Source organism: Bufo bufo, chromosome 2, assembly GCF_905171765.1.
Source record: "Bufo bufo chromosome 2, aBufBuf1.1, whole genome shotgun sequence".
NCBI classification, from domain to species: domain Eukaryota; kingdom Metazoa; phylum Chordata; class Amphibia; order Anura; family Bufonidae; genus Bufo; species Bufo bufo.
In genome coordinates, this window is record NC_053390.1 from 201921179 (window position 1) to 202209536 (window position 288358).

The 288358-nt window shown below is 43.2% G+C and overlaps 2 protein-coding genes across 3 annotated transcripts; both read left to right on the top strand.

Annotated features, from left to right (window-relative positions):
* Positions 1-28058: 28058 nt before the first annotated feature.
* Positions 28059-155689, top strand: NOS1 (nitric oxide synthase 1). Of its 2 annotated transcripts, XM_040420223.1 has the most exons (28): positions 28059-28753; positions 44941-45046; positions 61885-62022; positions 63545-63690; positions 65405-65567; positions 69092-69183; positions 70718-70859; positions 71458-71597; positions 82778-82952; positions 85258-85359; positions 86834-87028; positions 89107-89192; positions 89283-89427; positions 97593-97697; positions 97915-97973; positions 100943-101059; positions 101311-101485; positions 113017-113155; positions 114428-114506; positions 120700-120893; positions 121831-122000; positions 126136-126346; positions 127329-127416; positions 128860-128981; positions 144153-144301; positions 148054-148248; positions 153861-153995; positions 155213-155689. In XM_040420223.1, exons 1-27 carry the CDS (start codon positions 28059-28061, stop codon positions 153981-153983), a joined length of 4251 nt encoding a protein of 1416 aa, XP_040276157.1. In that variant the 3' UTR covers positions 153984-153995; positions 155213-155689. The 2 variants fall into 2 exon arrangements, with proteins under 2 accessions (XP_040276157.1, XP_040276156.1); XM_040420222.1 differs by lacking the exons at positions 28059-28753; positions 44941-45046; positions 61885-62022 and having other exon boundaries at positions 63563-63690; positions 153861-153979.
* Positions 155690-178275: 22586 nt separating this feature from the next.
* FBXO21 (F-box protein 21) lies at positions 178276-210599 on the top strand. The gene is made up of 12 exons (XM_040416035.1): positions 178276-178563; positions 185347-185482; positions 188674-188771; positions 189926-190047; positions 195662-195808; positions 197284-197420; positions 197807-197943; positions 200032-200208; positions 203265-203397; positions 204292-204476; positions 208951-209108; positions 210206-210599. The coding sequence occupies exons 1-12, from the start codon at positions 178295-178297 to the stop codon at positions 210391-210393; spliced, it is 1887 nt and encodes a 628-aa protein (XP_040271969.1). The 5' UTR covers positions 178276-178294; the 3' UTR covers positions 210394-210599.
* Positions 210600-288358: the final 77759 nt, after the last annotated feature.

Genomic DNA, 288358 nt, shown 5'->3' on the forward strand with positions numbered 1-288358 from the left:
ACTGTGTTAGAAAAACCTCATAGTATTTTCTGATTTAGTGAGTATTTCTATTCAGCAGAAGACTTATTTTATATTTCTCTGCAGGTTAACATGTAGCTGTATAGGGTAGTGGTTAATGTCCTTGCTTCTAATGTACAAGCTTGTGAGTTTGAATCTTGGTGGAAACATCTCAGAAATTTTATTTATATATTTTATATTTTTTTTTGTAATTGTAAGAAATGTATGGCACAAAATAAATGTGTAATTACAAAAAAAAAAATATATATATATATATTTAGATAAAATCATACTTCTGATATATATGAATGCATAATATGTTCGAAACTACTACTGATGTTTTAAGCCATAATATATTTACATATATTATAATATAGTATATATTTTAACTATATAATAATATATGTAAATATAAACGCATATATATAAAAATAATTCTGAAATGTTTCTGCCGGGATTTGAACTCCCAACCTTGTACATTAGAGGCAAGGATGTTAAAAAAACAACACTATACAGCTACATGTTAACCTGCTCAGAAATAAAATAAGTCTTCTGCTGAATAGGAATACTCACTAAATCAGAAACTACTATGAGTTTTTTCTGACCCAGTCTAGCATTCAGCTTTATAGCTGAGTGGATAAGGTCCTTTCCTCTAATGTACAATATTGGGAGTACAAATCCTGGCATAAACTTTTCAGAAATTGATGTTAAATTACATTTAAATACACTGACTCGAGCATCACGCTCGAGCACATGTGGTGTTCGGCCGAGCATAGCAATGCTCGAGCCGACCATTGTTCGGCCGAGCATGCTCGCTCAACACTACTAGTTACTGCTCTTCATCTTCAGCCATTATAAAAACAACAGGCATGTTCAGGCAAGCTAAATGTATGAGGCAAATTCAGACATAGTCATTTTTATTCCAGATTTGACAATTTAACTGGTCAAAAATTTCCAAATGTTTATACTCATTGGGCTACTAACTAAGCCATGTTCTGATAAGTGGAAGTGTGCAATATCACTTAAACGAGATAGATCATAGATTGAAAAATCATTCTACAGAATAGGAAAGAAACCATTTACAACAGCCAAGAGGCTGAAATGGCAAGTTTCTAAGAAAGGGCAGATGTATGGTTAAAAAAATTGGTCATCTATGACCAGCTTTATGTAACTAATGTAACTAAGTGCGTAACTCAAAAGACAGAGAATAAGTGGAGCTTGGAGGCAATATACAGTATCTACAACTCTAGGCTCTACACTACAATATATCCAGTGGTGTACCTTCAATGAAGTCAGACCACACAACTACTATAGGGCCCATGGGGAGAGTGACGCTGAACTCCTTCTTCTTTTCCCGACAAGAAAACACTGCATTTCCATGCAGCCGTCACTAGGGGGGAGCTCAATGCAAAAATAATATTTCAGTTTCCATTCCAGTAAATGGTAACTGTTGTGGTGGTGGTGCTTCCAGAGTGGTACAAATGTTGTTTCTCACCCAAGGAAAGTTGAGCGAGAAAGAAAAGTGTGGGAAAGTTGGGTCTTTACATCTGTTTATTGAACACTGGGCTGTTACCCAGACTTAATTAACAGACAGCTGTACAGCTCAGGTAAATGTGGGCTGAGCTCCTTCAACTGGCCTCCTAGCCCGGGGAACACACAGGCAGTGCTGAGGCCTATGAGAATCAGAACCTCTGATTAAGTGTATGATATGAATTGTGACTTGTGTTTTGAGAAACTGGGTGGTAGACCCAGGTCCTGTTAGTGAAGGATAAACTACTGTGTAGTTAGTGGCTAGGCAGTTTAGGATTTGTTTTGTATCCTGTGTTTGAAATGTACACTAATTGCTATGAAGCATGCACTGATGTGACAACCCAATTGCTGTGGATGAAGAATACTTAATCTATTTGCAGACAGTTTGCGCCCAAATCCATGGTGTTTGAGTAGCCTATTGAGGTGTGCCAACTGTCTTAGACAGAAGATGGTGATCCCAGAAAGCTACGTGACCCCTGAGTTGTCACACTGTATAAATTCCTATGAGCTCCCCCTAATGGAGGCTGAAATTAGCCAGCTTTGTAATAGATAGGAAGCAGGAGATTTACGTATCATTGTATTTATACCAGTTTTCTGGTGTAAATACATTGAGAAATATAGTGTCTAGGCTGAGCGTCATATTTATGAAGCATCTATTCCACTTTTTCTGACATTGAAGTTGGATAAATTGGGAGAGGTGAACTGTGAATTTTTATTACAATTTTTTGCTTTATACAAAAACATACAATCCTCAGAAATCTGCAGTGTAACATCCATTCCTCAGAAAGCTGCGGCGTTACATACATTCCTCAAAAATCTATGGTGTTGAGCTTTACATTGCCTGGCAGTGATTTTTTTATGTGTACAGGGTAAATGTGTGGGGCAGCAGGGCTCATACTAAGCTTTGATATGGGGCCCTATGAAATCTGTGTATACTCCTGAGTATATTTATTGTTCTATTCTAAAACAGACTATATATATATATATACACTGCTCAAAAAAATAAAGGGAACACAAAAATAACACATCTTAGATCCTGTTCTTTACATAGTTGAATGTGCTGACAACAAAATCACACAAAAGTTAAAAAATGGAAATCAAATTTTTTAGCCCATGGAGGTCTGGATTTGGAGTCACACTCAAAATTAAAGTGGAAAAACACACTACAGGCTGATCCAACTTTAAAGTAATGTCCTTAAAACAAGTCAAAATGAGGCTCAGTAGTGTGTGTGGCCTCCACGTGCCTGTATGACCTCCCTACAACGCCTGTGCATGCTCCTGATGAGGTGGCGGACGATCTCCTGAGGGATCTCCTCACAGACCTGGACTAAAGCATCTGCCAACTCCTGGACAGTCTGTGGTGCAACGTGACGTTGGTGGATAGAGCGAGACATGATGTCCCAGATGTGCTCAATTGGATTCAGGTCTGGGGAACGGGCGGGCCAGTCCATAGCATCAATGCCTTCGTCTTGCAGGAACTGCTGACACACTCCAGCCACATAAGGTCTAGCATTGTCTTGCATTAGGAGGAACCCAGGGCCAACCGCACCAGCATATGGTCTCACAAGGGGTCTGAGGATCTCATCTCGGTACCTAATGGCAGTCAGGCTACCTCTGGCGAGCACATGGAGGGCTGTGCGGCCCTCCAAAGAAATGCCACCCCACACCATTACTGACCCAATGCCAAACCGGTCATGCTGGAGGATGTTGCAGGCAGCAGAACGTTCTCCACGGCGTCTCCAGACTCTGTCACATCTGTCACATGTGTTCAGTGTGAACCTGCTTTCATCTGTGAAGAGCACAGGGCGCCAGTGGCGAATTTGCCAATCTTGGTGTTCTCTGGCAAATGCCAAACGTCCTGCACGGTGTTGGGCTGTAAGCACAACCCCCACCTGTGGACGTCGGGCCCTCATATCACCCTCATGGAGTCTGTTTCTGACCGTTTGAGCAGACACATGCACATTTGTGGCCTGTTGGAGGTCATTTTGCAGGGCTCTGGCAGTGCTCCTCCTGTTCCTCCTTGCACAAAGGCGGAGGTAGCGGTCCTGCTGCTGGGTTGTTGCCCTCCTACGGCCTCCTCCACGTCTCCTGATGTACTGGCCTGTCTCCTGGTAGCGCCTGCATGCTCTGGACACTACACTGACAGACACAGTAAACCTTCTTGCCACAGCTCGCATTGATGTGCCATCCTGGATAAGCTGCCCTACCTGAGCCACTTGTGTGGGTTGTAGACTCCGTCTCATGCTACCACTAGAGTGAAAGTACTGCCAGCATTCAAAAGTGACCAAAACATCAGCCAGGAAGCATAGGAACTGAGAAGTGGTCTGTCGTTACCACCTGCAGAACCACTCCTTTATTGGGGGTGTCTTGCTAATTTCCTATAATTTCCACCTGTTGTCTATCCCATTTGCACAACAGCATGTGAAATTGATTGTCACTCAGTGTTGCTTCCTAAGTGGACAGTTTTGTGCTCCATACTTAAGGAGAGGATTGTGGACCATCTAAAATCCCATGGATTGAAAGATGAAAAACAGCATGGGTTTACTTCAGGGAGATCATGTCAAACTAATCTTATTGATTTTTTTGATTGGGTGACTAAAATAATAGATGGAGGAGGTGCAGTAGACATCGCTTATCTAGACTTTAGTAAGGCTTTTGATACTGTCCCACATAGAAGGCTTATCAATAAAGTGCAGTCATTGGGCTTGGACTCCCATATTGTTGAATGGATTAGGCAGTGGCTGAGGGACAGGCAACAGAGGGTTGTAGTCAATGGAGTATATTCAGACCAAGGTCTTGTTACCAGTGGGGTACCTCAGGGATCTGTTCTGGGACCCATATTGTTTAATATCTTTATCAGCGAAATTGCAGAAGGCCTCAATGGTAAGGTGTGTCTTTTTGCTGATGACACAAAGATTTGTAACAGGGTTGACGTTCCTGGAGGAATACACCAAATGGAAAAGGATTTAGGAAAACTAGAGGAATGGTCAAAAACTGGCAACTAAAATGTAATGTTGATAAGTGCAAGATAATGCACCTGGGGCGTAAAAACCCAAGAGCAGAATATAAAATCAGTGATACAGTCCTAACCTTAGTATCTGAGGAAAGGGATTTAGGGGGCATTATTTCAGAAGACTTAAAGGTAGGCAGACAATGTCATAGAGCAGCAGGAAATGCTAGCAGAATGCTTGGGTGTATAGGGAGAGGCATTACCAGTAGAAAGAGGGAGGTGCTCATGCCGCTCTACCGAGCACTAGTGAGACCTCATTTGGAGTATTGTGCTCAGTACTGGAGACCATATCTCCAGAAGGATATTGATACTTTGGAGAGAGTTCAGAGAAGAGCTACTAAGCTGGTACATGGATTGCAGGATAAAACTTACCAGGAAAGATTAAAGGACCTTAACATGTATAGCTTGGAAGAAAGACGAGACAGAGGGGATATGATAGAAACCTTTAAATACATAAAGGGAATCAACAAGGTAAAAGAGGAAAGAATATTTAAAAGAAGAAAAACTGCTACAAGAGGACATAGTTTTAAATTAGAGGGGCAAAGGTTTAAAAGTAATATCAGGACGTATTACTTTACTGAGAGAGTAGTGGATGCATGGAATAGCCTTCCTGCAGAAGTGGCAGCTGCAAATACAGTGGAGGAGTTTAAGCATGCATGGGATAGGCATAAGGCCATCCTTCATATAAGATAGGGCCAGGGGCTATCCATAGTATTTAGTATATTGGGCAGACTAGATGGGCCAAATGGTTCTTATCTGCCGACACATTCTATGTTTCTATGTTTGATTTCACAGAAGTGTGATTGACTTGGAGTTACATTGTGTTGTTTAAGTGTTCCCTTTATTTTTTTGAGCAGTGTATATATATACATATATATATATATATATATAACTGAAAACTTACTATGCATACAGCACCTCCATTGTTCAAAAACCCTTTTCCAAAAAAGGAAAATGTACAGAAGACATCAACACCCCCCTTCAGATCTTTATTTTACTGTGCAAGGTTCAGCATACAAAAAGTGAGCAAAGTTTTGACGCGTATAACAGCGGGGTCTTTGTCAAGTTCTAACAGCCTCAGCATACTAATATGTGCATTGTCCAATCAAATATTTAAAACAATGAGCCAACTCTGGCTCAGTAAATTATAATAATGCCATGCTATTGCCTTTTGTACTTTTCTGGATTCTATGGTGGGACATCAGGACTTCCCCAGGTTTGGCATACTGGCATCCACTAGGACTTTGCATGTCTACTGCTGTCCCACCAGTATATCTGAGGAATGCCCCACATTATAAACTCCTACCTACCTACATAAGTTGTATATAGTTCTAAACATCAACGGTTCTAAACTCAAACACGACATACATATAGTTCACATAGTACACTGCTCTAGTTATATAAGATGCAACTGCAGTGGTAAAACCAGACAGAGAAAAATCCCAAATTCAGACAGACAAGACACGTACATAGCTCTAACGAACAAGACCATCAGGATTCATTGAATCTTAACTATGGTTAGTTTTTAATTGGATTTTCTTCATGCCCACTGCCCAAGATGGAAAAAACAACATTTGCATAAACTTTTTTAAATGGATTTCAACATATCTTCACTACTTTAATTGGTCATGTGCTCTATGAATCCAGGCATACGTGATCTGATATGGCAGTAACATGTCAAAGATCTTCTTCCTGTTCCCAGATATCACAGAGATTTTAATACCCCTTTTCAAGACCATCAGGAACATTAAGCACAAATATATTTGAGTTAGTCATTGGATCAGGCAGACAGATTGTCCTATGTTCGGTAAAGTATATAAGGGCACAATTATCATTTATTATGGCTGAATCTTCCACTAGGAGCGGTTTTAATTGATCTGAACTAACGCAGAGATCAACACTTACTGACTTATGAAAGTTTTTAATGCAATCACAAAGATTTCTCCCATTTTTAGGCAAGGACATATTTATTTATAAAGCTTTCAGTCATTTGCGTTCATGCAATGCATTTTCTATGTAATCATTAACATCAGCGAGCTGCTGTCAGATCGGTAAATTATGTCACATATGAAACACAATAGTTATTTCGGATCAGACGTTCCAGTGTTTCCTTTGAATTGCCTCTGTTTAATCACTGCACTTTGTAAAATAGAATAATCAGAGCATAAGACACACTTTTTAATACCTTCATTGCTAGGGAAAATCTGGAACATTCATAGACAACTCAAAAAAAAGTCTCTTTCGCAAGTAAACACATGCGTTCAAAAATAAATACTTGAGAAACATAAAAGGCTTTGAAGAAAAAAAACTAACAAGCAGAATAAAAATAACGTTTGCTTTGCTGCTTGAAAGAAGATATACAAAAAAACACCATTCTCCTTCATATAAATAGAAGATATAGAAAGTGGCATATGCAGCTGAAAATATCAAAGATGTGCAAATATTAACCTGTTGACTGCCACAAGTGACTACATTTCCTGCCCTCACCAGTTCAGATGAAGTGCTAAAGTTTTCTGTTCTTATTAGTCCAATGATTCAAGTTAAGACTGTGGTCTGCCAGTTAAGATGACTCACTGGCACTATACAAGTGGCCGATACTTGGGAGCCTCATTTATGAGAAGAGGCAAGCATATACCATACATTTGGAAAGCCTGCAGACCCCTTCACTTTTTGCACATTATATGTTGCGGCCTTGTGCTAAAATTAAAAAAAAAATTATGTTTTTCTCCATCATTCTGCATTCAATACCACATAATAAGAAAATGAAAACAGAATGTTCAAAATCTTTACTAATTTATTAGAAAGGAAAAACTAAAATATTGCATTGAAATAAGTATTCAGACCCTTTACTCAGTACTTAGTTGAAGCACCTTTGGCACTGATTACAGCCTCCAGACTTCTCGGGTATGATGCCACAAGGTTTGTACACCTGGATTTGGGGATTTTTTGCAATTCTTCTCTGCAGATCCTCTCAAGCTCTGTCAGGTTGGATGGGGACTATCACTGGACAGCCATTTTCATGTCTCTCCAGAGATGCTCAATTGGATTCAAGGCAGGGGTCTGGCTGTGCCACTCAAGGGCATTCACATAGTTGTCCCTAAGCCACTCCTTTGTAGACTTGGCTGTGTACTCAGGGTCATTGTCTTGTTGGAAGGTGAACCTCTGACTCAGTCTGAGATCTAGAGCACTCTGGATAGAGAAAGAATTTCAGCTTTCCCTCAATGCTGACCAGTCTCCATGTCCCAGCCGCTGAAAAACACCCCCATGGGATGATGCTGCCACTACCATGCTTCACTGTAGGCATGGTATTGGGCAGTGCCCTGTTTCCTCCAAACATAATGCTTAGAATTGAGGCTGGAAAATTCAATCTTGGTTTCATCAGGCCAAAGAATCTTGTTTCTCATAGTCTAAGCTTCCTTTGGGTGCTTTGTCGCGAACTTTAGATAGGCATTTATGTGTCTTACTGAGGAGAGGTTTCTTTCTGGACACTCTTCCAGATAGCCAAGGTTGGTAGGGTGGTGTAGAGATGGTTGATCTTCTGGAAGTTTCTCCATTTGCACACAGGATCTTTGAAGCTCAGCCAGAGTGACATTTGGATTCTTTGTAACTTCTCTTATCAAGGCCCTTCAACCTTGATTACTTAATTTGGTGGGGTAGGCAGCTCTAGGAAGAGTTCTGATTGTTTCAAACATCTTTTTGTTTAAGAATTATGAAGCCTACTATGCTCTTGGGAACTGTCAGTAGAGCAGTAATGTTTTATACCCTTCTCCAGATTTGTGCATCCAAACAATCCTCTCTCTGTGCTCTACAGGCAGTTCTTTCCTCCTCATGGCTTAGTTTCTGCTCTGATATGCACCGCCAGCTATGAAACATTATATAGATAGGGGTGTGTCTTTGCAATGTCCAATTAAATGAATAAATCCCAAGTGGACTGCAGTCAAGGTGTAGAAACTTCTCAAAGAAGATCAAGTGAAATGGGAGCACTCCAGAGAGTCATAGCAAAGGGTCTGTATACTTATGTCCATGCAAAAAATCTAGTTTTTCCTTTTTAATAAATTAGAAAAAATGTCTAAAATTTTGTTTTCACTTTCTCGTTATACGTTATACGAGTGCAGATTGGAGGAAAGCTTGACTTTTTTTTATTACAAACTATTTTTCAACATTTTGTAACATTGATAACAAATAAAAAATCTATGTTTTACATAATAATGAGGGTCGATGCAAAAGGAAAATAAGAAAAGCCTGACACACCAGGCACATAAAGGAAACAAATTTTGCACAGAGGTGTCAACAATATATAGTGGTATTATTCACTACACCATCTCATAAACAGGGCCTCCACAGCCAACAAGGAAAATGTTAGGCAGGATAAACACAGATAACAGACAGAACAAACAAGGGACACAGACCGGTGACAAACTGTGGTAAGATGAAAGGGAGGCTGGGGGGAGACTCTCACAGGACGGAAGACACAACAAATAAGATTTATATGGGCACAAGTTCAGTATATTAAAATGTGGCTGTCAACTAAGAAAATTAGAGAGGCAAGCACAGGGAGTAATACAGAGAATAGCAAGCAGGAAAGCCCAGACTGGTATCCATGAGTCTTATATAGCGAGAAGGGATCTGTAGGAACGATCCCTGAAAGAATGGTCTGACCAAAGAGTCCAAATCTCAAAGAACCAGTCATGACGATCTTGGATATGAGTTTACAACCTCATTCACTCTGTGACCGGATACCATATTAAGAAAGACCCTTGGGAAGCATTACTTAACCCCTTAGTGACCACCCATATGTGTTTTTACGGCTGTCACTAAGGGGCCTTAGGCTGGACCGTCGTAAAAAGTCTAAGTGCTGCGCGGGTCCCCCATGCAGCGGGGAGCAGGGGCCTGGCACTCACATGAGGAGTGCCAATCCGGGCTGTTTAACACTTTATATGCCACGGGCAATGGCACCCGCCGCAGACTCCCTCTGTCTCCCATCGCCACCCCGCAAATGCGATCGCGGGGTGCCAATGTGTGTGAAGGCTGGCTGGGGTCTCGTGTAGGCCCCAGACTAGTCTTGAGCAGTTTCCAGCAGGCTGCGCCAGAGAAGTCAGAATGTCAGAATAGCATTACCATTAAAATGCAATGCACTATAGGATTAGTGCATTGCATTTAAAAAGCAATCAAAATACTGTCTGTTATAGTCCCCTTGTGGGACTATTAAGTGGTAAAAAAAGAAAAAAAAACACATTCATTAAATTAAAAAAATACACTTTTCAATAAAAAAAATAGCAAAAAAAAAAATCTCCCCTATATGTTTGGTATTGCTGCATCTGTAACAACCCAGACTACATAAATATCATGAATAATAAGCAGGTGGCTCACTCAGGTTTATCACGATAGGTGCACAGGTTCAGAGAAACACCCCTGGTTCTGGTTAAATTGTATGAATAGGAAGTAGAACCGGCACTCAAACCATGAGGAATACACGTGGAGCCGAAATGTGAAGTTTAAGAATTTATTAAACAATATACCCTGTGTGCACTGGGTTAAAAATGCTTTTTAAAATATATATAAAAAATAATCAATAAAACATATATGTTTTATTGATTATTTTTTATATATATTTTAAAAAGCATTTTTAACCCAGTGCACACAGGGTATATTGTTTAATAAATTCTTAAACTTCACATTTCGGCTCCACGTGTATTCCTCATGGTTTGAGTGCCGGTTCTACTTCCTATTCATACATAAATATCATGTAAATTATCCCCTCCGGTGAACTCCGTAAAAAAAAAAAGACAGAATTGCTAATTTATTCTTAGTTGCCACCAAGAAAACTTAATAACAAGCGATCAAAAAGTGTAATTTGCTCCAAAATGATACCAATGAAAAATACAAGTCGTCCCGCAAAAATAAAGCCCTCACACAACTCCATAGAAAGAAAAATAAAAAAGTTATGGGTCTTGGGAAGCAGCGATGCAAAAAGATTTTTTTTCCTTTTAATACAGGGGGGTTTATTGCAAAAAAGTAGTAAAACATAAAAAAAAATACATGTATTTGGCATCATTGGATTCGTACTGACCCAGAGAATAAAGATATTATGTTATTTATACAGGTAAATGAAAAAATGTATAACATAAAAAGCAGTGGCAGTATTGCTGTTTCTCCAATCTCCCTCCCAGAAAGAGTGAATAAAAGTTAATCAGAAAGTTATGTGTACCCCAAAATGGCGCCATTAACAACTACAACTTTTCCCACAAAAAAACAAGCCCTCATACAGCTATATAGATCGAAAAATAAAAAAAGTTATAGCTCTTGGAACACGATGATGAAAAAAGGAAGAAAAACGCTTGGTCAATAAGACCAAAAACAGGCTGGTCACTAAGGGGTTAATAAATGGATCCTGGGAATTCCCCCACACTCATGTCGATTGATAAGCTTTTTCTTCCTGGTCAGCTTGGAAAAATACATCCCTAGTGCAGACTGTACTTCCAAATTATTAATGAGAAACTTCCATTATTACTTTTTTATTATTATTTAACACAACGCTGCACAATAACATAATGTGAAAAAAGTGAAAGGGTCTAAACAATGCAAATGCACTATATACGTGTTTGAAGGGGTTATCTAATTTAAAAACATTTTAAAGGGGTTGTCCAGCTCTGAAACAATTCTTGGCCAGTGGAGGGCAGCTTATTTATCTGCTCCCTGTCACTCAGTTCCATGTCCTTCAGTTACCTGTTTAGCAACTTCTAGAATGAATGGGGGTCCTGTATGCTGCTGCAGTCAATGACTGGCTGTAGCAATGACGTAACCCCCAAGTGACCCAGTGACGCGTGGCTTGGGGGCAAATCACCACTGTGGCCAATCAATGATTGCAGTGGCACATGTTACCCCTGTCCAATCCAGAAATTGTCAAGCAGGGAATCAGAGCGCAGAGAACCGAAGCAGCTGGAACCGAGTGACGGGGGGCAGGTAAGTGTGCTTCCCTGCACAGGTCTGATAGGGAGGGGGGGGCTGCCAAAAATTATTTTAAAGCTGGAGAACCCCTTTAAATACCCTCTTAGAGAATTATATGTTAAATAGGTTGTCTTGGACTTTGACAGCTAGCCCTTAGTATAGACAATCAATATCAGCTTGGTAGAGGTTGGTAGGTGTCTGACTCTCAGAGCCCCTCCCATCAGTTGGCATCCAACAAGCATTGTTTACCAGGCACAGCACCATACACTGTGCACAGGCTTTGGCTGGTATTGCAGTTCAGACCCATTTACGTAAATACCATAGTCTAAGAAGAAGCAACGGCAAAACGTGTATTGGGCACGCGATGGCCACTCTGGTCTGTATGCACTTGATTTCTATGCATTAAAATTCCCTGCAAACTGTGGCACTGTAATCTGTCTCTTACCTCTAAGATATAACACTATGTGTGACCTCTGTCCTATTTGACTTTGGATAAACTTCTTAGACAATAGGCTGGACTAGATGGATATGTCTTTTTTTAACCTTATAAACTATGTTACTCTGTTTGTAGCCCATATGGCTATTGCTATGAGGTGGATGGGACCGCAACCCCTATCTTTAACACTTTCACACCCAGCACCGTACATGTACGGCGCTGGGCGGGTGTTTAAAGAAGGCGCCCGCTCCTGCCCACTGCAGGGCGCCATCGCCGCGGATGGCCGTCTGCTTCTTTTAGCAGACACCCGCGGCTCATGTCTGCAACCGGCAGTGATGCAGATCGTGGACATTTAACCCCTCAATCCTGACCACGGCATCTGAGAGCGCTGAAACCAAAAGTGCGCCCTTTCGGTTGTGCTCTGACTCCCCCATGTGGCGATCGGAGGATCCGGAGCATGTATGCAGCAGCACATGCCTTTATGAATGACACAAGGCTGCTGCATAGTATTTCCTATATAGCCCTTGCCTGTAATAGGGCTCCATAGGAAAGTAGTGAAATCATCATAGACTTCAATGCACCCATAGCATAAAAATATAAAAATATATTCCCCATACGGCAAACAGCGAAACGGAAAAAAGCATCCAAATGTCCGATTTGCTGTTTTTGGTCGCTTCCTTTCTACAAATATTTTTATAAAAAGTGAGCAAAAAGTCATACACACCCCAGAATGGTATCAATAAAAAGTTCAGATTGCCCCGCAAAAAATGAGCCCCCATACAGCTCCGTACACATAATTAAATAAAAGTTATAGGGGTCAAAATATGGCGACAAAAAAAAAAAACTTTTTCCCACATTTTATTTTTTTTATCACTATCAAAACGCAAAAAAATTATATACATTACCAAAAAGCCTGGCACTTTTTCATATAGTGTACAAGCACGACCACCCTGCAATCTAATAGTGGTGGTCGTGCTTGTACACTATATGAAAAAGCACCAGGCTTTTTGGTGGCCAGGAGCGAGAGCACACAGACTAGTGCTGTTTCCTATAGTGTGCAAGCACGACCGCTACTGACGGATTGCAGGGTGGTCGTAACCAAGGAAATTAGCAGTGTATAATGTGATGGAAAAATGAATGAAGCCAGCAAGGGAGGCATTAGGAAGTGCCTTGCCATTAGGAAGTGCCTTGTATTAACTTCCTCTACATGATAAATGCCATTTGCTGAAGTGAGACAACCCCTTTAAGAGGTAGCAGATGGAATCAGACAATGTTTGTTAGGGACACTCCACTATACGCATAGGTCTGTATAGGAGCTGAGGACACAAAACGGTAGAATGTCTTTAATCAAGACTTTTTACTAAGTTGTATCATTTGTTATTTTAAATGCTTTAAAGTAATACAAAAAAATTGTTTGTGGAGCTCTATAATCAGGGCAGTCAATCAGTAATTAAAAAATTAGAATGATCTAAAACAGAAATGATTCCACTGGGAGATAATCATGAACAAATATGTTATACTGTAATGTCTATCATTACTTCTACGTCCAGCTTGAGAAGTTCCAGCAGTTTTGTGTTATAACAAGATTATGAAGTTTGAAATGAAGGTAAAGCTGCAAAGAAACGCAAAGATAATTCATCTGATAGCAAATGTGTGTTCATACATTCATAGTTATAATAAAATTGTTTCCCCCCTATGGAAATCTATGTATTTAGTCATTTAGATTAAATTATTTAAATAGGTAGGTAGTCAAGACTTAATACATGGAGATCCCCTGATTAGGGTCATCTTCTATTAGAGTTTGCAAAGATGTATTGCCCAAGAAATAGAAACATCTCGCCAACACCACATATTGGAAGTGGCTCCCTATGACTCAAAATCTGACTTTACAGCAAACCTTGAGATTTGACAAGGAAATATAGCCAGACCAGATATCCATCCGTACATAGCTGTTTCAGGGTGCTTACCCCTCATCAGTACAGAGTAGGATTCTGGCTGGGTGCAATGCCTTGGAAGCAGCTTAGGCAGGGTGCTGAATCATTTGAAGAGACCAGTCCTGTATAGAACCTTACTGGAAGTAGTCCATGGTATGGAGACTTATTGGCAATGCTCCATGGGAAAAGAATATGCAAAGAGGTATCTCACAAGAAAGAGAACCATCTCACTAGTGCCACCTACTGGAAGTGGCTCCCTATGAGTCAAGAAAGTAATTACAAGTGTATATACCAAGAACCCTCAAAATATTCACTGGACCAGAACTCTTTTTCTCTAACACAGTCTCAGTTCATTCATTTTTATTGTATGAATCCTTTATTACGGGCCCAGATAGAAAATGTTAATTATGGTCTCAGATACTCGTCCTATTCTATCTGGTAAGAGTAGAGAAGTTGCTATAAGCAGTAAGCCAGTAATGGGACACACTCGCTCATTCATATTGACAAGATGCTACGGTATCTCTTTGCTTTTGTGAGGAAACTCATCTCCAGCTAGAACAAAACTCATTCTGATGTGCCGCTCAAACCCATTTCCACTTCAGATTGGAACTCGGACCAAAATACGTTCAGTGTGCCCTGTAATGTCTGGCATGTATTTGCCCAATTTGCAAGCAATGAATATTCTGAGTAGCTGTTGTACAAGGAGATAGAGAAGTGTGTTCGAAGGAGAAGAAGAAATCAGAAGCACTGGTTCCCAACAATGTATTGTTTTATTCAGGATGAGACACATAGGGGGTTAAGACGGTGTGTTAGACGCTGGTCTGAATACCCCTTTAGCTGGTGGTGGATGTGCCAAATTTATGTAGAGGTGCCGGACTCTACATTACTTTGGCGTATCCACCACCTGGCTAAATCTATGCCAGCTCCCTTGCTGGCATAGATTGAGACCATTTTCTACGCAGAAAATGATAAATGATAAATGAGATGGTCCTGCGGGCTGTCCCCCCTTCCCCACTTACACCACGCCCCTTTTTGAGACCTGTCGTGAGTGTGGAAAAGTCGCAGATTGTGGCGCAAATGTGCAAGGCCTTGTGCTACCATGCCATTCTGTCAGCTCTGTCTTAAGTCTTTAGTCCCAAAATAACATTAGTCCTCAAGACAATAAATAAGAGGAGCAGTGTGACAACTTTCCCCAATGGTCATTAACAGTCTAAAGCCTTTGTGAATTTTTTGAATTGTAATTAGCAAGTGATAAATAACTGCATGTGTTTAGGGAAGTACAGAAGACTTTGTGCAGATTTTAGATCCCTTGAGTTTTGAAGGATGATTTTTCTGTGCATCACATGCAGAATTTTGATCTAATGGCTGCTATTTATGTCAGACTCTTTCCAAACAGATGTTTTTTCTACTGTTGCTACCACTTAGAGAAATCGGGGCAGATTTATTAATCCTGTCTAATACTAAGATGGCCTAAAAATGCGCTAGATTTGCCACAGTGACTTATGCTGTATGATAAATTTATTCATACCACCTATTAGTTGATTTCATTTGAGCCTGAATTTTGCGTCACAGTGGTAGTGCACATAGTTGTTCTTTAAAGGGGTTGATCCATCTGGGACATTGATAGTATATCTATAGGATGTACTATCAATGCCAGATAGGTGCGGGTACCTCCTCTGAGAATGGGTCCTATCTCCAGAACTGGGCCCCCCAAATTAGAGGAGAAAACATTATGCATGCATCGCGTTTTTTCCATTCATTTGTATGGGAGTTTCAAAAACACCCAAGCAAACACGCTCAGCTATTTTTGGGAGTCCCATAGCGATGAATGGAGAGCCCACTGCCCAGGTGCGCCCACGTCTTCATTCACCACTATAGGACTGCTAGAAATAGCAACGCAACGCTCAAATATTTTTTGAACTTCCATAGCAATGAATAGAGGGTGGCCATGTCTACGTGGCTGTTGTCTGTTCACTTCAGGGGTCCTGTTCTGGTGATAGGCGACAGTCCTACAGGTGGGATGCACACCTGTCTGGCATTGATGGCATATCCTAGCAATATGCCTCAATGTCCCTGATGGGTGAACCCCTTTAACCCATGCCCACGTTCTGTGAAGTCCAAACCTCTTTCTTGCTAAGTCACACCTCCATCAGACAACAAAAAAGGTGTCTAAAGTGTCTAAACACTTAAAAGGGTTATTCAGGAAATGATAATGTTGAACTATCCTGAGAATAGAATCATTACCGATGTGGTGGGGGTCCAAGTCCCAGCACCCCTGCCTCTAGTGAGTGCCGCAGCCTCCCGACATCTTTCCAAGCACAGCACCTTACAATATATAGCGGCTGTGCTTGATATTGCAGCTCATCCCCATTGTCACGAATACAGGGGAGGGACAGAACTAGGCCTCAAGGCTAGGGAGAGGGAAAAGGTCACCTCCTAGGAAGCCCCTAAACCTGGCCCTGACTCCTGTCAGTATGTATAGATCCTGAAGGTTGGAAAATACATAAGCCGTAACCTAGACCCTAGGAGCCCTGAAATGCCTTAGGTTCCTTTCCAGGTGAACGAACCAGCGTCTCTCTGAGGCCTAGTAACAACAAGCACAGGGGAACAACCAAATACAAAGAGAAGTACAACTTATCTTATAGAAAATGGATGAGCAGGAACACAGGTAAGGTCCACACACCAACTCTTCCAAATCAAAGCAGAGAATATCAACCGCATGGTATGAAGTGTGAGACCAAACTAAGTAGAGAATGCAGTAATGACCACAGGCTGCACCTGACAAGAGGTGTGGTCATTACCAAACCCCAACACTGAGAATCAAGAGACTGTCAGTTAACCTCACAAGCAGTCAGTCTCTCCGATCTTCTAACCTCTGTCACAGAAGGTACCGTGACACCCATTGACTTAAATAAAAGTATCCTACTGTATAAGCATACAGTGAGATAAGTCCCCCACATAATCCCTCTCTATAGCACTGTGGTGTATTCACTACTTTCTCCTTCCACTTAATTATTTTGCAGAATTTAACCCCTTCCGCCATAAGCAGCACAGCCTCCAGCTGTGCTGCTTATGGTAGAAGGGGTTAAACTGTCATAGAAGCTCTCTGAGGCATCAGTTTAAGGGAGGCTAGTAAGGGATGCCATACAGAGGCATCTATCACCCATAGGCTAATATAGCTTACGTTAAAGGGATCCTTTGTTTACAGGACACTGCAGGATGGAATAGTGCCGTCTACTACGCTGTTCCACGCTGTTTTCTTGCAGAATATTGATGTATACCAGACATACAAAGGTCAAAACGATACTATTTTACCTTCATCTGACTAATGGAGCCCTACACAAACATTTACCGTGTACCTCTGGAGGTTTCCTGACGTACACTCTAAACGTAGGAGAAAAATGTGATGTGAACCAAGCCTTAAATGAGATCATTTATCACAATTTCACCTATTAGAGGAGTTTTCCTTTACTTTGATATTGATAACCTATCCTCAGACCAATAATAGCTCTGGGATTTGTAATATTCTTAACCAGACCACCAAAATGGTGTGTTAATATTAAGTTACCTAGATATAGATTTCTTGGGTGGAGATTAAACGTTTTTGATTTGATATGTACATACTTCCTTATCGGGCCTCATGCTCTGGGAATTTATCATGAGGGTAATATATAAAGTCACCTTTGTTTGAGTCTGCATTGCTGTACTGTGTGCCAAATGTATCAAATGTTGCATGTTGTTTGTTAATTTTGGTGCATCTTCAAACCTAACACTTCTGTCTAGAAATGCTACTCCAATTTTATAGGCCACCCTCCTACTGGAGTGAGTTTGTAAAATGTTTGTGTCTTGTTAAAAAAGTTGCAGTGATAAATCTGGAGAAAAACTCATTTACATAGCTAACCATGCCCACTTCCCAACACAGTTCTCAAAACTGGAATAATCTGTGTAAAAATAGCTGCAAATTGGAAAATTTGCTAATTGTTGTGCAAATGAGTCCAAAAAGTTCCAAAAGCCTTATTTTGTGGCCTTTTAAAACCAGAATTCTGGAGTGCAGGGTGTCATAAATTCCCTCCGTTGTCTTTTTGATACTAATAACAAGTAATGGAAACCAGCGGCTCAACCTATAGACCGAATGGAAATGGGTGCTCACCTCTCGGTCCACCCAGACCGCACGGTAGCCAAAAATTGGTAATAGAAAAATGAGGGGCACTCCTTATAAGGGAACAGGAAACGGTAGTAAAGATAAAATATTTGTCCAAGTTAAAATTTAATGTAAATAGCATGCATCACATCCAATTGTCATATATAAAAACATTAAATCAATAACAATAAAAATAAAAATAAAAAACAAAGGTAGGGTCCTGAAGAAACCTGTTGAAAATAAAAGTTCAAGGGTTCATGGGACACTGCCCACAATGAGAATCAGTCCCAGCAGGTCTACATGCACCTGGATACGATTCCAAGCGCGTGTGGTTAGATTGTATCAAATGAAGGTATAATTGCCACACAATGTCCAGCTTCAAACCTCCAGGGCAGGAGGATAGATAATTATATCAAGTCCTGGAAATAATCGCTTTTCAGATGTAATAGCGAAATAATAGCAGCAGATGCTTCTTACCATATGCCTTCAATAAGCTCGCTGTGGTGAAGCGAAGTAGCAGCCGAACACAGCTAACGCGGCGTCCCACGTGGTATGGAGTCAGAGCGTGACGTCTCACGTGACTCATCAGCTGGAGCTGTGGTAGCGTATCTTGTTAAGCTTACAAACACTGTGCGAGACTGGCTCTGCAGATCACCCCGACCGACGTAGTCACTGCTCGGTCACTTGTGGTACTTGGGGGAAAAAGGCTCACTGTCCCGACTTGCCCATCTTTTTGATACTGTTCACACATAAAGCTCGGTGTCTTCACCACTGTCTGTAGGAAAAGTCTGAAGAGGCATTGGGGCAGATTACAGACCGTTACAGCATTGCATTTCAAGGCAGACCAGAACCCATAACTATTCACTAAGAATGAACGCTTGTTACATGGCTTGGCAGCCATACTTTCTAGGGAAGCAGACTGTGGCTAATGCAGAATCTACGCTGGCTGAGTTGCTGCATTCATCTTCTAAAGATTATGAAGTTTTTCACATATAAGTTATATCACAGCATTGATGTCACTTTCATGGGAGAAAAGAAAAGTTTACAACTGCATTTGTGTTCCAAACTCATCCCAGCAGGTTGTGCCTGCTCAAACCAGATGTCCTTAGATGTGAGATGTTATCTCTGCAGCCAATGATTCCATCTGCTATTTATATTACCTTCCTTATCTTAGATTGTTCTGAGTGGTTTCATTGTCTCTGCATGCATCCCTCATCCTGAAGACCTCCAGAGCAGGTCATTTTGAAGTCACCCGAGCTGCTATACATTATAACATAGGTGTGATACTATAAAACACAAGGTCTCTCTTATGTAAATTTGCAAGACGTATGTACAGGGGCAGACTGGGAACTTAAAGTGGCCCTGGGGGAAAATAAAAATAAAGAAAGTGGCCCCATGTAGTAGGATGGCCCATATTGATAGAAGGCAAGCAACACATGTAGGCAGACCTCCCAAGTGTCCTTCTTTTTGAGGGACAGTCCCTATTTTAGACCCAAGTCCCTCTGTCCTTCTTTTCTCCTTAAATGTCCCTCTTTTTGATCTGCAGTATAGATTTGCATTGATACATTTACAATATTGATCAAGAAAGTGTTTGTCTGGTTCCTATCTCACCTTCTATATTATTTCATTATTTGATGCAATTCGAATTTTTGAAATTTCTATATTCAGATCATTTTTGTGCTACTTTACACTGAGAAAACTAATAAAGAGTATAAATATACAGAAAAAATTGACTTTTACACAATGAACCATAAGTATCCCTCTTTGACCGTCCAAAAAGTTGGGAGGTTTGCATGTAGGTGAGGCCAACACATGCAGGTACAAGAGAAATAGGTGGGGTGAGTGATACCATAGTGCACCACAAAATACCGCTCCAGCAGAACCAAATTCCACAGGGCAGCACAAAATACTGCCTTAGCAGAACCAAATACAGTAGAGCTTCAAGTAGAGCTTCAACATGAAACAAGAAGAAATGAGAGTGAGACAAAACATTTTTTGAGCATTCAATTAATTGAAAATAACAATTAAACTGAAACAGGCTTCCAAATTTTAGGACCACATGCCTTTAAAAGGCCAAATCTGTGCAAAGATGTGGATTCATTGTCATTTTCTGTCAGGTAATCACACGTTGTGATGGCAAAGGCAAAAAAACTCTCCCTTTTTGAACGTGGTCGGGTTGTTAAACTGCATAAGCAGGGTCTCTCACAGCGCGCCATCGCTGCTGAGGTGGGACGCAGTAAGACAGTCATTTGGAATTTCTTAAATGATCCTGAGGGTTATGGAACAAAAAAGTCAAGTGGAAGACCCAACAAAATTTCATCAGCACTGAGCCGGTGGATCCAATTGGCTGTCCGTCAAGACACTGGACGATCCTCGACCTAAATTAAGGCCCTTACTGGTGCTGACTGCAGCCCCATAACCATCAGACGGCATCTGAGACTGAAGGGCTTCAAAAAAAAAACGTCTTCAAAGACCTTGTCTCCTTGAACGCCACAGAACTGCTCATTTGGATTTTGCAAGAGAGCACCAAACATGGGACATTCAAAGGTGGAAGAAAGTTTTATTCTCTGATGAGAAAAAATTTAACCTTGATGGTGCTGATGGTTTCCAACGTTACTGGCATGGAAAGCAGATCCCACCTGAGATGTTTTCTACGCGCCACAGTGGAGGGGGCGCCATAATGGTCTGGGGTGCTTTTTCCTTCAGTGGAACAATGGAGCTTCAGGAAGTGCAGGGGCGTCAAACGGCCGCTGGCTATGTCCAGATGTTGCAGAGCGCATTCCTCCTGACTGAGGGCCCTCGTCTGTGTGGTAACAACTGGGTTTTTCAACAGGACAACGCTACAGTACACAATGCCCGCAGGACAAGGGACTTCTTCTAGGAGAATAACATCACTCTTTTGGCCCATCCTGCATGCTCCCCTGATCTAAATCCAATTGAGAACCTTTGGGGATGGTCGGCAAGGGAAGTTTACAAAAATGGACAACAGTTCCAGACAGTAGATGGCCTTTGTGCGGCCGTCTTCACCACTTGGAGAAATGTTCCCACTTACCTCATGGAAACGCTTGCATCAAGCATGCCAAAACGAATTTTTGAAGTGATAAACAATAATGGCGGAGCTACTCATTACTGAGTTCATGTTTGGAAGTTGGATTTCTGTTTTGGGGGGTTTAGTTTTTTTTGGAGGTGTGGTCCTAAACTTTTGATCAGCTGAAAAACAGCCTGTTTCAGTTTATTCGTTGTTTTCATTAAATTGAATGCTCAAAAAATGTTTTGTCTCACTCTCATTTCTTCTTGTTGCATGTTGAAGCTCTTCTTGGAACCTTGTTAAGATCCAGCCATGCTAAATATGATTTTTTGCCATTTTTCAAGTGGTCTTAAACTTTTGATCAGGACTGTATCAGAATGTAGAGCAAAATAGTACCGCCCCAGCTGCAGTATTCAACTGGGAGGACGGCAATACAGCAGCCGCCAGCTAGGTGCATAAGTACCTGATTTTCTCAGCATTAATTAATGCTGAGTGCATCTGATCATTATGTACCTGGATGGTGGCCAGGAGAAGGGCTGGGGTGGCCCGCTGGGCATCAGCCTACCGGGAAATTTCCCTGTAGTGTCTATAGCCAGTCTGCCCCTACGTATGGAATTTGGTGGTTCAGAACATGTTTTGGAGGAGTCATTTAATCTATATGAAAAGAGTATTCAATGTTCTTATGATTTGAGTCTGCAGGGCTTATTCAACTTATATTTTTATGACCACTGTCCACAGGTTTCCTATACCTGACCGCTTTACTTTATGCTGTCTATACTGGATCAAAATGTCCCGGCAATCTCACATGAAAGCATGTCATATAAAGAGTGTCTCTTGACTTGTGGGTCTTTGAGATTTCTCCCTATGCTTCTGATTGTTCTGAGCAATGGTATTGTCACGGAAGGTGACGGAAGGGAAGCAAACCAAACACAACAAAATAACACAAAACAGCAGGCTAGGGCCCACAGCTAGGGAACAGGGAAAGGTCACCACCTGATAGTCCCTGAGCCTTTCCCTGACTGCTACCAACATGAACAAATCTTGATGGTTGAAGTGTTCATGCACTCGAACCTAAGCCCTGCTGCAACTGATACAAACCCTCAGCTAGGGAGCAGGCAAAAGACAACCAGTTCCTTGCACAAGATGAAGGAACCCGTGTCTACCTAAGGCCTAGCCCGTACAAACAACAGAAGGGAAGGAAGGAGGACTTAACTGAAGACGAACTGGGAGCAGGAGATTCACAACACACCAGCAGAGAACTCCTGGAAAAACTCCAGGAAAAACTATAAACCGCAAGGGCTATAGTGAGAGGCAGGAATAAATAGCATCACTAACAAACTAATGAGCAGAACCTGTGAGGGGGTGGGATAGTGCCCAAAGCCACAACAAAGCAATCTGTCAGATAGAATCACGTGCAGCAAGTCTGACAGATCTTCTCAGATCACTCACAGGGCAGGGCATGACAGGTATAGCCATTCTGGCTCGTATGGTTTTGCAGTTATGGATCCATTGTCTATTAATGATAGGTCATCCTGTCTTATTAAAATGCTATGAATTCATCAAAGCATTTAATTTTAGTTTTTCTTTACATTATCCTGTGTAGTGCAGAACATCCCTACTTGAAAAGGACCTATAGCAATGCTCACTATGAGATATTCAAGGAGTTGTCCAATTTATTTCAAAATCTCCCTAAAGCCCTTAAATGTGTTAAAACAATAGAAGATCATACTGTCACCTTTTTCTTAAAAAGAAACATGCACATCCAGGGTACTTCCAAAAGTCATTTTGACTTATATGCGTGATTGAACCTCTCCTCAACCTCAGGAGTTATGGCCATCTTAAGAAATGTCATACCTGTACAGAGAGTATAAATATTTCACAAGACAATCCCAAGCAGATATGAAATGTTTTGAAGGCAGTTGTATTGAGGGAAGCTGTTTCCCCACGAGGATATTGCTTGAGCTCCAGGGAAAGCACACAACAACTAGGTTATAATAAGATGACAGTGTTACAAACTCAGTGCACTATGAAATACCCTAAGGGTTGAAGAAACCTTCTCAGATCTTGATACAAATCTAGAATTTTTTTTTTACAAATCAAATGCTTATTTTTTATTAGGAAGAAAACCCCATTGAGATAAATAAGGGGAAAGTGAAAAAGCCTGACACAGCATTGTATTGAGGACATTCAAAGACATTTATCCAAACTGGGGCACAGAAAAACAGCGGTGATACCCAATGTAAATCTATCTGATCGGTTTCAGTGGGCAACTCTACTTTTCACTATATGCTACATATTTAATTTGTTTTCTGAACGTCTTCCTATGTGTGGACACAAAGGTGGTCATTTATTAAGACCGGCGATTTAGACAACAGTCTTAACCACCTTCAGCTGGCAGCGGATGCGCCAAAGTTTTGTAAAGGCGGGGGCCTCTACATAACTCTGGCGCTTGGTGTCGCCGGGCATGTCACATGGTTTAAACTATGCCAGCCCCCTTGCTGGTGTAGTTTAATACCATTTTCTACTCTTCCCTGCCCACGACATGCCCCCTTTTTCTACCACTTTGGAAACGTTGTACGAGCGAGGAAAAGTTGCAGATTTTGGCACAAAACCCCATTCAGACAAAATCAGCGATAAAAAAAAAATAATAATAATAAATGACCCTCAAAGTATTTTGTTGACTGATCTATCTAAGATGCTTATCCCGAAGAAACTAAACAAATTGAACAAAACAACCCTGATGTATTTAACCTTTTTATGGTATATCCTTATGAGGATCCTTAATCAGATCTGAGGAGGGTCTTATGCCCCCCACCCTTGTTAGCTTGTTGTTTGTATGGCCTGCAATTGATCTGATCTGGAAAAATGTATAATGCCTATGGACATCATTACTGATTGATTAAACATTGTTATTAGAACTACTAAATATAGACTCAAAAACAGAACTGATTCTATAATGACCTAAAGACAAATGGGGCATATTTATAGCTGCTATTAAAATATGCCACCTATTGGTCTGGAAAACCACCAACCCAGGGCCAACGAGACTTATTGGGGGAGATTTATTAAGACTTATGCATAACTGGCTTAGTTGCCCATAAAAAAACTGATTCCCCCTTTTCTTTTTCAGAACTCCTCTGGAAAATCAAAGGATCAATCTGATCGTTGCTATAGGCAACAAAGTCCTTTTTCCTTTGCACCAGTTTTGATAAATATCCCTCATTAAATGATGAGAGATCAAGAGCCACTCACAGTCTACTGTCATTCATTTTAACATACTGTATTGTACCCAGATTTGCACATCTGTATTCCAGATAAAACACCCAGACATTCTTCCTATTCTACTAAACACTTCGCTAATAAAGCCGTCTTAATAAAGCCCCTGCTCTGGCGGTGGTTCGCCAAAGTTATGTAGAGGCGCTGGCCATTGCTGTCTTACATTTAGACCTTTTTCTACATCTAAACCAGGCCCATCCCCTTCCCTGCCCACACCACATCCACTTTTTTAGACCTGGCGTGAGCAGGGGAAATTTGCAAATTGCGGCGCTACTAGCCGTTGCGCTCCAATCTGCGCCTGAAATACAACTAATATAAGCATATTTCTGGTTAGTAAATGACCCCCTATATTTTTGGGAGTTTAAGACTTTTTATTTTTCATTTTGGCAGTACTATAACAAATACATGGTGGCTAACGATAAAGTAGCAAGTGGATGTTTTTTGTTTTTTTTATTACCCACAAGTCACAAAAGTTGCTGAAAGTGGTCCCCATTCATGTCTGGCTGATGTTGGCTGATACTGCTTGCAGCTCCTCAACAGTGATGCCGCAGAAGAAAAAATGTTCTGCTTTTTCCAACAAGATGGGTAAACATGCCGCACCTCCCGGAACTCACTGGCATGGGTTCATGAACTTTTTACGGAGGAGCGAACTGTGAGCAAAGGGTTCTGGCCACCACGCTCCCCAGACTTGTCCACATGCGATTTTTATCTGTGGGGAAATTTACAACAGAAAGTATACACTAACTATCCACATCCAGGCTCAGACTGGCCCACAGGGGTACAGGTGAATCCCCGGGTGGGCCCCTGAGCAAGGTGGGCCCCTAGTCTCCAACCCCATGCACAAGTGGCACATGACACAGTATAGTTACTACACTAGATATAGATAGATAGGCATTGTACAGCACCACAACCAGCCTATGTTCATATAAGATATATATCTATACACTGCGTGCAGAATTATTAGGCAAATGAGTATTTTGACCACATCATCCTCTTTATGCATGTTGTCTTACTCCAAGCTGTAAAGGCTCGAAAGCCTACTACCAATTAAGCATATTAGGTGATGTGCATCTCTGTAATGAGAAGGGGTGTGGTCTAATGACATCAACACCCTATATTAGGTGTGCATAATTATTAGGCAACTTCCTTTCCTTTGGCAAAATGGGTCAAAAGAAGGACCTGACAGGCTCAGAAAAGTCAAAAATAGTGAGATATCTTGCAGAGGGATGCAGCACTCTAAAAAATTGCAAAGCTTCTGAAGCGTGATCATCGAACAATCAAGCGTTTCATTCAAAATAGTCAACAGGGTCGCAAGAAGCGTGTGGAAAAACCAAGGCGCAAAATAACTGCCCATAAACTGAGTAAAGTCAAGCGTGCAGCTGCCAAGATGCCACTTGCCACCAGTTTGGCCATATTTCAGAGCTGCAACATCACTGGAGTGCCCAAAAGCACAAGGTGTGCAATACTCAGAGACATGGCCAAGGTAAGAAAGGCTGAAAGACGACCACCACTGAACAAGACACACAAGCTGAAACGTCAAGACTGGGCCAAGAAATATCTCAAGACTGATTTTTCTAAGATTTTATGGACTGATGAAATGAGAGTGAGTCTTGATGGGCCAGATGGATGGGCCCGTGGCTGGATTGGTAAAGGGCAGAGAGCTCCAGTCCGACTCATACGCCAGCAAGGTGGAGGTGGAGTTCTGGTTTGGGCTGGTATCATCAAAGATGAGCTTGTGGGGCCTTTTCGGGTTGAGGATGGAGTCAAGCTCAACTCCCAGTCCTACTGCCAGTTTCTGGAAGACACCTTCTTCAAGCAGTGGTACAGGAAGAAGTCTGCATCCTTCAAGAAAAACATGATTTTCATGCAGGACAATGCTCCATCACACGCATCCAAGTACTCCACAGCGTGGCTGGCAAGAAAGGGTATAAAAGAAGAAAATCTAATGACATGGCCTCCTTGTTCACCTGATCTGAACCCCATTGAGAACCTGTGGTCCATCATCAAATGTGAGATTTACAAGGAGGGAAAACAGTACACCTCTCTGAACAGTGTCTGGGAGGCTGTGGTTGCTGCTGCACGCAATGTTGATGGTGAACAGATCAAAACACTGACAGAATCCATGGATGGCAGGCTTTTGAGTGTCCTTGCAAAGAAAGGTGGCTATATTGGTCACTGATTTGTTTTTGTTTTGTTTTTGAATGTCAGAAATGTATATTTGTGAATGTTGAGATGTTATATTGGTTTCACTGGTAAAAATAAATAATTGAAATGGGTATATATTTGTTTTTTGTTAAGTTGCCTAATAATTATGCACAGTAATAGTCACCTGCACACACAGATATCCCCCTAAAATAGCTAAAACTAAAAACAAACTAAAAACTACTTCCAAAAATATTCAGCTTTGATATTAATGAGTTTTTTGGGTTCATTGTGAACATGGTTGTTGTTCAATAATAAAATTAATCCTCAAAAATACAACTTGCCTAATAATTCTGCACTCCCTATATATGTTCATACATAGCTAATTTAAGAAACTACCCATTTTATTATTATTGACCCGATCAGGTAGCTGAGATGACTTCTATGTACAGAGGCCACCAGCTAGTATCCTCTTTTGCCAGGGACCCACCTTCTCAAATTCACTGTGGGGACCCCGATAATCAATTATCTTGTAGCATCTTGCTGCTGTCTACTGCTGTGTGAGCAAGAAATCTTTGAATGTATCCATATGGTGGGTCCTCAAAATAAATTTTACTGGTGGGCCCTAGGCACCCCAGTCCAACACTGTCCACATCCCCTGGATGAACTCCAGGAAAACATCACAAACACTATATGCAGCATCACAAGCAGTATCAGCCAACGTAATCCGACGTGCCCAAAGATGCATCCACGTGAACGGGGACCACTTTCACCATCTTTTGTGATGTGTGGGTAATTAAAAAAAAAATCCACTTGCTCGTTAATCTTGTCATACTATCGCTGTAAGCGGGCTACTTATTCCTTTTTCATGGGTCACCCTGTACAGTCAAATACAAAATATTGTCTGTCTGTCTTTGTATGTCTATATTCTCTGTCTGTATTGTACTGTATGTGATGATAAATGTGATTGTAGTGTCCTTTTAAAGCATCATATGCTTCAAGTTTTTGCTATGTATAGAACACATTACATACTGAAACGCACTATGGTGTAATATTAAATGCATTAGCCATGTCTATGGATGATGAACATTACAGCAACATACACCAGCAACATTTTACTGTTGGACCATCAGGCTATTGTAACTGTTAGTGATCCACAGTACACTATGACATAAATCATAAAAAAAGATGCAAAAATGTGATTAATAAAAATGTATTTTTATTTCTGCAGCTGCAAAAAATACACATGGAGACTGGACACATTATTTCAAGAATGCCTGAGAATTAAGAAAATGTTAAGCTACCTATAAATGAACTGTTAATAAAAGCCTACCAGACTTCCTGTGACAGATCCAAGGTTTGTTTGGATTTAGTGTTACCTGGGAATCCTCAGAATTGTAGGCTTCTTGCATAGCAAATTTCCTGAAAAAGGACCAGAAGCATGAGATAGGTGAAATAAAGCTATGTTCATCTGAGATCCAGGGTTCATTAAACTTCTAAGGAATCTGCCACATTCAGAAACACTCTCACATCGCCCTCGTTACTTTAAGATAAGGAAACTGACATAACCTTCTGACAAATTCACTGATTCCCAACAGACTTTGAAAAGCTTTGTCATGGAGGAATATGAATTTAGTGTTAAGCAGCTGCAACCGAATGTCATATCGGTACGCCTCTACAAGAGAAAAGTGGGTGGTCTGGGGTTCCTGGTCAAGCAAAGAAGGAGCAAACCCCCAGTGATCATTTCTGACATAATTCGAGGTGGGGCAGCAGAGCAAAGTGGTCTTGTGCAGGTAGGTGACATTATATTAGCAGTGAATGACAGACCACTTGTAGATGCTAGTTATGAAACAGCCCTGGAAATACTACGCAGTATTGCCTCAGAGACATTTGTGGTGCTCATTCTTAGAGGCCCAGAAGGCTTCACAACTCATTTGGAGACCACCTTTACAGGAGATGGAACACCTAAGACAATTAGAGTTACCAGACCTCTTTGCCCAAAGTCAAAGTCAAGTGACTTTTCAAGTCAGAGCCTGTATAGTAAAGACCAACAAAATATGGTGGACAGTGCCACAAGTTCAGCTGGATCTTCTTGGCAGGAAGTGCACCAGCTTCTTCACTTAAATGGACTTGATGGAGTCAAAGGAGATGACATCAGTATAAGTCCTTGCCTTAATGGGGGAGCAGAAAACAATGACATCATGAAAGAGATTGAACCTGTAGTGAACCTGTTACAGAATGCATGTAAAGAGTTAAATGGAGATGGTCATCGCCTATCCGAAAGGAAGGATGCCGAAGTTCAAGTTGAAAGGTAAGACATCCCAACAAAAAGTAAGCTTGACCTCGTCCCTATGCTCTAGCATTGCATGTATGTAAGCTATCATCATGAGTCAGCCCTATTGGATGTAATCATATTCATATACCAAAAGGAACTGAATAGTCAAGCATACAACCTGTGAAATGTGATAAGTCCTGCTCCATTCTAGTTGTAATTGTAATCATTATTCACTAAGTGAAACTGTCAATTTCCTTTAGAGGATAGAGATAGCATGTTGTGTTCACACTTACAGATGAGAATACTTATCTTGTTCTGTGGAGAAAGAGAATGTTTGCCGTTTTGAACCCTCAAAACTGATGATAGCACTATAGAGGTAATGGGGGAGTAGTGTAAGCATAATTGGGTCAATGGTCACGACGGTTACAGTGATTGGCACCATGATCACAAATGCCATGGAGGTGGACCCTTCATGTTAGTGTCCTATGAACAGAACACGTACACAGTTGCTCCTCTCTGCTGTGAGTTAACAGCTCTGGCTGTCTCCTGATTGGACACTACATCCATCACTCAGGGCTTTGTGAAAATGTTCACGGCAGGAAGCAGGTGGCATTGAACACTATAGAACTTCCTAACGTGCAGCTGTAGTGCCAGGAGGAGGAAAAGTTGGATTTCTTGGTCAAGCAACTTGTTCGACCATTGCCTCAAGTATGCTCACCCATCGCCTATATAGCATTATCAGCAGCTTTGCGGGTAAAACTTCTGACAAACTCCCTTGAACAGAAGTACACAAAAGTGACAATAACTTTATGCAGTGTCAAATGTTCTACAGGGTGGGCCATTTTTAATGGATACACCTTAATAAAATGGGAATGGTTGGTGATATTAACTTCCTGTTTGTGGCACATTAGTATATGTGAGGGGGGAAACTTTTCAAGATGGGTGGTGACCATAGCGGCCATTTTGAAGTTGGCCATTTTGAATCCAACTTTTGTGTTTTCAATAGGAAGAGGGTCATGTGACACATCAAACTTATTGGGAATTTCACAAGAAAAACAATGGTGTGCTTGGTTTCAACGTAACTTTATTCTTTCATGAGTTATTTACAAGTTTCTGACCACTTATAAAATGTGTTCAATGTGCTGCCCATTGTGTTGGATTGTCAATGCAACCCTCTTCTCCCACTCTTCACACACTGATAGCAACACCGCAGGAGAAATTCTAGCACAGGCTTCCAGTATCCGTAGTTTCAGGTGCTGCACATCTCGTATCTTCACAGCATAGACGATTGCCTTCAGATGATACGAGACGTGCAGCACCTGAAACTACGGATACTGGAAGCCTGTGCTAGCATTTCTCCTGCGGTGTTGCTATCAGTGTGTGAAGAGTGGGAGAAAAGGGTTGCATTGACAATCCAACACAATGGGCAGCACATTGAACACATTTTGTAAGTGGTCAGAAACTTGTAAATAACTCATGAAAGAATAAAGTTACGTTATAACCAAGCACACCATTGTTTTTCTTGTGAAATTCCCAATAAGTTTGATGTGTCAAATGACCCTCTTCCTATTGAAAAAACAAAAGTTGGATTCAAAATGGCCGACTTCAAAATGACCGCCATGGTCACCACCCATCTTGAAAAGTTTCCCCCCTCACATATACTAATGTGCCACAAACAGGAAGTTAATAGCACCAACCATTCCCATTTTATTAAGGTGTATCCATATAAATGGCCCACCCTGTACATTCACCTTTTACCTCCTTTTTCAAGACATTTACTTTCAGTATTTTGAACAAACCTTCAGAGATATCTTTCACAATTATTGTGACTACCATTGAAACAGATCTTCAGGGATTCCTTTCACAATTATTGTGACTACACTCACAATCTTAATGTCCCGTTACATGGATCGATTATCGGGGCAATTATCGGGAAGGAGCTATTAATTCTAGGAATGCTTGTTCCTGATAATTGCCCAGTGTAAGGGTGCAAATGCTCATTCATTGGGTAAGAGCATGGTTGTTGTGGACACCAAGATCATTGTTTCTGGGCAGCAGATTAACCCTGTCTAAACAGGCATCTTCTGCCCAACCAGAAATGTATATTGCATAAACGCAGACAGGCAGGCTACATATCCACCAGATTTATCACAGTGCTTCAGGCTGCATGATAAATCTGGTGCATGGACAGACACTTTTGCCTAACTTCATACTAACTATTGGTTGTCTCTCACCATCTCTGATGAGCAAGCAATTATTGGGAAAGAACAGTTAGTTCAGGATAATTGCCTGCTCGATTGGCCTGTGTAAAGGATCCTTTAAAAGTTTGATGCTTTCAGTGATGTAAAAGTCTAAACTCTGGAGTGGAAAATACATTGCGCAGTATTTGATTATTAAGTGCATCTTATCTTCAGAGTAGTCTTCTTGCTGTTGTTGCCTTAGGGTCCTATTAGACAGGAAGATATCTTTTCATTACACTGCAGCGATCAACGATTTAGAAAGTCATTTGTGTTCAAAAGATGTTCAATTACGCAAAGCAATATTTATAAATAACATATTATATAATAATCAATACCATTAAATATTTTAAATTTTATATATGATAAAATAGAATATAAATATAATTAGATATAATATTTACAAAAATGTAAATATTTAGGGGGCACATTTATTAAGACCAGCGTTTTATGAGCCGGTCTTAATAAGGGCCTGCGCTGATGAATGGCAGGAAAATTCTAAGGCATATTGGTACACCATAGACTTTTTCCAGGGTGTGGGTGCCTACAGAGAGGGCTCTGAGTCTAATCTTTCAAATCAAGCAGATTTGTCCAATCCATGGAGAGCCAATCATTTATTGCAAGTCGTTTGATCGCTGCAGGCTATTACAGGTGAAAATGATTTCTCAAATTCAAATGAGAATGCAACCAATAATCACTCCATCTAATAGGCCCCTTACTTGCATTATAATTTATTGATAATCTGTCATATGTCCCATACATTGATCAGTGGTACCCAGAGGTTGGGTTTATATCATTCATGGTAAAACCCATTTAACCCCTTCCTGACGATTTTCCGTTTTTGCATTTTCATTTTTTACTCCCTGCCTTCCCAGAGCCATACGTTTTTTTACTTTTTCATTCACATAGCCATATCAGGGCTTTTTTTGCAGGACAAGTTGTACTTTCTAATGGCACCATTTAATATTACATAGAATGTAGTGGGAAGCTGGAAAAAATATTCCAAATAGGATGGAATTGGGAAAAAAATGCAATTCTGCCACAGTTTTATGGGTTTTGTTTTCACAGCGCTCCATATGCGATAATACTAAACTAAAATATAAACTAAAATTATTGGTAACAAGTCTTCCTAGGAATGTTCCTTCCTGATAATTGGCTCAATAATTGGCTTGTGTGTGGATAATCGTTATCGCTTTGGGTGGTCGGGGCACAACTGGGGGTCTAGCGGGGCATGTTCCCTCAAGCCATTCTGCTTTGACCAGATACTAGGACAGATATTTGAATCTGTTTCCTTGGTGAAGAAAGATCTATCTACAGCTATACTGTGGTGTACTTTTTCATTCATATAGCCATATCAGGGCTTTTTTTTGCAGGACAAGTTGTACTTTCGAATGGCAACACTTAATATTACATAGAAAGTAGTGGGAAGCTGGAAAAAAAATCCAAATAGGATGGAATTGCAAAAAAAATTCAATTCTGCCACAGTTTTATGGGTTTTGTTTTCACAGCGTTCCATATGCGATAGTACTAAACTAAAATATATCCTCTATATTTATAGCTACCAGTACCATCAGGTCTGTGTCCATGCTGTGTCCTCAGTGGTGTTGAATGTGATGCCCATTGTATTAACGAGGACAGTGTTCCCCTGCCCCTTGTGTATGCATATACTATATACATGGCAGCCTGTCAATCAATGTGAGGATGGCTGAGGGAAGCAGGGAGATGGCTAGCTTCATGAATACAGCTTACTCATATGTAGACCTATTAGACAAATTGTAGAGGAGTGTGGACATATAGCTGTGATTTAACAAGTTTTCCCTATCCACTGGATCAGGATAACTGTTAGATCATGAGAGTGAGGATGTGTGCCCCCATTTGAATGAAGTGAAGGTTGAGCATGTGTGTCACTGCTACATTCAGAGTTCTGTACTCAGCTGTCTCTGGCAGTTCCATAGAGCTGAATGGAGGGACAACCCATGAATAACCACCACTCCATTCAATCCAGGGGGTCTTGTACCTCAGTCTTGTGATAAGTGGGTGTCCCAGTGGTAGGACCTCCACTAATCAGATACTTAGCCCCTAATCCTGTGGACATCATGAGGTGACTGAGCAATGACATAGAGGAGCAGTCTACTTGGCATGTCCTGTCAATGATTGTAGGTAAGACAACACAGTGAATACAGAGGAACTTGTGAAAGAGATGTAAGTGGTGGAAAAGCGAAGGAGCAACAACGTAAGAAGAAGCATAATGGTGAATGCTCCACCACTGCAAACATTTTATGCTGGTGAATGCAACAAGTGATGTTCTAAGAGTAATAACCAACATAAAGCCAAAGTTATATCAGTTTCTTCTTGTCTCCAACACCTGAGATAACAGTCGGCTAAATGATCGTTTGGCCAACAATTATCTATCCTGATCCCACCATAAATATGCATGGTCAGCTAGAACGAGCTTGCATATGTAGTGAATGGGAAAAGGGAGGAAAACCACTGCCAGACCCCTCTGGCAACTGCTTATGTCCCCAAGAACAAAAGGATAGGGCAGTTGAAATTCAGCCTGCCTGATCCTTATCAACCCAGACGTTTGCCGTCGGTGGACAGTCGGGAGGCCTCATACATATTAGATGGTCGACTGAACCTGCCGAAATTGGTGGGTTCAGCTGACATAGATCTTATGTGTATGGACAGCTAATTTTCTGTCTGCCTAGCGTTGCCTCGCAAATGATGCCGCGAGAAGTCTCATTTGTAAATATAGAAAAGTAAAGTATTTCACAGTAAGTAGTACTCAGTAATGACATCTATCTGGCTACATTATTGCAGGTACATTTTTATTTCATTCTTTTCACCTTTATTTGCTGGAACAATTAGGTGGTTTGCAATGATTTTTAAGGAGGATTAAGTTCCCTGTAGCTCAGAAATGTGTGTCCCAGTTTATTTCTATACAATGGTCTCAATTATACTTTTCATTGTGAGATCCGAGGATGAAGATAGGACAGTAAACTGGTTTACAAAAATAAACTGTCCTCCTCATCAGGTAATGAATCATTACAGACCAAGGAGCTAAAGTTATCAGCTAACCATACTAAGGCCGAATTCAGATGGCCATTCTGTCCGCAAAGCACGTGTCTGGACATCAGTATGGCGTCCACGTATGTTTGGTTTTTCCAGACCCATTTAGTTGAATGAAAAAAAAAAATCTCAGACAGAAAATGGACAAGAATGCTGTTAGTTAGTCCATGCTGAAAATCGGAAGTGTGCCGTGTGCTACGTGGGTACAGTCCAGATATTATTTTATTTTACACATTTATTTAGCGCTGCTATATTCCACAGCACTTTACACACATTAGCATCGAGATGTCCCCAATGAGGCTCAGGTATGTCTTGGGTGGAAAGTGTTGAAGTCCGAAAGAAGTTTTATGCTGATTTGTAGTGTTGAGCGAATTGAAGTAAAATGAATTGACTTTGATCCGAATTTCAGGGAAAATTCGATTCATCACGATGCCGAATTTCCTTGTGCATTGTTGTAACAAATAAATTTTTCCTGAAATGGCAGTAGAAAACAAAATAATACATACTTACCTCATTTAGTTGCTGGCGGAGAGGCCGTCGCGGCCAGCTTGAGGAAAACGAACAAAATCTCGCGTAATGACATCACCGAATCTGCCCAGGGTGATGATGTGGTGATGTCATCACGTCGGCGAGTGTAAGATTTTGTGCGCTTTCTTCAATCAAGATGGATGTGACGGCCTCTCCGAGAGTGAATGGATGAGGTGAATATGTTTTTTTTTCAACCCCTGATTAACCTCTGAAAGTCTTTAGTGGACGTCAGATGCCACGATCAGGGTTGAACGTGGCATTTGAGGGGTTTAATCGGCGCGATCGCTGTTCCTCGTCATTGCGCCCACTACATAAAATGGAATGCGATTCGTGATGAAGTAATTCGTCACAAATGGAATTTCTTTGTGAACTTGTGAAATTTTTTCAAGCTTCGTTCATCTCTACTGATTAATCCTGAATAACTGTGCAGATGCCTCACAGATCACAGCTGATTGTTGGGGTTCCCAGTGGTGGCACACCATGTCATAAGCTTATTTTATGGAGATTATTTAACAAAAAGGAATTGTCCAACGCCATTACAGCAGTTGCACCATTACAAGAACTTATCCTCTATCCTCACAGGATAAGAGTCTGGGGATCCCACTGCTGGGACCTTCACAGATTATGAACACAGGGGCGCGTGTTCCCCCGTTTGACTGTATGGGACTGCTGGAGATAGCCAAGTACAGTTTATCTCTGACAGTACCACATAGATGAATGGAGAGGTGGACATATCTACCTCTCCAGTCAAATGTGAGAACTTGTGATCAGACACTTATCCTCTCTCTTGTGATAGGACACCCCCATTGAGTCCAGTGAAGTAATAGTAGGTAGTAGATCTACTGAAAGCTATTATTTCTTCCTTCTTTATTTAACTTACTCCTAGATGCATATCTTCTTGGAGCATAGCTGATATTTGCCATAGTATCATGGTCACAAATGGAGCCTGTAGGTAAAGGAAATTGCCTCAGTATGTCACAGCATTTGGAAGGATCTAAGAAATGTAATTCAGTTCAGTGCAGAGGACAGTGGCTACATCCATCTTCATCACCAGGGAGAATTGTCTGGACACATTCACCTCTTGTTACTCTGGCTTTTGTGACAACAATGTGTGAAGACCTTTCTGCGTTAACTATTAGTTCCAATTAAGTAATTCTGTATCCCCCGGAGGAGCCACCGTGATGTCTCACAACATTTAACCACAGCTGGGAAGAAAAGACACTGCTATTCACACGCTGCCTGAGAAATTATAACTGTAGGTATGTGCTGACACTGCGGTTCCCAAAATGTACAGAAAATAAAGTCCATTGCGGATTTACTGTGGAATTTGCGGCAAAAATCTGCTGCTCATTTCTCATGTTTTACATGTGCTGTGGATTTCACTCTTTGTATTGCAACGGGTAACATCTACATAAATCGACATATTTCAAATCCACACTGCACGTCGCTTTCCATACGACTATACACGGATTGTCTATTACTTTGTTGGGACGCTATGAAGCTGGAGATTCCCCACAAAAAATCTGCAATGTATCCACCCTGTGTGAACACAGGATAATGGCGGACGAGTTAATTGCTTAAAGGGGTATTCTAGTGGTCATGGGAGAGAAGGCTGGAGTATAATTACACACAGAGTAATAATACAACATTAGTACTACATCTCATCATAACTATGAGGCACATTTATTAAGACCGGCTTTCTAGACGCCAATCTTAATAAGGCCCTGCATTGGATCCGGAGTTATGAAGAGGCGCCGGCCTCTACATAACTTAGTCAGATCCAACGCCACTTCTAAATGAAAGACAGCTTCCAAGCTGTCTCACATTTAGACCATTTTCTGTGCCTAAAACAGGCGTAGAAAATGGTAAATGAGACGGGCCTACAGGCCAGTCCCCTATCTCTCCCAGGCCACACCCACTTTATAGACCTGGCGTGAGCGGGGAAAAGTCGCAGATTGCAGCACAAAGGCGTATTTCTGTTTAATAAATGACCCCCTATGTCTTTTGTTACACATTTGCTCCCTATGTGCTTCTCCTCGGAGCAGTAAGAGTAGGCTTATGTTCAGCAGCAGACACTAGTGTTCCCATCTTGCTGACATCTATTTGGGGCTGTTCTCCTGTATTCCCCTGGCTGAGGAGCAAGTCTCTACCATCTTATGCATTTCATATTGTGTTCTCTCACAGCTGAGCCTCTGACATTACTTCCCAGTTCTAGCTTCCTATAAGTCCTAGTGCTGGAACTGAGCATGCTCGACCACTTAACTGGAACCAAACTTCAGGACGTAACCCTAGGCAGTAGGCTATAAGCATTACATTTTTGGAGAGTAAAGTAGTGACTGATTATGTAGGAAAGTACTGAAAAGATTTAATGGCTTTATATAATGGATTTTTTGAGGATTTAGTTCATGATTTATTACTATCTGCTACCTGTATGTTTGTATATTTTTGTTGAAATGGGTAAATTATATATAAAAAAATATATAGATATCCATGAAAATGTAGATCTTCTGTATAGTATACAGTATATTAGCTGTTTTGCATATTTCATTCATTTCAATGCATGAACAGCCACTTCTGATACAAAAAATCTTGGTACCAGGGCATGTTATCAGTTGAACCCCCATCAGTATCAATTAAATCTGCCATTAAAGGGCTTCTGTCACCCCACTAAACATTTTTTTTGTTTGTTTACTTTTAATCCCTATGCTGCGATTTATGCATACATACTGTAATTAATCATTTTGGTTCAGCAGATTATTTTAAAAACGTACTTTTCAAATATGCAAATTACCTTGCTACCAGCAAGTAGGGCGGCTACTTGCTGGTAGCAGCCGCATCCTCCTATCCTAAAGACGCCCCCTCCGCATGTTGATTGACAGGGCCAGCGGATGGGATCTCTCTCTGCTGGCCCTGTTTGCATTCAAAAGCTGGCGCTTGCCCCATACCTGTCTTCAGTCGGCGCAGGCGCACTGAGAGGCGGACGCTCGCTCGGCCGCTCCATCCTCAATGCGCCTGCGACAGTGACGTCACATCTACACCCGGCGCAGGCGCATTGAGAAGGGGGACGCTCGCTCGGCGCTCCTTCCTCAATGCGCCGGGTGTAGATGTGACGTCATCGGCGCAGGCGCATTGAGGATGGAGCAGCTGAGCGAGCGTCCGCCTCTCAGTGCGCCTGCGCCGACTGAAGACAGGTACGGCGCAGGCGCCAGCTTTTGAATGCAAACAGGGCCAGCAGAGAGAGATCCCGTCCGCTGGCCCTGTCAATCAACATGCGGAGGGGGCGTCTTTAGGATAGGAGGATGCGGCTGCTACCAGCAAGTAGCCGCCCTACTTGCTGGTAGCAAGGTAATTTGCATATTTTAAAAGTACGTTTTTAACATAATCTGCTGAACCAAAATGATTCATTACAGTATGTATGCATAAATTGCAGTATAGAGATTAAAAGTAACCAAAAAAAAAATATAATGTTTAGTGGGGTGACAGAACTGTAAGGACACTGGTAGAACAGAATTTCTGGTTTACTAGTTATTTTGGAGTAGGAGTTTTTATCTGTCTATTTGTTATCAGATATACAAGCCAGAACCAAACGTATCTCATTTCTGCTTTCAGTGCTACATTAATTGCTTCTTTAGGAAAGAAGCCAATTCATCAGTCCATTGAGGGCACTGGAGTTTGAGTCTTCATGTTTCCCCTGACTGTCAGTGCCTGAAATCTGGATTTAGACAGAAAGATGCCTCAGATCTGTCTGACAAAGCTGTGTGAACGTGTCTCAAAGAAATCAGTAGAGATGAGCGAATTTCGTAAAAGTTCGATTCGGCTTATTCGCCGAATTTCACAAAAAAAATTGCAGCATTTTTCTGTAAGTAGCGGGTTCAATGACATGGAGCTGCAATAGCGCCGTACCCGTCATTGTACCCCTCAGATGCCGCGTTCATGCATGATCGCGGCATCTGAGTGTAAAATGTACAATAATTTTTTTTTTTTTATCAGACTTACCGCCTCCATTTGCTCGCGACGGCCCGGCCGCCGCCATCTTGCTTGAAGATCTCGGACGAAATTCTGTGCGGCGCGAGATTACGTCATCACACCGGCTGGCGTGGTGATGTATGACGTCATCACGCCGGCGTGATGATGTAATCTCGCGACGCACGGGATTCTGGCCAAGATCTTCAAGCAAGATGGCGGGGGCCGGGCCGTCGTGAACAAATGGAGGAGGTAAGTTTGATTTTTTTTGTTTTTTATACTATTTCAGGTTAAATAGATTCGCTGCCACGAAGCACGAGGAAATTCGGCTTCTAGGCAAATCGAATTTATCCTGAAATTCGGATTGAATTCCGCTTCGTGGGATTTGATTCGCTCATCTCTAGAAATCAGGATGAACTGTTAATATCAGATAGTTTTCTATTTGATGTTTGCTATATTTTAATAGGAAGAAAACCAAAGGTTGACATGGTTATGAAAAGACCACCCTTGTGTGTGTTCTATTGCTGAAGAATTTAAAGGGGTTGTCACATGAAAAATATTGTACATTTTTTAAATCAGCAGCTGGATCTAAATACTTTTGTAAATGGATATAATTAAAAATGTAGTATAACCACAGAGTTATTCAATAAAATCTATCTGTATAGCACCACCTGCTGTTGGTTGTTTTCCTGGTTGCTCTGTCCACCTCAGTAGCATCCCGTATCTTCCGTTAGAAGTTGTGACCGTTACAGCGAAAGATCCGCAGCAGAAAGCGCATGCCCAATGAGAAAGGACATGACCCCCCTGAGTACACATCCCCTGAGCTGCAAACCTGAGGAGAATCTCGCAGAGCAATTGTTGTAATGAATGGGAGAAGTTCATGTGAGGTACAGGGCTGGTTCTAGCTTTGTTAGAAAGAGATTGTAATGTACTATATGATGTCTGATATTCATTTCTGACATTAGTTATGGGGTTATCCCTTTAAGCACTGGATAATCCCTTTAATGGAGTCAGAGAAAATTCATTCAAATATATACATTCCTTTGGCTACTTTTTATCATCGGCTTCTATTTACCTTGGCCTGATATATTCTGCAGAACTTCATGTATTTGAGGAGAATTGAGCTGGTTCTTTAAAATAGTCTTTTTGGGGGTCCTGGGAATAATTTTCAGTTTGATATATCGTGATATACAGTACAGACCAAAAGTTTGGACACACTCAAAGAGTTTTCTTTATTTTCATGACTATGAAGGCATCAAAACTATGAATTAACACATGTGGAATTATATACATAACAAACAAGTGTGAAACAACTGAAAATATGTCATATTCTAGGTTCTTCAAAGTAGCCACCTTTTGCTTTGATTACTGCTTTGCACACTCTTGGCATTCTCTTGATAAGCTTCAAGAGGTAGTCCCCTGAAATGGTTTTCACTTCACAGGTGTGCCCTGTCAGGTTTAATAAGTGGGATTTCTTGCCTTATAAATGGGGTTGGGACCATCAGTTGCGTTGAGGAGAAGTCAGGTGGATACACAGCTGATAGTCCTACTGAATAGACTGTTAGAATTTGTATTATGGCAAGAAAAAAGCAGCTAAGTAAAGAAAAATGAGTGCCCATCATTACTTTAAGAAATGAAGGTCAGTCAGTCAGCCGAAAAAGTGGGAAAACTTTGAAAGTAAGGGTTATTTGACCATGAAGGAGAGTGATGGGGTGCTGCGCCAGAAGACCTGGCCTCCACAGTCACCGGACCTGAACCCAATCGAGATGGTTTGGGGTGAGCTGGACCGCAGAGTGAAGGCAAAAGGGCCAACAAGTGCTAAGCATCTCTGGGAACTCCTTCAAGACTGTTGGAAGACCATTTCAGGGGACTACCTCTTGAAGCTCATCAAGAGAATGCCAAGAGTGTGCAAAGCAGTAATCAAAGCAAAAGGTGGCTACTTTGAAGAACCTAGAATATGACATATTTTCAGTTGTTTCACACTTGTTTGTTATGTATATAATTCCACATGTGTTAATTCATAGTTTTGATGCCTTCATAGTCATGAAAATGAAGAAAACTCTTTGAATGAGAAGGTGTGTCCAAACTTTTGGTCTGTACTGTATGTTTAGGGGAAATAAGGCATATACATTGGATTAAAGTCTAGAACACATTCTTATGCAATTCATTGTAGTACTAGTATAATGATGTTCTGGAAGAAAAACACTACGTAGCTTGTATTAAAGGCTGAGTTAAAGGGAACCTGTCACCGGGATTTTGTGTATAGAGAGGAGGACATGGGTTGCTAGATGGCCGCTAGCACATCCACAATACCCAGTCCCCATAGCTCTGTGTGCTTTTATTGTGTAAAACAAACGATTTGATACATATGCAAATTAACCTGAGATGAGTCCTGTACGTGACTCATCTCTGGGACAGGACTCATCTCAGGTTAATTTGCATATGAATCAAATAGGTTTTTTTTACACAATAAAAGCACACACAGCTATGGGGACTGGCTATTGCGGATGTGTTAGCGGCCATCTAGTAACCCATGTCCTCAGCTCTATACCCAAAATCCCGGTGACAGGTTCCCTTTAAATAAACTGATGTTGTTTATGTTAAAAGGCATCTCTAACTTTACCTTCTTCAGGTGAAACTGGAAACATACTTCAAGGTGGTTTACCATGTTTTAATATGGTTGGCCTTTATTGTATGATGCTGGGGTTGTAACCCTTGGAACTACTATTGATCAGCAAAATAAAGATGTCTCCTTAGTGCAGGGATCAGCAACCTTCAGCGCTCAAGCTGTTCTGAAACTACAACTCCCAGAATCCTCTTTTCACTTCTATGGAAGTTACAAAACAAGATGAGTAAGTGTGCATGTTGGGAGTTGTAGTTTCACAGCAGCTGGAGTGCCAAAGGTTGCTGACCCCTGCCTTAGTGTATTGTACTACTCAACCCAGCACTATCCATGGTACTGAAGCGTGTCATTGGGCCAGTACAGAGCAATACTGGGTCTGTACTGCAGCACAAGTCCTCCGATTGAAAATCTGTAGAAGCCTGAGTTCAGTCAACACAAGAATGTTGTACAGTATTCAGAATGCAGAATTGTTCGGCACTCTGCTACATCGCCATGGTGCTCATGGATAGGCAAATCCAATAGTATTGAGGAAAGATTTCCGGAATTGCCATTCCTCACTACTGTTGGACAGTATTTTAGCTCTGTAATATGTAAGCTCGCTACCGCTTACACAACTGACACACACCCGCAGTAGCTGGGATCGCAGAGAAAGCCGATCCTCCTTTTTTAAACTCTTTTACTCGCTTCTCTGGAGTCCTTCCTTCTTTTCTGCTGGGGTGCAGCAGCTCATCAAGCACCTGCATCTCCCAGGAAGCATTGCAATTAACTCGTGGTAACCCCTTTTTACCCTGCATAGAAAATAGTCCCTTACATATAGTCCCAGAGGTACATATGGCATGTAATGCCGACATAATTTTGTTCTCTACTGTCTATGAAATAGGGATGAATGAATAAAATATGGTATGTAATGCTGACATAATTTTGTTCTCTACTGTCTATAGAGAGATATAGCTGTATATTTCTATGAAATAGGGATGAATGAATACAAAGTGTCCAGGTCGATTCCCCTGATTCTCTATGGGATCACTATGCAGACACCGAGAAGCGAAATAGAGTAGGAAAGCTACTGAGCATGTTAGTCCACCTCTGAGTGCAAGGAGAAACAGCAGGGGGCGCTAACAGAGAAAGAAATGTAATGTACTGTGCATTAAACACCTTACAATATTTTTATCGCATGTATTTTGAAATGATACTTCATTGGAAATGCTCTATACATTGTAAGTAATATATTTCATAGGATGACCCCTTTAAGGTCCAATTCACATCACCATTTAGCTTTCCGTTCTTCTGATCCATCAGAAGAAGAGAGAAAAAAACAGGATCCTATAAAATTTATTAATATTAATAGAGCAAATTCTCTGGCAGCTGTCGTCTCAGAAGCGCAGGTTCTCTGTACTTGGGCCCTTGCTCATGTAGGTCTTCTTCATTGCTCTGCTAGACTCACACTCACTAACCAGGGGGTGGACCAAGCTCATCACCCTGGTAACCTAAGCATTCTGCCAAAGTTAACCCTTTGTTTCCCATACATTGCTATGAGTGTATACAGTGTATAGAAAGACAAATATCACAATGATAAATCAGAACATTCAACTTGGGAAACATTGTTACACTAGATAATCCTTTACAGTGCCCCACTGGGGTACTGCACATGCACAGTCCTCAAAGTATATATCATAGCAGCCTAAGTGTGTGTATAAACTCTTCCCTACCTTCACAAGAAGTATAGAATTTAAAAGAAGAGGTATCGATTACAGTATCTATTACAGTATATACTCCAGATGTAATACCTGGACTCCTATGTGCTGTCAGTTCATCTGGAGTATGGATAATAAAACATCTAAATGCCGGGCGCATTGTAGAGAAGCAGAGACCGGATACAGAGAATGGTGGTGGAGGACGGTGGCTGGCTGTGAAGTCCTGTTTATAGATGGTAAATGGTTGATAAAACAGATGATTGTCATACATTAAAATTGTGATCGGAAAATGATGGACATCATGACAGTCAAGAATACAAAGATAATCTAGCGATCACATTAGAAGTGACTAATGTCTACTATGAATCACACCTGTCACTTCTGAATGTTAAAGAAGACCTGCCAGCTCTCCTGACGTTTTTATTTTAGCAAACACTTGTCATGCAATAACAATGCTGGAGTATTTTCCTTAGAACTCTGCATTGTGTTGTTCCTCTGTTATTCTTCCTAGAAATTAAAGAAAAAATTGACAGCCAGCACAGTCTGAAATTGTCCAGTCAGTACTGACAGTAGCATTGACAGGTGAAATGGCATATACACTTTTGTCAATAAAATTCCTCAACAGAGGAACGGCGCAATGTACAGCCAAGGGGGTGCCTATTATGGAGGCAGATCACGCAACTGCTGTGTGGCCCAGGGGAGGGGGCAGGCACTGAACTCCTTTTCTTGACATAAATCCACAGCTTTTTCCTGCAGCCACCACTAGAGGTAGCCATTAAATTCAATGCTCTGAGCTCCCTCTAGTGGTGGCTGCAGAAAGTCAGTTTATTCATATCCTGAAGAGAAGCAGGAAACACGGTCAGTATTTTGGATCAGTATTTGATCAGTAAAGCAGGAGTGGGTTCAAAACACAGATGATGTCCAAATCCTTCCATTACATTTTATTTCTGTTTTGGACCTACTCCTGTTTTTGCCTTACAAATACTGATGCAAAATACTGACCAAATACTGACTGTGTGAAAGAGGCCATATAGAGAGAGATTTATGAATGTATTTATGTCAGTTGACTGGTGTAAATACATGGATAAATATGGTGTTTTGTGTGAATACCATATAAATGAAACGTCTGCACCACTTTTTCAGACACAAAAAATGGTTAAAGTGGGTAACACGGTGCACAGCTTTTTTTTTTATTAAATATTTTCTCCACTTATTAAAAAAACAATTGTAAATTTGACAGAAAACTCACTGGGAGGGGCTCATACAAATTTTAGCCTTGGGGCCCTATGTAAGTCCCTGGATTCAAGGATTCAGGGTCAGACTGACCCACCAGAAGCTCTGACACAATAATGGGCCCTTTATAATGCAGGCCCCCCTGAGGTCTGAGGTCTATCAAAAGATCTGGAACTATCCTTGAAACCAATAACCACCAGATATCCTATTAAACCGTATAGATCATAAATCCCAAATATGGAATGGTAACAAAAGTTGCTTAAAAGGGAATGGTTATATGAGGGTGGGCCCTCAGAATCATCTCCTCTGGTGAGTCTGAGAAACTTCAGTCCAATGTATCAAGGATTTACTAAAACAAACATGTCAGGTCCTCTTTAGTCAATTAAACAAACATGTCAGAGTCAATTAATTTTTATCTGATAACCAGTTTATACATTTAATTGTATGACAATATAGCTTTTCTTGTACAAAAGTTACAGATACAGAGGGAGAGTCCCTATACATCCCTCTGTCCCCTCTTAGCTTCTTCTAGGACTAACCAATAAACTTGTACTTTTACATTTCCTTATTTCTCCAGAAACGGCCTGTCTGGTTCCTAACTACAAGTTATTTTCTTATGATCTAATCGGTTTATATAACCTCGTATCTTCACCTACGTATTTCTTAGGTAATTTGTAAATGACTACTAGGGAACATCATCAAACACAAAAAGACGAAGCTTTGCATAATAAAGTATGAGTGTTCCCCTTTAGGGATCCAACATGCTCGACAATATGTATAGATAATGTTCATAATGTTAATATTACAGCATATGAATGGCCTCCATGGGAATTGATGTACATTGAATAGACTAAATATTGTGTTCTTTACTTTAAGCAAACCCCAGAAGGGAGGCGACAGTGATGCAGCCTTAAATGATTTATGGAGAAGCAACAAGAATACGTCCGTCGTATTAAACAACCCTTACCTAGAGTGTGAGCAGGTATGTCAGCTCTCAGTCTATTACATTTTACTGCTGTCTCTATGTCACCAAGATTTATCAGATCCTTCACTTGTCATATTTGTTCTGCATGTCAAATAATGTCTTCCAATCTCATCTGAGCTCCAGCATTTACTGAGCACTGTCATCCTAAGGACAAATTGATGTTCAGTATTGACTTGGAATCAAGGTTGTCAGTTATTTCTTAGCGTCTCCTGATAGTGCTGACATATATAATATTATATTGCACAACCAGGATGCTATAGATAATATTTGTATGCAAATTTTTCTAATTAAGATTTTCTGCTGATGACAGGGAATAAAGTATAACTGTCGATTTTTAGGTAATTTTAAAGAATAATTAGCCATATGTGTGTATATTAGGAATAACACTATTTTATGGCCATTACTTATAACTGGTATTTTTAGCAATTTTTCCCTCTGCAATCTACGTATTTTTCCCTCTGCGTAGGTGCAGACTATTTTGGATCATGTCTGCCCATACACGGGACATGGATAAAAAGGATATTTTGCTGATTAACACTCTGTAGGACAACCTCAAAAGCAGCAGCAGTAATGGAGGACATTATACAGCATGACTAAGCAGTTTTAATGTGAATCCTGCAGTTAAATAAGACAGTAAATCACTTACAAACCAGCAGTCAAACCAACAGCAGCAGTCTACATCTCTTTGCCTTTCTTCAGAAGCCCTCCCTTATGCTCCTCCCTCTTCTCTCTCCATAGACTTCAAAGTAATCTGATCCTTCAGTGAGTAGGCAGCCCATCTTCTGGACAGTGAATTGAGAGTTAGTGAGGAGGAGGGGGGGAGTAGGAGAGGAGCCTGAAAAGAGGACAAGGAAGCATCTTTCGCTAACACATATTGGCTTGTACTATTCACTTAAGAAAAAATTATTTAAGCAACAGTTACTATAAGAATACCCAGTTACAGCAGCTATTTCATAATGTTTCCTATCTTGCTCACAGTTGATTTGGTATTTTCTAATATTTATAACTTTGGTGCTTCCTCCAGTAGTGCAGAGGGACTTAAAGGCTATGTGCACCTTCAGGAACAATTTTCTTTATGATTCCATTTTACTCATTTTGGGCTAAAAATAATTTTTCCAGTTAGTCTTTATTAACCACCTCCCATCCGCACGTTGACTATAAAACATCCGGGAGGTGGTTCTCTAACTCTGAATGGACATTTCTGAACGTCCATTCAGAGATCGCAGCTGCACGCTAATCGTGCAGCTGCAGATCGGGTTGCCCGCCGTCAGTGACAGCAGGGCAACCCTTAGAGAAGGCAGGGACAGTTCCCAGGTGTCCCTGCCTTCTAGATCGCTGTATACACAGCGCTCACCGAGCGATGTGTATACAGAGCAGGAAGCACTATGCGCTTCCTGTTCCGGCCCAGCGGTCGTGTGACCGCCGGGGCCGGGAGAGTACAGGAGCTGTCGGGTCTTTCACAGACCTCGATCAGCCTTGCACTGAGGCTGTACAGTGCAGTATATCGCTGTACAGCCTCTCTGGGGGGTCTATTTCCCCTGTAACTGGGGCTACTATGTCAGCCCCAGTTACAGGAGAAATCAATAGAGAAAAAAAAAAAAGTGAAGTTAAATGTCTTGTATGACCTTATGGGGGACGAAAAGTGTAAAATTAAAAATAAAGTGTTAAAATTAAAAATTCAAAAAAGGTTTCACATGTAAAAAAAAAAAAAATCCCCAAAATGTTAAAACAAAAATAAAATAAAATAAATAGACATATTTGTCGCGTCCGTCACATGATCCACCCAGTCCAATAAACACCATAAAAAAATAAAAATAAAAACTGTGTCAAAAAAGCAATTTTTGTTACCTTACATCACAAAAAGTGCAACACCAAGTGATCAAAAAGGCGTATGTCCCACAAAATGGTACCAATAAAACCGTCACCTCATTCCGCAAAAGATGAGCCCCTATATAAGAAAATCTCTCAAAAAACAAACAAAAAATTATAACTCTCAGAACATGGACACATTAAAACATCATTCTTTTGTTTCAAAAATGCTATTATTGTGTTAAAGTGAAATAAATAAAAAAAAGTATACATATTAGGTATCGCCGCGTCCGTAACAACCAGCTCTATAAAAATATCACATGACCTAACCCCTCGGATGAACACAGTAAAAAAATTAAAACTGTGTCAAAAAAAGCCATTTTTGTCACCTTACATCACAAAAAGTGCAACACTAAGTGATCAAAAAGGCATATGTCCCACAAAATGGTACCAATAAAACCATCACCTCATCCCGCAAAAAATGAGCCCCTACATAAGAAAATCATTTAAAAAATAAAAAAAACTATAGCTCTCAGAACATGGACACATTAAAACATTGTGTAAAACTTAAATAAATAAGAAAAAGTATACATATTAGGTATCGCCAAGTCTGTAACCATCTGCTCTATAAAAATGTCACATGACCTAACCCCTCAGGTTAACGCTGTAAAAATAAAAACTGTGCTAAAACAACCAATTTTTTGGTCACCTTGGCCCATAAAGTGTTATAATGAATGATCAAAAAATCATATGTACCCAAAAATAGTACCAATAAAACTGGCACCTTATCCCCTAGTTTCCAAAATGGGGTCACTTTTTGGGAGTTTCTACTGTAAGGGTGCATCAGGGGGGCTTCAAATGGGACATGGCATCTAAAAACCAGTTTAGCAAAATCTGCCTTCCAAAAACCATGTGGCGCTCCTTTTCTTCTGCGCCCTGCCGTGTGCCCATACAGCAGTTTATGACCACATGTGGGGTGTTTCTGTTTTGCGGCTCGGATGAAGACCCATTCACTTCAATGGGGCTGCAAAAGATGTGGACAGCACTCCGTGTCCTGTCCGCATCCGTTGCTCCGTTCCGAGGCCCCGCAAAAAAAATATAGCATGCCCTATTCTTGTCCACAAGAATAGGCATGTCTACAATGGGCCGCCCGTTCCGTTCTGCAAATTGCGGAAGGCACGCGGACGGCTTCTGTTTTTTGCGGATCCGCGGTTTGCGGCAAGGTCGTGTGCATGAGGCCTTAACCGCAGAATCTGGGTAATAAATATAAAATTTTGTTTGGCTGTTAACCCTCGATGTGTTAAAGAAAAAATTGGATTAATCTGCCAAAAAAGTGAAATTTAAAAATTTTATCTCCTTTTTCCTTTAATTCTTGTGGAACGCCTAAAGGGTTAACAAAGTTTGTAAATTCAGTTTTAAGTAACTTGAGTGGTGTAGTTTCTACAATGGGGTCATTTATGGGGGTATCCACTATGTAAGCCCCACAAAGTGACTTCAGACCTGAACTGGTCCTTAAAAAGTGGGTTTTGGCAATTTTCTTAAAAATTTTAAGAATTGCTTCTAAACTTCTAAGCCTTCTAACGTCCTAAAAAAAAAAAAATGACATTTCCAAAATGATGCCAACATAAAGTAGACATATGGGGAATGTTAAGTAGTAAATATTTTATGAGGTATCACTTTCTGTTTTAAGAGCAGAGAAATCGAAATTTAGAAAATTGGTAATTTTTCAAAATTTTGGGTAAATTTGGGATTTTTTCATAAATAAAGGTGAAATATATTGACTCAAATTTATGACTATCATGAAGTACAATATGTCACAAGAAAACAATCTCTGAATGACTTGGATAAGTAAAAGCGTTCCAAAGTTATTATCACATAAAGTGAGATATGTCAGATTTACCACTTCACATCAGGAAGGGGGAAATGGCCCGGATGTGAAGTGGTAAAGAATATTGAGCCGTTCTGTCACAAAGGATTAACTGTTTTTCTAGCTGTGTGAATGGTACTTTCACTTTGTGCTGGTCGTCTAATAAACCTTATCTCTAAATTACTAAGAGGTCATAAACACTTATTTAAGCCACATTCTTCAGCAAGATAAGAATTGAGCTTTAATGAGCTTATAAGGTCAGAGTTCAGAGATAAGGAGCCCATCAGTTACCTGTCTGATGGAACAGAAAGAAAATACAGATCCTGCTAGTAGATAAACTCAAAGCTGTGCAGGGAAAATGACTAGGGATGAGCAAATCGACTTCGGATGAAACATCCAAAGTCGATTCGCATAAAACTTTGTTACAATACTGTACGGAGCAGGAGCTCCATACAGTATTAGAATGTATTGGCTCCGATGAGCCAAAGTTATTGCTTCGGACTTCGCAAAGCAATAACTTCGGCTCATCGGAGCCAATACATTCTAATACTCCTGCTCCGTACAGTATTGTAACAAAGTTTTATGCAAATCGACTTTGGATGTTTCATCCTGTGCTGTGTAAAGGTGCCATCGATCACCCTATTAACGAGTAAACGTTCGTCCATTATGTAAAATCATTGCTGTTGTAGTCAGCTAAATCACCATTTTTGAGAAGCAGATCTTGCTGTGTAAACAGCAATCTGCTGCCCAGAAACAATGACTTGCTTGTCGCCGGACAGTGGACGTGATTGCTACATGTAAATGCAGCTTCCAACTCCTGTAACAAGCAGGCAATTATTGGGAATGTTACTGATATTTGACAGTTGGGTTGGACAATTCCTAAAGTAGGTATAATAGAAAAATGATAAATCTTGCTATGGGGACAGTTTTCTAAAGTAAAAAGAAAATGTTGGCAGTACTAGAATGGCGAGACCTTTCATTACACCATTGAATTTCCAATAGGAACTGTATTTGTATGCTGCTGTTTCAGTAATTTATACCTCAGTGTTTACTGAAAGTAGGAAACGTGGTTAAATAACAAAATAACTTAAACGGGGGGGGGGGGGGGGGGTAAAAGTTATCCCTTATCCATAGGGGATAACTATCAGATCAGTGGGGGTCCTGCCGCTGGGCCCCCCACAGATCACGAGAACGGGGCCTAGCTATCTCCGGAACTCCCATAGAAATGAATGGAGTGGCTGCGTGCCTGTGCGACCAGCCGCTCTGGTCATGTTAAGGGAGCTGTAAGGGGCCTGCAGGGGCTATGGGGCCCCCATTGTCACGATCATTGGGGGTCCCAGCGGTAGGACCACCCTTGATCTGATAGTTATCCCCTATCCTGTGGATAAGGGATAACTTTTACCAGAATAGCCATTTAAGCTCCTATTGGACCCCACAATAATCAGGTCAATTTACAGGGACGAGCATTCCTAGAAATGCTTGTTCCCAATAATTGTCTCGTATAATCAAGCAGTCAATTAGCCAATGAATGAGAAAATGCTTGTTCGTCGGCTGATGGGCATCTTTCATCAGGAATGCGCTGCTGAAAATTAATAGAACAGAATGAGAGAGTAATGAATTGTTCCTTCAGCATTCTGTATCCACTGGTTTAATTAATGTAAACGAGCACCGACGGATGCTTCCATCCACCGGCACTCACATTGCTTGTACATCTGGCAGTGTAATACCACCCCTTTATTCATCTGGTAAACCCCCCGCTGCTCTCGTTTGTCCAAACCAGCCTCAGTTTACCTCCCTGTAGTGGGGATGATGTGCTGTACATGGATAAACCCCTTAAATGCCAGTTTAAAGCTAGTGTTTTCCTTTAAATGTGTTGATTAGATGCAATGTACAGTGCAAAAGACACTGCATTCAATAGCAAAAGGAATGATCAATCATTACTTTTAGGAAGGCATCAGATATATTTAGAACTTATATAATTATATGGGAAAATTCATATTCATTTATCTTCATGTTGAAGGCACAGAGGTTACCCAGAGTGTCTGGGATTTCCTTTAAGTGTTCCCTGCACATGCAGATTATGGGATTCCCCTGCCATATTTAGAGTCTTTCTCTCTGTAAAGCTTCATACTAATCCCTGTTGCTGTACGTCGTACTGTTACCCATACTGCATAATCTGCTTTTAACTTAGATGTCTGACATAAATGCAGGATTTCCCTATCAGCCTAGTACTGATATACCTAACCCCTTGTGAGCAGACGCCGGAGCCTAAAACCATGTTATTCCATCTATTCAGTAATATTGGGGATTTAGAGTCCCAGAGAACATATCTGCTAAAGTGTCAATGATACACAACCCCTTTCTCTATCACTTCTCACTCTTAAAATTCACCTGAAACAAATCACCAAAAATGTGGATTTAGATACAAGTTGAATTTAAAAAAAATTCTGGATTGAATTCAATTAGTTTACAATTGATCCGCTCATCTCTACTTTTAAACATAGAGCTCTGTGCCCTCCAATGCAATGGCCAGGGAACAATGAGAAACAGACTAGCTCCACTGGGTATAAACATCTACTACTATCTCAGAGAATGTGTTTCAGCAGCTCCTAGAGTTCAGTGGTGGTGTCCTTAGGACCAGTTCAGCTGAGCTTTGGCCTTGTGCATCTCCAGGTTGTGTGATGCTGGTTGAACCCCTGTCATTAACATTGGATGAAGTATGGAATGGGTTTTAAACTTCACTTTTATTAAAACACTTAAAATATAAGGTGTACTCCTGGTGGCCCTTTTCCGATGGATATCTCAACACTCACCTGCATAGTTTTCAGCAGGACCATCCAACAGTCTAACATGTATAGTGATCTCATGACTCTTCCCCAACAGATCAAGTTGTGGAAGAGAAGGATCAGGCTCTTTGTAACTTGTTCTCCTGGGAGATAAGCCACCACAATGGAGAAGCTTTCTCCTCTCTCTCCATTGAAAACACACACATGCTCAGCCGAACCAAGCATATAAGTGTGTGTGGGGTGGCCAGGAGAGATAGCTGTCTGCTGAATGAGTGTTCAGCCGAAAGCTATGGAAGGCGTACAAGCACCTTTAAAGGGGTTATCTGGGAAACATGTATTTTTCACAAGTGCCATCTAAACCTGCCTTTCTAAACAGAAGATTCATACTTACCTGCTTCACTCGGCTCTGGTTCTCTGCTCTGCTTCCAGTGTCTCAATGTTCCGGTCCCTGCAGTGTTGACATCCGGCACAGCATGGGCATAGTCTAGTCACATGCTCCGTTGTAACCAATTACTGGCTTCAGCAGTGATATGGCCACAAGCAGCATGCCACCACTGAAGCCAGTCATTGGCTCCAGTGGAGCATGTGACCATACCAATGCTGCTTTGGATGTAAACAATGAAGGGATTGGAACATGGAGACACCAGAGGCAGCTTGGTGACGAGCAGACTCATTATTTCCAAAGAAACCCTTTAAAAGGGTTGTCCAACTTAAAATATTTTTGTGGCAGACTGCTGCTGTCCTCTCAGCCGGGCTACAGCCGTGATGTAATGTCTTGGACACAGAGGTGATGTCTGATATGCCATTTGTGATTGCTGTAGCCATTCACTGGCCTCAGTGGTTTCTTGCTGTACGGTACACTGCTGAAGCCAGTGGCTGGCTCCAGCGATAACATCCTGTATACCTGCACTTCACTGCTGCTGTCTACAAACAGACAGCGGGAGAAGGACTGGACCGGTGACACAGCATTTGGAGGTATTAGCAGAATTTTCAATTATCTCAAACAACTTCTTTCATTACCTGTACATTGTACACCATGGTATTGTCATTCTCTTGAAAAAGCTCAAAAAAGTTGGAAATAAAAACAAGGTGTATGCAAATTTGTACACCACAGACAGAGAAGAAGAGATGAAAGGCTGATAGAGAAGACATTAGCGGAGAGATAATGCACTTTCCCTGAAATCTCTAATAACTTGCCTGTGATCAACATATTCTCCTATTTTTCTCTATGATAGAGTAATAAAAGTAGTACTTTATCATAGAGGTAGGATGGTAGAATTTGTCGAAGGATAGTAGAATATTTTGATAATAATTTTGCTATCATAGAGAACAGATAGGGGAATATGCAGATCACAGGCTAGTCATTAGAGATTTTAAGGGGAAGTACATTAACATCTCTCCTAGTCTATATCAGCCTTTCAGCTCTCAGCGCAGGACAGAATTGTAGCAAATTAGTACTTTAGCCCTAAATACTATGTTGACTAAGGATGGATTTGGATATGCCTAATATTTTAAGTGCTTTAATAAAAGTGAAGTTTTAAAGATGTTCCTACTCCATGCATGTCAGCGATCATTTATGTTGGTTAACTATGAAGACTCAATCAATGAAAGTCTCAAAGATGCTTGATTTAATGAATCTGTTAGCGGTGGACATGGCTAAAATAGTCAAGCCTAATCACTACATGGGTGTTGTAGGCCTCCTTCACATGTCAGTGTTTTGGTCAGTGAGCTCCATCAGTGCCAGCACCTCAACATAACTAAGGGTACTTTCACACTTGGGGCAGAGGATTCCGGCAGGAACTGCCTGCCGGATCCGTCAAAACGTATGCAAACTGATGGCATTTGTCAGACGGATCAGGATACTGATCCGTATGACAAATGCATTGAAATGCCGGATCCCTCTCTCCGGTGTCATCCGGAAAAACGGATCCGGCGTTTATTTTCTTTCAAATTTTTGGCGGTCTGACCGCAATGCCGGATCTGTTTTGCCGGAACACTCGGGGCCGGATCCGGCATTAATGTATTTTGTTCCGGAATTTTGGACGGAGATAAAACCACAGCATGCTGCGGTTTTATTTCCGTCCTGAAAAGTCAAAACGGCTGAACTGAAGACATCCTGATGCATCCTGAACGGATTGCTCATTCAGAATGCATTAGGATAAAACTGATCAGTTCTTTTCCGGTATTGAACCCCTAGGACCGAACTCAATGCCGGAAAAGAATAACGCTAATGTGAAAGTACCCCTAAGCCCACTGAGCGCCAGCACAGGGCTATTAAGACCGGCGTCTAAAACACCTGTCTTAAATTACCCTATAAGGGTACATAGACAAAGTAGTGGAGTTTATGCAAATTTTCCTCACAGATTTGTATGTGTTTTTTGCTGCTCTGCATCAAATCTGCACCAAAATCCACACGTGTTACATTGCAAAGAATGAAATCTGCTGTGAAAATCTGCACAAACAGTTGACATGCTGCAGACTTCAGAATCCATACCACAGGTCAATATCTGCATTATGGATACAATAAAACTAAATGGGCAAGCACTCAAAACATCACTGATATTAAAATGACGTCGGTAAAATGGACAACAATAATAAAATAAGCAGCAATGATAAAAACAAATAATACAACAATAAAATAAAATCGGAATGAATAGGTATTCCAAATTATGTCCTTATTAGCGCATCTGATGTTACTGCTAAATTGGTAGCAGCCTATATGTCGTGCACGCTTTGGTCTAGCGTTGTATCAGCAAACTATGAGGTTTCTATGACCGCAGTATGGTGACCCCACCTGATGGTATAAGATCTTTACACTGGCTGGTATGCGCTCAGGTGTGCGCCTTTGGAGTGGATCGATACCTGTGGCAGGGTCTGACTTTCATGCAGTTGTTCAGACTGCTTCTGTGTCTTGCTCCGTGTGTAGTTCTCGCGAGAGTTTGGGTGCGGGGTCAGGTCTCTTCTTGCATTATATTCTAGTATTGCTGAAGGATCGTCTCACAGGTCACTGAATTCATTCGTAGAGTTTTAAAATCGCATGGCCATGCTTAGATTAGTTGTGGAATTTTTCAGAGCATCAATATACGGCACCAGACGCGTTTCGAGGTCTTGCTGACCTCTTCCTCAGTGGTTATACTCCATATGCTTAGACTCCGCTATTTATACTCTACTCAGTGATAAGTAAACCCTGGAGAAACGAATCTCAAGGTGGACCAGATGGTAATATATAAGTCCCAGAGCAGCAGATTTCAAAAGGACAAATTGGATCTAATGCGATTGTGATGCGTTATTTTTGGTGATGCGATTTTTTCAGCAGATGGGTTTTTGTGACCAAAGCTGCTGAATTGGAATTATAATTTATTTCAATGTACCGAAAGTAAAAAAATTCATTCTTATTCCTTAAAAATACCCAAAGTTAATAAACAATGGAATATACATATAGATAATATTAAAAGTTCTTAAATGGTTAAAATATATAAAAAAAATATATATAAAAAAGTGTACATAAAAGTGGGGATATAGAAACTTTATTTAAGTGACTTAATAAACAATCGATTTGTGGGATATCTTGCAAGTATATTGGAATGGGGGCCCGCCTCCAAGGGGACCGCAATGCCAATAAAATACCAACACTGCGATCTTCCGTCAGAGGCAGGCGCCCACCCCCACTCACAAGAAGCCAAAGATCTCTAATTCGGCATTGAGACCTGCTGGAAGTAAACTCCCGAATTCGTAGATTCATCTAGATTCAATCCTAGACATTCGGTGAATATGATCACCACCCCTCCAGTGTCGATCCACCTTCTCCAGTGCCGCAAATATCAGTTTAGTAGGGTCTTTATTATGAAATTCCCTAAAATGTCTCGACAAAGAATGTTTGTCGAACCTATTTTTGATCTTGGTCATATGTTCAGATATTCTTGTTTTTAATGGTCGTTTTGTACGTCCAATATATTGTTTCTGACATGGGCACTGGATGATGTAGATGACACTGGAGGATACATCATAGACTATCCCTACTTTTCCAGGAAAACAAATTCTGTGTGGATGACACTTCTAGTGTTCTTTTAGGGAATATTGTGTTTTTACAGGCAGTGCACCTCCCACACCTAAAGAAGCCGTTCATATTTGTCCAATTTTGGAACATAGAGATTTTCTTTCTCTTTTGTTGTTTAATAGAGGGCGCTATTTTAAGGCCTAAATTAGGCACTTTCGTTAAAGATTCGTGAAAGATATCAAAGGTACCTTTGGTAATAGATGTCCTATTGTTTTATCGTCCAATATATAGTGCCAATGTTGTTTCAAAATATATTGGACTTTCTTGTAATGTGCATTAAATGGTAGGATGACTCTCAATTCCGTTTCTTTTTGTGTTATATTTTTATTTTTATTCTCATTTTTATCCGAACCATCAGAGAAGAAAGTCTGTCTTTCTAATCTCTTAACCCGATCCAATGCACTATTAACAATTTCCTCAGGATATTCCTTGTTAATAAATTGGTCTTTCATTCTTATGGCTTCCTCTTCAAACTTACTGTCTTCCGTACAGTTCCTTTTAACCCCTTAAGGACTCGGCCCTATTTCACCTTCTGGAATTTTTAGCAAATCTGACCAGTGTCACTTTAAGTGCTGATAACTTTAAAACGCTTTGACTTATCCAGGCCATTCTGAGATAGTTTTTTCGCCACATATTGTACTTCATGACACTGGTAAAATGAAGTAAAAAAAAATCATTTCTATTTATAAAAAAATACCAAATTTACCAAATATTTGTAAAAAATTGCAAATTTCCAAGTTTCAATTTCTCTACTTCTATAATACATAGTAATACCTCCAAAAATAGTTATTACTTTACATTCCCCATATGTCTACTTCATGTTTGGATCCTTTTGGGAATGATATTTAATCTTTAAATTTTTCAGAAATTTTCAAAAACCCAATTTTTAGGGACCAGTTCAGGTCTGAAGTCACTTTGCGGGAGGCTTACATAATAGAAACCACCCAAAAATGACCCTATTCTATAAACTACACCACTCAAGGTATTCAAAACTGATTTTACTAACTTTGTTAACCCTTTAGGTGTTCCACAAGATTTAATGGAAAATAGAGATACAATTTCAAAATTTCACTTTTTTGACAGATTTTCCATTTTAATAATTTTCTTCCAGTTACAAAGCAAGGGTTAACAGCCAAACCAAACTCAATATTTATGGCCCTGATTCTGTAGTTTACAGAAACACCCCATATGTGGTCGTAAACTACTGTACGGGCACACGGCAGGGCGCAGAAGGAAAGGAATGCCATACGGTTTTTGGAAGGCAGATTTTGCTGGACTGTTTTTTTTGACACCATGTCCCATTTGAAGCCCCCCTGATGCACCCCTAGAGTAGAAACTCCATAAAAGTGACCCCATCTAAGAAACTACACCCCTCAAGGTATTCAAAACAGATTTTACAAACGTTGTTAACCCTTTATGTGTGCCACAAGAGTTATCGGCAAATGGAGATGAAATTTCAGAATTTCAATTTTTGGGCAAATTTTCCATTTTAATCCATTTTTCCCAGTAACAAAGCAAGGGTTAATAGCCAAACAAAACTCAATATTTATGGCCCTAATTCTGTAGTTTACAGAAACACCCCATATGTGGTCATAAACAGCTGTACGGGCACACGGCAGGGTGCAGAAGGAAAGGAATGCCATACGGTTTTTGGAAGGCAGATTTTGCTGGACTGGTTTTTTTAACACCATGTCCCATTTGAAGCCCCCCTGATGCACCCCTAGAGTTGAAACTCCAAAAATGTGGCCCCATTTTAGAAACTACGGGATAGAGTGGCAGTATTGTTGGTACTAGTTTAGGGTACATATGATTTTTGGTTGCTCTATATTACACTTTTTGTGAGTCAAGATAACAAGAAATAGCTGTTTTGGCATCGTTTTTATTTTTTGCTATTTACAACATTCATCTGACAGGTTAGTTCATGTGATATTTTTATAGAGCAAGTTATTACGGACGCTGCGATACCTAATATGTATACTTTTTATTTATTTATGGAAGCATTTATTGGCACTATTTTGGGGTGCGTGTGACTTTTTGATCGCTTGCTATTACACTTTTTGTGATGTAAGGTGACAAAAAATGGCTTTTCTTACACCGTTTTTATTTTTATTTTTTTACGGTATTCACCTGAAGGGTTAGGTCATGTGATATTTTTATAGAATAAGTTAGTACGGACGCTGCAATACCTAATATGTATACTTTTTTTTATTTATGTAAGTTTTACACAATAATATCATTTTTGAAACAAAAAAAAATCATGTTTTAGTGTCTCCATATTCTGAGAGCCATAGTTTTTTCAGTTTTTGGGCGATTGTCTTAGGTAGGGTCTCATTTTTTGTGGGATGAGATGATGGTTTGATTGGCACTATTTTGGGGTGCATATGACTTTTTGATCGCTTGTTATTACACTTTTTGTGATGTAAGGTGACAAAAAATTGTTTATTTAGCACAGGTTTTTTTTTTTTTTTACGGTGTTTATCTGAGGGGTTAGGTCATGTGATATTTTTATAGAGCCGGTCGATACGAATGCGGCAATATCAAATATGTGTACTTTTTTTTATTTATGTAAGTTTTACACAATAACAGCTTTTTTAAAACAAAAAAAATGATGTTTTAGTGTCTCCATATTCTGAGCCATAGTTATTTTTTTTTTGGGCGATTGTCTCAGGTAGGGGCTCATTTTTTGCGTGATGAGGTGACGGTTAGAATGGTACTATTTTGGTGGGCAAACGCCTTTTTGATCGCTTGCTGTTGTACTTTTTGTGAAGTAAAGTGACCAAAAAATGGTTTATTTAGCACGTTTTTTTTTTTTTACGGTGTTCATCTGAGGAGTTAGGTCATGTGATATGTTTATATAGCCGGTTGATACGGACGCGGCGATACCTAATATGTATACTTTTTTTTCCCCCCCTATTATTTACCAATTTTTTTTAACTTTATTAGGGGAATATGACGTTTTTGTTTATTTTTACTTTAAACTTTTTTTGGGGGGGAAACTTTATTTTTACAAACTGAAAAGAATGGCGTGGTATTAAACAAGCAGGAAGTGCTCAAACCCACATGCAGTTGTGCATATATATACAGGGGAGCAAATCCTGCACTTGTGGCCCGTTGCTAATGATGATCCCCAGCAAAAATGCATACAGTGGAGGATGACCGCAGCGAACAACAAGTACCACAATAGACATCCTACACAAGATAGAAATTACGTGGATGTGATAATCAATATAATAATACAACAAAATAATAGCAGACAGAGTGCACCTGTCTGCTATTATTTTGTTATATTGAAAACGTTATTTTTTCAACTTTTTTTTCACTATATTTTTTGTCCCACTTTGGGACTTGAACTTTTGGGGGTCTAATCCTTTACAATGCATTCCAATACTTCTGTATTGGAATGCATTGGCTGTATGAGTAATACAGTGTGTATTACTCATAAAGCTTCCGGCCTGTGAGATTCAGGGGGCAGGATCTCACAGGCTCGTCACCGGAAGGCAGCGCAGATGCCTCAGGAAGCCATCTCGCTGCCTTCCATGCCATCGGGTCCTGCCTACAGCCCCCTGGGGACCCGATGGCACCACCACCGCCGCACCAGGTAAAAGCCGCAAACCGCATTTAGCCAAGGTGCCTGCTCAATGATTTGAGCAGGCACCTTGTTCCGATCACCACCCGCCGGGCGGCGGTGATCGGAACAACACATGACGTACCGGTACATCATGGGTCCTTAAGGACTCGGGAACCATGCCGTACTGATACGTCATGGGTCCCTAAGGGGTTAATCCGGCGGAATTGCCCAACTGGAATATTTATTAGCCAACTCGGCAGGTGGCAACTAGAAAAGAGAATATATTTTCTGTCCTGTCTGGAAATTTGTAAATCCAAGAATTCTGTATGCATCTTATTAACATTCGATGTAAAAGTCAGATTCCTTGTGTTATTATTTCTTTCTTTCAAAAACTCCCCCAGTGTATCTTCTGTGCCTTTCCAGATGAATATTACATCATCTATATAGCGCCGCCATAGGGCCAGGTCAGCCCCCAGCCTAGGCCCAATAGTGGCCTGCTCACAGTCAGCCAGGACCAAGTTGGCGTAGCTGGGGGCAAATCTGGTCCCCATGGCAGTGGCCCGTTTCTGGAGGAAATATTCCCCCTCAAAGAAAAAATAATTGTGATTTAAAATATAACCTATACCTTCCACTATAAAATCGATTTGAGATAGATCCAATGAACCATCTAGTATCAGCTGAGATTTAATCGCCTCCATCCCTTGTTGGTGATCTATGACTGTATATAGGGACTGGATATCCAGTGTCCCCATAATCCAGTCAGTTTGAAATTCCAACTTTACGAGGTCTGTATTATATGCGTTGTATCCTTGATATAGGAACTCATCTTTTCAACTACAGGTTGTAACAGAGTGTCAATGTATTTTGAAAAGTTAGATGCTAACGATCCTATACGATATTATAGGGCGGCCAGGGGGTTCCTTCAAGTTTTTGTGGATCTTGGGCAGGCAGTAGAAGACAGGGAGTCTTCGCTGCGTGCCCAAGATAAAATAATGTTCTTGTTTTGATAATATCTTTACATCCAAACCTCACCCTAATACTGTATTTTAAAATATCTGCATTATGAACAAGAAATTTTGAAAATCTCATCTACTTAGCTGGTACTGTATTACGCTGTGGATTTACTTCATCAAAATCCACATGGAAAATCCACGTGTAATACGCACCATGTGCACATACCCTTTGGACGCAGAAAATTCTGCTACTGAAAATTAGCTCCATTTATCTGAATGGGGCTTGAAGAATCCGTGTGCTTCCTGCCAGAACAACCCCATTCAAATGAATGGATCTGATTTTTAGTAGAGATGTCAACCTCCTGGCACTCAGGAAGTTTTCGCTTTGAGTCGGGTTCCCACCCGTATAAATAGTGGATCTGATTTTTAGTAACTTTCTGCCACAAAACTTGCCAAATGTGTAGGCTGCCTAACACACATACATACAGCAGCCCCAGCAGTATTGGGCTACATGCACACAACTGGATGTATTTTGCAGTCTGCTAAACAAGGATCTGCAAAAAATACGGATGACGTCCGTGTCACATCCGTGTTGCATCCGTTTTTTGGGGGGGATCCTTTGTAACAATGCCTATCCTTGTCCGCAAAACGGACAAGAATAGGACATGCTCTATATTTTTTGCAGAGCTACGGAACGGAAATACGGATGCGGACAGTACACAGTGTGCTGTCTGCATTTTTTGATGACCCATTGAAATGATTGTGTCCACATCCGCAAAAAAACACGAAATGGACAAGGAAACAAAATACGTTTGTGTGCCTAACAGTCAATGAACTAGAATAGTTCTAATATTCAAAAACTTCAGTTTAGATTTTTTGTCAATAGGTATTATACTATAAGAGCTCCTGCACACGGCCGTAAAACACAAATACCAGGCGACTGCATGCCATCATTTTTTTTCTCCTTTCTCCTGCAGAAATATCCTATCCTTGTCTGCAAAACAGACAAGAATAGGACATGGGGCCTCGGAACGGACTTGCCGATGTGGACAGCACGCGGGTGTGCTGTTCGCATCTTTTGCAGCCCCATTTAGATTAATGGATCCACATCCAATCTGAAAAAACGTGGATTGGACACTACCGTATGGCTTTTTCAGTATTTTGCGGTCCACAAAAAACGGATCCACAAAAAATACAGATGACATCCGTGTGCATTCCTTTTTTTGCGGAACGGAACAGATGGCCCCTGATAGAACAGTACTATCCTTGTCCGTTATGCGGACAATAATAGGACATGTTCTATCTTTGAACGGAACGGAAAAAGGGAAATACGAAAACGGAAGGCATACGGAGTACCTTCCGTTTTTTTGGCGGATCCATTGAAATGCATGGTTCCATATACGGTCCGTATACGGAATGCAATAAATGGAACGGAAACTGAAAAAAAGCGTTTGTGTGCAAGAGGCCTAACTCATTTTCTGCCGTGATACCTGCCCAAGATGTTTTGTACAGTATTTAGTTGAAGAATATTTGGACTGCAGCCTATGCTGTAGTTTGAGCCATGTAAAAATGTGAAAGTGTTTCAGATACAATGATGTCTGCGTAACTGCTGGTGCCAACCAAATCAGTTAATTATGAAATGATGCTGGGGTTTTTATGAAGATTTATTTCTGCCTTGGCTTTACGGCTCAGCTTCATTGGGCTGCCAACCAGACATATACAACTTACAACCTCTCCCTCTTCCCTTCTCTCCTTCCCTGTGGGCTCTGGCATTGTTTCCCTTTTCTAATTCCAGGTTTTAGCCTCGGGTAGACAGTCCCCTGCAAAGAGCCAGGTGAACGGAAGTCCTTCCAAATGTCCTCGTTATCTGAGAGTGAAGAATTGGGACACAAATGCTGTACTACATGACACGCTACACTTCAAGGCTTCAATGGTAAGTTACACATATTCTAGTACTAGGGAAATGAGGCCAATAGCTGAACAAGCAAATCATTATAAATCCCTCAATATCTACATACATTTAAAGAGGACCTCACCTGACCTGACATGTCGGTTTTAGCAACTACATGCATCTCCCTTGTAATAACAATCCTCCGGGATTATCTATTATTATGACTCTATGGTGTGCCATACTGTCATTCCTTTATTATTCCTGCTAGAAATTATGAATGAACTACTAGCCCTTTGCAATGAAGATCCAGATGGGTGTTACCAGTTAGGGGTGTGTCCATGCACAGGCTGACATTGGGAGCACTGATTATAGAGTGTGGACTGTGCAGAGACACCCCACAAGTGGTAAGACCCATATGGACTTTCTGTGCAAACGGTTGGCAGTTCATTCATAACTTCTAGCAGGAATAATACAGGAATGGCACATCATAGAGTCATAAGAATAGATGCTCCAGAACTTGTTTCATTACATGGGGAATGCAAGTCGTTACTACAACAGACATGTCCGGAGAGGGGACAGGTCCTCTTTAACCCAAGATGTCCAGTGTAGTATAGAGGGGTGTACATTCATTTTAAAGGGAATCTGTCACCATGATTCTGGACTATTAGGCTACTTTCACACTTGCGGCAGTTTGATCCGGTGGGCAGTTTCGTCGTCGGAACTGCCCGCCGGATCCGCCGATCTGGATGTGACTGAAAGCATTTGTGAGACGCATCCGGATGCGGATCCGTCTCACAAATGCATTGCAAGAATGGATCCGTCTCTCCGCTTGTCATGCGGACAGACGGAGCCGTCTTGTATCTTTTTTCACATTTTTACCGGTCCGCGCATGCGTATGCGCAGACCGGAAGATCCGGCCCTAATACATTCCTATGGGGAAAAATGCCAGATCTGGCGTTCAGGCAAGTCTTCAGTTTTTTTTCGCCGGAGATAAAACCGTAGCATGCTACGGTTTTCTCTTTTGCCTGATCAGTCAAAATGACTGAACTGAAGACAACCTCGGAACTCTAAGCCGGAAAAGAAAAACGCTAGTGTGAAAGTAGCCTTATCTGCAATAATACATGAGTAGTCCTGCTGATAGGGAGTTCAGATTGCATTTTTTTTTGTTTTCCAACAGCCCCCTGTTCCTCCCGCTGTTAGTTCTCAGAGCTGCACTAAAATATATTGTCAGCACTGCCATGCATGCACACAGGAGTCATGTCCATTATGTCAGTATAGCACAACAGTCCAGGCTGTGTTTTTTATTGCATCTTCAGGCACTGACCGTGGAATAACGGGGGAAGGTAGGGAAAAAATTGTAATCTGAACTCCTTACATGAGTAGTACTGCAGATAATACCGTAGTTCAAGATCCTGGTGACTGATACCCTTTAAATGCCACATGTAGGATGTTGTAGGGTACCCCAGAGCGGCCCTTACCACTGGTAGGACAGAAATGACGCACATAATTATGATGAACTTCAGTGATCTTGGATTTTGTACAATAAAGTCTTTTTGTCTTTTAGCCTACATCTTGCACACAGCAGATATGTATGGGAGCTGTCATGACACCTCCACAGTATGTCCGTAAGTCTGAAGATATCCGCACTAAAGAGCAGCTTCTTCCTCTTGCCAAGGAATTCATTGACCAATATTACAGTTCAATTAAAAGGTAATGCATTTTATAGTATATTGGTTTCTAGTTAATATAACTCACTGATGTATTCATTGTTTCCAAATTATTCTTCTATCCCATCGATCGCTCATTGTCAGGAGATACGACCACCCTGCAATCCAGCAGCAGTGGACGTGCTTGCACATGTAGGAGATCGCTCCAGCCTCTCTGGTGGCTGGGATCACGGGAGAGCACATAAGCACACATGAGCAGCAGCTCTTGTACTGGCCATCTCATATCTGCGCCGGTAGATTGTGTAGAACAGCTGCAGGGCATACACAGCTATGGCAGCTCCTACCAGTGCACAGCCCTTTAGCGCCAAAGCTGCTAATGAAAATACTTCACTAGCAGCCTCGGGAGCATGCACAGACAAGTGGCAGGATAACCACAATCTAGCACTGTTTGTCTGTATCATCAATAAAACTTTTAGTCACCACCCCCCCACAAGTAGCAGGAAGTTCAAGCCTAGCAAACAGTGGCAGCATTATGGCTGCACTTCGTTGATCTATACTTTCATGTATTTTACTTGATATTTCTTGAATTTGGCTCTTAACCCCGCAACAACTGTGGGGATGACATTTGTGTCTTCCTCCCCCTAGTTTTTTGGGTAAAGTCTTTATGGGGTTCATTGCACAGTAAAAACAACATGTTAACTTTATTCTGGGAGTCAGCACCATTACGGCAATACCAAACATATATAGGTTTTGCTTTGTCTTTTCTACTTTTACAAAATCAAAAACTTTTTTTAAAAATAAAAAGTTGTTTCATGTTGTTTCATGTTCCATATTCAACTTTTGTGTTAGTTGATGGAACTCTTGTTCGGCTTGTTTTTTGCAGGGTGAGCTGTACTTTTTATTGGTACTATTTTGTACATATGCCTCCTTGATCATTTTTATTGCATTTTTTGGGAACAAGGTGGCATTAGGATTTTTTACACTGTTTACCGTGGGAGATAACATAATATTTTAAGTGGGAAAGGTATTTTTTTGTCGTTTTTTAAATATTTCTAAAAAGTTTAGCTGTTGTTAACTTTTTTTTTTATTCCCCATACTGGACTTGAACCAGTGATTGTTTCTTTGCTTGTACTATACTACAATACTTCGGTATAGTAAATTTCCAGCATCATATTACAGAGGCAGTGCATAATAGGAGCGATAACATGGCAGGCCTAGTGGCCTTCAGTAGGCTGCATCGGATGCCATGAAAACAAATCGACACCCAGTGATTGCATGAAGGAACACAATTGGGGACAGAATAAGCCCCCTCTCTCTGTCTAACCGTTCTTATGCAGTGGTCTCTAGTGACTAGCATCTAAGGGGTTAAATAACCAGAATCTGTGTTATCTCCAATCTCGGCGTCTACAGGCGTCACCCGCTGTGTAATGATTGACCTAATAAAAGACCACTCATACGGATGGCTGTGGTTGTATATTTAGTGATATCTATAGTCTATCCATCTTTAAAACCATTGCCAAACATGTATGACTGCACAATCTGTATTATCATAGATCAGTAAATATCAGAGAAACCAGCGCCAGTGACACAGGGGTAATGAGTTTTAGATAGTTAATGCTATTATAATCCTATAATGATCTATAAGCAAATAATGAGACTTTAATGTGTAACATCACATTGTCATCTCTCATGCTGTCACTAGTGACATTACATGTTATTTCATGGATGAATAAAAAAATTGACCTTTATTATTGAAGATTTGGCTCTAAGGCTCACTTAGAGAGACTGGAAGAAGTAAGAAAGGAGATTGAAGAAACTGATACCTACCAGCTTCGTGATACTGAGCTGATATATGGAGCTAAACATGCATGGCGCAACGCAGCTCGCTGTGTGGGAAGAATTCAGTGGTCCAAACTGCAGGTGAGATGGTCCTCTTTGGGTCTTATGGTCCATGCACATGGCTAAATTAAAGATCTGTAATATGGCATTCATCGGTTCTTATAGGGCCATGATTTACCATTGTGACAGAAGGCAGGGATAGTACAAGTAGGCGGGCCAGCAATACCATAATGAGGCACAGAATACCGCCCCAGGAGAGCCAAATACCTCAGTGCAACACAATAACCTGCTCCAGCAGCATCAAAAACCACAATGCAGCATAACATAATGCCCTAGGAGAACACAATACCTCCTCAGAAGTTGCCCCTCTGTGGTGGCCAGCTCCAGCTGCCACATTCTGTCCTCCTACTCTAGTTGCCTCAGGATGGCAATACAGTTGAATTCAGGAATCAGGAGGGCACCTGTGGTCACCGGCCAGGTACATAACTACTTGACGACTCCAATGTTAATTAACTCTAGGAGCGACAGATCATTAATTACCATAGCTGAGGAGGGCTCAGGCAGCCACCTGGGCAACAGCCCACCAGGAAATTTTCCTGTAGAGTCTATGGCCAATCCAGTGGCGTAGCATGTGACCTGAAGTCTGGGGCCAGGATGTGGCAGGTTGGGCCAAATTCTATGTCCACCCTCCAACCCTACCGTGAAACAAATATGTGTTTGGACATTACATACTTATATATACATATACAAAGGCCCCCCAGTATAATTATTATATATAATGGCCCCCCTGTATAATTATTATTATATATAATGGCCCCCTCTGTATAATATATAATGGCCCCTCTGTAATATTAGGATATATAATGGGCCATTATATATCCTATTAATACAGAGGGGGCAATTATATATTATAATAATACAAGGGGGGTCATTATATATAGTAATTATATAGAGGCTTCATTATATATCCTAATATTACAGAGGGGTCGTTATATATAATAATTATACAGAGGGGCCATTATATATATAATAATAATAATAATACACAGGGGGCCATAATATATCCTAATATTACAGAGGGGTCACTATATATAATATACAGGGGGCCATTATATATTATAGTTATACAGAGGGGCCATAATATATAATCATTATACAAGGGGGCCATTATATATTATACAGGGGACCATTATATATTATAGTTATACAGAGGGGCCATAATAAATAATAATTATACAAAGGGGCCATTATATATTATACAGAGGGGCCATTATATATAATAATTATACAAGGGGCCATTATATATTATAATTATACAGAGAGGCTATTAATAATGGGCCCTATGTATAATTCTAATATATAATGGCCCCCCTGTATAATTATTATATATAATGGCCCCCCTGTATAATTATTATTATATATAATGGCCCCCTTGTATAATTATTATATATTATGGCCACACTGTATAACTATAAATTATAGTTATACAGTGGGGCCATAATATATAATAATTATACAGGGGGGCCATTATATATTAGAATTATACAGAGGGCCCATTATTAATAGCCTCTCTGTATAATTATAATATACACTCACCTAAAGAATTATTAGGAACACCTGTTCTATTTCTCATTAATGCAATTATCTAGTCAACCAATCACATGGCAGTTGCTTCAATGCATTTAGGGGGGTGGTCCTGGTCAAGACAATCTCCTGAACTCCAAACTGAATGTCAGAATGGGAAAGAAAGGTCATTTAAGCAATTTTGAGCGTGGCATGGTTGTTGGTGCCAGACGGACCGGTCTGAGTATTTCACAATCTGCTCAGTTACTGGGATTTTCACGCACAACCATTTCTAGGGTTTACAAAGAATGGTGTGAAAAGGGAAAAACATCCAGTATGCGGCAGTCCTATGGGCAAAAATACCTTGTGGATGCTAGAGGTCAGAGGAGAATGGGCCGACTGATTCAAGCTGATAGAAGAGCAACGTTGACTGAAATAACCACTCGTTACAACCGAGGTATGCAGCAAAGCATTTGTGAAGCCACAACACGCACAACCTTGAGGCGGATGGGCTACAACAGCAGAAGACCCCACCGGGTACCACTTATATCCACTACAAATAGGAAAAAGAGGCTACAATTTGCACAAGCTCACCAAAATTGGACTGTTGAAGACTGGAAAAATGTTGCCTGGTCTGATGAGTCTCGATTTCTGTTGAGACATTCAAATGGTAGAGTCCGAATTTGGCGTAAACAGAATGAGAACATGTATCCATCCTCTGATGGCTACTTCCAGCAGGATAATGCACCATGTCACAAAGCTCCAATCATTTCAGATTGGTTTCTTGAACATGACAATGAGTTCACTGTACTAAAATGGCCCCCACAGTCACCAGATCTCAACCCAATAGAGCAGGGATGCTCAACCTGCGGCCCTCCAGCTGTTGTAAAACTACAACTCCCACGACGCCCTTCTGTAGGATGATAGCTGTAGGCTGTCAGGGAATGATGGGAGTTGTAGTTTTTCAACAGCTGGAGGGCCGCAGGTTGAGCATGCCTGCAATAGAGCATCAATAGAGCATATTTGGGATGTGGTGGAACGGGAGCTTCGTGCCCTGGATGTGCATCCCTCAAATCTCCATCAACTGCAAGATGCTATCCTATCAATATGGGCCAACATTTCTAAAGAATGCTATCAGCACCATGTTGATTCAATGCCACGTAGAATTAAGGCAGTTCTGAAGGCAAAAGGGGGTCCAACATCGTATTAGTATGGAGTTCCTAATAATTCTTTAGGTGAGTGTATAATGGCCCCTATGTATAATATATAATGGCCCCCTTGTATAATTATTATATATTATGGCCCCCCTGTATAACTATAATATATAATGGCCCCCCTGTATAATATATCATGGCCCCTCTGTATAATATAAAACGGTGCCCATTCTTTCTAAATATACCGGCCTCCTTTGTATCTCTTCTGCCCACCTCCATAGTGCCCTCAGTATGGCCCCCAGTACTTACATAAAAAAATACTCACCTCTCTTCATCACCTGTTGTAGTCTTTGCTTGGGCATTCCGGCGCAGGCAGTCAGGAACACATCACTGTGCCCTCCTGCGCCGCGTCATCACGTCATCTCGCGAGACCCGGCGCAGGAGGTCTTTGTGATATAAATTGCAATCTCCTGCGCCATTCTACTGCTTCTTAAAGCTTCAGGCCTGGCCTGAAGATTATGAGGCAGAACGGAGGGGATGGGAGCCATAGGCATCCATCACCCTCATTATACTGCCTTCTGCCTGGCGCCCCCTACAATTTTTTGCGCCCGGGAAAAACACCCCCCCCCTATGCTACACCCCTGGGCCAATCCACCCCTGCCTACTGGCCATGAATACAAATCACCAGAGACTCTGTGCTGTGTGCAAGGTCCGTACATATGGCTTTGCTGTGTGTATGAGCCCCTAAAGCATTCCTAACACTGTACCAGAGGTTTATACCATAATAAGAAAATATAGTAGTCAATTAAATGCTATGAAACTCGTTCTATGGGAATCGGAAATATAGTATCTTAGAGACGGCACTAATATTTCTTTATACTGTCACAGGTCTTTGATGCTCGAGACTGTACCACTGCACATGGCATGTATAATTACATCTGCAACCACATCAAGTATGCCACCAACAAAGGCAACCTCAGGTGAGACTATGGACCTCTCGGCCAGAGGGTGGTTAGTTCATTGAACAAGTTCAAGAGGAGATTGGTATTGGTTGGTATTGACCGCTCCAGGGTCCAGGGATCGCTTAAAAAATACAGAAATAGTGCTACTGTCCCTATTAAAATATCAGTGGGTCAGCATAAAGGTTGAAATACAAAAAGTGTTAAGACAAGGACTGATGCATCTTCACATGTTATTTAGCCATCCAAAATCACACTAGGTCCCTCTACTACTTACTTGTTTGAATAAGGTTTTGGAGCCCATGGAGACCAATAGTACGCTGGTAGCTGCTCATACTGTGCATGAGTACGGACAAGTGAATCCAGTCCACCAATATGTTAACAAGATACGGGTACTAGGTTTCTGGAGATGTGATATTGATGTGGGTAACTAGTGAGTATTACATAGGGGTTTATGCTTTCCTCTGGATCAGGGTTTCTCAACTCCGGTCCTTGGGATCCACCTACCAGTCATGTTTTCAGGATTTCCTTAGTATTAAGCAGGTGATATAATTAGTGTCCATGCATCAGGACTTACCACAGGTATTCATTCTGTGGGATATTCTCAAATCCTGACTGGTAGGTGGGTCCCGAGGAACAGAGTTGTGAAACCCTGCTCTGGATCAACACAGTAGGATTATAGGTTAGGCAAGTTTCACACTAGCGTTTGGGAGATCCGGCAGGCTGTTTAGGCAGGGAACAGCCTTCCGGATCCCTCTGGATCTGATATTGCCAGAAACTACAGGAATGCCACAGAGGAATTCGTCCAGTCGATTCTCAGCATATTTGGTTGTGGACGGGTCTCTACCGGTCCCTATCATAGTTAATAGGGCTGGATGGCATTCATATCTCTTTCGGCTATGCCCGACCAAGGGAGACCCGACAGGCTGTTCCCGCCGGATCTTCCGAATGCTAGTGTGAAAATAGCCTTAAATGCTGAATCTTTTTCTAACCTTACCAAGTATGTAACATGTTGTGCCACAGTTGCTGTTAAAAACTGTAATAAAAGCCTTGACCTCATCCAAAAGTACTATATCTATAATGACATTTACAATACCTGTAATTTTCTTGTAGAACAATATGGGTACTATATGTCATCTAAATTAGTAAAACTTTTCTTGCTTGAATAATTTATTAAACTATGTACTATTGCAAGGACAGTTTGTGTTATAGCCAAAGGCTGGCATCTTACCTTGTAGAAGGTCTGCAGAGAAGAAGGGGCATAGCTGCTTCAAATTTGTCCCCTTTTAATTTTATAAAGGAAGAGAAACTTACAATGAGGTTGTGTTTTATCTTTCTTTACAACTCAGCCCCAACCTGTAGAAGTGAGCTCCAAAATTTACTATAGGTTCTTATATTTACTAGTTAGCTTAGGTACTGGTACCTACATGGGTTGCTCTACTAAAAATAATGTGGACCAATACAAGCTTAGTTACCGATAATACCATGTAGACATTTATAATACACAGTATACAAAGCAACCTTTAATTGAAGCCTGCCTGATGTCCCTTCACAGATCAGCAATCACCATTTTCCCCCAAAGGACTGATGGGAAACGTGACTTTAGGATCTGGAATGCACAGCTTATCCGTTACGCAGGATACAAGCAGCCCGATGGCTCGGTGCTCGGGGACCCAGCTAATGTAGAGCTAACTGAGGTAATCGCATTATTAAGCTAATCACATATCTACTAATGATCTGAGGGCTGACTGGTCATGAAGGGATGCTTAAGATGGCCATACACATTGGAAAAAGTTAGTTGAAGCTTGAACAGCAGTTGAACAAACAAACATCTCATGAACGATTGTTCTTCAGACACAGCCATACACAATTTAGTCCATATTGTCCAGCACAGTTGGCCATGCATGATCAATGAAACCAGGTGATGGACGAAAGATCTTTCTGGGAACATTTTTTCAAAGATCTTTTGTCCACAAACTATCTTTCTTTGAGTGAAAGATCTTTCAGTCGACAATCGGACGAATATTTCAACACGGGTCTGTCATGGGTTGCTACAATGATCGTTTGCTGTCAGATTTCACCCAACAATGGTTTTGGTTGAAATCATGCGTTTTGATCAACATTAAACGAATGTCTATGGCCAACTTTTGATCTGGCCATCGCTGCTAAGCATTGCTAATAATTATATAAGAATACCATGATACCTGTAAATCACATGTTGCCTTATGTATACTTGATGGTATTTCAATAAAAACTAATGTTTCAAAATATATATATATATATATCTGTGGGCAGATTTGCATTCAGCAAGGCTGGAAAGCTCCACGAGGCCGTTTTGATGTCCTCCCTCTCGTTCTTCAAGCAGATGGCAATGATCCTGAACTGTTTGAGATCCCGCCAGAAATGATTATGGAGGTCCAAATCCGGCATCCTAAGTATGATAACCTAATCCAGGGACTTGTATTGATTGCAGTGTATTTCAGTTATTAATGTGATTGTGTGGTTGTAGCAGTATACATACACATCATAAACTTAAGGGAGTAGATTTAACAAACTGGTGTAAAGGAAAACTGTTTTAGTTGCCCATAGCAACCAATCAGCTTCCATCTTTCATTTTCCAAATGACCTCTGCAAAATGAAAGGTGGAATCTGATTGGTTGCTATGGGCAACTAAGCCAGTTTTCATGTACACCAGTTTTGATAAATCTCGCCCAAGCAGTTTTAGTCACGGGTATACCAGTATTAACTCAATGATAAAAAAAATCAAGATGATGACACTTCGCTGTCAATAAAGGTTTCATTTGTCCAGTAGAAACTAATATGTTGAATAGTTAATTTCTTCTGAATTTGTTGCATCTCTGTTTAAAATACCATGTTTCTAAACCTACCGTAGTTCTGATATATATGCTTACCGACCAATATATATAGAGGGAAGCACTACTATTTCCACAGAAAAGTAGCAGCTGCCCCTACTTAGGCCGGGTTCACATCACAGTTTTGTTTTCGGTTCTTCTGATCCGTCAGAAGTTTAGTCCTCATTAGTGTTGGTCGAGCACCAAAGTGCTTGGGTGCTCGAGTAGAACACCTCGGGATGCTCGGGTGCTCTACCGAGCACCTGAGCACAATGAAAGTCAATGGGAGAACCCGAGCATTAAACCAGGCACCCCCTGCCCTGAAGAGGGGAGGGTGTCTAGTTCATAGGAAAAGGTCAGAAATTGATGGAAACACCACTGAACTGGTTCGGGAACAGCATGGGGAGAATGTCTGGATGTATCTTGGACTCCCAGGTCGCTGCTGGGAACGATCTTGTCCGAGTAGTACGCCCCTTTTACAGACTGACAATAATACACACCAAACCGAAGATAAAATCGATTTTAGAGGAAAAATTGTTAGGAAACATTCTTTCCTGTATATTTACTTGTATATAAAGTGCAAGTGCTGCCATAAATTACAAAGAAGAGGCACTCCGATACAACCTGTATATCACATAAAGGAGTGCCTCATTCACATTGTGGTACAATTGTTCAGGTAGTGGGACTCCTACACTCATAAAGCCTATGCACTAAGAGAAAGGGCTGCCAAAAATTACAGGGATCGGCACTTAAATACACCCTTTATTACACATAAAGGAGGGCATTATACACACCCTTGAAAAATGATGATTGATGGCTTGCTGGTGACCCTCAAACACATTAGGAGCAAGGGCCTGCTGGTGACCCTCTAAAACATTAGGGGCGAGGGCCTGCTGCTGATCTGACCCTCTAAAACATTAGGGGTGAGGGTCTGCTGCTGAGCTGACCATCTAAAACATTAGGGGTGATGGCCTGCTGCCAAGCTGACCATCTAAAACATTTTGTGAGCGAGGGCCTGCTGCCGAGCTGACCATCTAAAAAATTTTGTGGGCGAGGGCCTGCTGCCGAGCTGACCATCTAAAACATTATGGGCGAGAGCCTGCTGCCAAGCTGACCATCTAAAAAAAATTGTGGGCGATGGCCTGCTGCCGAGGTGACCATCTAAAAAATGTTGTGGGTGAGGGCCTGCTGCCAAGCTGACCATCTAAAACATTTTGTGGGCGAGGGCCTGCTGCCGAGCTGACCATCTAAAACATTATGGGCGAGGGCCTTCTGCTGAGCTGACCATCTAAAAAATGTTGTGGGTGAGGGCCTGCTGCCAAGCTGAACATCTAAAACATTTTGTGGTCGAGGGCCTGCTGCCGAGCTGACCATCTAAAACATTATGGGCAAGGGCCTGCTGCCGAGGAGACCATCTAAAATAAATTTGTGGGCGAGGTCCTGCTGCCGAGCTGACCATCTAAAAAATGTTGTGGGCGAGGGCCTGCTGCCAAGCTGACCATCTAAAACATTTTGTGGGCGAGGGCCTGCTGCCGAGCTGACCATCTAAAACATTATGGACGAGGGCCTGCTGCCGAGCTGACCATCTAAAACATTTTGTGGGCGAGGGCCTGCTGCCAAACTGACCATCTAAAAAATTTTGTGGGCGAGGGCCTGCTGCCAAGCTGACCATCTAAAACATTTTGTGGGCGAGGGCCTGCTGCCGAGCTGACCATCTAAAACATTTTGTGGGCGGGGGCCTGCTGCCGAGCTGACCATGTAACAAATTTTGTGGGCGAGGGCCTGCTGCCGAGCTGACCATCTAAAAAATGTTTTGGGTGAGGGCCTGCTGCCGAGCTGACCATCTAAAACATTATGGGCGAGGGCCTGCTGCCGAGCTGACCATCTAAAACATTTTGTGGGCGAGGGCCTGCTGCCAAACTGACCATCTAAAAAATGTTGTGGGCGAGGGCCTGCTGCCAAGCTGACCATCTAAAACATTTTGTGGTCGAGGGCCTGCTGCCGAGTTGACCATCTAAAAAAAATTGTGGGCGAAGGTCTTCTGCCGAGCTGACCATCTAAAAAATTTTGTGGGCGAGGGCCTGCTGCCGAGCTGACCATCTAAAACATTATGGGCGAGAGCCTGCTGCCAAGCTGACCATCTAAAAAAAATTGTGGGCGATGGCCTGCTGCCGAGGTGACCATCTAAAAAATGTTGTGGGTGAGGGCCTGCTGCCAAGCTGACCATCTAAAACATTTTGTGGGCGAGGGCCTGCTGCCGAGCTGACCATCTAAAACATTATGGGCGAGGGCCTTCTGCTGAGCTGACCATCTAAAAAATGTTGTGGGCGAGGGCCTGCTGCCAAGCTGAACATCTAAAACATTTTGTGGGCGAGGGCCTGCTGCCGAGCTGACCATCTAAAACATTATGGGCAAGGGCCTGCTGCCGAGCTGACCATCTAAAATAAATTTGTGGGCGAGGTCCTGCTGCCGAGCTGACCATCTAAAAAATGTTGTGGGCGAGGGCCTGCTGCCAAGCTGACCATCTAAAACATTTTGTGGGCGAGGGCCTGCTGCCGAGCTGACCATCTAAAACATTATGGACGAGGGCCTGCTGCCGAGCTGACCATCTAAAACATTTTGTGGGCGAGGGCCTGCTGCCAAACTGACCATCTAAAAAATTTTGTGGGCGAGGGCCTGCTGCCAAGCTGACCATCTAAAACATTTTGTGGGCGAGGGCCTGCTGCCGAGCTGACCATCTAAAACATTTTGTGGGCGGGGGCCTGCTGCCGAGCTGACCATGTAACAAATTTTGTGGGCGAGGGCCTGCTGCCGAGCTGACCATCTAAAAAATGTTTTGGGTGAGGGCCTGCTGCCGAGCTGACCATCTAAAACATTATGGGCGAGGGCCTGCTGCCGAGCTGACCATCTAAAACATTTTGTGGGCGAGGGCCTGCTGCCAAACTGACCATCTAAAAAATGTTGTGGGCGAGGGCCTGCTGCCAAGCTGACCATCTAAAACATTTTGTGGGCGAGGGCCTGCTGCCAAGTTGACCATCTAAAAAAAATTGTGGGCGAAGGTCTTCTGCCGAGCTGACCATCTAAAAAATTTTGAGGGCAAGGGCCTGCTGCCGAGCTGACCATCTATAAATTTAGGGGGGATGGTCTGCTGTTGAGCTGACCCTCTAAAACATTATGTTTGAAGGCCTGCTGGTGACCCTCAAAAACATTATGGGTGAGGGACTGCTGGTGACCCTCTAAAACATTATGGGTGAGAACCCACTGCTGAGCTGACCCTCTAAAACATTAGGAGCGAGGGCAGCCTAATAAGCATATTGATATAATGGAGGAGAAGGAAGAGGATGAGAAAAGGGAGATTGATCCATATAACCTTTTTAGTGGTGGAAGGGGTGCATGGGAATACAGTGTATTCAATACACCATAAAAGCCACATTTAGAGTGTCTTTATGTTCAGCCGCTTTCCTCTGGTGGAGTAGAGAACTCAGGGGCAGTCCAGGCCTTGCTCATTTTTATAAGAGTCAACCGGTCAGCATTTTCAGTTAACAGGTGGATGTGCTTATTAGTTATTATGCCCCCAGCAGCACTAAATACCGCTCTGACAAAACGCCAGGGTCCCAACAGACAAGACTTCGCTGTCCTCATCAGGAGGATGACTCTCAATCTCCTCATCCTCTTCCTGTACCCATCGAGGCTGAACAGATGGAATAAAACTTTCATGGGTACTACCCTCTGTAGCGGAGGCAACTGTCTCCTGCTCCTCCTCCTGCTCATCAACCAATTTGCGCTGAGAAGACGAACTGAGGGTGGTCTGGCTATCACCCTGTGTACTTTCTTCCCCCATTTCCACCTCTTCCACATGCAAAGCGTCCGCCTTAATTGTGAGCAGCGAGCGTTTGAGTAGACACAGAAGTGGGATGGTTACACTGATAATAGCGTTATCGCCACTCACCATCTGTGTTGATTCCTCAAAGTTGCGTAAAACCTCACAGAGGTCAGACATCAATGCCCACTCGTCGCTTGTGAAGAGTGGAAGCTGACTGGAAAGGCGACAACCATGTTGCAGCTGGTATTCCACTACTGCCCTCTGCTGCTCACAAAGCCTGGTCAACATGTGGAACGTGGAGTTCCAGCATGTGCTCACGTCGCACAACAGTTGGTGAGCTGGCAATTGCAAGCGCTGCTGCAGCGTTGCCATACCGGTGGAAGCTGTCGATGACTTGCGGAAATGGGCACACACACGCCGCACCTTCACCAGTAGCTCAGGCAAATTGGGGTAGGTTTTGAGAAACCGCTGAACCACTAGGTTGAACACGTGTGCTAGGCACGGTATGTGCGAGCTTGCCGAGCTCCAAAGCTGCCACCAAGTTACGGCCATTATCAGACACAACCATGCCAAAGCAAAAAAAGGAGGAGACCAATGTGGTACTCAGCAGAAGTGGCCCAAATCATTAAAAATAAAAAGCTAGCATTTTGTAATTATAAAAAAACCCAGAGCAATGAAGATAAGGAAATCTACAAGATTAGGCAGAGAGAGGCCAAGCAAGTTATAAGAACTTCTAAAGCGCAGGCAGAAGAAAAACTAGCTCAGTCTATGAAAAAAGGGGATAAGACATTCTTCAGATATATAAATGAAAAAAGGAAATTAAAACAAGGAATAACTAAATTAAAAACAAAGGACGGAAGGTATGTAGAAGAGAATAAAGGGCTAGCCGACTGCCTTAATGAATACTTCTGTTCAGTTTTTACAAAAGAAAAAGGAGAAGGACCTCCACTAGAAAGAATGACTATTAAATCGTTTGATGCATGTATCTTTACAGAGGAAGATGTTCTAAGTTTGCTGTCTAAGGTGAAGACAGATAAGTCACAGGGGCCTGATGAGATACACCCAAAATTATTAAAAGAGCTTAGTGGTGAGCTGGCAAAACCGTTAACAGATTTATTTAACCAATCATTAGTAACAGGAGTCGTCCCGGAAGATTGGAAATTGGCAAATGTCGTGCCCATTCACAAGAAAGGTAGTAGGGAGGAATCGAGCAACTATAGACCAGTGAGTCTGACATCAATAGTAGGCAAATAAATGGAAACCCTATTAAAGGATAGGATTGTGGAACATCTAAAATCCCATGCATTGCAAGATGAAAAACAACATGGGTTTACTTCAGGGAGATCATGTCAAACAAATCTTATAGATTTTTTTGACTGGGTGAATAAAATAATAGACGGTGGAGGTGCAGTAGACATCGCATATCTAGATTTTAGTAAGGCTTTTGACACTGTCCCACATAGAAGACTTATCAATAAACTGCAGTCATTGAGCATGGACTCCCATATTGTTGAGTGGATTAGGCAGTGGCTGAGTGACAGACAACAGAGGGTTGTAGTCAATGGAGAACATTCAAAACAAGGTAATGTTACCAGTGGGGTTCCACAGGGATCTGTACTGGGACCGATTTTGTTTAATATCTTCATAAGTGATATTGCAAAAGGCCTCGCTGGTAAGGTTTGTCTTTTTGCTGATGACACAAAGATATGTAACAGGGTTGATGTTCCTGGAGGGAAACGCCAAATGGAAAAGGATTTAGGAAAACTAGAAGAATGGTCAGAACTCTGGAAACTGAAATTTAATGTGGATAAGTGCAAGATAATGCACCTGGGGCGTAAAAACCCAAGGGCAGAATATAGAATATTTGACACAGTCCTGACCTCAGTATCTGAGGAAAGGGATTTAGGAGTAATTATTTCAGAAGACTTAAAGGTGGGAAGACAATGTAATAGAGCAGCACGAAATGCCAGCAGAATGCTTGGATGTATAGGGAGAGGTATAAGCAGTAGAAAGAGTGAAGTGCTTATGCCGCTGTACAGAACACTGGTGAGACCTCACTTGGAGTATTGTGCGCAGTACTGGAGGCCATATCTCCAGAATGATATAGATACTCTAGAGAGAGTTCAGAGAAGAGCTACTAAACTAGTACATGGATTGCAGGATAAAACTTACCAGGAAAGGTTAAAGGACCTTAATATGTATAGCTTGGAAGAAAGAAGAGACAGAGGGGATATGATAGAAACTTTTAAATACATAAAGGGAATCAACTCGGTAAAGGAAGAGAGCATATTTAAAAGAAGAAAAACTACCACAAGAGGACACAGTTTTAAATTAGAGGGGCAAAGGTTTAAAAGTAATATAAGGAAGTATTACTTTACTGAGAGAGTAGTGGATGCATGGAATAGCCTTCCTGCAGAAGTGGTAGCTGCAAATACAGTGAAGGGGTTTAAGCATGCATGGGATAGGCATAAGGCCATCCTTCATATAAGATAGGGCCGGGGGCTATCCATAGTATTCAGTATATTGGGCAGACTAGATGGGCCAAATGGTTCTTATCTGCCGACACATTCTATGTTTCTATGTTTCTATGCCTGGTTCTAGGTTGAGTGGCGAAAGCCACAGCTCAGTCTGGTCCCTTATCCCCTGCCACAGCTCTGCGGCGGTGTGCTGTTTGTCACCTAAGCAGATCAGTTTAAGCACGGCCTGGTGCCGCTTCCCCACTGCAGTGCTACACTGCTTTCAGCTACTGACTGATGTCTGACTGGTGCTGCAAGATGATAATTCAGAGGTGAAAGTGGAGGAGGAGGCGGAGAAGGGGGGGTTGCAGCCACTAATGTAGGTGGTGGCGGAAAACCTGATGGAAGTAGAGCCCGCAATCCTTGGCGTCAGTAGCACCTGTGCCATCCCAGAGTACGACTAGCTCCCGGCCTCCACAACGTTCACCCAGTGTGCCGTCAGGGAAATGTAGCGTCCCTGGCCAAAAGCACTTGTCCATGTGTCAGTCGTTAAGTGGACCTTCCCAATAACTGCGTTGGTCAGGGCACCGGTGATGTTACAGGACACATGCTGGTGTAAGGCTGGGACTGCACACTGTTAAAAATATTGGCGGCTGGGGACAGAGTACTGAGGGACAGCCGCCGCCATCAGGCAGCAGAAAGCCTCAGTGTCCACAAGCCTAAATGGCAACATTTCCATGGCCAGCAATTTGGAAAGATGTGCATTTAGTGCTATGGTCTGTGAGTGGGTGGCTGGGTATTTGCACTTTCGTTCAAAGGCCTGGGGTATAGACATCTGTACGCTGCGCTGGGACACAGAAGTGGATGTGCTAGCTTATGGTGCTTGCGAAGGTCCAGGTGCATGGAGGGAGGCATCCTGGCCTGCGTCTTGGACAGGGGATTGGCCAGCACGTAACACAGGGGAAGAGGAGGCAGTGGTGTGACCCGCAGACATTGGTTGTGGACCCAGGCGTTCGGACCACCTATTAGGTTGCTTTGATGCCATGTGGCGGATCATGCTGGTGGTGGTGAGGTTGCTAGTGTTCACGCCCCTGCTCATTTTGGTACGGCACAGGTTGCAAATGACAATTCTTTTATCGTCCGCACTTTCCTCAAAAAAGCGCCAGAATGCGGAACACCTACCCCTTGGCAAGGGAGATTGCCGCAAGGGGGTGCTCCGGGGAACAATGTAAGGCCTGTTTGGTGTGGCCCGCCTTCTCCCTTTTGCCACCCCACTGCCTTTTCAAGCCTGTTGCGGTGCTGTGGATCCCTCCCCCCCGTATTGCTGTCCTCGCTCGGCTTGCCACCTTCCCAGGTTGGGTCAGTGACTTCATCGTCCAGCACCTCCTCTTCCACTTCCTCACTCTGGTCATCCTCCTGACTTGTTGACCTAACAACAACCTCAGTTATTGACAGCTGTGTCTTATCCTCATCACGAATCTAGACACTAATTGCGGTTGACTTATTGGCAACTGTGTCTCATCATTATCATCAACCTCGTGAAACACTAATTGCAGTTCCCAAATTAAGGAATGGCGATGAAAAGAGCTCCTCGGAATATCTGATTGTGGGATCACTTGTTTCCCAAGACTCTCCATGGTGGGTGGAAGGAGTATCAGGGTGAGGATTCTGTTGACCAGACTCTTGGCTACTGAGACTGAACTTTGTGGAAGACAGGGTGGTGCTTAACCGACTGGAAGCATTATCTACTGCAATCCAACCGACCACCTGGTCGCACTGGTCTGACTTCGAGAGTGGTGTCCTGTGCCGCCCTGAAAACTGGGACATGAAGCTAGGTATTGTGGATGAGTTTGTTTCTTGTGCTCTGGCAGCAGGCAGTTTCACCGCGCCCAGGGCCACGGCCTCTGTTTGCACCATAAGCAGCACGGCCACTTCCCCGTCCCTTACTGCTTGCCTTGCGCATATTAAATAGTATACGTACAGTAGCGCAGGTTTTGTAAGCGTATATGCAAATAAAGTACACAGAATGTCACAGATATTTTTAGGATGCGCACACGTTAAACAGGAGGTATAGCGCAAGTAATGTCGCTGTCACCACCGCCTAATAAAGAATTACACTGATTTAATGTCACTGATATTTTGGATGCGCTAATCTTATACTGGAGATGTAGCACAGGTAATGTCGCTGCCACCAGCAGCAAAAAACTTATACTGAATGTCACTGATATTTCGGAGATGCAAACGTAATACAGGAGTTGTAGCGCAGGTAATGTAACTGTCCGCAGCGGACCACGTCTACGGAAAAAGTACACTTGATGTCACAAATATTTTTAGGCTGAGCACACTTGACACAGGAGATGTAGCGCAGACAATGTCGCTGTCATCAGCTGTGAAAAAAATTACACTGAATGTCACTGATATTTCGGATGTGCTAACGTTATACTGGAGATGTAGCGCAGGTAATGTCGCTGCCACCAGAAGCAAAAAATTTGACTGAATGTCACTGATATTTCAGTTATGTAAACGTTATACAGGAGATGTAGCACCGGTAATGTAAATGTCCGCAGCAGACACCGTCTACGGAAAAAGTACACTGGATGTCACGGATATTTTTAGGCTGCGCACACGTTACACAGGAGAGCGCAGATAATGTCGCTGTCTGCAGTGGCCAAACAATTGCAAGCTATTTAGTGCAGGTTGTGCTAAAAATATATATTGCTGCCAGATACAACTAAAGACCTTAAAAGGACTTTTGGGTCTCTAACAAGTTTTAGCAATTTAGCTCAGGTTGTGCTTAAAATATATTTTGCTGCCACACACAATAGTCCTTAAAAGGACTTTTGTGTCTATAACAAGTCTAAAAACTAAAATATTGCAATTTCAATCCCTACACTATCTCTCCCTTCTGCTCTCCAGCTCTCCCTGACTAATACTAAGTCGAACATGTGTCATCGGGTGCTATATAGCACCCGATGAGTCGTTCCTGCCAGCCAATCGCTGTAATGCCAGCAGCATTACAGTGAAAGGCAGTACTGACCTGCAAGTTTATTGGCTGCGTAGCAGCCAACAAACGTGCGGGGAGGAGACTTGAGCATCGCGCTCGAGCACACGCGATATTCGGCTGAACATCGCGATGCTCGCCCAACACTAGTCCTCATGCATTCTGAATAGAAAGAGATCCGTTCAGGATGCATCAGGATGTCTTCCGTTCTGTCAGCATTCCGGTTTTGTGTCCGGTCATAAAAAAACAAAAGAAACAGATCTGGCACTAAAAACAATATAAGTCAATGGTGACGGGTCCGTTTTTTTAGGAGCCTAATAAAACGGATCCATCACCCATTGACTTTCAATGTATTTAGTGACAGATCCGTTTTTTTCCGTTTTGATTTCACACAACCTCATCCTAACGGAACGGATGCATCCTGATGTGCAAAATCACCACATCCGTTTAATTCTGGTAATGAGATCCTCTGCCAGATTTCAATACCGGAATTAACAACGCAAGTGGGAAAGTAGCCAAAGTTCTTGCATGCCTTCTCCCGTCTACAATAATGGATCCCTGACAGAACTGACAAAAACGGATGCAAAATTAGCGCAATGGATGCTCAACATAAACAATCAATTTTCTTGTTTGTTTTTCTGACGGATCAGTAGAACGGAAAACAAAACAGTGATGTGAACCCGGCCAAAGCCTGACATATATGCAAGGAAACCTCCTGGTGTATACGGTAACTTTTCTATAGGCCCCGGTTCACCAGACAGAGACCATAACTAGAGATGAGCGAATTTCCTGTTATGAAATTCGTTCACGCTTCGTTTGGGGGTAAAAGCAGATTTGCGTTATGGATTCCGTTACCATGGACCATAACGCAATTCTATGATGGAATGCATGACGGAATACCTTCAGAGGCATTCCGTTATTCATTCCGTCATAATAGAAGTCTATGGCCTGCTTAACGGATCCGTCCCGTTTCCGTTATGCCAGAGAGGGCTCCCCTGCATAACGGAAATGGGACAAATCCGTTTTGCAGCCCATAGACTTCTATTATGATGAAATGAATAACGGAATGCTTCTAAAGGCATTCCGTTATGCATTCCATCATAGAATTGCGTTATGGTCCGTGGTAACAGAATCCATAACCACCAAACGAAGAGTGAATGAATTTTAAAATATGAAATTCGCTCATCTCTAGCCATAACAGTGTCCTTTTAAAGTCCGTCCAGCTACTATCCATCTGCAACCTTTTTTTTCAACTGCATGGTATATGTTTTTTTTATAATGGATCCCAGTGGGTGACAGATCACACTGTATGATGTCCATGATGAGCCTCTTTTGGGTATATACTCTACGTCTGACAATAAGGTCAAATGCTTTGTATACAGAGCCTAAAAGAAGGAATTGCAACACATTTTCTACACGAGCCCCTGTGTGTATATATCATTTAGCACCATGATGCAATGTCCTCTCTAATTCTGGTCTTCAGGTTTGAATGGTTCAAAGATCTGAGTCTGAAGTGGTATGGACTACCAGCTGTGTCCAGTTTGCTCCTAGAGATCGGAGGCCTGGAGTTTACTGCTTGTCCTTTCAGTGGATGGTACATGGGCACGGAAATTGGAGTTCGAGATTACTGCGATAACTCCCGCTATAACATAATGGAGGTACTGTGGCCTGGTAAAGAGCTCCCCCTTTTGGTAGCATCAGATAATGAAAGAGAATTGGTTATATTTATACTGTGTACCAGATTTTCTAAGAAATAGATAGCGTTAGGATAGCTGGACAGTATGGGCAAGAAAAAATATTACACTTTGCATACATTTTCTTTACTTAACGGAAGCATCTTGGACAAGGTACACAATATTCCCCACTGGTAAATATAGTATAAACATATTGTTAGTACATCCTAGGGAGGTAATGAAGGAAGAATTCTTAGTTCGATGCACAGATATCTACATATTCCGTAAAAATGTATATTTTAAAAAAGTCTTTTAGAAAGCCTGTAAAATTGTGTAACTGAAAAATAAAATAACATTCTAAAAAGCATTTGCAATTATATTAGAGTGACCCTCCGATTCATGAGAGAAAATTCTCATCGTTTTAGCTGCAGATCAATCAATTCCCAGAGTCCTCTTCTGCCATCCAAGATGGCCGCACCACTTCTGAGACTGCCGTGGCATACTGTGAGTTTGGTAGCCCAAGGCACTTTCTGCTGCCCTTGGATTGGCGAATACAGCTCATGTGAGCAGTGCTGACTAATCCAAGAGCAGGGCTGGACAAGCGGGAGGTGTCTTGGACTTCAGGTAGTCTGAGTTACATTGGAGCCATCTTGGATGACAGAAGAGGAGCCTGGAAATTGACGGACCTGCAGCTGAAAAGGAGGTCACCAGGCAAATGTTCTCTTTGTTTCCCTGATAGTGGGATTTTTATTTTCTTGAACTAGAGGGATGCTTTAAAGGGGTTTTCTGGGACTCAAATATTAATGACCTATCCTGAGGCTAGGTTATCAATACCAGATCAGTGGGGGTCCAACTCCTGGCATCCTTGTCAATCAGCGGTTTGAAGGCACCACAGCACCCAGACAAGTGCGGCTGTCTCTTCGTAGTATACCTACATTGTATAGTGGCTGTACTCGGTATTGCAATTGGATTGAGCTGCACAAAGACAATATGATTAATGGACATGACCTCGCAGGTTGAGGAAGAGGCCAGAGAGTTCACCAGAGCGCCACAGTCATTTTGAACAGCTATCTGGGAGTGAGACATGACTGATCTGATATCAATGACCTATCTTGGGGGGTAAAGGGGTTGTCTCACTTCAGCAAGTGGCATTTATTATGTAGAGAAATTGAATACAAGGCGCTTACTAATGTACTGTGATTGTCCATATTGCCTTTGCTGGCTGCATTCATTTTCCATCGCATAGTCATTTTTCTCATATCCAGTGGTTACGACCACCCTAAAATCCAGCATTGATGGCCATGCTTGCACACTATAGAAAAAAAGCACCACCCTATGTGTGCGCCAGCGGTTCTGGTCACTAGAGAGGTCGGCGACTTTTCGTGGAAAACCCCTTTAATTGTATAGAAAATAGAAAAACAATAGAAAAATGAATTCAAATTTTTTTCCACATCATTTTAGAAAAAAAAATTATATTGTTACTATATTCTTCGACAGCTACCTAGTTCTGCTTTTGACTTCCATTATATAAAACAGTATACCTTAAAATACATGATTTTTATGCGATGTGCTGTCCTACTGGAAAATGTAGGCAACCACTGTATGCTTTTCAGTAAAGATGTAGTATAAACCAGCCAAATACAGTATGTCTCTGGGCCATGGAAGTGGATGAAGTCCTATGCCTAGATGCAGGGGTGCACCTAGCCTTTCTGCTGCCTGAGGCAAAAACTGAAATGGCGCCCCACCCTCCCCAGTGCCAATTTCTTAACCTAACCCCTTCCTTTCAGCCCATGGCCCTTCGGCTGCCCCCCTCTTGCCCCTACCTGGTGCCTCACCTGGCCTCATTGGTGGTGCACCCCTGCCTGGATGCCTTCCAGATGTATATGAAACATGGTGTGAACAGAGCCTTTCTCTATGTCAGAGGTCAACAAGCTCCAGCACTCTAGCTGTTGTACAATTACAACTCCCAGCATGCACACTTCCTTTGCTATTCTCTAAACTCCAGTAGAAGTAAATGGAGCATGCTGGGAGTTGTAGTTTTGCAACAGCTGATCTTTGTGCACATACAGAATATTTTCATTATTTGTTGATGGCAGAGAGCTGTAAATCCCACAACGAATATCAGCCTTTAAGAGAAAACTGCACTTTATCTGGAATGAAGACCCCTCAGACTGAAGAGATGGAGTAATGTTATTATTCACGTATGCTAAAGTAATCCTGGCGCCTTGTGCTGAATATCGTATAGTTTATCATTCGGGCAGATCTTATTTAGTACAACTGTTTCCTGCAGGAAGTCGCCAAAAGAATGAACTTGGACACAAGAAAAATGTCTTCACTATGGAAAGACCAAGCTTTGGTGGAAATTAATATTGCAGTTCTATACAGTTACCAGGTAATGTCATAATTACGTAAATTCCAGACATGATGTAAGGAAATTCACAATCACCACTATATCAGTTTGGGTCTACATATGACGAGCTGAATATACTCCAATTATGTTAAAGAGCACCTGTCAGCAGGATCAACACTATTGGGAATGCTGCAACTGATTTTCACAAGAAAGGCATTATTTTAATCAGCAGGATCCATTCTACCAAGCAGCATGCTAGTGTAATAGGGTTGATCCTGCCGCTAGGTGCTCTTTAACTAATGTTGCATAAACAGCGTCACTCCTTTCCACTCACTTAAATAAGTTTAACCCCTTCCTGACCTCAGGAGTCGGGTCTTTAAATATGGCGCCCGCCCAGAAGCGGAACAGGTGCCATAGCTTTTAAACAGCAGATACCCGGAGCTAATGTCTATGATCAGCAATAATGCCAATCACAGACATTTAACCTCTCAAATGACGTGCTCAGTCATGACCATGGCATTTGAGTCGGCTTTGACCGGGAGTGTTACGCTTTCAGGGCCTGAACAATACTCCTATGCTGTTCATTCCCTGTGGTAGCCTAGAGCCATCTGAAGGATCAGAGGCTACCACAGTGATAGTTCCTATGAATCCCTGCCTGTGGCAAAGCTCCATATGAACATAATTAATCTCCCATAGGCTACAAAAGTAATTAATTGCAGTCTATGGGAGAAATGATCTAATGATCACATGTTTAAGTCCCCTAGGGGGACTTAAAATAAGTGTAAAAATATAAAAAATAAATATAACAATTCATATCGCCCCCTTTTCATCATATTTAAATAAAATAAAAAATGATAAAATAATAAACATCACTTGCACTGCTGCGTCCCAAAATGTATTTATCAAGTACGGTGAACGTTGTAACAGAAAAAAAACAAACATCTAAATCGCAGATTTAAAAAAATTAAATAAAAAGTTATCAAAAATTCATATAAACTCCAAAATTGTATTAATAAAACTACACAAAAAATGAATCATGACTTAGCTCCGTAGGTGTAACTTTATAAAAGTTATGGGGGTCAGATAATGGTGCTGTTTTTTTTAAATATTAAAACCCAAGAGAATCTATAAAAATTTGGTATTGCTGTAATCGTATTGACCCAAAGAATAAAGGTAACAGGTCATTTTACCACATAGGGAATGCCATAAAAATAAAATAAAATTATGGCGGAATTGCATTTTTTTTTTTCAATTCCACCCAATGTAAAAATTGTTTGCAGCTTCCCACTGCATTGTATGCAATATTAAATGGTGCTATTAGAAAGTACAACTTGTCCCTCAAAAAACATCCCTTATATGGCTATGTGAGCAGAAAAATAAACATAGGGACGAATCGTAAAAACGAAAAATCTGAGTCTTGAAAGGGTTAAGGTACAATACCAAATGTGGCACTATTTCTATAATCATGCAGAGGAGGATATTCTTCTATCATGATCAGTTGTTCTTCTTTCCTCAGAGTGATAAAGTAACCATTGTAGATCATCACTCTGCCACAGAGTCATTTATTAAGCATATGGAAAACGAATACCGGTGTCGTGGAGGTTGTCCTGCTGATTGGGTGTGGATAGTACCCCCAATGTCTGGGAGCATTACTCCAGTATTTCACCAAGAGATGCTCAACTACCGTCTGACACCTTCCTTTGAATATCAGGTAACATGATTTTGCTTAGTACAGGGATGCCCAACCTGTGGACCTCCATCTATTGCAAAACTACAACTCCCAACATGCCTTGATAGCTGTAGACTCTCTGGACATGCTGGGAGTTGTAGTTCTGAAACAGATGGAGGACCACAGTTTGAGCATCCCTGGCTTAGTACATATGTACTGTGATCAGGATCCTAGTACTTTGTCCTGCATTAAATCATCTGGGTTATAACTACAGCATTATGACAAAAAACATGACGCACTTGTAAGTGTTACAAAATCTGAATAAAGCCTGCTGGTCCCATGCACCAGAAAAATAAATCTACATCCGCAAGGGAGCTAACGTAGATTTCTGATGTAACATGCGTCCGTTTTTTTTATGCACATGATGTTAAATGAGTTGGGCTGAAGAGCTCCTGAATATGGCCGCCTCCTTGCGCCCATGACACACCCAATATTGTAAAAGTAGTAAGGGTGGTGGAGGAAGCTGAAAAGTTCCAAATTTTGGCCCAAAACAAAACTTGTTTTCCTGCTGTTTTCTGCTAAAGTTTACAAGATTTGTATTCCAGAATACTGACATACAAGATTTATATATATTATATATAAGTTCTGAGAGGACAGGGGAGAAAGACGCTAGTAGACTCTTCTGGGCAGTCTGGCATGTTGAAATCCTACTAAGGTACCACTTGGAACTGAACCCGAGTTTGGGAAATGTTTTTTTACAGTAGAAATTGATTTTTGAAGTTATTATGCGAAGTCTCGCGAGTAATAACTTCGGCTCATAGGAGCCAACACATTCTAATATTGTACGGAGCGCTCGCGCCGTACAGTATTCAAACAAAGTATTATGCGAATCGGCTTTGGATGTTTCATCCGAAGTCGATTCGCTCATCCCTAGTCACCATATACATTACACAGTCTACAGATCCAGCTGAAATAGGAAGGGTTTGGCTCACATCAATATGTAAGGCTAGCTTTAGGAAGATCTGTCTCTTCTCCTGACATGTCTGTTCAAGTAACTAATTGCACTCCCTGTATAATAACAATTCTGAAGCATCTATTCTTATGACTCTATGTTGTGCCATTCCTTTATTATTCCTGCTAGCAGTTTATGAATGAACTGCCAGCAGTCTGCAATAAAGGCCCAGATGGGTAGAGCTGTGTCCCTGCACCGTCTATCCATCCAGTGCTGCCAGTGTCAAACTGTGCGGGGACACACCCTCAGCTGGTAACACCCATCTGGACCTTTATGACAGGCTGCTGGCAATTCATTAATACACTTCTATCAGGAATAATGAAAGAATGGCACATTGTGGAGTCTTAAAAATAGATGCACCAGAATTATTACAAGGGGGGTGCAAGTATTTACTAAAGCAGACATGTCAGGAGTGGTTACAGGTCCTCCAGGTTTAAGGGCTCTTTCACACGAGTGGATCCTGTGCGTGGAATCCACTGCGTGAAAGAGAGCCAAGCCCCGTTCCGGACAGCAGAGACACGGAGCAGTAACATGATTGATAATTCTCTTTGCCTCTCTGTGACCACTTTATCTCACTGTAATTTTGTAGTAAAAAGGTCACAGAGAGGCGCGGAGCATTATCAGTCATGTTACTGCTCCGTGTCTCTGCTGTCCGGAACGGGGCTTGGCTCTCTTTCACGCAGTGGATTACCTGCACGGGATCCGCTCATGTAAAAGAGCCCTAAGTATTATTTCCCTTAGTATATGTATGTAAGTAATTTGATAATCGCTGGTGGTTTCATTGCTGTATACCGCCACACTGTCCGGTGCAGTAGATTGTAATTGCATTGGCGTACAGTTGCACACGATTGGCCATACGCATCAAACTGTCCTGCCGAATGTAGACATTGAATGCAGGGTGAATTTCATTTTAGACTAGCATGCCGTTCATTGGGAGTCGATAATCATAGCAGTACCCTTATGGAACAGTGCTGAAGGCAGTAAACAGTGAAGAAAATAGCAGAAAAGTATCACTCGTGAGGTGGTGGCTTATATATATTCCTGTACAGTGTAATAAATGATATTGCATGAAAAATGACAATATACATCTATATTTTGTCGCGTGCAGCCTGACCCCTGGAACACTCATGTTTGGAAAGGAGTGAATGGGACTCCAACTAAGAAACGAGCCATTGGATTCAAAAAGTTGGCCAAGTGAGTAGTTATTTCAGTCTAGTGTCTGGGAATGGCCGCTGCGTCCTGTGCCTGTAATGTATTTCAGCATCTGCTATGTTCCTATTACAGGGCAGTTAAATTTTCTGCCAAATTAATGGGGCAAGCAATGGCAAAAAGAGTTAAAGCTACAATCCTATATGCGACTGAAACCGGCAAATCTGAAGTCTATGCAAAAACATTATGTGAAATATTCAAGCATGCCTTTGATGCCAAGGTAATACCTGTTGTATTTCTTGTATTAATGAACCTGTAGAGATATCCAATGATTTAAATGATTCAGTGTGTCAAGTGAAATATCTGTGGACTGATGGGAAAGCACTGTTTGCTTTGTATAAGATTACCTAACACCTAGAAAAAACACCCACCCCAGTATAGTATTAAAAATATGATATTTTATTAAGTCATATTAAAATCAGGCAAACCAAAAAAACTGTAATTGGTGGCAGTCATTTACAAAAAGGAACTGTCTGGTGTGGAAATCGCATGCATACAAAGCTTGCTAAGAGTTCATTTAAATCCCTCCTTTAGAAAAAGTATACATGGCCCTATTAAAAGTAGCAGAGATAAAATACGTAAAGTACAAGAGTACTAACAATGCGCGAGAAATCCCAAATGCTAAAAAAAGACATAAAATATACAGCAGAATAAAAAGGTAAATACAGACCATGAGGCAGCTCCAACCCCAATGTACGTTTCGCCTAAAGCTTTCTCCAGTGTTTATAACTCTACTGTCTGTACTGCACTTTTCTGTATACAGCCCGGCCAATCAAAACTGCCCTGCACACTAGATAGAATGAACATACATAATGATAACCCACAAGAAAAGATGGTGAGCATGTCTGAAGCATCGTAGGAATGCAGTGCGCTCTACTATGCATTCTTCCAGCTGCTACCAGGAAATGACGTCACTTACGTGGCAGTAGTAGTGTGGGGCGACTGCATTAGCAAAACATGATGGAGCGGATGCATAAACAACATGCGTTCCGCCATACGTGTCAGCGAAAGGAAGTGAGGAATATAAGAGTGTATAAGATTAGCATGATAACGCTTCTGGAAAGCTGACCAGATAAGGGTAAGTGCAAGAAAATTGGAAGGGGGGGGCATTACATTACATATTTATTAGTGGAATCGCTAGGGCTTTGAGAGACTATTTTCTATGCAGCGGAGGAAGACAGTAGAACAGACCTTAGGATACTGAGAGGCAATGTTCCCTCTATGGAACAGTTAGGCAGCTGGGCAATACATCGTAAAAAGGTGGGCAATCTGTTACTTACCGTATGTTTCTGTCCGCATCCATTCCACAGTTTTACGGATTGGATGTGTAGACCTATTCATTTCAATGGGGCCACAAAAGATTCGCCCTTACGTTCCACTGCCTCGCAAAAAAGATAGAACATGTCCTATTCTTGTCCATTTTTGAAGACAAGAATAGGCATTTCTATCATAGAGAAGGACACTCCGATCCGCAAAATGCGGAATGCACACATCCGGTTTCTGTGTTTCATGAATCCGCAATTTGTGGTCAGCAAAAATTAGTACGGTCGTGTGAATGAGCCCTAAGGATACATTCCCATGTAGCAACCATGGGGTAAACCTGCAATTCCATGCAACCATTATTTAAAGGGGCAGAGTTAGGATCCATTCACACATCCGAAGTGTATTGCGGATCCGCAATACACCGGGCCGGCACCCTTATAGAAATGGCGAACAAGAATAGGACATGTTCTATTTTTTTTTTGGGAGCCGCGGACCGGAAGTACGGAGCCGCGGACCGTAAATGCGAATGCGGACAGCACAATGTGTGCTGTCCGCATCCTTTCCGTCCCCATTGAGAATGAATGGGTCCGCACCCGTTCCTCAGAATTGCGGAACGGATGCGGAACCATTCTACGGACGTGCGAATGGACCCTTAGCAACAGCTGGCTGCAATCTACTGCTGGGAGATGGAGGTGACTGTCACATAAACTGATGCCCGCCCACAAACACTGAAGAAACTAGATGTGAAGAAGCTAAGAAATGTGAACATTACACCGGAGAGCAGCTTTTTTTTTTGCATTCATATAGTTGAAATAATGGTGTGCATTACCACCAATATTTATTAATTTGTGGGATAATCTATTAAGATCATCTATGCGCATGTAGTAGAAACATAGATTTATAGGTTTTATGAAACAAACCTGCCATTTGAGAAGATACCTAAGGCATCGGCAAAATTTTTATTTTTTTCTAAATAAGGCCAATCACGGTCCTCTGTAAGCGAATGGTAGGAATAGTAAATAGCCATTACAGATTTGAAGGAAAGCTCTGGGCAGGAAGGTAACTGCTAATCCAGTACTTTATGCTCCTGTATGGTGTAGCTGTAGCAGATTCAGGTAAGAGGAGCACCATCTCCAGGGGGTAGCCGGACTGATGGCAGCAAACCCAGAGCTTCAGTCTGCAGCAGAAAATTTTCACTCAGCTTTATTTAGCAACAGGATCTGCCACTGGCACTGACTGCTACACATCATAGTTTTCCTAGCTATCAGGGTGAAGGCCTACCAATAATCATGGCTCCAACAAGCCAACTTCACCAGTCCTTCCCCAGGCTGGCAGCCTTGTTTGATTTGTAACACCCGTCTTAGCCTTATAAGCTGGCACCTAAAGAGCCTCTTTAGACAGGCCAAACCCTGAAATGTCCTAGTGGGGCCTTCTCTTCTATCTCCACTCCAGTATCCACAAATCAAAGATAGGGGAAGGACACTTTCTCTACAAAAAAAAAAATCCTGTTTGCCTGACATATCACACTCTGTAATGTAAGCCTGCCTTTTAGTAGCTCTACTGCTTCAAGGGGTAAAAAAAAAGCATAATGACAGTCTATGGTGCATCAAACAAGCTCTATGGCAGTAAAGTACAGTATGTGAGAAGGGTTTCTCAAAAGTGACTTTAGATAAAAAAAAACTATGCCTATGTCTAACCTTGGATAGTAATACAGTATCTTAGACCACTGTTCCTCAACTTCTGACATCAACGGGATTTTATTAATATTTCATAGGGTATATAATTATTGTCCGGAACCCTAACATCTTGGAATACTTGGGGACTTGAGCTAAGAAACACTACAACAGACCATTTACATGAAGAAACATACTATATTTTTTAAAACAAGGATAACTGGGCACACTCAGGATATCTGGACCATTTGAATTTATTAGCATATATATTGACAATGAATAACCGTATAATCTGACGGTAATAATAAAAACGTATCTGCTAAAACTATAACATAAAACACGACATGCAGTAATACCATATAAAACAAATGGAAAATGGTAATCTAAAATGCACTAAAATTCGAGGAATAAAATGGAATATTCGATAATAAATCATATGAATATTCTGGCGAATATTCGTATAGGAAAGTCTCGTAATAAAAAGGTAGCGCTAAAACAATGTCCTCTAACAACGTCCCATTCGATATTTTGACAGGGGTATCCGAAAGTTGTCAAGGTCCCAATGCACAATCAGTGAATGAACTCAAGCGGCGTCCCGCTAATGGCATCCACCAGCAGCGTCCCACTGGAATATTAATATAAAAGTTTTAAATAGCTGGATAAAATCGCTGGATAAAATCGAACGGTCTTACCGTCTCCCTTGATAAATCGACAAAGGTAATATTGTGGTCCTCTGTATATGCAGACCAATAGTTTGTCATAAATTCGCACACTGGCAATTGTTTGACACGTGTAGTCAGGCCTTCACCATGGAATCAGGCCTTACAGATTGTTTTTAAAAAGTACCATTCGTGTGACAGACGATTCCTTCTTTGAGATAATCCAGTAAATTCTCCAGCTTCCCAAGTGGTCCAAAATTTGGGGTCCTGTCTAGGCTAGACGCGTTTCGGGGTATCGCATTACCCCTTCCTCAGTAGCTGTCAGTTCCCCAAAAATTCCTTTCTTATATAGTGGAAAAGCTATTCCAAAAACCTGGATCAGATGTTCCAGAAACCCAGAGTGGATCCACTTTTTGATCCACTCTACCTCATTACGTATATTCTCATTTATTAAAATCCTCACAATACCATATATAATATTGTTACCAATATACCTTTAATATATATACATATATGCTAAACTATCCTTAAAACATAAACATTCACAATATAACAATGACATTCACAATATAAAAACAGAATCATGCTCTAATTTATCTTTGCAGCTGAATATGCAAAAACCCCTTCATCCCTATATGGATATGAGCCTGGTGTTTCTAATAAGCCAAAAAACGCATCTGACACCATGCGGTTTCCATGCGGTTCCGATGCGGGTTTTTTTCCGTCAATCTTCTTGGACACCTTTGTAGAGACCTTCTGCATTCATTATAGTGTCCAGAAACAAAATCTAAGAGAAATATATTCTAAAAATTGCATATTTGAGAGAGAAAACTGTCTTACTTGAAAATCTTCGGAAAGTATGTTCAACAGTGGTATTGAGGTTATTCAAGATAATGTGGTAATTGAGTGGAAGCCCACTGCTAAGGGCAAACCCCCCTATTATTAAATACTAGGTGGGGCTAAACCATCAGCAGTGGGCATCCACCCACTCTATAAAAAGCCGAATAATTCAAATTCGGCATTGAGCCCCCCTGGAAGCAAAGTATTTAATTCAAAAATACGTTGTGTTTCCAGTCTCGACATTTTACTGATGTGGTTACCCCCCCTCCAATCTTTGTGAACCTTATCAATGGCTGCAAACTTAAGGCCGATTGGGTTTTGACTATGTGCTACCTTAAAGTGGTTGGACAAAGAATGCGTTTCCAAACCTTTTCTAATATTAGCCATGTGTTCGGAAATCCGTTTTGGTCCTCCCTATGTATTGTATACCAGACGGACACTCAATCACGTAGATAACTTCTGTTGAATTACATGACAAAAATTCCCCAATTTTGTGTTTATACTTATTTGTAGCGGAGATAATTTCATTAGTTCTACGTGGGAAATCTGTGATCTTACAGTTTCCGCATTGTCCACACCTAAAGAAGCCATTAATATTTGCCCAACTTTGAACTGAACAAGTTTGTTTGCTTCCTTTCTTAATGGTTGGGGCCACTTTAATATTTAAACATGAGACTTTAGTGAATGTGATAAGGGGGTTAGATGGAGTAATGGGGCCCAATATTTTGTCCTTTTTTATTAGATACCAATGTTTGTGTATTATCTTTCTGATTCTCCTAAACTCACTGTTGAAAGGTAAAATCATACGGAGGTCAACTTCCTTCTGTTCTTTCTTCACTACCTCCTTTTCTTTAAAAAAAATTCTCTTTTCATATCCCTTATTTTATTAAGTGCACCATCTAAAAGCTCCACGGGGAATTCTTTTTCTAAAAATGCTTTTTTCAGATTAAAAATATTAAAATGAATCTCCTTTAAAAAAATCTTCCAACTTTTCCCTTCCAGATTTCCATATAAAAAATACATCGTCGATGTATCTTTGCCAGAGCACCAGGTCCGTCCCCAGTCGGGGGGCGATGCATTGTCCCTCCCAATTGGCCATAAATACATTTGCATAACTGGGTGCGAACCTGGTGCCCATGGCTATACCCCGAGTCTGTAAATAAAAATCCCCATTAAAATTAAAATAATTATGGGATAGAATAAAATCAATGCTATTGATTAAAAATTCCACTTGTTTTTGAGCTAAACTTCCCTCTTCCTGCAGTTGAGATCTCACTGCTTCTTTACCTTGTGCATGATCAATTACTGTGTACAATGATTGTACATCCAGCGTGCCCATCAACCAAGTCTCTTCAAATGCCATATTTTCTATTGATTTAATTATTTGCGTGGTGTCCTTCGTATACGACGGAGTTTTCTTCACCCTCGGTTGTAGTAATATATCTATATATTGAGATAAGTTACAAGTCAGGGAATCAATCCCCGACACAATGGGGCGTCCCGGAGGATTGACCATGTCCTTGTGTATTTTAGGTATTGTATAAAAGACTGGTGTCCGTGGGTATTTATTAATAATAAAATCAAATTCTTCTTGTTTGAAAATCCCGCCTTTAATCCCTCCTTCACACAAATCTACCAATTCTTTATAAAATATTTGTGTCGGGTCTCCTGTCAATTTTCTATAAGTGTCCATATATTTGACAGTTGTCTAAGGCATTCAGCATTATACTGTTCCACATCTTGCACTACTATTGATCCGCCCTTATCAGCAGGGTGGATAATAATACCATTCTCTTTCTGCAAATTCTTCAATGCTATAATTTCTTCCTTAGTGAGGTTTTGGCGTGCGTATCTAGTTTTCTCCTTTACTCGACGTAGGTCATTTTCTACGCATTTTTTAAAAGTGGCCATCTCCTCACACATCTCGTTCCTAGGATATTTTTTCGATGGATTTTTTTAATTAGTGTGGGTATATTGTTCTAATTGTACCCTAGAGTTGGAATCTCCAACGATAGGATTCTTTAGAAAGTAGTCATGTAATTCAACAGAAGTTATCTACGTGATTGAGTGTCCGTGTGGTAAACAATACGTAGGGAGGACCAAAAGGACTCTGAAAAAACGGATTTCCGAACACATGGCTAACAGTAGAAAAGGTTTGGAAACGCATTCTTTGTCCAACCACTTTAAGGTAGCACATAATCAAAACCCAATCGGCCTTAAGTTTGCAGCCATTGATAAGGTTCACAAAGATTGGAGGGGGGGGGGGGTAACCACATCAGTAAAATGTCGAGACTGGAAACACAACGTATTTTTGAATTAAATACTTTGCTTCCAGGGGGGCTCAATGCCGAATTTGAATTATTCGGCTTTTTATAGAGTGGGTGGACGCCCACTGCTGATGGTTTAACCCCACCTAGTATTTAATAATAGGGTGGTTTGCCCTTAGCAGTGGGCTTCCACTCAATACCACATTATCTTGAATAACCTCAATTCCACTGTTGAACATACTTTATGAATATTTTCAAGTAAGACAGTTTTCTCTCTCAAATATGCAATTTTTAGAATATATTTCTCTTAGATTTTGTTTCTGGACACTATAATGAATGCAGAAGGTCTATACAAAGGTGTCCAAGAAGATTGATGAAAAAAACGCATCGGAACCGCATGGAAACCGCATGGTGTCAGATGCGTTTTTTGGCTTATTGGAAACACCAGGCTCATATCCATATAGGGATGAAGGGGTTTTTGCATATTCAGCTGCAAAGATAAATTAGAGCATGATTCTGTTTTTATATTGTGAATGTCATTGTTATATTGTGAATGTTTATGTTTTAAGGATAGTTTAGCATATATGTATATATATTAAAGGTATATTGGTAACAATATTATATATGGTATTGCGAGGATTTTAATAAATGAGAATATACGTAATGAGGTAGAGTGGATCAAAAAGTGGATCCACTCTGGGTTTTTGGAACATCTGATCCAGGTTTTTGGAATAGCTTTTCCACTATATAAGAAAGGAATTTTTGGGGGACTGACAGCTACTGAGGAAGGGGTAATGCGATACCCCGAAACACGTCTAGCCTAGACAGGACCCCAAATTTTGGACCACTTGGGAAGCTGGAGAATTTACTGGATTATCTCAAAGAAGGAATCGTCTGTCACACGAATGGTAGTTTTTAAAAACAATCTGTAAGGCCTGATTCCATGGTGAAGGCCTGACTACACGTGTCAAACAATTGCCAGTGTGCGAATTTATGACGAGCTATTGGTCTGCATATACAGAGGACCACAATATTACCTTTGTCGATTTATCAAGGGAGACGGTAAGACCGTTCGATTTTATCCAGCTATTTAAAACTTTTAGATCAATATTCCAGTGGGACGCCGCTGGTGGATGCCATTAGCGGGACGTCGCTTGAGTTCATTCACTGATTGTGCATTGGGACCTTGACAACTTTTGGATACCCCTGTCAAAATACGTTGTAAGAGGACATTGTTTTAGCGCTACCTTTTTATTACGAAACTTTCCTATGCGAATATTCGCCAGACTATTCATACGATTTATTATCGAATATTCCATTTTATTCCTCGAATTTTAGTGCATTTTAGATTACCATTTTCCATTTGTTTTATATGGTATTACTGCATGTCGTGTTTTATGTTATAGTTTTAGCAGATACGTTTTAATTATTACCGTCAGATTATACGGTTATTCATTGTCAATATATATGCTAATAAATTCAAATGGTCCAGATATCCTGAGTGTGCCCAGTTATCCTTCTTTTATTCTATTGCTTTTTGGAGTGGACTGGGTGAGTCCACTCGACTGAGTGCACCTCTTGGGTCAGTAGTTACTCTTATGCGTCACATTCACTTATTTTTTCCATACTATTTTTTTTTGTTCACCGTTGACTCATGGATGCTTTCATTTAATTTCTCTTCAGACCACGCCCATGGAAGAGTATGACATTGTACATTTAGAACATGAAACTCTTGTCCTAGTGGTGACCAGCACTTTTGGAAATGGTGACCCGCCAGAAAATGGAGAGGTATGAAGCATATGTATGAAGTACTTATTGTGAGGGATGATGTGATACAGGGCAGAGTTCTTGTATTACATGTAATACAATAATATACGTTGTCATCTATGTATACATCAACCAATGAATGCCTATCTGAGGTATATCATATTTGGGGACTGTTTGGGTTATGTATTACCACATAATTTATAATTCATATAAAATAGTTTTTCTTCCTCTCCTATAGAAATTTGGCTGTGCCCTGATGGAGATGAGGCATCCTAATTCTAACATGGAGGAGAGAACGTGAGTTAACGTTAAGCTCAAGAGGCAAATGCCGGGGCCCCAGGGCGTTGATTGATCAAAACTCATACCTGCCAAAAGTCTAAATTTATACTGACTGTCCCACCAGGAAAATTACATAAGGGGCAGGGTTTACCTTGAATCCAAGTCCCATTACATTGTGGTCATATTGGGGACCTTTACAGGAGGACCGTGGTGGGTTTAAAATTTCTCATAGTTTGGGATTCCACTGTTAGCGAGAATTAACTCTTTCTAAACATAAAAACGGTCCATGTTTCCCCCAGAAACCAAACTGCTACAGAAAACCAAAGCTGCACTGACAGTGGTGGATGTGGACAAAGAGCCCAATTTGCAATTTTTTTACTAAATTAGGCTTTCTTAGAAGATTTTTTTGAAAGTAGGCTTATCTCACATAACATTTTAGTGAAAATTGACAGTTTTTTTGTGGTGTTTTTCACGTCATTTTTACCAGCTTTGAACATGTGTGTGTGAAGGAGGACTTGCAAAGTAAATGGGTTCCAACAAATAATAGCAAAATGCCAAGGTCACTGAAAGTAAGGTGGAACAGCGTAAGTTTAAAGAGGACCTGTAACCTCTCCTGACATGTCTATTTTAGTAACTATTTGCATACCCCATGTAATAATTCTGGAGCATCTTTTTGTATGACTCTGTGATGTGCCATTAATTTATTATTCCAGCTAGAAGTTTTAAATGAATTACTAGCAGTTTTCAATGAAGGTCCAGATGGATGTTACCAGTTGTGGGTGTGTCTCTGCACAGTCTGACATTATCCAATCAGTGCTGCCCTTGTTAGGCTGTGCAGGGGTGTAACACCCACCTGGACCTTCATTGCTGATTGCTGGATATACATTCATATGGGGTCATTTATCAAACTGATGTAAAGTAGAACTGGCTTGCCTATAGCAACCAATCAAATTCCACCTTTCATGTTTCACAGCTCTTTTGGAAAATGAAAGGTGGAATCTGATCGGTTGCTATAGGCAACTAAGCCAGATCAACTTTACACCAGTTTGATTAATTACCTCAATAAGGTCTACACCAAATAATAGAGGAACGGTGCAGTGAGCCCCTGAGGAGCCCGAGTAGAGGTTGGGAGTGGTAGTGGCCCTGATGATGATGTGTCACGGTGTACTCCCTCAGGCCATTGCTCCCTGGGGTTGGTGCCATGAAGGAGGGCACCACATATTCCCTCCCCGTAGCTGGGGCTCCTGCCTCATGGTAGTTTTGGGTGCTCTTGATATCAAATGTCCATGTGGGTGCAAGGCAGAGCTTGTGATGGAAATGCATTGGCTAGTGTGTGGTTTTAGAAGAGTCAGTAAGCAGGCCTGATTGAACTTAACGAAAGTCACTCTTTACTGTACACCAAATGGGAGTTATAGTACATCCAGCAATTATCTGTAGCCAGTGGAAATTCCACACAGAAGCATGAGCTAGGCAATTATTTGGAAACAATGGCCCTCTGATTAATCTTTCTCTTGCTACAGTGTCTAGTGCCCGGACTTGAGTAGCAACCGTAATGTGTCACAATGTCCGCAATTCGCAGGGCGGCATGCAGTTCCAATAATACAACTGGCCAAATCATACCTAAATTGTGCAGGGTGTCTTAACTCATTATCCCTGCACTGCATCATGGCCTAGGAAAGCTCTACACTGATTGCCTTGCTGACTATCAGGCTGTAGCCATGAAACTTCTCCAATTCTTCTCTCTGTCTCTCTCGCTCTCTGATAGCAGTGGAGGACACACAAGGATCTGTTCGGTTTCTGAATCATTGAAGCTGAATGCCTGAGAAGAGGAGCACATACTGGTTGTTCCCTGTCTTCTCCAGACCTTCCCTACCACTTCCTTCTCCTAGTACAACTAGAATCTTCTCCTGGAAATAGGGGGAAGAGCCAGCCTACACCCTAAGCTCCAGAGAGGCCTGGGCCAGGATAGTTAACTCTGGCCATGCCTGACTCATGCTTCAGCATACTGGGTGTGTCACATTACATAGCAGTGTATAACATAACATTTCAGTAGAGTACATTACCAAACAATTGCAGATAACCCTTTCCACTGGGGTACTGCAATGGCACAACATAGAATCATGAGAACAGATGCTCCAGAATTATTACATGGGGAATCCAAGTGGTTGCTAAAAACTAACATGTCAGGAGAGTTTAAAGGTCCTCTTTAATGCACTTCCAGTAGGTAGAGCACTTGTATCAGAATGCCATTACACATTACAATATTTGTACCTGAAGAGCTTTCATCTCATCATATGTTTAATATACAGAATGTGTAACTTATACATAATGACAGTCACTGCATTTCCCCTTGGGTAGTATAGGAAGAGCTGTCAAATTGTGATGTGCGGTGAAGAGACAGTTTCTTGATATATGTATCACAAATCATGTTAATTAGGTTTCATAGATAATTTAGCCAGCCTAGCTAATCTGAATATGACTAGGCTGTGACCAAGAATTGTGTCAATAAGAATGGTGCAAAGCAATAGATCAGTGATGGCGAACCTATGGCACAGGTGCCAGAGGCGGCACTCAGAGCCCTCTCTGTGGGCACCCGCACTGTGAAAAAAGTCTATAGTGTACCAATATGCCTTAGACTTTTCCTGCCATTCATCAGCGCAGGGTGCACTATCAACAGCACAGGCAGCGCACTGAATGTAGGCAGGCTATTATAGCTAAATGATAAAGTACATGGAATATATACTATATTGAACTATAGTATTCAGGTTAAATTGCTGTTTTGGCACTTTACGATAAATAAGTGGGTTTTGGGTTGAATTGGGCACTCGGCCTCTAAAAGGTTCGACATCACTGCAATAGATCAATATAGTAAAACTATAGGGCACTATTACGCTTCTTTTCTTGCATGGCAGTGTCAGTTTAGCACATACATATGAGACAGTATTCAACATTGACTTCAAACTATTAAGAATATATCTTGTCTTTAGGAGTTACAAGGTACGATTTAACAGTGTGTCTTCCTATGCTGATGATCGAAAGTCATCTGGAGATGAAACAGGTCCTAGAGATAATTTTGGAAGTGCAGGTCCCTTAGCCAATGTTAGGTAAGGTTTAGATTTGTTGCTACATCTATCTATCTATCTATCTATCTATCTATCTATCTATCTATCTATCCATCTATCACCTATCTGTCTATCTATGTATCTCACCAAATATATAACTACCTATGCTATGTAACTACCTACAGAAACCTACTCCATATGAGCCAATTCTACTTACTGTATTTGAGTACTTTTACAGCACTACAGTTTGTGTTCTTGTGTTTTGTTTTTTTGTTTTTTTACTGTTACTGTAGATTCTCAGTCTTTGGACTTGGTTCAAGAGCTTACCCTCATTTCTGTGCCTTTGCCCGAGCTGTGGATACTCTGCTGGAAGAGATGGGGGGAGAGCGAATCTTAAAAATGGGGGAAGGGGACGAACTCTGTGGACAAGAGGAATCATTCAGAACATGGGCTAAAAAAGTATTCAAGGTAATGTAATGTTTGCTGTATGTATTATTAGATTATTATTGTCTAAAACTTTTACAGCTTAGAAGTAGACTATGTGCATCAAATTTATCCCAGTGGTTCATGCTAAATAAAATTAGAGCATCTTTAGGGCTGCCATCAGAAATTTCAGGGTGCCATACCGGCAAACTGTTACATTTAGTGATGGATGTAAATCAGCCAGGACGTTTTCTCGAACGCGCGTTCGCGATCAAATGTTCGCGAACCATGCGTTCGTGGCGGGCCCCATTCACTTTAATGGCAGGCGAACCTAAAAAACCTTCAGGTCATATTTGCAGCCACCAAATACTTACTAGAAGTGCACAAATAGTCCCACAACATGGACCGTGACATACTAGAGGGGGATCAATGGCAAAAATTCCCACAAAAAATATGTATTTAATCAGGGGCCATTTTTATGTGTTTTAAAGGGAAACTCTCAAAAATGTGCCCTGCTGGAGCATAGAAAATGTTTATTTTAGGCCACGGGAGTACGGGCCCCAAAATTAGGCATTCACCTGACAGAAAATAACTTGTGATTATGTGGCTGGAGGTACATTAGGCGGTCACTGTATTAAAATTTTACTGTAGGTCACTGGAGTAGAGGCCCCAAACAATAAGCATTTACCTGACAGAAAAGAACTTGTGATTATGTGGCTGGAGGTACCAGGGCTGGGACAAGGCCATTTGGTGCCCAGGGCGAAGATGGCAAACTGCGCCCCCCCCCCCCCCCCCGTTTTTAAGAAAGAATCAATGTTGTTTCAAAACAAGAATATACTTAAAGCAATAGAACAAAGGACTGTGGGACTTTGAAAGTATTCATTTTAAAACACGTGTGTAAACACGAATATGAACTTTGCCACACGATAGCTCTTTTGTAGAACCCCCATAAAAACTTACAGTTACTTGACTTGGCCCTTGGGGATCTCGGACGCCACTTCAACACTTGGCCGGGGGCTCGGCGGAGCTGATGTTGTGCTTTATCCTAATGAGAAAGATTTCATAATAAGGATTTGGAGAAGGGGCAGAGGAATAGCAGAGCAGGGAGAGGCTGGTGCTGCTACTAGGGGGTCATACCATGGGGGAGTAATAAAACCCACCATAATGCCCCCCCCAGTAGTAATAATTCTCCTTATAATATGCAAAACATACCCCTTTGTAATGCCCCCAGTTGAGCTAATGTTCCCATAATGTGCCAACATAAAATACCCCCCTTCTCAGTGCCCCCGTAGATGACCCCCATAGTGCTCCCCCCTTCCCCATAGTACCCACCATAATGTGTCCCAGTATAAAATGCCCCTATACAGAGCCCCCCATATAAAATATCTTCTTTTTAGCCTCAGTAGATGCCCCTAAATAATCTGCAGTAAGATGTGCCCCCATAGATGCCCCCATATCATGTGCCAGTAGCCAGAGCCCCCCCCATATCATGTGCCAGTAGCCAGAGTGCCCCCATATCATGTGCCAGTAGCCAGAGTGCCCCCATATCATGTGCCAGTAGCCAGAGCCCCCCCCATATCATGTGCCAGTAGCCAGAGTGCCCCCATATCATGTGCCAGTAGCCAGAGTGCCCCCATATCATGTGCCAGTAGCCAGAGCCCCCCCCCCCATATCATGTGCCAGTAGCCAGAGTGCCCCCATATCATGTGCCAGTAGCCAGAGCCCCCCCCCCCCATATCATGTGCCAGTAGCCAGAGTGCCCCCATATCATGTGCCAGTAGCCAGAGTGCCCCCATATCATGTGCCAGTAGCCCCCCATATCATGTGCCAGTAGCCCCCCTTATTGCCAATAGCCCCCTTATGGGCCAGTAGCCCCCCTTATGTGCCAATAGCCCCCCTTATGTGCCAGTAGCCCCCTTATGGGCCAGTAGCCCCCCTTATCATGTGCCAGTAGCCCCCCTTATCATGTGCCAGTAACCCCCCTTATCATGTGTCAGTAGCCCCCCTTATCATGTGCCAGTAGCCCCCCTTATCATGTGCCAGCCCAGTAGTCCCCCCTTATCATGTGCCAGCCCAGTAGCCCCCCTTATGTGCCAGCCCAGCCCAGTAGTCCCCCCTTATCATGTGCCAGCCCAGTAGCCCCCCTTATCATGTGCCAGCCCAGCCCAGTAGTCCCCCCTTATCATGTGCCAGCCCAGTAGTCCCCCCTTATGTGCCAGCCCAGCCCAGTATTGTACCTATATAAATAAAAAAAATAATAAAAAAAACTTATACTTACCTCCAGCAATGTGATGCGATGCAGGCCGCCTCTTCCGTCTGTGTCCCTCGCTATACGGCAGTCAGGCGACGCGATGACGTCATCGCGCCGCCTGCACCGGCCTCTGATAGGCTGCCAGCACTAGGCCGGCAGCCTATCAGAGGAACAGGAGGGGACACACCTCTCCCTCCTCTGCCGCAGCGCAGGCATCTGTATTGCCGTCCTGAGGACGGCAATACAGATGACTATGGAGATGAGCGCTTCCGCAATGGAAGCGCTCATCTCCTGCTCTGCCCTGCCGCCGGCCGCGGCCGCCCCCACTTGTCACCAGGGCCGCGGCCTTGCGGCACTCAGGCTTGCCGGCCCACCGGGAAATTTCCCGGTATCCCGGCAGGCCAGTCCGGCCCTGCTGCGCCCCCCTCCTTGTAGCGCCCAGGGCACCCGCTCCTTCGGCCCCTGCCTTGTACCGGCCCTGGGAGGTACATTAGGCGGTCACTGGATAAAAATGTTACTGTACGCTACTGGAGTACAGGCCCCAAACATTATGCATTCACCTGATAGAAAAGAACTTGTGATTATGTGGCTGGAGGTACATTAGGCGGTCACTGGAAAAAGATTTTACAGTAGGCCACTGGAGTAGAGGCCCCAAACATTAGGCATTCACCTGACAGAAAAGAACAAGTGATTATGTGGATGGAGGTACATTAGAGGGTCACTGGATAAAAATGTTACTGTGGACCAGTACAGGCCCAAAAAATTAGACATTAACCTAACAGAAAAAATTTCTGGATTTTTTTTTTACTGTAGGCCACTGGAGTAAGACAAGGCCCATTCTTTGTTCTGGGTGGTGGATATGTGTGGGTTGGCATGAGGAAATTCAGTTACACGTGGTCATCACAGTGTTGAATTTCTTCAAGATCCATGCCTCATTCATTTTTAGAAATGTGAGGTAGTCCACACTGTCCTGAGCTAGGCGAGCGCGCTTATCGGTCACAATCCCCCCTGCTGCGCTGAACGTCCTTTTGGACAGGACACTCGACGAGGGGCAAGCCAAGAGTTCCATGGCAAATTGTGCCAGCTCTGGTCACAGGTCAAGCCTGCACACCCAGTAGTCAAGGGGTACCTCGCTTCTCAGAGAGTCCACATCGGCCGTTAACCCGATGTAGACGGGCACCTGTTGGTCTAGGCGTCCTGAGGCTGGATCCAGAGGGCGGCTGTCGATGGGTTGGCTGAAAGAATGACCTCATATCCGAAGTGACCAACACATCTTCAAACCGCCAGATTGGTACCCGCACCTGTTTCGCTGTGGGTGGAAAATCCTCTGCCAGTGCCCACAACAGCAGAATGCAGCATCTCTCGCCCCAAGGCCTTGAAATTCTGCATTCTGACAGCAGTCTGTGATGCTGGTAACATGTCCGCTATTTTGTGTTTGTACATTGCCCCCCCAGCCACCATCCTTCTCTGACTCCTCTTCATACTCCTGCTGACTTGTCTCAGATGGAGTAGTCCCCCCTGGGAATTCATTCAGCATTCCTGCTCCTGCTCCTCAATGGCTTGATCAATGACACAATGCAATATACTCTCCAAAAAGAAGGCGTAAGGTACAATGTCACTGATGGCACCCTGACTGCGACTGACCAGTTTGGTCATTTCATCAAATGGCCGCAAAAGCTCCCCAGAACCTGTCCTGCTGCAGAGTTCATACAGGTAGTCGTTAACTGCACGTTTCTGCTGGAGCAGCCTATCAAACATATACAAAGTGGAGTTCCAGCGCGTCAGGCTGTCACAAATCAGACATCTGACGGGCAGGTGGTGTCACTTCTGAACGTCAGCAAGGCGAGCCATGGGCGTGTAGAATCTTCTAAAATGGGCAGAGATTTTCCTGGCCTGCCACAAGACATCCTGGACCCGGGGTATTTGGCAACGAATTGCTGTACGACTAAGTTCAGGACGTGTGCCATGCACGGCACGTGTGTCATTTTGCCCTGTTTCAGCGCGCTTAGCAGATTGGTACCGTTGTCGCACACCACTCTACCAACTGTCAAATTGAGCAAGGTTAGCCACTGCTCGGCCTGTGACCGCAGAGCTGAAATCAGTGCAGGAACGGTGTGGCTCTTGGCTTCCAGGCACAACAGGCTCAACACAGCATGGCAGTGTCTCACCTGGCACGTTGAATAGGTTCTAGGGAACTTAGGGGGTGCAGCGGGAGAGGCGGTAGCAGTGGAAAAGGAGGAGTCAGCCGAGGAGGAGACAGAGGATGGAGTAGGAGAAGAAGAGGCATGCCGTCAGAAGGTTCACCCAGTGGGCAGTAAAAGTTATGTACCTTCCGTGCCCGTGTTTGCTAGACCACGTGTCTGTGGTCAGATGTATCTTGCACCGACACTGTGTGCCAGAGATATATTCACTTGCCGCTGAACGGGTCATATAGCTCTGGGATGCCCTTCTGGGAGAAATATTTTCTTCCGGGGAACTTCCATTGCGGTGTGCCAATGGCCACAAATTTTCTAAAGGCCTCTAAGTCCACCAGTTTATATGGCAGTAGTTGGCGGGCTAGCAGTTCCAACAAGCCAGCGGTCAGCCGTTGGGCAAGAAGGTTATCCGGCGTCAACTTTTTACGCTCGAACATTTGGGCCACGGAAGCCTTCTGCCGGATGAACGCGACGGCGGCATGGTGGAAGGTGGAGTTGAGGACAAATGGGAGGAGAGAGGAGAAGGAGAAGAGGCAGGACGTGGAGTGCCGGGAGTGTGGCTTTGTGGGTTCTGACGGCGTTGCTCCAATTGGGCTCGGTGATGGGAGGCCAGGTGCCTTCTTAAGGCGGTCGTCCCTAGGTGAGTGTTGGGCTTACCGCTACTTATGCGTTAACAGCACAGGCTGCAGATGGCAACACTATTGTCAGCAGCTGACATGTTAAAAAAAAGCCCACACTGCGGAGCCATGTGCCGGCATCCTGGGAGCGCAAGATGTGACCGTGCATGGTGGATGGCTCGCTCAAAGATACATTAGGAGTCTGCTTTTTGCCTCCTGTGCACTGCAAGTTCTGCCTGCTTCTCCTCCTTCTCCACCCTATTTGATGCTCCATCTCTCCCTCTGAACTCCCCTCCTCTTCCTCTCTCGTGGGCACCCACGTGACGTCCATCGACACGTCATCATCGTCACCTTTACCACCACTGACATTACAGATCTCGGAGTAGGCAGCAACAACGGGGACCAACCTCCTTGGGCTGATCTGGGTACTGTCGTCAGACCGCTGGGTGGCGGTCGTTGCTACCTCCTCTTCCTCATCCAATGCCAAGAATGGCTCTGCATCGGTAAGGTCTGGGAATGGATGGGAAAATAATTTCTCTGACTCGAGTGGAGGGGCTATGGTGGTGGTTTCTTTGGGGGTGCACACAGCAGAGAGTGAGGAGGATGAGCAGATACAGAGAATGAGGAGGGTGCAGAAGCGGAAGGCTGAGTGAACCACTCAACCAACTCTGGTGCGTTCTTTGACATAATCGCACGCACCTTCTCCAACTTCCCACTTAGGCTCCGGCCTAGTGCACCTGCCCAACCACTACCATCCCTGCGGAATGGCCTGCCTTTTCCTCTGCCTGTCATTTTCACCAGAGAAGAGCAGTATTTGTGGAAGCAGGTATATAGCAGGCCTCAATCAGTATTTGGTGGAAACAGGTATATTAATCCCCTTAATCAATATTTTGTGTCAGCAGATGTATCGCAGGCCTCAATCAATATTTGGTGAAAGCAGGTATATCGCACCCCTCAATCTGTATTTTGTGGAAGCAGGTATATCGCACCCTTCAATCAGTATTAAATAGAACACCTTAATCAATATTTGGGGGAAGCAGGTATATCGCACCCCTCAATCAGTATTTTGTGAAAACAGGTATATAGAACCCCTTAATCAATATTTAGTAGAAGCAGGTATATTGCACCCCTCAATCAGTATTTTGTGGAAACAGGTATATAGAACCTCTTAATCAATATTTGGTAGAAGCAGGTATATTGCACCCCTCAATCAGTATTTTGTGGAAGCAGGTATATCAAACCCCTTAATCAGTATTTTGTGGAAGCAGGTGTATCGCAGGCCTTAATTAATATTTGGTGAAAACAGGTATATCAGTCCCCTTAATCAAGCAGGTGTATCCGGATGCGGATCCATCTTACAAATGCATTGAAATATCAGATCCGTCTTTCCGGTTGTCATCCGGAAAAAACGGTTCCAGTATTTATTTTTTTCACAGATTTAATGGTCTGCGCATGCACGGATGGAAAGAATGGATCAGTTTTGCTGGAACACTTGGGGCCGGATCCGGCATTAAAGCATTTCAATGGAAATTAATTCCGGATCCGGAATTCCGGCAAGTGTTTAGAATTTTTGGCCGAAGAGAAAACTTCAGCATGCTGCGGTATTTTCTCCGGCCAAAAAACGTAAGAGGGACTGAACTGATGCATCCTGATGTATACTGAACGGAATGTTCTCCATTCAGAATGCATTAGGATAAAACTGATCAGTTTTTTTCCGGTATTCCCCTAGTTCGGAACTCAATACCGGAACACTAACGCTAGTGTGAAAGTACCCTTAAATAAAACAAAAGTTGGAAAGTTAGGGCTAGTTCACAGAGAGTTTTTATTGGCACTGATTTGAGAGCGTTTCCTCATCAAAATCAGTTCCCAGCCTCCCTTTCATTTCAATGGGAAGCAGCGCTTGCTTTTTTTTACCACGTGAAAAGAAGCAGGATGCTCTATCTTAGGGCAGAATCTGCTTTGAATCTCCCACTGAAAATGAATGGGAAGTCTGAAAAACAGCTCCATGTAAGTCCATGCATTTTTAGCGTGTTTTTTGCCACGCCAAAAACCTTGAGCTGAAAATGCAGCTTTGTATTGAACAGAGATGAGCGGCAGGGGCAATATTTCGCTAATATTTGGACGAATATTTGTCATGCATTCGCGAATTCGCAAATTTGTGATCTCCAGTCATTATTTTCTTGATTGCAAAAAACGGCAATCGGAAAATTTGTTACAAAAATTCGCGATACGAAAATTCGTGATCGACACTACTCCTAAAGTCAAAGATATTGCAGCCTTCTCATTGACCCACAAGCAAGAAGCAGTGAGGGATCATGGGTACTAATGAAAATAAATCTAGAATATTCGAGATAGCACTATATTCTAGATATTCGCAAATTCTTGAAGTGCCAATATTCTCAATAAAAATTTGCGATTAGAATATTCGCGATCAACACTAGTATTGAAGTGAAAATCGATTGGTTAAAAAAGACACATCAAAAAATAAGTCAAAAACTGCCCATAAACACATGGAAAAAATGGGCTGAAAATAAAAACAAACACGTGCATTCCGCACAGATTTTTTTTACTTTGTATGAATATCCCCTTTAAATTACCTTTTTTTCTGCCAGAACTTTTACCAAATTATTTTACAGGTCTCTGCTGGGTATTAAAGCAAAGATCTTCATATACAAGCAAGCAGCAGGCTTACCACTACACTATAAGGCCCCTTGCAGACGAGCGTTCCTCCTGCAGCAAGTCCTGACCTCCCAGCACTGCCGGGGTTCACATAGCATTATATTTAGGATGCTATGTAACCCTTACAGTTCTGGAATGTATTGGATAACACTGGCATAATGCTGTCCGTGTTATCCAATACATTCCAGAACTGTAAGTGTTACATAGCATCATAAATCAATATAATGCTATGTGACTCCCGGCAGCGATGGGAGGTCAGGCCAGGTGCTGCGATGCAGACTCGCTGCGGGAGGAACGCTGGTCTGCAAGGGGCCTAATACGGCTGTGTTATGCTTCTATTTAAAAAAAAATTACCAAATATTATTACTATTGCCTTCACAGGCTTGATATTGACTAGTATAAGGCCTCATGCACATGATCACTGACTGTTTTGTCGTCTGCAAATAGCGGATTCGCAAAACACTGGCGCCGGCCGTGTGCATTCCGCATTTTGTGGAACAGAACATCCGGGCCATAATAGAACAGTCCTATCCTTGTCTGTAATGCGGACAACAATAGGACAGGTTCTTTACTTTAGCAGATGCCATGGAACAGACATACAGATTTTGCGACTCCATTGACATGACTGAGTCCGCATCCGACATGCAAAAATGCGGATCGGATGCGGACAAAAAATACGTTTGTGTGCATGAGTCCTTATTGAAGCCAATAAGAGAAATAATCTTTGTGTAGTTTCAGCTTAGTCCATGTAACCATGATTATGCACCGTCTGGTAGAGGTTCGTCAGGTACTATACATGTAACATAGAGCTGAACAGGTCAATGCAAGAACCACTTAGTTTGCCATTTTGCAAAAGTCATCATGACCTCATCATTTGATAATGACCAAAGACTTAGATTGTTACCCCAATTCACAATGAAATGACAAACTCAGGCCAACTACAGTCAGGTCCATAAATATTGGGACATCGACACAATTCTAAAATTTTGGGCTCTATACACCACCACAATGGATTTGAAATAAAACAAACAGACGTCCTTTAACTGCAGACTGTCAGCTTTAATTTGAGGGTATTTACATCCAAATCAGGTGGATGGTGTAGGAATTACAACAGTTTGCATATGTGCCTCCCACTTGTTAAGGGACCAGACTTCAGGCTTTGCAACCAAGTATTAAAAAGTGAAAGCTTGATTTATGATTATTATTCTGTCCCATTACTTTTGGTCCCTTAACAAGTGGGAGGCACATATGCAAACTGTTGTAATTCCTACACCGTTCACCTGATTTGGATGTAAATACCCTCAAATTAAAGCTGACAGTCTGCAGTTAAAGAGGACCTTTCACTAGTTTAAAAACGAACTATATCAGTGGGCAGAGCGGCGCCCAGGGGTCCCGCTGCACTTACTAGTATGTCTGGGCGCCGCTCCGTTCGCCCGGTATAGGCTCTGGTGTGTGCAGCTCCCTCTGTTGTACGGGGCGGAGTTTTTGTATTAGGGTTGTCCCTTGCTGCAGCGCTGGCCAATCGTAGCGCACAGCTCGAAGCCTGGGACTCCCAGACATACTAGTAAGTGCAGGGGGACCCCTGGGCGCCACTCTGCCCACTGATATAGTTCGTTTTTAGTTTTTAAACTAGTGAAAGGTCCTCTTTAAAGCACATCTAGTTAGTTTTAATTCAAATCCATTGTGGTGGTGTATATAGAGCCAAAAATGTTACAATTGTGTCGATGTCCCAATATTTATGGACCTGACTGTACATGTGTAAACATGAAAGGAAAATGAAAGGTGGAATCTGATTGGTTTCTACGGGCAACTAAGCCAGTTTTTCTTTACACCAGTTTTAATAACTCACCCCAAAGTGTTTTAGACTCTTGGTAAGGGGGCAGTAGAAAATGGCATGAGACATGACTTAGGCTCCATTCACACCTCCGCAAATGGGTCCGCAGCCGTTCCGCAATTTTGCAGAACGGGTGTGGACCCATTCATTCCCTATGTGGACAGAAAAGATGCGGACAGCACACAGTGTGCTGTCCACATCCGCATTTCCGTGCCGCGACCCCAAACTTCTTGCGGACAAGAATAGGTAGTTCTATAGGGGGTGCTGGCCGGGTGTATTGCGGATCCACAATTTGTGGATCCGGAATACACTACGGACGTGTGACTGGACCCTAAGGAGTTGTGTCACTTCAGCAAGTGGCATTTATCATGTAGAGAAAGTTAATACAAGGCACTTACTAATGTATTCTGATTGTCCATATTGCCTCCTTTGCTGGCTTCATTTTCCCATCACATTATACGTTTCTCGTTTCCATGGTTACGACCACCCTGCAATCCATCAGTGGTGGCTGTGCTTGCACACTATAGGAAAAAAGTTCCGGCCTCTCCGGTGGTCGGGATAGTGGCAGCACACATAGGCTGGTGCTTTTTTCTATAATGTGCAAGCACGGCCACCGCTGGTGGATTGCAGGATGGTCATTACCATGGAAACGAGCAGTCTATAATGTGATAGAAAAATGAATCAAGCCAGCAAAGGAATTAACATGGACAATCACAATACATTAGTAAGTGCCTTGTATTAACTTTGTCTACATAATAAATGCTATTTGCTGAAGTGAGACAACCCCTTTAAGATGTGCCAACATGCAATTGTGGAGCAGAAATCTGCCACAAAGTAAGCCAACTAATAGGTGGTATAAAGGTTGAAAAAAGTACAGATGCAGAAAGTTTATCATTCAATACAAGCGCTTGATAAATTTGTCTACTGTAAGTTTACACTGTCTAAATATTTGAGAGGATTAGTAAATCTGATCCAATGTGTCTAGCTGAGATATCAGTTTAGCGGTATTTGCTCTACTGGCACCTTTCACATATTGTTTGAGTTTCATCCAGTGAATGAGAATTTTAACCCAGTGCTCAATATTTAGCATGTCTACATTACCCTGTCTAATTGGCTTCTACGCTGAGTCTTGACTTCAAGCCTTTTTTTACTATATTACATTCGCTCATAATTTTCAGCATTCCATTTCATATAACCACTAAAGGGGTTTTCTAGCTTTTTATAAGTCATTGACTATCCTTAGAATAGGCCATCGCTATCTGATCAGCACTCCACACCTTCACCGATCAGCTGTTTTGGCGTAGCTCGAGTGCCGGAAATACACTGCTCAGTCCATTGTGTACTGGACGGAGTAGGGTTACTGCAGCGCTGCTCTCATTCACTTCAAATGGGGGTTGGACCTCTGCCAATTACATAGTGATTTCCTATAGGACAGGAGAGGCCATCGCTTGTAAAAATCTGGATGAACCCTACAGGAAATGAAAGACATAGAAAGTTTTACTGTGTGTATTGGTTAACTTTTTTTTATGTTAGAATATGATTTACAGGTGAGCTGTCACAAGAAGGCAACACATAGTATATAATACATGATACCGTATATGGAGCCTCCTAGAAATCCTGTGTGCGACTGAGAATATCAATGTATTTACATGCAATAAAACTACATTTTGATGAATTGATTTAACTACTTTTATATAGTGGCGAGAAAAGAGGGCATTGCGGGACAGCAGGGCCGGCACATTTATCTTACTTCAAGTCAGTTTTCTGGTGTGAAATAAGACAGAAATCAGTCGTAGATTTTAGTCTGTCGCAAGGCTTTCCGGAGGATGAGACAAGTCTATGAGAGCATATATTTGGCGCATCCTTCAGCTACTCAGGGGGAATCAAGGCTGGTGTGTAAAACACCAGTCTTGACAAATGTCCCCCTGGGTGCTTTCAGAGTTGGGTCTTTTTTTTTTTTGGGCAGTATGTGGCTTACTTTTGGTCTATATTGTACACAGGCTGCCTGTGATGTTTTTTGTGTCGGAGATGATGTGAATATTGAAAAAGCGAACAATTCACTGATTAGTAATGACCGTAGCTGGAAGAGGAGCAAGTACCGGATCAGCTTTGTGGCTGAGGCTCCAGAGCTCACACAAGGTATCTCATTTTAATATTGCATCACACTGTACATCCCATTCACTCTATTAGGTTCTATACACATTGGCATCATGGATCACTTCTAGAATGTTTCTGTTATCCCTTACAGTAATAGTATAGCTCGCTGCTACCTGTCATTCTATCGGTTATAGAAAAGGGAAGCCTGAAAGAAATGTAGTGGACCTATTATTTATGATCCATTATAAAAGAGATCTGATTACTATATTTCATAGATTAAAGGGGATGTCTCACTTCAGCAAATGGCATGTATCATGTTTTCAATGGTTATTAAGTAATTAGGTCTTAAAGAGGCAACATCATGAAGACAACTCCGGTCCATATGGCAAATTACGACATATGACATCATACACTGAACAAAAATATAAACGCAACACTTTTGGTTTTGCTCCCATTTTGCATGAGCTGAACTCAAAGATCTGAAACATTTTCTACATACACAAAAGACCCATTACTCTCAAATATTGTTCACAAATCTGTCTAAATCTGTGTTAGTGAGCACTTCTCCTTTGCTGAGATAATCCATCCCACCTCACAAAATGAGAGCAAAACCGAAAGTGTTGGGTTTATATTTTTGTTCAGTGTAGATAGGGATCCTCCACTCTGGACCGGCCTCTATTATCCAAATCGGAGCGTTGCTTTGAATGAGTAGCTACCGCTCTGCCAGACTTAACCCCTTAGTGACCACCCATACGTGTTTTTACTGACGTAAACAAAGGGGGTTTTAGCTAAACGGCTGGCTTTAATCAATCATTACATGTACTTAAAATGGTGTATTAAAAACTATAACTTGTCCTGCAAAAATTCCTGCGATTCTTCAGATAGGAGCTGGTCCTAAAGGTGGGATTCCACATATCTGACATTGATGCCATATCCTTGCGATATGCCATCAATGTCTGAGATGGGAATACCCCTTTAAGCAGTCCATATATCACATGAAATACTATTACATGGCTGGCTGCATCTTTTCTGATGTCGTGGCAGATTTCTGGTGTCGTGGCAGATAGCTAATCCACCAGACCGGTGGCTTAGGCTGCCTTCACATGTGCGGTAGCAGTGTTCTGGTAGCCTGATCCGGCAGGCAAGCGGCGGCTCAGCCGGAACCGGTTACCAAAATACAGAGATGTGAAGCTAGCCTTAAATATTATAATATTTATAATCATGGACTAAGGTGGTTAATACAGCGGGTTACATTCCTTATCATTTACATACTATCCCTATCATATTTCTAATCCAATCTTTCTGCCTTACCAGCCCTCTACAGTATTCACAGAAGGAAGGTGTATGGCGCAAGGCTGTTAAGTCGACAGAATCTACAAAGTGCAAAATCCGGGTAAACTAAACTGTATTTCTTCAGTAATCTAATCTCATTCTATGTCTGAGTTTAATGAAAAGAAGGTGTATAATAAATGTTACTTAATGAGGGGGAGGACTTGTGTTCTCCATAATTTAAGTCTGTAATGTCTATTCTTATAACTTTGTGTTACGCCATTCTTCTGTTATTCCTCCTAGAGACTTATGAAAAAGTTCCCAAATTAGTGTTAGTATTCCCCTTGCCAAAGAGATGTGCCGCTACACAGTATGAGACTGGCAGCACTGGTTGGACAGTGCTAGGGTGTGCAGGGACACACGCCTAGCTGGTAACACACAATTAGCAATTTGTTTATAAATTTGTAGTATTAATAATAAATAAGGAGAACAACAGAGTTTTTAAAAATAATTCAGAATTGTAATATTATTTACTAAAACAGACATGTCAGCAGAGAGGGGTCTTACAGTACTTAGATATACTGATCATCTATCTTTATGATAGGTCATCCATATTAGATAGGTGGGTTTTATCCCCACCGACCAGCTGTTTCAGGTAGCTGCCTGAGCCAGATACTATACAGTGGATGAAGCCTGAAACAGCTGATTGGTGTGGGTGCTAGGTGTCAGACCACCATCAGCCCCCCCAGCCTCAGATCAACCCCCATTAGACCCCCCAGCCTCAGATCAGACGAGGGTCACAGTACAGCGTGGCGGGAAGAAGACCAGGGAGGGTAAGTGAATCTGCCAAAAGGCAGTGCCGTTCGGAGCTGGAGAGGTAAGTTTATTTATTTTAAATGTCTGATTGGGGCTGGTCTGAGGCTAATTTGAGGCTGGGGAGTCTGATGGGGCTGATCTGAGGCTCGGGAGGGTCTGATCCTCATCAGACCCTCCCCAGCCTCAGATCAGACCCCCAATAGGCCCCCAGCCTCATATCAGACCCCCAATAGGCCTCCAGCCTCAGATCAGACCCCCAATAGGCCCCCCAGCCTCAGAACAGACCCCTAGCCACAAATCATACCCTCCCAGCCTCAGATCAGCCCCCATCAGACCCCCCAGCCTCAAATCATACCCCCATCAGACCCTCCCCACCCTCCATTAGCCTCAGACCAACCCCAATCAGACATTTAAAATAAATAAATAAACTTACCTCTCCAACTCCGAACGGCGCGGCCTTTAGGCAGATTCACTTACCCTCCCTGGTCTTCTTCCCGCCGCGCTGTACTGTGACCTGACAGCACTCAGCGTCAGGTCATAGTGCGCGTCTATGTGCACTACGTCCTGACGCTGTATGTGTCAGGACACAGTGCGGGGCTAGAAGAAGGCCAGGGAAGTTAAGGACAGCCAGTGAAGTTCTCACCTTTCTGTGCCTCCCACATGCTAATGGAAGCGGTCATTAGCATTTTCACAATATGTTCTGGCAGGGAGCCGGGGGCCACATGAAATGATCCTATGGGCCGTAGGTTCCCCACTACTGCTGTAAATGGTCATCTTCTGAGTAGAATACTTGTAGTACTGTTCCTTGTAGTACTGGTAATAAAAATTATCTGGGACATCAAATGTGAATCTGTTAAAATTCAATCCTTTATTGTGGACATACAACCATCAACATCTTTCTCCATAAAAAAAAAAAAAAAAATAGAAAAAAAAAATAGACAAGGTGAACATAGACTAGCCAGTGTAAAGATCTGTCAGATTTATCGGAGAGGTTGATGCACAATAATAAATTTGTTGTATCTTTAGACTCTGTAGTCCAGTTTAGACGAAACAGTACCTATTAGTTGCCTTGGAGCAATCTGTAGCAATTTTGACACACAGTATAGCAACTTAAGCCAAGCCCCTTCCTACAAAGTCACTCTCCCTTTTCCTCTAAGTGATGCCCACTAGCCGAGTGAGGGACACACCTCTAGGACACTTGGCACCAGAGTTTTGGCTCAATGTAAGACAGAATTTTGGTTCATTTTCACTCATAAATCTGGCCCAGAGTGACCAAAGTCTAGTTACATCTTCATAGTAACATAGTGTATAAGGCCGAAAAAAATACATTTGTCCATCCAGTTCGGCCTGTTATCCTGCAAGTTAATCCAGAGGAAGGCAAAAAAAAAAAAAAAACTGTGAGGTAGAAGCCAATTTTTCCCACTTAAGGTTAATAACCACCCTCTGTTTTCTATCACTCAGCCAGTTACTTACCTACATACAGACATTTTCTCCCAGTCCAAGCATTCCCATTTTATATACTAACCTTATATGTGGTACAGTGTCAAATGCCTTGGAGAAATCCAGATATACGACATCCATTGATTCACTGCGGTCAAGTCTAGAACTTATCTCCTCATAGAAACTGATTCAATTAGTTTGACATGACCGATCCCTCATAAAGCCATGCTGATATGGCGTTATTTGCCTATTTTCCTTGAGGTACTCCAAGATAGCATCTCTTAGAAAACCTTCAAACAGTTTATCCACGACAGATGTTAAACTTACCGGCCTATAGTTTCCTGGCACTGTTTTTGGAACCTTTTTAAATATTGGCACTACATTTGCTATGCGCCAATCCTGTGGAACACTCCCTGTCAGTATAGAGTCCTTAAATATCAGACATAAGTGTCTGGCTATAACATTCCTTAATTCTCTTAGGAAACGGGGGTGTATACCATCTGGTCCTGGCGATTTGTCTATTTTAATCTTTTTAAGACGCCGCTGTACTTCTTCCTGGGTCAGACAGGGCACTTTTAATGGGTAATTTACTTTTACATTCTGCATTTCATCTGACAGTTTATTTTCTTCAGTGAATACAGTGAAGAAAAAAATATTTAATAGCTTTGTTTTCTCCTCATTGCTCTCTGCAACTCCCCCCTCATCACTCTGTAAAGGGCCGACACCTTCAGATTTATACTTTTTACCATTTATATAATTGAAGAACATTTTTAGGGTTAGTTTTACTCTCTTTGGCAATTAATCTCTCGGTCTCTAGTTTGGCCGCTTTTATTAGTTTTTTACATATTCTATTTTTTTCCTTATAGTTTTTCAGTGCTTCCTCACTACCCTCCTGTATTAGTGATTTAAATGCTTTCTTTTTGTCATTTATTGCCTTCTTTACAGTTCTAATTATCCACATTGGTTTCTTCTTGTTCCTTAACCTTTTATTCCCATAATGTATGTACCTCTCACAATTAGATTTTAGGATGCTTTTAAAAATATCCAATTTTGTGGCTGTATTTTTATTTTTGAGGACTTTGTCCCAGTTAGTTAGGCCAATGGCCCCTCTTAGTTGGCTAAATTTAGCTTTTTTGAAGTCTGGTATTTTTGTTTCTCCCTGAATAAACACTCTTTTGAATGATAATTGGTAGGTTATTACTTTATGGTCACTATTTCCCAGGTGTCCCCCAACCTGCATATCTGTTGTTCTGTCAGGTCTATTGGTTAATACTAAGTCTAGTATGGCCATCCCTCTAGTCGGGTCCTTAACCAGTTGGGAAAGGTAATTGGTCTTTGGTTACTGCCAAGAACCTGTTTCCTTTATGAGATATACAAGTTTCAGTTTCCCAGTCTATATCTGGGTAGTTGAAGTCCCCCATAATAGCCACCTCTTTATGACTTTCCGCCTCGTCTATCTCGTTTAGTAGTAGATTTTATGTGGACTTCTGGTATATTAGGTGGTTTATAATAAACTCCTATTAGTAATTTATTATTGTTTTTGCCTCCATGTATTTCTACCCACAGTGACTCCACATGTTCATGTTCCTCACTTATATCTTCTCAGACTGTGGACTTTAGACAGGACTTTACATAAAGGCAGACCCCCCCTCCTCTCCAGTTTTGGCGATCCTTTCTAAACAGACTGTAACCCTGTCCATTAAGTGCCCAGTCATAGCTATCATCGAGCCATGTCTCAGTTATTCCCACTATGTCATAGTCCTCCTCACACATCACTAATTCCAGTTCCCCAGTTTTATTAGTCAGGCGTCTGGCATTAGTATATATTAGTATTAGTATATTAGTATACATACATTCCTCCCCCAGTCCCATTACCTTGCCCCCAGTCTCTATCTGCATCTTCCCATCCTATAAGGTAATTACCCTCCCCCCCAGTCCCTAGTTTAAACACTCCTCCAAACTTGTAGCCATCTTCTCCCCAACACAGCTGCCCCTTCCCCATTGAGGTGCCGCCCATCCCTACGATAGAGCCTGTAGCCAACAGAGAAGTCGGCCCAGTTCTCCAGGAACCCAAACCCCTCCTTCCTACACCAGTTCTTGAGCCACTTGTTAACCTCCCTAATCTTCCGTTGCCTTTCTTGTGTGGCTCGTGGTACCAGTAGTATTTTGGAAAATGCTACCTTTGAGGTCCTTGCCCTAAGCTTTTGACCTAAATACTTAAAATCATTTTTAAGGACGCCCCACCTACCTCTAACTTTGTCAATGGTTCAGATATGGTCCATGACTGCTGGATCTTCTCAAGCCCCTCCCAGTAATCTGTCAACCCGACTCGCGATGTGTTGAACTTGAGCGCCAGGAAGACAACACACCGTTCAACGATCCCGGTCTTTCTGACAGATTGCCCTATCTGTACCCCTAATAATTGAGTCTCCCACTACCAGCATCTGTCTGGCATACCCTGCTCTACTGGTTCCTTGCTTACTGGAGCTGACATTCCCCTGACTGGCAGAGGAAGTGTCTGGCTGCAGCAGTGCTCTCCCTGAATTGACATCCCTCTCATCTGCCAACTGTGCAAACTTGTTGGGGTGTGTCAGATCAGGGCTAGCCTCCCTGGCACTCTTCCCTCTACCCCACTTTCTAACTGTTACCCAGCTACCTACCTCAGTTTCCTGAGCTTTCTCGCTACCACCCTCCCACACATCTACTCATAGAGTGCTTGCTCAGTGAACAGCAAACTCTTTTCCAAATTGTCAATGCTTCTCAGTGTTGAAACTCGCCCATTTAGATACTCAATGTGCGATTCCAAACGGGCAATTTGCTCACATTTTGAACAAAGATATGCACCCTCAAACGGCTGTTCCAGGACTGCATGCATTAGACAAGATGTGCACTGGACTGCTCTGTCAATAATGGAACACATACTAAATGGGGATTACACAAGAAAAGAGAAAAAATACAATATAGTGCAGTGATAAGAATGTAACATACTGTAGTCCCCTCCAAAAGTCCCTGAATCTGAAGTCACGTAATCTAAAGTCACACACTTAATACAAACACACACTTCAAATCAAACATGCGAACGCTCACAAACTCGCGTTATTTGCTTGCTTGTATAAATGCAGATATCAAACCAGCCTGCTTTTTTTACCTCTAAATTCAAAGGTATTTTTCTTTTATAAAAAAAAAAGAAGGAAATAGAAAGATTCTCTATGAGTTCCCAAGAGTTGAGTAGGAGCTATCATCAACATCATCATCTCCATAGTATAGTTAGTAATAGTCAAGTTGATCTTACATCTAGACACGAAGAAACGTTGCACTTCTTTCTCCACACAAACAAGGCAAGAGCACTCACCCGTATTATTTTATCTCAAGGAAAGTAGGCCCCATAAATAACAGTATGGATCAGTCCTCATGCCATGTCTAGTCTGGTGGATATGTTCACCAGGTGAGATAATTATAGTCATAGGTTGTGTACCTCAGGACGTGCATACAGAAAGAGGCCCTGGTACTGGTTCCCATTTAGCCCCCTAATATACGCATTATTTGTGCCAGATCTTCTTTTGTTTATTTAGGTTGGAATCGCACATCGGGGGGGGTCTCCAAAGCTTCACATTACCCACGGGTAGAGATAATAGGCAAAAAAAACTGTGAATAGCTCACCACTGCAGTTGCACATCTTGGTACTCCACAGTGCTCGGAAGAAAATCCTGTGTCGGCCAAAGAAACAAACATGTAAATCCAAAAAGAAAGTTGTTCTTCTAGCACTGTTAAAAAATATTTCCTTTATTGGTCACACAATTAAAAAAATCAGCCAAGGTAGACGCTCACATGTTTCAAACAATAAAACACATGTTCTTAGTCATAGCAAGCAACTTTCTGTTTGGATTTGAAGATAATAGGACCAACCTCACTTACTAGGCACCTTCACAACCACAGGGGCTTCCTCTGTGGTACATTCATCTTAACTGTTACCGAATATTCTAAATTATCTCATTCTAACTTAAATTGTATGTATGTAAAATCACAGGCTAATAATAACTAAATTACTTTTCTCTTTATAGTCGATTTACTATATTACTCCGACTTCACACAAATGGACACCAAGAGCTGACGTACAAGCCAGGAGATCACTTGGGAATATTTCCTGGCAACCATGATGAGCTTGTCAATTCCCTGATTGAGAAGTTGGAAGATGCCCCTCCAGTAAATCAACTGGTTAGGGTAGAAATCTTGGAGGAAAGAAATACAGCTCTAGGTAATTCAATTACTAATTCTACCTGTAAAGAACTGACATTTCACTTTTTTTTTTTTTTACATTTTAGAGCTTCATATTTTTATTTTTTGGCTATATTGTTAATTGAGATTTAACTCACATTACTGTCTATACTCAGAATGACAGTGAGTCTGTAACTACAATCGATGATATCATTTTTCACATCCAACAAAGGGCCGTTTTATTTCTCACAGCTCTCCTTTAAAGGCCTCCTTGCTTGCCACATTTCTCATTTTATTTTATTTACGGTACTTCTTGAAATACAAAAATCATAATTGGAGATGAACAAATCCATTCTACACAAATCAAATTCAACCAGAATTTTCCAAAAATGTTGGTCAATTCCAAAACACAAGTTTTGGTGGTTCGATTCTTCAACCGGATTGTGTAACTATGAGACTTCGATTTGGGCAATTTTCTCAAAATGGCATGAGCCATTTTTCAGATCAAAAGAAAGACGAGGAAAGAGGATCACCTGACCCCAGGCGGTGTCTGTGTATACACACTGGCAGGCATTTGCCACCAAAAAGCGGAACATTTTTCAAACCAATAAAAAATCCTACAGCACAGTTTGTTTTTAAAGAGGCTGTTTGTTACCACCAGCAGCCATGTGTTTTATCCATAGCATTATATGTTGCTGTCACTTTAAGATTACTAATGCTGTCTTGGTGCATAAGAGCTTGAAATGAGTTAGATACAGTCCCAGGAGACCCCAGAAGACCACCCACAACTTTAGGGAAATTAGAGCACTTTTGAATCTTGTTGAATTTATTCAGACCCGAATGGAATCTATTGACTGATTCAGCCTAATTGAAACTGAATCAATTTTCAACAAATTTGCTCATCTCTAATCATCTAACATGAGAAACACAAAATGTACACATAAACTTCATTATATGATCTATGATAATCTCTACAGGTGTAATCAGCAACTGGACAGAAGAGGAGAGGATTCCCCCATGCACCATATTCCAAGCCTTGAAATATTTTCTGGATATCACAACTCCCCCCACCCCAATCCTCATGCAGCAGATTGCATGTCTTGCTACCAATGAGAAAGAGAAACAACGCCTGGAGATTTTGAGCAAGGTGACATGCTAAGCTATTCATACAATCTAAATACATTAATATTACAGTTTATTTCCAAGATCTGCAGTTTATCATCTACTATACATCTACAGCTTATAAATGAATACTTATGGCTTTTGTTATGTCACTAAAGAATACCTGATGCAAATCCCCAGCATTTGTATACAATACATATGTCTATATATAGGTGCCATACCAGCTACAGTTGTGTTCAAAATAATAGCAGTGTGTTTAAAAAAGTGATTAAAGCTCAAAATCTTTCCAATAGCTTTTATTTCCATACACACAAATGCATTAGGAACACTACACATTCTATTCCAAATCAAAACATGAAGAAAAATATATCAAATTTGTGTTGTTCCTCTAAAAAAATTGAAGAAAGGTGAATATTAGACTGTTAAAAAAAATAGCAGTGTTTGTATTCCTTACAAACTCAAACATTCACTATATAAACTAAAAAATGTTTGAAGATTTTGCTTTCCTTTGAATCACTTGGTAACTAATATTTAGTTGTATAACCACTGTTTCTGAGAACTGCTGTACATCTGTGTTGCATGGAGTAAACCAACTTCTGGCACCTGTGAACAGGTATTCCAGCCCAGGATGATTGGACTACATTCCACAGCTCTTCTCTATTTCTTGGTTTTGCCTCAGAAACTGAATTTTTTATGTCACCTCACAAGTTTTCTATTGGATTAAGATCCGGGGATTGGGCTGGCCACTCCATAACGTCAATCTTGTTGGTCTGGAACCAAGATGTTGCACATTTACTGGTGTGTTTGGGGTCGTTGTCTTGTTGGAACACCCATTTCAAGGGCATTTTCTCTTCAGCATAAGGCAGCATGACCTCTTCAAGTATTCTGATGTATTCAAACTGATCCATGATCCCCCGTATGCGATAAATAGGCCCAACACTGTAGTATCAGAAACATCCCCATATCATGATGCTTGCGCCACCATGCTTCACTGTCTTCACAGTGTACTGTGGCTTGAATTCTGTGTTTGAGGGTCATCTGACAATCTGTCTCCGGCCACTAGACCCAAAAAGAACAATCTTACTTTCTCAGTCCACAAAATGTTTCGCCATTTCTCTTTAGGCCAGTCAATGTGCTCTTTGGCAAATTGTAACCTCTTTAGCACATGTCTTTTTTTCTACAGTGGGACTTTGCGGGGGCTTCTTTCAGATAGCTTAGCTTCACATAGGCGTCTTCTAATTGTAACAGTACTCACAGGTAACTTTAGACCTTCTTTGATCTTCCTGGAGCTGATTGTTGGCTGAGTCCTTGCCATTTTGGCTATTCTTCTATCCATTTGAATGGTAGTTTTTCGCTATCTTCCACGTCTTTCAGGTTTTGGTTGACATTTTAAAGCATTTGCGATCATTTTAGGTGAGCAGCCTATCATTTTCTGCACTTCTTTATATGTTTTCCCCTCTCCAATCAACTTTTTAATCAAGGTACGCTGTTCTTCTGAACAATATCTGGAACTAACCATTTCCTCCGAATTTCAGAGAGAAATGCACTATAACCAGCATGTACAACATTTGCTGCCTTCCTTCCTTAAATAAGGGCAATAATTGCCACCTGTTTTTCAAAGAATGAATGACCTCACTCATTGAACTCCACACTGCTATTATTTTGAACATGCCCCTTTTAATTAGTGATTCAGATACACAAAATTAGCAGCATGCATGTCATGACTGCTGGGTCTGTTGGATTTCTATTACTCTACTACACCTGATAGTAAATTATTTGCCATGTGGAAATATCATTTCTACCAAAAACAGTGATTGACCAGGTTAGTGATGTCTGAATGCTATTATTTTGAACACAACTGTATATAATAAGGATATTTTGCATTGGGGAAAAATAATTGAGCTACTGTTTTATCAGCTCCAGGGCTTCAGCTTACAGGGAAAGGGCCTGGACTTCCCCCACTATGAGAACATAAGCCTTTGTCTACCTTCCCAGATTGATTCTTCCAATACTCCCACAGAGCATTTTCTAGTTATGCCCCAGGTAGCAGAGGCGGACTTGGAAAAAACGAATTGTTGCCCCAACATTGTAGGCAGGCCCAAATTGACAGAAGGTAGGGCAATACAAGTAGATAGGGCCAATGAAAGTATTTTGGTAATACCATAGTGCAGCACAAAATATCGTCCCAGCAGAACAAAATACCACAATGCAGCACAAAATACTGCCCCAGAAGCTGCCTCTCTGTGGTGGCCATCAATAGCTGCCATGTTCTGTCCACCTTCTTCTCCAATTGTCTCTAAGATATGGAGCAGGGGGCTTATGAGGTAAGATGTGGGCCACAGCACCAAGCCACCCCCAGCTTCAGCACGCTGCTTGGACTTCCCCTAATAATGACCCAAATAGTGCCCCCAGTAGTATGCTCCCCAAGGAATGAAGAAAAAATAAAATACCTGAATCCCATTCCAAGTCGCCATCTTTGGTGGAGGCCACAGGCCTTTTCCAGCCTCCTGCGCCATTTTTACACTGCATTGTGGTCTACGAGGGTATACTGCAGGGCAAGAAGCCATGATTATCGGGGCCAGGTAACTGCACGAGCTGCTGGGTGTTAGCAGACCCATATCAGCTCTGCTGTGAGGTTATATAGCCCTGTACAACCTCTATGGGAGCTGTATTCATCCTGTAACTGGAGCTAATATGTCAGCCCCAGTTATAGGAGAAATCAACAATAAAAAAAATAATAATAATGTTAAATGTTCCCCAAAGGTCTTGTATGAAATAATAATAATACATAATATTATAATAAATACATTTTAATAAAGATAATTAAAAAGCCACCACAACAAGCCTCATCGCAGCTTATAGCCCTCACCTCGGCTATAATGGAAAGGTAATGGAAACATTATTAAAACTACTTAATTAAAATTTATTTGCACGTTATGCTATTAACAAAAAGAAAAAAACATGTGAGCAACAGACTGTTTTCCTTTTTTTTTTTTTTTTCCTGGTTATAAAATAAAGATTATTTACATAACCGAATAGAAAAAATGTTTTGGCTTTCAAAGGCGCATGCGCTAAAAATGGACAATGAGCCTGGTTTGGAAAAGGGTTAAATGGCCCAGTCTTGATCCTGATCAGCTGTCTTGCCAATCTAGTTTATTGCAAGAGTTAGCTGTGCCTAGGCAGTTGAACCGGTGCTATGGTACACATAGACTCTTAGGACTTTAGGATAGGTCATCAATATAAGATCGGAGAAGAGGGCAGGTTCTAACTCCCGGCATCACAAGCTGACAGTCAGACCCCGGTTCGATCTGATATTAATGATCTATTGGATTAAAGAGGTTGTTTGGGCCCTGAAAAAAATTGGGCATGGCTGGGCATGGTGTGTATTAAAAAAAAAAAAAAAAAAACACCCACCAGCTTTAGTCATCTCGGTTCCTGTGGTGCATTTCAGTTACTGCCACTTCTGAGCCGCACCGGGGAAGAAATTTGCCACCAATCAGGCACAACATGTGACCTCAATGAGTGTTTTTCATATGCAGAATGGTTAAAAGTAGTGAATGCTGCCTTTTTTTTTAATTTGTCCATATGAACAGATTCATAGATTAACATCAGCCCCACATTACGGACAGAAAGAAAATGGAATACCAATGAAAATACAGTTGCATGAAAGCAGCCTAAAGCCCCACTCATGTACTGAAGATTTGGTTAGAATTTTACATTATCAGTTTTATAAAGTCCAATCGAGGGTGGATGTAAAGAAGAGAAGTATAAAACATTCTCTTATATTTCCTCTGGTTAGGATCTACTTCTGGTTTTGCCATAAAAATACCGATGAACAAATCTACAACATGTAAATGTAAATAAGGCATAATGCCACAGTCAGTATTTGGTCATTATTTTACATTAGTATAAATAAAACAAAATCAGGAGTGGGTCCAAAGTACAGAAGAAGTACAACTCTTTCCATTATACTTTTCCTGTGTTTTGGACCTACTTTGTACTGATGCTAAATGCTTACCAAATTCTGACCATATGAAAGACAATCAGGAAGCCAAGATTAGCAATTCAGCAATGTATTTCATGGAAACAAAACTTAGTAAGACTATTTCTAATTTATTACTTGGTTTTTGTGTTAACAAACAGTTTTTTTCACCATCAAGGGCTTACAAGAATATGAAAAGTGGAAGTGGTACAAGAACCCCACCATTGTGGAGGTGCTAGAGGAGTTCCCCTCAGTTCAGATGCCATCATCTCTCCTGCTCACACAGCTACCACTGCTGCAAGCCCGTTACTACTCCATCAGCTCATCTCCTGACATGAATCCTGATGAAGTTCACCTCACCGTTGCAGTTGTGTCCTATGGTACAAGAGGTAACCTTTCCTAAGGCAGTTACCACCATCACAGGACCCTTCAGCCCCACCCCAAAGACCTCCCTGGAGTAAATTTGGGGTACATTTGCACAAATCTTGTCGAAGCATTGTCCATTTTGTGGCCAGCCCCGTCCCTTTCCCGGGAATGTTGTCAACATAGCTAATTAGGTACATTGTTCATGCCAATTAGGAACAATATCTATGTCAGTTGGGGGAAGCATCCACCCCAATTAGAGTCAGTATCAATGCCAATTGGGGTCAGCATGCATGCCAATCATGGTTAGTATCCACTCCAATTAGGGTCAGTATCGATGGCAATTATGGTCAGTATCGATGGCAATTAGGGTCCATATCCATGCCAATTGTGGTCAGTATCCATGCCAATTGGGAGCAGTATTCACAGTGCCTTCCTACCTTATGGTTTGATTTGTGGAGCTTATTAAGTACAGTTAAAATATACTAAGCTGGTAAAGCGCATGCTGTAATTATTAGTAGCACTTTTTTCATTATTAAACAATTATAAAGCACATACAGTACTACACTACATATAGATGTAGCACTCGACAACAGTACAGATAGAATGCTACTATTCTTACATGGCCACCATTTATTAAAGCTGTGGGCTACATAAATAGAGTACAGTGAGCAACATCTGCCCTTTCGATACTTGCTACATACAAACATTTCTTGGAAAACATAGATGCCACATTCAATAGCATATAGAATAAGTAGCATTTAGAATTTTTGTGCACTTATCTTTTAGTACAATATAATCAAGTTATTTTATATCCAGGCTCATAGTTGAGTTAAATGGCCTATTATAGGCACTTTAAATCCCCCTTCCGTGATAGGAATTATAGAACATGGGTACACACACAGATTTCATTTGAACAATATTTGGTATTCTAACAAAATCATCATTTTATTTTGTTGTAACCATAAACATAAGATTATTGTCTTTGTCTTTATGTTGTTTTTTCAGATGGTGATGGCCCCATACATCATGGTGTCTGCTCCTCCTGGCTTAACAGAATACAGACTGATGAAGTGGTACCTTGTTTTGTAAGAGGGTTAGTTATATGTATTGTCTATGTAATTCTGGAATGCTCGAAAGCTTTTTACACAGACTGTGTTTCCACACGTCAGTCATGTTATGATCAAAATCAGGGCATCTAGATGAAACTGACATTACCAGATATGGTCACCTTTGGGGGAATTTTTATGATTGCATTTTACTTATTTAGGACTAAAAATAACTTTTTTTCTTTGGTCTTTATCAAAAAAATGTTCAACAGTTTTTCGCCTACAGCTTTCAGTTTCATTGCATCTGCATATTGTTGCTTCTCCTTCTTAGTGAAATCTGTCAGGGAGCTTCTCTGATGGCTCGATCTCTAGTCCCCTGACGGCTCATAAACACTTGAGTTAAATTTCTATCGTTAGGAAAGTAATGATAAGGGCTATAGATCAAGCGTTCAGAGCAGCTCTCTGACCGATTTACTGGGAAGGAGAAGCAACAGTCTGCAGACATAGGGCAAATGAAGACTGTATAGAGAAAACTGTTTGTCTTGAAGAAGGGCTCAATACCACAGCCCGAAACGCGTCACAATCTTGTGTCTCTCCATGTGACATCTTTGTTGGATTTTATTACAAGCCGAATAAAGAAAACTTTTTATATGCTGAAGCTGGAATCAACCTTTCTCTTTGTTCTTGGACTTATCAAGTGTGGCTAGGTTCAAGCCACTTTCCTTTTCCGTGCTTCAGGCAGGTGACCAGAGGTGAGAGCTGCTAAAATCCTTTCCTTTATCAGAGAAAACTGTTGACAATTGAAAAAATTATTTTTTGCCTAAAATAAGTAGAATGCAATAATGAATGTCCCTATAGCCTTTAACAGTGGCAGAAAATATATTCCTTAGCCCTGATTCAGATGGGCATATTAAAAATCATCAGTGTTGCAGCCACAACACACAGATGATTTTTCATATGCAGTGAGGTCCGTATGCCCCCGTATGACACTGACCTGGCGATTGCCGGAGATAATCTTCTCTAATGGTCTCTAGTCTGCGTTCCATGAACTATGGACCAGAGGTGTGTAGAGCACCATTTATATATATGGATCCATGTGCTGCCCATGTGCACAGCAGACAGCACATGGATGAAAAATACAGTTGTCGGAATCAGGCCTTATGCAGATGTTGCCATAAGCAGATTTACACCCAATACTCTAGTGCTATAGCCGGGCAGCTGTGGTAACCACTTTTAGATAGGTAGCTAGATCACATGCTAGCAAGTTAATTCAGCAATAACTACGATGAAAATATATATGCTATATTAAAATATTGTTAGGATTTAACAAAGCAAACTATACAGTGCAGCTCTGCAAACTAATTACCATGCAGATTGATTAGTTGTTCACTTCATTAAGGTTTGAATGTATGATGTACTTTTGCATAATAATAAGATGAATTACCAAATATTACCGGTATATGGTCTCAATATGAATTTCTTATCATTAGAGCACCCAGTTTCCAAATGCCACAAGATCCACATGTGCCCTGCATCCTGATTGGTCCTGGGACTGGTATTGCACCCTTCAGAAGCTTCTGGCAACAACGCCTGTATGATATCCAGCATAAAGGTGAGATATTTATCAAGTAACCTTAGCATGTGGTTCTCACAGATCTAAGTTCACTCTACATGGTGATATAGTAAGTTCAATTAAGCATACCAGTATTTTAAATATTTTCTACTTATTCAAACTTCAATGATAGTTTAATGAAGTGGAGGGGTCAATGTCATTGAGCTTAGTAGTCTAGGGTAGAGAGAGGTTAATAGTTTATAGTCAGCTCCTGTTCCTTCTAGTTTGTCATCTTTTGATAGGCATATCATCATCACAATGAACACCACAAGTTACAGTGTACAGTACAATACAGTACCCACTGGTAGTCCTCCTGGTATGACTCCTCCGACTGGTGACATTGCCAAATGTTCTTTAGCTACACTAACTCAAAACTTTCATGTATTTATCTGCTGCCTGGGGACCTTCAGGATAGAGAGGGCTGCATTTCTCACAGTCCTCTCTATGAGCTGAATGATCTTTCAGCCTCCTCTCCCGCCTGGACTGATCACACAGATCGAAGTCGGGCAGGGAGAGAGAGAAGTGTGCAGATGCACAGTTCTATCATTATTACAGCAAAGCGCTGTACGGGCACTCTGCCGGATGATTGAGAAAGCAGTAATGGGGATCTATAATGGGGACTAGAAGACGCAACTACTTTTAAGCAATATTTTTACCTGCTAAAAAAGGGAGTCTTATAGTCCAAAAATACTGTATTTTCAATTATTGTTTGCATATATCTTCTTTAGACACAGACTATACCTATCAATTGATGTGTAAACGAACACAATCATATATTCTACAGGATATACCTAGTCTGTAACATCTGGTATATATAAGCTAGATGGCTATATTTCATAGGGCCCCTCATTTACCCTAGTCAGAGAAAGAAATTTTTAGTTTCCCATGCAATGCTAACCACCTCCATATGGCACACTATGAGGATATATACAGTACAGACCAAAAGTTTGGACACACTTTCTCATTAAAAGAGTTTTCTTTATTTTCATGACTATGAAAATTGTAGATTCACACTGAAGGCATCAAAACTATGAATTAACACATGTGGAATTATATACATAACAAACAAGTGTGAAACAACTGAAAATGTCATATTCTAGGTTCTTCAAAGTAACCTACTATTGGCATGGCTGTGATTGGCCAGTGCAGCATGTGACCCAGCCTCTATATAAGCTTGGGTCACGTAGCGCTGCACGTCACTCTGCTGATTCAAGCATAGGGAGAGGTTGCTGCTGCGACGTTAGGGCGAGATTAGGCAGATTAACTCCTCCAAAAGACTTCATTCTGTGATCGATCTCCAGCTGTGGATCATTGAAGTGCTATTATTGACTTGCTCACTTTTTTTAGGCTGCCCAGAGCATTTTTATATCACTTTTTTCTGGGGTGATCGGCAGCCATTTTGTGGCTTGTGGTGCGCCAGCACAAGCTACCACCAAGTGCTTTTAACCATCAATAGTGTGGTTATTTTTTGCTATATCCTACATCAGCTGCAGGCTGAGCCTGTGTCACCGAAGTGCATTTAACCATCAACAGTGTGGTTATTTTTTGGCCATATACTACATCAGGTGCAGGCTGAGCCTGTGTCACCCAAGTGCATTTAACCATCAACAGTGTGGTTAATTTTTGCCCATATACTACATCAGGTGCAGGCTGAGCCTGTGTCACCCCAGTGCATTTAACCATCAACAGTGTGGTTAATTTTTGGCCATATACTACATCAGGTGCAGGCTGAGCCTGTGTCACCCAAGTGCATTTAACCATCAACAGTGTGGTTATTTTTTGGCCATATACTACATCAGGGGCAAGTTGAGCCTGTCACCCAGCGCCTAAAAAATAGACCTGACATTTATATTCCTCCAAATCAGTACTGTTTTAGCTGGTCAAGTTATTTGTAGTGACCGTAAAAGCACAGTTTTTGTTCTGGGTTGAAAAACTATTCCCAAATTTGCCATTCTCAAAATAAGTAGTTTATGCTATATCAGGCCTACTTTAAATCTATCCCAAAAAGGATATCTTAGATTCAAGGTGCTGATAGTGTCATTCAGAAAAACTTAACACACACGCTACCGTGCAGATACAAGTCAAATTCTGTGATTAAACGTATACCTGTCACACAGCGCAAAAAAAATAGGCCTCACATTTCTTTTCAACCAAATCTGTACTGTTTTAGCTGGTCAAATTATTTGTAGTGACCGTAAAAGCACAGTTTTTGTTCTGGGTTGAAAAACTATTCCAAAATTTGCAATTCTCAAAATAAGTAGTTTATGCTATATCAGGCCTACTTTAAATCTATCCCAAAAAGGATATCTTAGATTCAAGGTGCTGATAGTGTCATTCAGAAAAACTTAACACACACGCTACCGTGCAGATACAAGTCTAATTCTGTGATTAAACGTATACCTGTCACACAGCGCAAAAAAAATAGGCCTCACATTTCTATTCAACCAAATCTGTACTGTTTTAGCTGGTCAAATTATTTGTAGTGACCGTAAAAACAGTTTTTGTTCTGGGTTGAAAAACTGTTCCCAAATTTGCCATTCTCAAAATAAGTAGTTTCTGCTATATCAGGCCTACTTTAAATCTATCCCAAAAAGGATATCTTAGATTCAAGGTGCTGATAGTGTCATTCAGAAAAACTTAACACACACGCTACCGTGCAGATACAAGTCTAATTCTGTGATTAACCACCTCCGGACCGCCTAACGCAGGATCGCGTTCCGGAGGTGGCAGCGCTGCGCACAGTCACGCATATACGCGTCATCTCGCGAGACGCGAGATTTCCTGTGAACGCGCGCACACAGGCGCGCGCGCTCACAGGAACGGAAGGTAAGAGAGTTGATCTCCAGCCTGCCAGCGGCGATCGTTCGCTGGCAGGCTGGAGATGTGTTTTTTTTAACCCCTAACAGGTATATTAGACGCTGTTTTGATAACAGCGTCTAATATACCTGCTACCTGGTCCTCTGGTGGTCCCCTTTGTTTGGATCGACCACCAGAGGACACAGGTAGCTCAGTAAAGTAGCACCAAGCACCACTACACTACACTACACCCCCCCCCCATCACTTATTAACCCCTTATTAGCCCCTGATCACCCCTAATCACCCCTGATCACCCCATATAGACTCCCTGATCACCCCCCTGTCATTGATTACCCCCCTGTCATTGATCAACCCCCTGTAAAGCTCCATTCAGACGTCCGCATGATTTTTACGGATCCACTGATAGATGGATCGGATCCGCAAAACGCATCCGGACGTCTGAATGAAGCCTTACAGGGGCATGATCAATGACTGTGGTGATCACCCCATATAGACTCCCTGATCACCCCCCTGTCATTGATTACCCCCCTGTCATTGATTACCCCCCTGTAAAGCTCCATTCAGATGTCCGCATGATTTTTACGGATGCACTGATACATGGATCGGATCCGCAAAACGCATCCGGTCGTCTGAATGAAGCCTTACAGGGGCATGATCAATGACTGTGGTGATCACCCCCCTGTCATTGATTACCCCCCTGTAAAGCTCCATTCAGATGTCCGCATGATTTTTACGGATGCACTGATAGATGGATCGGATCCGCAAAACGCATCCGGACGTCTGAATGAAGCCTTACAGGGGCATGATCAATGACTGTGGTGATCACCCCATATAGACTCCCTGATCACCCCCCTGTCATTGATTACCCCCCTGTCATTGATTACCCCCCTGTAAAGCTCCATTCAGATGTCCGCATGATTTTTACGGATGCACTGATAGATGGATCGGATCCGCAAAACGCATCCGGACGTCTGAATGAAGCCTTACAGGGGCATGATCAATGACTGTGGTTATCACCCCATATAGACTCCCTGATCACCCCCCTGTAAAGCTCCATTCAGATGTCCGCATGATTTTTACGGATGCACTGATACATGGATCGGATCCGCAAAACGCATCCGGTCGTCTGAATGAAGCCTTACAGGGGCATGATCAATGACTGTGGTGATCACCCCATATAGACTCCCTGATCACCCCCCTGTCATTGATTACCCCCTTGTAAAGCTCCATTCAGATGTCCGCATGATTTTTACGGATGCACTGATAGATGGATCCGATCCGCAAAACGCATCCGGACGTCTGAATGAAGCCTTACAGGGGCATGATCAATGACTGTGGTGATCACCCCATTAAGACTCCCTGATCACCCCCCTGTCATTGATCACCCCCCTGTCATTGATTACCCCCCTGTAAAGCTCCATTCAGATGTCCGCATGATTTTTACGGATGCACTGATAGATGGATCCGATCCGCAAAACGCATCCGGACGTCTGAATGAAGCCTTACAGGGGCATGATCAATGACTGTGGTGATCACCCCATATAGACTCCCTGATCACCCCCCTGTCATTGATTACCCCCCTGTAAAGCTCCATTCAGATGTCCGCATGATTTTTACGGATGCACTGATAGATGGATCGGATCCGCAAAACGCATCCGGACGTCTGAATGAAGCCTTACACGGGCGTGATCAATGACTGTGGTTATCACCCCATATAGACTCCCTGATCACCCCCCTGTCATTGATCACCCCCCTGTCATTGATCACCCCCCTGTCATTGCTCACCCCCCTGTCATTGATCACCCCCCTGTCATTGATCACCCCCCTGTCATTTAGCACCCCTCTGTAAGGCTCCATTCAGATATTTTTTTGGCCCAAGTTAGCAGAATTTTTTTTTTTTTTTCTTACAAAGTCTCATATTCCACTAACTTGTGTCAAAAAATAAAATCTCACATGAACTCACCATACCCCTCACGGAATCCAAATGCGTAAAATTTTTTAGACATTTATATTCCAGACTTCTTCTCACGCTTTAGGGCCCCTAGAATGCCAGGGCAGTATAAATACCCCACATGTGACCCCATTTCGGAAAGAAGACACCCCCAGGTATTCCGTGAGGGGCATATTGAGTCCATGAAAGATTGAAATTTTTGTCCCAAGTTAGCGGAACGGGAGACTTTGTGAGAAAAAAATTAAAAATATCAATTTCCGCTAACTTGTGCCAAAAAAAAAAATTTTCTATGAACTCGCCATGCCCCTCATTGAATACCTTGGGGTGTCTTCTTTCCAAAATGGGGTCACATGTGGGGTATTTATACTGCCCTGGCATTCTAGGGGCCCCAAAGCGTGAGAAGAAGTCTGGTATCCAAATGTCTAAAAATGCCCTCCTAAAAGGAATTTGGGCACCTTTGCGCATCTAGGCTGCAAAAAAGTGTCACACATCTGGTATCGCCGTACTCAGGAGAAGTTGGGGAATGTGTTTTGGGGTGTCATTTTACATATACCCATGCTGGGTGAGAGAAATATCTTGGTCAAATGCCAACTTTGTATAAAAAAATGGGAAAAGTTGTCTTTTGCCAAGATATTTCTCTCACCCAGCATGGGTATATGTAAAATGACACCCCAAAACACATTCCCCAACTTCTCCTGAATACGGCGATACCACATGTGTGACACTTTTTTGCAGCCTAGGTGGGCAAAGGGGCCCATATTCCAAAGAGCACCTTTAGGATTTCACAGGTCATTTACCTACTTACCACACATTAGGGCCCCTGGAAAATGCCAGGGCAGTATAACTACCCCACAAGTGACCCCATTTTGGAAAGAAGACACCCCAAGGTATTCTGTGAGGGGCATGGCGAGTTCCTAGAATTTTTTATTTTTTGTCACAAGTTAGTGGAAAATGCTTATTTTTTTTTTTTTTTTTTTTTTCATACAAAGTCTCATATTCCACTAACTTGTGACAAAAAATAAAAACTTCCATGAACTCACTTTGCCCATCAGCGAATACCTTGGGGTCTCTTCTTTCCAAAATGGGGTCACTTGTGGGGTAGTTATACTGCCCTGGCATTCTAGGGGCCCAAATGTGTGGTAAGGAGTTTGAAATCAAATTCTGTAAAAAATGACCTGTGAAATCCGAAAGGTGCTCTTTTGAATATGGGCCCCTTTGCCCACCTCGGCTGCAAAAAAGTGTCACACATCTGGTATCTCCGTAATCGGGAGAGGTTGGGGAATGTGTTTTGGGGTGTCATTTTACATATACCCATGCTGGGTGAGAGAAATATCTTGGCAAAAGACAACTTTTCCCATTTTTTTATACAAAGTTGGCATTTGACCAAGATATTTATCTCACCCAGCATGGGTATATGTAAAAAGACACCCCAAAACACATTCCTCAACTTCTCCTGAATACGGGGATACCAGATGTGTGACACTTTTTTGCAGCCTAGGTGGGCAAAGGGGCCCACATTCCAAAGAGCACCTTTCGGATTTCACAGGTCATTTACCTACTTACCACACATTTGGGCCCCTAGAATGCCAGGGCAGTATAACTACCACACAAGTGACCCCATTTTGGAAAGAAGAGACCCCAAGGTATTCGCTGATGGGCATAGTGAGTTCATGGAAGTTTTTATTTTTTGTCACAAGTTTGTGGAATATGAGACTTTGTATGAAAAAAAAAAAAAAAAAAAAAAAATCATCATTTTCCACTAACTTGTGACAAAAAATAAAAAATTCTAGGAACTCGCCATGCCCCTCACGGAATACCTTGGGGTGTCTTCTTTCCAAAATGGGGTCACTTGTGGGGTAGTTATACTGCCCTGGTATTCTAGGGGCCCAAATGTGTGGTAAGGAGTTTGAAATCAAATTCAGGAAAAAATGAGGAGTGAAATCCGAAAGGTGCTCTTTGGAATATGGGCCCCTTTGCCCACCTAGGCTGCAAAAAAGTGTCACACATCTGGTATCCCCGTACTCAGGAGAAGTTGAGGAATGTGTTTTGGGGTGTCTTTTTACATATACCCATGCTGGGTGAGATAAATATCTTGGTCAAATGACAACTTTGTATAAAAAAATGGGAAAAGTTGTCTTTTGCCAAGATATTTCTCTCACCCAGCATGGGTATATATAAAATGACACCCCAAAACACATTCCCCACCTTCTCCTGAGTACGGAGATACCAGATGTGTGACACTTTTTTGCAGCCTAGGTGGGCAAAGGGGCCCATATTCCAAAGAGCACCTTTCGGATTTCACAGGTCATTTTTTACAGAATTTGATTTCAAACTCCTTACCACACATTTGGGCCCCTAGAATGCCAGGGCAGTATAACTACCCCACAAGTGACCCCATTTTGGAAAGAAGAGACCCCAAGGTATTCGCTGATGGGCATAGTGAGTTCATAGAAGTTTTTATTTTTTGTCACAAGTTAGTGGAATATGAGACTTTGTAAGGAAAAAAAAAAAAAAAAAAAAAATCTTCATTTTCCGCTAACTTGTGACAAAAAATAAAAAGTTCTATGAACTCACTATGCCCATCAGCGAATACCTTAGGGTGTGTACTTTCAGAAATGGGGTCATTTGTGGGGTGTTTGTACTGTCTGGGCATTGTAGAACCTCAGGAAACATGACAGGTGCTCAGAAAGTCAGAGCTGCTTCAAAAAGCGGAAATTCACATTTTTGTACCATAGTTTGTAAACGCTATAACTTTTACCCAAACCATTTTTTTTTTACCCAAACATTTTTTTTTTATCAAAGACATGTAGAACTATAAATTTAGAGCAAAATTTCTATATGGATGTCGTTTTTTTTGCAAAATTTTACAACTGAAAGTGAAAAATGTCATTTTTTTGCAAAAAAATCGTTAAATTTCGATTAATAACAAAAAAAGTAAAAATGTCAGCAGCAATGAAATACCACCAAATGAAAGCTCTATTAGTGAGAAGAAAAGGAGGTAAAATTCATTTGGGTGGTAAGTTGCATGACCGAGCAATAAACGGTGAAAGTAGTGTAGGTCAGAAGTGTAAAAAGTGGCCTGGTCTTTCAGGGTGTTTAAGCACTGGGGGCTGAGGTGGTTAAACGTATACCTGTCACACAGCGCAAAAAAAATAGGCCTCACATTTCTATTCAACCAAATCTGTACTGTTTTAGCTGGTCAAATTATTTGTAGTGACCGTAAAAGCACAGTTTTTGTTCTGGGTTGAAAAACTATTCCAAAATTTGGCATTCTCAAAATAAGTAGTTTATGCTATATCAGGCCTACTTTAAATCTATCCCAAAAAGGATATCTTAGATTCAAGGTGCTGATAGTGTCATTCAGAAAAACTTAACACACACGCTACCGTGCAGATACAAGTCTAATTCTGTGATTAAACGTATACCTGTCACACAGCGCAAAAAAAATAGGCCTCACATTTCTATTCAACCAAATCTGTACTGTTTTAGCTGGTCAAATTATTTGTAGTGACCGTAAAAGCACAGTTTTTGTTCTGGGTTGAAAAACTATTCCCAAATTTGCCATTTTCAAAATTGTGGTGAACGGGAACAATGAGGAAAACATCTAATAAGGGACGCGGACGCGGACGTGGACATGGTCGTGGTGGTGTTAATGGACCCTCTGGTGCTGGGAGAGGACGTGGCCGTTCTGCCACAGCCACACGTCCTAGTGAACCAACTACCTCAGGTCCCAGTAGCCAGCAGAATTTACAGCGATATTTGGTGGGGCCCAATGCCGTTCTAAGGATGGTAAGGCCTGAGCAGGTACAGGCATTAGTCAATTGGGTGGCCGACAGTGGATCCAGCACGTTCACATTATCTCCCACCCAGTCTTCTGCAGAAAGCGCACAGATGGCGCATGAAAACCAAGCCCATCAGTCTGTCACATCACCCCCATGCATATCAGGGAAACTGTCTGAGCCTCAAGTTATGCAGCAGTCTCTTATGCTGTTTGAAGACTCTGCTGCCAGGGTTTCCCAAGGGCATCCACCTAGCCCTTCCCCAGGGGTGGAAGAGATAGAATGCACTAACGCACAACCACTTATGGTTGGGAATACCACCTCAGCACGTCTCTGATGATGACGAAACATAGGTGCCAACTGCTGCGTCTTTCTGCAGTGTGCAGACTGAACAGGAGGTCAGGGATCAAGACTGGGTGGAAGACGATGCAGGGGACGATGAGGTCCTAGACCCCACATGGAATGAAGGTCGTGCCACTGACTTTCACAGTTCGGAGGAAGAGGCAGTGGTGAGACCGAGCCAACAGCGTAGCAAAAGAGGGAGCAGTGGGCAAAATCAGACCACCCGCCGCCAAGAGACTCCGCCTGCTACTGACCGCCGCCATCTGGGACCGAGCACCCCAAAGGCAGCTTCAAGGAGTTCCCTGGCATGGCACTTCTTCAAACAATGTGCTGACGACAAGATCCGAGTGGTTTGCACGCTGTGCCATCAGAGCCTGAAGCGAGGCATTAACGTTCTGAACCTTAGCACAACCTGCATGACCAGGCACCTGCATGCAAAGCATGAACTGCAGTGGAGTAAACACCTTAAAAACAAGGAAGTCACTCAGGCTCCCCCTGCTACCTCTTCTGCTGCTGCCGCCTCGGCCTCTTCTGCTGCTGCCGCCGCCTCGGCCTCTTCTGCTGCTGCCGCCGCCTCGGCCTCTTCCTCCGCCTCTGGAGGAACGTTGGCACCTGCCGCCCAGCAAACATGGGATGTACCACCAACACCACCACCTGCGTCACCAAGCATCTCAACCATGTCACACGGCAGCGTTCAGCTCTCCATCTCACAAACATTTGAGAGAAAGCGTAAATTCCCACCTAGCCACCCTCGATCCCTGGCCCTGAATGCCAGCATTTCTAAACTACTGGCCTATGAAATGCTGTCATTTAGGCTGGTGGACACACACAGCTTCAAACAGCTCATGTCGCTTGCTGTCCCACAGTATGTTGTTCCCAGCCGGCACTACTTCTCCAAGAGAGCCGTGCCTTCCCTGCACAACCAAGTGTCCGATAAAATCAAGTGTGCACTGCGCAACGCCATCTGTGGCAAGGTCCACCTAACCACACATACGTGGACCAGTAAGCACGGCCAGGGACGCTATATCTCCCTAACTGCACACTGGGTAAATGTAGTGGCGGCTGGGCCCCAGACGGAGAGCTGTTTGGCGCACGTCCTTCCGCCGCCAAGGATCGCAGGGCAACATTCTTTGCCTCCTGTCTCCTCCTCCTCCTACTCAGCTTCCTCCTCCTCTTCTTCCACCTGCTCATCCAGTCAGCCACACACCTTCACCACCAACTTCAGCACAGCCCGGGGTAAACGTCAGCAGGCCGTTCTGAAACTCATATGTTTGGGGGACAGGCCCCACACCGCACAGGAGTTGTGGCGGGGTATAGAACAACAGACCGACGATTGGTTGCTGCCGGTGAGCCTCAAGCCCGGCCTGGTGGTGTGCGATAATGGGCGAAATCTTGTTGCAGCTCTGGGACTAGCCGGTTTGACGCACATCCCTTGCCTGGCGCATGTGCTGAATGTAGTGGTGCAGAAGTTCATTCGCAACTACCCCAACATGTCAGAGCTGCTGCATAAAGTGCGGGCCATCTGTTCGCGCTTCCGGCGTTCACACCCTGCCGCTGCTCGCCTGTCTGCGCTACAGCGTAACTTCGGCCTTCCCGCTCACCGCCTCCTATGCGACGTGCCCACCAGGTGGAACTCCACCTTGCATATCCTGGACAGACTGTGCGAGCAGCAGCAGGCCATAGTGGAGTTTCAGCTGCAGCACGCACGGGTCAGTCGCACTGCGGATCAGCCCCACTTCACCACCAATGACTGGGCCTCCATGCGAGACCTGTGTGCCCTGTTGCGCTGTTTCGAGTACTCCACCAACATGGCCAGTGGCGATGACGCCGTTATCAGCGTTACAATACCACTTCTATGTCTCCTTGAGAAAACACTTAGGGCGATGATGGAAGAGGAGGTGGCCCAGAAGGAAGAGGGGTCATTTTTAGCACTTTCAGGCCAGTCTCTTCGAAGTGACTCAGAGGGAGGTTTTTTGCAACAGAGGAGGCCAGGTACAAATGTGGCCAGACAGGGCCCACTACTGGAGGATGAGGAGGAGGTGGAGGAGGATGAGGATGAAGCATGTTCACAGCGGGGTGGCACCCAAAGCAGCTCGGGCCCATCACTGGTGCGTGGCTGGGGGGAAACACAGGACGATGACGATACGCCTCCCACAGAGGACAGCTTGTCCTTACCTCTGGGCAGACTGGCACACATGAGCGACTACATGCTGCAGTGCCTGCGCAACGACAGCAGAGTTGCCCACATTTTAACGTGTGCGGACTACTGGGTTGCCACCCTGCTGGATCCCCGGTACAAAGACAATGTGCCCACCTTACTTCCTACACTGGAGCGTGATAGGAAGATGCGCGAGTACAAGCGCACGTTGGTAGACGCGCTACTGAGAGCATTCCCAAATGTCACAGGGGAACCAGTGGAAGCCCAAGGCGAAGGCAGAGGAGGAGCAAGAGGTCGCCAACGCAGCTGTGTCACGGCCAGCTCCTCTGAGGGCAGGGTTAGCATGGCAGAGATGTGGAAAAGTTTTCTCACCACGCCACAGCTAACTGCACCACCACCTGATACGGAACGTGTTAGCAGGAGGCAACATTTCACTAACATGGTGGAACAGTACCTGTGCACACCCCTCCACGTACTGACTGATGGTTCGGCCCCATTCAACTTCTGGGTCTCCAAATTGTCCACATGGCCAGAGCTAGCCTTTTATGCCTTGGAGGTGCTGGCCTGCCCGGCGGCCAGCATTTTGTCTGAACGTGTATTCAGCACGGCAGGGGGCGTCATTACAGACAAACACAGCCGCCTGTCTACAGCCAATGTGGACAAGCTGACGTTCATAAAAATGAACCAGGCATGGATCCCACAGGACCTGTCCATCCCTTGTGCAGATTAGATATTAACTACCTCCCCTTAACAATATATTATTCTACTCCAGGGCACTTCCTCATTCAATCCTATTTTTATTTTCATTTTACCATTATATTGCGGGGCAACCCAAAGTTGAATGAACCTCTCCTCTGTCTGGGTGCCGGGGCCTAAATGTGTGACAGTGGCCTGTTCCAGTGGTGGGTGACGTGAAGCCTGATTCTCTGCTATGACATGAAGACTGATTCTGTGCTGACATAAGGCCAGATTCTCTGTTACGGGACCTCTCTCCTCTGCCTGGGTGCCTGGGCCTAAATATGTGACAGTGGCCTGTTCCAGTGGTGGGTGACATGAAGCCTGATTCTCTGCTATGACATGAAGACTGATTCTGCGCTGACATAAGGCCTGATTCTCTGTTACGGGACCTCTCTCCTCTGTCTGGGTGCCGGGGCCTAAATGTGTGACAGTGGCCTGTTCCAGTGGTGGGTGACGTGAAGCCTGATTCTCTGCTATGACATGAAGACTGATTCTGTGCTGACATAAGGCCAGATTCTCTGTTACGGGACCTCTCTCCTCTGCCTGGGCCTAAATATGTGACAGTGGCCTGTTCCAGTGGTGGGTGACGTGAAGCCTGATTCTCTGCTATGACATGAAGACTGATTCTGTGCTGACATAAGGCCAGATTCTCTGTTACGGGACCTCTCTCCTCTGTCTGGGTGCCGAGGCCTAAATATGTGACAGTGGCCTGTTCCAGTGGTGGGTGACGTGAAGCCTGATTCTCTGCTATGACATGAAGACTGATTCTGTGCTGACATAAGGCCTGATTCTCTGTAACGGGACCTCTCTCCTCTGCCTGGGTGCCTGGGCCTAAATATGTGACAGTGGCCTGTTCCAGTGGTGGGTGACGTGAAGCCTCATTCTCTGCTATGACATGAAGACTGATTCTGTGCTGACATAAGGCCAGATTCTCTGTTACGGGACCTCTCTCCTCTGTCTGGGTGCCGGGGCCTAAATATGTGACAGTGGCCTGTTCCAGTGGTGGGTGACGTGAAGCCTGATTCTCTGCTATGACATGAAGACTGATTCTGCGCTGACATAAGGCCAGATTCTCTGTTACGGGACCTCTCTCCTCTGTCTGGGTGCCGGGGCCTAAATGTGTGACAGTGGCCTGTTCCAGTGGTGGGTGACGTGAAGCCTGATTCTCTGCTATGACATGAAGACTGATTCTGTGCTGACATAAGGCCAGATTCTCTGTTACGGGACCTCTCTCCTCTGCCTGGGTGCCTGGGCCTAAATATGTGACAGTGGCCTGTTCCAGTGGTGGGTGACGTGAAGCCTGATTCTCTGCTATGACATGAAGACTGATTCTGTGCTGACATAAGACCAGATTCTCTGTTACGGGACCTCTCTCCTCTGTCTGGGTGCCGGGGCCTAAATGTGTGACAGTGGCCTGTTCCAGTGGTGGGTGACGTGAAGCCTGATTCTCTGCTATGACATGAAGACTGATTCTGCGCTGACATAAGGCCAGATTCTCTGTTACGGGACCTCTCTCCTCTGTCTGGGTGCCGGGGCCTAAATGTGTGACAGTGGCCTGTTCCAGTGGAGGTGACGTGAAGCCTGATTCTCTGCTATGACATGAAGACTGATTCTGTGCTGACATAAGGCCAGATTCTCTGTTACGGGACCTCTCTCCTCTGTCTGGGTGCCGGGGCCTAAATGTGTGACAGTGGCCTGTTCCAGTGGTGGGTGACGTGAAGCCTGATTCTCTGCTATGACATGAAGACTGATTCTGTGCTGACATGAAGCCAGATTCTCTGCTATGGCATGAAGAGACTGATTCTCTGCTGACGTGAAGCCAGATTCTCTGCTATGGGACCTCTGTCCAATTGATATTGGTTAATTTTTATTTTTTTAATTTTTATTTTAATTCATTTCCCTATCCACATTTGTTTGCAGGGGATTTACCTACATGTTGCTGCCTTTTGCAGCCCTCTAGCTCTTTCCTGGGCTGTTTTACAGCCTTTTTAGTGCCCAAAAGTTCGGGTCCCCATTGACTTCAATGGGGTTCGGGTTCGGGACGAAGTTCGGGTCGGGTTCGGATCCCGAACCCGAACATTTCCGGGAAGTTCGGCCGAACTTCTCTAACCCGAACATCCAGGTGTTCGCTCAACTCTACTTCACAGGTGTGCCCTGTCAGGTTTAATAAGTGTGATTTCTTGCCTTATAAATGGGGTTGGGACCATCAGTTGCATTGAGGAGAAGTCAGGTGGATACACAGCTGATAGTCCTACTGAATAGACTGTTAGAATTTGTATTATGGCAAGAAAAAAGCAGCTAGGTAAAGAAAAACGAGTGGCCATCATTACTTTAAGAAATGAAGGTCAGTCAGTCAGCCGAAAAATTGGGAAAATGTTGAAAGTAAGGGCTATTTGACCATGAAGGAGAGTGATGGGGTGCTGCGCCAGATGACCTGGCCTCCACAGTCACCGGGCCTGAACTCAATCGAGATGGTTTGGGGTGAGCTAGACCGCAGAGTAAAGGCAAAAGGGCCAACAAGTGCTAAGCATCTCTGGGAACTCCTTCAAGACTGTTGGAAGACCATTTCAGGGGAGTACCTCTTGAAGCTCATCAAGAGAATGCCAAGAGTGTGAAAAGCAGTAAGCAAAAGGTGGCTACTTTGAAGAACCTAGAATATGACATATTTTCAGTTGTTTCACACTTGTTTGTTATGTATATAATTCCACATGTGTTAATTCATAGTTTTGATGCCTTCATAGTCATGAAAATAAAGAAAACTCTTTAAATGAGAAGGTGTGTCCAAACTTTTGGTCTGTACTGTAGGTCTTTGTTGAACACATTACTACAAATAAAAATAAAAACTTCTCAGAGTTGCTCAGAAGAAGATTCATATAGAATAGAAGAGTCATGTGTTCTCTTTTAAGGAACATTTCATTGCCCCTAGGCGGAAATTCAAGATTTGGAGCATCACAGACAATATGAAAGATCCCTTTGCTTAGGGATCATACTTAAATTGTACCATGATAATGGTATGGTTTATTGTCTCTATATTATTTCCCCACATTCATAATCATAAAAAAGAACTATATTTCTGGCAAATGCATACAGATGTCACCCTGATTAAGTGAAACTACAGCATAAAGAATGGTAGAAGGACACAGTCTAAAACTAGGACATCATCAGAACCAAAAGAGGTTGATTTGTAACTCCAGTAAACTATAATGAAAACTATGCCACAGTCCTTGATCAATCCCTTTTCTTCCCCTTAATCATCAGAGTCTTTGTTCTTGTACCCGATTAAGATTATCTGTCTTCATTTGAAATGAAGGTTGTTTCGATGAAATTATATTATATTGGCGTATTAATATATATGCACTAAAAATGATTGATTTACATATTTTTAGGAATGAAACCTTGTCCAATGATACTAGTGTTTGGATGTCGGGAATCAAAGATTGATCATATCTATAAAGAAGAAGCAATGCTTGCAAAGAACAAAGGAGTGTTTAAAGAACTGTTCACAGCGTATTCCCGGGAACCGAATAAACCAAAGGTAGTCAAATGCAGGATTCCCACCATAAACCATATACTTCCTTCAGAAAATTTTAAAGGTGTTGTCCCATCTTGGCGTTTCATGGCTGAGATTGGAACAACCCATGGTAAGCGCTGGCTTGGAATGGGCAGAATTATGGAAACATCCGGGCAGGCCGCTCTCTTCATTGTTTCTCTAACTCTTATAGCAGTGGAAGAGTGGAAGCCACACACACAGCATAGCACAGCAAGCTATGTTGCTTCCATAACTCAGGAGTTATGGAAACAGTGTAGACTGCTGTGCAACGCTGTTTGCATATCTCCCATTCACTGTTATAGGGGTTACCGAAACAGCAGAGTGGTGGCCACCAGGCCACTTTCGTAATTTTGCTTACCCATACCGGCACTTACTGTGGGTTCTTCCTATCGTGGCCAAGATGGTCAACCACTTTAAGCTGGATACAGTAATCCCCAATAGAGTTTGGAAAGGGTAAGGCAAAGAAATTTCCTAGAGTTTATAGATGTTTTTGATTGGGATCAAAGTACCAACTTTGTATAAGACGAGACAGAAATGTTCTATAGACAGATCTGTATAAATATCTGTATAAACCTCACATTTTGATATCAGTACCTGAAGATTATGCAGAGATGAGTGGCACCACCCAGGCACTGTTTATGGTGGTGCCAACCACTGAAAAAAGTGGCTCTTTGTAGCTGCAGTGTATAATATGCATTATTGTGTTCCAGTTGCTGCAAATAATATTACACACCTCAGATGCCGCAGCTCTTCTTTTTGAAAAGTATAAGGGTGTTCTATATCAACCCTTAATCTTTAGAATATAATCTGCAGAAGTGTGTGTAAGTAATAGGAAAAAATCTCAGAAAAAGGGGGTGACTTTTAATAGCAGCTTCTTTGCAAAAAACATGCCAAGCCCAACATTAGCTTAAACTGTTACTTATATCAAGCCTTCTTCGGTCCCCCAATGACTCCAGTAAAAACTGCTGGAACAGTATGATTATTAAAGAGGTTAATCCATGAGTATAAAACTGTTTGCACTCACATATCTGGAGGACTTGTTTCCTTTAGTGTAGGTAGGCAGCAGCTCATCAAGCACCTGTATCCTCCGGAATGCCCTGCAATTAGTTCTTTCCCCCTCCATAGAACATAAATATGTAATGCCCCCAGAATTCCCTGCTCCATTGTCTAGAGCAGTGTTTCCCAACCAGTGTGCCTCCAGCTGTTGCAAAACTACAACTCCCAGCATGCCCGGACAGCTTTTGGCTGTGCGGGCATGCTGGGAGTTATAGTTTTGCAACAGCTGGAGGCACACTGGTTGGGAAACACTGGTCTAGAGCAAGGATACTCAACCTGCGGCTCTCCAGTTGTTGTGAAACTATAACTCCCAGCATGCCCTATGTTAAGGGGGAATATTAATCACCAATATTTATGCAAATATCGATAATTAATATTCATAAATGAGAGGAGCCGTCTATTGATGACTCCGCCCATTTATACCTAAATAAACATAAAACACTACTGATTACCTCTGATTGCCTATTCACTACACTGAACTACACTACGTGCGACTTACTATCACTATACTACGGCGGCGACTAGTAAAAACACCATACACTGCATTATGAACAATAAGGAATATTTATTACACAATACAATTATACAAGAACAATATGCTATATCTATATATATTCATAGATCAATGGATATGAATATATATACATACAGAAGTACACACCGCAGTATAGAAATGGTACTACAATAAACACAATACAAGCCTAACTACTCTACACAGCACAATCCAAAATTCCACCCCACACACTATCTATATAATGCAATAATACATTCGTATACACACAAATATCAGTAACATACCCGCCTGACTAATCACTGTCCCTATGGGGTACAAGGAGTTAAACACAAGGGTGGCTCTGCAAGGATTAATACAGAGCAATGCAGAGGTTAATGTTCTGCAGGGATTTATTCACCCACTATATGTCACAGTCTAATATTTGCTTATAATTATATATATCTATATCAATGGAATAGATATATATATTTATAGCAGCACACAACAATATAAGTAACAATACACTATTACGGTACTAACTACACTAACACATTCCCCAGTCCTCCCCAACATCTAACTACAATTGTACTAATACACATGCATGCACTTTACCAGCAGCCCACCCAATCCTGACAATATACTATCCCTACGGGGAATAACCAGGGGTTATTACGGAACAGGGGATATGAGGGATCTACAATCCTGGGGGAACACAGGGGATATATGATTATAGGGGGACTCAGGGCAGGAGAGGTTAAGGGTAACCAAGGGTTATACAGGGGGTGACTGGGCTGCTTCCAGGGTACAGGCTCATCAAGGATTAATGCTGAGACATGAAGTCAGCAGCCAGGGGTTAGGGGATGGTTGGTACTCAGCCATTTTTCAGGGCCATGTGGCCTCTCTTCAGGGTGCAGCGCCCATGTGCCTCATTGCAGTCCAGGAATCCAAGAGCCAGCATGTCTGCCATGCTGGGGGTTTTATAGCCCAAAAGCAGCCCCCCCTCCTCCTTCTTCAACAGGAGGGTGATGACATCATCGTGGGGTCGTGTGACGGAATGCTAGAGCTGAAACAAAGGACTTCCTGCACAAGCTGTAAGCCCCCAGCTGCTGCCACATAACATTACACACTCCCACGTCATAAACGAACCAGGCTGATCAATACATATATACATACTACACAACCTGGGGGCACTTAGGTATATTCATCCATATAGATGTTTGGGGCACATCTACCTGCATGTACATATACACAATATCATAAATGGGCAGTAATAAGCCCACCTGCATATGGATATATTATACATAGAGATGTATGCTGACAAGGGGGCATACATACATCTCCATGTATACACCCATACCACCTGGACCGGCCCATGCAAAAGGGCCAATATACATGCATATATGTAAGGGCATATATACATATATATTTAAATCCAAACTTCCCTCAACACCCTAATAGCTGTAGGCTGTCCAGGCATGCTGGGAGTTGTAGTTTTGCAACAGCTGGAAGACCACAGGTTGGGCACCCCTGGTCTAGAGAGATTTATAGCTTGTATTTATTTCCATCAATTTAGAAGTAGGGATGAATGAATGAATGAAAGGTGTCTTTGCCACTTTACTTTGAGATCACTGCTCCCTTAAAGGAAAAAAGCTACTGAATGCAGGAGAAGGTGGACCAAAAAAATAAAAAGTAGGAGGTGCTACCAGAGAGGGCGTTTAGTTTGGAGGGACAGGCTCCGGAAGGGGTCACCTCATGGTTCAGCTGCAGCAGGTGAACCACAATCTCATGTTGCAGTTAGTAATAAGGATAGGTACTGTCCCATTCCTACGATATCCAGAGACGGACCAACCAATCTAAACCAGGAGAGTATTGAAGTCAGTTAAATTTTTTTTTAGACAACTGCTTCTGGTTTGTATACTCTCATTGTAATTGAGATAATTTAAGTGACCAGAGTATATAGTGTCACTCTTTTGACTCTAATTTATGTATGACAGGTATTATTTGTGATTGCAATTTTATAGGAATCCATTAAAAATTTTGCCTTAACCTAATTCATGCCCTTTTTCTTCGATTTTTCTAGATTATGTGACATTGTAGCACAGAAATATAACTGGTCAAGATACAATTTATAAAAAAAAAAAAGTAAAACACTAACGTATAGTCTTCCATTTTTTTTTTGTACTTTAAGAAATATGTGCAAGATGTTTTGCGTGAACAGCTCTCTGAGGTGACCTTCAAAGCCCTAAAGGAGCAGGGAGGGCACATATATGTATGTGGGGACGTCACTATGGCAGGAGATGTCCTTAAAAGTCTTCATCAGATTGTAAAACAACGTGGGAACTTGAGCCCCGAAAAAGCAGGAGCCTTCATCAGTAAACTAAGGGTAAGTGAGCGATTATAAATGCCAGCTGCGTACACAGCTCCACTTCTAGGTGATTCAGTCCGCCGTGAAGAGATTTGGCTTATTGTTGTCCTGTGTTTATTCTGGTGACTGAATGTTCCTCAGAATACTTTCTACTAGTACCTAAGGTGCCTTGTGATAAAATAAAGAACCTGCTTCAGTGAGGGATCATATTTGTTTAATGGGATTGAGCTGAGACTGATAAAGTATAAACTGCTAGAGGTGCTTGGTCAATGATCACATAACACCCTTTATTTTGGGTTCTGCAGCAGGGTATACGTAGAGGCAGGGTCACATTAATACTGGGTGGCATCTCTCCTTGCTGCAATACCGGCTGCTACTCTGGCATGCTAATGGTCATACAGATGCTGGATATCCTCCTGTGGTATGACATTCCACGCTTTTGGACTTGGACCTGCAGTTCAGCTAAGGTGGTTGTAGGTTGCTATGTATGGGAGATCCGTGACCCCAGCCAGTCCCAGACATTTTGGATGCTGGAGAGATATACTAATCGGACTGGCCAGGGGAGCTGCTGGGTACCCTAAAGAGCACATTGTGTAGTATTGCAGTGTGTGTGTAGGCATTATCTTGTTGGAACATCACATCTCCACACCTAGGCCCTGATTTATCATACCATCACTCTATTATTCTGGCATCAAAAAGTCACAAAAATAGGGCTTTTGCACTTGCTTGTGCAAAATCTAAGCAATTGCGCAAAATTTTGCGACCTTTTTGCACTTGTACAAAATTTGCGACTTTTTGCATTTTTAAAACATGCACTCCAGTTTTGTAATGAGTGGAAAAGTGGGTGTGGTTAGCTGTGTTAATGAGTTTCGCTCCAGATTTATCATTGAGACTTTTTTTTAAAAGTTGAAATCTCACTCCAGGACAATCTCACTCTCTAGACAAAAGTGTTAGGTCTAAGGGTTAGACAAATTTATCAAACATCACACATTTGATAAATGTGGCATAAAGTAGTCCAACACAGACTCAATCAAAACTGACTTCAAATTTTCCTCTCATGATGGTGTTCCTGTGCGTCTCCACACTGTGCATGATGGCAGTTGACCCTCTCCAGCCCTCCTTCGAACTCTGATGCAGCAATCAATAATACCAAGGCAGAACCTGCTTTCATCACTGAACATTATTGTTTGCCACCCATGCCTCCGATGGACTCTCTCGAGGTACCAGCTCACGCTTTCTTGGCAGATCAGTGGCAAACAAGCTAGTGGAGTCAGTGCATGCAGTCCTGCTTAATCCCTTAAGGATCCGCGCCGTACATGTACGGCGGGGCTGATCGGGCAGGTGCAGGAGCTGCCCGCCTGATCAGCGGCACGGACCTTGCAGTCACTGACAGTCGGGCCCCTGCTGCATACGCCGGCATTGGTGAAAACACTGATGCCGGCGTGTTAACCCCTTGTATGCCGCAGTCAAAGCTGACCGTGGCATGCAGAGGGTTCGCAGAGAGTACGGTTGCCCTCCGTTTCCCCATCGGGTCCCCGCGCTGCAGTGGCGGGGACCCAATGGCAGAAAAGGCAAGCCCGATGCCTTCCATAGGCATCGTAGTTTGCCTACTATGGAAGCCTGTGAGATCCAGCCCTTAGGCTGGGTCTCACAGGCAGGCTGTCAGCATAAAAGCTGACAGCCAATGCATTACAATACAGGTTGCATTGTAATGCATTGCAGAGGGGCTCAGACCCCAGAAGTTGAAGTTCCAGAGTGGGACAAAAAAAAAAAGTAAAAAAAAAAGGGTATTCATAATAAAAAAAATAAAGTTTCAAGTAAAGAAAATACATTATTTCCCAAAATAAGGCTACATGCACACGACCGTGTGCCCCCTGTGGCCGTATTATGGCCCGCATACAGCGGGTCCGCAATACACGGGCACCGGACGTGTGCATTCCGCATCACATGAAAACCAGACATATTGGGAATTTCTGTGTCTGTAACTACTGGCTCTATAAAAATATCACATGATCCACCCGCTCACCTGAACGCCGTAGAAAAAATAAAATAAAAAGTGTGCTAAAACAATAATTTGTCACCTTACATCACAAAAAGTGCAACACCAAGCGACAAAAAAAGGCGTATGTGTAAAACTTAAATAAAAAAAAAAGATACATATTAGTATTGCCACGTATTGCGTTTTTTACACAGTTTTTTTTTTTTACAGTGTTCATCTGAGGGGTTAGTTTATGTGATATTTTTATACAGCAGGTTGTTACGCAACCTGCTGTATAAAAATATCACATAAACTAACCCCTCAGATGAACACCGTAAAAAAAAAAAACTGTGTAAAAAACGCAATTTTTTGTCACCTTACATCACAAAAAGTGTAATACCAAGCGATCGAAAAGACATACGAACTCCAAAATAGCACCAATCAAATCGTCATCTCATCCCGCCAAAAAATGAGACCCTACCTAAGACAATCGCCCAAAAAACCCCAAAACTATGGTTTTCAGAATATGGAGACACAAAAAAAAAAAATTTTTTTAAAAATGCTTTATTATGTAAAACTGACAAAAAACAACCAAGAAAAGTCATATTTGGTGCTGTTGCGTCCATAACAACCTGCTCTATAAAAATAGCACATGATATAACCTGTCAGATGAAAATTGTAAAAAACAAAAATAAACTGTGCCAAAACAGCTATTTTTTCTTACCTTGCCTCACAAAAAGTGTAATATAGAGCAACCAAAAATCATATGTACCCTAAAATAGTACCAACAAAACTGCCACCTAATCCTGTAGTTTCCAAAATGGGGTAACTTTTTTGGAGTTTCTACTCTAGGCGTGCTTTAGGGGGTCTTCAAATGTGACATGGCAACTTTAAATTATCCCAGTGAAATCTGCCTTCCAAAAACCATATGGCGTTCCTTTTCTTCTGCGCCTTGCCGTGTGCCCGTACAGCAGTTTAAGACCACATATGGGGTGTTTCTATAAACTACTAAATCAGAGTAATATATATTGAGTTTTGTTTGGCTGTTAACCCTTGTTTTGTTAGCAGAAAAAAAAGGATTAAAATGGAAAATCTGCCAAAAAAGTGAAATTCTGAAATTTCATCTACATTTTCCATTAATTCTTGTGAAATACCTAAAGGGTTAACAAAGTTTGTAAAATCAGTTTTCAATACCTTGAGGAGTGTTGTTTCCAAAATGGCGTCACTTTTTTGGAGTTTCTACTCTAGAGGTGCATCAGGGGGTATTCAAATGTGACATGGCAACTTAAAATTATCCCAGTGAAATCTGCCTTTCAAAAACCATATGGCGTTCCTTTCCTTCTGTGTCCTGCCGTGTGCCCGTACAGCAGTTTACGACCACATATGGTTTGTTTCTGTAAACTACAGAATCAGGGTAATAAATATTGATTTTGTTTGGCTGTTAACCCTTGCTTTGTTACTGGAAAAAATGGATTAAAATGGAAAATCTGCCAAAAAAGTTAAATTCTGAAATGTAATCTACATTTTCCTTTAAAGTTTGTAAAATATGTTTTGAATACCTTGCGTAGTTTCTAAAATGGGGCCATTTATGGGTGGTTTCTATTATGTAAACCTCACAAAGTGACTTCAGACCTGAACTGGTCCTTAAAAAGTGGGTTTTGGAAATGTTCTTTAAAATTTTAAGATTTGCTTCTAAACTTCTAAGCCTTCTAACGTTTCAAAAAAAATAAATGCAATTTACAAAATGATCCAAACATAAAGTAGACATATGCGAAATGTAAAGTAATAACTATTTTAGGAGGTTTCACTATCTGTTTTAGGCCTCATGCACACGACCGTTGTGTGCATCCGTGTCCGTTGTTCTGTTTTCCGTGATTTTCTGCGGACCCATTGACTTTCAATGGGTCAGTTGAAAACTCGGAAAATGCACCGTTGTTCATCCGCGTCCGTGATCCGTGTTTCCTGTCCGTCAAAAAAATAGGACCTGTCCAATTTTTTGGACGGACAACGGTTCGCGGACCCATTCAAGTCAATGGGTCCGTGAAAAAAAACAGATGCACACAAGATTGTCATCCGCGTCCGTGATCCGTGTCCGTAGGCTACTTTCACACAGACGGATCGTAGTGATAGTGATGGGGACGCTTCAAATTAGAATATACTAAGAACTGTGTACATGACTGCCCCCTGCTGCCTGGCAGCACCCGATCTCTTACAGGGGGCTGTGATCCGCACAATTAACCCCTCAGGTGCCGCACCTGAGGGGTTAATTGTGCGTATCATAGCCCCCTGTAAGAGATCAGGTGCTGCCAGGCAGGAGGGGGCAGACCCCCCTCCCTCCCCAGTTTTAAATTCATTGGTGGCCAGTGCGGCCCCCCTCCCTCCCCTGTATTACATTCATTGGTGGCCAGTGCGGCCCCCCCCCCCCCCCCTCCTAATTAAAATCCCCCCATATACTATGGCCCCAGTTGTGCCCCCATCTTTATATTATGGCCCCAGTTGTGCCCTCATACATATACTATGACCCCAGATGTGTCCCTATACATATAATATGGCCCCAGTTGTGCCCCCGTACATATATTACGGTCCCAGTTGTGCCCCCATACATATACGATGGCCCCAGTTGTGCCCCCATAGATATATTATGGCCCCAGTTGGTGGCAGCGGAGAGTTCCGATCGGAGTCCCAGTTTAGCCGCCCTACTTGCTGGTAGCAAGGTAATTTGCATATTTTAAAAATCGCTTTTTAGCAAATTCTACTGAACAGAAATGATTATTTAACTTATGTATGCATAAAACGCAGTGTAGGGATTATTAGTAAACAAAAAAAAAACGGTTTAGTGGGCTGACAGAAGCCCTTTAAGGTGAAAAATGGCAGGGTCCTGAAGGGGTTAAAGTAGATTGTTTCTTATGGCCCGGGTGGTCACTGCAGGAGCTACTGCAGAACCAATTTGTGATGCCGAGACAAAGCAGCTCTTCTTATATGGTGATCTTGGCATCCATCTGTCTATCTTGACCGTCCAGTTTACACTCCCAATGCACTACAGATGCTTCTCGTACAACTGTTTCCAAGATTTCATAAATGTACCATATAGGTTCTTGAAGTTCCACTATTAAGTCCTTTTCAAAATCCATTAATTTGTACAAATGGTGCATACCTTCATTTAGCAGGCACAGTGAACACCTCATCAACGTTCAATCAACAGTTCTGTAAGACAGAAGACGAAAAACAGGCAAAGGCCAACAGTGATATCAAAAAAAAAAGTTCTGTGGAAAATCTGTATATAAAGTAATGATCTTTGGAACTTTGATCATAATACAAAGAAAGTTATAACACATTTATTCCACACACAGAATATTTTAGTAATCATATACGATCAGCAATAACAGTAAAAGGGGTTACTTGGCTGAAAAAAATTATATATTCCTTGTGCAGCGATGATATCCCAAGTGCCTGCCACAGCCAACCACCGGGGCATTCGTGCTGGAGCAGCAGGGGAATTAAAAGGGGAGTAATGCTTGTTTTTTTGGAGTCTCGGAGTCGGAGAAGAATCACAAGTACAGGAGTAAGATAAGACAACATAAGTGAAAGACAGGTCAAACCTTCCGATCTGAAACTATAGCATTTTCATGATTTTATTGTCTTTTATTTTTAGGATGACAACAGATATCATGAAGACATATTTGGAGTGACACTACGGACATATGAAGTTACAAATCGTCTCAGATCTGAATCAATTGCATTTATTGAAGAAAGCAAAAAGGACTCAGATGAGTGAGTAACAATCTAGGTTTGTAGAAACTTGTGACATTTTTCAATTTCTTGTCGGCCACTAATTAGTTGATAATATATTCCTATTAGATAAAAAAAAAAAAACTGTCACCTTTACTGACACATCTAGTTGGGAAATTAGAACGACAGAAAAACAACACAAAATATATAGGAAAGTGTTATTATTTTAAATCCATAATTCATTGAACTAAAGTTTTAAAGTAGGAAATATTATAGCGGTCATCTTAACAGTCTGTAATAATAAATACTTATATTCTCTGTAATATAACAATTCTGGAGCATCTTTTCCTTTACTGTAACTCTGCCTTAGGCAGTTTCTCTGTTATAACATCTATGAACCTATCCATCGGTCTATCTATTTATTTCAGATCTGTCTATCTCTTTATCACATATACACACTATATGAACAAAACTACTGGGGCACCTACACATTACACCTACAGGAGCTTTTATCACATCCCATTCTAAATCCAAAGGCATTAATATGTAGTTTTTGGAATGTGTTTGTGAGAATTTTCAGGAACTGATGTTGGATGAGAGGGCCTGGCTTGTAAACTCCATTCTAGTTCATGGGTTTGAGGTCAAGGCTCTTCAAGTTTTTCCACATCAAACTAACCCAACCATGCCTTTATGGACCTACCTCATGAACCTGGGCACAGTCATGATGGAACAGAAAAGGGCCTTCTCCAAACTATCCCTTCAAAGTTGGAGCACACAATTGTCCAATTGTGATTCATCACTCCAAAGGACCGCTTTCCACTACTACAGTGGTGGCATTTTTTACACCACTCCGCTTGGCATTAAGTTGGGTGAAGTAAGGCTTGCATGCCATAGGAGGTTTATAACTCTGCAGTTTTTGGGTCGGCAAAGCATTGGTGACTTTTATGCACTAGTTTGGAATAATACCACTCACAGTTGATGGTGGAATATCTAGGAGGGAAGAAATTTCATGAACTATCTTGTTGCAGTGGTGACATCCTATTATAGAACCACACTGGAATTCACTGAGATTTTTAGAACAACCCATACTTTCACAAATGCTTGTACAGGCAGACTGCATGGCTAGGTGCTGGAATTTACACACCTGTAGTAATGGGGCTGAATAAAACACACGAGTCAAATGATTAAGATGTGTTTCCCAATACTTTTCATTTACTTTAATCATGTGTCTATGTTATCAGAAAAAATGACAATATGTTTTTCCTTCTTTTTTAGGGTTTTCTGCTCATAACTGGAATATTTTCATTGTTCACAAATGGCAAACTGGTCATGAGGCACAACACACCCCATGCACATGGCATACCACACCTGCATGTACACTGTTTGTGGAGACATACATAAACTGTGTGTACTGCATGTATGACAACAGCCGATGACTCCGCACCCTTAGGGCAATGTGGAGATTTACATATACTAACTCGCTTTTTCTTTCTCACGAAAAGCCTCCCTTACAAGATGGATTTTGTAACTTCAGAGGCATTTTTTTAAACTGGGACTATCAGCACTGATCTGCCTGCCGTGCTTGTCTTTTGCTCATTAACATATATTAATTTATGTAAGAGACATATATATGATATCTCTTCCATTGTAACGATGGGATTCCAGTTGTTTCCAATACAAACTCACTAAGATAAGTCTGCTTGAGATTCCGCTGCTGCATCTTGAAACAAGATATTAAATGCAAGAAAAAAAAAAAAACACAATTCTCTGGTGCATGAATCTTGTTCTTGTCCTCAGGCCTTGCTATGTGTTTTTGGACTAAAATACGTCCGGGTAGTAAATAAGAGTTAAAGATTTCAACATTTACGTCATCTTTTATGCAAACAGACAAAATTGTTATGGTCTTCAATCTGCTGTGTATTTTCTTACTATGATCACCTTGGATTTCATCTACATGTAGAATTAAAGGGGTTTTCCAGGCTCCTGATATTGATGACCTATTCACAGGATAGATGATCAATATCTGATCTGTGAGGATCCATCACTCAGCATCCCGAAGATCAGCTGTTCTCTGCATCCACTGGAATTACCACAGCTCTGTTCAAAGTGTAGTCGCTGTGCCGTGTGTCAAACCCCTACCGATGGGACATTGATGAGCTATCCTGAGGTCATCAATATTGGGAGCCCAGAAAACCCCTTTAATCTACATAAAAAGTTGAGCACTTTTGTAAATATATTGCATTATTTAGTTTTTCCCTGTCTTATACAGCAGAGCAGCATTAACAATTATGCAGCTTCAGAGCTGAAATCTCCCAGTTTCCTTGATGGCTGAATGTCTGCACAGATCTTGTTGAGATGACAAAAATGATGGTAATTGTAGTCTCTACACCAGACACCAAGGGTAGACTGGCCATAGACCACACAGGTCAGATGTGCCCAGTGGGCTACCTAAACCCCCACAGAGAGTCGCTGGCTGGGTACATAATGATTTAATGCTGTCTTGAGAAGTTCTGCTGGGGCAGTATATAGTATTATTCTGTAGTATTTGGTTCAGCTGGGGCAATATACTGTGCTGCACTGTTGCATTTGGTTCTGCTGAGACAGTATATTGTTCTGCTCTATGGCATTTGGTTCTGCTGGGGCAGTATACTGTGCTGCACTGTGGCATTTGGTTCTGCTGGGGCAGTATACTGTGATGCACTGTGGCATTTGGTTCTGCTGGGGCAGTATACTGTGCTGCACTGTGGCATTTGGTTCTGCTGGGGCAGTATACTGTGCTTCACTGTGGCATTTGGTTCTGCTGGGGCAGTATACTGTGCTGCACTGTGGCATTTGGTTCTGCTGGGGCAGTATACTGTGCTGCACTGTGGCATTTGGTTCTGCTGGGGCAGTATACTGTGCTGCACTGTGGCATTTGGTTCTGCTGGGGCAGTATACTGTGCTGCACTGTGGCATTTGGTTCTGCTGGGGCAGTATACTGTGATGCACTGTGGCATTTGGTTCTGCTGGGGCAGTATACTGTGCTGCACTGTGGCATTTGGTTCTGCTGGGGCAGTATACTGTGCTTCACTGTGGCATTTGGTTCTGCTGGGGCAGTATACTGTGCTTCACTGTGGCATTTGGTTCTGCTGGGGCAGTATACTGTGCTGCACTGTGGCATTTGGTTCTGCTGGGGCAGTATACTGTGCTGCACTGTGGCATTTGGTTCTGCTGGGGCAGTATACTGTGCTGCACTGTGGCATTTGGTTCTGCTGGGGCAGTATACTGTGCTGCACTGTGGCATTTGGTTCTGCTGGGGCAGTATACTGTTCTGCACTGTGGCATTTGGTTCTGCTGGGACAGTATATTGTTCTGCTCTGTAGTATTTGGTTCTGCTGGGACAGTATATTGTTCTGCTCTGTAGTATTTGGTTCTGCTGGGGCAGTATATTGTACTGCACTTTGGTTTTGCTGCAGAACTAAATATCAAAATATAGCACACTGTACTGCCCCTCTAAGGTATTGCTGCCCCCACCTACTTGAGTTGACCCCTTATACCCACCAACCTTTTGTCAACTTGGGGCCACTTTTATTTTTTCTTTCCAAGGTCACTTTACATTCCCAGTCCCCCCTGCCAGACACTATATAGAAGAATCTGCCCCAGTTAAGCTGTCTGATATTTCAACTGTTTCCAACTATAACCAGCAGAATTGTGAATGCAGCGCTGCAGCTCAAGATCAGTGCTGTAAATAATGAATTGTATATTCAACTTTACTCAACTTTTTACTTAGATTTAATCTATATATTTAGGTTGTGTCCACATGGGGTGGATTTGCTGCTGAAAAATCTGCAAAAAACCCACAACAAAAGTCTTCACCATACTCCTGCGGATCTCGATACAATTTTGCCAATCGATGTAACCCTTTGCAATGACAAAGGTTTTTCCGTCAGTGTGTGAATAGGTATTTAGAAGCACCATTCACTTGCATTGAACTGCAGTTTGGGCAGAAAACGCATCTCATGTGAACATTGCCTCGTTCAAAAATGTTGTTCAGGGGTAAAATGTTTTAATATCTTTCATAGACACTAGCTTTTTACCCTTCTATGGCAGAGCAAAAAAGTCAAAGTTATATATAAGCTTGCTGGAGGATTTTCATGCTGTAGTCTTGTCATTTCTGTCATCCATATATTGTGATATTGCAAATGTTATAGGAGTGGAGCTGCACATAAAGATATTAAATGACCACTAGCAACGCTATGGAATTGAAACCTTATTACAAGCAAGATTTCATTGCTGATGAAATAACTGAATTTAAAGGGGTATTCCCATCTCGAACACTGGTAGCATATCACAAGGATCACTTGTCGGACCCGCACCTATACTTAGAACAAAGCCCCTGGAGGGCCCATCACACATGCGCGGCCGCCCTCCATTTATTCCCATGGGAGCGCCGAAAATAGCCGAGCACTGTCTCTGCTATTTCCGTAAGCCCCATCGAAGTGAATGGAACAGTAGTGCGCTTCCCATTAATTTCAAAGGGTCTCCCGAAAATAGCCGAGCGTGTAGCTTGGCTATTTTCGGCGTTCCCATAGGAATGAATGGAGGGCGGACGAATATGTGCGGCACTTTGAGGGAGCCGCTCTAAAGATAGGTGTCAGACATAGGGGTCATTGTCCCTAATGTCTGAAATGGGAATACCCCTTTAAGAATTAAACTTTTATTGCATTTATTATAATGTTAATACATTCAGACATCTCAACATAAGGCAGCATTCAAGCAGCAAATACCATGACCAACTCTGCTGTGGAGGAGGGAAAAAGTACATGCTGCATTCAAATTGCAATCTGCCCAACAAATTGGTTCAAATCACACTATGGATCGGGTCCATCGGAAGACAAACTGCTTAGGGTAACAAATACATACATACGTTCACCTGATGAGAAGTTACCAGAACTGGTTTGGAAGAAAGGGCCGGGAGAGTTTTGTTCCCCTTGCGGTCCCTCTACATCCATGAAAGGCTGCTGCTGCTGTGTCTATATTATGGTACGATGACCTGTCCTCCATAATGACATCATGAGTGACACTGCTGTCATCATGCGGGTGTCAGAGACCCACAGTAGCTAACAGTGGTGCAAAGATGATTATCTTTTTCATGGGATTTTCCTATAGTCGGAAACAGGGCTCTGAAAATCCCTAATATATTAGTCGACCTCCATCTTGTCCCAAGGCCCATACCATATGGTGGGTCGATGGGGAAAATGGAACAAACACTAAGTTAGAGATATGCATTTACACTTGTTGAAACTTAATTCCGAATATGTTGTCCTTTAATTCACATTTCATTGCCCTTTCATTTTATAAGTATATTTGTAGTACTCATGCAGTGACTGGGTGGGTAGCAACCAATAGGAGTTCAGGCCCTTTATTGGCATAGAGACCTGATGGCTGTACCACTTGCTGTTGATGGCTGCCATCTTCCTTGAATTCCTTTTACTCACATAAATGTACATTTTCAAAAAAAAAAAAATTGTCTCTACTCCTGCCATAGCAAAAGAAGCTCATCTTTTAATTTGTTGACTGTTCTCTAGATGAACATCTTGCAGCCTGTCCTACAATATGAGGAGGACTGGTTGCCACCACTTGCAGAACTGCCTAGGGAGGTGAGGAGGCAGGGCCTCCCTACACTGCTCTACAATAGATGGTAACGGTGTGATCCTGCCTCTGATATGCCATCATGGCTGAGCAGCCTGACAGGAACACTTACCATTATGTAGTATAAGCAAGTGCCAGAGCGTAATGTGTAGTGAGGCCTCATCTCCTCACCCTCCCTAATCAGCTCTGCAATTAGAGGCAGCCGAGAACCATTTTAATATGGGGTTACAAAAGGCACACAAGTGGTCACTCTATATGCATTGTAATGTCCTGCCCACCCATCAGTTCTAAAATGAAAGATGGGATCTTCAGTCTATATTTATCAGTTTAATAGGCATTTCATTCCTATTGTTAGTGGTCATTTATTATACAAATGTACATTTTACTAAGAGGAAACCATCTTTCTTCATCTATTCAATGTGTTTTATTCCATTGTAGCTTAGTTAATGCATACTATCAGGACATCGCTGAAAACGGTGTGAAAACAGCTAGGTTTGTTGTCTACAGCATATAAAATGTAAATGTGCAATGTAAAAGTAATTATGTTATCTATTTAAAGAAACCTTACATTTTTTTCAAAATATAAAATGTATTGAAAGGATATTTCCAATCAGATGGTCTATGCTACCCTGATAGCCCTCAGATAGGGTAGCATTGAAACCTGACAGATCCACTTTAAAAGGGTCACTGAACAAATTACCAGTTGAATAGACATAAAACTGACATATAACAAGTAAAAACACCCATACCATGACATACCATGATAATTACACTGTGATTCCTGTAATTAAACTGCATTTGTATTTGGTCGCTAGTCATTTCAACTACCAAATGATCCATGTAACTATCCAATCCCTGAAAGCAACTTTATTTTATGTTTAACAATCCACCAAAGCAGTGGCCCCCAACCACGGATTTGGAGTCCCTAGTTGTGCCTATATGCCCTGGCAAATTACATTATTACAGTCATTTCCTATTCACCAAACACAGCCAGTCTGGATGCATCTATATTATTATTGTTGTATTATTGTCTAATTTCTATCCACAAATGTTCCCAAATTCCTCGTGTCATGTTCCTCTATATTTATTTTGAGTTTAATGTGGTTCCTGACCATCACTCAAAGTTAAGTGGCGCAAGGTAAAAAGGCTGAGGATCTTTGTCCTAAAGAAATGATATGATGGGATCCCCTTCATGATAGTCACAGGACAACATGTTAAAACCATCTGACAGAGCATGGACTGTGCAAATAGAAAGGAAGTCTCCTGCCAACTGCGAGAAAATATGCTCTTAAAGGGGATGTCTCACTTTAGCAAGTGGCATTTATCATGTAGCGAAAATTAATACAAGGCACTTACTAAAGTATTGTGATTCTCTGTATTGCTTCCTTTGCTGGCTGGATTCATTTTTCCATCACATTATACACTGCTCGTTTCCATGGTTACGACCATCCTGCTATCCATCAATGGCGGTCTTGCTTGCCAGCCGGACCGTGGGAGCGCATATAGGCTAGTGCTTTTTCCTATAGTGTGCAAGCACGACCACCGTTGCTGGATTACAGGGCGGTCGTAACCATGGAAACAGATAGTATATCATTAAATATAAAAATGAATCCACCCAGCAAAGGAGGCAATGTGGACAATCACAATACATTAGTAAGTGCCTTGTATTAACTTTCTCTACATGATAAATGATATTTGCTGCAATGAGACAACCCTTTTAAATATAACTAGAAATCCGTATTCGGTAGGATTTTGCTTTTAGTGTTGTCACGTATGTATTTACAGGTTAGCATTTAGTTTTCAAACGGCACTGAAAAAACTGAAACCTGGTCTGACTGGGTACTATGGGCAGAGGGCCATTTGGCTTTCATTTGAAAACACGACACATCAGTTATTTACTTACACTTAGGCCTCATGCACACAGACTTTTTTTTTAGCGGTCCACAAAACCGGTTTCTGTTGTTCCGTGATCCGTGTCCGTTTTTTCTTCCATGGGTCTTCCTTGATTTTTGGAGGATCCACGGACATGAAAAATGAAAAAAAAAATCTAAGTCAAGTTTGCCATTGAAATGATAGGAAAAAACGGACACGGATCACGGACACGGATGACAATCTTGTGTGCATCCGTGATTTTTCACGGACCCATTGACTTGAATGGGTCCGCGAACCGTTGACCGTGAAAAAAATAGGACAGGTCCTATTTTTTTCACGGCCAGGAAACACGGATCACAGATGCGGCTGCCAAACGGTGCATTTTCCGATTTTTCCACGGACCCATTGAAAGTCAATGGATCCGTGAAAAAAAATGGAAAACTGAACCATGGACGCGGATGCACACAACGGTCGTGTGCATGAGGCCTTAAAGGGGTTTTAGCCTGTTCCACAAACCTACCTTACTTACAAATAACACCCTTGTAGGAGAACGTTTGTAATATACTTACCGTTCTGATGTTCCCAGTCACATGGTGCTCCTCTTCTAAAAAGCCAGCTGCTGACAACGTCACATCCTTTACAAGGTCTCCAGTCTGGGCTAGCACTGGACGTCACTTCCACTGTACACGAAGCCAGAACTATTCCTGTCCCTGGCACATATGAGGTGGATTCAGGAGGGAAGGAGTATCTCTGGCTCCATCTATAACAGAAGTGATGTCACATCCATAGCCCAGGCCTAAGTCTGAAACCTGCTAAAGGACGTAACATGGGTGGAAGCAGGATTTTCAGAAGAGGAGTGTCCATGACTAGATTCCCGAGAGGCCAATCTGCACAACTTCTGCTAAACATACTACTTTTCCTACAGGGTTTTCAGTGTAATTAAGGTGAGTTTGTGGGAAACCCCTGTAAAAAGATTGTCGCAAAATAACTTATCACTATCACTTCTTGTGGTTGGCCCCCACTGAGCAGACACTTAGATGTCATTCTAGGATAGTGGTGGTGAACCTATAGCACTCAGAGCCCTCTCTGTGGCACCCGCACCCTGGAATAAGTCTACCATTTCCTACCATTCATCAGCGCAGGGCGCACTATGAGCGGCACAGGCAGTGCACTGAATGTAGGCAGGCTATTATAGCTAAATGATAAAGTACATGGAAGATATACTAGATTGGTATTCAGGTTAAATTGCCGTGTTGGCCAGTTGCGATAAATAAGTGGGTTTTGGGTTACAGCTTGGGCACTCGGTCTCTAAAAGGTTCACCATCACTGCTCTAGGAAAACCCCTTTAACATTAACATGTTTGTAGTAAATGAATAGAAGTTTTTGTGTCAGTGTACGGATTTGCCAGTGGTGTGAGAGTAGACTGGAACTGAGTTCTTACCTGTAGTCGCAGAAATTCCAAGATCTGTAACAGGGCCCTCACCTACCTTGTGAAGTGTCATCTTGTGTGTCAGAGGGACCTTTGGGCTTCCTCAAGGCACCAGGGCCCGGTGTGACTGCTACCTCTACATCAAATAGCTACACTCCTGTTTACACTCAAGAGAAAAAACTAGATTGAAGACAATTCCCCAAATGTAGAACATAAGGAAAAAAACACTTCACTGTTTTTTTAATTCTACAAAATAAGATAATACATGAGTTATATGATAAAAGTAAAAGGAAGCAAAATGTAAGATAGGATAAATCACCTGATTCACAATGAAGCAACAACTAGACTAAGAGCTATGAAGTTCTGAAGGAAAAGCATTGAATGAAGATGATATGGAGTAGATAGAAGGAAAAGAGATCTGCTTGCACCAGTAGTATAATCCCTGAGTGATAGGTAAAATGATCTACTGTATAAGTCTAATGGGGTCATTTATCAAACTTTTGTGAAGTAGAACTGGCTTAGTTGCCCATAGCAACCAATCAGATTCCAACTTTCATTTTCCAAAGGAGCTGTGAAAAATGAAAGGTGGCATCTGATTGGTTGCTATGGGAAAGTAATCCAGTTCTACTTTACACCAGTTTGATAAATGACCCCATAAATGTCGATGACTTGTCTGCATTCCTTTCCATGCACCATTATACACTATAAAAAGAAGAATATAAGATGCAACAATTGTGAAATCTAGACGTGTGGATTAACTGGTCATAGGCTGACATCCCCGGTATACAAACCAGCCTTACAAACTACGCTGCATGGAAGAATGAAATGTTAATGCTACTGAAGAACCATAACTGCCTAATAACATGGATATCCTGGACTGTTACCATAGGTTCGATGTCCATTCCTCATCACTAGCAAGTTTAGTATGTTATACCTCCACATTGACTGTAGTCAAAGCATGCACCCTTTGTGTATAGTACCAAGCTAAGTGGTATGGATCAACAATGCATATGTTTGTTTGAAAGATCAAATAAATGATTCAATAAAAGAACTCGGGTCTTACTGTCTGTATTTCTACTTTCTGAACCATTTCACACAAATACCATTTCACATCAAAAATGTTAAAAAATGAATGAGAATGAGGTTTATTTTAGGTTTGACTTACGATTACGATTGTGCTTCTCCTCGTCACAGAACCCCTCTGATGTCACATTAATCGCGGCATCTGAGATGAAAAATGAGGGTTTTCAGGGGTTAATCAGTTAAAAAAAATAAAAATACCCACCTCATCCATTTGAGCGTGAAGAGTCTGCCTCTTCACGCTCAAATGGATGAGGTGAGTATGATTTTTTTTTTTTTACAGCCATTTCAGGGAAAATTGATTCGTTACCAAGAAATTCAGCTTCATGGCTAATTGAATTTGAATTTTTAATCCATGCCAAACAGTTAAAGGGGTTATCCAAGATCTATAATGCCGCCCCCCCCCCCCCCAATATGCCCAGGCCCTTTACAGAGGTTGTACTTACCTCGCTCCCCGACACCCGCTTCTCATACCGGCACGCTGCATCATCCCGTTGCATGGATGAAAACATCCTGCATCGGGGAAGGGGAAAGCAGCCATTAGAAGGCCGCGATGGGAACGAGCCTCCCTAGCGTAACCCGCGATACTAGGGAGACTCGTTCCTGTCGCAGCCTGCTATTGGCTGCCCCCCGACACCCGATGTTTTCATCCGCATGATGGGGAGATGCAGCAGCGGCCGTACCAGTATGAGAAGCGACGCAGGTGCCAGGGAGCGAGGTAAGTACAACCTCTGTGAGGGGCCCGGGCATATGGGGGGCCTTATAGAACTTGGATAACCCCTTTAACATGTTTCAAGAGGGAGCTCCTAAGCACAGACTAGCATAGACATCATGCCCACAACAGGCAAGCAGATGCCTTTCATGATGTGGATGCTAAAAAAGATTGAAAGCTTTTATTGGACCAGAGTGTGGATCATGTGCAACTCTGCTCCAAACAAACCCTTCACAGCCAGGTAAGTAGATGATGTGCTGACTTAGGCTACGTTAACAGGAACGCTGTGAATTCGGCAGCCTGATCCGACGGGCTGTTCCTGCATAGACAAATGCCAGCTGTCAGACGGACAAAAACCGCTGCATGCAGTAGTAATTGTCTTGCCGAAACCCCGCATTTATGCTGGAAAAGAGGCCAGATCACCAGTGGATCCCATTATAGTCAAAAGGGATCCGTTGGTAACCGTTGTATCTGTCAATGCTGGATTCGGTGATGCTGGATTCGGTGGTAGTCCTTGTCTACGAGTGTGTTCCACCATGCTGATTTATGTAGTGTTGTAAGTCCCGTCTGCTGTCTTTGTTTCATTCTGTGTCCCCTTGGAGTGGAACAGTGTTATACTGTGGATCGAGAACGTATAGGTTCGCGAGCAGATAATATCACACGGGAAATCCTGCTGGACGGGAGAAGGCATAAGGACCTTCTCCATGCAGCACACAAAGGATGATGTGATATTATTCTGGGCAACCAGGGTCTCAGATCAATACAGATAACACTGTTGTGCTCCAGGTTTTCGGTAGGGCAGTGTTGCGCTGGGGACTGGGGCGGACAGACAACATTGGTGTAATGTTGTATGAGTAATACAGTGTGTATTAGTAGCCAGATCAGGCTACTAGAATTCAAATGTAACTGTGAAGGGTAGGCTCACACTGAATTTTTTTGGAGAAGGTTTTGAGGAAGATTTTCCTTTTACCGGCCGAAGCCAAAAGTGGTACCAAAAGGAATGTGAAATAAAAATGAGGACTTATTTATACTTCTCTATCCTACTGGATCCACCTCTCGCTTTGGCTAATAAATTTGCAGGAAAATCTGCCTCAAAAACTCTTTTAAAAACTCTGTGTGAGCCGATCCTACAGGAGTGAGCATGAGGGTAAGCTGTTTGTGCCCTTTTACCGCAACCTAATGAGTTATTTGATCTTATAAAGCAATTGTATATCGCTACAATAAGCTATCACTTTATGATCAGTGGAGGTCTGACCTTTGGAGCCCCCATTGATATTGAGAATGATCCCTATTTTTTTCCTGTACAGAGGCCCTGGCCACCTGGCTATACATGAAACTGTGATCGTGAGGGTCCAATCCTTTTAATCTCCAAATGATTAGTTGTTATTACTCAGGAGGCCTCTGGCACCTACACATTACTAGAAAGGGGTAACCATGTAAAACAGTTATTTCCAGGGCTTCAGCAGGAGAAAGGTTCTGTGCAAGGGTTTACTTCTATGCCTAAAAGAAAACGTGCTCTGAGCAGTCAATGCTGAAATACAGTTGCCCTCACAAAGGTGATTATGTGGGCAAAACTGCCCATTTTGGATATACATAGATGTCCTGGCAGTAATTCTGCTAGTCCCATTATTCTCTAATATACATGTATTTGCCTGTGTACAAGAAATGAGCAATTTTTTTTAAATTCGTTTCATGTCTGATTTGTCTGATTTTTTAAACAAATTTGATTTGTGTCCGAATCAATTCTACATTAATCAAATACACTCCATCTGGCCTGAAAACTGGTATATAACACTCTGAGGTTTCCTATATTTTTCCTATATTTTCGTTAGCTTCTTTTTTACAAATTTTCACTCTTTCCACCCTCCCACCCTTTTAAGCTGTTTAATGCAAAGACAGCAATAGCAAATAATGTCAGATTGACATGGACATAGCTATGGGTAAACGTCTAAAACGTTTAAAAACACACTGCGCCATCATATGTGTGAGGCCTCATGCACACGACCGCTGTTCAATGGGGCCTCATGCACACGACCACTTCAATGGGGCCGAAAAAGATGCGGACAGCACTCTGTGTGCTGTCCGCATCCGTTGCTACATTCCGTGGCCCTGCAAAAAAAATAGAACATGTCCTATTCTTGTCTGTTTTGCGGACAAGAATAGGCATTTCTACAATGGGCTGCCCGTTCCGCAAATTGCGGAAGGCACACGGGCGGCTTGCGTTTTTTTGCGGATCTGCGATTTGTGGACCGCAAAAAAACGGAACGGTCGTGTGCATGAGGCCTTATACTTTTTCATATTAGAAAACTTCCAAAAATTGTACCTTATTGGAGGCAGATAGTGTTATTGGAAAAAAACAGTGGCTTGTTGCTACCAAGCGTCCAAGAATGATGCCTTAATGGTGGTAGATTCCTGCCCCTGTTGATACACACCCACATGTTAATGTCATAAGAAACAGTGACTTGTTCTGCACAAGTGTTTAAGGCTACTTTCACACTACCGTTCAGAGCGGATCCGTCTGGGGTCTTCCCAGACGGATCCGCTCATATAATGCAGACTTGGGATCTGTTCAGAACGGATCCGTCTGCATTACATTGTAGAAAAAATTCTAAGTCTGAAAGTAGCTTCAGACGGATCCGTCCAGACTTTACATTGAAAGTCAATGGGGGACGGATCCGTTTGAAAATTGAGCCATACTGTGTCAACTTCAAACGGATCCGTCCCCATTGACTTACATTGTAAGTCTGGACGGATCCGCTTGCCTCCGCACGGCCAGGCGGACACCCAAACGCTGCAAGCAGCGTTCAGGTGTCTGCCTGCTGAGCGGAGCGGAGGCTGAAAGCTGCCAGACTGATGCATTCTGAGCGGATCCGCGTCCACTCAGAATGCATTTAGGCAGTACGGATGCGTTCGGGGCCGCTTGTGAGCCCCTTCAAACGGAGCTCACAAGCGGACACCCGAACGCTAGTGTGAAAGTAGCCTAACAACTATGCATTAACAGGGGCAGAATGCCTGGCTGTATTTATACACACACAAGTGTTAATTGTCAGAAGAAACAGTGGCTTGTTCTGAAGTCAAACAAGCCTGGAAAAAATTCTCCCTTTAATTGGGAGCAGCAGCAGGATGTGGAAAGGGTAAGGTGTGTAGGGGTAATGGTGGCAGCAATAGTAGCACAGCATGGAACAGACAAGGCAGTAAGTAGATGTGCATGCAGCTGTGTAGTAGTAGTAATGGTGGCGGTGTAGGTGTAATGGAAGTGGTAGTAGGGGGATTAGTAGTGGGAAGTAGCAGGTGCTGTAGTGCAGGTAGCAGCAACCTACTATACTGAACATGATAGTAGGCAGCAGCAAAGGCATGATAGGGAACCGTCAGCACACTGGCGGAGGACAACTTTGTCCGGTTGGCTGTGACAATCAGGGCCGGCATCAGCACCCGGCATACCCGGGCATACCCCACTCGTTTCCACGGCCCCTTTAAACATTTTGACATACTTTAACTTTATGCTGCTGCTGCGCTGCACTGCCATCTCACAGGATCTCCAGCAGATCGGAGGAGGACTGGAGGAACGTGCACGTGATCACAGCAGGGGCAGAGCGGAGGCGGAGCTGATCAGCAGTGGGAGCTGCTCAGCAGTGGGAGCCACAGCCGAGCACCAAAGAAACCAGAAGCAGGGCAGCTGTCAGTGTGAGATGTCAGTCACTGTGACGTGTGACCACTGACACCACACACCAGTAACATGAAGGGGCGGCTGCAGGGCTGATGCATGGTGTGGTTTTAATGCATGGTGTTGTTTTTGGGGAGGGATCCTCCCCAGCCTCCACTAATAGGAAAATAATGAATTGAGCAACAAACTTCTTTGTGGGGGAATTCCTTAGACCCCCCTCCCCTCCCCAGTATACCTAACCTTAGGCTACCACATCTAATGTAATGTATATGGATGAGAAATGCACAGCAAGCAGTAAAGCAAATATTCCTAAAGGTTCAGTCAGCAGCATGTCCAGCCTCAGTCAGCAGTGAGTGAGTCTGTCATTACTCATAACTTATCACTGAAGTTATCAGTAATGACAGACTCACTCACTGCTTACTGAGGCTGGGCATGCTGCTGACTGAGCCTTATACTATGCGGTGCTGAGACAATGAATGGAGCGGACTGCGGCGGTGAGCCTGCCCCATACACAGCAGGTGCTGTGACGATCTCAACATAGTATAAGTGTCTGTCCATGTCTGTTCCTGTGTGTGTGTCAATCTCTCCCTGTGTGTGTGTCTCTCCCTGTGTGTGTCACCATCGCCATGCCCACAGTGTTCCTATGTCTTGACGCAGCTGCATCAGGACGTTCTGTCTCGGGCAAGAGAAAGAAGATGGAAGAAGAGGCAGCGCCGCCAGCATGCAGTCCGTGGGAGAGACACAGGGAAGCACACTAAGGACGTGGGTAACACTACTGCATGATCTACACTAGTGTTATCTGTGGTTTTACATAGGACTGCAGGTAATACTACCACATTATCAGCTCTAGTGTTAACTGTGATTTTACATAGGACTGCAGGTAACACTACCACATTATCAGCACTAGTGTTATCTGTGGTTTTACATAGGACTGCAAGTAAGGCTACTTTCACACTCGTGTTTTGGCTTTCTGTTTGTGAGATCCGTTCAGGGTTCTCACAAGCGGTCCAAAACGGATCAGTATTTCCCTAATGCATTCTGAATGGAAAAGGATCCGTTCAGAATGCATCAGTTTGCCTCCATTCAGTCTCCATTCCGCTCTGGAGGCGGACACCAAAACGCTGCCTGCGGTGTTTTGCTGTCCGCTTGACGAAACTGAGCCAAACGGATCCGTCCTGACACACAATGTAAGTCAATGGGGACCGAGCCGTTTTATCTGGCACAATAGAAAAAGGATCCATCTCCCACTGACTTTCAATGGAGTTCATGACGGATCCGTCTTGGCTATGTTACAGATAATACAAACGGATCCGTTCATGACGGATGCATGTGGTTGTATTATTGTAACGGATACGTTTTTGCAGATTCATGACGGATCCGCCCAAAACGCAAGTGTGAAAGTAGCCTAACACTACTATATGTTCTGTACTCAGATAGCCATCACTGTGTTATCTGTGGTTTTACATAGGACTGCAGGTGATATCTACTACATTATCTGTACTCAGAGAGTTATCACTATGTAAGGGGGCCCACTGAGACTTTATCACCCAAGGGCCCACATCAACCTGGAGCCGGCCCTGGTGACAATGCCACCTGCTACGGTAAAAACCTTCTCTGAGGTGACACTGGAGGTTGGACAAGTCATTATATGTTTTATTTGAATCTGCCCGGCCAGAAATCTATGGGTCAGGTAACACGATATTTGCCAGAGAAAGGCCACTGTCCAGGTGGGACCGAACCTGGTTGTTCAGGTGGTACGTCTCACACATGGAAAAACTGCTCCCCCATGTTGACAATAATGAAATGGCTGCTGCAGCTTCTGCTACTTGTGCTATCAGAGACGGGCCTCCTGGTCAGACAGGTGGGCGGCAGGGCTCTGCTGACCGAAAGCTGCAGCAGGCTGCATATACAATGTATCTTAGTGATATAGCAATTGCACCGCAATCTGCACCTAACAATATGCCTTATTTAGGTGTATTTCAGATTGATAGATGCATTGCGTGTGTGCATGGCTAGGGTGGGCAGCCCTAGAATTGCAGATCTTTCCCTTAAACCTTATGTCTGTGGAGGCTCCAATCCTGATTTTGGCTCACAATCACTGATGGAAAGAGCAAAGCGGGTTTTAATGTATACAAGGGGTCCCGTTATTGGGGTGGGGGGGTCATTATAGGGGTTGGATAACCCCTTTAAAGGGAAGAGATGTTGCATGTGTAACCCCCCCTAGAGTTGTGTTACTAAACTCTTCTACCCCGCTACAATCTCCTAAGAGCATTTACCTTGTCATCATGTGTAATTTTACCTTATGTCTTCACAAATGTGCATAAAACCATGTTTAATGTATATTGCTGTAATTTCCATTATCACCAGCAGGTGGCAGCAATGTGTTAGCAAGGAGTTAGATTCAGTTTAGTGTATCTAGGCTGGAATGGTTTATTCCAGCTTAGCTCCCCCTCTGTGAGCAGAGTGGGCTGTGCCCTATCCTGCAGCATGGGGAGAGAAGGAAGTTAGAGTGAGTGTGCCAGCCACCCCTGTTGGGGAAGGCTGTGTGTTAGCATTCAGGAGTGTAGCCCACCCCCTGCTAGGGGTAGGGTGTGCATGTTAGGAGCTCCCTGAGATAGAGAAGAAAGCCAGGATCTTGTCTCGGCTGAGACATTGATCATCATCCCCAGCCTGAGCCCTGCAGCCTCGGCTGGATGAAACAGCAGACAACCTCCAGTTACAGGAAGAAAGCATACCCTGTGAAGATAACTGTGAGTAAAGTCCAGAGACCCAGGAGAAGTCATATTCCTCCTCAGCTAGTCAGTCCCCATACAGCAGAAAATAGAAAGTGCAGAAGCCAAATTCCTGCCACAGTATAGAGCTAACAAGCTGCAAGCTCCAGGTTGATAGAGCAGAACATAAATTCCTGTCAACCATTGCCAATACCTGCTGGGACCTAAGACAAAATCTGTATCTTGCTTGGATGAAAGTTACAATCAGTAAAGACGAGTTTGAACTTTACCAAAGGTCTGGATCTCAATTACTGCTGCAAATTCCTCTATTACTCCTACTAACACTACACTCAATTTATTGCAAGTGAGCCAGGATCCAGAAGTCCAGCTGTACCCAGGTAGGAGACACCGTTGACACCATTATCACCACCATACAGACAGTGGCGGACTGGGGATAAACACCAGCCCTAGAAAAAGTTGCATACCAGCCCCACAGCATTGCGTCATTATTTACTTGTTTATAATAGGAGAAAGCATTCATTTTAAAACACGTGTGTAAACACGAATATGAACTTTGCCCCACTATAGCTCTTTTGTAGGACCCCCATTGTTCATATTATCACAGTGTTTTCCCAACCAGGATGCCTCCAACTGTTGCAAAACTACAACTCTCAGCATGCTCAGACAGTGTTTTACCACGGCCTTTGACCCGCCCCTTTTTTGTTGGACACCTATTTAATGATTGTTGCATGCAACATTTTACTTGACCAGCTATTTTAGATATTCTACGGCAGTCCTGTTACAATCCCCCCTCCCCCCAATGAGCTTTTCGACCAAATAATAAAAATATTTATAAAATCTCATCCATATGCTGCAAAAAAAATGTAAATCTGCTCCTACCTACAAACATAAACATATTTCACATAAAAACTTACAGTTACTTGGCTTGGCCCTTGGGGATCTCGGACACCACTTCAACACTTGGCCGGGGGCTCGGCGGAGCTGATGTTGTGTTTTATCCTAATGAGAAAGATTTCATAATAAGGATTTGGAGAAGGGGCAGAGGGATAGCAGAGCAGGGAGAGGATGGTGCTTCTACTAGGGGGTCATTCCATGGGGGAGTAATAAAATCATAATGCCCCCCCCCAGTAGAAATAATTCTCCTTATAATGTGCAAAACATACCCCTTTGTAATGCCCCCAGTTGAGCTAATTTTCCCATAATGTGCCAATATAAAATACCCTTCTCAGTGGCCCCGTAGATGACCCCATAGTGCTCCCCCCCTTCCCCCCACCATAATATGTCCCAGTATAAAATGCCCCTATACAGAGCCCCCCATATAAAATACCCCTTCTTTTTAGCCTCAGTAGATGCCCCTATAGTGCCCCCCAATCATGTGCCAGTAAGATGTGCCCCAATAGATGCCCCCCAATCATGTGCCAGTAAGATGTGCCCCATAGATGCCCCCAATCATGTGCCAGTAATAAGAGCCCCCCCACCATCATGTGCCAGCAGCCAGAGCCCCCCCATATCATGTGCCAGTAGCCCCCCTTATGTGCCAATAACCCCCCTTATTATGTGCCAGTAACCCCCCCTTATGTGCCAGTAGCCGCCCCTTATCATGTGCCAGTAGCCCCCCTTATGTGCCAGTAGCCCCCATATCATGTGCCAATAGCCCCCATATCATTTGCCAGTAGCCCCCATATCATGTGCCAATAGCCCCCATATCATGAGCCAATAGCCCCCATATCATGTGCCAATAGCCCCCTTATCATGTGCCAGTAACCCCCTTATGTGCCAGTAGCCGCCCCTTATCATGAGCCAATAGCCCCCCTTATCATGTGCCAGTAGCCCCCATATCATGTGCCAGTAGCCCCCATATCATGTGCCAGTAGCCCCCATATCATGTGCCAGTAGCCCCCATATCATGTGCCAATAGCCCGCATATCATGTGCCAATAGCCCCCATATCATGTGCCAATAGCCCCTATATCATGTGCCAATATCCCCCATATCATGTGCCAATAGCCCCCATATCATGTGCCAATAGCCCCCATATCATGTGCCAGTAGCCCCCATATCATGTGCAAGTAGCCCCCATATCATGTGCCAATAACCACCTTATCATGTGCCAGTAGGCCCCCCCCCCCTTATCATGTGCCAGTAGCCCTTCCCCCATCATGATCCAGTATTGTACCTATATAAAAAAATAAACACTTATACTTACCTCCAGCGATGCGATGCAGGCCTCTTCCGGCCTGTGTCCCTCGCTATACGGCTCAGGCGGCGCGATGACGTCATCGCGCCGCCTGCACCGGCCTCTGATAGGCTGCCAGCGCTAGGCCGGCAGCCTATCAGAAGAACCGGAGGGGACACACCTCTCCCTCCCCTGCCGCAGCATAGACATCTGTATCGCCGTCCTGAGAACGGCGATACAGATGACTATGGAGATGAGCACTTTCACAATGGAAGCGTTCATCTCTGCTGCTGTGCCCTGCCGCATCCACTTGCCACCAGCTCATTGTATTTTTGGCGTTACTGGAACAGGATCGAGCTGTGTGCCAACAAGGATCAAACTGTGTGCCTCAACAGGATCAAATTGCATGTTTAACACTGCTACAAGGCCTACAGACTGTGCAAAACCCTAAAAATTGACTTTATTAACTTAATTGCTGTGCCAGAAAGCGCTGAAAAGTGTGCACCAGCACTCCAAGGGTTAATTCGCCATATTCGTGTAATGGCACCGCTTCTTCATGCCCTTCAGAAGCGGGAAAACTGAAGAACGCCCTCTCAAGAGCGCGAAAATGCGGAATGCGCCCCCCTAGTAGCGGGAACTCTCAAGCCTGCCCACCAAGAACTTTGCAATGTGAGCCAAGGGAGTGAAGACTCCTCCCTCTGGGCTCCACCCTGATTCCCTGTACCAAGTGAGAGAGGAGGTGCAGGAAACATGGCGCTCCCATCACCTAAGTGGGACCAGATGGCAATACAAGGAGAGCTAGTCTACGAGGCTACCTTACCTGAGATCCGGGTCTCCCAGCTCGTGAAGAGAGCTGGCCCCTGCACGTTCGGAGTGTCCCCGGAGGCTGCGCATGCCGCGACTGATGGAGGGACAGCCGCCGCGCGACCAACCCAAGATGGCTTCTGTTTCCGAACCCGCTCCCGCGGAAGAGGACACCGCAACTACAGTCCAGACCCTGGAGGCTGTGGATCCCTCCGTGACGGCCGAGCGCACGGACCAGACGTCCCCCAAGATGGCCGCCGATGCCAAGCCTGCTCCCATGGAAGATGCCACCGACCAAGTCGCCCAGGCCTTGGACCAGCCTGCACCGCTGACGGAACCTGAAGCCCGAGATGACCACCAGGAGGCACCGGAACCTGCCGCGACATCAGGTAGGAGCAGTCACGCTCCCTGAGGCCCAGGCCCGGTCCAAAGCTGCCCCTGCATCAGGCCCAGTGGACTCCGATATCCCTGGTAGGCCCAAGTCAGCTCCGCCACGCACACATGCTGGTGCGGCGGAGGCGGCCGGAACTTCCACTCTGCCGCCCAGAACCAACACCTCCAGAGCGGGATGCCTAAATCCTGAAGTCCCACTGGAAATCACTGCTCAAGCCCAGACAGCCTGGGAATACAAATCGGTCTGTCAAGCGCCACTACTTACCACAGGCCCGTCACAACCTGTACGCAGGGGATCAAGTGAAGTATACCCCCATGCGCTCCATCCAAGGCTCATTTGCTGCCGGTGTAACTTTACTTGCCAAACCCTTATCCCCTGCTTTAACCCCAGAGACCTGGCAGGAGGACCCAGGCTCTGCAGGGAGAGTACGCTGCCTTCAAGAGACCCAAGAAGGCAGGTTGCGGTTCAAAGAACAGCCCCAGCCAGAACCTGAACCCCTCATCCCTGACCTGGCCGCACCACCATCCCTACGGGTGGGCCAGATCAACAATTCCGTTCTCATCTTCAACCCCAGGGTACAGCCATAGGTACTGCCCTGGAAGCTGCCGCAGGCACCCTCAGTTTGCCAGCCTGAACCCCTTCAACCGGAGGTATTAACCGCCTCTGCACCGGCTAGGGATCCCGGCTTACAGCATGTCACAGCTGCATTCACCAGGCTGACTGCTCAGCCAATTCAAAAAGACACCACAAGAGGGCAGTGGCGCACCACTACAGCTGCAAAACTAAGTTACCAGAGGCAAGAGCACCTTCTAATGAGCTTCAGTAGCTCTAGCAGCGAGGAGGACCTGGACGTCCTTCTCTAAATGTCTTCCTTTTCAAAAAGTAAAGGACTACTGGGAGCCACGTCATGGACTGTTCCTGACGGTTGAGGAACCGTTGGCATTGTTTTAATGTTTTTCTTTACAGGTTGCCTTATTTCGGCCTCACCCTGATGGTCAGGTGTAGTAAGGACTCCCCCCATCTTCAACTACATTTAACCTCATCTTCACCTTCAACAACCTTTCACATCCCAGGTTGTGCCAAAGTTTGCACATTGTTTTATCCCCTTTCTCAGGTTACTTGATAGCCTTATGGAACTATGGTTCTTAATATGCTGCTTTTATGTGTTTTATATGACATTTTATACTTCCTAATGGATTACAATTAACTATCTTATTTCCTGTGGATTACAATTGACTTTTGCCTATTTCCAGAGGATTCTACTTTAAAGCACTTCAAGTAAAAGGACTCAAGTCGTATTTGAGCATATTATTGCACTAATAAATGCATAACGTACTTGCACGGTTTTCCAAAATGTTTACTGCAACGTAAAAAGCTTGCATCCAAAGAAAAGACTCAAACGTATACCTGAGCTCTTTGTGATTTCCATTGTGATATTTTTGCACTAATTTTTGCCTAATGTATACATGTTGTGTAACGTTCAAGTATCATATGCCCATTGTGTGTATTCTCTTCTAGGTGCCGCAATGTGACCTCATGCACTTATTGTGAAATTGTACTTAACTTTGCACTTAACCAGATATGTAGCAACTTACTCTTGTGTGATTTGCTTTACAGCTCTTGTTCTCTCCCCCCTTTAAACGGACTGTCTATCTGGACACTTAATACTAATGGCCTACACCAGGTGTTATATACCCATAGGTACCCAGGGTAGGACCAAGTGGTAAGTCCTTTCAGGTCCAGTAACTACACTGGTAACCCCGCTGCTTCAGGACTGGTTAGAGGAGTTTTTGATCCCTCCTTCCCGCTTGTTATATGTTCAGGATTGCTCCCATCCTGGTGTGTCTTCCAGGAGTTTCATGGGATTATCATACCCTCCTCCTGTGACTGCCAGAAGTGCATGGAGAAGCCTATACCTCCCCTTCTGTGCCTTTGCCTAAGGTATGGCGCCTCAAACCTTAGAGCCTCTTAGCTACCTATAATCACCATAGTGATCGTGCTATAAGCCTTATATTTTGACTTTGGTGCAGGGAAGGGAATACAGGATAAAGCCACCCTTCCATTTGCGGGCATTTCATTACATAATGGTGGTATTACAGAGTAAAGACACCCCCATGCTTTTTTTGGTATTCGGATCCAAAATACTTCAAAGTCAGTCAGTAGTGATTTCTTAGTGCAGACCTTTGGTTCACTGGTTATACCGAGAGGGAAACTGTTACTTAGGACACCCTACTCATGCGGGCAGGAACCTCAGGGTAGCCGTTATATGTTAGTCTATGTATGTCTTTATGTGCAATACATGCAGCACTCTGTATTTATTTGGATACCCCAGAACTGGTTCCTTCCCTCCTAAGTATAAGCCAATGGCGGCTTAACTCGAAGTAAGGGGCAATGTAACACCCCAGAGTTGTGTTACAAAACTTTTCTACCCCGCTACAATCTCCTAAGAGCATTTACCTTGTCATCTCGTGTAATTTTACCTTATGTCTTCACAAATGTGAAAAAAACCATGTTAAATGTATATTGCTGTAATTTCCATGTTTACCAGCAGGTGGCAGCAATGTGTTAGCAAGAAGTTAGATTCAGTTTAGTGTATGTAGGCTGGAATGGTTTATTCCAGCTTAGCTCTCCCCTCTGTGAGCAGAGTGGGCTGTGCCCATATCCTGCATCATAGGGAGAGAAGGAAGTTAGAGTCAGTGTGCCAGCCACCCCTGTTGGGGAAGGCTGTGTGTTAGCATTTAGGAGTGTAGCCCACCCCCTGCTAGGGGTAGGGTGTGCATGTTAGGAGCTCCCTGAGATAGAGAAGAAAGCCAGGATCTTGTCTCGGCTGACAAAAATTGATCATCCCCAGCCTGAGCCCTGCAGCCTCGGCTGGATGAAACAGCAGACAACCTCCAGTTACAGGAAGAAAGCATACCCTGTGAAGATAACTGTGAGTAACAGTCCAGAGACCCAGGAGAAGTCATATTCCTCCTCAGCTAGTCAGTCCCCATATAGCAGAAGATAGAAAGTGCAGAAGCCAAAATTCCTGCCACAGTATAGAGCTAACAAGCAGACGTCCTTTCCTGCAAGCTCCAGGTTGATAGAGCAGAAGATAAATCCCTGCCAACCACTGCCAATACCTGCTGGGACCTAAGACTAAAGCTGTATCTTGCTTGGATTAAAGTTACAATCAGTAAAGACGAGTTTAAACTTTACCAAAGGTCTGCATCTCAATTTCTGCGGCAAATTCCTCTATTACTCCCACTATCACCACCCTCAATTTATTGCAAGTGAGCCAGGATCCAGGAGTCCAGCCGTACCCAGGTAGGAGACACCGTTGACACCATTATCACCACCCTACAGAGACATTACACCACTCTGGCATTCCTAAACTGGGACGTGCTTTATAACACCTTTAAAGGGCCCTGTGATTGTACCCTGTGGACGCTGCAATTGGCGTCACAAACAAAATACAGACTATTATCCACCTGCCCCAGCCATTGCATAATTTGGCGTCAGAGTGCATACCCCGGTCCAGCTCATTGCACATGCCTGGTTTAATAGGATAGATAATGGCAGGTCTCCGGCCTTTCCAGTTTTGGTGGTTTTATGGAGATATGTGCATGTACATTTAGGTCTAAGTGGTATCATGGATGATTTATTTCTAGGAGGTGTCACACTGTCACCCATTAATATAAATGTTTATACAATTTTTTACACTTTGACACAAAAAGGGTAGAGGGTTAATACCGTACAGCCCGCTCATTGCCAGGGCTCTCTGAGGAAAAACCATGCCAAACACGAGCCCCGCCCCCATTGTATACGTCATCGCGCTGCGCCTCCACTGGAGCCGTCATCGCTCGTCACCCATGTAAACAGGACATGGCGGCTTCCCTGTCAGGTGACGGGAGAACGAGCAGTGAGGAGGATGGCGCCTGTTCCGCCGAGAGCGGGGATTCGCCCAGCGACGATGCCAGGGTCCTGCAGCCCTGCCTGGGGCTCCTCGCTCTCCCCGGGGAAGTTCTGGAGCTCATCCTGTGTTCCGGGGGCCTGGACTACAGGGACATCGTCAGTGTCGCCCGGAGCTGCCGGCGGCTGAGAGACATGTGTGTTGCCCGGGGCACAGTGTGGCGGAGGCAGCTGTTTGCCCGGTGAGTGATAGGTCAGTATGATGGGTGAGGCCTGCGGGGCTCTGCTGGTAGGGACCCCCATTCTGTAGCCCTGGGTCTTGTGGGGCCCCCTATAGCAGAACCTAGAATAGGGCCCCAAGTGTCTTCCTGCTCCATGGCACAGAGCCTGTAGGCACACCTTATGCCCACAGGGTCCCTGGAATTGCTCTCCCCCATCTGTTATGCCCGATGTACATGTAGGGACACAGGGTGGCAGCCGTGAATGCCAACCATTGGATGTACAATCACGTGCTTTGGGAGTGCCCTGCGCCCCTGTCACCTCGCCTTATGTGTCTAGCTAAACGCCAAGAAATAACAATCCATCTGTTATTCCTCCTAGAAATTAGGAATCCATTCTCAGCTTGGTGTGTCCCTACAGTCTCACATTATCCAATCGGTATTGCTAGTGTCAGGCTGTGCAGGGGCATGGGGTATATAGTCCAACATATAGTACCAACTTCAGGTATGGGGTGGGGGGTATAAGGATATTCACCTGCACCACCCTATTCCGGTACAAGCCCAGAGGGGGAAAGGGATTTACGTTTTACTTATTCCCCTCAATATTCGGCAAACATCCCCTATTAAAGCTAAACCTGCGTGCATGGTTATTATCCGGGTGATTCATGCACCTCCGCTATAGCACTGCTACTACCACGCAGGGGTCAGTGGAATATCACTGGGTGCCACACTTGCACCCTGCTAAGCCCTCAACGCGTTTCTTTACGGGAGGAATACCGCAAGTCATCAGGAGCACATATGTCGAGTAGCAATAATAAAGCTGCCCGTGTGCAGCAGCATAAAGCCCGGCTCAGTGGCGGCCGCGCAAACGCCGGGATTAAATGGCTAGTAACCCTGCCCCCCAGGAGGCCTGTCAGAGCACCAGCAGCCAATCAGAGATGAGGCACGGCAGCTGCATATGCCTATCTGCTGGCTTATAGCATACTGTAAATGAAGGCCATTTGGGGGGGGGGGGGGGGCGCAATCAGCGCTAAGTTATAACAAGGGAACAAAGGAGATTATACAGGAATATAAATGGGTCACAGAAACAACCCCGATGACCATATGGATAGAGTAGATGAGACGAGACAGCAGGAAAGATGCTATATGTAATTCAGCAGAGCCGGTGTGGGACCCCTTACAGACAAAGAGGGGGCAGCTACTTGTCATAGACCTTTATAGTGATGAGATATGACCACAGACAATAAAACATTGGACAATAGAGGATATGGGAAAGCCACAGAAGTACCCAAGAATATAGTGGCGTACTAGAGCATTACTGGAAAGGTGAACTGATCAGCGGTATCGCACTGTAGCAGATCAGCGGGAGAAGAAACAGTTGAATATGATGTATAGTATACATCATGGATGCCAGAGGGGGTCAAACAAGAGGTGCATATAAGATTGCATCATTTAAGCCCGCCGGTTTCACAGTGTTCAGCTTGAAAGTCCATTGGGCTTCTTTGCGTAGGAGAACCAAATCCATATTACCTCCCCGTGGAGAAACCTGATGGGACCCCATTAGGTTCCAACTGCTGCTGTCAGTTCGTTATGAAGCACATCCGTTAATTTTGTTCTGCTCCTATAACAAAGCAGAACAATGAAAAAAAAAAATTTCTCTCTGCTTAATTAAGGCGAGTGCCTGGGGCAACCAGGTGCTATAAATTGAGCCACTTATACTCTTCAGAGCCTGCTCTACTAAGTGGCTTCTTATTAAGTGGAGTTAAAAAACAAGGAGTTTAAGAAAAGGAGTTTGGAAACTAAGGTTGGATATAATTTCCTTGTGTGTTGTTGGCTTAATTTTACGTGGTCCTTCAACTACAGCAGACAGGGTCTAAATCTAAATCATTTATACTGTTTTACTTTTTTACTGTTGTAATCCCCATTTAGTATGTGTTGCACAATTTACAACGCAGTCCAGTGCACATCTTGCATGATGATGTATGCAGTCCTGGAACAGGAGTTCAAGGGTGTATATCTTTGTTCTAGATGTGAGCAAATTACCCGTTTGGAATCGCAGATCGAGTCTCTAAATGGGCAAGTTGCAACACTGAGAGGCATTGATAATTTGCAAAAGAGTTTGCTTCTCACCGAGCAAGCACTCTTTGGGGTAGATGAGGGGGAGGGTGACAGAGAGGAGGCTGAGGAAAGTGAGGTAGCTAGCTGGGTAACAGAAAGCGGGGTAGAGGGAAGAGTGCCAGGGAGGCTAGCCCTGATCTGACACACCCCAACAAGTTTGCACGTTTGGCAGATGAGGGGGATGTCAGTCCGGGGACGGCACTGCTGCAGCCAGACACTTCCTCTGCCAGTCAGGGGAATGTCAGCTCCAGTAAGCAGGGAACCAGGAGAGCAGGGCAGGCCAGACAGGTGCTGGTAGTGGGAGACTCCATTATTAGGGGAACAGATAGGGAAATCTGTCACAAAGACCGTGATCGCCGAACAGTGTGCTGTCTTCCTGGCGCTAGAGTTCGACACATCGCGGATCTGGTTGACAGATTACTGGGAGGGGCTGGAGAAGATCCAGCGGTCATGGTCCATATCGGAACCAATGACAACGTTAGAGGTAGGTGGAGAGTCCTTAAAAATGATTTCAGGGATTTAGGTCAAAAGCTTAGGGCAAGGACATCAAAGGTAGTATTTTCCGAAATACTACCTGTACCACGGGCCACACAAGAAAGGCAGTGGGAGATTAGGGAAATTAACAAGTGGCTCAAGAACTGGTGTAGGATGGAGGGGTTTGGGTTCCTGGAGAACTGGGCCGATTTTTCTATCGGCTACAGGCTCTATCGTAGGGACGGGCTGCACCTCAATGGGGAAGGGGCAGCTGTGTTTTGGGAGAAGATGGCTAGAAGGTTGGAGGAGTGTTTAAGCTAGGGACTGGGGGGGGCGGGTAATTACGTTATAGGAGGGGAAGATAGGGCAGATAGAGACCGGGGGCAAGGTAATAAGAATGGGGGAGGAATGGAAGGAGGGACTAGAACAGTTCAGAAGGAAAGGTGTAGGGTAAAAATATACATAAACCTCTCAAATGTATGTATACTAATGCCAGAAGCCTGACTAATAAAACTGGTGAACTGGAATTAGTGATGTGTGAGGAGAACTATGACATAGTGGGAATAACTGAGACATGGCTAGATGATAGCTATGACTGGGCAGTTAATGTACAAGGTTACAGTCTGTTTAGAAAGGATTGTCAAAACCGGAGAGCGGGAGGGGTTTGCCTTTATGTAAAGTCTTGTCTAAAGCCCACAGTCCGAGAAGAAATAAGTGAGGGACATGAACATGTGGAGTCACTGTGGGTAGAAATACATGGAGCTAAAAACATCAATAAATTACTAATAAGAGTTTACTATAAACCACCTAATATACCAGAGTCCACAGAAAATCTACTACTAAATGAGATAGACAAGGCGGCAAATCATAATGAGGTGGTTATTATGGGGGACTTCAACTACCCAGATATAGACTGGGAAACTGAAACTTGTATATCTCATAAGGGAAACAGGTTCGTGGCTATAACCAAAGACAATTACCTCTCCCAACTGGTTCAGGACCCGACTAGAGGGACGGCCATACTGGACTTAATATTAACCAATAGACCTGACAGAATAACAGACGTGCAGGTTGGGGGACACCTGGGAAATAGTGACCATAAAGTAATAACCTTCCAATTATCATTCAAAAGAGCATTTCTACAGGGAGAAACAAAAATACCAAACTTCAAAAAAGCTAAATTTAGCCAACTAAGAGAGGCCATAGGCCTAACTAACTGGGACAAAGTCCTCACAAATACAGACACAAAATGGGATATCTTTAAAAACATCCTAAAATCTCATTGTGAGAGGTACATACCGTATGGTAATAAAAGGTTAAGGAACAAAAAGAAACCAATGTGGATAAACAGAACTGTAAAGAAAGCAATAAATGACAAAAAGAAAGCATATAAATCACTAAAACAGGAGGGTAGCACGGAAGCACTGAAAAACTAAGGAAAAAAACAGAACATGTAAAAAACAAATAAAAGCGGCCAAACTAGAGACTGAGAGATTAATTGCCAAAGAGAGTAAAACTAACCCTAAAATGTTCTTCAATTATATAAATGTTAAAAAGTATAAATCTGAAGGTGTCGGCCCTTTAAAGAGTAATGAGGGGGGAGTCGCAGAGAGCGAGGAGGAGAAAGCAAAGCTGTTAAATATTTTTTTCTCCAATGTATTCACTGAGGAAAATAAACTGTCAGATGACATGCAGAATGCAAAAATAAATTCCCCATTAAAAGTGTCCTGTCTGACCCAGGAAGAAGTACATCAGCGACTTAAAAAGATTAAAATAGACAAATCGCCAGGACCGGATGGCATACACCACCGTATCCTAAAGGAATTAAGTAATGTCATAGCCAGACCCTTATTTCTGATATTTGCAGACTCTATACTGACAGGGAATGTCCCACAGGATTGGCGCGTGGCATATGTGGTGCCAATATTCAAAAAGGGGCCAAAAACAGAGCCTGGAAACTATAGGCCGGTAAGTTTAACATCTGTTGTGGGTAAACTGTTTGAAGGTTTTCTGAGAGATGCTATGTTAGAGCATCTCAACGGAAATAAGCAAATAACGCCATATCAGCATGGCTTCATGAGGGATCAGTCATGCCAAACTAATTTAATCAGTTTCTATGAGGAGGTAAGTTCTAGACTTGACAGCGGCGAATCAATGGATGTCGTATATCTGGACTTCTCCAAAGCATTTGACACTGTACCACATAAAAGGTTAGTATATAAAATGAGAATGCTCGGACTGTGAGAAAACGTCTGTATGTGGGTAAGTAACTGGCTCAATGATAGAAAACAGAGGGTGGTTATTAACGGTACACACTCAGATTGGGTCACTCACTAGTGGAGTACCTCAGGGGTCAGTATTGGGCCCTATTCTCTTCAATATATTTATTAATGATCTTGTAGAAGGCTTGCATAGTAAAGTATCAATTTTCGCAGATGACACTAAACTGTGTAAAGTAATTTACACTGAAGAGGACAATATACTACTACAGAGCGATCTGGATAGACTGGAGGCTTGGGCAGATAAGTGGCAGATGAGGTTTAACACTGACAAATGTAAAGTTATGCACATGGGAAGGAATAATGCAAGTCACCCGTACATACTAAATGGTAAAACACTCGGTAACACTGACATGGAAAAGGATCTAGGAATTTTAATAAACAGCAAACTAAGCTGCAAAAACCAGTGTCAGGCAGCTGCTGCCAAGGCCAATAAGATAATGGGTTGTATCAGAAGGGGCATAGCTGCCCGTGATAAGAACATAGTCCTACCACTTTACAAATCGCTAGTCAGACCACACATGGAGTACTGTGTACAGTTCTGGCCTCCTGTAAACAAGGCAGACATAGCAGAGCTGGAGAGGGTTCAGAGGAGGGCAACTAAAGTAATAACTGGAATGGGGCAACTACAGTACCCTGAAAGATTATCAAAATTAGGGTTATTCACTTTAGAAAAAAGACGACTGAGGGGAGATCTAATTAATATGTATAAATATATCGGGTCCGTACAGAGATCTATCCCATCATCTATTTATCCCCAGGACTGTGACTGTGATGAGGGGACATCCTCTGCGTCTGGAGGAAAGAAGGTTTGTACACAAACATAGAAGAGGATTCTTTACGGTAAGAGCAGTGAGACTATAGAACTCTCTGCCTGAGGAGGTGGTGATGGTGAGTACAATAAAGGAATTCAAGAGGGGCCTGGATGTATTTCTGGAGTGTAATAATATTACAGGCTATAGCTACTAGAGAGGGGTCGTTGATCCAGGGAGTTATTCTGATTTCATGATTGGAGTCGGGAAGGAATTTTTTATTCCCCTAAAGTGGAGAAAATTGGCTTCTACCTCACAGGGTTTTTTGCCTTCCTCTGGATCAACTTGCAGGATAACAGGCCGAACTGGATGGACAAATGTCTTTTTTCGGCCTTATGTACTATGTTACTATGTTACTACTATGTTACTATGTTACTGATGTGAAAGCAGCATAGCCAAGTGTATGGCTCCCTATCAGATGTTAAAGGGGTATTCTGATTATAGAAAGATAGAGAGGAAAACTAGGGGTTCTCCCGATAGGACCCCACCGATCGTGAGAATGGGGGCCCCATACCTCATGGAGCCCCCTGAAATGAACAGAGCAGCTGCTCAGGAAAGTAGTCTGCCTCTTCATTCATTTCTATGGGAGTGCCAGAGATAGCTGAACGCTGTACAGTGGATAGGGGCTAACTTTCTATAACCGGAATACCCCTTTAAGGACATTCTCACCGTTTCTCTTCGCCACATTCTCCTTTATTCTTTGTTTTGATTTCTTCTAAATACTTTCTCCTTTTCTTATACAAAAACTTAGAAGGGGTTGTCTAGTCTTATGGCTGTATTTAACTAGCGCCAACAGCTTTTTGCACCTAGTTAAAAAATTCTATGCACCATCTCCTCGCTGCTCTGTTTGGGCTCCCTGGCTTCATTCCATGATCTTCTGTTTCCTGGCCTGTAAACTTCCAGATGTGGTCACTTGCTCCACAGGAGCCAATGAATGTCCTCAGCAGTGACGTCTCACCAAGTGACATGTAAACCAGCAGTGACATGCTGCTTGGGAGCATGTCACCTCTACACATACCATTGCATCTGCTTTTCCGTTCAGCTTCCATCCTAGCCATGGCAGGTATTTGTTATTGTGGTCACCCTGGGGTCACAGTTCTAACCGTATCTCTCTTATTACATAGATGGCCATCTATTATGAAGAATTACAACCATTTGGACCTTCTGGACTGGTTGGAAGAATTCAAGACCAGGCACAAGGCTGGCATAGAGGCGCAAAGAATAGTGTCTGCCTTCTCCAAGGCGCTCATCATCGAACATGTATGTTACTTTCTAGCAGTCACATAATTCTGATTAATACATTTATTAAAGGGGTATTCCCATCACAGACAATGGGGGGGCATATCACTAGGATATGCCCCCATTGTGTGATAGGTGCGGGTCCCACCTAGGGGTGGGCGGTATAGACGATATGCGATATAAATTTGGGCCACGATCTGGATTTTCGCCATATCGCCGGACCGCGATATGATCGCGCTCTCTGCGCGCTCCATTTTCTCCTGAGCCGGCACAGTGGAGAAGGAGGGAGTCCCTTCCTCCCCACTGTGCGCGGCTCCCGCTGAACACCAATGAGGACAGAGTAGGAGGAGGAGGGGAGGGACTGTGGCCACTGCGCCACCAATGAATGTGCCGGCCATATCCCACAGGGTCACTCTCCTCCCACCCATCATTGGTGGCAGTGGGCAGTTCCGATCGGAGTCCCAGCAGTGTAATTCTGGGGCTCCGTTCGGTTACCATGGCAGCCAGGAGTCCTGGCTGCGATGGTATGTTAGTGAGCAGCATTATACTCACGTGCGCCGTGGCCGCCGGGCGCTCCTTCTTCTGTCTGTGCGGCGGATTGCTAATGCTTATAGCATTAGCAATGCGCCGCACAGACCTATGAGAAGAAGGAGCGACCGGCGGCCACGGCGCACGTGAGTATAATGCTGCTCACTAACATACCATCGCAGTAGCGTCCTGGCTGCCATGGTAACCGATCGGAGCCCCAGCATTACACTGCTGGGACTCCGATCGGAACTGCCCACTGCCACCAATGATGGGGGGGGGGGGGGACCCTGTGGCCACTGCCACCAATGATTAATACTAGGGAGGGGGGGGGGGTTTGAGTTACCAGAGGGGTCAGATCAGAGGCTGGGGGAGCAGATCAGAGGCTGGCTGCCATGGTCAGCTCCCTGCTGTTGTGTGCACAAAGCACAGGGCAGCAGGGAGAGTGTAAAGTCCTATTCACCCTAATAGAGCTCTATTAGGGTGAATATCACAAGGGTTCTAGCCCTTAAGGAGGCTAATAGTTATTAAATAAAAAGTTTAAAAAAAAAAGTTTAAACACCCCCCCCCCCCCTTCAAATATAGAAAACAATATATCGCAATATAGATCGCATATCGCACATGCTTAAAATTATATCGCAATATAGATTTTAGGCCATATCGCCCACCCCTAGTCCCACCCCTGGGACCCGCACCTACATGTAGAACGGAGCGGGGAAAGTAGTGGAGGGCACACTGCGCATGCGCAGCCGCCCTTTATTCATTTCTATGGGGCCACCAAAAATGGCCAAGAGCTGGCTCGGCTATTTCTGTCGGCCCCATGCGGGAGCCACCCATGCGCGGTGCGCTCCCATTCACTTCTATGGGAGCAGCGCTTGGTGGTGGCTGAACCCCAGGAAATCTAGGGTCCTCCATCCACCGCTCTCCCCGCTCCGTTCTCGTTGTAGGTGCGGGTCCCAGAGGTGGGACCCGCACCTATTAGACAATGGGGGCATATCCTAACTTTTTGAATGGTCATTATGGTTCATTGTGTAAAAGATCAATTTTTCCCTATATTTTTACACTTCAATCGTTTTCTTTTGCAAAATAGTGCAAAAATGATCTGAATATAGAGATTTCACAAATCCAAATAGCATCAAATAAGGAAATAATATACAAGACAGATTCTAATATACAGATAGGAACCAGACGAAAACTTTCTGGATCAATATTGTAAATGTAATAATGCAAATCTATCCCTCAGATCAAAAAAGAGGGACAGAGGGGCTTGAGTCAAAAGTAGGGACTGTCCCTCCAAAAGAGAGACACTTGGGAGGTCTGAATGTGTAGAAAGTCTTTGCACTTAGCTGCCCCTCATTGCTTGTGTTCTAGGGGCGTTACTCCATTAAAATCCCAGAGTCCCTCCCCAGCGTTAAACATCCATTGCTAAACTGTTCAGAGGTGGCGTTAGCAGCACTTCTTAGTCTGTTATAACCCTAGAGCAGTGACCTCCACTATAGCATATGGGGGCATTGATACAAGTGACCTATGTAGGTCCATCTTAACAAATTCCCTACTGCCGCACAACTATATACATCGGCGGTAGGGCCTTTAAACATGGAGAGCAGACAAACACCCAGAGGCAATGTCCACGATCAGCGATAATGCTGATCTAAGACCTTTAACCCCTCAGATGTGGTGGTGCATAGTGACTACATCATCTGAGTGGCTTTCCCCGGGAGCACTGTACTCCTAAGACCCGAATGGCTCCCCCATGCAGAAATGAAAGCCACGAGCCTGCTAAAGGCTATCATACCTTCCACAGCAATGTTCTTATGGAGACCTGCCTGTAAAAGGAATCCATAGAAACACAGGGGTTAACTTATTAACCATAAATACGTCTATATTAGGCGTATTTCTGGTGCAGATTGCAGCGCAAAGGTTCTTTCTGCAACATTTCCCTGCTCACTCAAGGTCTAAAAAAGTGAGTGGGAAAGGTTACAGGCCGGCAGGCTCGTCTGATTTACCATTTTCTGCGCCGGGTTTAGGCATAGAAAATGGTCTAAATGTAAGCGGTGCTGGATCCACAGAAGTTATGTACATGATGGCACCTTTACATAACTTCTGGCAGATCCACCGCCAGCTCTAGGAGATATTAAGACCAACGTCTAGAACCCCGGTCTTAATAAATGACCCACATAGTGAATTGATCATTTGATTGCATTTTAAAGTCCCCAAGGGCGACCTCGAAAAAAAAACTGTAAAGATAGAAAACATACAAAAAATTCAAATGACCCCTTTTTAAAGATAAAGACAAACGAATAAACAAAAAAAATAATGATTATAGGCACCGCCATGTCTCAAAATGTCCGTAATCATAAAGGGAATAGGTCAGTTTTACCGCAGAAGGGAAGCCCGTAAAAATAAAACCCAGAAAACTGTGGCGGAATTGTATTTATCTTTTCCAGCTTTTCACTACATCGTATGCTACATTAAATGGTGTCGTCAGAAAAATCTACTTAATCACAAAAAAAAGAAGCCCTCATACGGCTATGTGAATGGAAAAATAAAAAAAGCAATGGCTACAGGTAGGCCAGGAGTAAAAAAAAATGAAGTGGTTAAAGAATGGGCCAGATTCTCACTTGAAGGGCATATATAGTAGTGTACCAAGGATTGTGATAAGTGTATCTGTATTTCTCTTCATTTAGCGTATGCCTTGTGAAGGCTTTAATGACCTCGACACTTCGGCTTACCCCATACATTTCATCGAAGATGAGCTGTTGTCCATCCTCAAGACTGAGAACGGGTAAGAATCTGCAGTAATTCATGCTGTGCCAGCAGAGTTTAGAGCTGCCTGGCAGACCTTCTACTATATACATTTGTTTCTGCATGTTGTTTTATCTATAGCCAACATAGCCTAGGCCATCGGTATGAGATGGGTAGGGTGCCAACACTTGGCGCTCCTATGATCAGCTGTTAGCAGCATCCACAGGTTTTGGAGATCAGCAGTGTACGGAGCCAGTGGTGTTCCCGGCTCCCTCTCACTCACATAGGACTGCAGTACCAGTGACTAGCCACTATAGTGTATGGAGCTGTGCTGCCATCTCTGTGTATTGCCAGCGAGTGCTGAGAACAGCTGATCAGTGGGGGAGCTGGACACCCACAGATCTATTATTGCAGCCAATGGCAGACGGGGTGATCCTCCCAGCGTCACCCACGATGCTAGGGAGGCTCATCCCCGTCCCCGCCTGCCATTGGCTGCTCCCCCGACACTGGATGTTTTCATCCGCACACGGGGAGAAGCAGCGGCAGTGCAGGGACCAGGAGCGGCGAGGGGAGCCAGTTAAGTATATTCAATGTGAGGGGCACCAATATGGGGGACATTTATATAGTATTGGATAACCCCTTTAAAATGAGTTCATGCAACCATCTCAGTGAGACAGATGGGGAAAAAAAAGGAAAATAACAAACCGCAGGTGGCGCTATACAAATACATTTTATTGAATCGCTCACTGGCTATACAAAATTTTGATTTCCATTCAATTACAAAAGTATTCAGATCCAGGGGCTGGTTTGAAAAATATGCAATATGTTTTGTGACACAAGCCCTTTAACATAGTTGTAAAAGAAGCCTCAGTTATGGGAGCAGAGCAATGAAGAGCCAGCCCATGCCTAAAGGTCCCTTTACACGGGACAATGTACCAGCAGATTGTCTGGCAGGGATGTGTTCCTTCCCAACAATCTGCTGGTTGTTAGCAGAGGAGACCGCTACATTTACATGCACCGATCTCCTCCACAGTATCTCCATACTGACTGGTTGTTTTCCCGCAGCAGATCGTGTTTACACAGCATGATTTACCTACAGCACGGCCCCTTCCAGGTTTACTGAGACACGTTAGTTTCTATTCAACTGTTGCTAGGACGTATAGATCTTAAATATGGTTGTATTTATGCTTTTAGGAAATGCTTGACTAAAAAGTATTGTGCAAAAAAAATCCTTTATTTTATGCGCCAAGACGCTACCATATGCAAGTTAAAGGGCTATCTCCAGAGACCTGTGGATCAGCAAGACATCTTAGAAGGTTTGTCATTGAGTCGTCTTTTTACCATCTTCTGAAGGCTTATTGTACTATCCTTGTGTTTCTCTATAGAGAGAAGGCCTAGTTACCAGCTTTCCTAAAATCAGAATGTGTTACAGTGGACTTCAATAGCCATTGTAAATACAGGTGAAATTCGAAAAATTTGAATATCGTGCAAAAGTCCATTTATTTCAGTAATGCAAATGAAAAGGAATTGCATTAATGCAGCTTAAAATTAGAATTTTGTGAAAAGGTTCAATATTTTAGGCTCAAAGTGTCACACTCTAGTCGGCTAATTAATCCATACCCCCTGAGCAAAGGGGACCTCAAAATTGTGACTTTGGGGTTTCATAAGCTGTAAGCCATAATCATCCAAATTATAACAAATAAAGGCTTGAAATATCTCGCTTTGCACGTAATGAGTCTATCACATACGTTAGTTTCACCTTTTAAGTGGCATTACTGAAATAAATGGACTTTGCACGATATTGAAATTTTTGGAGTTTCACCTGTACATGTAACATAAAGTCTGAGGGTAAGGGCGCATTCACACGACTGTGCCGTGTTTTGCGGTCCGCAAAACACGGATTCCATCCGTGTGCGTTCCGCAAATGGGTGGTCCATTATAGAAATGCCTATTCTTGGCCGATTGCGGATAAGAATAGGACATGCTCTAGATTTTTTGCGGGGCCGCAGAACGGAACAACAGATGTGGACAGTACAAGGTGTGCTGTCCGCATCGTTTGTGGCACCATTGAAATGAATGGGTCCACAACCGTTCAGCAAAATTGCGGAACGGATGCGGGCTCATTTATATGGTCGTGTGAATGAGCCCTAAGGCTGTATAAGCTTCTGTATTCACCGTATGGGATAAATAAAGCATAGGTTTCATACGTTCTGTACATACGTTTGTTTAGGTTTCCTCCAACATACCAAAAACTGGTAAGTCAATTGGCTTACCATGAATATAGCCCTACTGTGTGTGTGTGTGTGTTTGGGATTGACAAATTACATTGTTGGCCCCTTTGGGGACAGGAACTGATGCACAAATTGTTACAGTGCTTAAGAATATGTCAGTGCTATATATGCATGAAATAAATTAACTCCATTGTTACATATGCAAATATGTGTGTGGAAGCATACAGCCAGTCGGCTTTATTGTATGGCTGACATCCTACTCTAATGGCAAGGAGCACAGATATCATCACTCTTATTTCAGCAGCTTAGCCCCTCAGATGCTGCAATTAATATCAACTGCAACATCTAAGCAGTTAGACAGACAAAAGGGCATAGGCTCCCACTCTCGCCACATTATGAAGGCCCCCATGTCTGCCTTTTTTGTACACATATTGGGCGCTGAAGTTCCATACTGTGTGTAATAAAAAAAATATGAGTAAAAAAAAGAAAAGAAGAAAAAAAATCTTTCTCGCTCATAATCATTGGGGGACACAGGAACCGTGGGTATAGCTATGTCCTCTAGGAGGCGTTGACACTAGTAAAAGCTGTTAGCTCCTCCCCTGGCAGCTATACCCCCTCCAGCCTGGAGAGAGAGCTTCAGTTTTTACTAGTGTCAATAGGAGGCAAGACCTCCCTGCTCTGCAGGGATCTCCTGAAGATTTTTTTTTTTTTTCTTCCTTCTTTTTCAGATGGGACAACAGTGGTCGCCTCGCCTCCCTGTTCTCCCGGGGTCGAGTTGCGCCAGTGCTGGTCATCCGCACTGCTGCCTCCCCCACAGAAGACAAGGTGGACCAGGGCGGCCTTGCTCCCCTGCATCCCGCCAGCCAAGGGGTCACCTAGGTCCGCCAAAGAGATGACCCTCCCGCCATTCCAGACTCCTGCCACTCCGGTGCCAGCTGCTGAGGAGGTGACCTTATAGGCCCACTTAGGGAGGGTGAAGTGAAGAGGAGGAAGATTAGGTGAGTACACGGGACTAGGTGAGTATGTTAACCCCATCCCCCTTCCTTCCTATTTGGCAAAGCAGATGGGCTTTATTGCCAGTTCCCTCCCTTATCACTCCTTGGCCAGACACGGGCTTTATTTACCAAGCCCAGTTTCACTAGCCCAGTTTTAACAGCCTTTTCCCTAGAGCCACGCTCAGACGCACCCTCCCTCCCTGGGGGGGTTCGGTCTGAAGGGGGGATCAATGTTTCGGTCTCTGCCGTGATCCGGTGTGATCTTCCAAGATGGCGTCCGAGTTAGACAACAGTACTTGTCGTATGCATTACCCCCTTCCTTAGGCGAAGTATTTGCACTACTACTGGATGCAGTACTCCCTTGGATATTACCTCCCTCTATTGGGGTCTAACCACACTAGAACTGTTTCAGTGTCGGCAGTAGGCGTTCCCCCTTTTTGTAGGTGGCGGAACTGGATTCCCACCGGGGGCAGTACTTACGTTAGACATTAGCCTTCTTCCATAGGTGGCGCTATGGCATTATCCCTGGTTCAGTGTTTACTGTATGTTTTACCCCCTTACGGAGGTGGGGTATTGATACGGGACTCTCCTTATGCCTTGCCCTTTCTGTAAGAGGCGTATTCTCTCTACTTGGATTCAGTTCCTGCTAGATGTATTACTGCATTGTCACCCTTCATGGTGGAGTATTACACTACCACTGAGTGCAGTGCTTGCCGTAAGCATTGCCACCTTTCATTGGTGGGATAGTTGCAACATTGCCCCTTCCACAACTGATCCACTACCGTGGGGAATTAATACATATCTTGGATGTTGCACTTCAACTACGCCACGGCTATAGATGCCTTTGCTTCTTCTACAAGGGGAGCGTAGCGAGTATCTATACACGCTGGTGCCCTGTATTCTTCCTCTAATGGTATTTCGGTGCCACCAGTAGATACTGTGGCTGTTTCCACGTTGTGTCCTTTTCCTTCGGTGCCGGTTTGGAACATGGATATGACAACCTCTCTCCTCAGGGGGTTGCCCAGCGTCACTCGTGTCCTAGCGTCCCCTATCTCCATGGTCCTCCACTGTTCCAATGTGTCTTCAACAATATGTAGTGCGTACACCCTGACACGTAATATTGTGCTTACGTTCCAGCAAGTCGAGTGTTGCACTGACTCTATATTCCCTATCCACCATTCCTGATGTGGGAAGTGGTTGTGCTGGCACTCTGGTTTAGCTTTGCAGCGTGTTCTCCGCCACTGGTGCAGATTTTACGCTGGTACTAGTGTTCGCAGTCGCTGCAGTGGGGCAATCCCTCAGGTAGTGGTTCTACCCTGACACTGGCTTGGCGGTTGTTCCTGTTCAACGCCCTTCCCAGGTGGAGTGTTTAAGGTTAGCTCTCCTTCCCTGGGGCAGTATGAGACCATGGCTTCTACCGGATTCCTCTAGTCTGCCCCTCAGTTTGTGCTGGCGGGGCACGCTGCGACTCCTACGATACAGGGGTCCTGGAGTAGCCATTACATACTCTGGCTCCCCCTGCACGGCTCCTTCGTCAGGTGACGGATTCTTCTAACGCCAAATTCGGTGGTGTACGCTGCATGGCCGCCTCCTTAGGCAGAGTATGGCACTGCCACTATCATCCGGTGGCTTCTTCTGTGTAGTATCAGCCTCAGATGGGGAATGGGCTTCGCCCTGCCACTTTTTTCCTTCCGTTTTTCCTTCTCTGGCTCAGGGTTACGGCCACTCCGCAGACCTTAGTAGCTCCTGTTACTACTTCCCCTCATCTACGTTGATGCAGGGTATTGGTTCTGTGTTTTTTTTTTTTCTTTCAGTCTTGTTCCGTTGGTGATTCCTACCCGTTGGTCCTGGGTGTACTACCCGTATCTACAACTACCTCTCTCAAGACTTGACTAGTGACTGTCATGTCAGTCCGATGTAGTCATGCTTTTTCACTGCACATTCCGTGGCTAGACTACGAGACTCCCCACGCCAGGCTGAGCGGGGGTGCTGTCACGACTGTTGATGGAGTTTTCGTTCCTGGAACGGAACTCCCCTTCTATTCTCCTCGAGGCAGGAGTTTTTCTCTCATCTTGGTCTGGTTGAAATTTCCGTTGAGCTGCGTTGCTACACCGTCAATACACGCTCGCTGACGGAACTCCACCGCCAGTGATTCTCATATCGTCTCTTTTACCTATCCAATGCGTTGATTCCTTGGCTTGCGGTTGGACATGCCTCATTCAGGCGTTCCTTTCTCGTGGTTTATCAGCCAGCTTCTTAGTCTCCTCACAAGCCTCTTCGGCTTGGGGGACATTGGTGGACCACTTACCGTTTCCGTGGAGCGCTTCCCTTTAGCATGGGTGGATCCTGCGGTCCTGGGTTTTTGGTTGGCCATTAGTTCCTTACTGGGTCGGGTTCGGCGCTGTGTATCCTTTCCAGCGTCCTCTGACTCACCTGGGGCCCATAATACCCTCCTTCAGGGAATGGCACATACAGTTCCTCCATACCGTCCTCCTTTACCGCCTTGGGATCTGACTTTAGTCTTTTCAGCGCTCCGGAATTCTCCCCTTGAACTCTTGCGGGAGATGTCACTCCGATTCCTGTCCTGGAAGGTGTTTTTTTCTTGTGGCCATCACATGGGTGTCCGGGTTGGGGTGCTCTCTTGCAGAGAAGCTCCTGGTTCTGACAGGGATAAGCGGTTCCCCGGCCCGTTCATTCCTTTCTCCCGACGGTGGTCTCTGATTTCCATTTCGATGAAGAAATTTTCCTTCCATCACTGTGTCCCTTCCCTTCGCACCCTAGGGAAAGGGAGGTAGATCATTTGGACGTTGTCAGGGCTCTGACGATTTTTTATTTTTTTTGGCCAGCCTCCGGTTCCTTCCGGCCTGCGGTCTCTCCTTTTTTGTCATTCCGGAGGGTCCTCGCAAGGCATTGGCAGCCTCCAGGGTGGCAATTGCACATCTGCATTTGCTTAAGCATACTGCACCCGGGGCAGGGTTCCGCCCTTCGGTGTCACGGCTCATTCCACCAGAGCGGTGGGCGCTCTTGGCTTGGAGGATTCAAGGTTCGGCCGCGCAGTTGTGCAGGGCGGCTACTGTCCTCCTTACGCACAGTCACTAAATTTTGCCAGGTGCTTATGCATCGGCGGGCACCGCCTTTGGGCCGCATGGTCTTGCAGGCGGCAGTTCTTAGTGGCCTGCAGGGGCGCTTGCTCCATGGGTCTGTGGTTTTCCCTCCCTGTGGACTGCTCTTGGACGTCCCACGGTCTCTGTGTCCCCCAATGAATATGGGCGAGAAAACAAGATTTTTGTAAAACTTACCAGTAAAATCTCTTTCTCGCTCTTCATTGGGGGACACAGCACCCACCCAGTATTGTTGTTCGGCCACAGTTGTGGCGGTTGCTGGTTAGAACCTAGTTCGGTTCTTAGCATTGATGCTGTTACACGTTTTTTTCGTTGGTTTACTTGCTTCTCACAAACTGAAGCTCTCTCCAGGCTGGAGGGGGTATAGCTGCCAGGGGGGGAGCTAACAGCTTTTACTAGTGTCAACGCCTCAGGGGGGCAAAAATCACTGTCATAAAGACCAAAATTGTCTGCAGCTCAAGGGGTTAAATTAGCATTAGTACCTAGTTAACAATAGGGACTTTCTGTAACCTGAAATGAACTATTTTAGAGTGTGTGGTCGATTATATGTTGGTTTCTTTATTTATTTTTGTCTTCTCTCAGGGGCTGTTCTCATTGACCAATACTGTAATCCTCTTGAAGACGTTAGCCTAGAAAATATTCAAGCAGAGATTGAAAATATTACGAGGAGGGTGAAGGTATACTTGAGTACGAAAAACAGCAGACATCCAAGCTTATCCCTGCAGGCAGGTTTGTAGGCATATCTCCTCCTCAGTAATACAGAATAATTAGATATTGTACCGTGTCATGAAAGCGGTGTGCACAGGGGATGAATGTGCATTTTGGTATTGGACTTTGTGTAAATGACATCAATATCATGCAATGCCTTGAATACCCACCTGGTGTATATATAATAGGTGACGGGAAGAGGAACTGTTTCCATTTTCTTAAATGAATAGTGCGAGTGTTACACTTGATTAGAAAAAATGCCTCTTTCTCAACTTTTCAGGTTCCTTTCTGTTCCTGCACTGGTCATTCCATCTTAATTCACTGCTAAAGGGCTTGTTCACACAACTGTATGGCCTTTTCAGTGTTTTGCAGGCCGTTTTTTGTTTCAGTAGTGTTTCTGGTTCCATTCCGTTTTTCCATATACAGTAATTACATAGAAAAAATTGGGCTAGGCATAAAATTTTCAATAGATGGTTCCGCAAAAACAGAACGGATACGGAAGACATATGGAGTACATTCCGTATGTGTTCCGTTTTTTTTTTTTTTTTTTTTGCAGACCCATTGACTTAAATGGAACCACTGAACGTGATTTGCAAGCAATAATAGGACATGTTCTATCTTTGAACGGAAATGCGGAAACGGAATGCATACGGAGTACATTCCGTTTTTTTTGCGGAACCATTGAAATGAATGGTTGCGTATAAGGACCGTATACGGAACTCAAAAAACGTCCCGTATACGGTACACAAAAAATGTTTGTGTGAACGAGCCCACAATCTGATCTTCGGTGAAGATGGACCAACAGCTTACTGACAGATCAGGTTACAGCTTCAGCCTATAAAAGTGTATTTAGAGGGGAGAGGGAGGAAGAGTTGAGAGACAGAGATGCAGCAGCTTGAAAGGGCAGGGGGAGAAGGAGCTGAGAGAACCAGACACAGAGATGCTGGCTGTAGTTAGAGGTTAGCATCTCTACCCTGTGGTGCTGTGTATGGAAGACATGGCAGCTAGTGTTCACCCACTAGCTTAGGGAAAACTGACTACTCGATAGGCAGCCTGCAGAGGGGAAAACTATAGAATGCATAAGATGGCTAAATATAGGGGAGATTTATCAAACTGGTGTAAAGTAGAACTGGTTTAGTTGCCCATAGCAACCAATCAGATTCCACGGTTCATTTTCCAAAGGCGTTGTGAGGAATGAAAGGTTGAATCTGATTGGTTGCTATGAGCAACTAAACCAGGTCTACTTTACACCACTTTGATAAGTCTCCACCTTAGTGGTTCTCCTCACATACACATACACACGCGCTTATTCTGAAAAGTCACCTAAAAAGACAAATACGTGATAAAGAAAGGAACCCGTCAGCTGGTGAGCGGATTGTTATCGCGGCTCAGAGTTTTCCGTTTCCATTAGGACTGTTCTGGTTGGTAATAAGGCAGCTGATATAAGTGACATTACTTTTTCATGTGGATAATGTAAAGCATTTTGGATAATGCAGGGGAATCCTCTTACATTGAAGATCTTGATTTACAAGGACAAGCTCTAGATGCTCTGAATCACGTGCTCTTCACGGAGATGAAGTTTAAAGGGAATGTGGCAGATTTCTATAATCCCCTGAATTCATACATTCACCAGGTAGGATTGTGAGTAGCTCTGCACCTCTTTCCTGATCTGTAATATTTATTTAGTTTTTGCATTTGAGGCATTAGATTTTTATTTAATTTTTTACTATTTTTACAATTTGTTTACCTCTGGTTTGCTCTACAAGAAATTCAGCTTCACCTTTTTATCCTTCAGCATTTTTCATCCAGGGGTTTTCACGTTAGACCTGCAGGGAGGATGTAGTATTACACGGCAGTCACTCCCAAATTGACTCTCCTTTCATAAAGTGTGACCTTCATTTGGGGAGGGCTCTCCTTTATGATGTCCGTATGCTGCAATCGCCATAAGAACAGGGATTGTCTTCCTCTAAGCATGACATCTGTTTCTGCAGTGGTTAACAATAAGAATTTGTTTTCTAGGTACTAATCAAGAGGACCGGCATTCCCATCAGCCTCTCTGTGCTTTACCTTACTCTGGCCGAACATCTAGGAGTACACTTGGAGCCAGTCAATTTTCCTAATCACTTCATGCTCCGATGGTGCCAGAGTGCCCAGGGGTAGGCAGCAATTGTCTTTTATATGATGCAGAAGACAAGATATATTTTTATCTCTTATCTTTAACCACTTAGGCTTCATTTTTTTTATTTCCTTGTCGCATTCTAAGAGCCAAAAATGTGGTGGGGGGAATCAGCAGTTTTTTCATTTTCTTCCTGCTGTGCAGTAAAAATTCAGTACATATGTTTTTGTACATACATGTTTATGGGGGGGAAATCATTTTTGGGGTGCCACATTCTCCGTCAAATTTTCCATTGATTATTAGACCTTTGTTTTTGGCGGGATGTGTTGTAGTTTTTATAGGTACCATTTTGGTGTGCATATAATTCATTCAATAATTTTACATTTATATTTTTTTGGTGGTGGAGTAGGGGGTAAAGGGACAATTTTTAGAATTTAGAAGCACAACACCATGTGGTATAGATAATACATTAAAGGGGTTTTTCATGTTCCTGCTGTTGATGACCTATCCTCAGAATAGGTCATCAATATCAGATCAGTGGGTGTTCAACACGCTGCACCCTCACCGAATAGCTGTTCAGCTGTTCCCTGCAGGGTCTGGCATTGGAATTAGCACATTGAACATGGCTGTTCTTCCTGCTCCATTCAAAGTGTAGTGGCTGTGCCGAGTTACTGCAGCTCATCTTCTATTGAAGTAAACGGAGGCTAAGCTGCAGTAACCCAGCATGGTCACTACACTATGAACAAAACGGTCTGCTTCCTGATCAATTCAAGAGCTAGTTCTAGTGCCGGAGGCTGCAGGGAACAGCTGATCAGTGGGGTTGCAGTGTGTCAGACCCTCACCAATCGGCTATGAATGACCTATCCTGACGACAGGTCATCAATATCAGAATCCTGAAAAACCCCTTTAACTTTAGTGTACAGGTGAATGAAGAAATACTTATTTTGTTTACATAGGTTTATTCATGGGGTTTTTGTTTGTAGTCAACTTTATTAAAGGGAACCTGTCACCGGGATTTTGTGTATAGAGCTGAGGACATGGGCTGCTAGATGGCCGCTAGCACATCCGCAATATCCAGTCCCCATAGCTCTGTGTGCTTTTATTGTGTCAAAAAAACTATTTTATAGATATGTAAATGGGCTACTAATGTTTCCGGAGCCTAGCCACACACACTGTGAAGGAGCCCAGCACCGCTCCGCAATATCCAGCAAGGAGGAGATTCGGATGTGCTAGCGGCAATCTAGCAGCCCATGTCCTCAGCTCTATACCAAAAATCCAGGTGAGAGGTTCCCTTTAAGCTTTATTTTATTCTTGTGTTCATGGTAATTCATCAGCACTCCCTCTGTTCAGCTCTATTAATGCCACAGTCACTTTAGATCAGGGCTCAGCAACTTCCGGCACTCCAGCTGTTCTGAAACTACAACTAAAGAATCCTCCTTTTTACTTCTATGGGAGTTATAAGAACAGACAAGTAAATGTGCATGCTGGGAGTTGTAGTTTCACAGCAGGTGGAGTGCCGAAGGTTGCTGATCCCCGTTCTGGATCATTGTATCTAATGGCATGTCCAGGATAGGAGATTTCTCTGATCCCGGCAGTCAGTTACAGCTGGACTCCTGCTGTTGATGGCACAGGCAGTGGCTTCTCCTCCCCTCTGATCATCATGATGTCCCTGTACATCATGGTGTGTTAAGGGGTTAAAGAATTTCTCACCTATCTTCATAGAGAACAAAAGTAAAAGAATGTTTAGTATCAGTTCTATTTTGTAATTATACAGCTTCCTTTCAGGATATTTTGTATCCAACATGAAAAGTATGTTGTGCTGCCCATTGAGGACGAGAAGTACAGTGCCTAAATTCATTTGTGGAGCTGGTAGTGCACCAGTAATTTTCATTCTATAGCAGAAGAACAGCTTGAAAAGAACTAAGGTAGTAATAAAAAATCATTGCCACAGTCCCTCAGGAAAGGGGAGAGACTTGTTCTGCTGCTAACGTGGCAAGCAAAGATCTTGAAAATAGTAATTGAAACAAAAGCATTATTGGAAAACGACAGTCTTTCACCATGTAAAGACCACGCTGCATTCTCCTAAGATATGACAATTCCTTCATAGTCCTTTTTATCATTCTTGCAGCGGTTCAAACATCACAGATTATATGTATGTAGATGCATTTGGATATGGAAAGTGTCTAACTGCGAAGGAATGCGAATACATGATTGGGCAACATGTTACTGAAGAATTCTATGCAGCAGTCAGAACTAAGGAAGTCCTGCAGCGAATGGTGGGAAATCTTCTTAACATGGGCAAGAGGTAAGAAGACAAAAACTATAGCTATTAAAGGGGTTGTCTCATCTCGCCTTTACTAAGGTGAGATGAGACACAGTTCCAACCACCTCCCGGCCGGGAAGCGGCAGAGTCCTACGGCGCTCTGCTGTTTTCAGTAACTCTCATTCCCGTGCATGAGAGCTACTGTAACAGCGTAAGGGCTCATGCACACGACCGTTGTTGTTTTGCGGTCCACTTTTCACTGATCCGTTGTTCTGTATTTGAGGTTTTTCTCTGTCTGATTAAAGTCCTCTTCTGTTCCGTTATTGCACAAAACACATCCATATGTTTTCCGTATTTGATCCGTTTTTTTTGCGGATCGTATACAGAAACAGTAACTTATTAATCACCAAACACATGAGCAATATGGACTGGGCAGAGCATTTCTACAGTATGGATCCGCAAAATACGGATGACATACGGATGTGTTCCATGTGCGTTCTGTATTTTTTGCGGACAATGACTTGAAGGGGGCCTCGGACCGTGATTTGCGGACAATAATAGGACATGCACTACTTTTTTGCGGAACGGCCATGCGGACAAACGGAATGGACACGGAGTAACTTCTGTATTTTCGACAGCTCCATTGAAGTGAATGGTTCTGCATATGGTCCGCAAAAAATACGGAACGGAAGCGGAAAGAAAATACGTTCGTGTGCATGAGCCCTAACACAGTAAGCTATGCTGTTTCTGAGTTAGGGAAATATCATAGCTTGTTTTGCTATGTTGTTTCAGTAGCTTTCATGCACGGCAATGAGAGCCACTGAAACAGCAGAGCGCTGTAGGACTCTGCTGTTTTCCGGCTGGGAGGTGGTCGGAACTGTGTCATCTCGCCTTAGTAATGGCGAGATGAGACAACCCTTTAATCTTTATAATTTGATTTCTTGCTGCCTTCATGGAGGTACGACATGGCTTTATTGCTGTTGGGGATCAGAAAACCACAGCGACATGAAGCTCTAGGAGGAATAGGAGTAGTCTGTCTCCACTCATACATAGTCGTATAGCAGTTCAGCAGAAACAAGCTCATTTACATGAACTACTGCCAATGCACGTGTTGACCTTTTAAAGGGGTTGTGCCACTAACATAAATGTATCCCCCCTGACAGATATCGCTGTTATACACTGCGTGCAGAATTATTAGGCAAATGAGTATTTTGACCACATCATCCTCTTTATGCATGTTGTCTTACTCCAAGTTGTATAGGCTCGAAAGCCTACTACCAATTAAGCATATTAGGTGATGTGCATATCTGTAATGAGAAGGGGTGTGGTCTAATGACATCAACACCCTATATTAGGTGTGCATAATTATTAGGCAACTTCCTTTCCTTTGGCAAAATGGGTCAAAAGAAGGACTTGACAGGCTCAGAAAAGTCAAAAATAGTGAGATATCTTGCAGAGGGATGCAGCACTCTTAAAATTGCAAAGCTTCTGAAGCGTGATCATCGAACAATCAAGCGTTTCATTCAAAATAGTCAACAGGGTCGCAAGAAGCGTGTGGAAAAACCAAGGCGCAAAATAACTGCCCATGAACTGAGAAAAGTCAAGCGTGCAGCTGCCAAGATGCCACTTGCCACCAGTTTGGCCATATTTCAGAGCTGCAACATCACTGGAGTGCCCAAAAGCACAAGTTGTGCAATACTCAGAGACATGGCCAAGGTAAGAAAGGCTGAAAGACGACCACCACTGAACAAGACACACAAGCTGAAACGTCAAGACTGGGCCAAGAAATATCTCAAGACTGATTTTTCTAAGGTTTTATGGACTGATGAAATGAGAGTGAGTCTTGATGGGCCAGATGGATGGGCCCGTGGCTGGATTGGTAAAGGGCAGAGAGCTCCAGTCCGACTCAGACGCCAGCAAGGTGGAGGTGGAGTACTGGTTTGGGCTGGTATCATCAAAGATGAGCTTGTGGGGCCTTTTCGGGTTGAGGATGGAGTCAAGCTCAACTCCCAGTCCTACTGCCAGTTTCTGGAAGACACCTTCTTCAAGCAGTGGTACAGGAAGAAGTCTGCATCCTTCAAGAAAAACATGATTTTCATGCAGGACAATGCTCCATCACACGCGTCCAAGTACTCCACAGCGTGGCTGGCAAGAAAGGGTATAAAAGAAGAAAATCTAATGACATGGCCTCCTTGTTCACCTGATCTGAACCCCATTGAGAACCTGTGGTCCATCATCAAATGTGAGATTTACAAGGAGGGAAAACAGTACACCTCTCTGAACAGTGTCTGGGAGGCTGTGGTTGCTGCTGCACGCAATGTTGATGGTGAACAGATCAAAACACTGACAGAATCCATGGATGGCAGGCTTTTGAGTGTCCTTGCAAAGAAAGGTGGCTATATTGGTCACTGATTTGTTTTTGTTTTGTTTTTGAATGTCAGAAATGTATATTTGTGAATGTTGAGATGTTATATTGGTTTCACTGGTAAAAATAAATAATTGAAATGGGTATATATTTGTTTTTTGTTAAGTTGCCTAATAATTATGCACAGTAATAGTCACCTGCACACACAGATATCCCCCTAAAATAGCTAAAACTAAAAACAAACTAATAACTACTTCCAAAAATATTCAGCTTTGATATTAATGAGTTTTTTGGGTTCATTGAGAACATGGTTGTTGTTCAATAATAAAATTAATCCTCAAAAATACAACTTGCCTAATAATTCTGCACTCCCTGTATTACTTCCCCAAATATCACCATTTGTCAGAACTTCCTTAAAGTTATTAGCTCTGTGGCAAATTAGTTTTAATTGTCAGTAACTGTTGGTTACGTCCTGTAATGGAGCCTTGGATGAATACATAGAAGAGTGGTTATTGAAGAGAAGAAAAAGAAGTGCTGTGAGCATGTGCGTCCTGCAGCGTCATCGATGGATGGATAGACAGACATTGTGACGGATATTCCAAATAGCAGTACTTGTAATTCCACATGTCCTTGTGATCTATTAGTGAAACATGTCATGTAGAAATTGCCCTTTTTTTTCTGACTGGAAACTGTATGTACTTTTTTGTAATGATTTACATTTTATCTCTTTTAGGGAAAGCAAAGATGGGAGCTTTATGTTACTGAGAGTGTCACTGGATCTGTACCTGACTATGTATCCGGACAGCGTGCAGCACCTGTTGCTACAAGCTCGATTATATTTCCACTTAGGGATTTGGCCTGAAAAGGTATACCTGGTCTTTAAAACTTTCCAGTACATACCCTTGTACCACGTACCCAATATTTTATGCATGTGGTTATGCAGATTTGCCCTTGAGATCCACAGTCCAATAATTTGCCTATCCGGGGTAAAGTTATTTTCCCATAAATCTGCTTTGATGTGAAACGACATGGTGTCACGCAATGCACCCCAGGGGACCATGACAGCACCAGGACAATTATTCCTCCTATTTTATGATTTCTGCTTCATCTGGAAGGCATTTAAGGTAGACTATTGCTTTACCATGTATAGCTTCTTTTTATTTATTTTTTACTATCTATTATGGGAACTGTAGGGAACCAGTAAAACATAGGATTATAAGGCCTCTTTCACACGAGCGAGTTTTCAGTGCGGGTGCGATGTGTGACGAACACATAGCACCCGCACTGAATCCTGACCAATTCACTTCAATGGGTCTGTGTACATGCGCTTCAGTTCTGCGTTGCTTGAAAAACGCAGCATGTTCTATATTCTGCGTTTTTCACACAGCCCTGGCCCCATAGAAGTGAATTGGGCTTCAGTGAAAAACGCATTGCATCCGGATGCAATGCGTTTTTCACTGATGGTTGCTAGGAGATGTTGTTTGTAAACCTTCAGTTTTTTTATCACGCGCGTGAAAAACGAATCAAAACGCATTGCACCCGTGTGGAAAAAACTGAACTCGATCGCAGACAAAATTGACTAAACTTGCTTGCAAAATGGTGCGAGTTTCACTGAATGGACCCTGAACGCATCCGGAGCCAATCCGCCATGCTCGTGTGAAAGAGGCCTAAAGGAAGCTAAGGCCTTGCAGTGAGGAGGTAGGCTGTGGTCATGTTCCCACTTTCCATTAATATATTGATAACATGCTTCAACTTTTTAGGTACTAGATATACTGCAGAATATTCAAGCTTTGGACCCTTCACAGCATGGTGCTGTGGCATATCTAGTCCAGCATACATTGGAGCATATAGAGAGACGCAAGGAGGATTTTGGACCAAATGTGAGGCGCCGATCCAGTGAGAAGGAAGTGTGTTATTCTGTAGGACTTCTCGTGAGACACAAGAGGTAAGTAGTATCTTTTAAAAGCTCACATATTATTCACAGTATTTATATATTTTTTTTTTTGTACCAAATGCCAGAAAACTTTAAAGGAGTTATCCGACACTAACAAATTCTCCCCTATATGCTGGACCCCTCACACTGATTCTACTTACCTGGCTCCCTGCACCGCTGCTGCTTCGCCCCGTGTGCAGATGAAAACATCCGGTGTCAGGGGGACGGGGATGAGCTTCCCTAGCGTCACCCGGAGGCTTGTCCCTGTCACCACCTGCCATTGGCTGTTTCCCCATCCCCTGGACACCGGATGTCTTGATCCACGCATGGGGACCAGGAGCAGCGCAGGGAGCCAGGTCAGTAGAATCAGTGTGAGGGGCCCGGCATATGGGGGTAGCATTTGTTAGTCTCGGATAACTCCTTTTAAGGATTTCTTTTATTGCAATATTCGTTGGGCAGTGTTGTTGTGTGAGCCCAGAAGAGAACTGAAAAATACTGTCCTAAAATGAATCCATATATAGTGTCTGTTCTAGACAACATTTCCACGTTCACACAGTAGATTTGCTGCAGAAGGTTCTGCGCCTGATAGGTCCAGTCCATTCCATACCTCTGAATGGGGTTGTTGCCACAGCAGTCACATGACTTTCTGCAAGTCCCATTTAGATGAATGGGACAATTCAACGGGTTTTTCCAACACATCTGCCACATATGAATTTAACCGAAGAGATTCCTTATATGTAGGTAATGCATTCACACTAGTGTTTCATACAAGGATTTTAGGAATCCTGGGCTGTGGTTTTACAGAAGAGGAAAGAGTTCTCACTCCTATGGTAGCGCGCTTAGCCTGCTCCAAGATGTTTGATGTGTAAATCCTGGCCAGAGAAAATAGCAATAAAATTTGGCCTCACCAAGCCTCAATGTAGTGGACGATCAGAGGATCTCCTGTTCAACTCCTCTACTGGGACATAGAAAAAAAACATAGGTTGTATGTACCCCAGAGTGACACCAATGAAAACTACAACTCATCCCACAAAAAACAAGCCCTCACACAGCTCCCTCGACAGTATGATTAAAAATGATCTGCGTCTTTGAATGCAGCAACGCAAAAAAAAGTTTTTATTGTGCAAAAGTAGAAAAACATAAGGAAGAGCTATTTTAATTTTATCTTTTTTTTTTTTTTTTTTTTTTTTTTCATCGTTTCATTCCAAGAGCTATAACTTATTATTTGTCAGTCAATGTAGCCATAGGAGGACTTGCTTTTTCCAGGGCAAGTTGTAGTTTTGGGGTACATATAACTTATTGATTGACTTTTATTAACTCTCTGGGGATGGGGACAACAACTCTGCCACTGTGTTTTTGCGTTTTTTTGCAGTGTTCATTTTTCAACATTTTTTACTTTATTCTCTCGGTCAGTACAATTACAGCAATACCAAATTATATAACTTTTTTTTATTTTTTTACCACTTTTGCTCAGTAAAAACCACCTTTTAAAAATAAAATAAAATAAATGTTTTGCATTGTTGCTTTCCAAAACCCATAACTTTTTATTTATTTCTTTGGAGCTGTGAGGGCTTGATTTTTGCAGGACGACTTGTACTTGTCATTGGTAAAATTTTGGGGTACATAACACTTTATGACTGTGTACTGCAGGTCATTACAGATACAGCAATACCAAATATGTGTGATTTTTTTATTCCTTTGAAAAGCTGTTTCCAGGGGGAAAAAGTGTATTGTTTGTAACGTGGAGATTTTTTATTTATTTTTATTTAACTATTTACTAGCCCCACAAGGGGACTTTAACAGGTGACTACTTATGCAGTACAACGTATTATACTGTCAATGCTATACTGACAGTCACCAGCAGGCTGCGCCAGAGAAGCACAGCCTTCTAGGAATACACTGCTGGCAGGCCTCTATTAGGCCCCAGGCAGTCATGTGAGGACATCGACACCCTGCAATCTTCTTAGTTTGATACCCATGGGAGACGGAGGGTGTCCTCTCTTCAAACCACTTGGATACTGCAATTTGTTATTGACCATGGTATATAAATGGCTAAACGTCCCAAATCGAGACCTGTGCAGCTCTTGAAGTAGGCCACCATAAAAAGGCGTTACTAAGGGATTAAAATGCAGAAATTGGTTGTCCTTAAAGAGGACCCGTCCCCTGTACTGCTTCATTTCTCTTGTAATAAGAATTCTGGAACATCTATTCTTATGGCTCTATGTTGTGCCATTCCACTAGAAGTTATGAATCAATTGCTAGCAGTCTGCTATAAAGGTCCAACTGGATGTTACCTGTTGGAGGTGTGTCCCTGCACAGTCTGATACTATCCAATCAGTGCTGACATTGGTAGACTGTAGGGACACATCCCCAAATGGTAACACCGAGATGGACAGTCCTTTCAGGCATCTGGAAATTCATTCATAAACGTCTAGCAATTATAGAACAGAATAGAGTTGGGGAATGCAAGTAGTTACTAACGCAGACATGTCAGGAGAGGTGACAGGTCCTCTTTAATATGTCTTAGTGAGATCCAGTGAATAATGGTATTCTGCATGACATGACAACCCTGGGGCATGTTTTCTTATGAACCTATGTTGTGCCATTAATCCTACTAGAAGTTTTAGTAACTTGACAACTGGGCTGTGACCGTGCAAAGGCTGATATTGTCCAGTCAGTGCTGCCTATGCAGTCACACTGTGTTGACAATTTTGTATTCGTTCTGGTGGGAGTAATAGAAGAACGTCATAACATACAGTCGTGGCCAAAAGTTTTGAGAATGACACAAATATTAGTTTTCACAAAGTTTGCTGCTAAACTGCTTTTAGATCTTTGTTTCAGTTGTTTCTGTGATGTAGTGAAATATAATTACACGCACTTCATACGTTTCAAAGGCTCTTATCGACAATTACATGACATTTATGCAAAGAGTCAGTATTTGCAGTGTTGGCCCTTCTTTTTCAGGACCTCTGCAATCCGACTGGGCATGCTCTCAATCAACTTCTGGGCCAATTCCTGACTGATAGCAACCCATTCTTTCATAATCACTTCTTGGAGTTTGTCAGAATTAGTGGGTTTTTGTTTGTCCACCCGCCTCTTGAGGATTGACCACAAGTTTTCAATGGGATTAAGATCTGGGGAGTTTCCAGGCCATGGACCCAAAATATCAACGTTTTGGTCCCCGAGCCACTTAATTATCACTTTTGCCTTATGGCACGGTGCTCCATCGTGCTGGAAAATGCATTGTTCTTCACCAAACTGTTGTTGGATTGTTGGAAGAAGTTGCTGTTGGAGGGTGTTTTGGTACCATTCTTTATTCATGGCTGTGTTTTTGGGCAAAATTGTGAGTTAGCCCACTCCCATGGATGAGAAGCAACCCCACACATGAATGGTCTCAGGATGCTTTACTGTTGGCATGACACAGGACTGATGGTAGCGCTCACCTTTTCTTCTCCGGACAAGCCTTTTTCCAGATGCCCCAAACAATCGGAAAGAGGCTTCATCGGAGAATATGACTTTGCCCCAGTCCTCAGCAGTCCATTCACCATACTTTCTGCAGAAGATCAATCTGTCGCTGATGGGTTTTTTTTCCGAGAAGTGGCTTCTTTGCTGCCCTTCTTGACACCAGGCCATCTTCCAAAAGTCTTCGCCTCACTGTGCGTGCAGATGCGCTCACACCTGGCTGCTGCCATTCCTGAGCAAGCTCTGCACTGGTGGCACTCCGATCCCGCAACTGAATTCTCTTTAGGAGACGATCCTGGCGCTTGCTGGACTTTCTTGGACGCCCTGAAGCCTTCTTAACAAGAATTGAACCTCTTTCCTTGAAGTTCTTGATGATCCTATAAATTGTTGATTGAGGTGCAATCTTAGTAGCCACAATATCCTTGCCTGTGAAGCCATTTTTATGCAACGCAATGATGGCTGCACGTGTTTCTTTGCAGGTCATGGTTAACAATGGAAGAACAATGATTTCAAGCATCACCCTCCTTTTAACATGTCAAGTCTGCCATTTTAACCCAATCAGCCTGACATAATGATCTCCAGCCTTGTGCTCGTCAACATTCTCACCTGAGTTAACAAGACGATTACTGAAATGATCTCAGCAGGTCCTTTAATGACAGCAATGAAATGCACTGGAAAGGTTTTTTTGGGATTAAGTTAATTTTCGTGGCAAAGAAGGACTATGCAATTCATCTGATCACTCTTCATAACATTCTGGAGTATATGCAAATTGCTATTATAAAAACTTAAGCAGCAACTTTTCCAATTTCCAATATTTATGTAATTCTCAAAACTTTTTGCCACGACTGTACAGTTAAAAGAGAAGATGCTCCGGTATTGTTATTACATGAGGAATGCAAGTAGTTACTGAAACAGACACAAGAGGAGAGGTAACGGGTCCTCTTTAAGGGATGTGGTACCTCTGTTATTCATGCTGTTATGTTTTCTTTCTTTTTTTGTCCTATACTCCAACTGAAATTTCTAGGTATGATTATAGAGGTGTGATCTTTGGCTGGGATCCTGTGTGCATGATGCCCCCAGACTGGATTGAAATCTTGAGTGTGCACCAGCTCCCTCAAGGAGCAAGCCAGCCATTTTACAATGTCCTGCTTGACGATGGATCTTACAGTTACGTGGCACAGGGTGAGTGAGGACCAGTTCTTATACTGGTGCCTTTCATATAGAGTTTGACTGGATGTGTTAGTGAAGTACAGATGAATGCAGCAGAGCAGAGTTTGTTAGCATGTTTATCTGACGTAAGTGACATTTTAAGATCTTTTACATCATCATTAGCCTGTAACCTACACGTGGAAACCCAGAATAACACAAGGTGAGTCTTTTATCCTCCGTCATCCTCCTGAGACCATGATGGCAATGCAGATAAAGCTAGGTTCACATCCACCCTTATTTTTTTTTTTTATTGTTCTGTCAGAGGAGCAAAAAAACGAAAGTGATGTGGTGCCAGATCCTTCACACGACAGACACCAGGCAGCATACACGCAGCCATATGCAGTTTGGGAAACGCGACCTACAGATGTAGCAGCGTTAACACACCTGCTTTATGAGACATGTTATCTAAACTGAATGCGTTAAGCAATTGCTTTTCAATGGCTTTTGTTTCAAGATAACGCGATGAGTTAAGAGATTGTGTGTGTTACCCCTGCTACATCTGTATGTGTCATTCACATTTCTGTAATCAATGGCGGCTCAGTGGCCCAAATTCACTACATCATAGTCATGTCTGACCACAAGTCTGGTGTACTGTGAACACATTACTGTAATGCAGTAAGGTCCGTATTTCCTGTAATGCAGTGGACAAACGGGCCGTATTTCCTGGATGATGACTTTATCATGAGGTCTGTCGGGTTCCATCATTTTGACGGTCAAAATGGTGTTGCATGCTGTGCTGTTCTTCCTATAGAAAAAAGAATGAATATGTGATAGAGCCTCTGATGCAGATGTGAACTTGACCTAATAAAAAGAAAGTCATTTTTAGGACAAAGCCAGTGTTTCCTGGACCAGAACCTGTGATCAGAAGATTTTGAGGAGTTGTGTGTAAATTACGATTCGTGCTGTGTGTTGTGCGTATATATATATATATATATATATATATATTTACAGCATAGTAATTTTATAGTGTTACGTACATTACATATTTACACCTTTGCCCTGTGCACAATGCCCTTTTCAGAACGGCCTGTATTGTATGTACTAAATTCTGCTTATTCTATTCTCCACAGAAAATCTTGAACCTCATCCAGAACCAGGACCAGTTCAGCACCCTGACATTGCCCATTACTTCTCTGAGTTCGCAGGAACTCACTATATAGCAAATAAAGAACTCCAGCTTCAATACCCAGAAGACACTGACTTCAACATTCAGCTGAGTTTACTGAGACAGTCGGACGCTCCACAGCCCGAACAATGAGTTGGGTCCAGTTTTTTAACTTATAATTATTTTACTTACTGTATGCACATGCAAGATACCAGAATGATCCAGCGCTGTTACATAGCGAGCATTACAACAATACATTTTTAACCTTCACATCCAGGTTTTAGCTTCTGAGAATAGGGCTCACAGCATCCAAGATGAACTAGAACCCAAGGTTTGTGAAACTAGAAAATCTTCCTACACGTACAGTACAGACCAAAAGTTTGGACACACCTTCTCATTCAAAGAGTTTTCTTTATTTTCATGACTATGAAGGCATCAAAACTATAAATTAACACATGTGGAATTATATACATAACAAACAAGTGTGAAACAACTGAAAATATGTCACATTCTAGGTTCTTCAAAGTAGCCTTTTGCTTTGATTACTGCTTTGCACACTCTTGGCATTCTCTTGATGAGCTTCAAGATGTAGTCCCCTGAAATGGTCTTCCAACAGTCTTGAAGGAGTTCCCAGAGATGCTTAGCACTTGTTGGCCCTTTTGCCTTCACTCTGCGGTCCAGCTCACCCCAAACCATCTCGATTGGGTTCAGGTCCGGTGACTGTGGAGGCCAGGTCATCTGGCGCAGCACCCCATCACTCTCCTTCATGGTCAAATAGCCCTTACTTTCAAAGTTTTCCCAATTTTTCAGCTGACTGACTGACCTTCATTTCTTAAAGTAATGATGGCCACTCGTTTGTCTTTACTTAGCTACTTTTTTCTTGCCATAATACAAATTCTACCAGTCTATTCAGTAGGACTATCAGCTGTGTATCCACCTGACTTCTCCTCAACGCAACTGATGGTCCCAACCCCATTTATAAGGCAAGAAATCCCACTTATTAAACCTGACAGGGCACACCTGTGAAGTGAAAACCATTTCAGGGGACTACCTCTTGAAGCTCATCAAGAGAATGCCAAGAGTGTGCAAAGCAGTAATCAAAGCAAAAGGTGGCTACTTGAAGAACCTAGAATATGACATATTTTCAGTTGTTTCACACTTGTTTGTTATGTATATAATTCCACATGTGTTAATTCATAGTTTTGATGCCTTCAGTGTGAATCTACAATTTTCATAGTCCTGAAAATAAAGAAAACTCTTTGAATGAGAAGGTGTGTCCAAACTTTTGGTCTGTACTGTACATTTGTATATCGTAGCATGCTGAGAGTAGTGTATGCTCTCGATCATAAAGTTTAAGCTTACTATGTGCATCCATGAGCAAGAACATGAGGCGCATCTATGAGAGCGATTACTATGTGCATCCACTATGAGCAAGAACATGAGGTGCGCATTGTAAGACAAACTGTTGAATATATCAGTGTTACTTGCTTATATACATCTACAGGAAAGCGGGGCAGACATGTAATGCTTCTTATTGCACTACACGTTATATATTGGTGAACATGGATGTCACGTCACTACAAAGAAACTGTCCTCCGCTATTGTGGGGTTTATGGACTATACATGTGAATAGCTATTATTATATTACTGCATTATTGTGTGCTTGAAGTTTATCTCATCAATCCCTGTGTTCATTGAAATTTGTTACAGAGGTAGTAACCACAAGGCTTATTTTTGTAAAGGGTTGATGCTGCTGGCTGGACTGTATGTGAAGAATGCAAACAAATATTGTATAATTTTTTATTTTTTTTATTTTATTTATTTTTACTATTTGTCGTAGATTGGTTGAAAAAATAAATAAAATAAAATAAATATTATATATATATATATATATATATATATATATATATATATATATATATATATTATTTTTTTTTATATTATTTTGAGAGCAGCTTGTAGACAGGCAAGTCTAGAATCACATTCGTATTCTCATTCTTAGGCCTCATGCACACAGCCGTTGTTGTGGTCCGCATCCGAGCCGCATTTTTTGCGGCTCGGGTGCGGGCCCATTCACTTCAATCGGGCCGCAAAAGATGCGGACAGCACTCCGTATGCTGTCCGTATCCGTTGCTCCGTTCCGTGGCCCTGCAAAAAATATATAGCATGTCCTATTCTTGTCCGTTTTGCGGACAAGAATAGGCATTTCTACAATGGGCCGCCCGTTCTGTTCATCAAATTGTGGAAGTCACAAGGGCTTCCGTTTTTTGGGGTCCACAAACCGCGGATCCGCAAAAAACGGAACAGTCGTATGCATGAGGCCTTATATCATACTCCGACTGCAAGTTTGTTCCCTATGAGTTTGAGTTCATTAAACTGCTGTGACACACCCAGGTAATATGTCTGACCATGGACCTGTGAATCTGGACCAAGTGTTCAAAAACCTCCTCAATCCACACAGATTTCGGGATGTATTATACCGCCTATTTTTCCTCAGTGGGAATGCACAATGACGGTCATACAACCTCTGTTTTTTTCTTTTTTCTTGCAGAAATCAAACTGCACATCTGCGGCAAAAATCGAGGGAAATTCTGAGGAAAATACATGTTGGGCTTTTCTGATGTGTATTTTCCGAGACTCCTTGGTAACACTGTAAATTCAAAGATAGAAAACAAAGATGGAAGGAAGCACAATCTTTCAGTGGTGTGGTTAACAAATCAGACATTTAATGTAACACATCTACACGGTCTTCACGTTACAGTAGCTCTAACAATCATTGGTCTTTGGGCCATTGTGACTTTAAACCACATTAAGTATACACTGCGACAGATGTTGGACGATCCATCCGTATTACTTCAGTGGATGCACTGCATGGTACATTGCTGTAAGTCCTGTACCAGGGTGTTCTGTTCCTCTGGACACTAGGTGAGGGCTCCTCCATGTTATTTCGCTGGCTCATATCTCTGTGTCTTGACAGTTTTTATGCTTCAGAACCAGTTACTGGTTTTCCATAGAGTGATGGTCACAAGTTACACTTCTAGTTGTCCCAGTACTTGTAACCTGAAATACTACTGCATTGCATCATCTTATTCTGATGGTCTTCTACATACTCGTTAAGCTATTGAAACACTCTGAACTGACCGCTCAGTCATGGAAGTATATCAACAGCATTGTCTAATCCTAGTTTACATAATGAATTGCTGCTAGAATGTTGTATGTGTGGTAAGCCATGGTGACAGTCGTGGTTTTGGATGTTCTCATGTAGTCACGTGTCATTTAAAGGGGTTGTCTCATCATGAACAATGGAGGCATATCGCTAGGATATGCCTCCATTGTCTTATAGTTGCGGGTTCCAGCGGTGGGACCCGTACCTATATCGAGAATGGAGCCCCGCAAGTGATGGAGGGCGCACTGCGCATGCGCAGCCGCCCTCCATTCATTTTCTATGGGGCTGGCGATTTCCGTCGGCCCCATAGAAATGAATGGGAGCGGGGGCCACGCATGCACGGTATGCTCCCATTCACTTCTATGGGGTGCCGGCTTGGTGGTGGCTGGACCGGGCGGTCTCTGTTCTCAATAAAGGTGCAGGTCCCAGCGGTGGGACCTGCACCTATCATACAATGGGGGGGGGGGGGGGGGGGGGATATCCTAGCGATATGCCCCCATTGTCTATGATGAGAGAACCCCTTTAAGGTCCTGTACACACAGCTCAGACAGTGGGAATTAGTTAAGATATTGTATGTGAGGGATCATTTGCCATTGTGTTTATCCTGGAATCCTAGAAGCATTTTGCTTGATGGCACTTATTATGATTACACTGTCTTAGGCCTCTTTCACAGGACCGTATGTATTTTTCTGTATTTTGCAGTCCGTTTCTCACGGATCCGTTCCGTTTTTTGGGGGGTTTTTTTGTTTCCGTTCCGTATTTCCGCAAAAAATCTCTGTATCGTTTCTGTATGCGATCCGTTTTTTGCGAATTGCAAATGGAAACATAAAATTTGTATTCATTACTGTAATGTTTGTAAACACATGGGCAAAGTGGGCATAGATCCGCAAAAAAACGGATGACATACAGATGTGTTCCGTATGCATTCCGTATTTTTTGTGGACCCATTGACTTGAATGGAGCGACGGAACGTGATTTGAGGACAATAACAGGACAAGTTCTATATTTTAGCGGAATGGATATACGGAATTACGGAAACAGAATGCATACGGAGTACATTCTGTTTTTTTTTTGCAGAACCATTGAAATGAATAGTTACGGAAACAGAAAATAAATATGTTCGTGTGCAAGAGGCCTTAAAGGAATAGCATAGAACATACCTTTAGGAGTACATTTCTGTATTGCTCAGCCAGGTACGTTTTGTATCCTGTTATGTGCGGACGTTCCGGCACAGGTGCTACTTTCATTCGTCTGTACAATAGAAATTATGTCCACAAGGATCTCATTTAATAAATATTGAGAACTCTGCTTCCTATTCTTTTTTGTCTCTGTTTTACTGAAGTATTTTGTTTAGGAGGTGCTACAATGCAACATTAATGTATTGTTATTATCCATATTGTCTCCTTTGCTGGCTTGATTAATTTTTCCATCGCATTATACATACTACTGCTCGTAGCAGCTATGAGTTGTCCAGGACGGGAGCTGCTGTGCATGTGTACCTATGTGCACTCCCACGGTCCCGGGCATCAGAGATGACAGCATTTTTTCGTGTGCAAGCACAGTTGGATTGCAGTATGGTCAGAACATGGAAATGAGCGCAATCCGCCCGTTCCGCAAAAAGATAGGACCTGTTCCATTGAAGTGAATGGGTCCGCATCCGTGATGTGGAATGCACACGGAACTGTGGCCGTGTATTGCGGGCCGCAATACGGCCACGGATCACACACGTTCGTGTGAACTAGGCCTAAGGCTGAATTCACACGTCCGTGGAACACAGTCCGTGAGATACCGGACTGGCATCCTGCATCCGTACGCTTCCTGCCGCCGCAACTGTACAGCAATACACTCATATGATCTATACAAAGTGTATTACTGTACAGCAGCAGCGGCACGAAGCGCACGGCGTCATAGCAACCAATGACGCCGTGCGCTCCTGCATTCAGCAGGATGCCAGTCTGGTATCTCACTAGTAGCCGGGTACCTGAAGATAATTCGGGGTTTCTCGGTGCATGCAGTGTTCAGTGTTGGATCCTGGTTTCAGATCCTAGCACATATGAAAAAAGACTTTAGGGTAGATTTATCAAAACTGGTGTAAAGGAAAACCGGCTTAGTTGCCCATAGAAACCAATCAGGTTCCACCTTTTCATATTCCACCAGAGCCCTGAAAAATAAAGGATGGAATCTGATTGGTTTTATTGGCAACTAAGCCAGTTTGTAAAAATCTGCCCCTTTAAGTGTAAATGTCACTATGTTTGCTGTTTGTTGGTGAAATAAAATGCCCGATTGCTTGAAGTGGCCGAGTGCTGCAGATTCTCTTCAGCCAAAGAGCAGAGAGACTTCTCATCTTTCCTGTTTCACTGCAGCCAATGTAGAGCATGGCTTGTAAGGGGAAGAACAAGCGTCACCAGGATGGGAAGAGAATCCACAAACACACTGAGGAATCTAAAAAAATCCATGAATGGGAAAAGACTAAATAAATGCAATTATTTTATTTATTTTTTTAAAGGACTTACAAATCAACATATTTCAAACTTTTTTTTTTTTTTTTACTGATGACCTAGGTCATCGGTATCTGATTGGTCGGGGTCCAACCCATTCACTTCAATGAGTCCGCAATCCGGGAGATGCGGAACGGAGGCACGGATCGGAAGCACTACGGAGTTTAAAAAGGATCCTAGCCTTAATGCTAACTTGTGCCCCAAAATGGGGACTTCATACAGCTATGAAAGTGAAAATATAAAAGATAGAATGGTCAGCATATGGCCAAAAAGATTCTTCTGGTCCTTATAGCCAAAACCACATAGGACTTGGAAGACCTTTTTAAAGGGGTTGTTCTGCAGGGATTAACGTTTAGGAAAGGGCTTGAAGTGCTTTAATAAAATGAAAAAGTGATACCACTGGGATCCTCTGAACCTGGGTCCTCGCTGGTCTTTCTTGCTACACACAGGAGAAGATCACCTTTGCAACGAGCGATCGGCTGAACAAGCATCTCCTGCCATTTTTTGAATGTCAACATTGGAGCAGGAAGCAGAGACTAGCCAGAACCCAGTAAGTGCTGGAACAGTGGAAAATTGGGGAGTTGACATTCAGAGCAGGCTCTAAAAGGTTAACGCCTTCAGGACCCGGACATTTCACCTTAAGGACCTTAAAGAAATTTGGAACGCTTTTAATTATTCATGCCATTCTGAGACTGTTTTCTTGTGACACATTGTACTTCATGATAGTGGGAAATTTCAGTCAATATGTTTCATTTTTATTTTTAAAAAAATACCAAATTTACAAAAAAAATTGCAACTTTCCAAATATCAATTTCTCTGCTTTTAAAACAGATAGTGAAACCTCTTAAAATAGTTATTACTTTACATTACATGTATGATGTAGGGTCTCATTTTTTGCGTGATGAGATTACGGTTTGATTGGTACTATTTTAGGTTGCATATGACTTTTTAATCGCTTGGTATTACACTTTTTGTGATGTAAGGTGACAAAAAATGGCTTTTTTGACCGTTTTTTTTTTACAGTGTCCACCTGAGGGGTTAGTTCATGTGATATTTTTATACAGCAGGTTGTTACGGACGAGGCAATACCTAATATGTATACTTTTTTATATATTTTTTTACACAATAAAAGCATTTTTGAAACGAAAAAAATAATGTTTCCATATTCTGAGAGCCATATTTTTTTTTTTTTGGGGCGATTGTCTTAGGTAGGGTCTCCTTTTTTGCGGGATGAGGTAACTGTTTGGTACTATTTTGGGGGGCATACCCCTTTTTGATCGCTTGGCATTGCACTATTTGTGATGTAAGGTGATAAAAAAAGATTGTTTTAGCAGTTTTTTTATTTTATTTTTCCTACGGCGTTCAGGTGAGGGGGTGGATCATGTGATATTTTTGTAGAGCCGGCCGTTACGGACGCGGCATATTTTTATTTTTTTTTTACAATTTTATGTCTTTTTATTTAGGGATTATTTTTTTTATTACTAGCAGAAAGACCCCATTTCATTTAATGTTTCTGTATATCGTTAAAAGATAGACATAATCCCCATAAGTGACCTCTACAGCACCCCGCCCCCTTAACAGTGAACTCCACAGCCCCCACCCCTTAACACTGACACCCCCCCCCACAGTGCCCCGTCCCTTAAAATGAGACCTCCACAGCAGCCCACCCCCTTAACTTTGACCTTTACAGCAGCCTTCACATTTAACAGTGAGTTTCACAGCACACCATCCCCTTGACAGTGACCTCCACAGAGACCCGCCTCCTTAACAGTGGCCTTTACAGCAATCTGCCCCTTAACACTGACCTCCATAGCGGACCATCCCTTAACTGTGACCTCCACAGCAGTCTGCCCCTAGGGTGTTCAGAGGTCCAGTTTTAGGCCGGACAGTCCGGCTTTCAGACTCCCTGTCCTCTGTCTGGCGTAGGGCCTGGACGGACACAGGGATGTCCTTTTGAACAGCTCACTCTCAGACAGCAGCACTGTGCTGTCTGAGTGTGAGCTGCAGGGAGAAAGTCACAGTTTCTTCCACCTCTGCAGCTGACAGAAGTTGATTTTTAACTTCATTTTTTTCAATCCCTGTTGGCGGAGTGGGATGGGGCGTGGTCTAACTGGGTTGGGGTGTGGCTTAACGGGACCTAGATGTTGATTTTTAACTTCATTTTTTTTCAATCCCTGTGGGCTGAGGAGTGGGAGGGGGCGTGGCCTAGCCGTATTGGGGGCGTGGACCTGCGAGCTTCTATTGGCTGATAAGTGATATCTGACTGTGTGTATGGCAGTTGGGATACGAAGAGAAAGACCTGCAGCCTTCTATTGGCCAATGTAGGTCATGTGATGAACCATATTTGCATTTTTTGGGAATATCTCAGGAATGGTACATCCTAGAGAGCTGTGACCCTGACAAGATTTCTTTCCAGGTAGCAAGGGATGTGTATATCAAGTTTCGTTGAAATCGAGGGTTGCGTTTTTGAGTGATAGTGGAACATACACACATACATATATATGTCCTTCTTTAAATATATAGAATATAGATGAAAAACCCATTTTTTTTTTTTACTTTTTTTTTTTTTTGTCCTTCTCTGGGACTTCAACTTCTGGGTTCTGATCCCCAGCTTCTGCACCCGCCCGAGGCGAGGGTCCTCTACAGGTTAAGGCTCCATTCACACATCCGTAGAATGAGTCTGCATCTGTTCCGCAATTCTGCGGAACGGGTGCTGACTTATTTATTCTCAATGGGGACGGAAAGGATGCAGACAGCACACGTTGTGCTGTCCGCATCCGCATTTCCGGTCCGCAGCTCCGTACTTCCGGTCCATGGCTCCCAAAAAAAATAGAACATGTCCTATTCTTGTCCGCAATAGTGGACAAGAATAGACATTTCTATAGGGGTGCCGGCCGAGTGTATTGCGGATCTGCAATACACTATGGACGTGTGAATGGACCCTAAAGGCGTATTCCGGTTTTGCAATCTTCATCATCAATTCACAACACATACTATCACTCACTAAGGCTACATTCACACGACCGTATGAATGAGCCCGCATTCGTACCCCAATTTAGTGTAAAGGGTGCAGACCCATTCATTTCCATGGGGCCGCAAAAGATGCGGATAGCACACCGTGTGCTGTCCGCATCCGTTGCTCCGTGCCAAAGCCCCGCAAAAAAAAAAAAAAAAGAACATGTCCTATTCTTGTCCGCAATTGCGTGACAGCCATGGCATGTGCGGTCCGCAAATTGTGTAACACACATGGGCCGGTGATTGTGTTTTGCGGATAGCCATCAATGAACACAATGGGCAATCTAATGATTGCCAGTTATAGTCACCCAGAGTGACTTAAAAAAAGTTTTTCCAAATATAAAAAAAAAATATATAAAAGTTCATATCATACCCCTTTACTTAAATAAAAAATACTTAACCAATAAAAAAAAATAAACATCAAGGGCATCGCCAAGTGAGAAAATGCCCATACAATTAAAATATAACAGTATTAATTTTTATAAAAAAAATAAAAACTGCCAATTTTCCATTTTTCACTTCAACTTCCCAATATTTTATTTTTTTTAAAAAAAGTCGTACACACTTCAAATTGGTATCACTGAAAAGTACAGATCACCTCGCACAAAATGAGCCCTCACACAGCCCCATACACAGAACTACAAAAAGATATAGGGGTCAGAATATGGTGATTTTTATTTTTTTTCTCTCAAAGGTTTTACTTTTTTTTAAGTGTGGTATCGTTGTAACCGTACTGAGAATGAAGATAACAGGTCAATTTTACCGCATAGTGTACGGTGTAAAAAAAAATTTAAAAAAATACTTTGCGTTTTTTTCCCAATTCTACCCCATTTGGAATCTTTTTTTTTCCTCTTCCCACTACATGGTATGCAACCGTAAATAGCGCCATTAGAAAGTACAACTTGTCCCACAAAAAATAAGCCCTCATAAGGCTATGTCAACGGAAAAATAAAAACGTTAGGACTATTGGAAGGCTGGGAGTGGAAAACAAAAAACGCAAAAATAGAAAAACTCAGGGTCCTCTAAGGCCCCTTTCACATGAGCGAGTATTCCGCGCGGATGCGATGCGGGAGGTGAACGCATTGCACCCGCACTGAATACTGACCCATTCATTTCTATGGGGCTGTTCACATGAGCTGTGATTTTCACGCATCACTTGTGCGTTGCGTGAAAATCGCAGCATGCTCCTCTTTGTCCATTTTTCACGTAACGCAGGCCCCATAGAAATGAATGGGGTTGCGTGAAAATCGCAAGCATCCGCAAGCAAGTGAGGATGCGTTGCGATTTTCACGCACGGTTGCTAGGAGACGATCGGGATGGAGACCCGATCATTATTATTTTCCCTTATAACATGGTTATAAGGGAAAATAATAGCATTCCGAATACAGAATGCATAGTAAAACATTGCGGGAGGGGTTAAAAAAAAAAAAAATTTAACTCGCCTTAGTCCACTTGATCGCGTAGCCCGGCATCTCCTTCTGTCTCCCTTGTTGAATAGGACCTGTGGTGAGCATTAAATACAGGAACAGGACCTTTGATGACGTCACTCCGGTCATCACATGGTATGTCACATGATCTTTTACCATGGTGATGGATCATGTGATGACCGGAGTGACGTCATCAAAGGTCCTGTTCCTGTATTTAATGCTAACCACAGGTCCTATTCAACAAGGGAGACAGAAGGAGATGCCGGGCTACGCGATCAAGTGGACTAAGGTGAGTTAAATTTTTTTTTTGTTTTTTTTTAACCCCTCCAGCGATGTTTTACTGTATTCAGAATGCTATTATTTTCCCTTATAACCATGTTATAAGGGAAAATAATACAATCTACAGAACACCGATCCCAAGCCCGAACTTCTGTGAAGAAGTTCGGGTTTGGGTACCAAACACACGCGAGTGCAAAACGCATTACAATGTTTTGCACTCGTGCGGAAAAATCGCGGGTGTTCCCGCAACGCTCCCGCAACGCCCGTGTGAAAGGGGCCTAAGGGTTAAAGGGGTTGTGTTACTTCAGCCAGAGGCCTTTATCATGTAGAGTGAGGTAATACATGCCACTTTCTAACGTAGGTCCCTTTCAGACGAACTAGTGTCTTGCTGCGGAGTCGCAGCGAGGCACCCGGCCTGAACTTCCAGCACTACCGGGGTCACATAGCATTATATTGATTTATGATGCTATGTAACCCTTACAGTTCTGGAATATATTGGATAACACTGACAGCATTATGTCAATGTCCTCTAATACACTCCAGAACTGTAAGGGTTACATAGTATCTTAAATCAATATAATGCTACGTGACCCCGGCAGTGCTGATACTTCAGGCCGGTTGCCTCGCTGCTAGACACTCTCTCGTCTGCAAGGGGCGGTATTGTGATTATCCATATTGCCTCCTTCGCTGGCTTGATTCATCTTTCCATCACATTATACACTGCGCGTTTCCATTGTTAGAACTACCCTGCAATCCATCAGTAGTGGCTGGGACCCTGGGAGCTCACATAGGCTGATGAAACAACCCCTTTAACCTCTTCCGGACACAGGGCGTACCGGTACGGCATGTTGTCCCGGTACTTAAGGACACAATTCAGACCGGTGGTTTGCGGCTTTTACATGTGGCGGCGGTGCCATCGGGTCCCTGTGGGACTGTAGGGGGGACCCGATGGCATGGAAGGCAGCATGATGCCTTCCTGAGGCATCGGTGCTGCCTTCCAGTGACGAGCCTGTGAGATCCAGTCCCCTGGATCTCACAGGCAGGAAGCTGTATGAGTAATACAGTCGTGGCCAAAAGTTTTGAGAATTACACAAATATTAGTTTTCACAAAGTTTGCTGCTAAACTGCTTTTAGATCTTTGTTTCAGTTGTTTCTGTGATGTAGTGAAATATAATTACATGCACTTCATACGTTTCAAAGGCTTTTAATACGTTTCATGACATTTATGCAAAGAGTCAGTATTTGCAGTGTTGGCCCTTCTTTTTCAGGACCTCTGCAATTCGACTGGGCATGCTCTCAATCAACTTCTGGGCCAATTCCTGACTGATAGCAACCCATTCTTTCATAATCACTTCTTGGAGTTTGTCAGAATTAGTGGGGTTTTGTTTGTCCACCTGCCTCTAGAGGATTGACCACAAGTTCTCAATGGGATTAAGATCTGGGGAGTTTCCAGGCCATGGACCCAAAATGTCAACGTTTTGGTCCCCGAGCCACTTAGTTATCACTTTTGCCTTATGGCACGGTGCTCCATCGTGCTGGAAAATGCATTGTTCTTCACCAAACTGTTGTTGGATTGTTGGAAGAAGTTGCTGTTGGAGGGTGTTTTGGTGCCATTCTTTATTCATGGCTGTGTTTTTGGGCAAAATTGTGAGTGAGCCCACTCCCTTGGATGAGAAGCAACCCCACACATGAATGGTCTCAGGATGCTTTACTGTTGGCATGACACAGGACTGATGGTAGCGCTCACCTTTTCTTCTCCGGACAAGCCTTTATCCGGATGCCCCAAACAATCGGAAAGAGGCTTCATCGGAGAATATGACTTTGCCTCAGTCTTCAGCAGTCCATTCACCATACTTTCTGCAGAAGATCAATCTGTCCCTGATGGGTTTTTTTGGAGAGAAGTGGCTTCTTTGCTGCCCTTCTTGACACCAGGCCATCTTCCAAAAGTCTTCGCCTCACTGTGCGCGCAGATGCGCTCACACCTGCCTGCTGCCATTCCTGAGCAAGCTCTGCACTGGTGGCACTCCGATCCCGCAGCTGAATCCTCTTTAGGAGACGATCCTGGCGCTTCCTGGACTTTCTTGGACGCCCTGAAGCCTTCTTAACAAGAATTGAACCTCTTTCCTTGAAGTTCTTGATGATCCTATAAATTGTCTATTGAGGTGCAATCTTAGTAGCCACAATATCCTTGCCTGTGAAGGCATTTGTATGCAACGCAATGATTACTGCATGCGTTTCTTTGCAGGTCACCATGGTTAACAATGGAAGAACAATGATTTCAAGCATCACCCTCCTTTTAACATGTCAAGTCTGCCATTTTAACCCAATCAGTCTGACATAATGATCTCCAGCCTTGTGCTCGTCAACATTCTCACCTGAGTTAACAAGACGATTACTGAAATGATCTCAGCAGGTCCTTTAATGACAGCAATAAAATGCAGTGGAAAGGTTTTTTTGGGATTAAGTTAATTTTCATGGCAAAGAAGGACTATGCAATTCATCTGATCACTCTTCATAACATTCTGGAGTATATGCAAATTGCTATTATAAAAACTTAAGCAGCAACTTTTCCAATTTTCAATATTTATGTAATTCTCAAAACTTTTGGCCACGACTGTACACACTGTATTACTCATACAGCCAATGCATTCCAATACAGAAGTATTGGAATGCATTGTAACGGATTAGACCCCCAAAAGTCCCAAAGTGGGATAAAAAATAAAGTGAAAAAAAAGTTTAAAAAATAAAGTTTTCCCCCCCAAAAAATTAAAAGTTTCAAGTAAAAATAAACATAAACGTCATAAATATTAGGTATACATATTAGGTATCGCCGCGTCCTAACCCCTCAGATAAACACCGTAAAAAATATAAACTGTGGTAAATAAACAATTTTTTTGTCACCTTACATCACAAAAAGTACAACAGCAAGCGATCAAAAAGGCGTTTGCCCACCAAAATAGTACCAATCTAACCGTCACCTCATCCCGCAAAAAATGAGCCCCTAAAAAATATAAAAAACTATGGCTCGCAGAATATGGAGACACTAAAACATGGATTTTTTTTTTTGTTTCAAAAATGATATTGTGTAAATCTTACATAAATAAAATAAAAAAAGTATACATATTGGGTATCGCCGCATCCGTATCGACCGGCTCTATAAAAATATCACATGACCTAACCCCTCAGATGAACACCGTAAAAAATAAAAAATAAAAACTGTGTTAAATAAACCATTATTTGTCCCCTTACATCACAAAAAGTGTAATAGCAAGCGATCAAAAAGTCACACGCACACCAAAATAGTGCCAATCAAATCGTAATCTCATCCCGCAAAAATCATACCCTACCCAAGATAATCGCCCGAAAACTGAAAAAATTATGTCTCTCAGACTATGGAAACACTAAAACATGATTTTTTTTTGCTTCAAAAATTAAATCATTGTGTAACACTTATATAAATAAAAAAAAAGTATACATATTCGGTATCGCAGCGTCCGTAATAACTTGCTCTATGAAAATATCACATGACCTAACCCCTCAGGTGAATACCGTAAAAAAATAAAAACGGTATAAAAAAAGCAATTTTTTGTCACCTTACATCACAAAAAGTGTAATATAGAGCAACCAAAAATCTTATGTACCCTAAAATAGTACCAACAAAACTGCCACCCTATCCCGTAGTTTCTAAAATGGGATCACTTTTTTGGAGTTTCTACTCTAGGGGTGCATCCTACTTCAAATGGGACATGAAGTCCCCCTACTTCAAATGGGACATGGTGTCAAAAAACAAGTCCAGCAAAATCCAAAAACCGTATGGCATTCCTTTCCTTCTGCGCCCTGCTGTTTGCCCGTACAGCGGTTTACGACCACATATTGGGTGTTTCTGTAAACTACAGAATCAGAGCCAAAAATATTGAGTTTTGTTTGGCTGTTAACCCTTGCTTTGTAACAGGAAAAAAATGGATTGAAATGGAAAATCTGGGGGCGTGGCCAAGCTGCCGAGGGAGATGGACGCATAAACCAGAGCTCCCACTCCTGCACTGCGACTAACACTGCAAAAGCCCTTCAAAGTGGTTGTTTTCACAGAGCACACCGACAGCCAGAACCTGGCAAAGACCCTCATGATGACGCGGGGTAAAAGAGCGTCCAAAGCGCAAGGAAAGCTAGAGTTTTTCTTCATCAAAGATAGGAGCCAAGATGGCGCCGACGGGGAGGCCTCCTCCATCGCCCTGAACTCAAGCAACACTAAAAGCGCCAACACACCATCCCCAAGACGGGCAGAGGAGGGGGTGAATGTACATCTGTACATCGGAGCTCAGATAAGGAAGCTGTCTCCCCAGCATCGGCGTCTCAATCCCCCCGTTCAACCTCTCAGGTCAGTCGGTCTAGCTCTGGCGCGGGATCCCCGCTTGTAGTGCACACCGCACAGGCCTCACCATCGGCCAGCCTAGAAAAGCGGAGGCCCAGGATCCAAGAATCTGGTCACCCTGGGAGAAACTCAGTGGATTCCCCAGAGATGCTAGAATCTCCCTCCACGATTGAGGCTTTACACTCCTTCCCCACCAATGACTTACCCGCATCCAGCAGCTTAATGAAGCAAATGCTGCTAGCATTCAATCATTCTATGACCGCACATATGTCAAACCTGATAACGTCATTGCAGGCTACAGTCATAGATCTGGGTAACAGAACACAACATGTGGAGGAAAAAATGGGGGAGTTTGCCTCTTCCCACAATAATCTGATTGATGAACATGAAGCACTTGCTGCTGAAGTGTCGCACCTCAAGGCCAAAGTTGCAGATCTAGAAGATAGATCCCGCAGAAATAACCTTAAATTGCGGGGGATCCCAGAAAGTGTTATCCCAGCGGATCTGTCCGATTATATCAAGAGCCTACTAAAATTGCTGCTACCCTCTTGCACAGATCGCGACCTGATCATTGACAGAGCACATAGGGTTGCCAAGCCTAAACACCTTCCTGAAGGAACCCCCAGAGATATCCTTGCAAGGATTCATTTTTATCATATAAAAGAAAATGTGCTGGCGAATGCCAGGAAGCGGGACTGCATGCCAGATCCTTACCAATCAGTTCAGCTTTTCGCGGATTTATCAGCAGCCACCCTGCAACTCCGCCGCACGCTACTTTCCCTAACGTCTGCCTTGCGGGCGCATTCCATCGCATACCGTTGGGGATTTCCAGTCAAGCTGCTGATCCGTAAAGATGACTCTTTTATTGTGGTTAAATCCGTGGAGGAAGGAAAGAAATTGCTTTCTACCTGGAACATCCAGACGGATCCTACTCATGACCTGCCGTCTCGAAATAGAATCTCAACAGAGGAGGAATGGCAGTTGGTGGAAGGCAGGCACAAGAAGAAGAACTTGCCACCATCTTGATTCTGATGTCACAGGAGTGGATGAGTATTCACTACTCTGTATTGGTTGACTTTGTTTACCCCCACCATACTCGAGAGGCAATTACACCTGCCTCTAACCTCTCAACCTGACCGCCCGAGATTAAGGGCGCCTCAAGTTCAGATAGTTTTGTTATTCTTATATTCTGTTTTTTCTTTTTCCTTTTCTTTTACTTATCCTGTGTTTCTATTCTTGAGTAGAGATAAGCCAAAATGTGATATATTTCATGCGTATGGGGCTGAGAGGTGCGGTTTCTTTCTCCTGGGATATTCAAGTAGGCTATTAACTAAGCATACATACCACTACCATGGTGCTAAAATTGGGATCCCTTAATAGCCCATTTAAGCGCCGCATGTTATGGAAGGAGGCCCTTAACCTTAAATGCGACATCTTTTGTGCACAAGAGACGCACACACTTGAAAAGGACGCCTACAGGCTCAAACACAATAGTTTTCCAGTGATCATACAATCACATGATACGAAAAAGAAACGGGGTGTCCTACTAGCCTTTAGATACGAAAAAGAAACAGGGTGTCCTCCTAGCCTTTAAAAACACTGTAGCTCACACAGAAGTCTCCACTCTTATAGACCAAAGAGGCAGATATATCATTCACATTTGCTACTTGAATAATGTGTTATTCACGGTGGTGGGACTATATGCCCCAAACAAGAAACCATATCGTTTCCTACACAAAATACTCAATAAAATAAATTCCCTACAGAAAGGTAGGGTCATTATCTGTGGTGACTTCAACACTGTTCCTGACCTTTCTCTTGACACCACCTCCTCCACCAGAAATGCCTCGGCTAACTTTACCCAATTATTATCACACAATTCCCTTTATGACATATGGCGTATTTTGCACGCCTCGGAAAGGGACTATTCATACTTCTCGCCCTCCCACCGTTCCTATTCCCGCATAGACCTAATTCTAGTAGATGGAAGATCCATTAGCCAGATACAAAAAGCGGACATTGGGCTGATCACGTGGTCTGACCACACACCGGTTACTGTTGAAATTAAGGAACAGTTCCAATACCCTCCTAGCCAACTTTGGAGAGCAAATGATTTCATTTTAGCTCACTCCCAATACGCAAAAGAGATCACTAAAGAACTAGAGGAATATTTTCTCTTTAATACAGCCTCCGTTAATGACCCCTCGGTGGCATGGCTTGCGCATAAAGCGTACATACGAGGAGTTTTAATCAAATTGGGCCACATTGAGAAAAAACAGAGGGAGAAAATCCAGAGGGATCTAATAACCCAAATAGAACAGCTAGAAAACGCTAATAAAGCCGCTCCAAATGAAAATACATCATACACTTGGAGGTCTCTCAGACTTAAACTAAGGGAATGCTTGCTACACTCCTATGAATATTCCCTGAAGAAAACTAAAGCTAGGTACTACTCCCAAGCTAATAAGGCAGGTAGCTTGCTAGCGAACAGAATAAAGGCAAGATCCTCTAAATCCCGTATAGCATATTTATGGAATTCTGCTAAATCTCAAAAGCTATATGACCCTAAACAAATTGCCAATAGGTTCATGGACTTTTACTCCCATCTCTATAACCTGGCAAAAGACCCCCATGTCACCCCTCCTTCTCCTAAAGATATAGATACATTTCTGGACTCCTTTCTCTACCTGCTCTTGCCGCGACACATAAAGACTCTCTCACCTCTCCTATAACTGTAGAAGAAATCCTTCGCATAATTCGCCAACTCCCAAGTCACAAGAGCCCAGGCCCAGACGGCCTATCTAATATGTATTACAAATTGTATGCCTCAACGTTAGTACCCCATCTCCAGGCTTCCCTGTCTCGTGCCGCATCAGAGGGAAAGATGCCAAAAGAAATGTTGGAAGCGGTCATAGTGACGTTGCCGAAACCGGGAAAAGACCCAAATACCCCACAAAACTTCCGTCCAATCTCACTCTTAAATGTGGACCTCAAAATTTATGCAAAACTGATTGCAAATAGGTTGGCCCCTATTATTCCATCTTTAATCAACCCAGACCAAGTGGGCTTCGTACAACAGAGGCAAATCACAGACAACTCGAGGAGAGTCCTCAACCTTATAGATTTCGCTAATAGGTACTCAAAACTGGCGCTTTTCATCACCCTAGACGCCGAGAAGGCATTCGACTGGGTCAATTGGTCGTTTGTCTTCTCGGTGCTCGATAAAATGGGTTTCCCCTCCCAAATGCTAAACCCTTTCAGGGCACTATACAAGGACCCCATAGCAAAGGTTTTAGCTAACGGTATACTATCTGATCCATTCACATTGTCTAACGCAGGGGTGGGGAACCTCCGGCCCGAGGGCCGTATGCGGCCCACGGTATCATTTCATGTGGCCCCCGGCCCCCTGCCAGAACATAATGTGAAAATGCTTATGACCCCTTCCATTATGGAAGCGGTCATTAGCATACGGGAGGCACAGGAAGGTGAGAACAGCACTGCACTGGCTGTCCTCACCTTCCCTGGTCTTCTTTCAGCCCCACACTGTGTCCTGACACATCCAGCGTCAGGACGCAGTGCACGTAGACGTGCACTATGACCTGACGCTGTGCGGTGTGAGGTGACAATATAGTGCGGCAGGAAGAAGAACAGGGAGGGTAAGTGAAACTGCCAAGAGGCAGCGCCGTACGGAGCTGGAGAGGTAAGTTTATTTGTTTATCTTAAATACAGTATCTGATCTGATGTCTGATTGGGGCTGATCTGAGGCTAAAGGAGGGTGGGGAGGGTCTGATGGGGGTCTGATCTGAGGCTTGGGAGGGTCTGATCTGAGGCTGGGGGTGTCTGATCTGAGGCTGGGGTTTGATAGGGGTCTGATCTGAGACTAGGGGGGCTGATGGGGGCTGATCTGAGGCTGGGGAGGGTCTGATGGGGGCTGATCTGAGGCTAGGGAGGGTATTATGAAGGTCTGATCTGAGGCTGGGGGGTCTTATAGGGGCTGATCTGACCCTGGGGGGTCTGATGGGGGCTGATCTGAGGCTGGGCGTCTGATCCGGGTCTGGTCTGAGGCTGGGGGTCTGATGGGAGTCTGATCTGAAGCTAGGAAGGGTCTGATTGGGGTCTAATCTGAGGCTTAGAGGTCTGATGGGAGTCTGATCTGAGGCTGATGTAGGCCTGGGGGGTCTGATAGGAGGCTGATTTCAGGCTGATGGAGGTGGGGGCAGATATTTTGCTGAGAAAGGGACAAAGGCAGGGACAGTTGCGAAGAAAGAGGCAGGGAGAGTGAAAGCTGGGTGAACCCCTCTCTGGACCCCCTGGGTTTAGCTTCCTGCCATTAATGTCAAATAAGTAACATTCTGAACTTAAAAATTAGACTGCTATGTGTGGTCAATATGGCGCCTGTATTGTATGTAATATACTGTATATATATAGTGCAGGCGCTATTTTGTGCTGCAAAAATACAGCCCTCTAGATTATTTTAATTGAAGTGCAATTTCTGTAACTTATCCCTAAGTCAATTATATGTTTGACCAAATACAGCAGTAAAAAATTTTTATTGAGAATTTTGTATGGCCCCCGAATGATGTTACAAATATCCAAATGGCCCTTGGCAGCAAAATGGTTCCCCACCGCTGGTCTAACGGCACGCGAAAAGGATGTCCTGTATCCCCACTTATTTTTATTTTATCCATAGAACCTTTAGCCCAGGCTATCCGGAGGGCCCCAGACATTACGGGCATTCAAATAGGTGAAAGACAACACCGTATCTCATTGTACGCAGACGACATCATCCTTACGCTCACTAATCCTGCTACTTCATTATCGGCGGCGATGAATCTAATACAAGAATTTGGTGCCCTTTCATATTATAAGATCAACGAGACTAAGTCACAGGTCCTCCCGTTGGCTATACCTGCAGACGAACTAACTCATCTACAGCAGAAATTTTCCCTCGACTGGCATTCAGATAACATTTTGTGTTTAGGGATCCATCTCTGCTCCACCCCTCAAAACTTGTACAAAGCTAACTTTTCTCAATTAATACCAACACTACAATCTGAACTTAATAATATAGCGAAAACGGAATTATCATGGCTTGGGCGGATAGCTGCTTTCCAGCAACACATTCTCCCAAAAATGTTATATCTGTTCCGGACCATCCCCATTCCGATCCCAAACTCCTTCTTTAACCTGACTAATAAAATGCTTAACAAATTTGTGTGGCAAAAGGGCCCACCAAGGATAGCCAGGGTCACAATGAATAGACACAAGAAAAAAGGTGGTCTTAGTCTGCTTAACATCTTTGACTATTATCTGGCCTCTAGAATCAATCAGCTGCGGGCATGGTGGGTGGGCGATAAGTCCATAAATTGGGTCCATATTGAGCAGTCCCAAGCTCCCTCACACAACCTTAAAGCCTTACTACTAGCTTCTATCAGTACAAAATCACCCATCCCAACTCATTCATTTTTCATCTCATCTTCGTTAACCCTATGGAAGACATACGTAGATAAAGTGGCAAATAATCCAGTTTCATACACACACTTGGCCCCAATAGAATGTCTATCATTGTTAACTCCCGACCTGACATTGGCATCCTGGAAAGAGAAGGGAATTCTTACCGTGGGTGATCTGTTGAAAAACCCATCGCCCAAACCTTTTGCGGTTATATACAACAGACCTACGGCATTTCTGGTGGAGAGATCTTTAAGTATCTGAGAGTTAAGCATATCCTGAATGATACTCCCATGTCAATTGGAAACGGGATCTTACAGCTGCTAAAACATTGGAACCTCCCCAACACTACCTCTTCAGGAATTAAAGCTATATACTCCCTCCTGGGGAATAAACTTTCCTTCATCAAATCTGCCCCATTCTTGGCCTGGGAGAAGGAGCTGGGTCAGTCCTTCTCTCACATCCAATGGACCACTGCCATTGGAGTTGCCACGTCTCACCTTCATTGTGCTACCCACTTGGAATCATATATGAAAACTGTATTGAGGTGGTACTTCACCCCCCTCAGACTTAGGCTAATTTACCCAGGTGCTTCCCACACTTGTTGGAGGGGGTGTGGCGGAAAAGGGTCCCTGTTTCATATACTATGGGATAGTCCCAATCTTAGGGATCTATGGACCCAGATCTTTCAAACAGTTTCTCTACTGACTAAAGACCCAATTTTGCCAGACCCTGCTCTCGCCCTTTTATTCTTAAAGATAAATGAGATCCCCAGGGAGGCAAGAGTGATCAGCTTACACATTTTTCTAGCTACAAAGTTACGTATAGTGACTTACTGGAAAAGTACAAAGATACCATCCCTTTCCGAGATAATAGAATCAGTGGCCACTACTTTTGTTTATGAAAAAATGATGCCGTACAAAGATTTTAGGATACATAAATTTGAAAAAGAATGGGCCAAATGGGAGGTTGTCCAGGCTCACCCCGTTAGACCTTCCTGATAAACATAGAAGTACCCCGAATTAATTCATACCTTAAGGTGTCCCCTTAAAATAATCACCATTTAGGTATTCTCATAATGGCTTGTCTACTGTGATTATGTTCATATGTAAGGATGTGACTTTGATGATATCCACACTCTACTCACGTACCCCATTCCCTCAGTTTCCTCCCTTCCCACCCATCACACCCTACCCTCCTTCATACCTTGTTGATCTATTATTTGATTTACTATGTAAAACAAAATGTGATGACAGAATGTATGTTATCTTTATTATTTGCTCCAGCATAATAAAAAACCATTGACAAGTAAAATGGAAAATCTGCCAGAAAAGTGAAATTTGGAAATTGTATGTCTATTTTCCATTAATTCTTGTGGAACACCTAAAGGGTTAACGACGTTTGTAAAATCAGTTTTGAATACCTTGAGGGGTGTAGTTTCTAGAATGGGGTCATTTTTGGGTGGTTTCTATTATGTAAGCCTCACAAAGTGACTTCAGACCTGAACTGGTCCTTGAAAATTTCTGAAAAATTTCAAGATTTGCTTCTAAACTTCTAAGCCTTGTAACATCCCCAAAAAATAAAATGTCATTCCCAAAATGATCCAAACATGAAGTAGACATATGGGGAATGTAAAGTAATAACTATTTTTGTAGGTATTACTATGTATTATAGAAGTAGAGAAATTGAAACTTTGGTATTTTTTTTACCCCATTTTACCAGTGTCATGAAGTACAATATGTGACGAAAAAACAATCTCAGAATGGCCTAGATAAGTCAAAGTGTTTTAAAGTTATCACCACATAAAGTGACACTGGTCAGATTTGCAAAAAATGGCCTGGTCTTAAGCTGAAAATGAGCCCGGTCCTTAAGGAGTTAAAGGGGTATTCCCATTACAGACAATGGGGGCATATCGCTAGGATATGCCCCCATTGTCTGATAGTTGCGGGTCCTATAGAAGTGAATGGGAGCGCACAGCACATGTGCGGCCCCTGCTCCCATTCATTTCTATGGGGCACACGGAAATAGCCAAGCCAGTGCTCGGCTATTTTCGGTGGCCCCCTAGAAATGAATGGAGGGCAGGCTGTACATGCACTCCGTTCATTTCCCCGCTCCCAGAGGTGGGACCCGCACTTATCAGACAATGGGGGCATATCCTAGCGATATGCCCCCATTGTCTGTTATGGGAATACTCCTTTAAGGTTTTTGTAACATCATAAACAGTATTTAGTATCAATGTAAACTTAAAGGGAACCTGTCATCAACTTTATACTGACCTCACTGAGGGCAGCATAAAATAGTGACAGAAATGCTGATTTCTGCGGTGTGTCACTCATGAGCTAAAAGTAAGTGGTTGCTGAGAGCCAGCATCATAAGGATTGCAGCCCAGGCTTTGAAAAAAGTGAAATCTACCTGAGAAGAGTCATGGTTAGTCATAATCTCCTGCACTCTCACCCATCTGCTGATGATTGGCAGTTCTCTCCTAGAGAGAAAGGGAGAAAACTAGGTAGACGCCTGTCAGTCATCAGCAGGTGGTGTCACGGCAGGGAGTAGGGGAAACCCCCCACCGTACAACGTCGGTGGCAGTTACGGTAGATAGCAGGAAACAGGGAGCAGGTCACAACCCTGAAATCTCCCTAGACTCCTAGTGCATGAGCCGCCTCAGAAGATAAGGAGGCCCATGCTCACCAACCTAGGACCCTAGGTATCCCTGCTATGCCCTAAGACTGAAGACAGGGCAGAGACCACCCATTCATCCAACACCACGGATGAATGGTGTCTCCAGAGGCCCAGTAGCTGGCAGGGTGCGAGACTTTAGGAGAAAACAGTACGGCAGGTAAATAGCACAGCAACACAACAAATGCTATAAACACTTATCTGCCACAGCCGAGATGGAAGGACGGCACAGATGACAACCCGGACCTCCCTGCTGCTACCAGATGCAGGGAGGCACCAGGCTAGGAAGCCCACAGTCTTGCATTTTGCTTAAACCCCTCCGGGAAAGCAAGCCCCTTCCGGAGCAAACACATCACAACACAAACCTCCAAACAAGGCCCACACCAAAACAACGTACACCAGGTGGGGGAGGGAAAACAGAAACACAGACAAAGCAAGAGAAACAATATAACAAATAAGGGTGGCTCACACAGACCAAGACATTCATCCAGGGAGCAGAGCTACTACACAGACTGACAACAAAATCAAACTGACCTCAAGCTCCACCACACCAACATATAAGGAGGCCTGAGGTCACACCCACCACACCTAGCAGACACACCTTAACCCCGTGCATACCAAAATGGGGAAACACCACATCCAAGGAAAAGTGCCTTACATGCAAACCACGTTGCCAAGGGCAACCGCACGTGCAGACACAGAGTCACGACCTAGCCAAAGGTCGTGACAGGTGGGCAGGGAGAGCAGGAACTCATGAATAACCATGACTCTTCTCAGGTGGCCGTGACTAGGGATGAGCAAATAGACTTCGGATGAAACATCCGAAGTCGATTTGCATAAAACTTCGTTCTAATACTGTACGGAGCAAGAGCTCTGTACAGTATTAGAATGTATTGGCTCCGATGAGCCGAAGTTATTACTTTGTGAAGTCTCGCGAGACTTCGCATAATAACTTCATAAATCCATTTCTACTGTAAAAAAACATTTCCCGAACTCTGGTTCGGTTCCAAGGTACCATAGAACAAAGATCTATGCGAATCGACTTCGGATGTTTCATATGCTGCAATGATTGTGATGTTGGTTCTTGGCAATCACTTACTTTTAACTTCTAAATGACAAACCGCTGAAATCAACTCACCTGTCTCTACTTTATAGTGCCGTTAGTATGGGCAGCACAAAGTTGATGACAGGTTCCCTCTAATAATTATAATGGTGATTAGTAGATGTTTTCCTTTCAGTAATATACTATTTATTTAGAGTTATGCCTGTGAAGAAAATAGCTTTATAAGCACAGAAAATTCAGCCCTTCCAACAGGACAGGTCTATAGTGTAATGGTGCAAAATCGTTATATTTCCCTTATGGTGTTAGGATGTGGTGTTTTATTCAATTACTCAAACAAATGTCCAGTGGGACTAACTTACACCTATTATCCTACACCTCCTAAATCCTAAAACTTAGCCTTTAATAGTTCATCTTTAATATCACCTATAAGAATTTATTAAAATGATCAGCGGTCACTTTGTCCTATATTATACTAGTACTAGCCTCCTGCCTGTGATATCTATCTAGAGTGAGACTTATTGGCTTAACTGGCTGCGCGTTGCCAGTATTGATATAAGCACAAGGAAATATATATTTCTATATATATAGGCTAGGTGACTTCACTGCTTTAAAACTAAATGTCCACGCTGCCCCCCGACATGTTTCGCCGTGCTCCGGCGTCTTCAGGGGTTTGGGCAGAGTGTGAACATATGCTGGCTCGGCTGGATTATATCACTTCCGTTTGTGATGTCATAAATTGTGGGCTGGCTTAGGAGAGTGCATTCGTCCGCCTCCCAGAGGCCGATAGGCCACTTGTCAGCTGATGTCTACGCCCCCTCCAACTTTGACCCTTACTTGATGTGCGCCGTGCTGTGTCATCAAATTGCGCGGCGCATGTCTGGTAAACATAGACTTTGGGATACTGCATACTAACTTGTCCTTGACCCGTTTCACTGCGCATGTCCTCTGACTTAGTCGCCAGCGCATCTACTTGGTATACTCCATCTACACATGCGCTAGTACTTAGTTCTCGGACCTCCGTCCCAGGGCTCAATACGTCCTGTTGCGCATGTCAAAGCACTTAGTTTACGGCGCTCTCCGCGTCGGATACCAAAGTGCGCTTGCGTGAATACTTGGCTGTGATGCGGCGCTTGTCTCTGGACTTTGTAAGTAATATCCACTTCCACATCTAGTGCAGTGTTATGTTATGAGTTGTTATCACTAGGACCTCCATTCCTTGATGATCCGATTCTCTTCTTTTTCATTAGGTATACTCCCATGCCTATAGTATGCAGAGATGGGGTGGGATCATCCATAATTTTCATAGCATTTTAGTCTAATATCAAATGCTAGTTGGGTATTATATGCCAACGTGCCGTAATCCCAGCATCCAATTACAGATGTTGTTGTGTCAAGGTTTACCTGATATATACCAATCATCAAATAAATAATAAAATACTTCCACCTCTCCTTCTTATCACTTACAGTGGGTTCTGGTTCTAGATATCCCAAGATCATTGTCTGGCTGTTAGGGGGATCGCGTTTAGGTAGCCTTACTGCTACTATTTTTAATGTACATATTGGCTTTAGGTTCTTCCATATTTAGGCCCCTCTGTGTTCCCTATGATCGCAATTTCCTCTCTCAACCAGACTCATCCATCCCTTATGACACTTCTAGTAGTCATCTGGCTATGTAACATTTTGTAAGGCCCCAATCTTCGGGGCGGGGGTGGGACGAATGAACTCCCCTACTTGCCATTATTGCCTCTCCCATCTAGTGCTTTTATTTTTTTATATTTTATTTTTAGCCTTGCCGAGTGAGCTTCTTAGTTTGTAATTTCCTGTATTTGTCATATGTTAGTGGTATCTTATAATTTACTTTCCTTTTCTTTTTAGGAGGGGGTCCAATCTACAGAAAGGATGAATATGTGAACCCTTCGTTGAGACTTCTTGGGGATAAGCTGTTGAGCAGGTAAATCCATTTGGTCTCCTCCTGTTGGAGTTTCCTATCTATATCCCATTTACGTGGACCTGATTTCACCTTTGTCACTCCCCAAAATTTTTCCCTGAGCTGTTTCCTTTATGTTTTTCTCTAATGTGTCTGGCTAGGCTGGTGTCCTCCCCTGTGTTGATACTGCTCAGGTGTCTAGATATTCTCCTTCTTAATTCTTGGGTGGTCTTCCCCACGTACAGTTTGGGACAGTCACACCTGATGACGTACACCACTCCTTTTGTTTTACAATTAATGTAATCTCTTATTTCGTAACTTTTCCCATCTACTGGATTCTCAAACATTTTTGTAGTTGCCATCCGGCCACAAAATATACAATCCCCACATGGGTATGATCCCTTATGATTTAACCAGGTAGTTTTCGTTATTTTATTCTGTTGATAATGGCTGTGAACCAGCATTTCTCTTAGATTTTTTTCTCTTCTATAGGTTATTGCCGGGTAACTGGGTATTACTTTCTGTATGTCGGCATCAGCTTGTAATATGTGCCAGTGTCGTCTCAACATTTGTTTGATGGCATTATGTTCAGGGTCATAGGTGCCAATACAGCGTATGATTTTTTCACCTCCTTTCTGAGTTCTACCACCTAGCAACTGCTGCCTTTCTAACTTCCTTGCTTTATTGTATGCCTTATGCAGGCATTTCTTGGAATATCCTCTACTCAGGAATCGTGAATAAAGTATATTGCATTCTTTTTGGAATGCTTCCTCTGTGGAGCAATTGCGCCTAGCTCTTAAATATTGCCCCACAGGGATTCCCTTTTTGAGGGGTTCAGGATGGTGGCTTTGCCAATGCAGCAAATTATTAGTAGATGTCGGTTTTCGATATATTTCTGTCTGGATACTGCCGTCAGGTTGCAGTAACAATTTAAGATCCAGGAAATTGATCGTGCTCTTGTGTATTTCAGCGGTAAATTTCATTCCAATTTGATTGTCGTTCAATTGACAAACAAATTCATGAAATTGTACCTCTGTGTCATCCCAAAAAATCAAAATGTCGTCAATATAACGACCCCAAAATAATATGTGCTGTGTGTATCTCTCATGTGTCTCTGTGAAAACTATACGGTCTTCCCACCACCCTAAAAACAAATTAGCAAAACTTGGTGCACAAATCATGCCCATAGCGGTGCCAGTTGTCTGTAAAAAATATTTCCCATTAAACGTGAAATAGTTGTGCTCCAACAAAAATTTTAAAAGTGTAATAACAAAATCATTGTGCTCGTGATATTGGATCCCTTTAGTGCTCAAATAATATTGGACTGCCTGTATTCCCAAATGGTGTTGAATACTCGTGTATAGAGCTTCCACGTCGAGGCTTGCTATATACGTATGTGAATTTACCTGGATCTCCTGCAACCTGGCGACAGTATCTTTTGTATCTCTAAGATATGATGGTAGTGTTTTAACAAATGGAGAGATGACCTGTTCCACATATTCACTGATGCCTTCACACAGGCTTTGGTTGCCCGATACTATAGGCCTACCTGGGATAGGTTCCCTTTGTTTGTGAATTTTGGGGATAGCATAAAATGTTGCTCTCGTGGGTCGTGGTCTAAACATAACATTATATTCTTCCTTTGTAATGAGATTTTTCTCTTTTGCATTTTTAAGTAGTTGCTTGAGTTCCGACACATATTTTTCAGTGGGATCAGTATCTAGTTCCTTGTATGTACTATTCTCATTCAAAAGGGTCATAATCATTTGTTCATAGTATTTTCTTTCCATTAGTACAATATTTCCCCCTTTATCCGACGGTTTTATTACTAGATTGTCATTTCCCATTAGGTCTCTCATGCTCCCTGCTCTTCTGGGGTCAGGTTTATATACATGTTTTGTTTAGAGGACTTAATTCTCTGTAGGTCTCTAGTTACCACATCCACAAATATTTGTATATTTGCGTATTTCCGGAATGGCGGGGTGAACTTGGATTTTGGGGTCAAAGTGCTGAAAGGGGGGGTAGGGGCCACAATTTCACCTTCTCCTTCCCTCATTAGCTGTTCTAGGGTGTCAACTGCCTCTCTCTCTTGTCTCTGTATATATTCTGGTGCATGGTCCCTAGTGTTGAATTCTTTATGTAATGCTAATTTGCGGGCAAACAGATTGATATCTTTTACCCACAGGAAGCAATTAAATTGAGGTGCCGGAGTAAATGATAAGCCTTTCTGTATCAGGCTTATATGCTCTGGTTTCAAATCCATCTCAGTTTTATTTATGATCTGCATAGTCTGCTCACTAGTTATATTTGTTACTGTATTGCTTGCGAGATGGTTCACTATTGGCTGTGTTATGCCCGCATTCACATCTTTTGATTGTAACCCCATCTCTCCCTGTCTCTCAGCTGTATCCCCATTCCTAAAAAACTCTCTGATATTGTATTTTGAGGTAAATGAGTTGTATTTGTTACAGTAGGCGCAGATGATAATTGTGGAAATTGCACATAATGTGCTGGCAAGGTTGGTACGTATTCTTGATTTGGAGCACATATCGGATTAGTAAGAAGACTCTGGTTGCTATTTGACAGATTTAATGGGGGATTTTTTGAGGAATATTTCCTCTGGGAATAGGGCAATCTGTTCTTGGCTCTCCTCTTTGTATTCCCTTTGGCTTGTGTGGAGTAACTTTCCACCTCAGAGACCTCTGACTCGGATATGTCTGTGTACTCTCTCCAATTTTCCCTTGTCTTATATGGGGAGGACATGCGCAGTGAAACGGGTCAAGGACAAGTTAGTATGCAGTATCCCAAAGTCTATGTTTACCAGACATGCGCCGCGCAATTTGATGACACAGCATGGCGCACATCAAGTAAGGGTCAAAGTTGGAGGGGGCGTAGACATCAGCTGACAAGTGGCCTATCGGCCTCTGGGAGGCGGACGAATGCACTCTCCTAAGCCAGCCCACAATTTATGACATCACAAACGGAAGTGATATAATCCAGCCGAGCCAGCATACGTTCACACTCTGCCCAAACCCCTGAAGACGCCGGAGCACGGCGAAACATGTCGGGGGGCAGCGTGGACATTTAGTTTTAAAGCAGTGAACTCACCTAGCCTATATATATAGGAATATATATTCCATTGTGCTTATATCAATACTGGCAGCGTGCAGCCAGTTAAGCCAATAAGTCTCACTCTAGATAGATATCACAGGCAGGAGGCTAGTACTAGTATAATATAGGACAAAGTGACAGCTGATCATTTTAATAAATTCTTATAGGTGATATTAAAAATGAACTATTAAAGGCTAAGTTTTAGGATTTAGGAGGTGTAGGATAATAGGTGTAAGTTAGTCCCACTGGACATTTGTTTGAGTTATAGTGTAATGGTAACTCTTCTGTCTGACATACAGATGTTCAAATCCCGATGAAGACCTGTTAAATACTTTCTTTAGTAAAAGTCTATGTGCTGGAGGAGTCCCCTCACCCCATATCCAACACAATGTCTTAAAGGGAACCTGTCACCGGGATTTTGTGTATAGAGCTGAGGACATGGGTTGCTAGATCGCCGCTAGCACATCCGCAATACACAGTCCCCATAGCTCTGTGTGCTCTTATTGTGGAAAATAAACGATTTGATACATATGCAAATTAACCTGAGGTGAGTCCTGTCCCTGACTCATCTCACGTACAGGACTCATCTCAGGTTAATTTGCATATGTATCAAATCGGTTTTTTTACACAATAAAGGCACACAGATTTATGAGGGCAATCAAACCGTCATCTCATCCCACAAAAAATGAGACCCTACCTAAGATAATCGCCCAAAAACTGAAAAAACTATGGCTCTCAGACTATGGAGACACTAAAACATGATTGTTTCAAAAATGAAATCATTGTGTAAAACTTACATAAATAAAAGAAATTGTATACATATTAGGTATCGCCGCGTCCGTGACAACCTGCTCTATAAAAATACCACATGATCCACCCTGTCAGATGAATGTTATAAATAACAAAACAAAAAAAGGGTGCCAAAAAAGCTATTTCTTGTTATCTTGCCTCACAAAAAGTGTAATATAGAGCAACCAAAAATCATATGTACCCTAAACTAGTACCAACAAAACTGCCACCCTATCCCGTAGTTTCTAAAATGGGGTCACTTTTTTGGAGCTTCTACTCTAGGGGTGCATCAGGGGGGCTTCAAATGGGACATGGTGTCAAAAAAAACAAGTCCAGCAAAATCTGCCTTCCAAAAACCGCATGGCATTCCTTTCCTTCTGCGCCTTGCCGTGTGCCCGTACAGCAGTTTACGACCACATATGGGGTGTTTGTGTAAACTACAGAATCAGGGCCATAAATAATGAGTTTTGTTTGGCTGTTAACCCTTGCTTTGTAACTGGAAAAAAATATTAAAATGGAAAATCTGCCAAAAAAGTGAAATTTTGATATTGTATCTCTATTTTCCATTAAATCTTGTGCAACACCTAAAGGGTTAACAAAGTTTGTAAAATCAGTTTTGAATACCTTGAGGGGTGTAGTTTCTTAGATGGGGTCACTTTTATGCAGTTTCTACTCTAGGGGTGCATCAGGGGGGCTTCAAATGGGACATGGTGTCAAAAAAAAACAGTCCAGCAAAATCTGCCTTCCAAAAACCATACGGCGCACCTTTCCCTCTACGCCCTACTGTGTGCCCGTACAGTAGTTTACGGCCACATATGGGGTGTTTCTGGAAACTACAGAATCGGGGAAATAAATATAGCATTTAATTTGGCTGTTAACCCTTGCTTTGTTACTGGAAAAAATGGATTAAAATTGAAAATTTGCCAAAAAATCAAAATTCAGAAATTTTATCACCATTTGCCATTAAATCTTGTGGAACACCTAAAGGGTTAACGACGTTTGTAAAATCAGTTTTGAATACCTTGAGGGGTGTAGTTTCTAGAATGGTGTAATTTTTGGGTGGTTTTTATTATGTAAGCCTCACAAAGTGACTTCAGACCTGAACTGGTCCCTAAAAAGTGGGTTTTTGACAATTTCAGAAAACTTCTAAGCCTTGTAACATCCCCCAAAAATAAAATATCATTCCCAAATTGATCCAAACATGAAGTAGACATATGGGGAATGTAAAGTAATAACTATTTTTGTAGGTATTACTATGTATTATAGAAGTCGAGAAATTGAAACTTGGAAATTTGCAATTTTTTTAAAAAAATTGGTAAATTTGGTATTTTTTTATAAATAAAAATGCATTTTTTTTTACTTCATTTTACCAGTATCATGAAGTACAATATGTGACGAAAAAACAATCTCAGAATGGACTGGATAAGTCAAAGCGTTTTAAAGTTATCAGCACTTAAAGTGACACTGGTCAGATTTGCAAAAAATGGCCAAGTCCTTAAGGGGAAATAGGGCTGAGTCCTTAAGGGGTTAGGCGTCATTCACACGTCAGTGTTTCACGTACGTGTGCTGTACATGTTCTCTGCTTTATTATGTAAAATTGAAATAAACAACCAAACCATACATATTTGGTATTGTCGTGTCCGTAACAACCTGCTCTATAAAAATACCACATGATCTAACCTGTCAGATGAACGTTGTAAATAAAAAGATAAAAAAAAAAACGGCAATAGCAAGCAATCAAAAAGTTATATGCCCCCCAAAATAGTGCCAATTAAACCGTCATCTCATCCCGCAAAAATGATGCCCTACCTAAGACAATCGCCCAAAAACTGAAAAAACTAAACTTACATAAATTTTAAAAAAAGTAGACATATTAGGTATCGCCGCGTCCGTAAGAACCTGCTCTATAAAAATTTCACATGACCTAACCCCTCAGGTGAACACCGTAAAAAAAAATATATATATAAATGGTGTCAAAAAAGCAATTTTTTGTCACCTTACATCACAAAAAGTGTAATAGCAAGCGATCAAAAAATCCTATACACCCTAAAATAGTACCAATCAAACCGTCATCTCATCCTGAAAAAAACGACCCTCTACACAAGATAGTTGCCCAAAAAAAAAAAAAAAAATGCGGCTTTCAGAATGTGGAGACACTAAAAATATTTTTTTTTCAAAAATGCTTTATTATGTAAAACTGAAACAAACAGCCAAAAAACCTCATTATTGGTATTATCGCGTCCGTAACAACCTGCTCTATAAAAATATCACATGATCCAACCTGTCAGATGAATGTTGTAAATAAAAAATAAAAACGGTGCCAAAACAGCTATTTTTTGTTATCTTGCCTCACAAAAAGTGTAATATAGAGCAACCAAAAATCATTTGTACCCTAAAATAGTACCAACAAAAGTGCCACCTTATCCCAGAGTTTCCAAAATGGGGTCATTTTTTCCATAAATTTTTGTGGAACACCTAAAGGGTTAACAAAGTTAGTAAAATCAGTTTTGAATACCTTGAGGGTGTAGTTTCTAAAATGGGGTCATTTTTGGGTGGTTTCTATTATGTAAGCCCCACAAAGTGATTTCAGACCTGAACTGGTCCTTAAAAAGTGGGTTTTGGAAATTTTCTGAAAAATATCAAGATTTGCTTCTAAACTTCTAAGCCTTGTAACGTCCCCAAAAAATAAAATGGCATTCACAAAATGATACAAACATAAAGTAGACATATAGGGAATGTAAAGTAATAACTATTTTGGAGGTATTACTAGCTATTATAAAAATAGAGAAATTGACATTTGGAAATTTTTCCCAATTTTTGGTATATTTTGTATTTTTTTTATAAATAAAAATAAATTGTTTGACTCAATTTTACCACTGTCATGAAGTACAATATGTGATGAGAAAACAATCTCAGAATGGCCTGGATAAGTAAAAGCGTTTTAAAGTTATCACCACATAAAGTGACACATGTCAGATTTGCAAAAAATGGCCTGGTCCTTAAAGGCATCCTGTCACCTGGATTTTGGGTATAGAGCTGAGGACATGGGTTGCTAGATGGCCGCTAGCACATCCACAATACCCAGTCCCCATAGCTCTGTGTGCTTTTATTGTGGAAAAAAAACTATTTGATACATATGCAAATTACCTGAGATGAGTCATAGCTTGAAAATATGACTCTTCTCTGGTCACACAAGTAAGATATGACTCTTTTATGTTAATTTGCATAAAAGGCGGGAAGTACATAAATGCATAATACTTATTGAATTTGTCTGCAAATGAAATTAAAAGTGTAATTTATATGTTTAGGGTAACACAATGAACATTTAGAAACGCTCAGTGAGACTAGCATTGTAGAGGTGACAGGTTCCCTTTAAGGGGTTAATCCCAGTAAGAAAGAACGTGACTGCGCTCATCACATGGTCCATCACATGATCTTTTACCACGGTGATGGATCATGTGACGGACCATGTGATGAGCTCAGTGACGTCATCACAGGTCCTTTACCCAGGTCCTGAAGAAAGAAGACAGAAGAGAAGCCGGGCTGCGCGATCAAGTGTATTAAGGTGAGTTTAATTATTTTTTTATTTTTTTTAACCCCTCCAGCCCTATTGTACTATGCATTCTGTATTAAAAATGCTGTTATTTTCCCTTATAACCATGTTATAAGGGAAAATAATAATGATCGGGTCTCCATCCCGACCGTCTCCTAGCAACCGTCCCATTCACTTCCCATTCACGTTGCGTGAAAAATGCACAATATAGAGCATGCTGCAATTTTCACGCAACGCACAAGTGATGCGTGAAAATCACCGCTCATGTGCACAGCCTCATAGAAATAAATGGGTCCGGATTCAGTGCGGGTGCAATGCGTTCACCTCACACATTGCACCCTATCGGAAAACTCGCCCGTGTGAAAGGGGCCTTAGTGTTTGTATTTATAGTGCAGTTGAGCTGCCATATTTTTTCATGTGTGCCATTGAGAAGCCTCACAGAATGAGTATTTGGAGCAAAGACTCGTCTGGCATTATTAGTGCAAATGCTTTAATGCTTTAATTTCTGAATTGGGACTTGTGGATCCCACTGATTATTTCTTGCACTGTAATACGATGGAAACCTAGTAGTGGCATCAAGTGCCATAAATCAGGGTACCCGCTTGCTCAACTTCCTCTAGTTATGCCCCCTTGTCAAGCTAGGCTCATAAAGTGTCTAAACACATAATAAATCTACTGCACATCATGCACTCCATTTTTTTATTGCAGATTTACCCAGAATTCTGGCACATTTAGCTTAGTAAGTCTCCTCTACTGTACTGTAGTGTGCTGAATGTAAGACATACAGGGGTGCACCTAGCCTTTCTGCTGCCTGAGGCAAAAACTGAAACGGCTCCCCCCCATGCCAATTTCTTAACCTAACCCCTTTGCCAATGAAAGTAGTCATTGCCCATGGCCCTTCCGCTGCCCCCCTCCTACCCCTAATTGGCGATCACCCCACCTGGCCTCATTGTGGTGGACCCCTGGAGACATACAACTGAGATGTTGGCTGGGTAATACAGTAAATCTAAATAATATTGGTGATATGTGTACTAACCATAAGAAGAAATTCTATTTAACTTAAACAAAAATGACATATTCAGCAGGCAAAATAGCTCGCCTTCCGAAAAGACCTATCTTATGCATGTGCCGACAGCCACCCTCTACCATGCTCGTTCTTTAGCCCTGTTCTGTGCAATATATTCCTGTAGTAAGGCTGCCATCCAGGGGCGTAGCTAAAAGCTCATGGGCCCTGGTGCAAGACTTCAGCTTGGGCCCCCTTTCCTCAATGCTTTATGGCCAGGGACCGGAAAGCACATAGCCTTTGTGCTGCCTGAGGCAAAAATTGAAACAGCACCCCCCCATGCCAAATTCTTGACCTAACCCCCTTCCCTCCGGCCAGAGGTGTAACTTGACCAGCATGCACTTTCTATAATACTGGTGTCTTCTTATGTGGCCCAAGGGTCTTTGGGCCCCCTCAGGCTGCTGGGCCCGGTAGTGACTGCTACCTCTGCACCCCCTATAGCTACGCCCCTGCTGCCATGACTCGTGTTTGACATTTTTCACTTAATTCAGAGTTTCTGAACAGTGTAAGGATACGGTCCCACAGAGCAGAGGCCAGGCATCCACAATCAGGCCGAAAACCATGCCACCATGTGAGTCTGCCGTGGGCTTCAGATTGATTTATTCATAATTGGCTGTTCATTTATTGATGATTGGTAATGGTTGTGCGGTTTTGAAGGTAAGTATGTGGCCATCAACAATCAGTGAACATTTTTTCAATGTTTAACAATCTGAAATTAACTTAGCAGCCATCTTAGCCAGTCATTAAAGGGGTTATCTGAGCCTGGAAATGCTCCCCAATATGCCGGGCCTCTCACACTGATTTTACTTATCTGGCTCCCCGCTCCCTGCACCGCTCCTGGTCCCCATGCGCTGATGATAACATCTGGTTCCGGTGAGGAGGAGGTCCTAGCCAATGGCAGGCAGAGACGGGGAAGAGCCTCCTTATCGTCACCTGCAGTTTTGATTTTTTCCCCACGTTCCGTTCCAGTGGTCATAACTTTGATTTTTCCGGTCACATAGCCCTATGTGGGCTTATTTTTTGTGGGACAAGACACATTTTTTTAATGCCACCATTTAATTTACGATGTCTTGTATTGGAAAACTGGAAAAAAAAAAATTGTGAGGTTAAAAAAAATATTTTAAAAAATTCCAAGGATTTTGCGGTTTTGGCATCACTGCCTTCACCGTGCACTAAAAATGACATGACGTCCTTATTTTGCAGCTCAATACAATTATGGTGATACCAAACTTGTATAGTTTTTTTTTTTTTTTAATTACTTAAAAATAGAAATAAAAACCTTTGAAAAAAAATCACAATTTTCTATGCATCGCCGTTTTCTGACTGCCATAACATTTTTATATTTTGGTCTAGAGAGCTGTATTAGGGCTTTTTTTCATGGAATGAACTGTAGTTTTTAATGGTACAATTTTTGTGGTATGTTCAACTTTTTGATCACTGTTGTGTTCCGTGTCCGTTGCGCCGTTTTTCGTGATTTTCTGCGGACCCATTGATTTTCAATGGGTCCGTGGAAATCTCGGCTAATGCACCGTTTGCCATCCGCGTCTGTGATCCGTTGTTCCAGTCCGTCAAAAAAATATAACCTGTCCTATTATTTTCGCGGAAAAGGGTTCGCGGACCCATTCAAGTCAATAGGTCCGCTAAAAAATGCAGCGGCACATCCGATTGTCATCCGCGTCCGCGTCCGTTTTATTTCTATCATTTGCCATGGCAAAACTGTCTGCCAGAACTTGTGCAAATAAAATTAAAAAAAAACTGATACAGGAAGTTTAAGGTCACAGGTTATGCAAATTGCTAAGCACCTGTGGTGAAAATCCATAGTGTCGTGTGGCAGTGAGTGTCTGGCTATTATATTTCGTGCCAACAAAGATTTCCCGCTGGAATGTGGAGAGACTTATTTGTTTGGTGCAGGAGAGGCCCCAACTATGGGACACCCAGTCAAATAATTATCAGGACCGAGTTCGCAAGGAGTCGGCTTGGGAGCAAGTGGCCCGTAGCATGCGGCGGGCAGAATGGTCCAAAGCAGATGGCCGTGGCCGTGCAGCTTTAGGTAAGGGCTCTTTCACACCTGCGTTCTTGTCTTCCGGCATAGAGTTCCGTCGTCGGGGCTCTATGCCGGAAGAATCCTGATCAGGATTATCCCAATGCATTCTGAATGGAGTGAAATCCGTTCAGGATGCATCAGGATGTCTTCAGTTCCGGAACGGAACGTTTTTTGGCCGGAGAAAATACCGCAGCATGCTGCGCTTTTTGCTCCGGCCAAAAATCCGGAACACTTGCCGCAAGGCCGGATCCGGAATTAATGCCCATTGAAAGGCATTGATCCGGATCCGGCCTTAAGCTAAACGTCGTTTCGGCGCATTGCCGGAGCCGACATTTAGCTTTTTCTGAATGGTTACCATGGCTGCCGGGACGCTAAAGTCCTGGCAGCCATGGTAAAGTGTAGTGGGGAGCAGTGTACTTACCGTCCGTGCGGCTCCCCGGGCGCTCCAGAGTGACGTCAGGGAGCCCCAAGCGCATGGATCATGTGATCGCATTGGACACGTCATCCATGCGCATGGGGCGCTCTGACGTCACTCTGGAGCGCCCCGGGAGCCGCACGGACTGTAAGTATACCGCTCCCCCGCTCCCCACTACTACTATGGCAGCCAGGACTTTAATAGCGTCCTGGGTGCCATAGTAACACTGAAAGCATTTGGAAGACGGTTCCGTCTTCAAATGCTTTCAGTACACTTGCGTTTTTCCGGATCCGGAGTGTAATTCCGGCAAGTGGAGTGCACACCGGATCCGGACAACGCAAGTGTGAAAGAGGCCTAAGTGCCAGTAATGTCGTTGTACTGTCCTTGCCCTGTCTGTCCCTAAAATGATGTAGCTATAAATTCCATGCGTTCAGAAGAATGTATATTTTGTGGTCCAGCTTCATTTGGCATAAAACATGTATATGGTTTTGGGAACAGTCGTGGACTAAATACCATACCCCATCTTTTTTTGACAATAAATGGCTGAGCCTCCCTTTGCTCCAGCAAACAGTACTCATGTCTCAAACCTGTATGTGCACTTGTTATTTCGTCACACGTGTCCCTTTTGTAATTGAGCATCCTATAGTTGTCTCCATGTCATATTATAAATTCTTTTAGTCCAAATGGCTTGCACGACTAATCTCCGCCTTCCTGAACTTATTGTACATTAGTATCCCCACACCTGCAGTACTGTACCATGTGCTGTATTATCCGGCCTATTCATACATTTATTATCTGAGTTGGCAACTTGATTTTGCTTTTACTTTTCCCTTTGCTATTTCTACTGATATATTTTTTATGTTTTGACTTAGATTTGTTTACATTAAATGCAATATTTCATTTCTTTACAGTGAAACAGATGAAAACAAGGTGGAACAGCTGCCGGGACCAATTCCGCCGGGAGCTGAATAGTCAAGGCCGGAGTGGGGAAGGCAGCTCCAAAAAGAGGGCATATCTGTACGCTGCTCAATTGCAGTTTTTGCGTCCGGTGATGGATTTGAGGCCGTAAGTATTTTTGTTGCGCTAAAAACCTTTTTTCCTGGTAATTATTAGTTCCTAATTTTGGTTTAGCCATAGTGGTCTAGAATGTAGGGGGTTGTGTGGCGTTGTACAATTGCTAACCTATCCTTTGTGTCTGTGAACCAAATCATTTTTGTGGGTTAGTAACACCGGCCACCACCGATGATGAGCAGTATGATGAGACGACACGTGCAGAGCGCACATGCCGCCTCCTGTATCTTTTTATTCCCTGACTGGCACTATTTTCTTGAACAAGTCACATAGATCTCAGCAATTAGAGCAGGAATCGAGAAGGGAGATGGCCCGTGCACACTGCACGCATTGTCTCCTCATACAGTTGATCGTCATGGTGGTTGGCTGTTGTTCCCCGGCCAATATGATCTTGTGTACTTATCCTGTGGATAGGTAATAAATGTGTAAAGTTATGGAAAAGCCTGTTGCCTTTTTGTGGCCCTGAATAGCGTACCCATTTGTGTATGTTTTGTTATGTTCATAATTTCTGGAAGATACACGCTAATTTTATTATGGTGGTTTTAGGATTTGGTACCTCTTCTGTACTGTAATTGACATTTACCGTATTTTTCGCCCTATAAAAGACGCACCTAGGTTGTTGGGGAGGAAAATAAGAATTTTTTTTTTTTTAACCAAAAGGTGTGCTTTTGGTGGGTTTGAAACTAATGGTGGTCTGTGGATGGCACTATTACTGGGGATCTGTGAAGGACACTGTTATGGGGGGATCTGTGGATGACGGACACTGTTATGGGGGGATCTGTGGATAACGGACACTTATCGGGGGATCTGTGGATGACGGACACTGTTATGGGGGGATCTGTGGATGACGGACACTGTTATGGGAGGATCTGTGGATGACGGACACTGTTATGGGGGGATCTGTGGATGACGGACACTGTTATGGGGGGATCTGTGGATGACGGACACTGTTATGGGGGGATCTGTGGATGACGGACACTGTTATGGGGGGATCTGTGGATGACGGACACTGTTATGGGGGGATCTGTGGATGACGGACACTGTTATGGGGGGATCTGTGGATGACGGACACTGTTATGGGGGGATCTGTGGATGACGGATACTGTTATGGGGGGGATCTGTGACGGACACTGTTATGGGGGGGGATCTGTGGCTTGCACTGTTACAGGGGGATCTGTGGCTGGCACTGTTACAGGGGGGGATCTGTGGCTGGCACTGTTACAGGGGGGGAAGATCTGTGGATGGCACTGTTATATATGTGCCATCCACAGACCCCCCCCAGCCCATAACAGTGCCATCCACAGACCCCCCCAGCCCATAACAGTGCCATCCACAGACCCCCCAGCCCATAACTGTGCCATCCACAGATGTCTCCCATAAAAATGTCATCCACAGATCCCCCCCGCCGCTCCAGTATACTAATATAAAATGTATTATTCAATTAATAGTTATTAAACATGCCCCCCAACTCCTAAAAGTACCTTACATCCTAACAGCTTCTGTACAATGCCGGCAGGCAGGCCGGGCGGCCGGCGCGTCCCTCAGTGACGTGACTTGCCTGCGCCGCCTGCTTCATTCATAAAGTAGGCGGCGCAGGCACGTGACATCAGGGAGTTACGATGCCGCCCGCCCGTCCTGCATGCCTGCATTCTACTAAAGCGGTTAGGATGTAAGGTACTATTAGGAGTTGGGGGGCATGTTTAATAACTATTAATTGAATAAGACATTTTATATTAGTATACCAGAGCGGCGGGGCGGGGCTATAGTACACTGACTGCACCGCCCCGCCGCTATTGCCGGCCCCCAGCTCCTCCTCCCAGTCCCTCCCCGATCGCTCGTACATCGCAGTTTGCGATGTAAAACTGACAGCATTCGTCCCATAAGACGCAGGGGCATTTTCCCCCCATTTTTGGGGAGAAAAGGTGCGTCTTATGGGGCGAAAAATACGGTACATAGTTTTAATGTTTGCTTAGAAACCTCAACATGGAGTCATCAAAGAGTATAATGATGCTCCAACAGTGTCCGTACAGCTGAATAGTAACTACTACTACCACCATGGCCTTGTGATGCGTGCTCCATGTTATTTATTAGGAAATTATGTTCTTTTTGGTTTACATTAAATATAGATGGTAGGAAGTTCAAAGCAGTCCAGATACAGAAGAGACGGACAGAATATCAGCACTGCTTTTGGTCTTTGAATGTGTATACCTTGTTTTGTGCTTGATTGATCCAAACGCCAATAAATTTTTTAGAAATTGTTTCATATTTGGAGTTGTGAGCTAATTAACCGCCTCACGTCCGCCCATAGGATATAAATGTCCTATGGGTGGACGTCTATTTCTGACAGCACGTTTTAAAACGTCCTGTCAGAAATAGCAGCTGCACGCTAATCGTGCAGCTGCTGATCGGGTTGCCCGCTGTCAGTGACAGCAGGGCAACCCTAAGACAAGGCAGGGACAGTGCCCAGGTGTCCCTGCCTTCACGATCGCTGCAGACACAGCGCTCACCGAGCGCTGTGTCTGCAGAGCAGGAAGCGCTGTGCGCTTCCTGTTCCGGCCTGGCGGTCATGTGACCGCCGGGACCGGAGAGTGCAGGGGCTGTGAGGCTGTACAGCACAGGATTGCTGCTGTACAGCCTCTATAGGGGTGCATTTGTCCTGTAACTGGGGCTACTATGTCAGCCCCAGTTACAGGAGAAATCAACAGTGTAAAAAAAAAAAAAAAGTGAAGTAAATGTCCCCCAGAGGTCTTGTATGACCTTATGGGGGACGATTAAGTGTAAAATAAAATAAAAATAAAATAAAGGGTTGAAAAAATAAAATAAAAAAAAGTTTCACGTAAAAAAAAAAAAAAATCCCAAGTAAGGAATAAAAAAAAAATTAAAAATAGAAAAAATAAAATAAAATAGACATATTTAGTATTGCCGCGTCCGTAAAAACCAGCTCTATAAAAATATCACATGACCTAACCCCTCGGGTGAACACCGTAAAAAATAAATAAAAAAAACTGTGTCAAAACAAGCAATTTTTGTCACCTTGCATCACAAAAGGTGCAACACCAAGTGATCAAAAACGCGTATGTCCCACAAAATGGTACCAATAAAACCGTCACCTCATCCCGCAAAAAATGAGCCCCTACATAAGAAAATCTCTCAAAAAATAAAAAAAACTATAGCTCTTAGAACATGGAGACACTAAAACATCATTTTTTTGTTTTCAAAAATGCTATTATTGTGTTAAAGTGAAACAAATAAAAAAAAGTATACATATTAGGTATTGCCGCGTCCGTAAAAACCAGCTCTATAAAAATATCACATGACCTAACCCCTCGGGTGAACACCGTAAAAGAAAAAAAAAAGAAAAAAAAAACTGTCAAAACAAGCAATTTTTGTCACCTTGCATCACAAAAGGTGCAACACCAAGTGATCAAAAACGCGTATGTCCCACAAAATGGTACCAATAAAACCGTCACCTCATCCCGCAAAAAATGAGCCCCTACATAAGAAAATCTCTCAAAAAATAAAAAAACTATAGCTCTCAGAACATGGACACATTAAAACATAATTTTTTGGTTTCAAAAATGCTATTATTGTGTAAAACTTTAATAAATGAGAAAAAGTATACATATTAGGTATCGCCACGTCCGTAACAATCTGCTCTATAAAAATGTCACTTGACTGAACCCCTAAGGTGAACGCTGTAAAAATAAATAAATAGAAACTGTGCTAAAACAACCAATTTTTTGGTCACCTTGCCCCATAAAGTGTTATAATGAATGATCAAAAAATCATATGTACCCAAAAATAGTACTAATAAAACTGGCACCTTATCCCCTAGTTTCCAAAATGGGGTCACTTCTTGGGAGTTTCTACTGTAAGGGTGCATCAGGGGGCTTCAAATGGGACATGGCATCTAAAAACCATGTGGAGTTCCTTTCCTTCTGCGCCCTGCCGTGTGCCCATACAGCAGTTTACGACCACATGTGGGGTGTTTCTGTAAACCGCAGAATCTGGGTAATAAATATTGAGTTTTGTTTGCCTGTTAACCATCGATGTGTTCGAGAAAAAAAATTGATTAAAATGGAAAATCTGCCAAAAAAGTGAAATTTAAAAATTTGATCTCCATTTTCCTTTAATTCTTGTGGAACGCCTAAAGGGTTAACAAAGTTTGTAAAATCGGTTTTGAATACCTTGAGGGGTGTAGTTTCTACAATGGGGTCATTTATGGGGGTATCCACTATGTAGGCCCCACAAAGTGACTTCAGACCTGAACTGGTCCTTATAAAGTGGGTTTTGGCAATTTTCTTAAAAATTTGAAGAATTGCTTCTAAACTTCTAAGCCTTCTAACGTCCTAAAAAAATAAAATGACATTTCCAAAATGATGCCAACATAAAGTAGACATATGGGGAATGTTAAATAATAAATATTTTATGAGGTATCACTTTCTGTTTTAAAAGCAGAGAAATTGAAATTTAGAAAATTGCGAATTTTTCAAATTTTTGGGTAAATTTGGGATTTTTTCATAAATAAAGGTGAAATATTTTGACTCAAATTTATGACTATCATGAAGTACAATGTGTCACGAGAAAACAATCTCTGAATGACTTGGATAAATAAAGGCGTTCCAAAGTTATTACCACATAAAGTGAGATATGTCAGTTTTGCAAAATTTGGCCTGGTCAGGAAGGGGGCAAAGGGCCCAGATGGGAAGTGGTTAACATGAAAAATGTAATTTATTTTTATTTTCCAAATTCACATTGAAGGAGAAAATTCTAAATTATGATAAAATCTGTGATGTATGCATGCTCAACGTATATGTAGTTCACACACAGTTGTTTTTATTTAGAAAACATTAACTACTTTTGAAATGTAGTAGGAAAATGATGTAATATATGTTTTCATGTCATTTTCCTATACAGTACTGTTGACAGTCTTGATGAGCCTTAAGACTCCGAGGCGGCATTCAGTGATACGCCGGCAGTTTTTTCGCCGGCAGCTAGTCCTGCCCCAACGCCCGCTGAGGAACCGGACCAGCCATCCCAGGCTGAGGCCACCCGATCTCCGCGGAGCCCTTCACCACTCCAGCAGCCGCAGCCCAGGCGTCGCCGCAATGTCCCTCAATCTTCCTCTGGGCAACCGACTCGGGAGATTATAGATGCCCGGAGTCATAGATTTACTTGCCCAGAGGAGGAGTGATGGCATTGAGGAGTCAATGCTGAGGGGCCTTGCACCTTTATTGAAGCAAGTGACCATTGAAATGCATCATGAATGTGTGGCTTCAATGGCCCTTGTTATTAAAATGTACGCCTCTCCTTACCAGGGAGACATACACTCCCATATTAATGATCTGCGCAAGCAGATCTTGAATATCCCCCCACAGCAACATGGACGCAGCTATCACCAGCCTAAACACCCACCTCAAGGGCCATCTTTCCCCCCCAACCGACTTACCAACGGTCCCAAGACCCGATAGCATCCACTTTCACACAAAGTATTGCAACTCGGGCCACTGATCCTGACCATGTACGGCCACAATCATCTTATGGGCATGGCTCGTTTACACAAGACCTTTTTGATCTGTAATGTCATATGTTCTTGAAATGTTTTTTTTTATTTGATTATTGTTGTTTGTGTATCCTTTATTTCATGACATGTTTCTAAAAGAAAATTTTGATCAGAAAATTTAAATTGGCTTGTGTGAATTTTATTCAAAAAACAAACTTTTACAGCTTTTCAACACATTATATAAACACATATAGACGCACACCAGTTCACAATGTACATAAATTTTGTATTTTGAGGAACATAATCTGTATTTTGCTATAATGTGAACATGAGGTATTAGATGATTTTTTGGCCCATTACACTAAAGACTAATGATGTTAATGTCGGTGACATTTTGTGGAAAACATCATTAGTATTGATATTTACTTTTAACTATGTGCTGGCCAAAAAATCTCGGCCCGCAAGCCCACGTCAAGGGTCCTCATTCTCTTGCGAGTCCCTACACTCGACTACCACAGTAAATTAACAATCTATCTACAAAATAATAAACAACTAAAGAGCCCAGAAGATTTCAAAAACTGCCACGAATAGCATCCCTCTGCCATGGCAAGGACCTCTGGGCTGTAAAAGTAGTCTGCATAGAGTTCCCGAACTGCAATGCCTGCAGTCCCAGGTCGTCTATGCAGGGTCCTTTCCAAACCCAAACCTGATGACGTAGGAAAATCTTCCATGTCAACAGAAGAGGAAGCCTCATTAATCCTGGTGAAGTTGTGTAGAACAACACAAGCTTGAATCACCAGGGTAGCATTCTCCGGATCCATTTGTATGGATGACAAAAACACCCTCCACTTGCTAGAGAGTATCCCAAAAGCGCACTCAACATACCGACGGGCACGAGTCAACCGGTAGTTGAAAATACGCCTCCTGACATCCAAACCACGCATTGGAAAGGGCCGCATAACATGGGGAGTCAATGCAAACCCTTCATCCGCCATGATGACAAATGGAGCCGGCGGACCTGCATATCCGGGCAGTCTTCTGGACTCGGGCAGGGCAAGCTGGTTGGCACGAAGCCGCTCACCCATTCTAGAAGCACTAGAGATGCGAGCATCCGCAGTGCTTCCATAGGCCCCGATATCAACCATTATAAACCGGTAGTTAATGTCAGCAACAGTCATCAGCACTACCGAAAAATAATGTTTATAATTGAAGAATCGGGACCCTTAGTGAGGAGGCTTCTCCACACGGATGTGCTTGCCATCCATTGCCCCGATGCAGTTTGGAAACTGCGCAGAAATATTGAAGCCCTCAGCGATCCGAACCCAATCGTCGGCCTTGGGCTGTGGCAACACCGTCTCTCGGAGTTGCTGCCAGATGACATGGCAAGTGTGATGTACAATCCGAGAGATCGTTGAGGTTCCTAAAATAAACTCAAAATGCAGGGATGCAAAAGAGTTCCCAGTTGCAAGGAATCTGTAGGAGAAAATAAATAAAATTATCAGAAAGCAGCAAATCAAAGGGAACATCAGATACATGATTCGCCTATAATGTTGTATACAAAACATGATTTTAAACAATCTATGTCCATTGTCAACTAAACAAAACAAAAATTTGGATTTTGTGTGTATGAACCAAACACTACCAGCGATTGGGGTGTGGGCAGTACTACCACAACTAAGTTACAACAACTGTGTTTAGACCCTTTACATGCAGAAGGTTATGGGCGACTTAAGAATCATGTGAACATTATACATGTGAGGGCTCTGATCGGAAGGCAGAGGGAGCCGCATCCCTCTGCATTACCGCACAGGTGCTGCGATCGGTGTTGAAAGCAGGATCTGAAGGGTTAAATGACAGAGTTCGGCATGATAGTCATTCCCCTCATTGCGGCCAGGTGCCTGCTGTATGAATCAGCTGGCACTCACCGCGTATGGAGCAGGCTCATCCCAGCGGCCTGCTCTATACAATTGTGGGCGCCTAAAGCCATACATGTACAGCATAATGCGTTAAGGGGTTAATGAAATAGATATACTAAGACTGATGACAGATGAGATGACAGGTGCTTTTAATGTTATAATTTATCTGTATACATATACAGTGATACCACCACGACCAAATTCTGAGCCTAAGGCTCCATTCACACGTCCGCAATTCTGTTCTGCATTTTGCGGAACGGAATTGCAGACACATTCATTTCCATGCAGCACTACAAAACATACAGGGTAATAAAGCACCACATCCAGTGATGTTTACTCTGATTTAGACATTCTCTTTCCTTATCTTCTCCATTCAGACCAGACCACCATGACAACTTCTATAAGCTGCTTCTTGTCTCTGCGTTTTTCTTACTTTTCTATCATCCTCCTCTTCCCGTTGACCCAACATTGTCATCCTGTTGCTAACACCAATACTGTGCCTGCTGTGCTCCCCAATGCACTTAATTACTGTGCAGAAATTATACTGCCATACAGTTAGTCCCCCCCCATAGTAATAGTGTCTCCAGACTGCTTTCAATAGAAATAGTGCCACCTACAGTACCTCCAAGAGGGATAATGTTCCCTAAGAATATCAATTATCTTTATTTTGTTTTGTTTTTTGTTTTGCTTTTAATATGGGGAAAGGGTGGGTGAATTTTTACATTTTTTTTTTTTTTTCTTACATTTTTAAAACTTTTTTTTTAAGTCCTCCTAGGGGACTTTAACATGAGAACATCTGATCGCTTCTCCCATAGACTGCAATGATTTAACATTGCAGCCTATGGGAGATTCACTGTGTTTCTATCTGCCACAGGGAGGGCTCCATAGGGACATAGATGTGGCAGGTCTCAGATCCTTAAGAAGGCCCGAGGCTGCCATGGCAGCCTAATGGCTCTCTCAATCTCAGCCATGGGGAGCCATTAGGTACCTAGGAGTGCATCACTCCTGGGCAAAGACTGCACAGATACAGTGGTCACAATTAACCACAGCATCTGAGGGGTTAAATGTCCGGACATTGCATTCGGGTGTCCACACTGTAAAACAGCAGGCACCCGGCGGCTACAACGCCTGCTCGGCTTCTGAGCGGGAGCCATTTTTAAACTCCAGACTTTGCACATGTATGGCGGAGGTCCTGAAGGGGTTAAACCACTTTAGATTGGGTTCACCATGCTTTTTAGCCCTCTGCAAGGCTTTCCATCACCTGCAGTACTGTACCATGTGCTGTATTATCCGGCCTATTCATACATTTATTATCTGAGTTGGCAACTTGATTTTGCTTTTACTTTTCCCTTTGCTATTTCTACTGATATATTTTTTATGTTTTGACTTAGATTTGTTTACATTAAATGCAATATTTCATTTCTTTACAGTGAAACAGATGAAAACAAGGTGGAACAGCTGCCGGGACCAATTCCGCCGGGAGCTGAATAGTCAAGGCCGGAGTGGGGAAGGCAGCTCCAAAAAGAGGGCATATCTGTACGCTGCTCAATTGCAGTTTTTGCGTCCGGTGATGGATTTGAGGCCGTAAGTATTTTTGTTGCGCTAAAAACCTTTTTTCCTGGTAATTATTAGTTCCTAATTTTGGTTTAGCCATAGTGGTCTAGAATGTAGGGGGTTGTGTGGCGTTGTACAATTGCTAACCTATCCTTTGTGTCTGTGAACCAAATCATTTTTGTGGGTTAGTAACACCGGCCACCACCGATGATGAGCAGTATGATGAGACGACACGTGCAGAGCGCACATGCCGCCTCCTGTATCTTTTTATTCCCTGACTGGCACTATTTTCTTGAACAAGTCACATAGATCTCAGCAATTAGAGCAGGAATCGAGAAGGGAGATGGCCCGTGCACACTGCACGCATTGTCTCCTCATACAGTTGATCGTCATGGTGGTTGGCTGTTGTTCCCCGGCCAATATGATCTTGTGTACTTATCCTGTGGATAGGTAATAAATGTGTAAAGTTATGGAAAAGCCTGTTGCCTTTTTGTGGCCCTGAATAGCGTACCCATTTGTGTATGTTTTGTTATGTTCATAATTTCTGGAAGATACACGCTAATTTTATTATGGTGGTTTTAGGATTTGGTACCTCTTCTGTACTGTAATTGACATTTACCGTATTTTTCGCCCTATAAAAGACGCACCTAGGTTGTTGGGGAGGAAAATAAGAATTTTTTTTTTTTTAACCAAAAGGTGTGCTTTTGGTGGGTTTGAAACTAATGGTGGTCTGTGGATGGCACTATTACTGGGGATCTGTGAAGGACACTGTTATGGGGGGATCTGTGGATGACGGACACTGTTATGGGGGGATCTGTGGATAACGGACACTTATCGGGGGATCTGTGGATGACGGACACTGTTATGGGGGGATCTGTGGATGACGGACACTGTTATGGGAGGATCTGTGGATGACGGACACTGTTATGGGGGGATCTGTGGATGACGGACACTGTTATGGGGGGATCTGTGGATGACGGACACTGTTATGGGGGGATCTGTGGATGACGGACACTGTTATGGGGGGATCTGTGGATGACGGACACTGTTATGGGGGGATCTGTGGATGACGGACACTGTTATGGGGGGATCTGTGGATGACGGACACTGTTATGGGGGGATCTGTGGATGACGGATACTGTTATGGGGGGGATCTGTGACGGACACTGTTATGGGGGGGGATCTGTGGCTTGCACTGTTACAGGGGGATCTGTGGCTGGCACTGTTACAGGGGGGGATCTGTGGCTGGCACTGTTACAGGGGGGGAAGATCTGTGGATGGCACTGTTATATATGTGCCATCCACAGACCCCCCCCAGCCCATAACAGTGCCATCCACAGACCCCCCCAGCCCATAACAGTGCCATCCACAGACCCCCCAGCCCATAACTGTGCCATCCACAGATGTCTCCCATAAAAATGTCATCCACAGATCCCCCCCGCCGCTCCAGTATACTAATATAAAATGTATTATTCAATTAATAGTTATTAAACATGCCCCCCAACTCCTAAAAGTACCTTACATCCTAACAGCTTCTGTACAATGCCGGCAGGCAGGCCGGGCGGCCGGCGCGTCCCTCAGTGACGTGACTTGCCTGCGCCGCCTGCTTCATTCATAAAGTAGGCGGCGCAGGCACGTGACATCAGGGAGTTACGATGCCGCCCGCCCGTCCTGCATGCCTGCATTCTACTAAAGCGGTTAGGATGTAAGGTACTATTAGGAGTTGGGGGGCATGTTTAATAACTATTAATTGAATAAGACATTTTATATTAGTATACCAGAGCGGCGGGGCGGGGCTATAGTACACTGACTGCACCGCCCCGCCGCTATTGCCGGCCCCCAGCTCCTCCTCCCAGTCCCTCCCCGATCGCTCGTACATCGCAGTTTGCGATGTAAAACTGACAGCATTCGTCCCATAAGACGCAGGGGCATTTTCCCCCCATTTTTGGGGGAGAAAAGGTGCGTCTTATGGGGCGAAAAATACGGTACATAGTTTTAATGTTTGCTTAGAAACCTCAACATGGAGTCATCAAAGAGTATAATGATGCTCCAACAGTGTCCGTACAGCTGAATAGTAACTACTACTACCACCATGGCCTTGTGATGCGTGCTCCATGTTATTTATTAGGAAATTATGTTCTTTTTGGTTTACATTAAATATAGATGGTAGGAAGTTCAAAGCAGTCCAGATACAGAAGAGACGGACAGAATATCAGCACTGCTTTTGGTCTTTGAATGTGTATACCTTGTTTTGTGCTTGATTGATCCAAACGCCAATAAATTTTTTAGAAATTGTTTCATATTTGGAGTTGTGAGCTAATTAACCGCCTCACGTCCGCCCATAGGATATAAATGTCCTATGGGTGGACGTCTATTTCTGACAGCACGTTTTAAAACGTCCTGTCAGAAATAGCAGCTGCACGCTAATCGTGCAGCTGCTGATCGGGTTGCCCGCTGTCAGTGACAGCAGGGCAACCCTAAGACAAGGCAGGGACAGTGCCCAGGTGTCCCTGCCTTCACGATCGCTGCAGACACAGCGCTCACCGAGCGCTGTGTCTGCAGAGCAGGAAGCGCTGTGCGCTTCCTGTTCCGGCCTGGCGGTCATGTGACCGCCGGGACCGGAGAGTGCAGGGGCTGTGAGGCTGTACAGCACAGGATTGCTGCTGTACAGCCTCTATAGGGGTGCATTTGTCCTGTAACTGGGGCTACTATGTCAGCCCCAGTTACAGGAGAAATCAACAGTGTAAAAAAAAAAAAAAAAGTGAAGTAAATGTCCCCCAGAGGTCTTGTATGACCTTATGGGGGACGATTAAGTGTAAAATAAAATAAAAATAAAATAAAGGGTTGAAAAAATAAAATAAAAAAAAGTTTCACGTAAAAAAAAAAAAAATCCCAAGTAAGGAATAAAAAAAAAATTAAAAATAGAAAAAATAAAATAAAATAGACATATTTAGTATTGCCGCGTCCGTAAAAACCAGCTCTATAAAAATATCACATGACCTAACCCCTCGGGTGAACACCGTAAAAAATAAATAAAAAAAACTGTGTCAAAACAAGCAATTTTTGTCACCTTGCATCACAAAAGGTGCAACACCAAGTGATCAAAAACGCGTATGTCCCACAAAATGGTACCAATAAAACCGTCACCTCATCCCGCAAAAAATGAGCCCCTACATAAGAAAATCTCTCAAAAAATAAAAAAAACTATAGCTCTTAGAACATGGAGACACTAAAACATCATTTTTTTGTTTTCAAAAATGCTATTATTGTGTTAAAGTGAAACAAATAAAAAAAAGTATACATATTAGGTATTGCCGCGTCCGTAAAAACCAGCTCTATAAAAATATCACATGACCTAACCCCTCGGGTGAACACCGTAAAAGAAAAAAAAAAGAAAAAAAAAACTGTCAAAACAAGCAATTTTTGTCACCTTGCATCACAAAAGGTGCAACACCAAGTGATCAAAAACGCGTATGTCCCACAAAATGGTACCAATAAAACCGTCACCTCATCCCGCAAAAAATGAGCCCCTACATAAGAAAATCTCTCAAAAAATAAAAAAACTATAGCTCTCAGAACATGGACACATTAAAACATAATTTTTTGGTTTCAAAAATGCTATTATTGTGTAAAACTTTAATAAATGAGAAAAAGTATACATATTAGGTATCGCCACGTCCGTAACAATCTGCTCTATAAAAATGTCACTTGACTGAACCCCTAAGGTGAACGCTGTAAAAATAAATAAATAGAAACTGTGCTAAAACAACCAATTTTTTGGTCACCTTGCCCCATAAAGTGTTATAATGAATGATCAAAAAATCATATGTACCCAAAAATAGTACTAATAAAACTGGCACCTTATCCCCTAGTTTCCAAAATGGGGTCACTTCTTGGGAGTTTCTACTGTAAGGGTGCATCAGGGGGCTTCAAATGGGACATGGCATCTAAAAACCATGTGGAGTTCCTTTCCTTCTGCGCCCTGCCGTGTGCCCATACAGCAGTTTACGACCACATGTGGGGTGTTTCTGTAAACCGCAGAATCTGGGTAATAAATATTGAGTTTTGTTTGCCTGTTAACCATCGATGTGTTCGAGAAAAAAAATTGATTAAAATGGAAAATCTGCCAAAAAAGTGAAATTTAAAAATTTGATCTCCATTTTCCTTTAATTCTTGTGGAACGCCTAAAGGGTTAACAAAGTTTGTAAAATCGGTTTTGAATACCTTGAGGGGTGTAGTTTCTACAATGGGGTCATTTATGGGGGTATCCACTATGTAGGCCCCACAAAGTGACTTCAGACCTGAACTGGTCCTTATAAAGTGGGTTTTGGCAATTTTCTTAAAAATTTGAAGAATTGCTTCTAAACTTCTAAGCCTTCTAACGTCCTAAAAAAATAAAATGACATTTCCAAAATGATGCCAACATAAAGTAGACATATGGGGAATGTTAAATAATAAATATTTTATGAGGTATCACTTTCTGTTTTAAAAGCAGAGAAATTGAAATTTAGAAAATTGCGAATTTTTCAAATTTTTGGGTAAATTTGGGATTTTTTCATAAATAAAGGTGAAATATTTTGACTCAAATTTATGACTATCATGAAGTACAATGTGTCACGAGAAAACAATCTCTGAATGACTTGGATAAATAAAGGCGTTCCAAAGTTATTACCACATAAAGTGAGATATGTCAGTTTTGCAAAATTTGGCCTGGTCAGGAAGGGGGCAAAGGGCCCAGATGGGAAGTGGTTAACATGAAAAATGTAATTTATTTTTATTTTCCAAATTCACATTGAAGGAGAAAATTCTAAATTATGATAAAATCTGTGATGTATGCATGCTCAACGTATATGTAGTTCACACACAGTTGTTTTTATTTAGAAAACATTAACTACTTTTGAAATGTAGTAGGAAAATGATGTAATATATGTTTTCATGTCATTTTCCTATACAGTACTGTTGACAGTCTTGATGAGCCTTAAGACTCCGAGGCGGCATTCAGTGATACGCCGGCAGTTTTTTCGCCGGCAGCTAGTCCTGCCCCAACGCCCGCTGAGGAACCGGACCAGCCATCCCAGGCTGAGGCCACCCGATCTCCGCGGAGCCCTTCACCACTCCAGCAGCCGCAGCCCAGGCGTCGCCGCAATGTCCCTCAATCTTCCTCTGGGCAACCGACTCGGGAGATTATAGATGCCCGGAGTCATAGATTTACTTGCCCAGAGGAGGAGTGATGGCATTGAGGAGTCAATGCTGAGGGGCCTTGCACCTTTATTGAAGCAAGTGACCATTGAAATGCATCATGAATGTGTGGCTTCAATGGCCCTTGTTATTAAAATGTACGCCTCTCCTTACCAGGGAGACATACACTCCCATATTAATGATCTGCGCAAGCAGATCTTGAATATCCCCCCACAGCAACATGGACGCAGCTATCACCAGCCTAAACACCCACCTCAAGGGCCATCTTTCCCCCCCAACCGACTTACCAACGGTCCCAAGACCCGATAGCATCCACTTTCACACAAAGTATTGCAACTCGGGCCACTGATCCTGACCATGTACGGCCACAATCATCTTATGGGCATGGCTCGTTTACACAAGACCTTTTTGATCTGTAATGTCATATGTTCTTGAAATGTTTTTTTTTATTTGATTATTGTTGTTTGTGTATCCTTTATTTCATGACATGTTTCTAAAAGAAAATTTTGATCAGAAAATTTAAATTGGCTTGTGTGAATTTTATTCAAAAAACAAACTTTTACAGCTTTTCAACACATTATATAAACACATATAGACGCACACCAGTTCACAATGTACATAAATTTTGTATTTTGAGGAACATAATCTGTATTTTGCTATAATGTGAACATGAGGTATTAGATGATTTTTTGGCCCATTACACTAAAGACTAATGATGTTAATGTCGGTGACATTTTGTGGAAAACATCATTAGTATTGATATTTACTTTTAACTATGTGCTGGCCAAAAAATCTCGGCCCGCAAGCCCACGTCAAGGGTCCTCATTCTCTTGCGAGTCCCTACACTCGACTACCACAGTAAATTAACAATCTATCTACAAAATAATAAACAACTAAAGAGCCCAGAAGATTTCAAAAACTGCCACGAATAGCATCCCTCTGCCATGGCAAGGACCTCTGGGCTGTAAAAGTAGTCTGCATAGAGTTCCCGAACTGCAATGCCTGCAGTCCCAGGTCGTCTATGCAGGGTCCTTTCCAAACCCAAACCTGATGACGTAGGAAAATCTTCCATGTCAACAGAAGAGGAAGCCTCATTAATCCTGGTGAAGTTGTGTAGAACAACACAAGCTTGAATCACCAGGGTAGCATTCTCCGGATCCATTTGTATGGATGACAAAAACACCCTCCACTTGCTAGAGAGTATCCCAAAAGCGCACTCAACATACCGACGGGCACGAGTCAACCGGTAGTTGAAAATACGCCTCCTGACATCCAAACCACGCATTGGAAAGGGCCGCATAACATGGGGAGTCAATGCAAACCCTTCATCCGCCATGATGACAAATGGAGCCGGCGGACCTGCATATCCGGGCAGTCTTCTGGACTCGGGCAGGGCAAGCTGGTTGGCACGAAGCCGCTCACCCATTCTAGAAGCACTAGAGATGCGAGCATCCGCAGTGCTTCCATAGGCCCCGATATCAACCATTATAAACCGGTAGTTAATGTCAGCAACAGTCATCAGCACTACCGAAAAATAATGTTTATAATTGAAGAATCGGGACCCTTAGTGAGGAGGCTTCTCCACACGGATGTGCTTGCCATCCATTGCCCCGATGCAGTTTGGAAACTGCGCAGAAATATTGAAGCCCTCAGCGATCCGAACCCAATCGTCGGCCTTGGGCTGTGGCAACACCGTCTCTCGGAGTTGCTGCCAGATGACATGGCAAGTGTGATGTACAATCCGAGAGATCGTTGAGGTTCCTAAAATAAACTCAAAATGCAGGGATGCAAAAGAGTTCCCAGTTGCAAGGAATCTGTAGGAGAAAATAAATAAAATTATCAGAAAGCAGCAAATTAAAGGGAACATCAGATACATGATTCGCCTATAATGTTGTATACAAAACATGATTTTAAACAATCTATGTCCATTGTCAACTAAACAAAACAAAAATTTGGATTTTGTGTGTATGAACCAAACACTACCAGCGATTGGGGTGTGGGCAGTACTACCACAACTAAGTTACAACAACTGTGTTTAGACCCTTTACATGCAGAAGGTTATGGGCGACTTAAGAATCATGTGAACATTATACATGATGATGACTTTAGGTGAACACAAATTAGAAACCTGCTAAAAAGAATCGACGACCTTTAATATTGCCATGTTAACAGGGCCGGTGCAAGGATTTTTGCCGCCCTAGGCAAGATAAAAATTGCCGCCCCCCCCCTTATCAGATGATCTGCCCATATCATGACATCACATATGTTCCACCCCTTTCTCAGCATTTAAATGAAAAGAACTGCTATGTTTCCCTTAGGGTTAATCAAGCTTCTTGTAGCTGTCTCTTTTTGCGGAACGGAATTGCGGACCCGCACTTCCGGGTCTGCAATTCCGATCCTGAAAAGAATAGAACATGTCCTATTCTTGTCCGCCATAGCGGACAAGAATAGGCATATTCTCTTAGTGCCGGCAATGTGCGGTCCGCAAAATGCGGAACGCACATTGCCGCTGTCTGTGTTTTGCGGATCCGCAAAACACACACGGATGTGTGAATGGACCCTAAATGTGAGGTAAATTAGTTTCCAATGTAGTATTAATAACTAAACAATTACATAATAAACATATTGCATTGTCTACTTACCACCAGGACAATAAGATGATCTGGTCTCTGGCTGCAGTCTGGCTCTTGGTCTGGTCTGGCTCTGGGGACTCCCTTGTCACTCTCTTCTCCCCCCCTCCCTCCCTTGTCACTCTCTTCTCCCCCCCCCCCCCCCTTGTCACTCTCTTCTCCCCCCTCCCTCCCTTGTCACTCTCTTCACCCCCCCCCCCTTGTCACTCTCTTCTCCCCGTCTCCTTTGTCACTCTCTTCTCCCCTTCTCCTTTGTCACTCTCTTCTCCCCCCCTCCCTTGTCACTCTCTTCTCCCCTTCTCCTTTGTCACTCTCTTCTCCCCCCCTCCCTTGTCACTCTCTTCTCCCCCCTCCCTTGTCACTCTCTCCCCCCCTCCCTTGTCACTCTCTTCTCCCCCCTCCCTTGTCACTCTGATGCGCCTCATATTGGTGTCCATAAAGGTAAGGACAGTACGTAGAGACAACAGCAAGCAATCAAATGTAGTCACAATGTAGTCATCCGACAGAAGGAAAAAAACTTCTCAGGATGCAGGCGAAGATCTTGGTAGAGGGTATGAAAGTGTCCTTTCCGGTAGCGTTGTGAAACAATTGGATGGACTCAAAATCGCCGCCTTCTACTAGGTTCCTCGTCCAACAAAAGAGTGCGCTGTCCCCATCGCCGAGAAATAAGCCAATGCAGTACTACCTCTTCCTCGGAGTCATCCGCCATGGAGAAACAGCAAAGACAAGCAACCAAAAGAACCTCTGTACCCTGTAAAGACTACAGAAAAAGGCCACCAAACCAAACTCAGGTGACCTGCATATATACCAGTATCCTGGGTGGAGATATTAAAATTACATTTTTTTCACCCTTCCTTGTTTTCTGAACGTCCGCAAAAAAAAAACGGAAGACACATGGAAACACAACGAAAGCAAAAAAGGACATGGATCACGGAACAACGGAAACCCATTTTGCGGACCGATAAAAACAACTGTCGTGTGCATGAGGCCTTATTTAATTTTTGGGGGGGAACAAGGTGACTAAAAAATTGTGAATCGCATGTTTTTTTCCATTATGATGTTTACTGCGCAGGAAATTTGTAAAATATTTTAATAGTTCAGACATTTTTGGACACGGCGATACCTAATGTTTATTTTTTTGTGTTTATGTATTTTTATATGTAAAATTGTTAAAGGGGTGGTGATTTAAACTTTTAATATTTGTGTTTTTTAATCTTTTTATTTAATAACTATTAGCCTCCTTAGGGGGCTAGAACCTGGGATCTTTTGATCCCTTGTCCTATTCACCCTAAGGCTGGGTTCACACTTGAGCGTTTTACAGCGCGTTCAAACGCGCTGTAAAACGCTCAACACATGAAAACCAATGCTTCCCTATGGCCCTGGTTCTCACTTGAGCGTTTTACAGCGCGTTTGAACGCGCTGAAAAACGCCCTACGCTCAAACAAGTTCTTGAGCTTCTTTGGGGCGTTTTGTCGCGCGTTTGCAGCCATAGGACACTGCTGTTAATCACACAAACGCGCGTAATACGCGCTTTGACTATGGACAAAAACGCGTGACAAAAACGCGCGACACAAACGCGCGTTAAACGCGCATATCAAATATGCTCAAGTCTGAACCCAGCCTAAAAGAGATCTATTGGGATGAATAGGATTTGACGCACTCCCTGCTGAGCCATGTCTCGTGCATAGTCCAGCAGGAAGCTTACCATGGCAGGCCTGGGAAGCTTCAGAAGCACCCAGGCTGCCATGGTAACAGATCGGAGCCCTGCAATTTCACTGTGAGGGCTCTGATCGGAAGGCAGAGGGAGCCGCATCCCTCTGCATTACCGCACAGGTGCTGCGATCGGTGTTGAAAGCAGGATCTGAAGGGTTAAATGACAGAGTTCGGCATGATAGTCATTCCCCTCATTGCGGCCAGGTGCCTGCTGTATGAATCAGCTGGCACTCACCGCGTATGGAGCAGGCTCATCCCAGCGGCCTGCTCTATACAATTGTGGGCGCCTAAAGCCATACATGTACAGCATAATGCGTTAAGGGGTTAATGAAATAGATATACTAAGACTGATGACAGATGAGATGACAGGTGCTTTTAATGTTATAATTTATCTGTATACATATACAGTGATACCACCACGACCAAATTCTGAGCCTAAGGCTCCATTCACACGTCCGCAATTCTGTTCTGCATTTTGCGGAACGGAATTGCAGACACATTCATTTCCATGCAGCACTACAAAACATACAGGGTAATAAAGCACCACATCCAGTGATGTTTACTCTGATTTAGACATTCTCTTTCCTTATCTTCTCCATTCAGACCAGACCACCATGACAACTTCTATAAGCTGCTTCTTGTCTCTGCGTTTTTCTTACTTTTCTATCATCCTCCTCTTCCCGTTGACCCAACATTGTCATCCTGTTGCTAACACCAATACTGTGCCTGCTGTGCTCCCCAATGCACTTAATTACTGTGCAGAAATTATACTGCCATACAGTTAGTCCCCCCCCATAGTAATAGTGTCTCCAGACTGCTTTCAATAGAAATAGTGCCACCTACAGTACCTCCAAGAGGGATAATGTTCCCTAAGAATATCAATTATCTTTATTTTGTTTTGTTTTTTGTTTTGCTTTTAATATGGGGAAAGGGTGGGTGAATTTTTACATTTTTTTTTTTTTTTCTTACATTTTTAAAACTTTTTTTTTAAGTCCTCCTAGGGGACTTTAACATGAGAACATCTGATCGCTTCTCCCATAGACTGCAATGATTTAACATTGCAGCCTATGGGAGATTCACTGTGTTTCTATCTGCCACAGGGAGGGCTCCATAGGGACATAGATGTGGCAGGTCTCAGATCCTTAAGAAGGCCCGAGGCTGCCATGGCAGCCTAATGGCTCTCTCAATCTCAGCCATGGGGAGCCATTAGGTACCTAGGAGTGCATCACTCCTGGGCAAAGACTGCACAGATACAGTGGTCACAATTAACCACAGCATCTGAGGGGTTAAATGTCCGGACATTGCATTCGGGTGTCCACACTGTAAAACAGCAGGCACCCGGCGGCTACAACGCCTGCTCGGCTTCTGAGCGGGAGCCATTTTTAAACTCCAGACTTTGCACATGTATGGCGGAGGTCCTGAAGGGGTTAAACCACTTTAGATTGGGTTCACCATGCTTTTTAGCCCTCTGCAAGGCTTTCCATCTCCCGATGGAAAGCCCTGGAAAGGGGAAAAAGCAGGGTAAAGACACAGCTGAACTACATCAACAGGCAGAAATGTACCCAGTTGAGAACATAAGAGGTGGAGCAATGCCTATTATATGGCTCCGCATTGGCAGTCGGGCATGTCCTCCTCCTGACACTCCCAGCGTCATCACTTCACTCAGGTCCTGCAGCACTGTATCTGCTTCTGCCTTCTGTGCTTTGCCCTGTGAATGGAGCTCTCCCTGTCAATCTCTTCAGGCTGCAAGTAAAATAGGATGTGCTGCCCCTCAATAGAGCAGTGCATGCGGCACGTCCTGATCTGGTTCCACTGTAACACAGTGCATAAAGTACTGTACAGTACTCATTGCCATGTCCATGCTGCTGCCCCATCACTTTCTCATAGATGGCGCCGCCTGAGGCAGTGGCCTTACATCACCTCCTTGGGGATGTGCCTCTGCATAAGCAGCATTTCTGAAGTTAAAATAAAGCTAGAGTGCTGAAGCCAAATGAAACATTATTGTAGGGATTGCTTTCAGTGTGCTCTCTGCACACTGAATCTCAATATTTTGCGAGGCCAGCACCAGTAGGGTCAGGCACTAGTTTCTGTCATGAACTGGCGAGCACTGCCCCCTTCCCACAATTCTGTGGACATGGACCTCATAGAGGGGAGTTTCCATGCTCAGAAACCTCCTCTGTGACCCAGAATGAAGAGTCACTTTTGTATAAGTGGCATCTGGTCTGGTAGGCTTGAACTGTCGTCTTATAACATATACTCCTCTGAATGGCGGCCATGTAGTACTGCATTTCTCCTGTAATGGCCACTGCAGCCTTCAGAAGATCTGCGGAGATCAGCTAATTGCCTCAGCAGCCACATTTTGAAAAAGGTTGTCTCTGATAAGACAACACCTTTAAAGGGGTATTCTGGCTTTGCAATTTTCAGCATCAGTTGATAGAAAACAAAAAATTTTGAGGGTCACACGAGGACCCATTCGTTTCTTAGGGGGATGCAAAAAATCTGGACAGCACATGGATGTCCTCCTTGCAGCTGAGCCGCAAATTATAGAACGTGTCCTATTCTTGTCCGTTTTGCAGACAAAAATAGGCATTTTTTCAATGGGGCCCACGAAAAGTAATGCACACGGACTGCATCCGTATTTTGTGAATCTGCGATTTGTGGACCACAAAACGGATACAGTCATGTGAATGCACCCGGTCCATTCATACGTCCGTTTTTTCTTTCCTGATCTGTTCCGTTTTTTCTGGAACAGATCTGGACCAGATCTGGACCCATTCATTTTAAATGGGTCCTGGAAAAAAACGGACAGCACACTGTGTGCTTTCCGTTTCCGTTGTTCCGTTCCGCATGTCCGTTTAAATATAAAACATGTCCTATTCTTTTCCTGAAAAATCGGATCCTGGTACAATACAAAGTCAATGGATCCGCAAAAAACGGATGACATACGGATGTCATTCCGTATGTCATCCGTTTTATACGGAATCCGTTCCTGGAAATTGCATTTTAATTTTTTATTTTTTATTTTTTTAAAGAAATCCAAACAACTTTATTTGCTTATTGAAATTTATACATGTTTCCGTTTTTTGCGGATCCGCAAAAAACGGATGACATACGGAAACATTTTCAGGAACAACGGATCCGCAAAAAACGGACAGAAAATCGGATTATAGAAAAATACTGACGTGTGAATGTAGCCTAACAGTGATTGTTTATCTGTAATAACATGTTTCCCTACACTCCATTGCAGTTATGTGACATTTTCTGTAGAGTTGTTTCCCTGTCCCGATGACATCAAGCCTACATCTAAGGCATGACAAGGCTAGGCTCTGCCCTGTAGACACAACATCATCAATGACCTTGCCTCTCAGGGATATGTCCTGCTTATTCTCCTGGACCTTGCCCTGTAGACATGATGTCACCAATGATGCTGTGTCCTAGGGCAGGGTTTTCTAGCTGGGCTTCAAGCAGTCTTTGATCTGTGATGTCCAACCTGGGAGGGGAAAGAAATACAGAGACTTGTAGTTACAGACACTCCCTGGGAGGGAAAGTAGAGGCAGAGACCTGTTGTTACAGACACTCTGGAAGGGAAAGAAGAGGCAGAGACCTGTTGCTACAGACACTCCCTGGAAGGGAAAGTGGAGGCAGAGACCTGTTGCTACATACACTCCCTGGAAGGGAAAGTAGACGCAGAGACCTGTTGCTACAGACAGGGACGGCACCAGGTTCATGTGGGCCCTTGGGCGATAAAGTCTCAGTGGGCCCTCTTACAGTACAGATAATATAGTAGATGTCCCCTGCAGTCCTATGTAACAGCACAGATAACACTAGTGCTAATAATGTGTTAGTGTTAACTGCAGTCCTATGTAAAACCACAGATAACACTAATGCTGACAATGTGGTAGTGTTACTTGCAGTCCTATGTAACAGCACAGATAAAACTAGCGCTAATGATGTGTTAGTGTTACCTGCAGTCCTACTGTATGTAAAACCACAGATAACACTAGTGTAGATCATGCGGTAGTGTTACCTACGTCCTTAGTATGCTTCCCTGTGTCTCTCCCACGGACTGCATGCTGGCGGCGCTGCCTCTTCTTCCATCTTCTTCTTCTTGCCCCGCACAGAACGTCCTGATGCAGCTGTGTCAAGACATAAGAACACTGTGGGCATGGTAATAGTGACACACACAGGGAGAGACACACACACAGCTATGCCTCACCACACTCCAGCCAGGCTCCTCTCCGTACAGGAACACACAGAGTCACTAGTGAAGTGACAGAAAGCGGGGGGAGCAGGGTCACTAGTGGGGTGGCAGGAGGAGGGGGGAGCAGGGTCACTAGTGGGGTGACAGAAAGAGGGGGGAGCAGGGTCACTAGTGGGGTGGCGGGAGGAGGGGGGAGCAGGATCACTAGTGGGGTGACAGGAGGAGGGGGGAGCAGGGTCACTAGTGGGGTGACAGGAGGAAGGGGGTGCAGGGTCACTAGTGGGCTGACAGGAGGAGGGGGAGCAGGGTCACTAGTGGGGTGGCGGGAGGAGGGGGGAGCAGGATCACTAGTGGGGTGACAGGAGGAGGGGGGAGCAGGGTCACTAGTGGGCTGACAGGAGGAGGGGGAGCAGGGTCACTAGTGAGAAGATAGGAGGAGGGGGAGCAGGGTCACTAGTGGCCTGACAGGAGGAGGGGGGAGAAGGGTCACTAGTGGGCTGACAGGAGGAGGGGGGAGCAGGGTCACTAGTGGGCTGACAGGAGGAGGGGGGAGCAGGGTCACTAGTGAGGAGATAGGAGGAGGGGGAGCAGAGAAATGTGAGACTGAACAGAACCATGATTGGGGGATGGGGGAATCACTTACTTGAAGACCATGTAGTACTGCATTTCTCCTGTAATAGCCACTGCAGCCTTCAGAAGATCTGCGGAGATCAGCTAATTGCCTCAGCAGCCACATTTTGAAAAAGGTTGTCTCTGATAAGACAACACCTTTAAAGGGGTATTCTGGCTTTGCAATTTTCAGCATCAGTTGATAGAAAACAAAAAATTTTGAGGGTCACACGAGGACCCATTCGTTTCTTAGGGGGATGCAAAAAATCTGGACAGCACATGGATGTCCTCCTTGCAGCTGAGCTGCAAATTATAGAACGTGTCCTATTCTTGTCCGTTTTGCAGACAAAAATAGGCATTTTTTCAATGGGGCCCACGAAAAGTAATGCACACGGACTGCATCCGTATTTTGTGAATCTGCGATTTGTGTAGATCATGTGGTAGTGTTACCTACGTCCTTAGTATGCTTCCCTGTGTCTCTCCCACGGACTGCATGCTGGCGGCGCTGCCTCTTCTTCCATCTTCTTCTTCTTGCCCCGCACAGAACGTCCTGATGCAGCTGTGTCAAGACATAAGAACACTGTGGGCATGGTAATAGTGACACACACAGGGAGAGACACACACACAGCTAGGCCTCACCACACTCCAGCCAGGCTCCTCTCAGTACAGGAACACACAGAGTCACTAGTGAAGTGACAGAAAGCGGGGGGAGCAGGGTCACTAGTGGGGTGGCAGGAGGAGGGGGGAGCAGGGTCACTAGTGGGGTGACAGAAAGAGGGGGGAGCAGGGTCACTAGTGGGCTGACAGGAGGAGGGGGAGCAGGGTCACTAGTGGGGTGACAGGAGGAAGGGGGAGCAGGGTCACTAGTGGGCTGACAGGAGGAGGGGGAGCAGGGTCACTAGTGGGCTGACAGGAGGAGGGGGAGCAGGGTCACTAGTGGGCTGACAGGAGGTGGGGGGGGAGCAGGGTCACTAGTGAGAAGATAGGAGGAGGGGGAGCAGGGTCACTAGTGGCCTGACAGGAGGAGGGGGGAGCAGGGTCACTAGTGGGCTGACAGGAGGAGGGGGAGCAGGGTCACTAGTGGGCTGACAGGAGGAGGGGGAGCAGGGTCACTAGTGGGCTGACAGGAGGTGGGGGGGGAGCAGGGTCACTAGTGAGAAGATAGGAGGAGGGGGAGCAGGGTCACTAGTGGCCTCACAGGAGGAGGGGGGAGCAGGGTCACTAGTGGGCTGACAGGAGGAGGGGGGAGCAGGGTCACTAGTGGGCTGACAGGAGGAGGGGGGAGCAGGGTCACTAGTGAGGAGATAGGAGGAGGGGGGAGCAGAGAAATGTGAGACTGAACAGAACCATGATTGGGGGATGGGGGAATCACTTACTTGAAGACTGCAGCTCCCTATCTCTCCAGCGGCCCTGTCATGTTTCCATGGGTCCTTGCGCAGCGCACCAAGCTCTCCTTACTACAGCCATCAGCCACCCTGGGAGCCCTCCTTCTTCCAGCTCCCGCCTTCTTCCTCTGCTGCAGGGCCTGCCACTCCGACCAGTGTACTCGCGAACGTGCACATGCACGCGGCGCACTGACGCTCTGCATTCTGCAGGCCTGGAGACCTTTTATGACGGTGGCAGCGCTGCGCAGCGCCAGCAACAGTTTGTAAAAGTTTTTAAAGGGACCATGCAGAAACGAGTGGGCCCCCCCAGAAGCAGTGGGCCCAGGCACTTGCTCGGGTTTGCTGGGTGCTGGCGCCAGCCCTGGCTACAGACACTCTCTGGAAAGGAAAGTAGAGGCAGAGACCTGTTGTTACAGACACTCTGGAAGGGAAAGTAGAGGCAGAGACCTGTTGCTACATACACTCCCTTAGCGCGGGTTAAATTGCAGTTATGCTGGGGGAGTCAAAATTCACTCAGACTTCATCATCTGACTTTCATAATACAGTAAGGTTGAATGCTAATGTCATTTTTTTTATTTTTTGTGTGAAAACCCCTTTAATGCTGTGATCAATTATCTGCTGCTTCATGAGACATGAGAACAGCCAGCTTGCCTGCAAATACACCCCCGCCTCATAGACACAGCAGAACTTTATGACTGCATAAGGGAGAGTTCACATCAAAATTATTTTTCAGTTCTTCTGATCTGTCAGAAGCTCAGAAAAAAAACAGGATCTTGTAAAAAAAAAAAAAAAAAAAAAAAAAAGATTATGTGCATCAGTTATGGAAAAAAAAAGTACTGCATCCTGTCTATGCCCCTGTGATAAATCTGATGTAGCTCTAGACAGCCTGTCTAAGCTTCTACCATCTTTAGGACTACTACATTGGGCTGTTGTGTGCAGACAGGCTCCCCCTTCTCCACACTTCTCTTCCAATTTCTTCCTTTTCACATTGTCTCTCTGTAACTCTGCTGTGTGTAATATGATCCCTCAGTGACCCTTTTTCAGCATAGAGTTTCTGAACACTTATAGATGCAGTACCCCAGAGCAGGGGTATCAGCAAATGGTTTGTTTTTTAATGCTGTGTAATGTTATTTCATGCTATGTAATGTACACTCAGCATAGCAAGGCATGGTTGGCACAGCCAGGGTTAACCAGGATGGCTCAGCCCTTGTAGAGAGGCTAGGTGTGGACTGGCCCCAATCCTAACCTTAACTCAGTGTACAGTTTGCAGAGGAAGTGAGAGGTTGTTCTTTGCCTCACTCCTCACTACTTAGGCCTCAAGCTTCAGAAACTAACAGATCTCTGTGTGGTTTACTGTAAGATCTATCAAAAGAGAGTAAGATAAAGTAGAACTTAAAATGTGCATGGCCAAGCATAGGAGTCAGCAAGGTAATGTGCTACTACAGCCATTCAGACTTTGCTGCAGTGGGGGACACCACTGAGACACACTTTATTCTGACTCCGATTGTTGTAATAGCGATTTATCCCTAGTGAGACCTCTACTGCCTGGCCTGTACAGGCAGATATAATCACTGCGGACAATCCTTATCAGATAGCTTGAACTCACCAACACGAGTTTATCCGTGTAAGTTGCTTTATTCTGTAAGCCAGATAACCGAGTACAGCAGAACAGATGGATTCCAGTATTGTACGGTCAAAAGATGATGCTTTCATAAGCGTACATGAGAATACATGTGTACCTGTACATATATCTGGAGCAGTATGAAGATACAGGAAGTGAAGTACACAGAAGAAGGGGTGGAGCAATGAAAGGAAATGATTTACAGATATCACAAACAAGAAAAACAAGTGCATTACCAAAAACGGCCACTAGATGGGAGCATATAAACAAATATAGAATATCATATGAATTAAACCAGGGGTGTCAAACTCAAATTCATCGGGGGCCGCATCAGCAGTTTGGTCACCCTCAAAGGGCCGGTTGTATCTGTAGGACTATGTGTCCACTCTTTATTATCATAAATTATTGTCACTGCATTCAATTATTACTGTTTTTTGTAATAAAAAATAAAATAAAAAATATTGTGTGGCACAGTGTAGAGGTATACTGTATATTGTGTGGCACAGTGTAGAGGTATACTGTATATTGTGTGGCACAGTGTAGAGGTATACTGTACATTGTGTGGCACAGTGTAGAGGTATACTGTATATTGTGTGGCAGTGTAGAGGTATACTGTACATTGTGTGGCACAGTGTAGAGGTATACTGTACATTGTGTGGCACAGTGTAGAGGTATACTGTATATTGTGTGGCACAGTGTAGAGGTATACTGTATATTGTGTGGCACAGTGTAGAGGTATACTGTATATTGTGTGGCACAGTGTAGAGGTATACTGTATATTGTGTGGCACAGTGTAGCGGTATACTGTATATTGTGTGGCACAGTGTAGCGGTATACTGTATATTGTGGGGCACAGTGTAGAGGTATACTGTATATTGTGTGGCACAGTATAGCGGTATACTGTATATTGTGTGGCACAGTGTAGAGGTATACTGTATATTGTGTGGCACAGTGTAGAGGTATACTGTATATTGTGTGGCACAGTGTAGAGGTATACTGTATATTGTGTGGCACAGTGTAGCGGTATACTGTATATTGTGTGGCACAGTGTAGGCTATATGTGTATAACAAACATATTTCACATGAAAACTTACAGTTACTTGACTTGTCCCTTGGGGATCTCGGACACCACTTCCACACTTTGGCCGGGGTCTCGGTGGAGCTGATGAGGTGTTTTATCCTAATGAGAAAGATTTCATAATAAGGATTTGGAGAAGGGGCAGAGGGATAGCAGAGCAGGGAGAGGCTGGTGCTGCTACTAGGGGGTCATACCATGGGGGAGTAATAAAGCCCACCATAATGCCCCCCCCCCCCAGTAGTAATAATTCTCCTTATAATGTGACAGTGCAAAAAATACCCCCTTGTAATGCCCCCATTTGAGCTAATGTCCTCACAGTGCCCCCATAATGTGCCAGTATAAAATACCCCTATATAGTGCCCCTAGTAAATGACCCCATAGTGCTCCACACCCTCCTTCCTCCTAGTGCCCCCCATAATGTACCAGTATAAAATGCTCCAGTAGATGCCCTCAGTGTCCCCCATAATTTGCAAGTATAAAATACCCCTTCTTAGTGTCCCCCGTAGATGACCCCATAGTACTCCTCTCCCCCTTCCCCATAGTACCCACCATGTGTCCCAGTATAAAATTGTACTGTACAGAGAGCCCATATAAAATACCCCTTCTTTGTGGCCTCAGTAGATGCCCCTATAGTGCCCCCAATCATGTGCCAGTATTAACAGCTTCCCCCCTGTGCCAGTAATAATAGCCCCCTATGCCAGTAATAGCAGCCCCCCTGTGCCAGTAATAGCAGCCCCCAGTAATAACAGCCCCCAGTAATAAGAGCCCCTCTGTGCCAGTAATAACAGCCCCCAGTAATAAGAGCCCCTCTGTGTCAGTAATAACAGCCCCCAGTAATAAGAGCCCCTCTGTGCCAGTAATAACAGCCCCCAGTAATAACAGCCCCTCTGTGCCAGTAATAACAGCCCCCAGTAATAAGAGCCCCTCTGTGCCAGTAATAACAGCCCCCAGTAATAACAGCCCCTCTGTGCCAGTAATAACAGCCCCCAGTAATAACAGCCCCTCTGTGCCAGTAATAACAGCCCCCAGTAATAAGAGCCCCTCTGTGCCAGTAATAACAGCCCCCAGTAATAAGAGCCCCTCTGTGTCAGTAATAACAGCCCCTCTGTGCCAGTAATAACAGCCCCCTTTGCCAGTAATAACAGCCCCCCCTTTGCCAGTAATAACAGCCCCCCCCTTTGCCAGTAATAACAGCCCCCGCCAGTAATAACAGCCCCCCCTTTGCCAGTAATAACAAACAGCCCCCCCCTTTGCCAGTAATAACAGCCCCCGCCAGTAAAAGTATTGTACATAATTAAAAAAAAAACACATACTTACCTCCATCCGGCAGCCTATCAAAGGAAGGGAAAGGGACACGCCTCTCCCTCCCCTACCGCAGCACAGGCAGGCATCTGTATCGCTGTCCTGAGGACGGCGATACAGATGACTGGAGATGAGCGCTTCCACAATGGAAGCGCTCATCTCCCTGTGCCCAGCTGCCGCCGCCAGCTCGTTCGCTGCGCGGGCCACATGACGAGGTCTGGCGGGCCGGATTCGGCCCGCGGGCCTTGTGTTTGACACCCGTGAATTAAACTATATAGATTTTAACTGCGTAGCAGCACACACTTCACACCTGGATGCGTCCTGGCGAGACATACCTCTAATATCCTGTAATCCACAGTGGACACTATAGCCATTATTGCGAAAGTATGATAACCACTGAGAGGGACCATAGCAAGATAGTGTACAAAGAGGGCCATAAATTCCAGCTTTGCCAGCCTCCATACCTCGCTATTTGGGGAAAGGGTTTGCACTGTGTATAGACGGAACTGTGTTTCATTGTTGTTGGATGTACTACAACTCCATTTTGCACTTAAGTAAAAGAGACATTTGTTGTTCTACATCAGGCCTGTTTTTCTGACTCCTAACATCACGGGCATCCGAGCCACCATCAACCATGAGCCCCAGAATCAGGGTGTGTCCCAAGGGAAGAAAGGTTGCGCACTGCTTTCACTGCACCTGCCCTAGGGAGCAACAATATGTGGAAAGCAACCATTCCAGATTAATGGCAGCCAGAGTCAATTCCACTCTCATCCTCCAATCTGGCTCCTCCCAGGTTGCTGCAGAGACAGTGTAGTATTCCAGGTATAAGGGAAAAAAATATGCAAAGAGGTATTTCAGAGGGAAAGTGAACCATCTTGCTAGCCCTACCTTCTGAAAGTGGCTCCCTTTGAGTCAAAGTCTGAATTTTTAACAAGCCTTGGGACATCACAAGGGAAAATATCCATCCACAGGAAGCTTTTGTGGGGTGCCTGCCCCTCATCAGTATAAGGGCAAAGATTTGCCTCATAAGTGAGGAATGAGGGGCTCTTTGTTTAACCCCTTAATGCTATGTGACAAATATAATTATCATAGAGCACTGCTATTTAGTGCTCCGTCATGGCACTAAACTGTCATCATGTCAATATACACTCACCTAAAGAATTCTTAGGAACACCATACTAATACGGTGTTGGACCCCCTTTTGCCTTCAGAACTGCCTTAATTCTACGTGGCATTGATTCAACAAGGCGCTGATAGCATTCTTTAGAAATGTTGGCCCATATTGATAGGATAGCATCTTGCAGTTGATGGAGATTTGAGGGATGCACATCCAGGGCACGAAGCTCCCGTTCCACCACATCCCAAAGATGCTCTATTGGGTTGAGATCTGGTGACTGTAGGGGCCATTTTAGTACAGTGAACTCATTGTCATGTTCAAGAAACCAATTTGAAATGATTCGAGCTTTGTGACATGGTGCATTATCCTGCTGGAAGTAGCCATCAGAGGATAGATACATGTTCTCATTCTGTTTACGCCAAATTCGGACTCTACCATTTGAATGTCTCAACAGAAATCGAGACTCATCAGACCAGGCAACATTTTTCCAGTCTTCAACAGTCCAATTTTGGTGAGCTCGTGCAAATTGTAGCCTCTTTTTCCTATTTGTAGTGGAGATGAGTGGTACCCGGTGGGGTCTTCTGCTGTTGTAGCCCATCCGCCTCAAGGTTGTGCGTGTTGTGGCTTCACAAATGCTTTGCTGCATACCTCGGTTGTAACGAGTGGTTATTTCAGTCAACGTTGCTCTTCTATCAGCTTGAATCAGTCGGCCCATTCTCCTCTGACCTCTAGCATCCACAAGGCATTTTTGCCCACAGGACTGCCGCATACTGGATGTTTTTCCCTTTTCACACCATTCTTTGTAAACCCTAGAAATGGTTGTGCGTGAAAATCCCAGTAACTGAGCAGATTGTGAAATACTCAGACCTGCCCGTCTGGCACCAACAACCATGCCACGCTCAAAATTGCTTAAATCACCTTTCTTTCCCATTCTGACATTCAGTTTGGAGTTCAGGAGATTGTCTTGACCAGGACCACACCCCTAAATGCATTGAAGCAACTGCCATGTGATTGGTTGACTAGATAATTGCATTAATGAGAAATAGAACAGGTGTTCCTAATAATTTTTTAGGTAAGTGTATATGTTGACAGTGCTGAGATTGTGGCTGTTGCACAAAGCCAGTGATCTAAGCTAACCGGTCTGGGACCAATGAGGGCAGTCCAGAGCCTGTAATAGCAATGATGGGCTAGTCTGTACAGTACAGTGACATTGTCACTGAGCCTCAGGCAAAAGTCAGATTAAAACCATACCGGGTACCTGAGGCTCGGCAACAAGCCATATCAGAGGAGGTGCAGCTAATGTTGCAGCTAGACATCATTGAGGAGTCAAAAAGTGAGTGGGCCAGTCCTATAGTATTGATACCCAAGCCGGACGGGACGTTGCGGTTTTGTAACGACTTTCGAAAACTTAACGAAGTTTCCAAATTCGATGTGTATCCCATGCCCCTGGGTGGATGAGCTTATTGAGTGGTTAGGACAAGCCCGGTATTTTTCTATTTTGGACCTCACAAAAGGGTACTGGCAGGTGCCCTTAACGGAGGCTGCCAAAGAGAAAACTGCCTTCATCACGCCTGAGGGCCTGTATCAATATAAGGTCTTACTCTTTGGTCTGCATGGCGCCCCCGCCATTTTTCAGCGACTAATGGACATTGTGCTTCGTCCACATCGTTTGTACGCTTCGGCTTACCTGGACGATATTGTCATCCACAGTACCGACTGGGAAAGTCACCTACCCAAAGTGCAGGCTGTAGTGGACTCCCTTCGGAAAGCTGGCCTAACCGCTAACCCAAAAAAATGTGCGATAGGGTTAGAAGAGACTAAGTACCTGGGGTATGTCATTGGGCGTGGAGGTTCATCAAACCCCAAGTGAACAAAATAGAGGCGATACGGAATTGGCCCCGACCTGTCACCACTATTACATGAGCTTTGTTCCCCACTTTGCTACTCTAGCCATGTCATTGACAGGGCTCTTGAAGGGACGAAAATCAGTGATGGTTAGGTGGGATGATCGGGGCGGAAGAGGCTTTTGCCGCTTTGAAGTCGGCCCTGTGTGGGTCACCGGTTTTGGTGACGCCCGACTTTAAGAGGGAGTTTGTGGTACAAACTAATGCCTTCAAAGTAGGCCTCCGTGCTGTACTGTCTCATAAGGTCGATGGCGAAGAGCATCCCGTTGTCTTCCTAAGCCGCAAGCTCACCCCAGCCGAAACCAGGTACAGTAAAGTGGAGAGAGAGTGCCTGGCTATCAAATGGGCACTCGAGTCTCTCCGCTACTATTTGTTGGGGAGAAAGTTCCGACTGGTGACCGACCACTTCCCTCTCAAGTGGATGAGCCAGGCCAAAGACAGGAATGCCCGGGTCAGGTTGCAGGAAAACGCGGATGTCCTGTCCCGTGTGCATTGGAGGGCATGTGTCCACCCCCTCAGGGTTGAACATAGGGGGGTATGTGACACAGTGAGGGGTTGTGTCTGGCAAGGCAGGTATTTTCCTCCCAGCATGTGCGGCTTGGCTGGTTTCCAGCCAGATGAGGTCAAATACCGGACCGGAGTTTAAGTGTCAGTCCGGGTTTTGGCAGCACCTGGCTGTCCTTAAATTGGTAGCTGGGCTCAGCAGAGCTCTCTGTTTTTGGGATCTGAGGTTTTGTGCCATGCTGGAGGGCTGAGAGCCGCATGCTGGGGAAACAGGCCCCCTAAAGCCTGCTGTGGACTACTAGAGGCAGAACTACCACCAAGGTGACTTGTGTTATATGAACTTTCCATTGTGTGTGAATTAACACCAAGACTTCAAAATTACATGCTGTTTTGTGCAATTGCCTCAAGTGTGAATAAACACTGACGTTTTGAGTTAAGAGCTTGTATTTTGCCTCTGTACTGCGCCCGCTTACCCAATCTACCAGAGCAAAACCCCACACTCCATATATAATATTGCTTTTGTCTATTATTTCTTTTAATGCAGTGCAGCCAGAGACGGATTGGCCATAGACCCTACAGGGAAATATCCCGGTGGGCTGATACTCAGGGGGCCACCCAAGCTCTCCTGATGGCCACAGGCCAGGTACATAATGATCTGATGCTCAACGGCCGCAGTTGCCCTCTTGAACTGAACTGTATTATCATCCTCAGGACGATGATACAGTTGAATACTGTGGAGAGGGCGGCAATAGTTTGTGCTATTTAGTTCTGCTGGGGTGGTACTTTGTGCTGCACTATGGTATTGCAGGCCCTGCCTACTTGTGGTGCCCTGTCTTCTATCAATTTAGTCCCGTTTACAACATGGTGCCACTTTTAGGTTTATTCCAGGACCACTTTAAGTTCCCAATCCGCCCCTGAGTGCAGCCTAATTGCCTTGTCGGGTACTGTACTTGTCCTGATTAGCAGGTCTGGATGCAGTGCAGATATAAAGCACCGTGGCTTGTCAGTGTCTAGACTGCTTGAGTTTGCATTGTACAGCAGGCATGCGCTTCTTTCCATTAAAAAGGGTCTGCGGCGGGCAAGCCAAGCAATGCGATAAATGGATTTGGCTGAGCTAGCTACCACTCCCCTAAAAGTGCACTTGGTGCATTGTGACTCACTCAGCTTTATAACAATTTATCTTCAAGCTTCTAGAAGTAACAAGTTCAGTCGAAGATTGCTGAATTTCATTAAAATTCTGTGTCCCTGACTTCATTATTTATGTACCTGACCTCTATAAAATACCCTCCCAGTAATGCCGTGCACTTCTTTATGGTGCACGGTCCTGACACTCATCTATCATCAGATTGAATGCATTTTCCTGCCCTGCATTTACATGATAGTTATCTTAGTTCCTCATTATATAAGATTACATTTGTGCAGCGTGTGGTTTAATGGATAAGGGTATTTTTTTTTTTTTACCTCAAATTAGCTCACATAAGACTGAATGGTCTCAAGATATTTGGCATGTGCCCAGGAATGCACACAATATATATTGTAGAGGCGTAAACTATATTACACAATGACCTTCTAAAAGTTTCAGTCCAAAAACAATGACACAATCACAGCTGTCGCCTTGTGGGTCCTTTCACACGATCGGGCCCATTTTGCAGATTAGGCTACTTTCACACTAGCGTTAGGAGCGGATCCGTCTGATGTTTCATCAGACGGATCCGCTCCTAAAATGCAGACGTTCGCATCCGTTCAGAACGTATCCGTCTGCATTAAAACTTAGAAAATTTTCTAAGTATGAAAGTAGCCTGAGCGGATCCGTTCAGACTTTACATTGTAAGTCAATGGGGAACGGATCCGCTTGAAGATTGAGCCATATGGTGTCATCTTCAAGCGGATCCGTCCCCATTGACTTACATTGTAAGTCTGGACGGATCCGCTCGCCTCCGCACGGCCAGGCGGACACCCGAACGCTGCAAGCAGCGTTCAGGTGTCCGCTCACTGAGCGGAGCGGAGGCTGAACGCTGGCAGGCGGATGCATTCTCAGTGGATTCGCCTCCACTGAGAATGCATTGGGGCCAGACGGATGCGTTCAGGACCGCTCGTGAGCCCCTTCAAACGGAGCGCACGAGCGGACACCTGAACGCAGGTGTGAAAGTAGCCTTACAAACCGTTGATCCACAAAACACGAATACCAGCGATGCGCATGCCACATTGTGGTTTGGACCCACTGACTTCAATTGGTCCACGATTTACAAGATACACCAAAGAATAGGATAGCCCTGACCTTTTAGGGCATGGCCGCACACACCTGGAAGTACACTGAAGGTCTGCAAAACGGACACAGACATGTGTCCACAGTTAGGCCTCATGCACACAACCGTTCCGTTTTTTGCGGTCCGCAAACCGCGGATCTGCAAAAAACGGAAGCCACCCGTGTGCCTTCTGCTATTTGCGGAACGGAATGGGCGGCCCATTGTAGACATGTCTATTCTTGTCCGCAAAACGGACAAGAAAAGGACATGCCATATTTTTTTTGTGGGGCCTCTGAACGGAGCAACGGATGCGGACAGCACACGGAGTGCTGTCCGCATCTTTTGCGTCCCCATTGAAGTGAATTGGTCCGCACCCGAGCCGCAAAAACTGCAGCTCGGATGCGGAGCCGAAAAACGGCCGTGTGCATGAGGCCTTAATGTGATTAATTTGTAAAATGATGACATTGTTAAAGAGAACCTGTCATCATGAAATGCAGTGCAATCTGCAGGTAACATGTTATAGAGCAGAAGGAGATGAGCAGATTGATCAATAGTTTAGTGAGAAAAGATTCAGTATAAGAACACTTTCACACAGTCAGTGTTTGGTCAGTATTTGATCAGTGATTGGAGGCTACACAGAGATAAGGTATATGGGCTCATGCCCATGAACGTAAGGGCTCCTTGCCTGTACTGCGGACCGTAAATAGCGTGTGCACTCCTGGTGCTGACCCATTGACTTGAATGGGCCCATGATCTGCAAAATACAACAAAAGATAGGACATGATAGGACAAGCAAGGATTGGTGGTGGGGGTGCCGGGTGTTCGAGCCCTGCTGATCTGATATTGATGACTTATCCTAAGTATAGGTCATCAATAAAAACAATGTGGACAACCCCTTTAACTTCCTCCTTTGTTTGAATTTTTTTTGCATAGCAAACAGCCTCACTTGGCTTTCTCAGTCAGACCATTCACTCCAACCTGAGAGGGAAGGGGGGTGAGTGACTCAATTACATTATCACACATTACATTGATAAGTGCTTCTCTGTGGACATGTTTATCTAGGTCTATCTCGAGAACAATAGACCTGTCATACTATCATCCCAATTCTACACCTACTATTATACAAACCGGATTCCAAAAAAGTTGGGACACTATACAAATCGTGAATAAAAACTGAATGCAATGATGTGGAGGTGCCAACTTCTAATATTTTATTCAGAATAGAACATAAATCATGGAACAAAAGTTTAAACTGAGAAAATGTACCATTTTAAGGGAAAAATATGTTGAATCAGAATTTCATGGTGTCAACAAATCCCCAAAAAGTTGGGACAAGGCCATTTTCACCACTGTGTGGCATCTCCCCTTCTTCTTACAACACTCAACAGACGTCTGGGGACCGAGGAGACCAGTTTCTCAAGTTTAGAAATAGGAATGCTCTCCCATTCTTGTCTAATACAGGCCTCTAACTGTTCAATCGTCTTGGGCCTTCTTTGTTGCACCTTCCTCTTTATGATGCGCCAAATGTTCTCTATAGGTGAAAGATCTGGACTGCAGACTGGCCATTTCAGTACCCGGATCCTTCTCCTACGCAGCCATGATGTTGTGATTGATGCAGAATGTGGTCTGGCAGTATCTTGTTGAAAAATGCAGGGTCTACCCTGAAAGAGATGACGTCTAGATGGGAGCATATGTTGTTCTAGAACCTGAATATATTTTTCTGCATTGATGGTGCCTTTCCAGACATGCAAGCTGCCCATGCCACACGCACTCATGCAACCCCATACCATCAGAGATGCAGGCTTCTGAACTGAGCGTTGATAACAACTTGGGTTGTCCTTGTCCTCTTTGGTCCGGATGACATGGCGTCCCAGATTTCCAAAAAGAACCTTTGAATCGTGACTCGTCTGACCACAGAACAGTCTTCCATTTTGCCACACTCCATTTTAAATGATCCCTGGCCCAGTGAAAACGCCTGAGCTTGTGGATCTTGCTTAGAAATGGCTTCTTCTTTGCACTGTAGAGTTTCAGCTGGCAACGGCGGATGGCACGGTGGATTGTGTTCACTGACAATGGTTTCTGGAAGTATTCCTGAGCCCATTCTGTGATTTCCTTTACAGTAGCATTCCTGTTTGTGGTGCAGTGTCGTTTAAGGGCCCGGAGATCACGGGCATCCAGTATGGTTTTACGGCCTTGACCCTTACGCACAGAGATTGTTCCAGATTCTCTGAATCTTCGGATGATGTTATGCACAGTTGATGATGATAGATGCAAAGTATTTGCAATTTTTCGCTAGGTAACACCTTTCTGATATTGCTCCACTATCTTTCTACGCAACATTGTGGGAATTGGTGATCCTCTACCCATCTTGGCTTCTTAGAGACACTGCCACTCTGAGAAGCTCTTTTTATACCCAATCATGTTGCCAATTGACCTATCTAGTGTTAATTGGTCTTGCAGCTCTTCGTTATGCTCAAATTTACTTTTTCCAGCCTCTTATTGCTACTTGTCCCAACTTTTTGGGGATTTGTTGATACCGTGAAAATTGGAATCAACTTATTTTTCCTTTACAATGATACATTTACTCGGATTAAACGTTTGATCTGTCATCTACGTTCTATTACAAATAAAATATTGACATTTGCCATCTCCACATCATTGCATTCAGTTTTTATTCACAATTTGTTTAGTGTCCCAACTTTTTTGGAATCCAGTTTGTACAAGCAGATAACACTGTCCCCTCACAGCAGCAGTAAACTAACAACGGGTTACCTATCTATGTAGGAGTTTTACCCCTCTGTGCTGACTGCTTTTCAGTAGTACAGTACTGCCTAAATGAAAAACATCACTTTCTGATGGTAGTGTCCCTTTTATGATTTCTGTTAAATCAAATTTTAGCACATGCCTCCAGTCCAGTATAATAAATTGCAATTTTGATTGGTAAAATTTAAGTATAAAAGCAAAGCCCTGACAGGAGAGACAAGCCGGGAGATAATGCAGCCGAGCTGTCTAGAAGGAGAACACTGTGTGATTAGTCTGTTCTGCTGACTCAGTCTTGTCCAATGTGTCTCATTGCTAGGTTTATACATGGAGATTTCCCTTCCAATATCCATAACAGAGTGATCTTGTAGAGCTGTCACTGAGATGTACTAACCAGCACTAGGCTTTATTCAGCTCGACACTTGTTTGTTGCAAATGTGGCGGTTTTCTCTTTCCTCGCTTCTAGGGTTCTGAGCACTGAAGAGCTATTCAAGTGATGTGATACATATTGCAGGAAGCCATTGCACTCTACTGAATTACTTCATTTCTCAGCACACTTCATACTGATACAAGAATCTCAAAGAGCTGATGTCCTCCATCAGCTACCTCATCCATTAAAAACTCTTGGAAGCACATCATAATGCATCATTCCAATAATTTGAACAAAACTCGCCAGGGTATGTGTTATAGCATGTACAATATATCACATTTGTAAAAAAAAAAAACTCTCGTCAGACCTTACCTGATGTCCCACCAACCAAAAAAACACACTTCCAAGTATTCCTTGGGGTTGTCTCATCTCAGACATTGATGGCATATCACTAGTCCATGCCATCAATGTTATATTGGTGCAGGTCCCGCCCCTGGGACCTGCTCCTATCTACATATCTAGATGCAGGGGTGGGATTCAAATTTTTAACAACAGGTTCCCTACTCAACGGCAGATATGCGGCGTCACGACACATGTTTACATATATATATACACTATAAATATGCATACACACATAAATACACCATATACATGGTACACATACATAAATACACCATGTATACACTACACACACATACCACAAAACTTTTAAAAAGCCTAAAGAGCTAAACTATCAGTGTGTCGCAAAGTGTTTTTTACAGCGCTGGCCCACACCTCTAACTCCTCCCAATGGCTATCTGTACATGTCACAACCCTGCTTAGTCTCCATTGTGCCCCCCACACAGTAGTTATGCCAGATCTGGGATGGTTGGGAGGTATGCATACGTAAACAGACTACATATACACATCACATATACAATATATGCCATACAGTATATAAATGACACCTAGGCTACACTTACAGTAGATTTACCTACACCATATACATTTTATACACATTTATGGGCAGGGCTGAATGCGTCTTGGACGTGGGTAAGGCATGCCGAACCTGAACTATGGCTGAGTTGTGCCGGGAGCCACGGGCGTGGGTAAGCCTGGAGAGGGCGTACCCTATTGGAGTGTGTGAAAAAGGGGTGGGAGGGAGGGGTAAGTGAGACACACCACCTGAGGGAAGGAATTGGCAGGTATATATAGGGAGCCAACGCCCTGCCCACAAATACAGGCTGAAATCAGCCTTAATACTTATGGGCAGGGCTGAATGCGTCTTGGACGTGGGTAAGGCATGCCGAACCTGAACTATGGCTGAGTTGTGCCGGGAGCCACGGGCGTGGGTAAGCCTGGAGAGGGCAAAAAGACAAGTACACTATGTTGTCTAAACCGGTTTATTCATATACTTCCAACTCGCATGACCTATAGCGCCAATGACTGAAAAGCCTGGGATATTTCCCTGTGTGGGTTTGGAATGTATCTAATGAAACAAGATGATCTCCAGTGCCCCATGGAACGAATGACATGAGCAGGGACTTGGTGTTTCGACGCTGACGAAGCCGCTCCGATGCGGAACGAGTGACCCGAGATGACTCCTGGGTCGTACCCAAGGCCTGCTGCCAGAGAACGGATATGGGACGTGAATTGGTTTGAAGAGAGGGGTTTGTCTTTGAAGGGCAGGAGAGGACTGTTACGAGGCGCTGTCTGTAACAGGGATAATAATTTGTTGAGGATCCGAACTGGGCACCAGTTATTTTGGGTAGGGAAATATTTAGTCTCCGTGGGTGGCCCTGCTTGGTTTGTTTTGGTCAGTGAAAGGCTGAGTACGAAATAGTCATTATGCCACGACAGCTGTTCTTTGCGGAGACAGCCATGTCCCGGAGAGCTGCCAGTGAATTCTCCTGGCCGGAGGAAGCCGTAAAAACTTAAAAACATGGCTGCTTGTATTACCGTGCTGGTCAAGGGCCCAAAAGGACAGCCATCTAGGGCAGAAGACAAATCCCTGAACAGCTTGCTGGACACCGGTTGTCTACGGGTGGGAGCCTGTTTTGCATTTTTTTGTATTCCCCTGAGGGCCGCCTTGATTGCCTGGTTTGAAAAAAAATAGAAGATCGACCCAGATTACTGAGCATGAAGTGATGTTGGAGGCCCGCTAGGTATAATTTGATGGTATTATAAGAGAGTTTAAGTTGGGAATAACAGAAAGCTATGAACGCCAGCAAGTATGATGTTTCGTCACGGCCGCCCTGAGGGTAAAGGAGTCTAAAACTATCAAACGCCTTCAACCCGGCTCTGTAATTCCTGGCCGTATTTGGGGCTAATGATTGACTTATGAGGTGTTTTGCTGTCGAAATCAAAGACTCTAGCCCATCACTAGAGTGTTGTGTGTCGGGATTGAGGCTCCCGTGGGGTCCGCGTCGGGCATCTCCTGAAAGAAAACCAAAAAATTAAATCTAGACAGTGCATCTGCTGCTACATTTCTTTGACCCTGAGACATCGTGGATCCGCCTTTGACTGAACCTGACTTTGATGAATGACTTGATCTGGATTGCCGCGAACAGAAAAAACCAACAATAAGAGCTTAATAAGGTATATACAGAC

Excerpts from the sequence above, each read along its gene's own strand:
- FBXO21 (XM_040416035.1), top strand. The coding sequence starts at position 178,295 with ATGGCGGCTTCCCTGTCAGGTGACGGGAGAACGAGCAGTGAGGAGGAT. Across the intron at positions 188,772-189,925 it reads ATCCTCAAGACTGAGAACGG|GAAATGCTTGACTAAAAAGT; the intron begins GTAAGAATCTGC and ends TTATGCTTTTAG. Across the intron at positions 190,048-195,661 it reads TCAGCAAGACATCTTAGAAG|GGGCTGTTCTCATTGACCAA; the intron begins GTTTGTCATTGA and ends GTCTTCTCTCAG.
- NOS1 (XM_040420223.1), top strand. The coding sequence starts at position 28,059 with ATGGAGGAATATGAATTTAGTGTTAAGCAGCTGCAACCGAATGTCATA. Across the intron at positions 28,754-44,940 it reads GCCGAAGTTCAAGTTGAAAG|CAAACCCCAGAAGGGAGGCG; the intron begins GTAAGACATCCC and ends CTTTACTTTAAG. Across the intron at positions 113,156-114,427 it reads GGCTCCAGAGCTCACACAAG|CCCTCTACAGTATTCACAGA; the intron begins GTATCTCATTTT and ends CTGCCTTACCAG.